Source organism: Sorex fumeus, unplaced genomic scaffold, assembly GCF_029834395.1.
Source record: "Sorex fumeus unplaced genomic scaffold, SorFum_2.1 ptg000213l, whole genome shotgun sequence".
Classification (NCBI taxonomy): domain Eukaryota; kingdom Metazoa; phylum Chordata; class Mammalia; order Eulipotyphla; family Soricidae; genus Sorex; species Sorex fumeus.
The window spans coordinates 1,116,607-1,403,040 of record NW_026606270.1 but is presented as its reverse complement, the minus strand read 5'-3'; the positions used below and the strand labels follow the sequence as shown (position 1 = coordinate 1,403,040).

General features: G+C 56.0%; 1 protein-coding gene across 1 annotated transcript; it reads right to left on the bottom strand.

The window, feature by feature from the left end:
- Positions 1 to 149,225: 149,225 nt before the first annotated feature.
- On the bottom strand, positions 149,226 to 280,061 carry PREX1 (phosphatidylinositol-3,4,5-trisphosphate dependent Rac exchange factor 1). Its single transcript, XM_056108462.1, has 40 exons — positions 279,846 to 280,061; positions 225,798 to 225,869; positions 223,644 to 223,766; positions 217,959 to 218,063; positions 210,745 to 210,846; positions 198,051 to 198,212; positions 193,171 to 193,304; positions 188,706 to 188,824; positions 188,326 to 188,475; positions 187,699 to 187,846; positions 183,660 to 183,760; positions 182,501 to 182,604; positions 182,345 to 182,394; positions 179,708 to 179,783; positions 175,220 to 175,292; positions 170,689 to 170,831; positions 169,962 to 170,054; positions 169,477 to 169,625; positions 168,328 to 168,413; positions 166,940 to 167,076; positions 166,349 to 166,457; positions 164,340 to 164,527; positions 163,980 to 164,141; positions 163,250 to 163,460; positions 162,631 to 162,892; positions 161,139 to 161,345; positions 160,115 to 160,203; positions 158,879 to 158,961; positions 158,699 to 158,789; positions 156,177 to 156,305; positions 155,977 to 156,018; positions 155,234 to 155,454; positions 153,132 to 153,231; positions 152,780 to 152,923; positions 152,576 to 152,693; positions 151,182 to 151,248; positions 150,312 to 150,484; positions 149,872 to 149,974; positions 149,713 to 149,780; positions 149,226 to 149,294 (listed from the first exon to the last, which is right to left on the bottom strand). The coding sequence occupies exons 1-40, from the start codon at positions 280,059 to 280,061 to the stop codon at positions 149,252 to 149,254; spliced, it is 4,953 nt and encodes a 1,650-aa protein (XP_055964437.1). The 3' UTR covers positions 149,226 to 149,251.
- Between the last annotated feature and the right edge of the window lie 6,373 nt (positions 280,062 to 286,434).

Below are 286,434 nucleotides of genomic sequence, written 5' to 3'. Positions count from 1 at the left end.
GTCCTCTCATTGTTCATCAATTTGCTCGAGCGGGCCCAGTAACTTCTTCGTTGTGAGACTTGTTGTTACTGTGTTTGGCATCTCGAAGACGTCACGGGGAGCTTGCCAGGCTTTGCTGTGTGGGCGAGATACTCTTGGTAGCTTGCCGGGCTCTTCGAGAGGGGTGGAGGAATCGAACTCAGCTTGGCCGGGCCGGCAGCTTGCAAGGCAAATGTCCTACAGCTGTGCTATCGCTCCGTCCAAGTAGTAACAAGCAATATAAAATAAATTATTGTGTGCCTGCTAGGGGGCAAGCTTGGGGGTTGGGAAAATGGGGACAGTGGTGGAGGAAAGGCCGTTCAGCTGGTGAGACTGATGTTGGAACAGCAAACGCCTATAACAAGTGTATTATGAACAACTGTATGAACCATGGTGCTAAAAAGAAAATCTTAGAAAATCAAAAACCAAAAAGTGAAAGCAAAAGGGACACCAAGAGGCCTTGGGGAGGTTCTTCTGGCGACTGACCCTCTTATGAACAAGCAGCCGCCTGAGAGAAGGTTTGAGGAGCAGACGTGCTGTGTGACGGGACGTGGGGGAAGGTTCCCCTGGGCTCCAGAAAGAGCCATTAACCCCTGGTAGGGGGAACTACTTGTACATATCTGGCCAGGACCCCCTCAAATTCCCCCTATCCCAGTTGCAGGAGTTCAAATCTCTAATGTGGACCCAAGCCCTTGTTACCTCCTCGCCAAAAGCACCTGCATGTCATGGTCACGATCATGGTCCTCCTGTTGTTCATCGATTTGCTTGAGCGGGCCCAGTAACATCTCCATTGTGAGACTTGTTGCTACTGTGTTTGGCATATTGAATACATCACGGGTAACTTGCCAGGCTTTGCCGTGTGGGCGAGATACTCTCGGTACCTTGCCGGGCTCTCTGAGAGGGGTGGAGGAATTGAACCCGGCTCAGCCAGGCTGGCTGCACGCAAGGCAAATGCCCTACCGCTCTGCTATCGCTCCAACCAAAAGCACCTGCACTTCTGGTTTGTGGCCGTCAGGATGGACTTCAGGTTCCTCACATTGGCTAAAAGCCCAGCATCTAGTAGACTATGGACCAAACATGATGGCTGCTTTTTACCTGTATTGCAAACCATAATACCCAAAAGGAGCGAGAGAGGAAGAGAGAATATGCCTGCCACAGAGGCAGAAGGTGGAAAGGGGCAGGGGTGGGGTGAGGGATACTGGGAACATTGGGATTGGGGAATGGGCACGGTGGAGGGGTGGGTACTCGAACATTGTTTGACTGAAACGCATAAATCTGTAAATGTATCTCACAATAATTCATTAAAATAAAAAAAATTTTTTTAAAAAGCCCAGCCTCTCCTGAACCTCAGCCACCAGGGGCTGACTCCAAAGACCCAGACATTGCTCTCCCTTCCTCTGCCTGCCTGGGGGTCCCCGAATTCTGCCAGGTCTCCTTTCTGATGTCACTTCCTCCGAGAAGTCTTCCCTGGTCATGTGACCTCATGCCTCTTGCTCCGCCCTTCCCTGTCTGTCCCCTTGAACTGTTTGTCATTTCTTAGGTCACTTCTCACCTGACTTGGTCTTCGTGGGTCTCCTGTTTGCATTTTTGGTCACATGGTTGGAACACTTAGACCTGAGGTGGGGTATAGTCAAGGCCAGACAAAGAGTCAGGAGTAATAAAGAACGGGGGCCCCACTTCCTGGGTGAATCAAGGCTGTTGTTTGAAGGGAAGTTTTGCCCCCCATCCCTGCACTAGACTCGAGGTCTCAGATGCCAGAACCCCTCGCTGCTGGATGGTAGCAGCTGTGCCAGGTCCCCATAGGCAGCGTCCTCCCTACTGCATATGAATAGTGAGAGGACAGGAGCTGCCTGCTCCAACAGGTCACACCTTCTGCTGGAAGGCAGGGAGGCACCAGACGGATCCATCTGGTGCACAACAAGCTACGCCCGACCAGGAGACTCTCCAGCCTGCTCCCGCTCTGTCCTCCAGCCGGAAGGAAGCATTTGCTGCCTGCTTCTGCCTTTGAGCCTCCAGGGCCACCTGGACCCAAGCAGGCCCGTGCAGAGCCTCTGCCCAGGGCACTGACCTGATTCTTCAACAGCCCAGAACCAGTGCACCCCATGGCCAACGTCTCCAACCCCCAACAAAGATGTTGACTCGCTGGTACCCAGCTCTCCTCTGGGGAGTGGTGACGGCTCAAAGTCCTTCCCAGGAAGGAGCAAGGAGGCTACTTTGGCTATTTAAGTGAAGTCAGACTGGCCAGCCCGAACTTGTTTTCTCCATCATGGCCTGGGGACGTGGGAGAGCGGCACACCCGTTTCTTTCCATGACCAGTTCTTCCTGCACGCTGGGCCAGATGCAGTCACACTTCCTGGAGACTCTGCTGGGCGTTGGACCCACTGGTACCTCATCAAGGGGGCGGAACGCAAGGGCACAGGCCACCCCACCTACTTGAGTGCCCCTCTCAGATCTTCTCTGTACCGTCTCAGTATTCCACTGTGCTGATCTGGAATATTCTTCTTTAAAGGGATCCATGCTTTCCCATCTTAGCCTCAAACCAAGCGCTATTCTCTAAGAATTCATGGATTCCTTGCACTAGGTTCTCAGCTTTCCCCTGAAAACTAGCGAGACTAAATAACATAATGGTGGAGGCCTCCACTGGGTGATACATGTTATGTCTACGCTTGGAAATCACCCAACCAACTTCCCATTCCATGGTTGCAAGCAGACTCTGTGGACTGGGACTTGATGTGTGGAGCTCGGGAGGGCCAAAGGGGCAGATTAAGGCTCCATCCCCAAGTCCAGAGACTTCTGTCCTGAGACAAATTCCCCGGCGCCCCCTTCAGGGAGAACCCTGCAGCTCTTCCTGTACTAAGAAGCTGCAGTGGGTGGTGGGTAGCTACAGAGATGGGGGTTTCTTCCTGGGTAGCACTGTAGCATTGTCTTCCCGTTGTTCGTTGATTTGCTCAAGTGGGTCCAGTAACGTCTCCATTGTGAGACTTGTTACTGTGTTTGGCATATCGAATACGCCACGGGTAGCTTGCCAGGCTTTGCCGTGCGAACGAGATACTCTTGGTAGCTTGCCGGGCTCTCCTAGAGGGGTGGAGGAATTGAACCCGGGTCGGCCAGGTTGGCCACGTGCAAGGCAAATGCCCTACCCACTGTGCTATCGCTCCAGCCCTGGGTAATAAGTTAGATTTTGTGTGTCAGAAATTGTTCGGGAAAGTCGGGGAAGGGAGGTTGGGATAGTGAGCAAAAAGGGACAATGGCGTCAGGAAGCCCACGATTCTTTAATCCATGGCCTCCTCATGGGCAAGTGTCCTGCACGGTCCTGAGGATCCCTCTGGCTCTCAGAAGTTGGGGATCCTTCTAAGACATTAGCCCCTCACCAGATTACTTCAGCAAATTCATTCCATGTGAGAAGTGGTGAGTCCCACGCGAGAAGCGTCTGTCGGTGGTCAGCCTCCAGCCTGCTGGTGAGTCTCTGTGGATGGTTTCACCTTTTGTCCCTCACCCCCTCCAGCTCAGAGCCGAGGCTGCCAAGCTGAGGCAGCAACGTGCTGAGAGTAATAACCGTGTTCTCTGCCCTTGCTTTTACCTCGACCCTTCTACTTATTTCAGAGAATGTCAGCTTCCAACATTATTGCCAGGCCATAAAGCTCATTTTAGAGCACAATTATTTAAACATAAAAATACAAAGTCTCGGTTTGACCCCTCTTAGCAGTACAGCAGGCACTGAGTTAGTGCAAACCCGTGGGCCTTGATGGGCTTGGTGGATGGGGGTTCCCAGGCTCTCCAAGGCACAGCTGACTGATGATTGCATGTTCCAGATTTGACCCAGCTCTGGACCCCAAAGTGTCATCTAGATTGAATGAGCCCAAAGCCCCGGTGCCATGAGTCCCCTAGAAAAGTCCCTGCACCTCAGCCTCCCCTCCCCCTATCCTGGCTCTTCCCTGATTCTCAGTGCAGGGACACTGCCCCACCCCCAGCTAAAGTCAGAATCTGCCCCAGCTTCCTCTCTCCCCTTCCAGCTGTCCCCAAACAGTCCCACATTAAGAGTCTCTGCACCCGCCCAGGAATTTGGGAGGAAGCCTGAGGTGACCTTAGCTCAGAAGTGTCCAACCCACAGACCCAAAAGAGCTGCCTGTCCACCCAAATGTGCTACTGAAACCAGATGAAAGAATGTGCTAAGCAGAGCTGAAGTGATAACACAGCGGGTAGGGCATTTGTCTTACACGTGGCCGACCCGGGTTCGATTCCCAGCATCCCATATGGTCCCCTGAGCACTGCCAGGAGTGATTCCTGAGTGCAGAGACAGGAGTAATCCCTGAGCATCGTCAGGTGCAACCCAAAATAAGTGCGTGCGCGTGTGCGCGCGCGCGCGCGCGCGCGCGCACACACACACACACACACACACAAGAATATACTAAGCTTGGAGAGGAAATAACTGTTGACCAGGTCTGTTTGGGGTTCAGAGACCCCTCCCCTGTCCTCAGTTCCCTCCTCCTGGAAGGAGTTTGGTAGCCTTCAAAGCCAAGGCAGAGCTGAAGAGGAAACAATGGTTCCTCGGCAGGGCGGGGTCTCTGGATCACTGAGCTGGGTGGGGTGGGGGACTGCGGCCTCACATAGGAGCAACCTGCAGACACCCCCTCTCCCCACCCACCCACAGGCACCCTCTGCTTCACACAAAGCCTCAGAGCCTGGATTCAGGTGCTGCCCTGCCCCAGAGGCAGGTGTCCTGTTGAGTGCCACACCCTCAGTATGCATGCACAGATGCACATTACTTCCTGAGGGAACCAAGGCTGCCTTTATGAAGGGAAGGTTTGTAGCCCATCCCCACTCAAGACTCGGGGCTCTCAGATGCCACCCCTTCCCAGCTCTTCTCCCACCGGTTCCTGCCATACCAAGCTCTGTCTCTCACACCGCACTCCGTGAGTTTCCGGGAGCAATCTCAAGGGCAAACCCATAATCCAAGCCACGAATTCTGTAGAACTACTTTATCCTAAGAGAGAAGCTCTGGTGTTCATCCACCAACTTGAGCCTTGGGTTGATACTCTGAGATGCTCTTTGCTGCTTCTCTGGACCTCAGTTCTCTAAACACACGCTGAGTCAGGCTCCTTCTCAACCGACTCCATCATGTCTGCGCTGATTTTTATGCCGACTTCCTCCCCTGCCTCCTAATTCCTTCTGCACTCACTGCAAACATGTCTCCTCCACGTGAAGACAGAGGGGTCCTGTGGGATCTAAGGCAGAATCCTCTGGAATCCTCAAAGCATTGTCTCTTTCCCTTACACAGAAGCTCCAAATCTCACCACAGCTCAGGGACCCCTGAATGGGCCACTGCTGCTCCCTGTCCAAGTCCTTTTTGCAAAGTTCTACCTCGAGACAAAACTCCCACTCCAGCATCCATTTTCTGCAAAGCCCAGGAGCCCCCCACACATTGTAGTCCAGGCCCAGGGCTCGGGCTGTTTCCTCGCTGCAAATAACTTTTTGAAGGCTTTTTGGAAAACTGCCTAGAAAGCATCTCCATGGATGATCATTAATACTTATTATTACAAGAGGATCACCTTGGCTTCATCCTAACCACCTAGGCTTGGCAGCTAAGAGGCTGATGCATATTTTTAATCATCAGTGCCACTGTATCATCTGCAAAACTTTGAGTGGCTTGCAAGGCCTCACTGCAATAATCTTCATATTTCCTTCCAACCACAGAGTTCAAACTCTGCTGTTCTTTGACAGTGCACAGAGGCAGAAGGCTCCCCTGCCCCAGCCACTCTTACCCCCTGGCCCCCAGAGGAAGGGTCTGTCTCGGGCTGGGTCTCATCATGCCTGCCTTTGGGATTTGTCTGCCTCAGGGCCTTTTCCCATGCAAAACCAGTCTTCTGAACCCTGTCAATAATTACAGGAATTATAGATGTCCTATAGACACCTATAGAGACACAATGATGGACAGAGTGATTGCAAAACCATCCTAGCCACATGTATTAGACTATGTGGTACTCAATGCATGAAAAACTTGAGACCACTGCCTTTTATTTTTATTTTTTAATTTAATTTTTATAAAGTTGTTCACGATGATTTATTACATTCAATATTCCAACACCAATCCCACTACAATTGTACCTTCCCTCCACCATTATTTACAATTTTCCCAACTATCACCCAAGCCCACCCCAATAGCAGACCCTAAATAATTTATTTTGTATTGCTTGTTATGAATAACTCACTAAAAATGATAAAAAAAAATTCCTTAAAAGAAAGTGTGTGAAGGTTGTTGTACAGAGCCATTAAGCCTTTGTATAAGAGATTACTAGCATGTTGTTACAGGTTGAGCTTTGTGTGCTAATATTTTCTTAGTCGAGATTGGTCGACTTCCAATTTACATCCCATGCAATGTGGTGTGCTACTCCTGGTATATAAGTGGTGTAGAGTATGACCTTCCCAAATTCAAAATTTTTGAATGGGCAATACAGCTGGAGTTAAATTTTTAACTGGTCGGTGAGTTTGGGTTCCATAAGCGTCTCCGCAGCTTGTTTATCTCCTCCAAGATTATTTGTTAATCTCTGGATCATGGCCGGTTAATGAGCTTATATGGTGCCAGAGGTAGTTCATGGGTGTAACTGCCAGGTTCCCAGAGAACAGGGGTAGGGGGAGGTCACTCATCCCTGACTTCATAAGAGTCTGGAGGTCTTGAGACCATTGCATTTTAAAAATGAGGAAGACAGGGCTGGAGAGATAGTACAGAGGGTAGGGCATTTGCCTTGCATGCGGCCTGACCTGGGTTCGATTCCCAGCATCCCATATGGTCTCCTGAGCACCACAAGGAGTAATTCCTGAGTGCATGAACCAGGAGTAACCCCAGAGCATCGCCGCGGGTGTGACCCAAAAAAAAAAGCAAAAAAAAAAAAAGTGAGGAAGACATAAGGACGACAGTAAGGATAAATTTACTATTTCACTAAAAATGTAAAACAGGGGGTCCTGAGAGAGAGACAGACAGAGAGACAGAGAGAGAGACACAGAGAGAGAGAGACACAGAGAGAGAGAATACAGTGGATCGGGTGCTTGGTTTTCATATAGTAGCCCCAGGTTTGGTCCCTGGCACCTCATATGTTTTCCCAAGTCTTCCAGCAGTGATCCCTAAGCACAAACCAGGAGTAAGCCCCTGAGAACCACCAGATGTGACCCCCAAGCAAAAACAAACCCCAAAGTGCTAAACATATCTGGAGTAATAGTACAGTGGGTAAGGCACTTGTCTTGCACATGCTAACCTGGGTTTGATTCTTGTCACCCCATGTACCCCCTGGCGCTTCTGAGCCCACCAGGAGAGATCCCTGAACACAGAGAGAGAAATAAGCCTTGGCTCTTCCATGTGTGGCCCCAAATCCCCTTGCCTACCTTTCCAAAGAGTAAAACACTGAGAGATGTAAGCTGTGATGAACTCTGATAAGTACCCCCTGAGGAAGACAGCATTGAACCAAAATGGAATTCTAAAAAACATCCCAACACCATGGGAAGACAAGAGAAGGTGAACAGAATGGGGAACAGAGGGAAGAAATAGAAAATCTCAGTAACAAAATGGCAGTCCACAGTCTTAACATACCCGCAATTACCTTACAGTGACAATGGTGTAAGCAAAGCATCTAAAAGGAAATGACTGGCAATGTGGATTTATGAACACAACCCAAATGAAATTTTGTGTGCAAGAAACTCATTATAAACATAGTAATATAGGCAGGCTGAAAGTGAAGTAATGGATAAAGTTGTGCGGTGTAAATATTAATTTAATGAAGCAAGAGTGACTACATTAATATCAGAGCGGGTAAACTTCAGAACAAGAAAAATGACTAGGGTCAACAGGAGGTGTATTTATAATAATAAAAGGATCAAGCAGCCAAGAATATATATAGTGGACATAAGTGTGTGTGCACCAAACAACAGAGCTTTGCATTAAAGAAACAAAAGCTCGACAGGGCTGAAAGGAGAATCAGAAACATCCACAGGTGTAATCAGAGACTTCAACACCCAACCTATCTGATTTGACACCCTGTCAGTAATATACATATGTAGCAGACAGAACCAGCAGACAGAAAATCAGTAAGGATATAGTGAAACTGAACAGCATCATAAATCAGCGGGATCTAATTGACATTTATAGACTCCTACACCCAACCACAACAGAATGCACATTCTTCCAAAGAACATTCGCAGTATAGACCATAGCCTGTTTAATGAAGCAAGACTTAACTAATTTAAAATAATTCAAACCACAAAGAGTATGTTCTTTAACCATAATGGAATCAAACGAGAAACCAGCAACAGAAAAACGAGAGGGAAATATTAAGCAACACACTTCTGCATAACCCATGAGTCAACGAGGGAGTCTCAAAGGAAAATTTAAAAATATGCAATGGAAAAATGACAAGGAATATTGGGCAACGCACTTCTGCATAATCCATGAGTCGACGAGGGAGTCTCAAAGGAAAGTTTAAAAATATATACAACTGAATGAAAGCAAAAATACAAAATATTAAAGTTTTTGAGATGCAGTTCAAGTCTTGCTGAGAGAGAAATTTAGAGTACTGGATGTTTACATCCAAAAAAGAAATCAATAGGGTTTTCTCCCATGATCTGCGTGGGACGGGCACGGAGGCCCAGCTCTGGGCAACAAAGCTGAACGGCTCCTCATTCCAACCAGGAGACGTTCCCAACTCCTCGCCCAGTGCCCGGGACACTTTCTGGAGCTGCGGCCGCATTAGCGGCCGCAAAATATTTTCCCACTACATATGCCATAGGAACCATAAGCTACCTTCTTAGATGGAAACTTCTCTAGTTTAGCTCAGCCACTAGAAACACAGTAACCAATAACTCATAAGCCACTCTTAACTCACACTGCATATCAAGCAGAATAGTAACAGTGAACGTGAAGGACTAAACCACACTTGTCACAATGGTAAAGCAACGCAAAAGCCCATCAAACTTTCTTATTGAAGAGACTAGCCCAGATGACACCAACAGTACTGTAGTGTTAGACAACCTCTCTGACAAGGAATTCAGAAGGGAGCTACTTAGGATGCTTAGGGAACTAAAAGAAACAGTGGAAAGCAACGCCAATAGAAGACAAGAGGATTTGAAGGCAGAAATGAGGAAAATGCAATCAGAAATGTCAGACCTGAAAAATCTCGTAGGTGAATTGAAAAACTCAGTGGAAGGCCTCAGCAGCAGAGTAAGAGCTGCTGAGAACAGAATCAGTGAGCTCGAGGATGAAGTTCAGAGACTCTCCAGAAAAGAACAGAAAATGGAAAAGAGACTTACAATTCGTGAACAGATGGCAAGAGAAGATCGTGATGAAGCCAAGAGGGGTAACATAAGAATTATTGGAGTCCCAGAGGTACAGGAAGAAAACCTTGATGAAGAAGAAACTGTCAAAGACATCATTGCTACAACGTTTCCAGAGCTGAAGAAAACTTGTGACCACATTCAGGAGGCCCGAAGGGTACCAGCTAGAAGAAATCCGAATAAAAATACCCCAAGACACATTCTGATCAAAATGACCAAAACCTTAGACAGAGACAAAATTCTGAAAGCAGCAAGATCGAAGAAAGAAATCTCTTACAAAGGAGCATCCTTAAAATTCACAGCTGATTTTTCTGATGAAACCCTCATGGCCCGAAAACAGTGGTGGGACATAGTGAAAAAACTCAATGAAATAAATGCCTCCCCAAAAATACTTTACCCAGCGAGACTCTCATTCATAATAGAAGGAACAACACACAGTTTCACAGACAAACAACAGCTCAGGAACTTCATAGACTCAAAACCATGGTTACAAGAACAACTAAATGGGCTACTTTAAGGCAAGAAAGGCCCATCAAATACACCAAATTTCAACAGAACAATGGGACAAAATCCCATAACAATAATCTCTCTCAATGTCAATGGGCTAAACGCACCAATTAAAAGACATAGAGTGGCAGGATGGATTAGAAAATTGAACTCAACATTCTGCTGCCTGCAAGAAACACATCTCAATAGTCAAAGCAAACACAGACTCAGAGTCAAAGGCTGGAAAACAATCCTACAGGCAAACAGCTCCCATAAAAAAGCTGGGGTAGCCATCCTAATATCAGACCACATAGATTTCAGAGTGAAGAAGGTCATAAGAGACAGTGAAGACCATTTCTTGTTGATCAAAGGATCTGTACAACAGGAAGAACTTACAATAATAAATGTATATGCACCTAATGAGAGACCAGCAAAGTACTTAAAACAACTACTCATAGATTTGGAAAAAGACATCAATAGCAACACAATACTAGTGGGAGACTTCAACACAGCTTTGCCACCTCTTGATAGATCAACCAGACTCAAGCTTAGCAAGGACATACTTCATCTGAGGGAAACAATGGAAGAAAGGGACTTAGTAGATATATACAGGACACTTCATCCACAAAAAGCTGAATACACATTCTTCTCAAGTGTACATGGAACATTCTCCAAGATAGACCACATGCTGAGCCACAAAACATGCCTCCATAAAATTAAGAAGATAGAGATTGTATCAACAATCTTCTCAGACCATAATGCGCTGAAATTAGAAGTAAATCACACACAAAAACAGAAAACTAAATCAAACACCTGGAAATTAAACAGTGTGCTATTGAACAACGAGTGGCTTAGACAGGAAATCAAAGAGGAAATCAAAAGATTCCTAGAAACGAATGAAAATGAGAACACGAGTTACCAAAACTTATGGGACACAGCAAAAGCTGTGTTAAGAGGAAAGTTTATAGCTCTACAAACATTCCTCAGGAAGGAGGAGCGAGCACACATAAGTAACCTAACCTCACAGCTTAAGAGCTTGGAGAAGGACCAAAAAAAGGAGCACAACCAGAACAGGAGGAAGGAAATAATAAAACTCAGAGCAGAGATTAACGAGATGGAAACCCAAAAAACAATTTGAAAGATCAATGAAACCAAGAGCTGGTTCTTCGAGAAAATTAACAAGATCGATAAGCCCCTAGCAAAACTCACAAAGAAAGGGAGAGAGAAAACCCTAATAAACCGAATCAGAAATGAAAAGGGGGTCATTACAACAGAAACTACAGAAATTCAAAGGATCCTCAGGGAGTACTTTGAGAAGCTTTATGCCACGAAACATCAAAACCTCGAGGAAATGGATAAATTCCTAGACTCCTACAGACTCCCAAGGCTGAACCAAGAAGACCTGGAATACCTGAACAGACCTATCACCATCAAGGAAATTGAAATGGTAATAAAAAGTCTCCCTAAGCGCAAAAGTCCTGGCCCGGATGGATTCACTAGTGAATTCTTCCAAATCTTTAAAGAGGACTTACTCCCAATCCTCTTTAAGCTTTTCCACGAAATTGAAATATCAAAAACACTTCCGAACAGTTTCTACGAAGCAAATATCACACTGATACCAAAAGCAGTGTCTTATGATGTGTCGCTGCTTTTGGTATCAGTGTATCACTAAATACCCATCTTCCGGAATTGTCGTACCATATTTGATAGGGTTCGAATATGGTAACACCTACAAGGGTGATAAGAGGTCGCCCCAAAAGCCTCTATCCCTCTCGGAAAGACTGGCAAGCTACCGAGAGTATTCTGCCCGCACGGAAGAGCCTGGCAAGCTATCCGCTGTGTATTTGATATGCCAAAACCAGTAACTACAACTGGTCTCATTCACCTGACCCTGAAGGCTTCACCGACATGGCAGCACTGAGAAGGATGAGAAAGGAGAGGCCGACAAAATCTCAAGGCCGACCTAGGCTGCCACAACGAAGGAAGACAAAAATGATCGTCTGTACTTTCAATGCACGTACACTAGCATCAGATGCATCCATCAAGGACCTGATGGTACAAGCGCAAATGATCAAGTACGACATCATTGGTCTGACCGAGACAAGAAGGCACGAATCTCACCATGCCGTTTTCGACACTGGAGAAGAAATGTTCCTCGGAACATGCGATAAAAGAGGTGTTGGAGGCGTCGGTGTCCTTGTCAACACAAATTTGGCCAAGAGCATTGATTCATTCGAATGCCTAACAACCCGAATCGGACGTTTACATTTGAATAGATGTGGCTCACTGCCTGCAGTTTCTATCTTCGTTGTCTGCGCACCAACATCTCATTATGATGAAAGAGAAATCGAGAAGTTCTACATGGAGCTAGAGAAGTTCTATAAAGAAGACCACATCTTCTACAAGATCATTGTGGGTGATTTTAATGCCAAGATAGGACTGAGAAGATCAGCTGAAGAACTTCACATCGGGACCCATGGCCTAGAATGGAACGAACAGGGTGAGAGACTGTCTGAGTTCATCATGTTGACCAAGATCATTCATGGTAACTCACAGTTCCAGAAGGCAGAATCTAAACGATGGACATGGGAGTCTCCCGGTGGACGATTCCACAACGAAATAGACCACATCATATTCAATCGACGGTTTTGCCTGACTGATGTCGCTGTTGTCCCAAAATTTCGAACGGGATCGGACCACCGTCTCCTTCGTGCAAAATTCTACTTCACAGAGTGGGGAGAAAGGGCTGCAAAGTTCAAAAAGAGAACTCCCAGAATGACCACCAACTGGGAACTCTTTGGTACTATTGCGGCAACATGGGAAGATGCCATTGTTGACAACATTGACGAGGAATACGATCGACTGGTTCAGCACCTCCATGAATGTGCGAGGAATGCCAAGAAAGAGATAGCCACAAAAAATCACCTATCTTCGAAAACTCTTGAGCTAATTCGCCAGCGTGGTTTGGCGCATGCCTCAGGCAACCGCAAGCTAACGTCCAAGCCCGCAAAGCAGTGCAGAGATGCGATCAAGGAAGACCTCAAATAGAGAAGAGCAGAAGTACTGGTAGATGCGGCAGAAGCCGGGAAAAGTATTCGTAACGCCCGCCTGTCCTTCGCCAACTATAAGACCAAGATGACTGCCCTCCGACGTCCTGATGGATCCATCACATCCTCCAGAATGGCAATGGAGAAGATTATCCATGACTTCTACTCAAATCTCTTCGATAGCCATGTCCACTTGCCGACATACCAAATTCCACAGGATGGATATGTCGTTCCCAACGTTCTCCCTTCCGAAATCCGACATGCCATTTCCTCGGTAAAGAAACAAACAGCACCCGGCCCAGACAAGGTCAGACCTGAACACCTGAAGAACCTGCTGTCAGTACTCATCAATACACTGGCTCGGCTCTTCACTCACTACCTGTCTGAATGCAAGGTTCCGTCCCAATGGAAAACCAGCAGGACCGTACTACTGTTCAAGAAGGGAGACATCCATGACATTGGCAACTATCACCCGATCTGCCTATTGTCTGTCATCTACAAGTTGTTCACTCGAGTCATCCTAAATAGGATTGGCAGAACACTAGATGAAGGACAACCATGCGAGCAAGCAGGGTTCCGCAAAGGATTCAGCACCGTCGACCATATCCACACAATAACCAAGCTCATTGAGGTTTCTCGGGAGTTCAAGATGCCGCTCTGTTTAACGTTCATTGATTTAAAGAAGGCCTTTGATTCTGTTGAGACGGAAGCGGTCATTGAAGCCCTAGCCAATCAGGGCATTCAAGCCCAATACATCAGGATCCTCCGTGAGCTGTATTGCGGATTCACTACCAGGATCTCACCATTCTACAAAGAAGTGATCGTTGATGTCAAGAGAGGGGTGCGGCAGGGTGATACCATTTCACCAAAACTCTTCAGTGCCACCCTCGAGAACATCATGCGACAACTGGAATGGGAAAACATGGGAGTGAAGATAGATGGTTGGCAACTACACCACCTCCGCTTTGCTATGACATTGTTTTAATAACACCAAACATCAGCCAAGTGGCACAAATGCTGGCCAACTTTGACCGTGAGTGTGGAAAGGTAGGACTACAGCTGAATCTTACGAAGACAATGTTTATGAGAAACAGCCTTGTTCCTGACGCCCCATTCGCTCTCAATGGAACGACCATCTCCGAATGCAACAGCTATGTGTACCTAGGTCGAGAGGTCAACATGACAAATGACCTGGCACCCGAGCTGCGCAGGAGGAAGAGAGCGGCTTGGAACGCCTTCAAGAACGTCGAAGAAATAGCTAAGAGGACGAATAACCTCCGGCTCTGGGCACATCTCTTTGATTCCACTGTTCTTCCTGCATTAACATATGCCTCAGAGACCTGGGCCCTACGCAAACAAGATGAGAACGCCATTCAGGTCTCCCAAAGAAGAATAGAAAGAGCTATGCTTGGAATATCACGTTTCACTCAAATGAGAGAAAGAATCCGGAGTTCTGACATCCGTCGACGATCAAGAATCAGGGACGCTGTCTCATTTGCCAAGGTGTCGAAAATCAGATGGGCTGGTCACGTAATGAGATTTAAAGACGACCACTGGACTAGAGCTGTTACCGACTGGATTCCACGGGATGTCAAAAGACCGCGTGGCCTCCCACCTTCCAGATGGTCAGACTTCTTCGTCAAGATCATGAACGATCGGTTTGAGGCCCTTCATGTTCCCGGAGCGAACAGATGCCATTGGGCTACACTAGCACGCGACAGGGACAAATGGAGACGTTACTGGCGCCCGCTCGAGCAAATCGACGACTAACGGGAAGTTAAGTGATTAAGTGATTAAGTGACCAAAAGCAGACAGAGACACCACAAAGAAAGAGAATTACAGACCGATATCCCTGATGAACACAGATGCAAAGATCCTCAACAAACTACTAGCAAATAGAATCCAACTACTCATCAAAAAGATCATACACCATGACCAAGTAGAATTCATCCCAGGGATGCAAGGATGGTTTAACATTCGGAAATCAATCAACATAATCCATCATATCAACAAAAGAAAAGATAAAAAGCATATGATTATATCAATAGATGCAGAGAAAGCATTTGACAAGATCCAGCACCCCTTTATGATGAAAACCCTAGCCAAAATGGGTATAGAGGGGACCTTCCTCAACATAATTAAAGCCATCTACCACAAGCCTACAGCAAGCATCATCCTCAATGGGGAAAAACTGAGAGCCTTCCCTCTAAGATCAGGGAAGAGACAAGGATGCCCACTATCTCCACTGCTGTTCAATATAGTACTGGAAGTACTTGCAATAGCGCTTAGGCAAGAAAAAGATATTAAGGGCAGTCAGGTAGGAAAGGAAGAAATCAAGCTCTCACTATTCGCGGATGACATGATACTATACTTAGAGAACCCAATAACCTCCACCAAAAAACTCCTAGAAACAATAGACTCGTATAGTAAAGTTTCAGGCTATAAAATCAATACCCAAAAGTCCATGGCTTTCCTATATGCAAACAGTGAGAGAGAAGAAAGCAACATGAAAAAAACAATTGTGCCCCAGAAAATCAAGTACCTAGGAATCAGCTTAACTAAGGAAGTAAAGGACCTGTACAAAGAAAACTACAAAACGCTACTTCAGGAAATAAAAGAGGACATGAGGAAATGGAAAGATATCCCCTGCTCATGGGTCGGTAGACTTAACATTGTCAAAATGGCAATACTACTGAAAGCATTGTATAAATTCAATGCAATCCCTATAAAGATACCCATGACATTCTTCAAAGAAATGGAGCAAACACTCCTGAAATTTATATGGAACAATAAGCCCCCACGAATAGCTAAAGCAATTCTTGGGAAAAAGAAAATGGGAGGAATCAACCTCCCGAACTTCAAACTGTACTACAAAGCAGTAATAATTAAAACAGCATGGTACTGGAACAAAGGCAGAACTGCAGACCAATGGAACAGGGTTGAATACACTGACATCTCCCCTCAATCATATGATCATCTAATCTTTGATAAAGGTGCAAGTAATGTGAAGTGGAGTAAGGAAAGCCTCTTTAACAAATTGTGCTGGCATCACTGGATGGCTACATGCCAAAAAATGGGCTCAGAACTCTGCCTAACACCATGTACAAAAGTAAGATCAAAATGGATTAAAGACCTCAACATCAGACCAGAAACCATAAAGTACATTGAAGACAAAGTTGGCAAAACCCTCCATGACATTGAAGCTAATGGTATCTTCAAAGATGCCACGCCACTGGCCGAGCAAGTGAAAACAGAGATAGATAAATGGGACTATCTTAAACTAAGAAGCTTCTGCACCTCCAAAGAAACAGTGACCAAAATACAAAGACAGCCTACAGAATGGGAAAGGATATTCGCCGAATACACATCTGACAAGGGGTTGATATCCAGGATATACAAAATACTGGTTAAACTCCACAAGAAGAAAACATCCAACCCCATCCAAAAATGGGGCAATGAAATGAACAGAAACTTTCTCAAAGAAGAAATCCGAATGGCAAAAAAGCACATGAGAAAATGCTCTACATCATTAATCATCAGGGAGATGCAGATCAAAATGACAACGAGATACCATCTCACACCTCAGAGACTGGCCCACATTCAAAAGAACAAAAGCAACCGATGCTGGCATGGATGTGGCGAGAAAGGGACACTCCTTCACTGTTGGTGGGAATGTCGACTGGTTCAGCCCTTCTGGAAAACAGTATGGACGATTCTCAAAAAATTAGAAATTGAGCTCCCATTTGACCCAGCAATACCACTCCTGGGAATATATCCCAGAGAGGCAAAAATGTATAGTCGAAGTGACATTTGCACTTGTTTGTTCATTGCAGCACTCTTTACAATAGCCAGAAACTGGAAGAAACCTGAATGCCCAAGAACAGATGACTGGTTAAAGAAACTTTGGTACATCTACACAATGGAGTACTATGTAGCTGTTAGAAAAGATGAAGTCATGAAATTTACATACAAGTGGTACAACATGGAAAGTATCATGCTAAGCGAAATGAGTCAGAAAGAGAGGGATAGACATAGAAAGACTGCATTCATCTGGGGGATATAAAGTAACAAAATATGAGATTAATACCCAAGAATAGCTGAGATCAGCACCAGGAGGATTACTCCATAGCTTAGTGGCCAGCCAGGCATTCTAGAGGAAAGGGCAGCTCAGATAGAGAAGGGAGCACCAAATAAAGGGTGTTTGGAGGATCCTCCCAGGAGGGAAGATGCATGTCGAAAGTAGACTATGGACTGAACATGTTTGCCACTCAATGCCTCTTTTGCAGACCACAACACCCAAAAGGAGAGAGAGAACACAGGGGATTGCCCTGCCACAGAGGCAGGGGGGGATGGGGGGATGGGGGTGTGGGGATATTATCCATGGTGGTGGAAAATGGGCACTGGTGGAGGGATGGGTATCTGATCATTGTATAATCGAAACCCAAGCACAAAAAATTGTAAATCTAAAAAAAAAAAAAGAGTTGGGCTGCCACTGGGACAGAAGATCCAGGGGGAAGAGGGCCCAGACCCCCTAGAAGATTAGCACCACCTCCCCCAGCACACACACACACACACACACACACACAGAGCCACTGACTTGCTCCCTCACCCAGAGCCCCAAATTGAGCACCCCAGCGACACTCCAGCTGCACACAGCTTTCCCCAAGGATAGCTTTATAGGCATCACTCCCACCGGTGCACCAGGGCACTGGTGGAGGGATGGGTATCTGATCATTGTATAATTGAAACCCAAGCACAAAAATTGTAAATCAACTGTACCTCATGGTGTTTCACTAAAAAAAAAAGAAATCAATAATCTATATTCCTGCCTCCTGAAACTAGATTTAAAAATAATAATAAAACACAACCAAAGGGAACTGCAGGAAGAAAATCATAAAGGTAAGATGAATTAAATCAATGAAAAAAATCAATGAAATTGAAAATAGAAAAACTAATCAAAACAAAAAAACCAGTTTTTTTAAAATAAGATCAGTAAAAAGAGATAAACTGCTAGCAAGATTGATGAAAATAAAGAGAAAAATCACCAGTTCCAGGAATAAAACAGAATAGTACTTCAGATTATACTACCATTAGAGATCCGGTGAAGGAATATTTATGGACAACTTTGTTCCCCATACCTTCTTATCTCAAAGAAATGAACAAATTTCTCAAAAGCCATAAACTACCTAACTAAACCAAGATAAACCAGATAACCTAAAGAGTGCTAAAACTATTTAAGATACTGTATTCATAATTAAAAAGCATTGGAAAGGAAATATCCGTTCCTAGATTATTTCATAGACAATTTTATCTAATAATTAGCTGGAGTGATAGCACAGCGGTAGGGTGTTTGCCTTGCATGCGGCTGGCCTGGCCCACCCGAGTTCAATTCCTCTGCCCCTCTCGAAGAGCCTGGCAAGCTACTGAGAGTATCTCGCCCACACGGCAAAGCCTGGCAAGCTATCCGTGACATATTCGATATGCCAAACACAGTAACAACAAGCCTCATGATGGAGACGTTACTGAGCCTGCTCGAGCAAATCAAGGACAGTGCATGCAGTGCAATTTAAAAAATAATGCCAAGTGGTAAAATTGAAAGGAAAGATTTCCCAAGTCACATTATGAGGCCAATATTACCCTGACACTAAAACCAAAGAAAAACAGTGCAAAAATGATTAACTACAGATTGATAACTCTCATTAGCTATTAGAATTTTCAATATATTAGTAAATTGAAACCAATACAATGTACAAAAAGATTTGGAACTTAATTCCAAATATGCAAATAATTTCAATATTAAAAACAATATAATACACTATCACACTGTCACACTGTCCTCCTATTGTTCATATATTTGCTCGAGTGGGCCCAGTAACATTATGAGACTTGTTACTGTGTTTGGCATATCGAATACATCACGGGTAGTTTGCCAGGCTTTGCCGTGCGGGCGAGATATTCTCAGTAGCTTGCTGGGCTCTCTGAGAGGGGCAGAGGAACTGAACTCAGGTCAGCCATGTTGGCTGTGTGTAAGGCAAAACGCCCTACCTGCTGTGCTATCACTCCAGCCCTTTATACACTATGTTAATAGGATAAAAATTAAATCAGGAGGTAAAAGATAGCTAAATAGACTGGAGCACATGTTTTCTAAGTAGGTGGCCCAGGTTCAGTCTCACTAAGCATTTCCCAGTGTGGCCCCCAAATCAAAAACAAAGTTAATCATTTTAATTGATGCAGATAAAGCATGCATGCAAGATAAAACTGCTCACCAAACTTGGAGCAGAGAGTAATGTCATCAACCTCATAACGACTATCCAAAAAAAATCTAACTTTAATATTATCCTTCAGGTGAAAGAACAAATGCTTTGCATAAGACCAGAAAGGCTATCCATTTTTGACACTTTAATTCCTTTACAGTACTGAACATTCTAGACAAAATGATAAGACAAGAAAAAGAAATAAAAGACATAAATAGGATGAGTCAATTTGTCTCTAGTTGCGAGAATGGAGTCATACGGAAAAATATGTCAGAGTCAAGCAAAACAACTGTTAGGACCCACGAATTTAGCAAGGTTACAGCATACAAGATTACCAGGCAAAACCTTCTCCATTACTATACGTGAACAATGAACACGTGATTACTGAAATTTGAAATGCACTGTCACTTGAAATTGTTCCCCAAAATCAAATAATTACAAAATTAAGTAAACCTATACAAGATCCCTATGTTGAAAGCTATTTTAAACATTGACGAAAGAAATTAAAAGGAGTCAAGTAATTGGGAAGATTTTGTGGCTGAGAAGACTCAACACAGTGAAACTCGCTTATCTTTTAATTGATCTGTATGTTGAATGAAATGTCTATTAAAATCCTAAGAAGTTTTTCACACATATACACAAGCAGTGACATTCTCTTTCTTCTCTCACGGGAAGATGGAGTAAGGACTCAGTCCCTCAGCCCAGTCAAAAAGCCCACCCTGTGAATTCCTAAAAGATTTTCTGTTGCCGTTAATTTATTTTTTTAATTGAATTACCATGAGATACACAGTTACAAAGTTATTCATGATTGGATTTCAGTTATACAATGTTCCAGTTCCTGGTCCTTCACCAGTGCACATTTTTCACCGCTGATGCCCCCAGTTTTCCTTCTGCACCCACCTATAGCTGGCACTCTCTCACTCTCTCTCTCCTTTTCCCTCTCTCCTCTTCTCTCTCCTTCTCTCTTTCCCTCTTCTCTTTCCTTCTTTCTTCTCTCTCCCCACCTTCTCTCGTCTCTTCTCCTCTCCCTTTTCTCTTTCTCCTTCTCTCTCTCCTTCTCTTTCTTCTCTCTCCTCTTCTCTTTCCTTTTTTTCTCTTTCCCTCTTTTCTCTCTCCCTTCCTCTCTCGTCTCTTCTCTTTCTTCTCTCCCCCTCCTCCCCTTCCTTTTTTCTTCCCTTCCCCTTTCTCTTCCCTCCTCTCCTCTCCCCTCCCTTCCTCTCCCCTTCTCTTCTCTCTCCTTTTGGCCGTTATGGTTTGCAATATAGACACTGAAAGGTTTTCCCGCATGTGCCTTTGCCTCCTTGCAGCACTCAGCTCCTGTCCAGAGTGCTCCTTTCCAACCATCACTGTCACAGTGGTCCCTTCTCCGTCCTAACTGCCCCCCCCGCCCCCACACCCTTGCGTCCAGCTTCCTAGTGGGTAAGTCCTCTTGGCCCCTGTTTCTTCTGGCCTTGGATATTAGCTCAAAGGCTTTCTCTTTTTTCTTTTCTTTTTTTTTTTTTGGTTAGAAATGCTTATTTTCAAGTATCGATGAACAACGAGGTGGACAGTGCTACAGTATTACTGTGAATAGCTGACATTTGGTTGTGAGCTCCCAAGTTGAAACAATGTTTATGTGGTCCAAGGTCTTCAGTTAATGCTCAGTAACAAAATCCAAGCAGAATTTTAAGTGACTGACTCTTGGACTGGCTTTCTTTTGTTTTATTTTTTGGTTTTGTGTCATACTGATGCTTCTGTAGTTAACAACTTGCTGTTTATGCAGCCAATAGCATTTTTAGATACACACGTAGCTGTCTTGTTTTCCCCTTATATTAATTTATTGAATCACTGTGGGAAAAGTTACAAAGCGTTCAAGATTAAGTATCGGTCATACAATGATCAAACACCTTTCCCTTCACCAGTACTTATTTTTCACCACCAAGAACCCCAATATACCCCCTCCCATCCCTCCCAATGCCTGCGAGGCAGATGATTTCTACTTAACTCTCTCTCTACTTTGATTACATTCATTATTTCGACAAAAGATGCACCATTATTGTTTAGAATTTCCCCCCAAGAATCAGAATTGCTGAAAAGGCATTGTGAAATAATTTGTTTTCTATCGCTGGTTATGAGAATCATATGATGTTGCGTGGTCACAATAGCGGCCGCACGATTTGAGATTTCTGATATTTTACTAGATAAGTCTGGAGGGATTTCTGCAAAGAGCCAGATAATTACGAGATTGGTTTCTGTGCGTCTGGTGTTATGGCTGTGCCAGAGAGCCACTCGTGGGGGGCAATTCGTGACCTTGGTAAGGCGTGAAGGACAAGCCGGTACCGCCCCCCTTCCCATGAGACTGCAGTTGTCCCATCACTGCCAGCTCATACCTGGATTTCCAATAAGTTCTGAGGCAGCTTTCCAATAAGTTCTGAGGCAGTGGCCACCTTGCTTGGGGGGGGGAGGGGAGAGGGCAGATCAAAGGCTTTTTTAACACATGACTCCACAGGGCACATACTGCCCCAATGACAAAAATCTCAGGGCAAGCTCTGTGGCTCTCAGGCTACAAGTTCCCCTGCCCACCCTGGCGCTTGTGCCCTGCCTGAACCTCGTCCCCAAATGCCCTTCCAGTGGCGATGGGAGCCAGAAGCTCTGCCATCTTGGTGGGAGCCTGCAGTCTCCACTGGGCATGCTCTGCATGGGGTGCCCTGTGCAGCCGACCTCATGCAGGCATGCGCAGAGCATGGAACCTGGGGCGGGCTCCTGGGGCCGCGTCACTGTCTCCTAGCAACGGGGAGCACATCACCAGATTGTTGGCGTGCTCTCCAGTTCCAGGCGAATTTAAAGCCTCCCTTGAGGGTCCTTTTGAGAGTCTCGTTAGTGGGTGGACTGTTGTCTGCCATGTGGTCGCCACTGTGTTTGTAAGACCCTGTCCAGGAACAAACCTGGGCCTCTCGCCCACGTGTGTTGTGTGCCAGCCCCGGCAGTTGGGGGCCACTGGCAAGGGCGAGGCTGGGGACGAAAGTGGGCCCCAGCCTCCTGCTGCGGGGTAGGGGGTAGTCAGAGAACGGGTCCTCTCGGGGACGGGCCTCTGCTGGATGAACAGCTGGGGGGGGGGGGGGCACAGGGTCCTTATGAGTTTCATCTATCAGTCACCAGACAGTGGATCAAGGGTGACAAATTCCAGGTTCTCCTCCCAGGATCAGTAGAAGGCTGGGGGATGGGGCTTGGGGGGTATCCACTGCACTTTGCTGGAGCCCACTGCCCACACAGTCTGCCTTGCCGAGCCGTCTCTTTCCTAATTTGTACTTGTTTTTGTGGATACCTAATGATGATTTGGCATTGCTGGCCTCTTCGAGTCCAGGGCAGGATATGTGGGAGGCAAAGAGTAACCCTGAAGTGTGTTAAAAATAGAACATGCAGTTTTTCTCAGAGCCTAATTTCTCTTTTTAATGCTCCTCATAGTGTCATCTTATACGGATCTTAGGTTACTTGATTAGCCCAAATGAGGTCACCTGCATGCTAAGACACTCCCCCCCCCAAGCCCTCTCCCATGGAAAGGACTTTGTCTGAAACCATCCCCATTCCTAAAGCCCTCACCCTCCGTCTTTCTGCCCATCTTAATCTTCCACTTCCTGTTTCTCCTGGACTCCCCTTCTAGAGGATGCTGCCAATTCATGCATCATTCAACAAAGCCCTGAGCCCTCTCAAAAGCAGGCATGGTTCTGAGACTCCTAACCAATGCAGCCTCCTGCCTTTATAATTGCATCGAAATCACTTCCAGAGAGTTGAGTTGGCTGCCCCTCCTGTTCCATAACCTTCCAGGGCAGGTTGCTTTGCAATGAACATGCTCACAGTAATCGTACTCCTGGGCATTTGTCCTGGAGAAATGAAGACTTTCGTCCCCATAGGACAGCGACTGTGAAGCTTCACAGCACTTCATTTGGAGCAGCTCTTTAGAGGAGACATCAACCTGCCTTCCAGGAGTGAATGGTCCAGCACGTGTCTGCGTGGACGCTAATGCAGAATCCCACAATGTGGATGGGCACATCCAACAAAAAGAGAAATTGGGGTGTGCACACTGGACATGTCAGGGCAACTTTACAGTGAAGACAAGGTCCCCTGTTGGTTGCTGAGATGTGCTTGAAGGAAAGAGAGGTGGAAAAGGCTGGGGGTAACGGGTGATTATCGGCTGCTCAGGGATCCTGCAGGCTCGAGAGGGCTGGCAGAGCGTGAACAAAGGGAGGACTTTCAGCTCTCCATTTGGGTGCTGTTTAATGGGATCCCAAAGTCACCATATGTAGTGGGGGACATTCTCCATCCTTTTGTTCCTCAGTATCTCCTCCATGGTTGGGGAACATTCTGAGTTCCCTGGCACTTAGAAACAAGTGTAAATAAGCCACCAATGGGGGCTGTCCCTGGTGCTTTTAGGCATGAGACCCTGGGATAGTGACTGATAATGCAGATGACTTTCAAAAATGTTCTACTAATGACCAACCTTTCAATTGGTAGGTTCTTGGCACCGTGGGGGTGCTCTGGGACCGAGGGATGAATGTGGAAATAAATACATACACAGAGATATGCTATCCTTCTCCAAGTGGTATGTTATGGTCTACTGAGGACAGATGGCGCTGGGCAGTCTGAGGTTTGGTCTGGTCTAGGGTCTGCTCGCCCCCTTTCGGGAGGCCCTGATGGGCACGGAGTTCATGGTAGGCTGTAGTGGGGAGGGAGAATGCAAAGAGAAGCAACCTCCTGCCTAAGTATGAAACTGGAAGGAAGATTCCCATTCAGGGGGACTCAACCCCTCCAGGGGAAGCCCCTCTGACCTGCTTCTCTGGGCCCCAGAACTTGCTGGACAACCAGCCCTTCAGTATCCTAACATTGGGCAGCACTGCGGTAGGGACAGATGGGGGGTGGGGGGCCTCTGGGGGCCACTGTCCTGACAAGCACAGATGTGCAAATACCCAGATTCAAATGAGCTGAATGTAATTACTCGGTGAATTAAATATTGACTTTTAACTCAAAAAGTAATTAAGACAAGCTACAGCAAAGGCTGTCCAGAGAGGGGAAGGGCAGGGAATGAATGAGAATTTAGAGCAGGGGGCCAGAGGGGCCCAGAGGGACCAAAGGAAGGTCCCATTGCATCTTTTCCTTCCCCCCTTTTTTATCTTCCCTGCTGGGACCTCTTCCATCATCCTACATGGGCACCCAGGTACCCTATTTCCTCCTCCTGGAGTTGCTTGGCACCATTTCAGATAGAAACCCAGCAGGTTCAACTCCCTTGCAAGGTAAGAGTTCTCTCTAGTTCCTCCGGCAACAAGAGTTTTTCAATCATCCTGTTGTGTGTTACTTTATCTTCACCAAGAGCCAAGAGGCAACCTGAACTGGTCTCCTTGGAGCACTCTCTGCTTGAGTCGGGATAAAGCTGAAGGGGCTGCATGGGACCATCAAAGGTGTCAGCAAATCAAAGCAGTGAGTGAAGGAGAAATGTTAAAAGTGGGGTAAGGGCTGGGGCCTGGGATGTGTTGGGTGATCTGGGATCAAGGGCTTAGAGCTGAAGTGGTGTGTGTGTTTGTGTGTGTGTGTGTATGTGTGTGTGTGAGAGAGAGGGGGGGGTGTTAATGGTGATTGTTGGGCTGAAAACTTGCTTTAGAAGGACAAACAAACTTCCCATTCCTTGCATAGGGTGGGAGAAGGGGGCAGGGGAGGGGAACAGGTCTCCAACTGCTCAGTTCCTGTGTAGGCAACTTGGCATGTGTTTTTAAATAGAAACTCCAACTTCATAAGACTCCTCTTCTGCAGTTAATTCCATCTGAGTCTGCTTTGTGTGAGAATTTTAATTGCATCTGGGGGGAAATACTGTTTATATGTCTTTAGAAATAATGACATATAGAAATAAATCACAAATATAAATAATGAAAAATAGTAATACAAAGCCCCAGTAAACCGAGAGGCAGAATTTCAGGCTCCCTCCCGGGCTGGGTCTCTGGGTCTGAGAGGGATTTGCTTCAGCATCGTGGGCCCCTCTGTGCCAACTAATTTATAAGAATCGTCCTGCACCTAATGTGAGGGCTTGGATGGCAGTGGCATCATGGTGAACTGGCTTCACTGCAGTCCCTGTGACTTTTTTGAGTGACCTCAATCCCTAGCAGTGGCCACTAAGGATCAGGACCAGCTAGAATGAAGAACAAGGTGGTGGCTTGTCTGCCTGCCTCAGCATCAGCTTTGGGCTAAGTGGGCAAGGAAATCACATAGACTGATGGGACAGACTCTGGCTACATTACTGGCTGCATCCTCGACTAGAAGTCTGAGTTCCCGGCAGCCCCCACCTTCCGGCTCTGTGTGCAGGTACAGCTGGTGGGTCTTTGACTGGTAAGAGTTTTCCAGAGGGGACAGGCAGGATCCGGTCTGCAATCAATACATCTCAGTTTTGTCTCTGTGAGACAGTGGAGCTCATTTTACAAGGCCCTTCCAGAAAATTCACTTAGTAATGAATTCATGTGACTGCTGATGTAATAGAGGCAGAATGGAGCAGATCAGGGCTGAGGCCATTCTTTGACTGGCTGGCCACTCTTTGCACACTACTCCTGGCCTCAGTTTCCTTGTCTTTAGAAAGGGGATGATTGGGGGCATGGCAGGGCATCTGCAGATTAACTGTAGCTCACAACTGGTCTGGTACGGGCCAGTTCTCATCTGTTCAGTTCATTTCAGAACAGAAAAATGGGGGCCTCCTGGGACAACACTGAAAGAGGACGCGTGTCAGACATTCCATGGGGTTCACTACATTCTACACTGGGCTTCACTGAACACAACACAGCCTTGTACAGCTGTGAGGAGATGCTGGCTCACACACTCCTTCCTTTGGACAAAAATCAATGTGCATGTGTGTGTGTTCCAATAAAACTTTATTTACAAAAGCTGGCGGTTGGTTGACTTTGGCCTGTTGGTGGTGCACTGACCTTTGGAGTCTATTATTTCAACTGTCGGTGCCAGGGATGATGTTTGTGGGTAAAGTGCAGGCTGTGCTGACATGAGCCCTGAGACGTTCAATGCAATGTTCTAGAGGAAAGCACAGAAGAGAGTTCTCTTTCGGCATAACTGAAGAGCAGCTGTGTTTCTCCTGAACTTTTAAAAACCACAACAGCGTTCAATCCTAACATTATCTATTTAGATGTGTGCCACTAAACACCCACCTGTGCATATACTGCCTAAGTCCCTTTGACAGTTATGACCAGGTGAAGTTCCAGGTCATAGCCAGAACCTTCTAGGAGTCAGATGCAGTGTCTGCTCTGTGGGGGAGACAGGGCTAAAATGAAGGCATCCTCTGCTGCGTTGTCTTCCCCCACTCCATCATCTCTGCACAAGTCCTTTCATCTCCAGAGAGGGCAAGAAGAGCTCAAAGATCACACGCCAGAACAGCGACCGGCAAAAAGTCTGCCCTGGAATCGATGTTCCATATAAATATAGTCTCAGATAAATCTATGACAGGAAGCCCCTGCGAAGTGCAGCTGACTCATCAGGAGCAACTTTCAGTCCCAGCGATGAGAGAAGGAAGGGAGCGAATTGGATCTGGGATGATGATGGGACTCTGGCTTCGATCCTGGAGGGACCAGAGACTCCTGGGGTTGCCCCCATGGGACGGCCCCTGTGTCTGTATTTCAGGCTATTGATGAAGTAGATAAAGCCATTCAGTCCCACGATCATTCAACGGACATGTTTTGAGCAATGGCTCATAGCCATGGTATGGAGCCATGTATCTACTTGAACCCATGCCCCAGTTCAGCAACAGTCATCAAGGTGCATGAGGATCCCCAGAGGTTAGGGGATCTTGGGGCTGTCCACCCCTCTTGGGTGTGGGCCCTTTTCCACACTCACCATTGACAGAATTTCCTTCCTTTGCACACTTTCCACGTGGTCCCCTCCCCTGCCAAACCATCAAAGGTATGTTGAGTTCTAGAAATTCAAGGCTGTGCCTTTCATCTTCCCTCTGTAAAGTCACAGGATATGACTGGTCCCTGGGAATAAATGGAAATACAGTCCCTGGTTCCTGGGGTTAGGGCAACTTCTATTGTGCCCGAGTTTTGGATCCCCAGTCATGGAGAGACAAAATTCACGCACAATAATGCAAAAGCAAAGGAACTTTATTACTAGCTCAAGCCATTGCTACCTTGAGCTCGGGTCCAAGTCTCATCCAACACAGTGGAGTCTTGACAAGGACCTCGACTCTAATCACAAGCAGTTTACACAGGGTTCAGAGTTAAGAGCATTCTATATACTGGGTTAATTTTAGCATTGGCCCTATTACAATGGTGGTCAGCAATTAGACAATGGTTAGTAATAGTTTCTAAGGAGGGTACAGTGACCTTTCATGAACGGCCAGACCCAACTGCCTAATTCCTTATCTTGGCAAATTACACAACTGGGAGTCTACCAGAAACTGCAAGTCCTCCCTTGGGGACACAGAAACTGAGGCCTAGCTGAGACTTAATGTTATCTGCAGCTTGTCATGGCATCAGTTTCACGGGGAGAGGGAGCCCATTACTCCACACAGCTTTATGTGAAATCACAGTCCAGAGAGACAGAGCAGCAGCAAAGGCCGTGAAACCTGAAAGAGCTTGACTTGTTCCAGGAGTGCCAGGGACCAACACGGCGGTGCAGGTGCGCATGGAGAGAGGGAGAAAAGATGTAGCTAAAGAGTCGGGAAAAGGAAGGTTCTAGGACAAATGGGGCCTTGAAGACAGTAGGCATGTAATTTTTGCTCCAAGTGCCAATGGAACTCATGGAACGTTTCAAGAAAGGGTGGAGATGCTCCGTTTGACTGGAGATGCTCTTTTTGTCTGAAGATGCCTTTGGCCTCTGCATGAACAAAGGCTCTGGTGTGGCAGAGACCAGCGAGGCAGCCAAGATGAGAGTGGACAGTGGTTTGAACGCGAATGGCGAGTGGAAATCATGAGAAGTGGGTGAATTCCTGACATCTTTAAATGAATGTTTGTGGTTTCACAGCCAGCAGGGACAGAAGGGGGCCCCGGGCTCACCTCCTGTCGATTTTTAGCCTGGCAATGCAGGCATGGGAGCACAGTGCTTGGGTACAGTCTCTAGTTCTGGGGGCCACCAGAGCCACACCAGCACTGGGGGTGTCGCAGGGAGATGTGTGGTGCCAGGAATGGGCCTGGGGTCTTCTCACATGTAAGGCACTTGCTCTACTGCTTCGAGACATTTCCCTGACTTTAGGGGATCTTGTTTGTCATCCTTGAGCAAAACTTCTGACCAAGTGGAAGATACCTGGATTCTCTTCCAGGAAGCAAAGAAGAAGTGACGGGGGGGGGGGGGTCTTTTCCCCTCCTCTCCTGAGCACCTCATACTCCTCCACCCCAAACCACCTAATATTACAAGCCCAGTGAATTCCGAGCGCTTGTCAGCTTCATCTTCCAGCCCTGTCCCTCAGCTCCCCTGCCCTCCTACACCGAGTTGTGAACAGACCTGGAAGGAACGAAACTCGATTTTTCAGTGACCAGAAGGTAGGGAAGCAAGAAGTTGCTCAGGAAACAGAGAAGCGTGTGGCGGAGACTGGGAACAGGAATAGCACTGGGCCTGTCTTCCACGCAGGGAGCACTGTCATGCTGGAGGCTAGCAGGCTGGGGGCGGGGGGCGTTCTTTACCTTGCTGCTATCCTGGACTGCTCCCACAGACCTTAGGAAGTTCACAAGCCTCTGTTTCCTCCGGCGGCATGCTCAGAGATCAAACTAGGCGGCCTTTGGCTTTGATTAGCTCTGCGTGGCCCAACAGCCCAGGACTTGCGCAGGAGAGATGAATGGAAGACAAGACTTGTAATTATTTTCAAAAGACACAGACCCTGGCTTCAGCCTGAGATGAGTTAGGAGCCCCTGGCAAAAGTGCAGGCTTCCTGGCTGTGCAGTCTTGCAACTCACCAGCACCGCGATCCCAGGGTCCCGTGTTCCACTGACACAAAAGTCTCTCTCTTTCAACATTTTCCTTGTGTGCTGGGCCCTGCCATGGTCTGCCTAGGAACCATTATCCACATTTTATTTTTATTTTTTTAATTTTTATTAGTGAGACACCATGAGGTACAGTTGTAAACTTACAGATTTTGTGCTTGGGTTTCGATTATACAATGATCAAATACCCATCCCTCCAACACTGCCCATTTCCCACCACCACGGATCCCAGTATCCCTCCCACCCCCCATCCTCCCCATCCCACCCTGCCTCTGTGGCAGGGCATTCCCCTCTGTTCTCTCTCTCCTTTTGGGTATTGTGGTTTGCAAAAGAGGCATTGAGTGGCAATCATGTTTGGTCTATTTTCTACTTGCAGCATGCTTCTCCATTTTAATTTCAGTGGTTCAAACCCTTCTCTTAAAACTATCAAAGGGGCTGGAGTGATAGTACAGCGGATCGGGCGTTTGCCTTGCATGCAGCCAACCCAGGTTCGATTCCCAGCATCCCATATGGTCCCCTGAGCACCGTCAGGAATGATTCCTGAGTACAAAGCCAGGAGGAGTAACCCCTGTGCAACTCCAGGTGTGACCCAAAAAGAAAAGGAAAAAAAACTATCAGAGGTGCCCTCTCTGTGACAGTTTTGAGAGAATGGGGAAGTGGAGAGGTGAGGATTTCCAAAAACTTTGCTGAAGGAAGCTACAGGACAAGCCATTTTTGGAGGTCTGTTTCCCAAGAAGGAGGTACTGTTTGACCCCCACACAGAAGATCTGGAGACAGACACCGGCTGTGTTCACACAGCACTCAAGGCTCAACAGCTCGGTTCAATCCCATCCTGAAACCAGCTGGCAGGGTCAAGAGATGAGAGGGGAAGAAACTGGGAGATGGGAGATGGATGTTCTCTCTCCATCCAAGCTCAGATATTAGAGCTGTTATGTGGTTTGCAGGGGATGAGCTTGCAGCTGGACAAAATGTCAGAGTATATATGGTTCTCCAGGCTAGAGCTATAGCACAGTGGTAGGGCGTTTGCCTTGCATGCAGCCAATATGGCCAACCCGAGTTCGATTCCTCTGCTCCTCTCGGAGAGCCCGGCAAGCTGCTGAGAGTATCTCACCCGCAAGGCAGAGCCTGGCAAGCTACCCGTGATGTATTCAATATGCCAAACACAGTAACAACAAAGTCTCCAATGGAGACGTTACTGGGCCCGCTCGAGCAAATCGATGAACAATGGGAGGACCATGACTGTGATATGGTTCTCCATCAGCATGACCCTTTCTGAGGGGCATCCACCGACCGAACACTTGGGATGTCTCCTGAAGAGGTGCCTTTTGGTCTTACCTGCAGGCTTTGTGCAGGGGAAGCTTATCACTCCTTGGAAGGTGGCAAGTTCAGTTCCAGGTTTGGGTCCCCCTGCGAAGTGAAAATGGAGAGTGTTAAGGTTACCAAATTCGTAAGAATTTCAAGTCTGTGACAGTGAAGTGTTAAACCAAGTTGCAGCACTTCCAAACACTTCGACAGGTCACTCGTTCATCTGACTGGAGGTTGAACTGACACCTAGAAATGTCTGCGATGGTTCAAGGTGGAAGAGAAGGAAAGGGTGCTCCCAGCTCTGCAGCCTAGAGGGCCCAGGCAGTGGGCCCTTACCCAGAGGTCCAGTCCACCTCAATGACAACTCCACAGTGAGAATGAACCCAAATCCTCCTGAAGGCCACTGTGGTGGGGAGTGGGGGGGGGGGGGCTGATGCATTCTAGCCAATGGACAGAAATTAGCCTTTCGGCAGAAGTAATGTGGGAATAGCGGTCGGGACTTCGGTCATACTGGAAATGAGGGTGGGAGGAATAGCTCTGTCCAAAGGACAGACTCAACAGCACTGAACACACGAGGCCTAAGCTGCAACCACCAAACTTTGTCATGTGTCTGTCAAGGTGGCAGGGTGGGAGGGGACAGGATATGGGGACACTGGTACAGGGATGTGGACATGGGTGCTAAGATTGGTGTTGAAATATTATATACCTAAAATTCAATAATCAATAACTTTTAAAACCACAGTCCTTTAAAGTAAATAAAAATTATTTCAAAATAAATACAAAGAGAGTGATAAAGAAATTAGCCTTTAAGGAGGCCATTCTGGGCACTGTGAGTGGGCACTGGCCCATTGCTGAGGCCTGTGGGAGATCCAGGGGCCATGGAACGGAGTGCATCTTTTCCTAAGCATCTGAGAAGAAGCTGGGACTCATGCCTCAGTTTCCCCACTTGTAACCGTGGAAACATCCCGGCTGCCATGTCACACCCTGCTGTGCATCTAATGGTGGGAGACACATGGCTGACGGATCACCATGCACCCTAGTGTCCTCTTCCCAGCTGGGGCCTATGAGACGGTTGCTATCTCATAGGTCTGCACCCCATGACCCATCTTTGCATGTGGCCGCCATCACCTCTGGCAATGAGTCCCTCTGGGACTGTTTCTGACTGGCCGACAGTGTTTTGCATGAGTCCTGGGAGGGGGGCGGGGGGCAGAGGTCTCTGGGCCTGTGAAGTCCACGTGAAAAATATCTTCTAGGGAATCCGACCCACTGTTTGGTTTTGGGTGGATCAGCCTGGCCACAGGCACAGGCTGTGTCTGATGGAGCCGTGAACTTGGCCTTCGGACACCAGAGCCACTGCTCTGTCTCCCTCCTCCCTGGGGCCCAGGGGTGGGGCTGTTCCTTCTGGAATGGCCTGAGGGGAGCAGAGAAGCAGAGGCTGGATTTGCCGTTGCCTTCCTATTAAGATAGTGGGAAAGCAGAAACTGAAGATGCCATTTCCTCCCCCAGAACGAGGACCAAGTGGGACCCACAGTGCCCACAGGCCTCCAGGGACTTCTGACTAGATGCCAGAACACTGTTATCAGGAGGATAACTGGAGCATCTTGGTGACGGTCCCCCTCCCCCCCCCCCCCCCCCCCCCGCCCAGGTGGCCATGTCCTGGATGTGGCCCTGTGCAGGCATTACCCTGATCAGGCATTTTTGTTTGTTTGTTTGTTTGTTTCTGGTTCACACCCAGCAGTGCTCAGGAATCATTCCTGGCGGGTTTCTGGGGATCATAGGCAGTGCCAGGGATGGAATGGGATTGGGTGTGATCAAGGCAAACCCATCCGATCCCTCGAGCATTTTATCCCCCATGATGCCAATCTTTGCTGTCAAACCCTTCCTCTGCATAGCTGCACTATGCAGCAGCTCTCCGAGTTCACTGCCGCCTCCACTTCCATCAATAAAACCTGGATTCTGGACCATGAGGGTCATTCTGAAGATGGCACAAGGAACAGGCCAAAGGCCGGGGGGGGGGGTCTCCCCAAGCACACAAGGTGACTGTGGGCAGCCGAAAAGAGGCAGATTTACCTCTGCCCAGCGCGTGGCAGCAGGTGCCTCACTGGAGACGGTGAGTCTAGCAGATTCTGAAAGTGGGTCCCGCTGCCCCCGCTCCTGCTGGCAGGTGGACCTGGCACACAGTTTAACTCCCATTGCAAAGCACATTGCAGTTACCGTGGTTGCTGGGGGACCCCTATCTCCTTACACATTACTGCAGATCAGTTACTGCCCTGGTTATAAAGAATTCTAGCTGGGTTGTCTGAACAGCGCCGCAGAGAGCCTGGCAGAGGAAGACGGGGAACACACTGCTCTTTCCGGGGCCAGGGGGAGCGCTGAGCTCAAACACGTGACCTGTCCTGACCTCCCCAGGTCCCCACCTCCCAAACATGAGCTCCAGGAAGGTGATGTGCTTTCATGCCCAGGGGGCTGGGGGGTAAGGGGGGTACTCCACAGCCTCTGGCCTTGGTGCTACTCCCTCACCAGCCTTTCTGCATGGCTTCTGACTCCCCAGCAAAGCCGCACTGGAGCAGAGGAGCAGGGCAGATGGCCGTGTGCAAGAATAGCATCATCACACTGGAAAAAATCAGAGCCCAGGGGTACCCGGAGAGTCTGGAAGGATTCACAAGCTCAGCCAGTTTGGAAGCGACTCAGTTCCCAGATCTTTGATTGACAGGTATGCACCTTGGCCTCCCCTTTCACAAATGTCCTTCAGGGAAGGGGAGAGAGAGGGGAGCAGAGGGGAGGGTAAGGGAGGGAGGGCAGGGCAGGGCAAGAAAGAAAGAAAAGGAAGGAAGAAGAGAAGGAAGGCAGGAAGGGAGGGAGGGAGGGAGGAAGGAAGGAAGGAAGGAAGGAAGGAAGGAAGGAAGGAAGGAAGGAAGGAAGGATCCTGGCAGGAAGTAAGTGTCATCCACAGTGGAGGATTTCAGGAGTGTTTCACAAAGACCCCTAAACACCACCCGTTAGAAGCAGATCATCAGTTCAGATCATCAATACGCTGCCTATGGGCAGCTTCTGCATCCACAGGCTCAGCCAATGGCTCTGTTGACCGGCTGACCCTGAGGCTGGGGTCACCACACACGCAGAAGGCTGACTTTAAGTTGTGGGCGATTTTCAGCGGTGAGCTGGGACTCTGTGATCGACGCCCCTCACCCAGTACTTGAAACTTGTGGGAGGGATGAGGGGACATTGACAAAGGATCCAGCAGGACCCCTGACCCGGGGGATCCTGGGCAGGCGTGGGGAGGAAGTTGAGAGACAGGAGGGCTGCAGAGCAGGGAGCTCCCTGGGGGCTGGGGGCTGGTGTGGATGCAGACAGCTGGGCCTACTCCCCCAATCACTTCTCTCCCACCCCCCGCTGCATCTCCGCACGCTTTAGCAAAGCTCAATCAAAAACCAGGGAGTCAGGCAGCTCATTTGGTGGCGGGCCCCCGACGGCCAAGTCCCATAGAACAGAAGCGTCTTAATTTCCATCTGTTTGTTCATGTGAGCGGTGTTTATCACGCGCAACCAAAACAAAAGTCATGAGAGAAAAAGGATGCAGCAGCACGGACGCCGAGGCTGATTTCTCTAAGCCTAAGCGATAGTCAGTCATGGATACGATAATGGGAAGAAAAGCCCCAACAGTCATAATATGTCAAGTGCTCGGGTCACGGAACACATTTGTCAGTTTTCATTTTTAATGCGCCCATGTTTCTGTTGCAGTTGTGATCAATGAAAGACTCCCGAGCAGACACACACGGCACGTGTCCAGCATGCCGGCCGGGAAACGGCAAGCTGAAGGAGGCAAGGGCAGAAGGCAAACAAGACTGACGGCTAGTGCCTGTAGATCGGTGACGGTGGACAGCAAATCGCCGTGGCCTTGTCTCCATGACAGACTCTTGGAAGGTGAGACCGCCCTTTCCTTCGGGAGCATGAATAGGACAGAAGAGAGACTTTCGTGAATGAACCACGGAGTGTTCAAATATCAGAGGGAGTATGTGATTGAGTGTTTGAGTATCAGAGGGGTAGGTGGATTTTTAATGTGGGCAAAAATGAAAGGATGGATCTCGGGAATTCATCCGGGACCCAAAGTTCCTGTGGGCCCTTCCTGTAGCCGAGAAACCAGGAGGTGGAAAGGAAGACTCTAGAAGTCGGGACTCTGCAGGACCCTGACAGCGGGGGCCAGGGAGCCAGGCACTGTCAGGATTGTTGATCATGGTCACAACTGTTTTTCCAGAAGGCAATGAAGATGGGGAGAGAGTAAAGGGGTAAGGTGCTACCCTTGCATGTGGTTGACCCTGTCACAACTGCTTTTCCAGAAGGCAATGAAGATGCGGAGAGAATAAAGGGGTAAGGTACTACCCTTGCATGTGGTTGACCCTGGTTCAACTGTAGGCACCACATAAGTCCCCAGAGCACCACCAGGAGTCACCCTTGAGCAGAGAGCTAGGAACAGCCCCTGAGTACTTACTGCCTGGTATGGCCTCCCAACACCCCAACCCCATCCCACCTGCCAATAAAAGACTTAACTCAGGGCTTGGAGAGAAGAGATTTGAACATGAGGAAACTTTCCCTGATCTCAGGGAGCAAAGGTAGCTTCACGATCCAGAAAGCCTTCATTTGCCATCAACAACAAGAACCCACTTGTAAAGCTGTGCTCATTTAGACCAGGTATTTTCCTGGTGTGGGACTAAGAAACACACAGTTTCTGTTTCTCTACAGATTTCATTCCACTCAAGCTCGTTGCAGAGTTTACAGATGAGGGAATTAGTCAAGTCCTTGCCCAGGTCCTCATCACCTCTGAAGGGTAAAACTAGAATTAAAACAAAGTCCTCAGACTTCAGCAGCTATCCCGGGCTCGATCTCCTTTGTCAACTGGTTAATTACTCAGACAATCATTCAATCTTTCATTAGGTGAATAATGATGGCGCACTGGCGGTGTGCTGGGCTCTGCTAATCCATTTGTTAATCATCTCCACTGCTGGCAAGCCTCATCTCTAAGGATTTTCTGGAACACTCTCTCTGGTTTAATTCTCTCTGGGTCTGGGAAAGAGTGGCAAGTTCCCTATAGAGCCTTGGAAGGGGTAAGCCAGGTCCTTTTAGCTCTCCGTGACCTCTGTCTCCCATCTCAGAACCAGCTTCATATCTCTCCTGACCTGGCCACATACTGACTCAGTCACTGAGACTCCTGCCATCTGCTCCACCCCACCACCCCACCCAGCCCCCAGAAGGTAGAATTTGCACTATCTTCCTAACCAGACATTTCACTGGAACAATGATTCCAATTTCTTCTCAATGCTTCATCTCTCTGCTCAAACCTTCTAGCTCATTATAAGCAAAATGCTCGATGCGTTAATAGAATTTACAGTCAGCAGTGAGTTTCCCAACCCTCCAAAAGACAGCACCTTAGGAAAGATAAAAACACATTTCTGTCTCATGGGAAATGTGACAGTGCAGGATGAACGCACAGCCCGTGGGGTGTGAGGCCCCTTCTCCGTGCTCAGCACCAGGGTTCATACTCACGGGACAAAACATTTGCTCAGATTGGGCCCCTGTATCTGCATTCCAGCAAGAGAGGGTGGGCAGAGAGATGATTTCAAGGGCCGGAGCACAGGTTTTGCATGTGGAAGCCTCATTTCCCGCACTATCTGATCCTCCAGAACCTAGCTTGGAGCAAGTCACACTGAAAGAATGCCCTAAGTACTGTCAGGTTTGGGGGGTCCCTGAACAGAAAAAAAAACTCAGGAGCAACAGACCTCCTTAAACTATTCCTCAGACCTGTATTCCATCAACTAGAAGGTAGTGATCTCTTGCAAGTACCCTAAAGAGTAGCTAACGTGAGGCTGGAGCAATAGCACAGAGGGCAGGGCATTTGCCTTGCACGCGGCAGACCCGGGTTTGATTCCCAGCATTCCATATGGTGCCCCAATCACCGCCAGGAGTAATTTCTGAGTGCATGAGCCAAGAGTAACCCTTGTGCATTGCCGGTTGTGACCCTCCCCCCACAAAAATGTAGCTAACGTGTGTACCCAGATAAAGACCTGGGGGTTATGGATATAGGTATAATGCCAAGTGGAGGTAGGAAATCAGTAAAAATGCCAGAGCAAGCAGCATTCTTTCCACTTCCCTGACTTTTCTCCTCCCTTTCCCATCTAATCTGCTTCCACTTCTCGTGGGGTTCAGGGCCCGGGGCCCAGAATCGCCCCCAGTCTGTGACCACCCCCCTCCTTCCCATCCCTCAGGAAAATCCTACCAGAAATTGGAATATCAATATGGAGGATCTCCAGGGACTTGTCGTCCAACTTGTAACATTTAGAATTCGTGAGAACATGTTCACAGATGGCTCTCCATTGATTTACAATCCAATTTTCATATTCTGAAGCAAAAATAAATGTTTTTTTGCTCTGATGATCTGTCAGCCGCTGCAGGGAAATGACGAGAAAAGCCTCCCGTCAGACAGTGGGGGGCTGTGCAGGGCGGACCAGCTGTTCAGAGAGGGAAAGGATGGATTTCCAAAGTGGATGGTGAAGATGTGAGCTAAGTATACCCCATGGCCGGAGCTCCAAAGACCAGGATAATTATTAAAGCGGGAAAGAAATTTAGGAGAGGGTATCGGGGAGCTCCCCGGCTCTTTGGAGTCCATGCAGTCAGGAATGATGTCTGAATGACCCTGCGGAACTCTCCAGGGCTGCCCCTCAATGATGGACCCTGCACCAAGTATGCACCCTGGCCAATAGAGTGCAGCACTCAAGCCCCACCTCTTTTCAGGACTTTTCCCGCCTCCCGGAAGTCTTTCCTGGACATCCATTGGCTGGGTCCAGATCACGTGGTGCCCATTTCCTGGGCAACCCGGGCTTCGTACTGGAGGCGGGACGCGGAAAGGCAAGTCCTACCAAGACAGTGAAGTGAGTTTGGAGATGTAGGGTGGCCAAAAGCATGCCCCAGGTGTCTGAATTTCCTCCCACGCCATGCTCTGACCTCAGTTTGATGCCCGGCTCTTCCAAGAACAGTTTTATTAGCAGATTAGGGGCAATATATCTGTATTAGAAGGAATTCTGGATTATTTCTCCAGGTCGCTTGACTGCATCTATTGGGTTCATGGGTTTCGATCACGTTAAATTGGCTGTAGGTAACTTAAGCCCCAATCGCCGAAAGGACCCTTATTAGGAACCTGGAGGGAACCCGCACGAAGCAGATGTGGGGAATCAGGTTTTCGAGATGGCAAGGAGACTGCTGCAGGACTTCTGATGTGGATACTCTCAATAATGAATCATCAGACGTTCATTTTGTAGCCTGCTTAAGCCCACTTCCTTCGAGGCACTTAAAACTCTCCGAAATCATCTTGTTTGTGTGGTGGCTGGGTGTTTTTTGTTTTGTTTTGTTTTGTTTTGTTTTCCTTTACTGTTTCCTCCAGTACATTGGATAGAGACCACAGCTACTGTATTCGCTGTCTCCACTAGATGATGAAGCGTCTGGGTGGATGCAGGAGCAGCTCCGGCCACTTTGGCGAGCACTCACACCAGGGATGGGTGAGCTCCAGAGTGTCTGATGCTCGTCTGACTCGAGTTGCAGGATCGGTGCAGATACCTAGAAGCAACTAGGAGAGATGTGGAAGCCGGTGAGATAAGCAAATGGCTGGTGTCCTCTGTTTTCAGACGACCCAACCACCCACCCCCAGGGAAACCTTCATCAGCCCTTCTCAAAGAATATGCCTCCTACTGGCCATCAGATATGTTCAAAATGCAGCAGGCTCTTGGGTGGCAGGAAGTTTCAGTCTTAAAGGGCACTGGGCTGCATCTGTCACGCCCCAGGGAACTGTCATTTTGCCTTGGTACAGAGGAGCTGTGACCTAGAGCAGAAATATCCTGAGACGTTGTAAATTTAAAGCATTCACAGGGAGCATAGGTGGAAGGATATGAATTAGATCAATTTAGCCCCCAGGGTCCAATTTAGAGACACTGATAAGCAGCCGGGTTTGTAATGATCTCAAATATTTGGTTTAAACGTGGCATAAATACCTGCATTAAACCTGACTGCTGTCACTATTAAAAATGTTATAAGGTGGTTTATTCCTATGGCTGGCTCAGAAAGCAACCGATATTTGACAAGCCCTACCAAGCTATTTGTAAGGCGGTGCAGCAAAATGAACAATATTAAATTAGATGCCCGTTCATTCCTTCAAGCTACCCATTTTCCTTGCTTTACACTGAAATCCTTTGCCCTGTTTATTCACATTGTTTCCTTCCAAGTAAAACTTATTACACAGATTCCTTAGGGCATTTTTTTCTCCTTTTCTTTTTCTTTTCCAAATTCCAGTTAAATAAACTATTGATTTTGTTTTCAAGGTAATTTAAGGGGGTAATATAGTTCTGAATTGATAAGTACAAGCAAATGCATTCAGAGTGAACACATTCTAGGGGTTCAATTAGGACTTCTTATTTTTTAAAAAATGAAATCGACCGAACAATGAGGGTTCTACCATGAGGATTTCTGTGTGTGCTTAGGGGGACCCAAGCTTAATGGTGATGTTAATAACTCGGGGACACAAAGGAAAACTGATATCAGTGGCTGAGGAGACTCTTCTAAAGGCAACGGTTCTTCAAAGATGAACAAATACCATGGTCCTTAGGGCAGACCTAAGTAAACTGCACTTTTTATGAAGCTGCCAGAACCGATTCTAGATGGGCCACCTAGGAAGGTGATGAGGCACCATTACAGTGGCCTGCTCACTTTCCATGGAGATTCTGAAGCTCAGTCTTCAAGGATTTCAGTCTTCACGTCCATTATTTTGATGCCTGGGAAAGACATTATGGGTTCATGCTAAAGAGCGGTGAGGGAACTGTGGGCACCGGTGGGACGGGTGTTGGAACATTATATGACTGAAACAAAGAAACAAAAAAGGTGAAGGAAAGAGCTGGACTTGAACAAGTCCAGTTTCAAAAATTTCAACTTCACTGTCAGGACTTGGACAGGTTCTTGCTGCCTGCTTGGATTGACGTGACACTTCTGCCGGTGCCCCACGTGTCTTCATCTCTCCCATGGGATTGCAAGAACATCTCTGTGAGTACTCCTAGCCAAGTGCCAGGGCTTGCTCTGATTGGCTCTGACTGGGTCACAGGCCATTGCTGAGCCAATCACTGTGGTCCCCTCATGCCTGTCTCTGATTGGTCAGAGCTGGGCTTTGCCCACCTCTTGCTCTGGCCTGGGAGGACCAAGGCGTTTCAAGAGCAAGTTCCATCTCTGCATCGCATCCTGGACAAGATGCACTCCAGAGCCAACCCAGAGTGCTGTGCTCCTCGCTCTTATGACTCGGAACCTCAGCCCAGCCTTACCTGCTCGGCTTTCCTTCGCCCCACTCTCGGGAGGGTGCCGCCCTTCTATCTCTAATTCCTGGTTCTTTGGGTTCCAGCTCACCATCAGGTTTCTGCGCTCCCTGGGCCATGTTGGTGGCCAGGACTGAGGGCACGTGGGCCCAAACCACCTAAGACCAGCTCGGTTCTCAAGCTCGGAGGACAAGCCCTGCTGCTTTCTGTACTGTAGCTACATGCCTGGAGCAATAAAACTATGTCTCCGTCAAAGGTTTAATGGAAACGGAAGGAAACTGGTGGTTCGCATATATATATATATATATATATATGTATATATATATATCACACCATACGCCTTTATATATTTATATATAAACGCACACTAAAATTATGAAATACAATAGGAGATTATTCTTTCTATTAGTGTTGGGAATTCATCTGCTTATAAATCAGAGCATGACCGCAATATAATTTCACTCTTAAGCACACACCGTTCTTCAGAGATGTAAATCAGCATCTCCGTTGGCGTTGGCATCGTTAGCACCGGCGGCAGCAGGGGGAGCATATATTGAGCACCACTGTAAGCATTTATCACCTCATTTACTTCTCAGCCTTCCTCAGAAATATGGACTCCTTCTGCTCTTGCTTTACCCATGAGGACATTGAGGCAAGGAGGAATTAAGGGACTTTTTCAAGGCCGCTTAGCTGGAGGGTGGTGGGTGGATACTCGATAGCCCCATCCTTCAAGCTGGCTAGTTAGGGGTGGCCATCTGCCCGGCTCTGACAGCCAGAATAAAGCAGGAAGCCTGTATCTCTGGGGACGAAACCGTTGGACCTGGTTCAGGAATCACTTTCTTGCCTTAGTGACACATTCTAAACGGTGAAGGAAGTACAATTATGTGAGTTAGGGTGGGGGGTGTTGAGCAGAAGAACCCACTGCCCTACCCTGTGATGGACAGGGATTTGAGAAGGTAATATATTAGCATTAAATTTTGTTTAATAACATAGTTTTATGCAAGTGGGCTTTGAGCATTTTCTACGTTACTGCAGAAAATCATCAGATGTCAAAGAGAATGGTAGCCACATCTAAATGTTCTCATTATTTTTAATAAAGGGAAGGTATTCATGTTTCACTTCTGCAACTTAAATGACACTTAATCAAAAGAAGCCTGAGGTGCTCTAATGGCAGTCGAGTCCGTTCTTACACTGTAACGCTAATAAATGAAGGCATTCTGGTGATCATTCTGTTCTCAGCAGTTACTGATTGGTAATTAAAACTTTCTTTTCTATTGAAAGAATTTCCTTAGATTATTGCTTGTTGCTCCGTTCCTTTGAGTCTTCTTGTCTATTTTAAGGTCGGATATTTCTCTATGTCTTTTTAAAGTCTTAAAGTATAATTTAATTTCTTGCATGTTAGCGTCAAAGCAAATTACCTTTTATTGTCAAAGGCATCTCCGGCACTTCTCTGTGCCAGGCATGTTGTAAGTGCTTGGTAGATATTAGCTCACTTAAACTGGCATCAGCCCTCTGCGTGGGTGTTATTATGAACTATCCCATTAATGGGGGTGAAGACATCAGGGCTTGGCCCCAGGCAATGTCCCATGTCCAGAGTCCCTCCCTGCTTTCCATGTCATTCTGTCTCTCTCCACAGGGGGTCAAGGGTGATCCTCGTGCCATGATGGTCCATGAATGGTTATTTGGAGAGTGACTAAAGAGTCTTCGCAATTGCTTGAGTGTCCCGGCAACCCACTGTGTGTTGGTGTATGTGTGTGGAGTATGCCCAAGATTCCAACAAAGAAACTATTTCTCTCCTCCATGGTGGCAGACCGGCCTCAAGGATCTGCACATGACCCCTAGCTGCTCTGGCTTTCCATTTCCACTCACTTCAGGAAGATGCCAGCCCTAGGCTGACCCACACCACACGCTACAGAAATTATTTTGGGGTTTTGTTTGGTTTGGTTTTGGGGCCAGACCTGATGATGCTCAGGGCTTACTCCTGGCACTACACTGAGGGGTCACTCCTGGTGAGGCTCAGGGAACCATATGGGGTGCTGGGGGTAGAAACCACATCAGCCATATGCAAGACAAGCCCCCTACCTGCTGTACTATCCTGCTGGTGCTACAGAAATTAATTTTAACTGGGAGACTTCAGGCAAAGCTCTCAGATTTCAAAGCTGTATTTGAAGACGGCAAGAGGGGGATGTGGCTGGAGGGACCCCCATGTCGCCTAGAGCTGGAGATTTGTATCTTCTCAAGGACCCCACAACCCGGGGAGGGGGAATCGAGTTTTTGACTGCTGAGGAAACTGAGGCTTGGGGAACAGCAGCATCCCTGATGGGTGGGAGACACGAGCGACCCTGATGATGAAACTCTGGGGCCACCTCTGTGCCACAGCCAAGCCTGTAGGACCTGGAACAGATGCCCGGGAGTGGGAACTACTTTCTTTCTTCGGGGACATCCTCACCTCACTGATGCCCCAGCTCTCAGGGAGAAAGAAAAGCTACTATTTCACGCCTCAGTACAGATGAGAACAAAGAGGGAGTGTTCTTTGTCTTCCTTCCCGGAGATAGACGAATGATGCTGTCTCCTTCGTCTCAGATGCCACCAATTTGGAGGTCTGCGATTTTAAGCAATGCCCCTTTCACCTGCCGTCTTGGGAGTAGCCGTGTTCTCTCTGTCACACCATGAATCACAGGGAGCTTCTCGAACTGCCACTTCCAGGACCCTGCACGTGTCAGGATGGGGTGTTCCCTCCAAATCATCTTTGTCTTAGTCTTCTCAAGCTGCCAGAGCAGAGTACTGCAAGCTGGGGTGGGTGAAGAGGGGATGCACCAGGAAATTAATTTTCTCACAGTTCCAGAAGCTGAAGTCCAAGATTAAGTGGTGCAGGGTCAGTTTCTGGTGAGGCCTCTCTTTCTGGCTTGCAGACAGCCACCTTCTTGCTGCCTCCTCATCTGGCCTTTCCACACTCTGTGGGTGTGGACAGGGAACTCTGGGCCCTCATAAGAACATCATTTCTTCTTAATAGCACAGCTTCTAACCTCCTTCAACCTCAGTTACCTCCTTAGACACCTGGATCCAAATACAGCCCAAATATTGGGAGTTAAGACTAACTGAAATCCTTCCTTCCTCCCTCCCTTCCTTCCTTCCTTCCTTCCTTCCTTCCTTCCTTCTTTCCTTCCTTCTTTCCTTCCTTCTTCCCTTCTTCCTTCCTTCCTTCCTTCCTTCTTCTCTCCTTCCTCTAACCTTTCTCCCTCCACTTCAGACATTTACTAAGGAAGTACTATGTGCTATGTCCCAGGGCTAAACGCAAAAGAACATCAATCAGGTCTGCCCAGCTCTATTCATGAGTTTATAAAGGAGATAGAATGGAAATAAGTAAACATAAAACATTATCCACTGGTGTTAAATGTTGTTGCAAGAAAAATAGTAATCATGACAAAGTTAAGAGTGGAGTCATTAAAAAAAATTAAAAATCTTTTTTAAAAAAGACAAGTGGGGAAAAAAGAGTGGAATTATTTCAGAAGGGCATTGGGAAGATTTCCTCTGAGAAGCCCCCAGGCACACGCCCATGCATCCAGGCACAGACAGATGCACACATGCATGCATACATGCATACCTGGAGTTATGCCAGAGAGGAGAGCCTTGTGGGTAGGAGGAGCTGCTGTGCAAAGGCCTTGTGGTAGGACCATGAATAGTAGGTGTGACAGGCACAGATGAATAGGGGAGACAGTAGTGAAAAGGTACTTTGTGGAAGGACCCCTCGTATTGGGAGTTCAAGCTGTTCTGGTGGCTCTTATTTCCTTTTCCTCCACATCTGGCTTTTCTTTGTGTCTTCTGCCTCTCCCTTGGGGGCCTCATTCCCATCTCCCTGCCATGTCCTTCCTCTGTCTTCAATCCACCCAGCCCCTGAGTCCTCATAGCAACACACAGAAGCAGGCAGCCAATGTAGACCCCACAATGTGTATGCATCCCTGATGGAATAGACGGGACCTGGGCAGGGACGCCAGCCAGTCCTTCATCTCGCACACAGGGGGAGGTCCTGAAGCCGCCCTCTGTCCAGGAAGCTGAGCACCCCTGCAGGAGAGAAGTGTGCAGGTAACAAGGCAACCGTGTGTCACCAGGCCCAGGACACCAGATCAAGAGACCTCCTAAGGCACTGTGTGGGCACTGTGTGAGGCTGGTATGTCAAATCTCTGGCACTTGTCTCCCATCATGACTGACTACATCCTAGGGGGCTCCTGAGCACCGCCAAGAATCTCCAGTGGGTTTCCTTAGCTCCTAAGCCCTACTTGGAAAACCTGGAAAAAAAAAACCCAAACAGGAAAAGGCCATCTCTGCTTTTCACTCACTCGAAAGGAGGAAGGGCTGGCTGGGTCCAGTGTTTGACAGGTAGTTTACTCACAGGCTGCAATGGGAACATCGGGACTGTGCCACCTGAGGACACAAGACAGTGTGTAAAGTATCTTAGAAGATGCACAAATTCATTTCTCCAGGGAAACCTGCAGGGCAGAAGGGAAAGGAGGCTTAGGGAATTCACCCGTTTAACAGACAGTGTATGGGGCATGTTCCAAGTCCTGAGGCACCACAGGACACAGAGCAGATGAAGACAGTTCTGGGGGAAAGGATGGCGCAGGAAGAGGAACCTGTAGGAATCACTCAGTGGGGACTGCTGGGGTTCCCTGGCAGTTAGTGTTGGAGATGCTATAGGGCCGCCTCTGCACCACCCCAGACCTGCCCTCTGGCCACCAGCTGACCAGGTGGCACATGTGCCCAGGCCTGCCCAGCTGGAATAAAGCAGAAACCCATCGGTGGCTCTGAGACCAGCACTTCCCTTTCCTGCCAGCGCACTCTCAGGCTGGCGAAGTGCTTCGAAAGCATTGGAGAAAAGCTTCTCTAACTCATGAGCTGCCTGCCCTCCTCCCAGAAACAGAGGCAGGAGCTTTCCTAGGCCCCCTTGATGCTCATGGGAACAGGCACGAGCTCTAGTCTGGTGGCGGAGCTGGCAGGAAGCCAGGTGGCAGGTGGCAGAAACATTTCTTGCCAAGTCCAGGAAGTCCTGCCCTGCCGGGGAAGAGGAGCATCACATGGTCAGCGGAGGCCCTGCGGGGTCCGTGTGTGGACACTGTCCTTGACCTTCCCTGAGAAGGGAAACAAACAAGCATGCACGTGAATACACAGAGGAGACCACTGAGGTTGGGGGTGACTGGCCCTGAGGGCTAGGCGAGGGGCTGCAGTGACACCCACAGAATACTTATCTCTAAGCTGCAGAGGAAACATCGGGGAACCCCAGTGTCGGATAAATAAGATGCAAATGAAGGCATTTCATCATGGGGGTGTTAGTCTTCCTCCACATACACATTTTCTTGGCAGGGTCCTAATGGGCACGGCAGAGGGTGGCTCACGTCCTCTTTCCAATTCTTTCTTGGCACCGCCACTTGCCAAGAATATGAAGCCAAGAATGCAGGTGTTTGGGGATTTCTTAAGGGCCAACGCTTATTGCGACTTAATTAAGAAACTCAGTTGAGAGCATCAGGCTATTAAACAGAGGCTGGCGGAGCCTCGGCTGATCCAGGGCTGCAGAGGGACGCGGCCTTTATTAGTCTTCTCTGCGTCTATGAAAGCAAAGTAGGTCTGTGTTCCACTTGGGGACTCATCCATTAGTCACTGCAAAGTCTCCAAGGACAAGCAGGTCCATTTCAAACCTAATTTGCAGTTGGCTTTTCATTTTAGTGGTTTGGGAATGGAATTCATCTGCCGAACCCCCGAGTGTTTGGTTCCCTCATGCAAATATTGAATCCCCACAGCGAAATTTCAATAGAACACTAACAATTTGTTTTCCCTGATATCAGCCTCATTTGTCAAAGCTACTGACCCAGGACGAGAAAGAAATGCCACTCCAGACCCTCTCTAATGGTCTGATGCAAATAGCTTTCAAGACTTAATTCTGGGGAACTGCTGTGAGTAGGGAGAAAGAAGATGAGAGGAGAGGGAACGAGGTTGGAGGTAATAGGAAGATGGAGGGAAGGAAGACGGGGCTGGGAGGGGAGAAGAGGAAAAGGGAGGCACAGAGGGTGGGGACGCAGTCAATAGAGGGGTCACACTGCCTTCCCTGGGCACCTCCCAGTCCAGCCCAGCAGAGGAGGCGAGTGTGACATGTCTTGAAAAGAGTCCGAGCCAGCTCAGACGACTCTTAACTGTCTGAGCAGGAAAAGCAAGGACAAATCAATTATGTGAGCAGGGAAAGGATTACTGGGACGCCTCCCCCACCCCCTATCCAAGTGGCACTTGGGCACCCCTGCTGTAGCCTCTGCTCAACTCCCTTTCCCATGCCCCATCCCCCTCCTCCCATTTTGCAAAAGACCCTCTCTCCAAATCTTCCCACGTGGGCACCTGGGCCTTGGCTCCTCCAGCCAAGATCCTAGTGCTTTCTATCCCGCGTCTCAAGAGAAGCTTTCCCCATCGAAACAGTCCTTCGTGTTTGAAAGCCGCCCATTTCGCTCCCATTGTCGCTCTCTTCCTTTGAGTACTGCTGTTAAATCCGATGACAATGGATCCCCAACACAGTTTGAACTCTCTGGGCCTAAAGATCACACTGAAAATCTCCATCCTGGCTAAGTAGGTTCTATAGGTGCTGCAGACACGCATAAGGAGCTGAGCATCCCTGGGGCTGAGACCTAGCCCCCGCCTACCCCTAGCGCTCTGCCCCCTCATTGGACAGGCTCAAGCACCCTGCCTCCTCATTGGACAGACTCAAGTGCCCTGCCCCCTCATTGGACAGGCTCAAGCGTCCTGCCCACTCATTGGACAAGCTCAAGCGCCCTGCCCTCTGATTGGACAGACTCACCTTCACAGGTCCTGTGAGCCTGGTTTCTGGGGCCTCTGGGAACGTCTGTGCTTACGAATTGGTCTGTGGCTTCCGCTTGGTGCCCCTTAAAATGCAGTTCGGTCCGTCTTCCCACAGAAGCAGTTTCAGAAATGGAAGTATAAAGTACCTAACGCCGGCTCATCCATTTCATTCATGTCAGTTGCATCTGTATTTGCATTTGCCCGATTGGTCACCCCCACTCCCCAGAAGAGCCCTTTCCTAGGTAAACCCATTAATCTTTCTGTTTTGGAGGGACAGGAATCGGTGCCCCAGTGATTTTCAGGGTCTGTTCCTGGCCCTGTACTAGGAATGACCCCGGTGGTACTCAGGGGGGCATCTGTATATGTGGTGCCCGGAAGTCAAACTTGGGCCAGGGGGATGCAAGGCTGTAATCCCTGTCTTATCTGTCCGACCCAACCCATTCATCTCTGAGACTTCATACCATGTCAAGGACTCTCTTGCAAGCTTAGCAAAATGATGCCGTTCACTGACGATTCCCCTGAAAGAAGATATTCTTGTACACAATATTTCCAAAGCTCTTTCCCTAGGTGAGTAAGTGTATGTGGTAACTTGCATGCCCATGAACTCATGTAAGGGCTGGAGAGATTTTCAACAGTCTGAAGCACAGGCTGGTAAGCAGAAGACCCAGGCTCATGCCTCACACCGCACGGTCCGGTGAGCGCCTCCAGGAACGGCTCCAGATCTCAGCGCCAGGAGAAGCCCCAACGACCACTGTGTGTGCCCCCAGATACAACAAGATCCCATCTGACCAAGGAAACCCTAGATCCTAGTCTCTGTATGGAAAAACTGAAAGCATCTGAACAAATGGTTCAGATGGTATGTCCACTTGTCGACATACCAAATTCCACAGGATGGATATGTCATTCCCAATGTTCTCCCTTCCGAAATCCGACACACCATTTTGTCAGTAAAGAAACGAACAGCACCCGGCCCAGACAAGGTCAGACCTCAACACCTGAAGAACCTGCCATCAGTACTCATCAATACGCTGGCTCAGCTCTTCACACGCTACCTGTCTGAATGCAAGGTTCCGTCCCAATGAAAAACCAGCAGGACTGTACTACTGTACAAGAAGGGAGACATCCATGACATTGGCAACTATTGCCCGATCTGCCTATTGTCTGTCATCTACAAGTTGTTCACTCGAGTCATCCTAAATAGGATTGGCAGAACACTAGATGAAGGACAACCATACGAGCAAGCCGGGTTCCGCAAAGGATTCAGCACCGTCGACCATATCCACATGATAACCAAGCTCATTGAGGTTTCTCGGGAGTTCAAGATGCCACTCTGTCTAACTTTCATTGATTTAAAGAAGGCCTTTGATTCTGTTGAAACGGAAGCAGTCATTGAAGGCCTAGCCAATCAGGGCATTCAAGCTCAATACATCAAGATCACTACCAGGATCTCACCATTCTACAAAGAAGTAATCATTGATGTCAAGAGAGGGGTTTGGCAGGGTGATACCATTTCACCGAAACTCTTCAGTGCCACCCTCGAGAACATCTACACTAGCACGCGACAAGGACAAATGGAGACGTTACTGGCACCCGCTCGAGCAAATCGATGATTAACTGGAAGTCAAGTGATCAAGTGATCTGAACAAAGTTAATGTGAACTTGGGAGAATTTCATACAGCACAGATATAGATGATGGAGCTAGAAAAATAAAAGGGGGAAAAAACACTTCTTGCAACCTTATTGCCTGCCTGTTGGTTTGTGCAACCAATCAGCCTGCTGGGATTTGGAACTGAGCCCACCTCCCCTGCCACAGAGTCACAGCAAATGTCAGATCCTAGTGTGACTCTCCAAGGATCCTATGTGCTCTCCCACACCGGAACCTCCCCCTGGGTTGCCCTTCAATAAGAACCCCAGCAATATTCTCTAAGTTCCAGCCCCCTTGGTTTGAACTGACTCAAACCAGCCCCAGCCCAGGAACCCCAAATCCCTCCATCTTTGTACCCTGAGAATGATATGTGTGACCCCCCCCATCTCACTACATACTACCTGTCTGCATCGGCCTTCACCACTCCACGTGGCTCCTTGGAAGAAGTTGCTCTTGCAGGACCCTTGACTAGTAAACTGTTTTGAACAAATAATCTGTTAGCTTGACACTTCCAAACAGTACTCAAAGGGCCCGGGTGCTGTGCCCAGTGATACTCAACCAACTGGTTTGATGCTTAGACAGGCCCTGCAGTGCTGTACTGCATGAGTCAAATGGTACTCCAGGACCTGGATGCCATACAGAACCAGCGATTGAACTCAGGCCTATGCATGCAAGGCAAGTTTCTCCAAGCTCTTTCCCTGGCCCAGTAAAGCTCTATGTTTAGTTCTCCCTTGTCACCTTTTATTGAACTCTGGCTACTTCGTTACCCAGGGTTCTGTAGCACTGTCCTCCCATTGTTCATCGATTTGCTTGAGTGGGCCCAGTAACATCTCCATCATTGTGAGACTGGTTGTTACTGTGTTTGGCATATCAAATACGTCACGAGTAGCTTGCAGGGCTCTGCCGTGCAGGCGAGATACTCTCGGTAACTTGCCAGGCTCTCCAAGAGGGGCAGAGGAATCAAACTCAGGCTGGGCTGGCCGGCCGTTTGCAAGGCAAACACCCTCCCGTTTTGCTATCGCTCCAGCCCAGGTTCTAGTTAACTATAAATTTAGGGTCCAGGGAGATAGTTGCCTTGCAAGTGATTGACTCCTGTTTAATCCCTGGAACCACATAAGGTCCCCCAAATACCACCTGAGTGATCTTTGAGAGAAGAGCCAGGAGGAAGCTTGAACACAGTCCAGGGTAGTTCCCAAACCAAAACAAGGAAACAAAACAAAAAGGTGAATTTAGTGAAATCCCCACAGACGGGAAGCTGGATTTCTGAATAGATTTTATTGGTCCTTCATGAATTTGAATCCAGTTATTGTTTATCCCCCACATCCTAGATGGGAAACAAACCTAGCTCTTGCACGTTCCAAATGTTGAGTGATGGGTCAGCCCTCCTCGCCATCCAGGCGGCCTTTGCTTTGCCTTCGCTGTAGGATGGTCAGCTGTGATCCCGGCAAAGCCACACGGTGGTGTGACCAGGTTGTCGCCAGTTCTGTTAGCGAGCTAATGAAAGACTTCTTCCTGCTGCTGGAAAAATCTGCATGCCCCAACTCGGGTGGACTTTGGTATACCCACGTGGCTGGTTTTGACCAGGACCTGGGAGCAGAAGTGACATGTGCCACTCAAACCAGTGTCCGTTCAACCACCTTCCCCTCTTTCTGCCATGGTAATTTTATAAAAATGATCCATGAGATGGGCTGGAGCGATAGCACAGCGGGTAAGGCGTTTACCTTGCACGCAGCCAACATGGGCGACCCGAGTTCGATTCCTCCGCCCCTCTCAGAGAGCCTGGCAAGCTACTGAGAGTATCTCGCCTGCACGGTAAAGCCTGGCAAGCTCCCTGTGACGTATTCGATATGCCAAACACAGTAACAAGAAGTCTCACGATGGAGATGTTACTGGACCCGCTCGAGCAAATCGATGAATAACTGGAGGACCGTGACCGTGACCGTGATCCATGAGATGAAGGCAGGGTTCCTACATGAGTGTAAGGTCCAGAGCGCTCTGACAGAGTTGGAAGTACAGCTCTTCTGAGAAATAACTGCTTCTTATTTTAACCGAGATTTGGGGATCTTTTGTTATGACAGACTCCCGGCTAGCATAAAGAGTTATTTGCAGCTAATTAAATCTCTGAATTCATGGTTCTCCTGTATGCTTCTCACGTTAGTGGCCCCCTCCCCCTCCCGCGGAACATCCTCTGCCTGGTCTGATTGTTGTATCTGCTTTTAATAAAACATTCCACGAGCCGCCCACGATTCTCTCCATGGGGTCTGACCCCGGCCAGGACCTGGCATTGCTGCCTGTCAATGTCCTTTGAGCACTGGGTCAGGGCTCCTGACGCTCATCCTGGAGGCCCTGACCCCGCTCACATTTCTCAGACATTCCATTTTCTGCTTTGACCCAAGGTCAGAGAAACTGGTCAATAAGCAATCCTGGTGTGCACCGAAAATTGATTTGAATAAGAATGTAAACAGGAAGGTCTCAACAAGAGGAATGCTTTGTGCAGCTGACAGAAAGCAGAGAAAGAGATGCAAGGAGCGGAGGAAGAGTGATGAGCGAGACGGTGGACTCAGACATCAGCCTGCATGTGGCTATTCTCCCGGTGAAGTCGGTCCCTGTGTTCCTTCAACAGCAGCAATACAGAAATTCCCAGATCAACAACCGTTCGTTGCTGAACAACGAAGCAGAAAGGTATTTCTCTCTCTCCCCACATGTAATGGTTTTCCCGTTTTGTTCGAGGCCCTGGCAGATCAGGGATCCAGCATTCCTGAGCTCTGAGTGGTACCCGAGCCCCAATCCAGCTTCTAAATCCTGGATGAAGTCAGCTTTTCCTGGAAAATGCAGGCGCGTCTGCTTCGCGGCGTTCCGATGCTGCTGGCTTTCATTTTTCCCCTCCATGTCTCGACTGCGGCCTAATTGAAACCACACCACCAGCTGACTGCTTTGTTGGGAAGGTGTAGAAGGACACCTTCAGGAGGAACGAATGCTTGACAGGACCAGCTGAGTCCAGCGATCTTGGATTGCCTCAGGACCATAACAGAGGCGCTCACCACTGCCCCTTCCTGCCACCTTTGTGCTTACCTATGGTTTGGGCCCCTCAAGCGGTGTTTATGGAGCCCAGGGTCCCTTCTTGGTGATGCTTGGTCAACTGAGGCAAAGGTTTCCATGCCAGAGTCTGGAAATGTGGCACTGCTCCGCCCAGGATGCAAGCGAACCTCCAGGGTTACACCTGGTAGTTAAGGGTGGCAATGAGTAGGGGAACTGTGATGCCAGGGATGCTCTCAAGTCCTTTATCAGGTCAGGCATGCACCCCCTGACCTCTGAGCTCACTCGCTCTCTCCAGTCCCTGAACACCCTTTAAAAATGCACACATCCTCAAGGTCAGGGAGATGATACAGGCATGTGGTCGATGGGCTTTTGTCTGCAATTCCACACTGGGTCCCTTGAGCACTGCCAGGACTAGTTGGGTCCCTGAGCACAGAACCAGGAGTAAGACTTGATCATCTCTGGGTGAATCCCCACCCCAGTGAAAACCCAATCAGTTAGAAAGATTGGGTCAATTGGGACATTTGCTTTCATGCAACAGGAAACTGGAGTTGAGTAGATCTAAACGAAAGAAAGTTAAAATTGTGCTAGAAGGACAAAGGAGTAGTTTAGTTTCAGGCACAGCTGAATGCAGAGGCTCAAAGGAAGTGATCGGGTCCCAGCTAGTTACCTCCTGGCCTCTGGGCTCTGTCTCCTCCAGACATCTGGTCTGTGTGCCCCTCTTCTTCCTTCAGGAGAAATTCAACTCAGGAGGAAAAGTTTCCAGGTGCTCCCAGACTTCCACCCAGTCTTGTTGCATATCACTGGTCCCAAGCGTATCACATGCTCATTACTGGACCAATCAAGTTTGGAGAGAGGAAAGCACCTTATGCACCTGTCAGGTATTGCTGGAGAGGGGGAGGTTTCCCAGAGGGTGGAGTGTGGTTACAGAGAGTGGGTGACATGCTTTCTAGGCAGTTCCCCCAAAAACAGCCCTTTCCAGAAGTCAGAGTCATAAAAGAGATTTACAATGGGAATAATGGGAAGTGGGATGTCCCCAAAGTATCCCTCTCCTGTCTCAGGGTGGGACCTGGGAAACTCTTCACATAGATGATGTCTTCGATTTCACCCCTGGGTTCTTGGAGAGAGAGACATCCTCTTCTTGGAGAGAGGAGGCAGGTGGCCCGTGGAAAGGAAGATGAAGCCCTTAAAGGTAGAGCACAGACCCAGCTGGAGAGCAGGAGCACTGAATTACCCAAAGATCACAGAGAGAGGGGTGCTCGCAGAATCGGGGAAAACAGAGAGGACAGCGCAGCCCCTGTGAGGAAGCACCCCTCTCTCCCCCTGCCCAGCACTGACCGCCTTCTCGGGCAGAGCCAACCAGCACCCGATACTTGAAAGATCTGTGGACTGCAGGGGATGGGTCTGGGGACACCCTGGAGCAGAGTGAGAGGCGAGTGAGCTCTGGGGTTCAGTTCTCCCTGGGTGCCACTGGGAAGACCGGAACGCACCTTCAGGTTCTCGGGGAGGGGTGCCTGATTTTCCTAGCTGGGATCTGTTGACCCCCTGACCTGGACAGACGAGGTGAATGTCTTGTGGATCCCCAGATTCCCTGAGGCAACACTGTTGGGGTAGGAAATAGTTCCCCAAAGCAACGTCAACTGCTGACTCCAGGTGCTCAGGGTGGTTGTTGGTGGGGGAGGGGGTGGAATCTAGTGCTGGAAGCAAAATCAGAGAGAAATTCTAGATGGATCAGCCACTGACTGGGGGCCTCCTTCTTCCTAACCTCCCCTCTCTTTGCTTCTCTTCTTGGTTTGCAGGGTAGAGCTGAACCACCTCTTCCTCCCACCTGTACATACCTGAGTGCTAGTTTGGACACGTGCCCAAGGATGCAAGTTCCAGAAGATTCCTGGAAGTGTCCTCTATGGTGGAGGAGGGTGGGAATGGGGGACACAGGAATCCTGAGTGTTCATCATCAAAGTAGGAATACAGTACTGATGTTAAAAATAAACAAGAAAATGTATATATAATATACATACATATATTATATATAGTAGAAGAAGAATATCTATGGCCAGGGTAAATGGGTTAGGAGGACTGGTCAATGATTGAAACTAACCACAAGTATGTGTGGGGCTGAGGGTAGGTAAGATAGAGAAGAGACCACAATGACAATAATAGCTGGAAATGCTGGACAAGATCCAAGTGTTAAAAGTAGGTAAGGGATATTTTATATAATCTTTTGGTATCGATATTGCAAACTACAATATCCAAAAGGGGAGAGAAAGAGAGAGAGAGAGAGAGAGAGAGAGAGAAAGAGAGAGAAGCACCTGCCAAAGAGGCAGGCAAGGGGTGGGGGTGGGGTGATGGAGGGGAACCTGGAGACACTGGTCCTGGGAAATGTACACTGGTGGAGGGATGCGTGTTGGAATACTATATGACTGAAATTCAATCATGAGTGGATTTGTAATGCTATAAAGTAATAATAATAATAATAATAATAAATTGGAAAAGTGTGAGTTCGTGTACATGTCATCAAAGTAGAAAAGGTAAACATTAGCACCATAAATACCAAATTCAGCGGGCAGTTCTTAGTGGGATGGAGAAAAATGTGACAGTGAAGGCCCCTAGGAGACGCTTCGATGCTTCTTGTAAAGTTTGGAATCTTTGGGGCATGCTTCACTGCAAAATGCCTTTCTGGGTGCCTAAAAGACAGCTTTCAACAGGGATCAACTGCAAAGACATTATGTGAAATATATGCGATGTTGCATAAAATTAAACAAGTTCTAGATGGGTAGACTTGCCGTTAATGTGAAGAGTCAAATACCCCAAGTGGCCGCTCAAATATCTGAGTGGGTAAGCACCAAATTCACTCCGAGTAGGAGTGAGAGTGTGAGAAAGAGAGAGGGCCAACACTGCTTCCTGCAGATGGACCAGGAGGGGCAGATAGAGGTTCAAATGCGCTTCCCTTTCCTGTGGTGAGACCCACAGTCTACTGCATAAACCGGCAGTGATGTGGGAAAAGCTCCTTTAAAAAGGCAAACCACCAGGCCAGGGAGATAGGACAGGGGTCATGCCCTGTGCCTGGCACAGCCATCACCAAGTCACCCCTTCCTACAGGCTCCCTCCCACCCCTCAGCCCAGCTGGGTGTGGCCCTGGCTATGGTGGTCGTGGGCACTGTAAGGGTCCTGAGCAGCATCTCACCCTCCCTGGACCGTGAGGACACACACCAGGCAAGTCACAGGACCAGGGCTCCTCTGAACATGGCTTCGGTGTTCAGTGCCCCCAAATCAAACCACCTCTGCCCAACTCAGGGCATCACCTGCTCTGCCCCATTGGTCTCTGCCCACCAGTGGTCACATCCCCCTGGAAGGCGCAGGACTCACTGTTCAAAACCTACTGTCAGAGCTGGGAACACTGGAAAAACTGCTTTCAATCCTGCGGTTTTCACCAGGAAATTCTGCCTTGCTCTGTTTTCTGCTCTCACGGGGGGCCTCCAGCTTCCTCCTGCTGGCCTCTGGGCACGAGCTGCTGTCTGCTGATCTTTTCAAACTAACCCCTGTATTAGCAGGCTCGAGTGGCACACATTGATGGTGGGCAGCGTGGAGACAGGGATCTGGGCGTGGTGTTCAGATGTCAGCCGGGCTTTGGTCTTGTCAGAAGTCTCATTGGGGTGGGAGAACCTGCTTCTGGACCGACTAAGGCAGTCATTGGTAGAATTTAGTTCCTCCTCAGTCTGCTGACCCAGGGGTCTTGGGTCTTCGCTCGCTGTTGCCTGGAGATCACTCTGGGGCTCCGCAGGGGGGATGTATCAGCCCCTGACTTCTACCCTGAATCAGGAGGTGAGCGGTAAGAGTGAGTGTGGGCATGGGGGGGGGGGGGTCTAGTTTCAATAGTCACAACCTGCTCTCATGGCGGCTGTGACTGTATGTGTCGGGAGCCAGAAACTCGGTTCAGCCCACACTCCAGGAGGGGCCTGGGGTCTGCAGGGACTCCCCACTGGTTCTTACTTGATTTGATGCAGCGGGGAGCAGCGGAGCCTGTTCGAGAAGCTGCCTGCACCCTATATTGGCCGGCATCGTAGCGAGTCTGGAGACTAAATGGAGAGCAATTGACAGACTAAAGTTTCTTCTCTCACCCAATTTTCGGAGGCATCTCACTTCTAGAAATAGCCCCCGTTCACACTATACTTGTGAACAGAGATCCTTTTATTTTGCTGGCCTTTAAACTCATAAAAATAATAATAAAGTGACATTTTAGGCAAAGTGTTATCTGAACTGTGTGTGTGTGTCTCTCTCCTCATCAGCCTCAAGTACTTTTTTTTTTTTTGCAAGACAGAGAAGGGGGGAATTTGATAGGTTTCACTTTTCTTTTCTTCCCATTCTTTGAGAAAAATCAAGCTTGGCTAGCGGTGAGCGCCCCCTAATCCCCAGTAGGAACCTGACATTTTCAATTGGCTTTGGCACCTTCTCTAATCTTCACGCAGCCCAGGGTGCGGTGGGGCGGGGTGCGCCCAGCAGCGGCTACAACAATCCCCCCCCCCCAGCCCTAACAAAGGGGTGCCCGAGGGTGGCGGTGGAGATTGAAATGTCCCAAGCACAGCTCTTTGCGGGGGTGATGAAAGGTTGATCCGGGCACAGGACCAAGTGGGACTTGTCAGGTTCCAGCTGGCACCGTCCCTGGCGCCTCGCCCTGCTGGTGGCACTCCATGAAGATGGGCTCCATGGGGGTGCGGAGGGGCGGCCGGGCACCGGGCTCGGCGGAGTCAGGCTCCCTGGCACAGCTCCTGACTGGGATGGCTGTGGGGTTCTGGCAAAGATCAGGGCTCCATGGAGATGAGGAAACAGACAAAATGACTCATCTGGCGGGGAGCCCAGAAAATGTATGCTAATGCCTTCCTGCAGACCAAAATAAGATTATAAGAGATTGAGTGCAAAAAAAAAAAATGAGAGACAGGCCCAAATGATGCTTCTCTTTAATCTAGGCTCTCATAAACCCCATAATTTGCCGTTGTCCGAAGTGTCAGAGAGATAACCATCACATTAGTGAGTCGTTTGAAAGTCAATTCTCCCCGTCCCCCACAAAGGCAGACCTTACTGGAGTTCACCCAAGTCTAGGGCCCCGCCACTCCCAGCCCCTCCGTTCGCCTCCTGAAACAGATGATCTTGCTTAGCCCATGAAATCTGAGCAAAAGTGCCGTGTCTGGTTTGGGGGGTTAAATAAATCATGTCAGAGCTGCTGTAGGAGTCCCTGTAGTCCCTCCCTCCGCATAGCCCCTCCCCCAGTCGATACCCTGCAGTGACCATGGGAGCAGAAGGAGACGGAGCAGCATCATGAGATGGTAGAGTAGGTCAGCTTCTGTCCCTCTGGGACAGCAACGGGTGAAGTCCCTTAGCGACCCTCTTGCACACTTAGAATGAGTTTGGCTGTGTCAAGCCGAGGAGATTCTGGTGCTATTTGTTACAGCAACATAGCCTTGTCCATCCTGACTAACAAGTCCACCATCCCAAACCCCGGTTCATTGTTGGTTTGTCATCCGAGGATAATGGCTTCCTCTGGACCTCCCCTCGGATCCAGACTGCTCTTCCAGCTCCTCCAAACAAAAGCAGCATGTGGCGGGGACAACAGTCTGAGTTCAGCAAGCAGAAAGCGGCAGATAATGAAAGGGGAAGAGCCTTTCAAAGCTTTGACATGTGGGAGAGCCACTTTACTAGTCTGTCAATGGAGGACTAAACTTGAAAATGGCCAAGGGCACACCTTTCAAGGCCGATATATCAAATAAAACGACAGGGGAAGGACCCTGAGGGACAGAGGTGCCGGATGCCAGTGGGGAATTATTTGAGCTAAATAATTACTGTCAGGTACGTTGTGATGTATCTATTTTATTTTGATCTTTTAGGAGCTGGAAGGAAGGTACAAGAAAATAGGTTCTCCACAAGCAAGGGAAGAGCTGAACATTAACCACTGCCTCAGAAATCAAAGATTGCTTTTGTTCCCGTGGTAAGTAAGCTGTGAAGAGACGCGAGAAATTTTAAGTATGCAAAGCAATCACCAGTTGCAAAATTATACGAATAAAGCACTAAGACCTTAAACACAAACTCAGCTCAGCAGGCAGGCATTGATCTTATACCTCCAACATTCATTCACAGGACTTTTGTTCAAAGGTATATCCTTTCTATTTCCGGGGGCTCATCCCAGCCCACGCTCAGCTGCAATGAGTCTAGCCTGAGCTCCACAAATGAGTTGTCAGGAGCTCAAGGCAGAAACCTATTTCATCCTTGATGAGTGCTCAGAGAGGAGCGTAGGTGCCAGCCGAGCTTTGTGACCCGGGGTCCCAGAATCTGTGTGGGTGTTAAGAAGTCCGTCTGTGTTCCTCTCTTTTGTGGCTCTGCGGGTTCTCGGGGACAGCACTGCTGTGGGCCCGGGGTCAGACTCAGTTCCACGTTTCCAGGCTGAGCCCATGGAGACCAAACTCATGTGAAAAGCTGACTGCCTCTTGCTCACACTACAAGGACAGCAACGTTAACATCTCACATGGTAGATTTTGTTGTTTTGATGTTCTATTTGGGGCTACAGTTAGCAGTACCCAGGGCTTACTTCTGGCTCTGTGCTCAGGGGTCACTCCTGTCAGTGCTTACGGGACGCTCTGCTAAACCTGGGATCAAACCAGGGTCAGTCACATGCAAGAGTCTTGACCCCTGTACTATCTCTCTGAGCCTCTGAGCCACACAAGTATAGCTTAAGCCCTTCTTTTTTTTTTTTCTTTTTTGGGTCACACCCGGCATTGCACAGGGGTTACTCCTGGCTCATGCACTCAGGGATTACTCCTGGCGGCACTCGGGAGACTATATGGGATGCCGGGGAATGAACCCAGGTCGGCCACGTGCAAGGCAAATGCCCTACCTGCTGTGCTATCATTCCAGCCCCTTAAGTCCTTCTTAAGACCCGTCCTCAGAGGTTCCATGGCCAAAGCTGGTCATGTGGCCAAGACCATTGCTGGGATAGGGTGTTACTCTGTTCACTCTCCAGAAAAAGCAGTGAAGGTCACGTGGCCCAAGGAAGGGACTGGAAATGGAAACCCAACATAGAGCTTCCGACACAGTTCTGAATCCATGGCTGATGTGACCAATGGCCTTCTCTGTTGTTTAGGGGTTGCTTTTTTTTTCAACCAGGGGTGCTTCCCATAACTCTCAGTGGGCAAGTTCCTGACCACACTTGTTGACTTATTTATTTGTCTTTCAGGAGAAACTCGGTGCCTCAGAGTATGGCAGCAAGTTGGTGAGAGATAAATGACAGGACAGCAGAGGTGAAGCTGAAACTCGATGCCTTCTCACTTCCGGAGTGGAGCTTGGCTCCAGCCCTGAGCATGAACATCAGAAAGCTCAGCCTGGGGCCAAGGCTACCCTGAAAGACGAGCATCTTCATCAAAGGCTGATGAAATGAGCTTCTATTCCTTTTCAGCATCCACGGTCATTGCCGCACACACAGTCCATGCGTTGACACTGCTAGGAACGTATGGACACAAATCAGACAACAGAGTCACACCTGCAGATGGGAAGGGCTTGGTGACTCAAGTGGACTCTCTCTTTACATCCCACAAACATTTCAAATTTAAACAAATGCAACCCAACAGGCAGCCAAGCTCTGTCTGGGCCAGACACTCAGCAACACAGGGGTGAAGAGAGAACCTGCTAGGATTAGCCTGCTGGGGGTTGGTCTCTTCCTCTAGACTCAGGCATGTGTCTTAGCCTCTCTGAGCCTTGGCTTCTCGTCTGTAAAATGGGCCCATTGCCCCAAGTCAAGCAACTCGATGAAGACCAGACTCTGGAGCCAGAGTTTGGAGATTGGAGCGAAAGTTCTACTTTCCAGCTGTGGCACCTGGGCGGGTCCTCACTTTCCCATTCCTCAGTTTCCTTATTGTCAAATAGGAATGATAGCAACCTCCTTATTGTGAACGTCAAGTCGGTGTATAATAGAAGTGCTTAGAAGAGTCCCTGTGACATGCTTACCTGTGGATGAGTGTTGCTATTAGTATTACCCATAATTGTAATCACAGCAGGAATGGGGGCAGTAATAGTACTAATAGTAGTTGCACTACAGTGTCGATTCTCAAATCATGGAGATGATAGTGATGTCACCAATAGCAACACACTGTCTCACACAAAACTAGATGAGGCCAGATACGTCCAATGGCCTAACTGATTACAATTACGCAGCAAATCACTGTAACAGGACCTTTACACAGGGTGCCTGATTTTAAAGCTGGAATCTTCTCCATCTCTTTCATAACAGAAAAAATAAGACCCCTCGTCCACCTACTTATTTATTCATTCACAAGTATTCATTTCCGTGCTCCCCCACACAAAGCACAGAACAAGACTAGAGCAGTGATTTACCTGTTTATGCATCTCTTTCCCTTTTCTCCTCCATCTATCCACCCACCCTCCCATTTCACCCGTTCTTCTACCCATCCATCCATTCATCCATTCATCCATCCATCCACCCATCCACCCATCCACCCATCCATCCACTCATCCATCCATCCATAACGCCTAATAGTTCTCTGTCCCTCCAAGAGTCTCCAGCATTAGTATGTGATACAAGATTGGCAAGATCCCTGAGTTCTTGGTGCATTGCACAACCCTCCAACTTTCAGCTGCCTGCCTTTAGGTTTATTTGGCACAAGGAAAAAAAATAAACCCTCAAGTTATTGATCTTGAGATGGGGAGGGGAGGGTCTCTCTCTAACCAGTATCCAAAGCAAACCTCAAGAAACTTTATCCTCTCTTTTCTGCCACCTTTCAATGTGATCTCATAATAGTTCTCTTCCCAGGTGGGCGCGTGTCTGAGCAAAACTGACAGATTTTTCGGCCACCTTTTCATTCGCATGGAAAGTATCCAGTGAAAATGGATGATTTTAATTTTGCTGTGCTAACACATCCTTTCCTGAAGTCAATAACTAGAGAACACATCCCAGGAGTCATTTTGTGATCATCCAATCTGTGACTGGGTCCCCAATGGATGCCTGTTGCCGGCCAGGCTGGTCCTGGGAGGTTTCACTGTTAGTTTCTGAGACCGATTTAAGTCAGCCGCCAGAAAACTGAGGTGTCTGCATTTTTTAAAGGAACGTCAGGGAATCAAGAGCAGAAAGGAACTTGAAGAATAACAGAGTTGAGATTTATTTGTGTAATAGGACATTTATAGAAGCTGGCTGGTGTCAAGTCCCTTGTGGGCACTATTTTGAGAGTCAAGGTTTTTGGAGTATTAGTTCGTACTGCTTGGCTCTTCGATGGACATAACTGAAGGTCAGTCATCAGCATGAGTCCCAGAACTCGGTGGCAAGCAGGATCGCTTGCCCTTTCTCTGAGAATCATGGCAGGGATGTGGCTGCAGGTGTGTGGGGGGGTGGGGGAGTGGGTCCTTATCCCCATCACGTATTGGTGTTCTGATGACTTGGAGATTAGAATCGATCCAGGCTGACCCAATACCTGTCCAAGATAACAGAACCTGAGGGACTTGTGGAAACAGAAGGAAACTGTGTCAATAGTTACTCTAATGATTAGTTTGCAGGCATCATTCAGAGCTTGCCAGGACAAACTGAACCAACAGGATGGAGAGATAGTACAATGGGGAAGGCGCTTGCACTGCACGCATGCAGCAAACCTGGTTTCATTGCCTGGCACCACATATGGCCCCCGAAAATCCCTCCAAGACTGATCTCTGAGCACAGAGTCAGGAATAAGCCCCAAGCGCAGCTGAATATGGCCCTCCACTGCCTCAGTAAACTCACCCAACTTACATGTTGTGAGAAAGTTCTGCTTAAGTGAACTGGAGAGAGGGTCTGAGCCTGATTGATAAATTGGCAAAATCATGCTCTGTGCAGAGTAGGCCACGCTGGAGAGTAAGCGGCTCTATTAATATGAAGGGGAATAAGAGCCCTCCCCATAAATGCCTCCATCCAGACACACACACACATACACACACACACACACACACACACACAAACACATACACACACACATATTTCTGAGTGTCTCAGTGCTGGGCAGGAGCATTGCCAACTAAGGATCTCCAGGAACCACTGAACTCTCTAGAACCACCTTCAACTACCCACAATGAGGAGAGAACCCCGGAGGCCCTTTGATCTGCCATCTCAAGGACAGGAGACATGTGGTGCAGTCTGACTCACGCTGTAGGATCAAGCATAACTGACTAACTCTCACCCTTCCTCCATAATTCATGGGATAGCTCCAGCTCACACGGTGCTCCCTGAGGCAGTCAGGAGTGGGGTGGCCTGTGACACCCAGATGGCCACCACTGGCCACAATGTGGTTGGAGGAAGTGCCTTTGAGCTCAATGTGATTTTGCTGGTGGATGTGACTGAGGGACACTCCTCCCCCTTCCTCAGAGACCCCGTGTCATATTTCCCTGGGACATCACCAAGGATAATATTCCTCCTCCTATGTCTCACAGTGCGTGGCCGCGCCGCCTTTCCCTGGGATGATATTGGATTTCATGCTGAGAATATCAACAAGAGGCAAGCACGGGCCTAACCACTCATTTCTGCAGAACACATGTTTCTGCTCAATTCCTGCACCTTTATTGCTCCAGCTGACATGTGATTCTTTCTGCTGCCTAACAGACCTGCCTCAACTCATCAGTCTTACATCTACCTCCAGTGGAAGTCTCAGTGGCAGACCAGGAAGTCTCAGTGGCAGGCCAGGAAGTCTCAGAAGCAGACCAGGAAGTCCCAGAGGCAGATCAGGAAGTCCAGAAGCAGACCAGGAAATCTAGAGGCAGACCAGGAAGTCTTGAAGGCAGACCAGGAAGTCTCTGAGGCTAACCAGAAAGTCTCTGAGGCAGACAGGAAGTCTCAGGCAGGCCAACTCCTGGTCGTTCTGGACCCCTTCCACAGGTGATGCTGGTATATTGGCTGACTTCCTGGGCTGTACTGTGTCTCCAGAACCCATTGCTGAGAAGCTTCGGGAGCTGGGAAAGGAGGTCTTGATATTCTTTTCCCTGTTGTCTTAGATGAAAGAAATCTCAGAAATCTCATGGGAAAGCGACCTTCTGGAATCAGCCCATTTTATCCAAGAAAATACAAAGTAGAAGAATGCAAGTTTATCTTTTCTTCCACAAACACATCATGAATTTCGTTTCTGGAGAAACTCGGTCCAGACGCTCACAGTCCACGACCCAAGTCGATCAGACTGACAACACAGGTCCCCGACAGAGACTTGTGCTCTTTCGGATGGCTTTCTATGGCATCCTGGCCAAATAGTGAGAAGGGTCCTTTTAAGGATAAGTGGACTGTGTGTGCCTCTGCTCAGGATATTCCCAGCACCAGGCAGATCCTGCCTTCCTACCACATCCTCCTCGTCTGTCCTCCTGCCTCCTCCCTCTCTCAGTCAGTGAGACAGGGGCACCCTGGTCCCCAGGTCGGCGCCTGTCACTGGGCCTTTGCACAGCACTTCACATGCCTGAGCCTCCACTCACACAGGAGTCTGTCTCCCTCCCTCCCAGCCTGAATCTCTCTGTGCCCTCTGAGAAGCTCCTGTTGCACCCTGCCTCATTTTTCCTTTAGTACCGTCCTCCTGAATTGAGCCCCTTCAGTTCCCAAGAGGGGAAAGTGCATAGAGGTGACACAGAAATAACTACGAATTCAGTTTCTGACGTTGATACTGGAGCAGCATGGTGACAAGCATCTGGGGGAAGTTTGGGCTATAGAGGGGAATCAAGGGCCAGTTGACCCACTCTCTAGTTATGTGGTGCTGGCCACCACTCTAAAAGCGGAACAAGATGAATGAGGAGGTAGGTTCTGTGCTAGCAGCTTATCTCTGGACACAAGCAGACTCTTCCATGGTCCATTAGGAATGTGCTTCCCAAATGCTCCACCTTCTGACTATGTGTCCTGCCCAGGTGGGGGCAGAGGGGTTCAGGGATGGGAGAAGGGATGAAGAAGCTGGACTGTCCACTGACCAGTGGCCTCTCCAGGTCCTAGTCAGAGGGAGAAGAGAGCGTGCCAGTCAGGAAGGTGACTGAGACCCTGACGGCACAGACAGTGGGGTGAGACACTGGGCTGGATCGGGGGCTGTGAGTCAGAGAGGAAAGAGTTTCTCCCCGAGTTTTGCGCTGCCACCATGGACGTCCGACCTCCGCAGTGTAGAGAGTAACCTGGGTTCTCAGCAGCAGGTTCCCTGACACCCCCCCAGAACACCCCACTCTCTGTGGCAGCTCGGGTGCTTTCCAAGTGACATGTTTAACTAAAATATGCCCCCACAAAGCTGCTTCCCGCGTGAGAGTGAAATGATCTTTGTGCTGGAGGAAACGTCACAGGGGCATCGGAAATGTTGCATTGAACACTCTGGCCACTCCCCGAAGGAGTCTACTCTCGGGTCCCCTCTGGCAAGCACCGATCTTTCTCCTAGACGTGGACATCGTGGGTGGACCAGATACTGTCACACATAGGGGTGACTTGTGGTGACACTCTTAGAGCTGGCCTGAGACGCCCCTTTGCCAGAATGGGAGGGTCTAGTCTCCCGCCCAGCCCGCCTGCCGTTGCTCACCCACAGGTGGAGTTCCAGGTGCTGGACCTGGCAGGATAGTCCCTGCATCCTGGCACTGGGCACTGTATTCCTGTGTTTACCCCACAAGGGGGCTGGGGGACACAAGCCCAAAGTCAGGAAGCTCCCACCTCCCAGCCCCTGTCCAGTCTGTCTGCGAGTACCCTTGATCCGTCCCCTGGAGCCCCACTGAGTGCAAGCCTGGGTACCTGGCTGGATTCTGAAAGGCTGTTTTGATTGCTCAGGTCTGAGTCCAGCTCTCAGTTAGGTTGCAAAGGTTAACTGAGCTCCATCAGCTGATCAATTAATCACTAGCTTCCACAGGCATGTTTTCTTCCCCTTTCAGGACAGGGGACTTGTTATAGACAGACTGCCAAGTCGTTTGAAAGCTGTGAACATTCAAACTGCTTCTGAGCAGAGTCTCCCCTAGAACATAGCAATTTCCAACCTTTGTGCAGTTCAGACTCTGTCCAAGCTGCTAATGGGCACGCATGGGGTGGGGTTGGGGGGGGGGGGGGCGGTTGTCGGGCAGCCTGGGAAGCTTTCATTTAGGAAAACATGGACAGAGGTGAAGAATCACCATGAAACTTCCCAGTGACAGCTACACTTCACGGCTCCGGGAGTGGGGAAACGCACCCTGGGAAATGCCCACGTGGGTCTCTGGACACAGAACCTGGCCGGGAATCAAGGCCAAAGTCAAGGTGAGGCTCCCCAATTGTCGCTAAAAATCCATCATTTCCAAAGGGCGCGATTATAGGTCAGGTTGGCGGTTGGGAAGCCCGTGCAGCCCAAAGAAAAAGGCAACTAGGAAAAAAAGAAAAAAGAACTGACCAGCCCTCTCCTTCCTCCACGGCTTGGGGGGATCCACTGCCAGGAAGGGTCTCGATGCATCAGGCGGCATCTGGAGCAGAAGCCCCCCTAGGGCCCAGCAAACGCTGGCACCCCCATTCCGGGTCATCAGTCTCCCCACATTGCATGCATGGGGCTCAGGATGCGCGCCAGGTGCTGGGCAGGTGACCAAGATGGGGCATGTGACCTAGCCTGGCCAATCAGCTGGCAAAGCCCCCTGACCCGGAAGAGACTCGGAAAGAACGGGCTCAGGCGCGGTGGTTTGGAGCTGACCACTTCCGGTCTCTGGACCCCGCGCCAGGGGAGAAGCCTCCTGGGCAGCAGCTGCTGGACGGCCCCCCTGACCGCACCCGGACCAATCCTTACCCAGGCTCCTGGGAGGACACTGCAGCCTCTGGGGGGTGACTGGGAAGGGGGGTTCCGGGCTGGAGCAGCCGGGCCAGGTGCCCCCCACCCGACCCTCGGGACTGGTCCAACAGCACATGTGGGAATGGGATTTGTGTGTTAGAATTTATAGATTGTAAATTGGTTTATGAAATATTCATGTGTGATACTAAAACAGTGGTCCTATTTTTACAATAAAAGAGAGGAAAGCAACTCATGGACTTACATGATGAGTTATTGAAGCATATTCAGGCCTATGGGGGGGGGGAGATGGGGAGACTTTCAGCTACTCTAAGGTAAGATTTGGTTATTGGTCTTCAATCTTACAATGGAGCTATGGGAAGCCTGTGAGTCACTTTGTACTGAACCCTGGAATGACTGGGTCGGGAAGGAAAGCAAAGGCTGCACTGTGTCCTAGAGCCATCGCATCCATACCTGAAGCCTTACCTCTGAGTTTGTTTGATGACATGAGCCAAGAGTTTCTTTTCTGCTATTTTTCTTAACATGATTGGACAGTTTGAAACGTGTAATTTCTGCATAACAGGATTGTATCAACAGGACAAGGAGAAGATATTCAGTCGTTTATATACGAGAAAAGATTAATTCCATATATTATAAGGCAGTAAGAAAAATATAAATAATTCAACAGGAAAATTGATAAAGGATATGAAGGGACAGTTTAGAGAAATGCAAATAACCAATAAACACATGAAATGATGAGAATCTGAGCTTTAATTACTCTGGAGATGGAAGTGACAATTAAGTGTCCTTTTCATGTCTTGGATCAGATTGGCGAGGTCAGTTTGCAGAGCTGTGGGCTGAATAGAGACACTAACTGGTCTCACTAAATAGAAACAGGCATTTGGGCGGTAACTGGGCGGTGCCAACTGCTCATCCCTTTTGTGTAAATTTGGGTCCAGTAGAAGAATGGAAGGCATTCTCAGCTGAAAATGGCAGGAAATTATTTCAGAAGTGCTGGAAGTCTAGAGGTCACATAGGAACTACTGGGTGAGCCAGAAGCCCCCCACCCCCATCCCTGCAGCTCTGAGGAAGCTGAGCAAAGGAGAGCGACCCAACCCAGGCACCAGGACTTGGGTCACCTAGAGGAAGATCTGATGATACAGCTGAAGTCACCGAAGAAATCTTGTTTCTACTCTGTTCGGGACAAGGAGGAGAATGGTGGCTTCCAGAAAGAAAGGGCAGGCAATTGCCTTTCCTCTCTTCTTCCCACTGAGAGCAGTTCAGCGCCCCCACAAGCTATACCTGGAGCACCATAGAAGACTCAGCAAAGGGCTGAGGAGAGGGCAGGTCTGCAGGGAGCGTGAGGCACTGCACTGGCATTTTCTTATCCAGGCAGGTCCTGGAGAAGCAGAAAGGCCAACGGGAATAGACAAAGAGAAAAACAGCAAGAAACGCTTACCTTTTCCAGTTAAAAACCAGCTTGAGAGCATCCCAGCAAGACGGAAGCCTTAGAAAATAACAGCCCACAAAGACACCTGGACAATAAGAGTTAACAGAAACCACAGAAGTCAGCTAAGCCAATAGTTTAAAAGACAAATAGTAATAGTTGTATAACTCAGAACAAAAGCACAAGCCAAAGATGAAACCACCCAGACAGCAGGGCAACGGTCCATAGAGCGAAAGAGCAGAAGGGCCATTCAGAGACAAGATGAGATGTATGTCCTAATTAGGATGAGATGTGCTGACCAGCATCATTTCTGCATCCCTTTCGTGCCCAGATAAGGGTGGGGAGGTTTGGGTGGAATGTGTGCAAAATTGTATAAATTGAGGACAAGCCGAACAGTGAGGACTCTCTGAGTCCCTTTTGCTTGGGAGTCCTCAGCGCTAAGCTCTAGTAAACTTTTTCTTCTCACGGTCCCTTGTTCTTTATATGCCTGGTGGCCTAAAACGACCTGTCTATCTTCACCCAGATTAACCAAAAGCCCCAAACTCTTTTTTTTTCTTTTTGGGTCACACACAGTGATGCACAGGGGTTACTCCTAGTTCATGCACTCAGGAATTACTCCTGGCGGTGCTCAGGGAACCACATGGGATACTGGGAATTAAACCCGGATTTGTCGCATGCAAGGTAATCGCCCTACCCACTGTGTTATCAAGACCCCAGACTCTTACTGGGGTGGGCGTAGAGAAGAAAGAGTACCCAGCCACCCACCTCCCAGCTCCCCACCAATGATGTCAGTGGAAGATGAGTAAGGAGCTCTGAGGGGCTACCAGGAACCCTCGGTAGAAACTGAGTGAGGTGTCCAGCCCACTCAGTAGAACAAGATCCTTCCTGCCCCCCCCTTCAGGGTGCCCACCAGAGCTGGGAATAACAAGGCACTCTCGCCCCTTCCCTCACACGTGTGGGATGGGCAAAGCCTGCTGGCTTCCGTCACCAAGCACATCAGGATTCTACTGAAATCACTCAGACTTGAACGGGGAAAGGCAGGTCAGCATCATCACACAGACCCCAGGTCACTCTGATGGTGATAGTAAAGCAGCTGCTTAAAAACTGCATCAAGGAGGACACGCAAATGGCCTAGTGGACTGCAGACCATCTGGACAACGACGTGGAACGTTTCAGCAAAGACAAAACTGTAGAATGGAGAAGGCCCAGTGGCCGAAGCTGAATGCAGATAGTCACTGGGTGGGAAGATTCAGTGACCTGGGAGATAAAACCAGAGAAATCGCCTGCTCTGAGCCACAGAGAAGTTGACTCGAAGCCCAGTGGGGCAGTAATAGAGTTGGGGGCCAAGAAAGGTGTGTGTGTGGGGGGGGGGTGATTCTCTGTGCCCTGCTGTCCGTGGCTCCCTCCAGCCCTCGCCCTTGGTCTAGAATGACTCATAGGCTTTGGGGGAGTAAATTTCCCAGAAGCTTTGGCGCCCCTGCTCAGTTCAGTTCCCCAGGGCTCTTGGGCCTCCCCAGCAGCTGCTGTCCAGGTGATGGTCACTGCAAGGAGATCTGCCATTGGGCTGTTAGCCCAAGGACAGCTGTCTCTCCCCCAGGACATCCCTCCCACTCTCCTCCCTGTGTCCAGTCCTAAGTGTGCCCAGAGCTCCACTGAGAGATGTTGGGCCCTGGACTTTAAGAAGCCTGTGGGAGAGCTGACCAGAGAGTGAGACTTTAGACTAGAGCGAAGCAGTCATTCCTTAGAGAGGGTGCAGGTCGGGGGACATGCAGGGTCCCAGGCAGCTCTGCCCAGCGCGAGCTGGGGGCGTTTTTTGACCTCCCTCAGGACCCTTTGGGTGGGGGAGAGATCAGGCACTGCTCTTTGTACAGACCTGTGGGGACCTGGGGGCTCCGTGGAAAATTATCCCACAGGAGTGACCTCAGGAGCGGATCGGGGAGGTGCAGAGAGCACAGGGCATTTCTGGCACATTCCACTGGGTGTTTCCTTGGGACATAGGCTGGGAGACACCAGCCTCCAGTGTCCCTGGGACATCTGCCCACACCACAGGTGATTGTTGACCCCCAAGGACTACAGCTGGATTCAGATCTAGACTCTGCTTTTGTTGGGAGGAGCGGGGGCATACCTGGTGTGGCCAGAGCTACTCCTGGCTCTGCACTCAGGGATCACTCTTGGCAGGGCGCCTGGGTACTCTGGAGCAATCCCGGGTCCACAGTGTGCCAGGCAAGTACCATACCTTCTGCACTATCTCTCCAGCCCCTGGGATCCTGTTGGCTGAACGGACTGCACCTCCAGACCCAGACACTAAGTACCTCTCCCCAACTTTGGAATATCCTGTCTGCATCCTTTGGCCTGTTGCCCCAGCCTTCCTCCTTGCCCAGGCTCTTCTCACTGGTCCAGCAGGCGGTGGTCCCCAGGGATAGCGCCCCCTGGCGGCTCTGCTTCACCAGGCATTTCAGCAAGCCCGTGGAAGCCGCGGGCCTTTCTTAGACACCTATATCGCTAATCAAAACCGCCATCCCTTCATTTGTGTACTATGCAAATAATAGTCCCCTGCTAGACTCACAAGCCAATCATCCATGAACCATCATTCCCACGTCTGCTTTGTTACTGTCACTGGTTCGTGCTTCTTTATTTTTTTTCTCTCTCTTTTTTTTTTTTAATGAATCACCGTGAGGTACAGTTCCAGACTTACAAACTTTTGTGCTTACATTTCAGTCATACAATGATCGAGTACCTGTCCCTCCACCAGTGCCCATTCTTCACCAGCAATGATCCCAGTATCCCTCCTACCACCCCCATTGTTTATTTTTGTTTGTTTGTTTGTTTGGGGTTTTGTTGGGGGGTCTGGGGACCCTCCTTGGGCTATTGCATGGGCTATTGCATGCTCCTGGGCTATTGCACAGGGTAGCATGTGGCACTGAGTTCGAATCCTGGCCTTCTGCGTGCAGAGTACGTGCTCGCCTGGGTGAGCGCTCTTCTCCCTGGCCTGCTTTTCGGCTGACTTGGTTTTCTTTCCCACATGCCTGGAAACATTTTAGTGAATACTGGCTAAGTATTTTGTTTGACATACTGTTGTGTCTGTGGATAATGCTAAATTTGCCCCCAGATAATTCCCACTTTCCTTTCTCTTTCCTTTTTTTCCCCCTGGACACTCTACAGTGGAGACAGACCCCCCCCCCCCATGACCGTGACAATGTTCCTTTTGTGGAAAATGTGGTCACTCTTGCTTCGTTCCTGAACCCTAGGACACCTTTGTAGCCCACTGGGCTCTAGCCCATCTGTTGGATCTTCACGCTCGGCTGCGAGCCTCATGGCAGTTCCCGCCGGCTGCTTCCCAGGCCTGGCTGTGTCATTTTGTTACCATTAGATGCTCCACAGACAAGGAAGCCACTTGGGGAGGCCCCAGGTTCTCTGAGCCCTCAGACCTGGGTACCCCAACTTCAGTCTCCTTGTCCCTGGACTCAGGAGCTCACAGAAAACACAGCTCCTGTGATCCTGTTGTTGTGATGGGAATTTATGATGTGTATCTTTCACTTAATGATGGATTTATATTTTGCTTGTGTGCAGAAATTTAAATATACCCACCCTGTCTGCACTGGGGGTGAACGTCCCTATTCCAAGCCAAGAAAATGCTGACTTTAGGAAACTCCCTGTAGACAGATTGATAAGCTGCCATCCTGTGTGTTGTGCCCTACGCTGCTTGAGCATGAAGCAGAGTAATGATGAGTTTGCGGTCATGCCCTGTGAGAACAGGCTCTCGGACCCCTGAGCTTGGTCTCAGGTTCAGGTGATCAGCCGCCATGAGCTGTCTTGGTGTGCATGATTAAGTGAACTCCGGTCATGACACTGTCCCCTCGTCACGGACAAACTGGGAAATGCCACCAAGGAAAATGTGGAAGCCAGAGGCCCGCTTCAATGCTGGCTCTCGTGTCCTGGCCACCAGTACTACTGATTGGGTTTTCCCCCTGAAGTTTGCTAGTTTTCTACTGAACACTTTGAAACATAGGGTCCTCATTTTAACCAAAAATAAGCCAAAAAAAATCATGCTTGATGTCTCACTGTCACTGTCACTGTCCTCCCATTATTCATCCGTTTGCTTGAGCAGGCCCAGTAACGTCTCCATTGTGAGACTTATTGTTACTGTGTTTAGCATATCATGAGTAGCTTGCCAGGCTTTGCCATGCAGGCTAGATACTCTGGGTAGCTTGCCATGCTCTCAAAGAGGGGCAGAGGAATCGAACTGAGAGCACAAAATAATACTGTTGATTACAAAGATAGACAGCCCACCCATTTCCAGATTATTCTCAGTATCAAAATTCCATCCTTTCCAGAAAACAACCAACATTCGGAGCTACTTTTCTCCAACATCCTGGGTCTGGGAGTCGGACCCCTGGGGTTCAAATTGGGTGATAAAGATCACTAGGGTCACCCAGCAGCTTGTCCTGCTATGTGGAAAGGATATCAGGTCAGAGAAAACACCAGAATTATCGGGCCTGGGAATGATAGGGCTGGAGCAATAGCACAAGTAAGACTTTTGCCTTGCACACAGCCGACCCGAGTTCGATTCTTCAACCCCTCTCGGAGAGCCCAGCAAGCTACAGAGAGAATCTTTGCCACCCACATGGCAAAGCCTGGCAAGCTACCCATGACGTATTCGATATGCCAAACACAGTAACAACAAGTCTCACAATGGAGGCGTCACTGGGCCCGCTCGAGCAAATCGATGAACAACGGGAGGACAGTGACAGTGACAGTGGGAATGATAGAAATATCCTAATGGCCAGGCAATAAAAAGACCCTCCAGCCCTGATAAAGAGTCCAAACTCCAGAGACAGACTAACAGCTTCAATCCTACTCTGGCTCTTATCAAGTGAATGGGGGTGACTCGCTTAAAATGCCCCTCTCATCAGGCAGAGCGATGGTGGGGTCACCCAGCCCACGGCATTTGGGGGGACCAAGTGCTCCTGCACCCTGCAGACCCAGATCCCATTCCTGGACAGAGGGTCCTGCAAGCCAACCCTGCTTGGGGCGGACTACCTGCAGGCACGGTCTGGAACCCTCAGGTACAGTGCAGGTCCCTTCTCCAGCCTGGGGCTCACTGGGGCACAAGTGGTGGTCACTGGCAGGGGCACCAACTCAGCCCTCACATGGACGGGGAGGGGTGGCAGGAATTCCCCGGACGCATCGACCCCTGGGACTCCGGGGGTCTGCGGGCAGCGGATCTGGTGCCCTCCACCCCGGCCGCCTCTTGCCGTGTCTGCCCTGCACCCCTCAGCATCCTCAGCTACCCCTGAGCCCCCGCTGAGCGGAGCCCGACAGCCCCGCACTCGTCTGAATTTTAAATAACGCTGCGATCTGCAGCCCCACCGCGGGCGCGAGTTTCTGATGAAAATGTCACCGGTGCCCGTTGCGGGGACTGGGAAGGGCCTGCTGGGATGCTGACCTTTGTCCCCAGAGGGGGCTCCACAGCGTCAGGGGCCTCACCTGCTGTGACACCCAGTGGGTGTCCTGGTGACGGGGTGGGGGGGCGGGGGCAGAGGTGATGAGGCTGGGAGCACTGGGCTTGGCCTCCAGGCCTTTCTGGAAGGTTCTGGGCTCCTGCCTGTCCCCTGACACCACAGCAGGACCCACCCCACTGCTCAGGCCCAGGGTTTCAGGTGGGGGTGGAGAGGGGGAGTTGGAGGGAGTAGGGAGAGGATTTATTTCGTTTTTCAGACAGACTTTTGCTCATGGCCTCAATCCAGATGAGTAAGAAATGGTAGGACCCCCGCGTAAACTTGGAAAGAAATCGTGTTCTATGCATGATCACGTCTGGGGGCATACCCAGCTGTGCCCAGGACTTACTTATTCCTGGCTCTGAGCCCAGGGACCCCTCCTGGTGGGTTGAGGGTATGTGGTGCCAGGGATCAAACCCAGTTTGGCCACAGGCCAGGCAAGCTCCCTACCTGCTGTCCTATCGATCCAGCCCAGAAACCAAGCGTTTGGGTTTTCATTTGTTCATTTAAAGAACAGTGTAGAATATGAGAAGGAATAATATGTTTGATTCTGTGACTCTTCCCAGCTACGATGTTTAGTTGTTGCTATTTTTTTTTAATACGAGATTCCACCCTTGGATGATTATTATTTTTTTTTAATGTAAGATGCCATCTCTGGAGACCACATGGTGCCTGGGATCGAAACAGGTCTGCCACCCACAAAGCATGCACCTTCACCCCCCATGCTAGCTTCCCGGCTCACCCTACTACAGCATTTAAGAACATGTGTGAGTCTGGTCGTCCACCTCAAACCACTGTATTCCAGCAACTCGGCATGGTAGGGGTGGGTGCCGGGGGACCGAAAGCCCAGATTTAGACAATTAAAAAGGAATCAAAAGCTAGACTCGAGTTAATTTTTATCACAAAAATGGGTAAGAAGAAAACATTTGGACTACAAAAAAGAAGCAGAGACAAAACAATACTCAATTTGAAAGCTCCAGAAAGATGAAGATAAGATTTTTTATTTTAATTTTCTGTATCTTTTTCAGACACATATGAATAATTATGCACATCACTTTTCTTTGTTTTTGTCTTAAAGAAAAAGAGAAACGTTCGAGGCGAAAAGGATCGCAGGCAGGGGTCAGTCTGTGACGTCTCCATAGTCACCAGAAGCTTTCCTGGAGCATCAGGGGTTCACCCAGCGCCCTAGGACCCAGCCCCTGTCCTGCAGCATGAGAACATGAAGAGATGTGGTTCCCCCAAAGAAAAGGCAACACTTGTCCTGGCTGTGCAGGGTCCTGCATTGAACTCTCCAGTCAGTCAGTCAGTCAGTCAGTTTCTTCCTGCACATCTCACAGTTGTTCTAAACTGATCTCTGCCAGATGATCCTGATCACTGCAAAAAGAATTCAAGTAAAAATTCTTTCAAGAGAAAAAGTAGACCGAGAGGCCAGGGCATCTGTTCACTTCATTCAGAAGTCCAAAGGAAATAGCTTCAGGCATGGCTGGATCCAGGAACTGAGACGGTGTTGTCAGGTCTCAGATGGTGGTACCCTGGAACCTGCGGGTGGCTGAGGCTCACAGAAGTGGCTGAGAAAGACTCCAGGGGTAAACTTCTGAATCCAGGCCCTGCTCTTTTAGAAGCATTGTGTTGTAGGGGCTAGAAAGAAAGAGAGGGCTGGAGTCATAATACAGCGGGTAGGGTCCTTGCTCTGCACATGGCCAACCCAGGTTCAATTCTGAGCATCCCATGTGGTTCCCCAAACATTAAAAGGTAAAAGGTAAAGGCCCTCCCGTTGATCGTCGATTTGCTCGAGCGGGCCCAGTACCGTCTCCATTGGAGACTTTGTTGTTACTGTGTCTGGCATATCGAATACTCTCGGTAGCTTGCCGGGCTCTTCGAGAGGGGCGGAGGAATCGAACTCGGGTCGGCCATGTTGGCCGCGTGTAAGGCGAACGCCCTACCCGCTGTGCTATCGCTCCAGGGCTGGAGTGATAGCACAGCGGTAGGGCGTTCGCCTTACAAGTGGCCACATGGCCGACCCGAGTTCGATTCCTCCGTCCCTCTCGGAGAGCCCGGCAAGCTACCGAGAGTATTCGATATGCCAGACACAGTAACAACAAAGTCTCCAATGTTACTGGGCCCGCTTGAGCAAATCCCCAAACATTGCCAGGAGTAATTCCTGAGTGAAAAACTAGGAGTAACACCTGTTCATTGCTGGGTGTGACCCCAAAAAAGGAAAGAGAATACACCAGCTACTCCATGGCCTTTTTGAGCAGAATGACCCCACCCTGATTCAAGAAAGGGGGCACTGGGGTCTCAGACACAGTTCAGCAGGTAGAACACTTTCCTTGCACCAGGCTGACCGGGATTGAATCCCCGACTGCCCATATGGTCTCCTGAGCCAGGAGTGACCCCTGAGCTCAGCCAGAGTAAGCCCCGAGCACTGCCGGGTGTGACCCCCAGACAGAAACAAAGGGGACACGGCCCCACCTTTCCTGAAGGCCAGTCTCTGTGCTCAGACCAGGGCAGGTGCCACCACCCTCCGACATCCTAAGCTTGATTTTTCCCTTTTCCCGAGGGACTCTTTCCCACCCCCCTCACTCCCCTCAACAACCCAGTTCTGCTTCCGGGGGAACCAGCAAAGATGCCTTCTGTTGCTTCGACCCCCAGCGGTGCTGGACCAGTCTTCACTGGGGAGGGGAGGGAGGTTAGACAATGAGCCTGCTGGCTGTTCTCATAAGGGTGACTGGGGGAAGCGACACTCACCCCACAAGCATGTGCTCCTCTCTCTCAGAGACGCGCTGGCGATCCCTTCTTAGATGACTCACGCCAGCGCCTTCCTGTATTTCCAGAATCTGGCATTATTTGAAAGAGCTTTTTCTTTCTCTCTTATTTTATTTTATTTTGGGGAGAGGGGGGTGAGCAGGGTCACAGCTGGTGGTGCTCAGTAACTACTCTCAGATCATGCTTGGTGGGGGGGGATACGCCTGCAAAGCTCATGTAGTACCCGGGATCGAACCCGGTTTCCCTCGCAGGCAAAGCGGGCACTCCCTGTACCTCCCAGCTCCTTTCAATTCTCTCTCCATTTTCTTTCTTTCTTTCTTTCTTTCTTTCTTTCTTTCTTTCTTTCTTTCTTTTGTATGTAGGAGTACTGCTATTTATTCAGTCACTAGCGTAGCTGATTGAATTGGGCATGAACTCCACCTTACTTTTTTTCATTTTTTATAATTTTATTTATTGAATCACCATGAGAGCAGTTACAAAGCTTTCGGGTCTGTCTCGGTCATACAATGAAACACCCGTACCTTCACCAGTGCCCATTCTCCACCCCCAACAACCCCAGTATACCCCCATCCCACACCCTCTCCCTACCTGTGGGGCAGATGATTTCCACATTACTCTCTCTCTACTTTGATCACATTCAATATTTTGACACCAGACCCACCATTATTATTTGAGATTTTACCCCAACACTCTGATCTGCTGAAAAGGCAACAGTAGACAATTTGTTTTCTATTGCTGGTTATGAATAATATATGATGTCGCATGGCTGCAGTAGTGGCCACGCGATTTTGAAATTTCAAAATTTTAACACTTAAATCTGGAGGGATTTCTGCCAAAACCTGCTGGGTTCCGAGATTTGCTCCTGAGTCTCTGGGATCATGGCCATTAAGCAGCTTGATCAGGAGCCAGAAAGGCTAGTCGTGGGCGATGACTTGGGGTCTCGTTGGGGTGGGGAGGACAGGACCGGCTCTACCTCCATCCCGTGAGGCCCAACATGTCTTGTCACTGCGGGCCCAAACCTGACTGTCCAATGGCCTCTGGAGGATGATGACCTCCGAGCTGCCAGGGGGAAGCAGGTGGAGGGGCAACACCCTTTCCCTGCTGGGGTGGCCCAGCGACAGTAACCTACTGTGTGATCCGGACACATTTCTGCCAAAAGCCGCTGGGTTTCAAGATTTGTTTCTGAGTCTCTGGGATCATGGCCATTAAGCAGCTTGATCAGGAGCCAGAGAGGCCGTTTGTGGGCGATGACTTGGGGTCTTGTTAGGACGGGGAGGACAGAACCAGCTCCACCCCCAATCCATGAGGCCCAACAAGTTTAGTCACTGAGGACCCAAGCCTGACTGTCCAATGGCTTCTGGAGGATGACGGCCACTGAGCCACCAAGGGGGAGCAGGCAGAGGGACAACACCCTTTTACCCCTGGGGTGGCCCGGCGACAGTAACCTACTGTGAGGTCCGGACGCATTTCTGCCAAAAGCTGCTGGGTTTCGAGATTTGTTTCTGAGTCTCTGGGATCATGGTCATTAAGCAGCTTGATTAGGAGCCAAAGGGGCTATTTGTGGGCGATGACTTGGGATCTTGTTGGGGTGGGGAGGACAGGACAGGCTCCAACCCCATCCCGTGAGGCCCCAAATGTCTCATCACTGCGGGCCCAAACCTGACTGTCCAGTGGCCTCTGGAGGATGGCGGCCACCAGGACGCCAGGGGTAACAGGCCAAGGCACAAAACCTATTCCCACCTGGGTTGGCCCAGCACCGGTGACCTACTGCAGGGACCGGACACATTTCTGCCAAAAGCTGGGTTTCGAGATTTGTTTCTGAGTCTCTGGGATCATGACCATTAAGCAGTTCAATCGGGAACCAGAGAGACCATGCCTCCAATTATATAGCTGAGCCAGAGGTGGTTTGTGGGTGTGTTTCCCACATACCTAACTTTTGGCTGTTTACTTTGTTGGTAAACTTTGCCCCAAGTTTTTGGGGTCTGGCCAAAGGCACAGCAGCAATTTTGGGGTATCTGGAAGTCTGAAGGTGTCATCAGGCTGCTGTTGTACTCGCCTCACAGGTACAGACTGACCTGCTGGTGGCACCACACCCCCTTATTTTTTTTTATTTTTATTTTCTTAATTTTTATTAGTGAGACACCATGAGGTACAGTTGTAGACTTACAAATTTTTGTGCTTGGGTTTCAATTATACAATGATCAAATACCCATCCCTCCACCAGAGCCCATTTCCCACCACCATGGATCCCAGTATCCCTCCCACCCACCCACCCCCACCCACGCCTCTGTGGCATGGCATTCCCTTTTGTTCTCTCTCTCCTTTTGGGTGTTGTGGTTTGCAAAAGAGGCAATGGGTGGCAATCATGTTTGGTCCATAGTCTACTTTCAGCATGCTTCTCCCATCCTGGAGGATCCTCCCAACACCCTTTACTTGGTGCTCCCTTCTCTATCTGGGCTCCCTTTTCCCCCAGCATGTGTGGCTGGCCTCCAAGCCATGGAGCAAAATTCCTGGTACTAATCTCGGCCATTCTTGGGTGTTAGTCTCCTATTTTGTTACTTTATGTTCCCCAGATGATGCATCAGCACGTTTGAAGGGGAGGTAAAAACTTACTCCCTCTTCCTCCCTCGCCTTCCTAATCCCTTCCTTCGTTAATCTCCGTGGCAGGGTCTGGTGTGTCTCAAATTGCACCACTTCTGAGTGACCCCATAAAGAAAAAAAAGAAAAGAAATTCCCTGAGGGGTCAAAATGCTTTCTCTGCTGTTGATTCACTTGACCCCCATCTGCCTCAAGAATAAGAAGTTCAGAACAGAAGGTCACATGGCTTGGAGGGGCTGTTTTGTTTCAAGTAATCACAATCCACCGGGTGGGGGAGGCTGGTCTCCGGCTCTGAATTTCCTCCCTAAAAGGAGCAGCCCGCACCCTTTCACCACTGAAGACCAGTTAACGCACCTAAAATCCTCATGACTTTGGGTCCATTTCAAAGTTACCTGCTAACTGACTTGCTTTAATGTTCTTAAGGAACACGATTATAAAAATGGTCTCTGCTCATGGTGTCTCACTAATAAAAATTTTAAAAAAAATTAAAAAATGGTCTCAGTTGTAAGTTAATTGACAGGCAGGTATGGCCCAGGACACAAAGACCAAAGACATCCCCCATCCCCAAAGCTGGCCAGGTGAAGGGGCAAGGTACTGAGAGGGTCCCCCACCCTATTTGAACTCTTTTCCAGTCCCCAATGGCTCTGTGATCTATTACTTCTGGCTCTGTAAACAGAGGCCGGAAGTATAGCAATAACACCTTATTAAGTGTTCGAAACACTTTTTGGGGGGAGGGGGGTCATACCTGGTGAAACTCAGGGGTTACTCCTGGCCCTGCACTTAGGAATTACTCCTGGTGGTGCTCAGGGGACTAAATGAGATGCCGGGATTGAACCCAGGTCTGCCACATGCAAGGCAGACACCCTACCCGCTGTACTATTGCTCTGACCCCGTGTTTGAAACACTTCAAAGTGAGTACCGGGCACCAGCCCGTGGACTGTCCATTAGGCCCAGACTGGCACCATTGTCATCTGTCTCCTTTCAGCTTAGACAGGAGACTGGTGGAACGTGGACACTCCATGTCCTGAATCCAGGACACAGAAAATTCTGGAGTTTAGAGCAATAGCAGCCCACTAGCCTCAGGGTGGGGCAGGGGAAGGGTCTGTTGGGTGGACAGTTTAGCAAAGGAAAATGCCTGGTGTCCAATCAGGAGGCCTCTGGTCATTTTTATATTCATATGTGTCAAATCCTGCCTGGTCCTAAATTAATCTACAGCCTTAGATTCTGTTAGTGAGGCCAGGGCTGGGAAGTCTCGGGTGGGTCCCTGGAGAGGGGGGAGCACTGTCCAGGGCCAACATGTGGGCAGCCAGAGAAGTCCAGAGACAAAGCAGAGAGGCCGTAGGACTTCTGTGGTCACCATGGAGACCCTATGATCAGACGGCTCCTTCTAGAAAGATAAAACAGCCTGTGTCCCTCTGAGGGGACAATTGGCCACCTCAGTCCATGTTACTGCCCAAAGCTCCTCAAAGCTCTACCTTATCCATACTCACTTGCTTGGGGACTTGCTTCAATTTCTCTTGAACTGGACACGCATAAATTAATGTTTCATAGAAAGCCCAATATCACAACTGTAAAAGGAAAGCTCCTACCCCCCGGTTATAAGCTAAAGGAATTGTAAGGAAAAACAAACAGCATATAGAGGAAAAAAAAAAAGAAAAGGAAAGGAAACTATCCAAACAATATCTCAAGTCTCCTATCACCGAAAATAAATAATGCCTATTAGCAAGCAGCATTGAAATAAGGATATCAAGTAAACAAACTTGGCTATAGGATACAAACCAGCCATTCTACAGTCTGAGTCCTTAGGAATTGATGATTACTCTAGTGCTATTATTACTCTGAAGTACTCATTTAAAATCTTTTTTTTTTTTTTGCTTTTGGGTCACACCTGGCAATGCTCAGGGGTTCCTCCTGGCTCATGCACTCAGGAATTACTCCTGGCAGTGCTGGGTGGGGGGGGACCATATAGGATGCTGGGAATGAAACCAGAATCAACCATGTGCAAGGCAAACACCCTTCCCACTGTGCTATCACTCCAGCCCCCCTCATTTAAACTCTTAAATTGAGAAATTTAGCCTGAACTTGGCTAAACCCTGAACCACCAAAATGGCAGCTCCTTTCCAGGCCGCTATTTCTTCTTGGCCAAGGTCTCAGCACAGCTTTCCACGACGGTCTCAGGGCAGGGGACCAACTGCCTGAGTGCAGAGAGAACCGTGAGGGATGTCCGCCCTGAGGCGGATCAGCTATGAAGCCAGTCTCAGAACACTGTCCCCTAGAGAGAGCAGGCAACTCCCGGGGTGCGGCCAGACTCCGTCTCTCTCAGCCTCGACACAGAGCCACGAGCTTCTCTCTCCTGCAGTGCCTCTCCATGTAGCGTGTCCAGTTCACTCCAGGGGCCCGACATGAAGCCCAGTGAGGCCAGCCCAGCTGGTGGACAGCCCCGGCCGCAGGTGGACCAGCCACGTCCCGTCCAGTCCTGGTCCATGCTTCGGGTCTTGCAGCGTGATTGTGAAGCTATTCTCGCAAGCGCTGCATTGGGAGCTGGTACGAGGCACCTCTGTTTTATCGAGAACAGACCCATCTCCCATCCCACTTAGGAAAACGGGTCAGTGCATCTGCTGCCCAAGCCTGTGTGTTGCCCATGCTGACATGTCGTGGCCAAGCACATGCCTCACCCTCATCTCCCCTTTCGGGACGTGGGCTTTCATCCCCTCATGCTTTGATGCTGGGGTGTGTCCTGGGCCCCTCTCCACATTTGGAGAAGCCACGTTCTCTCCCGAGTGTGTTTCTCTCTCTTCCTCTCCCTTCCCCACTTCCTCAGAGAGCCTCCAAATAAAATCTGTTTTTATGTCAAAAGAAAAAGGAAAGAAATAAAAAAGAAAATGGGCCAGAGTGATAGGACAGCAGGGAGGGCGTTTGCCTTGAAAACAGCAACCTGGGGGCTGGAGAGATAGCACAACGGGTAGGGCATTTGCCTTGCACGCAGCCGACCCAGGTTCGATTCCCAGCATCCCATATGATCCCCTGAGCACCACCAGGAGTGATTTCTGAGTGCAGAGCCAGGAGTAACCCCTGTGCATCGCCGGGTGTGACCCAAAAAGAAAAGAAAACAAAACAAAACAAAAAAAACGGCCAACCTGGGTTCAATCCCTGGCATCCCATATGGTCCCCTGGACACCCCCAGGAGTAATTCCTGAGTGCAAAGCCAGGAGTAATCTCTGAGCATTGCCAGGTGTGGCCCAAAAACGTCACAAAAAAGAAAACAGAAAATGGGCCTTCTTTGGCCTTTTCTTCGGAGATGGTTCCAGAGAAGTCCTTGGCGGGGTTGGCCATTCCACCAATGGGAGAAGTCACTGGTCTTCTGAGTTTTTCTCTGGCTTCTGCCTTGAAGCACAGCGGCCGATTCACAGCCCTCCCCGCTGAGTGAAGTCAGGTCCAGGGACCTGCCTCTTGGCAGGAGGAGAAAGAGAAGGAAGGTGACATGTCCAGGCTCACCCCATCCATCTCGCAGCTCTGTGTTCCCCCATAAATAACGTTTCCACCATGGCGGCCCGAGACAAGTCAGAGAGGGGTGTGGAGCTGAACGGATCGATCGGGCGCCGTTCCCAGACCTGCTGCTTTTGGGGGGAGAATCTAATTATAGTGCAATAATTTCACATCAGTGAGATGCTAAATGGACATGCGGTTAGGAAGGAGGAACCCAAAATACCATCAGGGCGCAGGGTCCTCTGACCAAAGGTTCCTCAAGGGGTGGAAGCTACATAACAGTTTCCCATACACACACACACACACACACACACACACACACACACACACACCCGCTCTGCACTGGCAGTCCAGACTGGTCTCCAGACCCCAGAGTTCCACTTTCTCATTCTAGAACTTTAGGGTCTTGTTTGCTTGTTTTTCATTTATTGTGATAGCACAGCGGTAGGGTGTTTGCCTTGCACACGGCCGAGACCTGGCTAACCCGGGTTCGATTCTTCTGCCCCTCTTGGAGAACCTGGCAAGTTACGGATAGTATCTCGCCCGAACGGCAAAGCCTGGCAAGCTCCCCGTGACATATTCGATATGCCAAACACAGTAACAACAAGTCTCTCAGTGGAGATGTTACTGGGCCCACTCAAGCAAATCGATGAACAAGGAGAGGACAGTGCTACAGAGCAGTGCATTCTTGCAGAATGTGCTCACGGCTTCTCCCATGCTGAGTGGTCTCTTTTGCACCTTGCAGTTAATTTCAAGCCGGAGATGGATAGCTTCTTTCATGCTGAGTCACGGGGAAAGCTCTGGCCTGCTTGCCCAGCACTCTGCAGGCAGAAACCCGAGGTCAGGAGCCCGCAAAAAAGTGTCCTCAGCAGGCCCCTCGGAGACGGCCCAGCTCCGCTGCCATGCAGGGCTCTGGGCATCAGGCCAGCGACTTCTGTGGGCACCAGAAGTCCAGAGCATCCGTGGGTCCCCAGGGGCCAGTGCCACAGGCATTTGTAGTGAGGCAGTCTTGGCTGAGGACTCAGCCTGTCTGGCCACTGCTTCCACTGTGGGGCCTTCTGGGGCGATGCTGACAGCCTCACAGCCACACAGACCCACAGACAGGGTGCACCAGCCAGGACCCCAGGGTTCGGGGGCTGCATGGAGCCTGCAGGGCTCACACCGATGCTGCTGACCTCCAGCCAAGATCACAGGGTGAGGTCAGAACCCGCAGCCCCCCATGACTCTTCCCATGTTGGTCCAGGTCTTCCTGGCCCAGGTGGGGCCTCCGGGTGGTGCCTGAGCTCAGGACCGGGAACATGACCCCTTTCTGCTCTGGAATCTCTGTGGCATCCTCTGCCCTCACCTCCAATGCTGGGTCCGTCCCCCGGGAGTGGGTGCTGTCCCTGCTCTCTCCTGCCTCTGTCCAGGGGAAGGGCCCAGAGGGATGTGGCTCACGGTCATAGGGAGAAGGTTCTAGAAGAAAAGCGACGAGGGCACCACCCAGCACCTTTGCACAGGAACTGCCAGGCAGAGCAGTCAACATGCCTGGCACCAGTGACTGGCCTGAGGGACCCGCGTGTCCTGCTGGGCACAACAGTCCAGTCCTGTCCGGACCAGCACCTCCCTGACCCGAGACAGCTCAGCAGCGGTGCCTCGGCCAGACCTCCAGGGCTGCTTTTTGGGGCTTATGGACCTCACAAGACCCCTGCGGGGTCTGCACAGTTGCCCAGGGAGCTGAGGGGGGGCGGGGTCTCACCTCCTGGGAAAGCCCCCTCTAGAAGGGGCTGCTGCACGGGAGGTGCCCATCAGGCTTTCCGGCCACTCCCCACACTCCGTTCCCTCTCCACCTCTCTGGTCTCCACAGCCCTGGCCCCTTTCACAGGGGAGCCGGAAGATGCAGCAGCAGGAAAGCACTTAGGAGGGCGGGAAGGGCCTTTGGGCGCCTCCCGGGGCTCAATTACTCAGCCCTGGGGCGGCTCCTGGCGCCACCAAGACAGAGGGGAGACAGGGGTCCCCGCCGGGCCCCCTGGGAAGCAGGGGGAGTGTGTGACTCGGAACAGACGGTCCCACCTGCAGGGCCAGGGCCAGGGCCAGGCTGAGCTCCCTCTGCCCTCTCAGACGTTCCTTCATTCCCTGGTGGAAATGGCCGGCCGCACAGTGTGTGGAATGTTCTGGAAAACTGAGGCTCCAGCCCTGCTCCAGTGATGCCCCCAGCCGCGGTCTTGGGGCTCCTGCATGGAGACGAGCATGAGTGGCTGCAGCTCTTGCCTTAGTTTCCCTCCAACGGTCCCAGCTCCTCCATGGTGGGCAAAGGCGTTTCCACTCACGCTCTGGCTTCTGCGTCGGGGGATGTCAGGCACAGGCGGGGGGGGGGGGGGGGGTGTCCCAGCCAGGGAGTCTCCCTCTGTGATGCAGACGGATGATCTGGGGGGGGGGGGGGGACGCCTGTGGGGTGGAGACTAGAGGGTCCAGCAGGGCCCCACAGGCCGAGGGGGCTGGGGGGGGGGGGTGGGACCTCCTGGCACCTCTCACAGAGGAGCAGCACTCCGCCCTGCCCTGCTCTGCCCCTGCCCATATGGACAACCCCCGCCCCCCGAGGCCCCCAGACCCCGTCTGGATAGAGGAGGCGGCAGGGGACCTAGCTACCATGAGAGGACCCCCCCCCCAAGCAAGGTTCTGTCTCCCCCAAACACCATCTGCCCTCTGCGGCCGCCCCCACACTGAACAGGACCAAGGCTCAGGGAACCACCTCTGACCTCATTAGCGGTGACCCAGGGGCAGGTGGGAGATCAGGGGGCACCAGAACCCTACTCTGCTTCTCTGGTAGGGGAACACAGCCTGATCTTGGTCCTCCAGTGCCAGCGCACTGCCCGGCAGTCGAGTTCTCCCTGCAGACCCCAGAGAGGGCCTCAGAGTCCCCCATCCGGGGCCGAGGGCTGCCCGTGATGATCCATCTCAGAGCTGAGGTGACATGAGGGGAGATTAGCCCAGTGTCCCCAAGCGCTCCCGGGGACCCCCACCCCGCCTGCATGTGATGGCCCCCGTGAACATGACTGTTCCCCGGGGTCTCTGCTCCAGCCCCACGGGAACAGCCGGTGTGAACCCCCATTCCCGGGGCACCGAGGGGCTTATCTGGCAGGGGTGGTGGGTGGGGAGTTGCTGAGGGGGGCGGCCAGGGACGGCAGAGGGTCTGTCCCTGCCCCATGTGTAGATGCTCGGGGGTGGTGCAAGGGGACAGTGGGGACCGACGGATGAGGAGCGCGGGGCCGTGACCCCTGGAAACCCCTGGATTCCACTAGGCCAAAGGAGTCTGGGGGCTGCGAGTGTGGCGGAGGCTCCGTCCGTGGCCGCTGGCCACATGAGCAGACAGCCATGGCCTCTCTGAGCCTCAGTCGCGGTCCTCGGGGCTGTGACAGCAGTGACCCCCTGTCCAGGTGCCACTTGAGACCCAGCGGGTTTCGCTGACACCTGCTGAGGCCGGAAGTGGGTGGGGGCAGGGCTCAGGGGCTCAGTGGGACACAGCCCCCTGACTGGTTTGCAGGCTTCCTGCTCTGTTCCCACATGACCCTCACGGTCAGTGACAGGTGGCCTGTGTGGGGGTGTCTGAGGAAGCGATTGGCGACTTACCCCCTCCTGCTGCCTCTCAGCAGCCCCAGAAGGCAATGGGGCACAGGCGGAGACCGGACCTCTGGGCCAGATGGTCCCGCCCTGGGGATGTTCCCGCCAGGACATCACGAGTGTCCGACTGGCACTGGGCAGAGAGTCACAGGAGGAGGCCAGGGAAGCTGCTGCCTACCCCTCACTGTGCAGGGTACCCCACCCGCCTCTCCTGCCAGGGCCCAGGAGCCAGGCTGGAGAATATCCCTGGCCCGTCTGGGCATCACCCACGACAAAGCACAACTGGTCTGAGAACCAAATGCAAAACCACCTCCCACACGCTCTCTGGCTGCTTCTGGGGTAAGTTTCTCTCCCACTTCAAAGTTCCTGTTACTCTCCATGTCTGTCCATTTACAGGCAGGTTTCATGACTTCATTTTTCCTAACAGCTGCGGAGAGTATCATGCTGAGTGAAATGAGTCAGGAGAGGGACAGATATAAAGTAACTGCATTCATCTGTGAGATATTAAAAAAAAATAAGAGAAGACTAATATCCACGGTTAGGGAAAACAGGGGTTGGGAGGACTGGCCAATGGTTGGAATCTACCACAAGTGTGTGTGGGGCAGGAGGTAGTTAGGAGAGAGAAGGGACGGGTATGACAATAATGGTTGGAAATGGTCAAGAACTGTTAAGAGTAGGTAAAGGGACAGATGTGATACCTTTCAGTATCTGTATTGCAAACCACATGCTCAAAAGGAGAGGGGTGGGAGGGATACTGGGAACATTGGTGGTGGAGAATGGGCACTGGTGGAGGGATGGGTACTAGATCATTGTATAACTGAAATCCAAGCACAAAAATTTGTAAGTCTACAACTGAACCTCATGGTGTTTCACTCATAAAAATTAAAAAAAAAAGAAAAGTAAAGTAAAAACTAACAAAAATTTAATAATTCAAAAAAAAGGAGAGGGGTGGGGGAAGGGTGCCTACCATAGAGGCAGGGATGGGGGGGTGGGGGTTGAGTGAGTGAGTGAGTGATGGGAGGGAGAATGGGGACACTGGTGCTGGGAAATATACCCTGGCGCAGGGATGGGTGTTGGAACACCCACCGTATGACTGAAACCTGACCTTGAACAACTTTGTAAGGATCTATCATGGTGATTCAAAAAAAAATCTATTTAAAAACTTTTCTGTGGGGGCTGGAGCGATTGTCCAGTGGGGAGGGCGTCCGCCTTGCACACAGCTGACCCAGGTTCAGTCCCCAGCATCCCATATGGTTCCCTGAGCATCGCCAGAGCTAATTCCCGAGTTCAGAGCCAGGAGTAACCCCTGAGCATTGCCAGGTGGACCCAAAAAATAGAAATAAAAAATAAAAACTTTTCTGTTACTGGAGAAATGCTGAAAATAAGGGAGTGGAGGATCTTGGGGAGAAAATGTGCTTTTCTCTCTTCAAGAGAAGTGATGGAAAGTGACTTGTGAGAAGTGGAAAACTGATGAAGAAAGCCAGCTCAGACTCCACGGAAACGCCCGTCAGCCCCAGACAGGTCAGTCCTAGAGGCCCCCAGCCAGACGGAGTCGGGGCAGGGCTGGGGAAGGACCCTGGGAAAGCCGGGCCCCAAATTCCAGGTGGGAGTCTCCAACCACAATGAGCTCAGGGTGTAGCTCTCCGCTCCAGGAAGGAAACCTCAGAAAGAGCAAGGGGCAGCGGCAGGAGGGGCCCCAGTGACCAGTGACCCCAAGAGGAAAGCGCTCGGGGCCCAAGCAGAGTTGAGAGCCAGGAGAGGATCCCCACGTTTCCAGCACCCCCGGGCAGGTTTCACAAGGATACAAGAGAAAATGGAAGAAACCACTACTTGCTTCATGCAAAGTTTTTTGGTTTTTGTTTATTTGTTTGTTTGTTTTTGAGCGACACCAGGTGAAGCTCAGGAGTCACTCCTGACTCTGCACTCAGGGATCATTCCTGGTGGTGCGCGAGTGGGATGCTGGGGATCGAACCCAGGTTGACCCCTTGCAAGGCAAAAGCCCTCCCCTCGCACCATGTTTGACATCCCAGATAGCACCGGACACTGACCCCAGCTCTGCAGCCTGTCCTTAGCTGGACAGGCCCTTCACATGGGGGTATCCCTACCCACCTGTTCCCTTCCCGCGTGCTCACGTGACCCCCTGCCCCCTTGGGTTCCTGAGACCTGAGGTATCAGAGCAAGGGGTCAGGCTGCACCCATGCCCTGGAAGCAGGCAGGGTGGGGGTGGGGGGATCCTTTCTCCCTGGGGTAAGACTCATGGGAACGCCTGGGGAGCAGTATCATTCCTCCAAGTCTCTTCTGGTCCTGCCCAGGGACTCTGTCTGCTGCCACCTACTCTTTCCCATCTGTTTGGTTTCTCCACTGTCCATGTCAGATGGGAGAGGTGGAGTGTGTCAGATGGAAGAGGCAGAGCATATCAGATGCGGGAATCAGGGCATGTCAGTTGGGGGGGGCTAAGTTCGGGGATCCCTATAACCTCCTGAGCCTTCACGCAGCTGAGACCCCTGCAACATCATCAGACATCTCCCCAAGATGGTCTGGACAGCACCCAGGAACAGAGGCGTCCATCACAGACAGTCTGGGGAGGAGGGGCCCCCACAGGCCTGGACCCTGGCAATCTCATGCATCAGGGATTTTTTTTTGGGGGGGGGTCATATCCAGTGATGCTCAGGGACACTCCTGTCTCTGCTCTCAGGAATCACTCCTGGCGATGCTCTGGGGATGCCCGGGATCGAACCCAGGTCGGCTGCATGCAAGGCAAACGCCCTACCCGCTGTGCTATTGCTCCAGCCCCCAACCTTATGCATCATGGGTCCCTCCCATGTGTCCACACCACACACAGCTCCACATCACAAACCCCCAGAGCCCCAGAGATGGAGGCACCCAGAATCCCCCTGCAGACTCTGATATCTCGGCTTGAGGTTCAGCCCCCACTGTCCCCCTGGGAGAGTCTGGGGAGGGGGCTCCCCTGCAGCCCACAGTTGGGGACACCAGCTGACATCTCCAGTGATGCCCATCCCTCTTCTCTTCCCCACCCTCACCCCCACACCGCCAGCGACCTCTGAAACCCGTTGACCTCTGGGTCCCATCAACTGCTCAGCGCCCTGGGAATGGTGGCGGTTCCCTGCTGGGGACAAACCTTCATTGATGAGCTGGAGGAGCCGCCTGGACTGTCCCAGCAGAGTCTGCGGGTGGGGGGCCGGACTCCCGCTGCGAGTGAATGAGCTTCTGTCTTGGCCCCGCTCCTGGCGCCTGATTTGCATGGCTGAGCTCTTTGGCTTTCCTCTCCCGTAAACCTGGTGGCTGATTATGGATCTGCCTCCCTTGGACTTACTTGCCTGCCTGTTTGGCAGAAGTATCTGGGCCTACAGCTGGTGGTGACCAGGGACGTCCTGGCCTGGAGGGGGCGGGGGGCAAGGGGGCCCTGCTTGGGAGCTATGCAGACAGGGGGGAACAGGACCAGAATGATGCCAACCTCATAGGCTCCGGGACAGGCTCCTGGCCAAGAAGACCCGAATAGAGAAGCAGGAAAGAAGAGTTTCCCCCTTCTGGAGTGGGAGCGATAGCAGAGCAGGTAGGGCATTTGCCCTGCACATGGACCGCCCGGGTTCAATTCCCAGCATCCCATAGGGTCCCCCAGCACTGCCAGGAGTCACTCCTGAGTTCAGAACCAGAAGGAAACCCTGTGCATCATCGAAAAAGATCTAAAAAGAGAGAGAGACAGACAGACAGAGAGAGAGAGAGAGAGAGAGATCCCCCCTCCTGTGAACGAAAATGAAAAGCCCAACACCGTGCACCAAAAACTTCAAAAACTTCGGTGTCCTTTGGGCAGTGGAGTTGCCGAGGGTACTCAGGAGTGATTCTTCAGTGGGGCCAGAGCCATAGGACAGCAGGGAGGGCTCTCACCTTGCATAAGGCCGACCCGGCTTCAATCACCAGCGCCCCATATGGTCCCCCGAACATCATCAGGAGTGGTCCTGGGTGTGGTTCACTCCGGGGCCCCTGTGGTGTCAGGATCAAACCCAGGCCCGAGTGCAGAGCAAGCGCTCCAGCCCTCCATGCCATCCGCCCCCACCCTTTCTCTTCCATTCAATCTTATGCTCTGTGATGTAAAGAGAAAGTAAGAAAAGTCATTTGTGCACGACGATTGGCAGTGAAGTAAGGTCCCGTGTGAATATTTCAAAATGCATCCATGCCCAGAAAGCCTCAGTGCCACTCAGGAGGCAGGGGGCAGCGCTGGTGTCCCCCACACTCCCCCACCCCCTGGGACACCAGACACGCTCGTGCCAGGAATGAGAGTGGCAGTGATGAGGAAGATCACCACCAACACACTTCCTGAGCAAAAGGAATTCAGGCTTCTTTGGTCATGCCCCTGGCCCCGTCCCCATGTAGAGCACCTGCAGGACCCGCCAGCGTCTGCCTGCTCATGGGGCCCAGCCGCAACTTCCTCTTCTCTGTCTCTTCTGCGTGGACACCAAGAAAGATAACAGCTGCACTGGATCTTTGTTCTCCTAAATCGATTAAAGCACAGGAAATCAGCAGGTCTAGGACTCGGCATTGGAGGGCAAGTTGTCACTGTGTCAACAGTGCAGGTGGTCAGAGGAGTGTCAGGGAAGAACAGAGTCCCTTAGGAGACTGCCAAGGTGCAGAGTCAGTGAAGCTGGGCAGTGTCCAGCAGGAGAGAGGCCGCACCCTGCCCACACCCCCAGCCCAGAGGAAAGTAGGGACTTGGCCCATTGCAGGGAAAAGAGACTGTGTCCTCTTCTGGGACCTGGAAGTCTGGGTCGTCCCCTGCTGCCCCCACTAACCCCCGGGCCCTCACTCTGCCCCCACACTGGTCTGGAACTGCCTGGGCCCCTGCCCATGTCAAGCTGGCCCTCCCCTCCACAGCCGGCCTCTTCCTCCACACTCTGCTCAGCGCCCACAGGAGCCTCTGTAGCTAGAGGCAGTTCCTGCTCCCCAAACACGGCCCCACTGATTCCCTGTCACTCACCCTCTACCCACCTCCATCCTCTTCAGTCCCAGTGCAGAAACTTAATCTCAGGTGACCCTGTTCCCACAGAACAAGCCCCTGCAGATGCTCCCCCAGAAGAGGGCAGGAGGCAAGGCGAGGGTCCCCCTTTCACTGCCCCCCAGACTCAGAACGAGATGAGAATAATGGAACTGTCCCACCATCATCTCCTGGGTCCCCAGAGAGGCAGCCAGTCCGTCTCGCAATGCAAGAAAAGACCTGGTTCCTCTTAAAGATAAATTCCAGGAGAAATAGGAGAGATTGCCAGGAACCAGCACCAGCCGGGACGCCAGAGCCTGGCCCCGGGCAGCTGCCAAGCACCTTAGCCGGTCATGCAGGTAACCTGCACGCCTGCTTTTAAAGCCGTTGTGGGAAAGAAACCTGGTAAAAATCTCATCAGTGCTGTTCACACTGACTAGATGTTTAAATTAGACATGTGGTATGTTGGGTGAAATAAAATAGATTATGAAAATAAACCTCAACTACTTTTTGGAAAGATTTGGCATGGAGGAAGTTGAAAATTATGTGTGTGGCTCACCTTGAACATCGGTTAAGTGGCGCTTTATAGACAGAAACAGACTCAAAAGACACATCACAAGGAGAGATGAACGTCTGGGGAGCCTGATGCGAAGGTGCCCACGGGAGACAGAACGAGACCACAGGGGAAATCCGGAAGCTGCCGAAGTGTTTGACAACTTTCAAAGCACTATTGTTCGTTCCCTTTCAGGGCGATAACACTGCGATAATCACACTACAAAAGAGTCTTATATCTTAAAGATACGTGTGACTGGAGCAAGGTCCTGGTGGGGATTCACCCCAACCACAGCAGAGGAAGAGATAGGGTGGGGGGAGGGGAGCTTGGAGGGGGGGTGTTAGGGAGGGACCACGTGGCCCAAGGGGCTGGGGCTGGATGAGAGGAAGAACTGATGGGGAGTCTGGGAACCTTCTAGAATGCAAAACGAAACGTGGTGAGAGGGTGGGGAAAGTCTAGGATGGAAAACATAAATAAAACCACAGGAACCTCACACAGACAGACAAGGGTACGTCTTCAAAGAGGGAAGGAGGGGGCAGGGCAGAGCTGGTGGGGTGGGCAGTGTCCAGGCCAGACTTGTCCTTACTGTAAGCTTACAGGACCTGTGATCTTGGGCAAGTCACCCCGTCGTATCTTGAAGCTGCACCCCCTCCTCTGTGATAGGAGAGGGTGGGGGTCGGGGTGCACGGAGAGGTTGTTTCTATGGGGATGGTCAGCCAATGGCCAGGCCTTGCAGTTCTTGAGGCCAGAGTCTGACCTTAATCCACAGTCCCGTCTTCCTTCCTGAGATTATGGGGAAGAAAATCTGTCTCTGAGCCTTTTTCCAGCTCCTAGACACTGACAGCTTCTAGTGGGGCAAAGTTCCTTCCCCCCCTCTTCAAAGCCAGAAGCCTAGAACCTTCTCTTTGCTCTGAACTCCCGTCCCAAGAGACTGAATTTAATTACACCCCAACTGTTCTTTCCCCCAGGATAGTGTTGTACCATCTTCACAGCCTGTGGCTTATTAGGATGCGGACATCTAAGATACGTGACTCTTATTCAGCTGGTCACGGGATCAGATAAGTCCAGCACTTGCCCGGTGCATGTGGCACGTGGCAACTCTAGGTTAGAGTCTGTCGGGGCTCAGCTCCGCCTGCTTGCCTCGGTCCCTCCTACTCCGCCTGTTCAGTGACACACAATTTTATTCCCTTGCTTGCGCCAGGCTGGGTGGAGTAGACTGTAACCCATGCCACGCGTCAATCTGAATCTGTTTCCCATAAATCGCAAGAAATGTCAAGTACACCCAGAAGGCACCAGAGGAAGCAAGGAAGCTTCCAGGTCTGGGTCCCGATGAGCCGCTGTTTTCTGGTCAATGGGTGGAATGGACAGGGGCCAACACGACCGTGCGGGCGGTCCAAGCAGGGCCTTCACCTATTTCTTCCTTTTATCTTAAATGTCTCTCTCCTCGAAGCAGCAAAAAATACAAACAGGTGATTAAGCTCTGGCTGTATGTGAAGCCATAATGGGAGAAAATGGACAGGAGGTGGGAGGAAACGGGGAGGGATGGGGAAATAGAAAAGTAGGTGGGAGAGAGTGGGCAGGGAACTGGGAGGAAGTGGGCAGGGTGGGAGGAAGTGGGCAGGGTGAGTAAGGAAGTGGTTCGTGCGAGAGGAAGTGGTCAGTGTGGGAAGAAGTGGTCAGTGTGGGAAGAAGTGGTCCGTGCAGGAGGAAGTGGGCAGTGTGGGAGGAAGTGGGCAGGGTGAGAGGAAGTGGTCAGTGCAGGGAAGAAGTGGTCAGTGTGGGAGGAAGTGGTCAGTGTGGAAAGAAGTGGTCAGTGTGGGAGGAAGTGGTCGGTGTGGGAGGAAGTGGGCAGGGTGAGAGGAAGTGGGCAGGGTGGGAGGAAGTGGTCAGTGCAGGGAGGAAGTGGTCGGTGTGGGAGGAAGTGGTCAGGGTAGAAGGGAGTAAGCAAGGGTGGGAGGGAGTGGGCAGGGTGGAGACCACCTCCTCTTGCTCCCTCCTCCCGCTTTGGCCTCTGCCCTCCGGATTCTGAGCACACGGCCCCTCCGATCTCCCTCCTGGCCCCCACAGAGACCAGCCCTGCTGCTGGGTCAGACCTTCCTCCACTTGTCACCGTCTGTCCCCGCAGCTGCGGACACTGGACTTCCTGCTCACACCCATCACCCTCTTCCGAATCAGGGCTCCTCTCTGCCCACTCCCCCACCCACGTGGTCAGGAGGGGCGTCCCCTCACCCCTGGGTCCAACCAAACCTGTCCCTGCCTCAAGTTCTATTGACCACAGTGTGTCCATGTTCACTGCCTGACTCCGACTCCTTGGGGATTCTTAGGGATTTTAGAAAAGACTAGAATCAGGGACCAGGCTGATCCTGAGATTGCTCACGCAGACCCGAGAGAGATCCCGAAGTACCCAGAATTTCTGAGAGCCTTAGAGCTAATAGCATTCTGGTTTCTGAATCCAGCCACGCCGGAAGCCATCCCTGATTCCCACCCGTAGATTTGAGTCTGTCATTAAGTTCATCACTGGCGGAAGCATCTCTGAGCTGGGATTTTCATCACTTAGAGTAAAAAGAGTCAAATTGGTGGTCTGCGTTTAGGGCTCCCAGAGTCGGGCCTGAGACAAGAATTTGCATGTTATGAGTCCACGGGGGAGGGGAGACCAGGACCCCCCGGTTGGGAGACTGAGGCAGGAGAGGAAAGGAAGGATGTCAACATAGAAAGCAGAGGGCAAGGGTCTGGTTTGGGTAACGGGGTTCGCTCCTCCCAAGGCATGACTTGTCCGCTGACCCCATGAAGCTGACCCGTGAAGGTGTTGGCATTGAATTTTATTCCACTCCAGCTTCTCCGGATTTCCCAGTCTAGGGCCCAGCGCAAACCAGACAGATGTTTTAGTTCAGTTTGTTTTGTTTTGTTCTGTTTTGCCACACCCAGCAATGCTCAGGGCTTCCCCTTGACTCTGTGCTCAAGGATCACTCCCGGTGGGGCTCAGGGGGCCATATGGGGTACCAGGATCAAACCCAGGTCAGCCGCCCAAGGCAAGTGCCCTCCCTGCAGTACTATTACGCTGTCCTCCTTAAGCAAGAAGCGTCTCTGCCACGCACACAGCCCCAGCCTTGCTCGAGGAGGGGGAAGAAAGGGCCGGGTTCCAGATCAAGTTGGAATGTTCCAGACCTTTGTCATCACTGGTCTTTGCATGAGTAAGAGCAGCAGCTGGCGAATGGCAGGACTTGGCAGGAGGCACCGGCACCGATCCACAACGCACCAACACGCTCCGTTGAAGCGCCGGGGAAATTTGACATCAGCCTCTGATTTCCCACCCCAAGGGGTGGAGCGGGAGCGGCCTCAGCCCCGGCTCTCCTCTGCCCACCGTGTCCCCCGCTTTGACCACTTTCTGCCCCCACCTTTCTGGACGTTCAACTGTCCGCTCTGAGGTGACCCCTGGGCTCGCCTTTGCTTACTCATTGCTTCATTTCTGAGCCCTGACAAACAGCAGAGATTTGGTTTTGCCTTTAGATGTTTTGCCAAGCTTTCTCTAGCTTAGTTGCAATTTTTTTTTTCCCCCAAAGCAAAGCGAGTCCTTGGCACCCCCTGCATCCCATTAGTCTCTCTCCTGCAGCTTTTGAAATGGTGTTGGTTCTTGGGATGATTCTGTGATGAGCACAGAGTGTATTTGAAATGCGCTGTTAAAATATGCTTTTCATCTCCCTCCAGATCATGAAATGAGTTTTCTGCTCGGGGTTGTACAGACCCGGGAAGTGCTCTGTTAGTGGCTGGGGGGCTTGAGGCTGATTAACTGAACCGGTGGAGCTGATGGGCCAGCAGGCACCTTCCAAAGAAAGGGCTGGGTCAGAACATTGGCAGTTAAACTGATAAAGCCCAAACAGGTTTGCCTGGGGGGTTGGTTGTTCCTGTCCCCAGTTGGCTCAATGCTGATTTCTTTCTCATTTTTATTGGAGGGAGGGGGTTTGGGGGGTCGCACCCAGCATGCTCAGCGGCTATCGATGCTGAGGTGGAACCCCAGGTCTTCCACATGCAAAGCATACGCTCAGCCCATTGGTCTGGTCCCAGGACCTCCATCCTGACGTCTTCCCACCAGTGACGACCAGCAGGGACCAGGTTCTTTTCCTGAGCATTGCTGGCAGGAATTCCGGGCCAGATGTAAAGCACAGTGATGAAGTACAGGCCCGAGCCCCTCCAGGTGGCCCCGGGTTCCCCAAGTCCTGCAGGGCTGAGCCTCGCCTGGCATAACCTTGGACCACCTCCACCAGGCAGTGGGGCTGTGGGGGACTTTCTCAAAACTGAAATGGATGGGAGGGTCCCAAGGATGGCTCGTGACTCGGATACCTGCCTTGCAAGCATGAGGCCATGAGTCGGAGCCCTGGCTCTGCTCACATGCGCCAAGCCTGCCCTCTGGCACTTCCAGGGCGTGATTGCCAGCACAAAGCCAGGTCTGTGTGGGCAACTGATGTGGGAGACCCCTGGCCCGTCGCACTCGGGTATACAGTCACACCCACTCAGCAGCTTCAGGGGAACTTTGCTTTCCTAAGGAGAAGGCCTTATGCCAGGGAACTAATGCAGGGGAGGAGACACCGTCTCCCCTTCTCCCCAGTCCCACCACCTGCTGCACCTCACCCCCAGAAGGTGAGGGGCAGAGCTGGGGCCCTCCCGCTTGGTCTCCTCCAGCTGATCCTCTTTCGCTGTGGCTGGCCCAGGATCAAGTGGGTTCTTTCATCTCTCACGCACATCCCATCCATGAGCCATATGGAAGCAACCCATCTTTGGGATTAATACACTGTGTTAAGTACCTTGAAGCATCAACAACTGTGATCCAATTACCACTGCCTATATTTTTCATACTGTTTTGCCTCCAACCTCAGGCATGCGTGTGTGTGTGTGTGCGCGCACATACACACACACACACACACACACGCACACACACCAGATGCCAATCTTGTGCCTCGCTGCCTCCCATAGCAGTGGGGACACTGACAAGCAGCCGCTGACCACACGATTAACGGGCAAACGGGTGAGCCCTGAAGTCTTTGAACTGACAGGCAGGTATCAAGCCGGGTTGCCATGGAGACCAGGTGGCCAGAAGCCAGGGCTCCCCCTCAGGACAGGGCTGCTGGGATTAGTGGGTTCCACCTGAGCCAGAGGCCTGGCCTGGCATCCTAATGCCACTGGGCCCACTGTCTGAGTGTGCGAGCAAGTTTGCACGAATCTGAGTGAGTTTGCATGAGTGTGAGTGTGTGAGTGTGAGTGAATGCAACTGTGTGTGTGATGGTGAGCGTGGGCGTGTGTGCATGTGTGTGATGGAGTTGTGTGAATGTGATGCTGTTCCTGAGCCCAAGGACTCTGAATTGGGGTGGGGGGTCCCTGGTTCCAGGAGGGGGGCAGCTCCTCTAGGAGGGGGCAGGAGTTGGGGAATGAAGCTTGTCCTGGGAAGAGCCGGGACTTCTCCACAGGCTCCTGCAGTTCCAGCACCTGGGATCACACACAGGAAGTCTGCCCGGGGTCCTTCCTGAAGGAATCGTAGAGGCTGGCCGGGCTCTCCTGACAAGGAGAGGCAGGGGTGAGGATTCCTGCAGAGAGACACCTCCACCCACCCCACACCAACATCACGCTGGGGCATCCAGGTGAGTGTTGGTCTTGAGAACTCAATTTCAGGTCTAGCACGGAGGTGAGCACATCTGTCTTGCAGGCAGGACCCCTCTTTCCCTCCCCAGGATGCTCCTGAGGCACCACAGTAATGACCCTCAGGTGTGAGTGTCCTTCTTAGCATTTGGTTTTGTTCTCCTTTGTACCCTCATGGTCACAAAGTAGCTGCCACATCTCCTACGTCAAACACTCTTGAACCATAGTCGAAAGCAAGAAAAATATAAGAGACGCTTGTTCTTCACTTGCCTGTACAGGACCCCAGCGTCACTGTGACTGGCCTCGACCCCTGGTGTCCAGCCCCACAGCCCATGAGGAAGGACAGCTCATCACACCAGCGGACACCAAACCACAAATGAGTGCAGACAAGGGACCTGGAAAGAAGCAACCCACGGAAACCACGTGCCACGCTGGGGCAGGCCACGGAGAGTCTGCTCCTTGCATGGCCAGTCTGAAGCTGCCCTGTGGGGAGCCGCATCCTGGCTCCTTGCGGGAACTTCAGGCCCCATTCCCAGGACATGCCTCAAGCCGCAGAAGCAGGCCTGTACCACCACCATGTCTGTCCCCTCACCACGGCGACCGAGGACCAGAAGGGCATGTGGCTTATAGATGAGAATCTGAGGGGAGCCCCCCTTCCCCTGCTCCTGGGGGTGGGCCTGGGTCTGTTCAGGGAAGGTCAGGGATGCTCAGAGCCATGTCCACTGACTGCAATGCCACCTGAGGGTCATTCATAAGGGGACAAGGGGATAAATGGAGGGGGGGAGACCACAAGGCATGTGGGGTGACCGTCAGCCTCTGATCACGTCTAGGGAAACCGCATCATCCGGACACCTACCCCTCCTCTGGGCCCTGACCATGTCCCCTCTGACCTGTTGGTCCCCTCTGTATATCCCTGACGCGTCCTTGTTGGCCTCTTTGCCACTGTCTGTCCCCTGTATGGTCGGAAGGAGGCGATGGGGTCGCTCCCACCTGTTTCCCCTCTTGGCTGCCAAGAGGCTAATTTGACAACACGGATCTTTACTGCCCATCGTCCCAGAGACTCAATTTCATCCATGACTGAGCCGAGTCAGATGGCAGAGGGAGGAGTGGCGTGTTTTCCTGACACCCCTAAACTGGCTTCTGATTCCACAGAGACACAGACCCAGGACCAAGGATCGTGCGGACAAGCGAGTGACACATCTGCGACTCACCCGCAGGGCTGTCATCCTGTTTCCTTGATGGAGCAGGTGACATGGTTGCAGAGGACACCCCTGATCCAGAAGCTGACCAGCCAGGGCCTGTGACCCTGAGACTGTCCTACCTGCCTGGCCCTGTGGGCAGATAGACACGGGGACAGAAGGACATGGGGATAGAAGGACACGGGGAACAGGGACAGAGGGACACGGGTCCTGTGGGCAGGTATCAGGGACATGGTCTAGAGCCATGGGCGGAGTCGGAAGAATGGGTGGCCACGCTGACATTTCAGGGCATCTGAGAAGCTGAAGGAGACACAGCGTCAGCAGTGAGTCCCAGATGTGATGGCAGAGGTGACAGTCAGGACCCCGAGACTCTGGCCAGGCTGTGGACAGGCTCTGTGCTTGTGGAGCTCCCAGCTGATCTGTGCCTGCCTGAGTGTGGAGGTGTCCCTCCTTTCCAGAAGCTTCATTCTCACAGGATGACCTGGGATCCCTCAGGAAGGAGGGGGATGACTGGGGAGCACTGAGCACTGGGAGTTCACCATCCTCTCCAGGGACCGAGAACTAGCCACTCCCCATGCTCTGAGCGGAAGCCCCAAGGTCCTGACCGTGGAGCCCGAGGGAACAGACGCTGCTTCCTGATGGACAAGACGTGACGAAGATCTTCTCAAGCCAGGAGCCAGGCTGCGGGTGTGAGGGGCAAGAGGCCAGGGCAGGCCCGGACCGAGCAGAGACCTCCTGGGACCCTTGGGCGCCCAAGTTTCTCCCGGCTCTTCCTGCCCCAGGCCGGCCTCCTCCTTTACAGCCATTCTCGCGTCTGCCAGAGCGTCATGGTCCTTTGTGGGGTTCAAAGGACGGCTCCCAGCATGTGTCCGGATGCCAAGCTCACTTCTGCGTCCGCTGCCCCCACATTGCCTGGCCCACTGTCACTGGGCTCTGCATGCTGGCTCTGAGGGTTGGGCTGTCTGTGAGCAGGTGTCGACCACGGGCCAACTGACGCTGGAAAACCAGTGGAGGCTGCCGGGAAGACTCCATCCCCTGAAAGACTGTCCGCCAGCCCTGACTGGGGATCTGTCAAATGGGCGCACCTCTCTGCTCGCCTCTCACTAGAGGGGCTCCTGGACCCCAGCCCCCATCTGCTGGGCTCCCTGACCCCCACAGTCTCAAGCTCCACAGCCCTGATGGAGGAGCCGCTGGAGCTGTCCGGGGTGCTGAAATGGTCCTGGGGCTCATTCCTACCCCCCCACTTCCTCTCCTCACCCACTCCCCTCCTCCAGATACTCCTCTCAACACTCTCTCCAGTCCCCACTCCTTTCCCTCCCCCACTCCTTCCCCTTACCCACTCTCTCAGTCTTCCCTCCCCTCCCCCTCACTCCCCTCTCATCTCTCATTCCCTCCCTCACCACTCCCCCCCACTCCCTCCCCTCCCCACTCTCTCTCCTCATCCCACTCTCTCCCCAGGACTGCTTTGCCCACCAGTGGACCCACCTCTCACTTCCCTGCATCCCTGTGGTCAGTCACCCCAGGACTAATGATGGGGGAGGGAGCCCAGGAGCCCCTCAGAGAGGAGAGTCTGGGACACAGGGACCCCACCTTGTGGGCTTTCAGCTGTGAACCCCCCACCCCACCTGTCCCTGTGCCTGGTGCCTCCCTCCCACCCGCTGACCCCTGGAGCTGCAGACCCCAGAGACAGAGGACAGGTAGGTGCCCCTGTGCCACCAAGGGATTACTCTCCTCCTTGTCCCGTGACCCCATGACATGTCACAGACCTGACCCAACAAATCCTGAAGAAGCAACGGGAACATCAGTGTGGGAATAGACTTTGGACTCTGGAGCCCACAGTGAGAACCATTCCAGTTGCTTCCGGTCCTCACCAAATCCTCTGACCCTACCCAAAGACTCGCATCTTGCCTGGGTGCTGACTCGGTTCCTGCCGCTCTGACCTAGGTGGGGAGGGAAGACCAAGTCTCCCCGATGCATGATGCCATCAGTGGGGGCTCTAATGGGATTGTTACTGGGGCATGAGTGACTCACAGCTGCAGGGGCACAGGCAGGCCACTGGTGGGATCGTTTGGTTCTCTGTCCCCTGTCCATGAAACACCAGCATTTTGCCACATAGCCACAGCACAGGAGACTGGGAGACGTTCACACTGACAGGGCCCCCTTGGGCTCACCCTGGAGCTCTGAACTCCTGGTGCCCTGGGCCAGAGGTGCCAGAACCACCAGGCCACACCCACCATAACATCCACTCCTACAGAAGAATCCCCGATACCGTCTCAACATGCTCAGGACAGCTGTCAAACCTAACACACCATCAAATCAAAGGCTTGTCTTAGTTCAGGATCTAGCTTTGCCTTTGCTTGCCATGATTTATTTCTTTTGGAAAGTGACCCCACTCATCAGTGCTTAGACCCTACTCCTGGCTCTGCGTTCCTGGAAGGGCTCTGGGGACCAGAGGGAATGCAGGAAATTTAACCCTGATCAGCCCCCTGCAAGGCAAGTGCCCTCCCCACTGTACTATTGCTCCAGGCCCTCATTTCTTCTCTTGCATATTAAGCAGGTGCTCCTCTTTGTCTCCTACGGTCTTTGTGACAACTCCAGGCTGCCGCTTGATACTAGAAAACCAGGAAGTGCCCAAAGATGACAGTGGCAAGTCCGTAGGAAGTGGTGCCATCACAAGAGGATTCCACCATATACTTGCACAAATATTTGAGCATTAAAGATGCATACAAGTTAATATGAGATTGCACTGCTAAGAATCTGCACTTCCCTAGTGATGCTACAGAAAGAGGTTGGGCCAGAGACAACTCTTTATGGAACTGATATCTGGGATGCTAGGACGTGGAGAGCAGTAAATGCCTGAGCTGTGGGCATCGGCAGGCATCATAAGAAGCAGAGGAAACTCCTTGGGGTCACAGGGTATCCATGTGACCTCTAAGTCTCACCTGTGTACTGCTCAGCCATGACAGAGGGAAGGAAGTAGGTCCTTGGCAACAGAGTAGATCCAACTCTTGCCTTCACTGACCCCTGAGGACAGATTTGATTGGCCGGGGAAATGGTTCAAAAGACTCAAGTGTCTCCAAGATCCACGGGAGCCCGGACTCTGCTCCATCCTGGCAAAGCATCGCCAACATTGATTCCCAGGCATCATACAGGGAATAGCCCCTGTTGACCAATGGGTATGACCCCAAAAAAAATCCTTCTACAAGAAAATTTAGAAGAATGCAATTCCAACCCAGAGAGACTGGAGAGGTTTTCCAGAAACAAAGGGGGAAACCCTGAAAGTATTTTCAAAATGAGATACTTATGTTGAAAATTTGAAATTTTGAATTTTTGTGTGTATGAAGATTGCACCAAGACATGAGCTTGCATCTGTATAGGTATTGTAGGTCAAACCTAGATAATGTGCTTCTATAATATACAAAGAATGCGGGGCTGGAGTGATAGCACAGTGGGTAGGGCATTTGCCTTGCATGCGGCCATCCCAGATTCAATCCTTGGCATTCTATATGGTCCTCTGAGCACCACCAGGAGTAATTCCTGAATGCAGAGCCAGGAGTAACCCCTGTGCATCACCAGATGTGACTCAAAAAGCAAAAAAAAAGAGAGAGAAAGAAAGAAAGAACGCTACCACACTGACGAGAAAGAGCACTGAGTATAACAGAGCTTTCACAGAAGATGCTCTCAGCTCTTGGGCTGCTGGGATTCATCTATTAGAAATGGAAATGCTGATGTCGAAACCCACGCAGCAGGCTGGCACGGCCGCATTGTACTTAGTGGCCCAGGCCAGAAGCAAAATTAACTTATCAGTGATATGGCTGAGTGCTCTCCAAGTGCAAGGATTGATCTCACTGTAGTCGATATGTCTACACAAACATGATGTCTGAAAAAATAATGCACATCCTCTAATTGTGCCAGAGACAACCCAAGGGAGCACAACTGCAGGGGGAAAGAGTACCCATGAACTTTGAGCTGAACGTTCCATCTGCTGGTCCAGAGAGATGACACAGGGATTCGGATGCCTGTTCTACACCAGGGTGTCTCTCTAGAACCACGTGACCTGGTCCCCCAGCACTGCGCTGTGCAGCTCCAGAGTCCCCAATGCATCACTGGTTGTGGCCAGGGTGCTCCCAAACACAGTGGGGCCTGAGTTGTACCATATCCTTGGCCTGGCATTGAACACCAGCTGGGCTGGCCAAAAATCACCAGGAGGCTCCCCAGGCCTCCAGGGCATCACATGAAAAGCTCCCACTAAATGCAACATCTTCCTGTTGCTATAAAGGGCAGTAAAACAGAAAAATCTGTATTTTTGCTCCACACAATACTGCACGTTGGGGAGAATTGTCTGAGTTAAAGCTCCCCAGGTGACTTGAAAATGTGCCCGTGAGATACTGAGCAGAATATAGGAGAATGTTATATCGGCTTATGGAGGGTATTGATCTTTTTGAAGAAATTGATAATCTATTACATTTATCTATTAATGTGTTCTGTTTCATCAGCTTCAGTTCCTTCCCTTTCAGTGATTCTACTGGGTCAGGCTCTGTGTCTATTTCTAGTGTCTTCATGCAATATCTTAAATCATGGGGGTCTTTGGGGTCTTGTTTAACACTATATTCAAAACTATAAATTTTCCTCTTCGCACAGCTTTAGCTGATACCTCAAATTTTGGATGCTGTATTTTCATTATCATCCCTCAAAAATTCCTTTAATCTAGTGTTTAAAAACTGACAAATCTAGAATGAAATATAAAGCACATAATCCTTTCATTGGGGCACACCTGTGGTCACTATTATGCGGAAAAAATGAAAGAGTGACCAAGGTTTGGAGCACCTTATCAGAGCATTCATTTTATTATTTTGTTTTGTTTTACTTTTTGGGTCACATTGGCAAAGCACAGGGGTTACTCCTGACTTATGCACTCAGGAATTACTCGTGGCAGTGCTTGGGGGACCATATGGGATGCTAGGAATTGAACCCAGGTCGGAAGCATCCAAGGCAAACTCCCTAACCACTGTGCTATCACTCCATCCCTGAGCATTTATTTTAAAGCCTCTTTTTCTTCCAAACTTGCTAACAGGGTCAAAGACCCAAAAACCATCATCCATCAGGAGCAAAATGCAGCCTTTTGGCATCCCAGGAAGATACTGAGGTCATGAAGGCATGTGGATCCCATGTTTAATCTGTTCCTGCTTTTAGCAACTTCCGGGCCCTGTTCTCCATACCTGCTTCTTCCTTGGTTTACCTGGCATCTGTGGTTCAGCTGGCACCTGGCAGCCCCAGGTGAGGGCTCCCATTCTTGTACCTGCCAGGATGCACTGCCTGGTGGGGGCGAGGCAGCAGAAGGGCCCTGCCAGGATGGCCACTGGAAGGAAAGGGGGACCCCCCCCTCACTCACTTGTTCTCCTCTCAGAACCTTTGACATGCAGGAAGGGGCAAGGCCTATGAGTCACGTGGATGACTACCTCAGAACAGCGGGACCAACGGAAGAGGCAGGCTGCCCCCACCACACACACAGCCCCCAGGCCGGCTCCGCTGTTGACCTTGGAGAGGCGTGAACTCCTGGGAAGAAAAGGCACCCCCACTAACCCAGAGCCCTCACAACCGTGTCCACACAAAACAAACACGAATAGATGATGAATCCGTCAGGGTTGGAGGCTGCAAATATAAACTGTGGCACAAATAAAAGGAGCTGATTTTGTGGGTGGAACAATGGAGGGCTAGAGGGATGAGCGGAACCATTCACCAAAGTTAGAAGAAAAGATGTTTCTAAAATGTGCAGGTCCCTGGTGGAGGGATGGGTACTCGATCATTGTATAACTGGAACCCAAGCACAAAAATTTGTAAGTCTACAACTGTACCTCATGGTGTTTCACTAATAAAAATTTTAAATAAATAAATAAATAAAATGTGCAGGTCTGTGCAGTGACCAGTGACAGACCCACTGACACATCCAGGCAGGAGAGGTGCCCAGAGGCACCCCAAGTCACTGTTCATCTTCAGCTTTAAAATTTACATTTATGGGCTGGAGCGATAGCACCACAGATAGGGCATTTGCCTTGCACATGGCCAACCTGGGTTTGATCCCCGGCATCCCATATGGCACCCTGAGCACTGCCAGGAGTGATTCCTAAAAGCAGAGCCAGGAGGAACCCTTGAGCACTGCTGGATGTGACCCAAAAAGCAAAATAATAAATACATAAATAAAATTTGCATTTGTATTGATTTCAATAAGAGTGGAATTGAGGAGCTGGAGTGATGCACAGAAGGAGGGCAGCTTGCCTTGCTCCTGGCTGACCTGGGTTTGATTCCTGGCATCCTGTTTGGTTCCCTGAGCACGTCCATGTGTAATTCCTGAGCCAGGAGTAACCCCTGAGCATCGCTGGGTGTGGCTCAAAACAAAACCAAAAACAATGGAATCAATACTTTTATTATTTATATTCATAAAAATTAAATTTTTATGTAACAAATTCTTATTTCGTTCCAAAAATTCATAATTTTTCATTACAAAAAATGAAAGCAGGGAGAGAGCTCAACAGGCAGGAGAGTGTGCTTTGCGCATCCAGGTTTTTTCCTGGCTCCCCCTGGGCCCCCAAGCATCACCTCCTGCAAAAAAGGGAAAAAAAGAAAAATGAGTAGACTCCACAAAGTGTTCAAGTAACTAATCAAGCACTACTCACCTTAAATACCTGACAATTTAATTTGTCGACTATTCTTCAATAAGGCTTAAAAAGACAGATTCACACAAATGCCAACTTTTTAGTGCCCTCTGAAAATAGCCACCATTGTCCGTTCCCAGAGCCACTGAAGACTGTTTCCAGGCTGCCCTTGTGGGCTGGGCTGTGAGGCTGGACGTAACAGTGTCCACTCTGCATCCTCCCTGTCCTAAGACTGAGAGCCCCGGTCCCCTGTTCCATGCTTATTTTCTCTGACCGTTGAACTCCTTCCCACCCCCGACACGAACAAGTTTCTGCCACTCCCTTAGTTAAAACAACCGAACAAAAGAGACCAAGAGAGCCATCTGTCTCGGGAACGAGATCGTTGATTTCTTTGTAGAAGTGAATTCCCTCTGCGGCAGCCCTGCGGGACAGACTACAGCTGTGCCAGGAAAACCCACTGACCCCCTTCCCTCCCTTGCGACCCTCTTTCTGCATTTGAGTTCTACCCGGGTTGGCACAAGCTCTGAGTACAGCTTTTGTTATCCTCAGCAGCCCTAACCCAAGCGAGGTCCCCTGAACCGTATTTCAGGCGAAGCTGACCAGAGTGACCTCAGCCCGGCGGAGGCCAAGTCCCTCTGAGGAGGTGTTTGCTCCCATTCTTTGGGTTTTCCTTTCTTGGACCAGGAGCCGATCCAGGCCATGTTTGCTTCCCCAGCGAGGGAACACAAACAGCTGCACGCTAAAGAGGCTCCTGCTACCTTAATTGCAGTGGGGAGACTCGGTGCTATTGAAACACTTGAGTGATAGACAAAACCCTCCATTCGGGAGGAAAATTACTTGCACACAAACAAGGACGCATTTCATCCTGAATTCAATTCTATTGGTGTAGGGGCCACACCGGGTGGTGCTCAGGGCTGGCTCTGCGCTCAGGGATCACTCCTGGCGGAGGTTCAAGGGGCCACATGGGGTGCTGGGGATCAAACCCGGGTCAGCCACATGCAAGGAAAGTGTCCTGCCCATAGTGCTATCTCTCCAGTCCCATCCTGAATTAGATTCTTCAAGGCTGCCTTGGCAGAGAACTCTGGGCTGTTTGTTTTCCTTACCGAGCTTGGTCTCCTCCTCCTGCCCAGAGAGATTTCCTGGCAGGGGGCCTGCTTGGGGCACCAGGAGGGTTTCTGCGGGGTTGTCCCAGTGGGGTCCTCTGGCCTCTATGCAGGCTGCAGGAGCCAAGGCCACGCCCCTCCTGGGGCAAGGCCACGCCCCTCCCAGAGCAATGACACGCCCAGCGCACAGGCCACGCCCCTCCCACGCACAGGCTCCGCCTCCAGACCCCAGGGTAGTGGGTAACTGGGGACTAAACTATCTGTAAGGAGGGGCTCCTCCTCCTGCTGCTCGTCCTGGGGTGAGCAGTGATTAAACGTGATGAATAACAGCGGGCGCCCAGCAGCGTGGGGAAAGCGCTCACTTTAGCCCGAAACTCCCAGATTTATTGCCCAGTGCCACAAATAATGAAATCATCCATCTTCCAGGGACTACAGAAAGGAATCACGGCGCAAGTTTGCAAAGGGCAGCGAGGGAAAGGACCGGCCCTGTAGGAGTGATTGGTGCCCTGGGGTCCCCCTGCTCCCTGGGCCCTAGGTTCTCTGCCTGGTGAGGCCCCCACTCCTGGGAAATGGATGTTGGGTCCCGCTTTCCTCACTGCTACTGACACGTTTCCTTCACTGGGAACACCTCGAGGGACTCTCCCTGGACTCTGGCGTGGAAGTGCATTTCAAATGTGCCTGAAACTAGGACATTCTTCCAGGACTTTCTATCATACTAATGACCCCACGGGTCAGCACCGGCCTCAGTCATTATTCCAGCTGGACAGAGGACAGAAGCTCAGAGAGCCGGCAGCCTGTGCCATCCACACTTACCTGGGCTCGAGCATATTACTTTCCATACAGGTACCTGGGAGCTTGACTCGCCCATCTCGGGATCAAGGAGGGGTTCTGAGGTCACCGCCAGGCGGCCAAGGGAACAAGAGTGACCTGGCCTTTGCCCTGCAGCTCCCAGGCCCCACCCCATGACTCCCCTTTAATTGTCCAGAATTAGAGCTCAGCATCAAGTTCTTTTGTCTGGGGGCCACGCCCAGTGCAACTCTGGGCTTGTTCCCATTTCTGTGCTCAGGGCTCACGCCTGGCGGGCTCTGGGGACCATATGGGATGGTGGGAATCAAACCCAGAGCAGCTGCGTGGAGACAAGTGCCCTCCCCGCTACCCGCTGCACCATCACTCTGGCTCCAGCATGAGGTTCTCTTTCACAGCAAGAGTTTGGGGCAACTAAAAGGCTGTTTGGCAATCAGTGATTTTCCTTACCCTCCTAATGGGAAAGCTGCTCTCTGAAAGGTCCCCATAAAGATGATGAGGGTCCAGATTCACAACCGCACTGATTCTCTTGCCTGAGATGAATGAGATGGGGAGGGGGGCAGAGAGGGCTTGGGGCAGAGTGAGAGAAAGAGAATCATGCTATTAGAATGAGTCTGTGCAAATGATGTAAGTTTTTTTTAATTTTAGTTTCTCTCTTTCTGGAAACCTGAAGTCTGGAAAACTCCATTGCAGTAGCAGCAGCCGAAGGTTGAGACCCGGGGGTCTCGGATGTGCCCCCTCCATCTGCCCCTTGCTGACCAGTGACGGTGGGCCCCCAGAAGCAGCTATAAAGGACCATGCCTGTCTGCTTTCAGCGCCTGCAGGTCCAGTTCCAGAGCTCTCCAGGGGCCAGCCCTGAGCTCACTTCACTACCCTTTGCCTCTTGAGTCCAGCATCCCACCGACAACCTGCTCCAATGCCCAGCCCCTTTATGTCAGAGTGAGGGATGACTTCAAGTCGGAGCAAGGGCAGGGGGTGTGGCTACTACTGCCTGCTTACAGGTTCTTCCGTGCCTGCAGTTTTCGTCAAGACAGCACCTGAGACAGAAGACGAGAAAGACGGAGCTGGGGCCGGAGCCATAGCACAGCAGGTAGGGTGTTTGCCTTACATGCGGTCCACCCAGGTTCAATTCCCAGCGTCCCATAGGGTCCCCGAGCACCACCAGGGGTAATTCCTGAGTGCATGAGCCAGGAGGAACCCCTGAGCATTGCTGGGTGTGACGCAATAAAGGAAAAAAGGAAGGAAGGAAGGAAGGAAGGAAGGAAGGAAGGAAGGAAGAAAAAAAAGAAAGAAAGAAAGAAAGAAAGAAAGAAAGAAAGAAAGAAAGAAAGAAAGCTGCCTCTAGCATTGTCTGTGGAGGAGGATGGTGTGCTTAGATCCGGGCAGGAATTCCCTCTCACTGAAGGGACAGGTTGGAGGGGAAAGGCAGTGAGTGAGGACCCACAGAGCCAACTTCTCGGGAACCCCAGGATCTCCCCTTCACACTCCTTCCCTCACAGACACCAGGACAGATGTTGAGGGGAGGTGCCCTGGGCCAGGCCCTGTCTGAGTGGGCCGGAACTCCAGTCTTTGAACTAGGCACTGATTATAAGCCCGGTGCGCTGTGTGGTGGCTACAAACAGGTGGTCTGCGTCCCACAGTGCAGCGGGGCTGGGTGTGACGCTGCCTTTAGCTCGGGTGCAAGGGCAAGGGTCAATCCCCCAGATTCCAGAACACAGGACTTTGGATGCCGAGCTCGGAGTGTCACCATGGGCAGCGGCCAATCAGAAGAGGATTCTGCTCGTCTCACCTGGAGGCGGAGAAACAGGCGCACATACGTGTGCACAGACACGCGTGCACACACACACACACGCATGCATGCACACATCTGCACACACGCCTGTCACTCAACCCCACTCCTCCAGCCCTTGGGAAATCAGACCGAGTCTGTTCACAGCAGGGATGGTGGCATAGAGGCTGGAGTGAGGGGGACGGTGTGAGGAGGATGGAGGAGAGAAAAGGGGAAAGAACGCAGGAAGAAGAGCGTCCATGAGAGGCCCCCAGCTGACACCCGACACCCCGACTCCCCAGTCTGAGGTCACCCCCCCCCCCCCCCGCCATGTGCCGTGTCAGCCATGGCCAGACAACACCCACACGCACACCCTTCATGCCGTCTCTTCCGGGAGGGACGGGACCCTGTTGGCAGCTCAGCATCCGTCAGATGCTTTGAGCACCTCTGGGTTCAGATGCTTCCGGGATGGGGAGGGGGCACTTTCTCGCAACACTCTGCCATCCCTGTGTGTCCATAACCCCGTGTGTGTCACCCACCGCCCCTCCAGAGCTCCCGAGGAAGAACCAGGCCTGGCTCCCCACGCTCATCCTTACCCAGGCCTCACACTTGGTAGGTGCTTCATAGACTTTTTTTTTTTCACTTCATCCATTTTGATTGATTTCTCTGTGGTGTACAGAGCCCTCATTTACATATCAAACTGCATATTCGATTTTATTGCTCAAATGAACGAAAGCCTTCAAAGCCAGGAATATCTGCTTTTGTTGTTATTTTAAACCAGGCTGATGAGGGTTATTTTTGTGGTTTTATGTTTCCGTTTTTGGGTCACACCTGGTGGTGCTCAGGGTTGATTCCTGGCTCCGTGCTCAGAGATCACTCGTGGTGGGGCTCAGGGAACCATACGGAAAGCCGGGGATCGGAACCGGGTCAGTCACCTGCAAGGCAAGTGCCCTCCCTGCTGTGCTGTCGTTCCAGCCCCAGCTTCTTTTTGTTTTCTGTTTTTACACAAACACGCTACCGTTATATAAACTGCTCTTGCAGACGGAACAGCCATGTCTCGACGCCACAGCCCTGGGGTGGAGGAGTTTCTCCACGTCCCTCCAAGATCTCCCCTCTTTCTCCCCAGGAGAGAGTTTGGCATATCTGGGGGTTCCTTCCTGCCAATCTCCCTCTCACAGACACAGCCTGTCCCGGGCTGGGCACTCGGGGCCAGCCGGGAGACCCCAGGAGTCCATCCCCTGGGAACCGCGAGAGCTGTGAGTCTCACCAGGAGCTGTTCTGAGCCAAACAGGACCCCAGGAAGGGACATGAAGCCCGTGCCCGGCTCTGCATGCAAACAGACGGCGGCCTTGGAGCCCAGGCAGGGAACCAGAAACACCACTGCAGGGTTTTGGGATTTCTGGCTTCTTCTCTCCTCCCCACTCACTAAGCCTGAGCCCCACAGCCCCCCATCAACCCCGTCCTCCCGATGATTTAGCTGGTCCCCTTCACACACACCCTCTCCCTCCTGAGCTATTGCTCCCCAAAGACCAGTTTCTGCCCAGTCACATCTGCAGCCAGAGGGGACCCATGTGAACCCCTTTGCTCCCAAACCTCCGATCTCAGTGCTCACCACAACAGGATCTAAGCTCGGTCTCACCTCTGGCCAACAATGACACAGTCTAAGGCAGACCTGGGCTTTCCCGGTATGGCACTGAAAGTCCCGTGTCCTCAAGGACCCCTGTCCAGGCAGGCAAGGAGAGCTGGTGACCCCACTGACAAGGCAGGCCCTACAGAGTTTTGGCTGTCTCCCCCTCACTCACTCCACTCTGATCTTCCAGAATCTTCCTGGTCTACTCCCACCACAGGGCCTTTGCATATGCTGGGAACATGTCTGTAGGGAACATCCGTCCCACAGATGGGTACATGAGATGCTTTTCATTCCCCCAGGTCCAAATAGCCTCCCCGAGAGGACTTCTGCGCCCCAATCTAATGTGGCCTCAACTTTTCTCTCCATTCTTGCCTGACTTGTACAGCACCCATTGCTCTGTGTCTGTACAGATGTATACACATGTATGTGCACACACCATGTGTGGCGATGTGACTATGAGGGGCCTCATGTCCGCTGTCCCTCCCCACCCCTTCCAGGATTCCAGCTCCGTGGGAACAAGGCCTGGCCCTGTCTCATTCACAGCCACCCGGGCGGGGGTGGGTGGGGCGAGATACACAGATGTCTCTGGAGAAAGTTCTGGAAGGAACAAATGAGTGAAGGCACGAGTGAGTGAATGAGGCACTGCTCTGAGCGTGCTGCCCCTGAGAACTCGGGGTCACACAGAAGCTGGCCCAGCCCAGGGCACTGGAGCCAGGGAGCGGGCCCCGACCCATTCCTCGGGGCCCGTAGAGAGCCCGGCTCCCCTGCCTCTGTGGTTCTCTGCTGGACCCTCCTGACTGTGACTGGCCCTGGGGTCACGGCCTGGAACCCCGAGACTTTCCAAGAACGAGACTCGAATTGCAAGTCGCTGGCCCTGAGACCACACCCCGACAGTCACACCCGTGGGCCCCTGTCCCTGAGGCCAAGCTGGACAGTTGGGGACACCCGAGCCTCAGGCTAGCCCCTCCCAGACCCTGCATACCTGGGGATCTTTCTGGGAGCCCAGGCCCCCTCCCTACTCCCACACCCCCGAGAGTCAGGGACAGAGGGCTGAGCTCAAATGAGGAAACTGAGGCACAGCCAAAAGAGGTGACTCACCTCTCTTCAAAGGGCTCATTACCACGGCTCGTAGCCAGCAGGTTCCAGCACGGGCCCGAGCCTGCGGCCACTTCCGACCAAGCGTCAGTCATGGACGCAGTGGGGCCGTTTCCCCCCCTCTCCCCCCCCCCCCCCCCGCCTAAAGGGCAGCACGGAAACGCCACCGGGCTCCCTGTCACCGTGGCAACACCCGGGCGTCACCCAGCAGCCCCCAGCCTCATGCTCGTCCCTCCAAGGCCCATGCAGGTCCCCAACCTCCCCGCAAGGAGGACAAGGCCTGGGGACAGGAGAGGGGTCGCCTGAGAGTGGGTCTGTCTACACCCAGAGCAGGGCGGGCCACACAGGCCTGACCGAGGGTCCGGGAGCAGGAGCTGGACCCGAGCGAGGCCCGCCCACCTCCCCCCAGCTCAGCCCCCGCCTGTGACCCCCAGGACCCCTCTGGGCTCAGAGAAACTCTTCACTCTGCCAGCTCCTGCCTCGGAGCTCCTGTGCACTCACACTGGCTGTACATGCTCCGACACGTGTATGCGCTCACAGGTGTGCACACGCTCACGTGCACACATACATGTTCACAGGTGTTCATGTGCTCCCATATGCATATGGACACATATATGTTCACACATGTGCACACATTCACATAGCACAGGCATGCATACCTGTTCACAAGTGTACACGTACATGTTCATACTTACATATACCTGTTCACAAGTATACACGTGCTCACTTATATGCACACACATGTTCACAAGTGTACACACACATACATATGTTCACAAGTGTATACACTCACATATTTATGTTCACGGGTATGCACAGCCAGCTCTCACATGTACACACACTTATATGTTCACACATGTACACACTCTCAGTCATATGTACTCCCCCAACACATATACACATGTTCACAGTATATAGCCTAACATAGCCTAACAGTATATAGCTTGTGTGTTCACATACATGTATGTACATGCATGTTCATAAGCATACACACTCACCGTTGCACACATAGTCACACTCAGGCATGCATTCTCACGTGTATTTATGCATGTTTAAGGTATACACACTCAGGTACACTTGTTTGTCTACACAGCTCACGGGTCTACACACTCACTTCTGTGCACACACACACATACACTGACACGTGGGTACACTCTAACAGTCACACAGTCTCAATTTCTCACACATGTTCAATTGTGTTCACATTTTCTCACAATCACACTGAGCACACTCACATCTGCACATACTCAATTGCTTGTACACATATTCTCCAGCACAGCACACTTACATATGCATATACGTACACTCACATATACAGTCTTGCACATACATTCTCACACTGACACACATGCACAAATGTGCATATTCACATATGCACACACTCACAACTGTTCATGCCTGCACACACATGCACACACTCACACCCATATATGCGTACTCACAGGCTCACAGGATGCACACTCAAGTATGTACACACCCAACCACCCCGGCACGCCCCCATCTCAATGGCCTGGCCTGGGCTCATGCTCTCTGCACTCTGCACTCCCCCTCCAGGGAGCCCTCCTGTCCAGCCCAGCAACCCTGAGCTCCACAGCCCCTGAACTCCTCTTCGGAAACAACCATTCGGAGGACAAGGTGTAAGAGCCTGAGACTGGCTGAATCCTCAGGAAGTCCCTCTCTGCAAGATTGCACCTCCAGGTCACTGGAGTGACTGGGCCTGTGTCCCTGCCTCCCAGCGGGCCCCTGCCGGCCCTAGGAGCGTGGAGACACCACCTTTGGGGGTGGCCTGGGCTTAGAGTCTCTGCGAGTCTGAGCTGCCTCCCTGGGTGCATGTTTCTGCTGGCAGAGGAAGGGACCGGAGAGTGGGGGCAGTGGAAGGTACTGCCACAGGCTCCCAGCCTCTGCTTGGGCCCACGACAGCACGTTCCTGGTTCAGATTCAGGAACACAGTGCTTGGGAGCTAGGCACCGGCTCACGTGTTCCCTGGCATCCACTGATTCATTGCCCCCGCGGTACCCAGGTGCCCCCTCACTGGGGAGACAGGAACCGCCGTGTGAGTTTTGGTGAGGTCACTGCAGCCATAGGCTCCCAGGGAAAGGTGTACAAAGAGGCGTCAACTGAAACACACAGGACTCACCGGACCCCACCCCGAAAGAGCATCCCCTGGGCCATGCGCTCAGCTCCAGCACTGAGTTTTGCAGCTAGGCTGTCCGGGTGCGTGACTCACATCTAAAAAACTCCATTACATGACGGTGCTAAGGCCAAGGACCTGACCGCCCCTTCCCACGCTGAGATGGACTCGGTTCATCCGTGTCCACTTCCCCAAAACCAGCACGTGGTGGATGGCTAAGCAACGAGAAAAATGGTCACTGTGTTCTGTGTCTGATGTTTCCCTGGAGGTGCCCCCCACCCACCGACTTCCACCCAGCAGAAGCCTGATTAAATCTCTGGGGTCTCTGAGGTTAGGAGCCCCAGCCCCCCACCGCAGGCGACAGCAATTACACCTGTTTATAATTTTCCCATCACCCGAACTAACCCTTTCTTCCTAAACAGGCACTTCAAGGCACTGGGCGTTGGTATAAATTACACTATACAATTATTTGTAATTAAGGAGAAGCTGTGGGCCGCGCTTGCCTGTAGCCCTGAGCTCAATCTTGTCGGAGCCGGCGCTCTGGCCTGGGAGGCAGCGCAGAATACAATTAACTTGCTTCTGACTTAATGGGGGTTTATGTTGCTGCTTTTCATAATCATAATATCTCAAGACACGGGAACAGTTTTTCCTCTAATGTAATTGCATTTCTACCAACAAGCCAGCTTGGGTTTCACAGAAAACTCGGGCAGAATTATCCCACAAGAATCTGTTTGGAGGGTAATGTTGGAATTTTGTTCTTAAAATCCCTGTACCATGCGCCCCACCCCCCACCCCCAATCTTATTCCATGCTCAGGAGCAGAGATAAAAAAAAAGGCCCTCCCGTTGATCGTCGATTTGCTCGAGCGGGCCCAGTAACGTCTCCATTGGAGACTTTGTTGTTACTGTGTCTGGCATATCAAATACTCTCGGTAGCTTGCCGGGCTCTCCGAGAGGGGCAGAGGAATCGAACTCGGGTCGGCCATGTTGGCCGCTTGTAAGGCGAACGCCCTACCCGCTGTGCTATCGCTCCAGGAGCAGAGATGCTGGATCATAATCCTGGGTGCTGGAGGTTGGAGGGGCGGGGCCAAGTAGGAGCTGAAGACTTTTTTTTTTCCCATAATCAATCCATGTAGCACAGTAGCACTGTCCTCCCCATTGTTCATCGATTTGCTCCAGGGGGCCCAGTAAGGTCTCCATTGTGAGACTTGTCACTGTGTCTGGCATATTGAATACGTCACGGGGAGCTTGCCAGGCTTTGCCGTGCGGGCGAGATACTCTCGGTAGCTTGCTGGGCTCTCCGAGAGGGGCGGAGGAATCGAACCCGGGTCAGCCCAGTCGGCAGCGTGTAAGGCAAATGCCCTACCCGCTGTGCTATCGCTCCAGTCCAATCAATCCATACTTTATTTATTTATATACTGAATCACCATGAGATTCATAGTTACAAAGCTGTTCACGGTGAGGTTTCAGTCATACAATGTGCCAACATCTATCCCTCCACTGGTGCACATTTCCCACCACCAGTGTCTGTAGTTTCCCTCCCATCACCCGCCACCCCCAGCCTGCCTCTGTCTCTATGGCATGCAATACAAACCTTGCAAAGTGGAGAGCTGAAGACTTTTTACACCCCCAGAATCTCATTTCTGCCTAAATCAGCTAGGAAAGCCATCTCACGCTCCAGTACCTGCCAAACACAAGCTTGGCTTTGGTCATTTTGTCAGCTTTGCAAATTGATCAGTGGAGACCCGCCCCCCCCCCCCAAAAAAAAGCTCAAGTTCACCATCTATATCAGAAGGCTGCTGCTCGGGGTAGAGGTACCAGCCCTCAGCTTAGAAATCTCAGACAAAGCAGCCCGGCTGGGCCGCAGCTTTCCCTGGGAAGATGCATGCAGTCGTGTCGCCCAAGTTAGGCTGGAGGCACACAGTGACCACCCACATCCCCTCCGGCGAAGACCAAGAAGGGGAGACCAATACCAGGCAGGCCCCCAGGCTTCACCCAGCAAGCGGGGACGCCAGAAAGGGCAGTTGCTCCTGCTGCAGCTTCCACCATCAGGGTGAGGAGGGGCAGGAAGAAGGGCCAAACTCTTCCCTAAGAAACCCCAAGAGTCAGAGAACCCTGCCCCCAGCCCATGCGGGCCTTCCCAAGTGGGGGCCAAGAGCCCCGAGACTCCTCCAGTTCCCCAGACAGACAAGAGCTTGCCAGTGGAGTCAGAGCCCCGGAATCATAAGGAGGTCTCAGTTCCCACAGCGTGCCCCCTGCTGCCCCCCACTGTCCCCTCACTCGAGGGATTGTGGAAAGAGACACTTGGCTGTGCTCCAGCCCTGGGGCTGACTGGTCCTGTCCCCGAACCCACCGGCAAGCTCACGTCCATCACAGACAAGTGCTCAGAGGGGCGAGACGGTGCACACAGGCACTCACAGGTGTGTATGCTCAGACACATACACTCACTGGCGTGTATACTCACAGGCATGTACACTCACATATGCTCACAAGCATGTGTGTTCAGACACGTACACTCACAGGCATATACAATCATAGGCGTGTACACGCAGACATATACACTCACAAGAGTGTACACTCACAGGTGTGTACACTCAGACAAATACACTCAAGGGCGTGTACGCTCACAAGCGTGTACACTTCCAGGCACGTGCACTCATACACTCACGGGAGTGCACAGCCATATACACTCACGGGCGTGCGCACTCACATACACTCACAGGCCCCTGTGTGAGGCCTTCAGGCCCAGGCTTGCGGGAGTCCAAAAGCGGCCAGGCTGAGCCTCCCCGACACCCTGACAGCCTCCACTCAGTCCTGTTTGGAGACTCAGGGCCACAGACTGTGTCTTAGGAAGTAATTCTTGGTGCGATTTCGTGGCAGCACACTGGGCCACGGCTGCTGTTGATCTGAAATTCAAATGAAGCGGGAGGCGTAGTCTCCTCGGGCGCCTCCCTCCCCTCGCCTCTCCACGGCAAGCTCTCCCAGACATGCAGTGAGAGCCAAAGTAAAAGAAGGCCATTCAAAGTCAAACCCTCCTCTGGGGCGCCTGCCCCTCCAGAGACTCTGAGGCCCCCTGGAGAAACCAGAGGGCAAGGGAGTGGGGTCAGCACAGAGCCCCAGCCCCATGTCCTCACACCAGCCCCTGGACCGTGCTGGGCAGGTGGCCCCTGAGTCTGGGTGTTCCCAGGCTCATCTGTGTCTGCATGCCAGCCCGAGGCCCCCACCTGTCTCCAGCTTTTCCTTGATGGTCCCCGGGAAGGCTGAAAGGCTGGGACTGTCCCTGAAGGGCTCCGGGGTCTCTCCCAAGCTTCGTTCATCTTGGAATTAGCAGCAATGGGAATTGTTCAGTAAGGCTCCACCGTTTCTTATGGCCATTACTGAGTCATCCAAGGCTTTAATTAAATTAAAGCCGTTCATTAAATATGGAAAGGGGCCGGGGAGGACAGAAGGCCTGGCCCGAGGGCCCGTCCTCGTTTTGTTCTAAAGGAGCCAGAGACCAGAAGTGTCCAGGGCGAGGGCAGTGGCTTGGCTGAGGACACTCTGGACCCCGTGCGTGAAGCGTCTGCCTTCCTCGGTTCGAGTTCAGGAACACGGTCCCACCCAGGGCTGGAGAGCTCTGGGCTCGGGTTAAGTTCCTGTTTTGTTTTGCTTGCTTTTGTCCTTCTTTATCTTTGTTTCTTACTTGGAATTCTTGGACATCTTCTGAAATGATAATGCCGTGGTCAGTTTTCAGATGTACTGTTCGATGCGCTAGAAGCCTGGCTTGGTGGGGTGGGCTTGGAGCTGCTGGGTCAGTACCAAGGCTCTGTATACTGGATGCTCAAGTCACAGCCCCAGAATCGCATGGTCCCTGAGCTCCCCCGGGAGTGACCCCAGAGCACCCCAGCAGTGAGTAACAGCCCCAAGGTCCCCTCCAGCATGGCCAGGTGTGACCCCTGAACAAAACAAAAGCCTGACTTGGAGGATGACTACCTGTGTATGCATGTGGCCGTGCACGTGGCCATGCGTGTGTGTATGCCCGTGTTTGCGTGTGTGTGCACGGGTGTGTGTGCGCGTGTATACGTGTGTATGTGGGTGTGCACGTGCATGTGTCGTGTTGTATATGTGTGCTTTATGTGCATGTTGTGTGTACATGTGTGTATGCATGTTGTATGTGTGTGTGTCCACATGAGCTGTCCGGATGTGTGTCACTCCCCAGGGTGACCAGTCATTAACCCAGGATAGTCATTCTAGACTTCAACAGACTCTCCTGAGCAGAGTCCACCCAATGCACATTTTTTAATTTTTTTTTATTTTATAAGGTAGTTCACAATATTTGATTACGTTTAATATTCAAACACCAATTCCACCACAACTGCACCTTCCCCCCACCAAATTTGGGATGTTTCCATCCCAAGCCCCAAGCCCTGTCCCAAGCAAAACAGAAATAATATATTTTGTATTGTCTGTTAAGAAAAAGTGCTAAAAATTCTCCAAAAAAGTATCCGTAGAGGAAACAGTGTGAAGATTTTTTTATTTTGGCAGGGGCCATTAAGACATTCTTTAAGATATCACTAACATGTTATTAAAGGTTGAGTTATGTGAGCTTTTGTGTGTATATATATATATATGAAAATATGTATATATGCATATATAGATACACACACAATTCCCTCTATGATTTGTTGCCTACTATTTGCACCACATCAAATATGGCATGGTACATATTTTGGCTGTTCGACTGGAATCACGCATCTCAGCACCAAAGGCCTGAGGTCCCAGGACATGTCCCGGCCTCTGTTTTGGGTTGGGGGTAGCGGAGTAGGGGGCGCTGGCTGGCATTTCCTTGTTCCTGGACCTCATCTCCTCAGGGACCTGCATCTTGATTTCTCCCTCGTCCTGCCTGAACGGACCCCACTGGGCTCTAGCCCAGGCTGGCCCCAGACTCTGCTCACTTTGGATCTGGCTGCAGCTCGGTCTCCTCCCCTTGTCACAGCCTGGCAGGCCTGTTTCGGTCTCGGTGCGTTTGTGACAAATGAGGCTGCAGAGGCAGAAGGCCCTTGAGAAGGCCGGTCGCTGAGCCCACGCTGGGCCTGGCTCTCCCAGGGATGAGCCTCAGCAGGGACAGCAGTGGGAGGGGTTTTTGATCAAGGCAGGGGACGCGAATTTGGAGTCAGAGAGTTCAGTTCCCATCCTTCTTCCCACGTAATATGTCCTCAGACCTCCCAGAGCCTGCAAGGGAAGAGAGGCAAGGACCATCGCATCTCCCCGGCACACGTCTGATGGCAGGAAGCAGGGCGTCCACTCTCGGGTAAAGCAGACCGAGTCACGCTCAAGAATGAACCGAGCAATCATTTCCAAGAGGAATAAATGCTCAGTGGGGAAGAGGGAGGGATGTTTGGGCGGTGAGGGCTCCCAGGGTGGGCCGGGCCTACCCGGATGGCCTCTTCTACAGAAATGGACTCCTGATCCTTAGACATTTCCTCCTTTGTCTCCACTGGTCTGAGTATTTTGTTACAAGGAACAGCTCCAGACAGATTGAGTAAACCTAAAAGATGTCAAGGAAGTTTGAAGTTCAAAAGGATCTTCCCCAGGTATGGCTGAACCTAGGAGCCCAGGCTGTATCCTGAGCCCCCTGCACTTAGACGTCAGCTATCCATAGCTTCAGCCTCAGACCAGCCTCTGCGGGGTGGCACCACTATGGCAAGACGCCCCCTAGAAGTAACATGACTCATTCATTCTTGCTCTGGCAGGAAGAGACTGAGACTGAGGCTCTCTGGGCCTGGCTTGGTTTGATGACAAACCCTAAATGCATCAGGGCATTAGAACCAAGATCTGGCTTGAGGACAGACTCTGGATTAATCACTGCCAGAGAGCAGTGGGTTCTTCCCCGAGAGACGCCTCTAGAACATTCTAGAAACTCGCTTTCTGAGTCTCCTTATGTCCAGTGTGAAACATCTTTGTTCATACCCACACCCCCTTGTTTCCAAGCAACATTTCTTTCTTTACCACCCCCACCCTAAGTGCCCTTAATAAAAATACAATTGTAGAGACACGAAGATCATCCGTGTGGTAGCACGCCGGCCTGGAGTCTAATCTTGGTACCAAGTGACCTGCCAAGACCCCGAGTGTGGCTCTGGGTGCCCTAAACAGTCCCCAATGGTGCTGGCCATTGAGGACTGACCAAGAGTAGCCCCGTGCATGGCTCGATTTGATCCCTGTAAAAAAAACACAATTGCAGTTTTTAAAATCCAAAGAGGGCAAAGCAAATGGAGGCCCTTACTCACCACCCCCTTCTTACACTTGGCACCCCAACGTGGCATCATTTTCAGTGTGATGTGTACCCGCTAAGAATACACATATCCACGCATGTGTGCATATAAGTATATGCATGCGTGTACATATGTGCACAAATATACACATGTGCCCACGCGTGTGGGTACATGGATGGATCAGCATGCATATAGGCACAATCACGATCACGATCATCCTGTTGTTCATCGATTTCCTCGAGCAGCCACCAGTAACGTCTCCTTCTTCCCAGCCCTGAGATTTTAAAAGAGTCATTTCAATGCTCTTTCAGGATTAGGAGAATGAGACCCATCATTGTTACTGGTATTTGGCATATTGAGTACAACACGGGAAGTTTGCCAGACTCTGCCGTGCGGGCAGGATACTTTTGGTAGCCTGCCGGGTTCTCCAAAGGAAAAATAAGATAATGAGATGTCGTGAGGCTGCAAATGCGGCCACGCACTTCCAGGAGCTGGGTTTTATAGTCTCTGCGTCTTGGCCGTTGATGGGACCAACGTGGCGCTGGAGGCAGCTGATGGGTGTGACGCCTACCTACTGGAAGATGGAGGGTCTAGCTGGAGAAGGCCGAGTCCCAATCTGAGTAGGCTTGGAGACCTTAGCCCCAAGACCCTCATGTCTGGGTTCCTCTGCCAGTTCTTTCATGCATGAGGCCCGTCCGGACGTGTGGAGAGTTGTCCCATCATGGCCGTGGCTGGCTCCGGAGGTCCTCAGCTGCTGGGGCTCTGCTTGGGGTGGGGGAGGGGGAGAGAAACTCAACCCTCCCCCCGCCAACGGGCCCCAGTGAGGACATATAGGCATATAGGCACATACAGAGGAAAAGAGAAGGAGGTCACAGAGAGTAACGGGAGAAGCTGTTTGATGGGGGTTGTGACTGGTGGGGCCAGGAGGGTCTCTCTGAGGGGATGACCTCACAGAGAATGAGCCCCCCAATATGGGAATAAGAACTGTCCAGTTCAGGGGAGCAATAGCACAGTAGGGTGTTTGCCTTGCACGCGGCTGACCTGGGTTTGATTCCCAGCATCCCATAGGGTCCCCTGAGCACCTCCAGGAGTGATTCCTGAGTGCAGAGCCAGGAGGAACCCCTGTGTATAGCCGGGTGTGACCCAAAAAGCAAAAAAAAAAAAAAAAAAAGGAACTGTCCATTTCAGGGAACATCCCTGTCCCCTGCCCCCAAGGCAGACCCAGTTCCGGTCAGTATAAAGAAAAATGAGGGGGCCTGGGGCTGCTGCAGAGGGAGCGGGTGGGTTGTGGCCGAGCTGAGGAGGGGAGGGGAGGGGACAGCTCCTGGGGTCCTGCTGTGCCCTGGTGAAGACTCGGCTCTGAGTCCCAGGCAGATGCACGACTCCATGGCCCTTCACTGGGAAGCGCTGCAAGGCCACCCCCACCCCCGGCATAGCGAGGGCCGAGGGGCCGTGAAGATGCACCGGCTGGCACCTCCCCACTGCCACTGTGGAGGAAAGCACATCACCCACAGCAGCGGGCAGTGCCAACTCCCGCCAGTACCCGGGGGTCACGTTCATTCTTCTCCCAACCCCACTTTCGCGCCCTTCCTTCCCCAGAAGTTCTGTCCTGACTCTCTGTCTTGAGAGCATCAGCACATGCATGATGGGCCAGACCCGGGCTCCCATGTCAGCATGTGTCGGGAGCCCAGGAACTGAGGATGCTGGAGCCCCTGCCCGAGCAGGGTCGGACCCATGGACAGACCCCGCCCAGGCTCCTAGCGCCAAGCCTCTTCGAGCAGCAGGGCACGGAGTTGACTGGTTCTTCCCAAACAGCGTCACCTAGAGTGACCTGGGCAAGAAGGGTCTTCCTGCCAGAGCCGCGGGCGTGGTTGGGTTCAGGTCTGACTCTATTTTCATGCACGTCAGAAGGGAAAGTGGGACGTGGAGACACACGTGAGCGCTTCTGTATCCCAGTGGTACCCAGACGGCTGAGACCTCACGGAGAAGATGGAGTTGAGTGACAAGCCCTGTGGGATGGGGGACTCATGCGTACGCGTGGGCCCCTGTTCCCTGACTGACACCACTCAGGCACTTCAGCTGTGGGCCAGGAAAGACTGCCGGGAGTCACAGCAATGAGGGGTGTGCAAATGGGAACTCCCAGGGAGACACTAAGTTTCCAGCGCTGGAGTCTAAGTGCCACGGGACTGGGGACAGCCCTACCGTGCCCAGACTCACCAGGAGGCGGGGGTGGGGGGATGACCTCAGCCCTGGCCGGCGTGGGCGAGAAGGTTTGGTCACGGAAAGAAACAGTGCCTGCTTTTCTCCACACGTCCCTGGCTGAGGTGGAAGCAAACAAGTTTGGGTTGGCGGCCGGGCCTGGCTGACACGGTTGAAAGCTGACGCCTTGTGCCCTCCCGGACGGTCTCCCAGGTCTCGCCTGCCCGCCTGAGCCACGCTCATATGTTTTTGTGTAAAAGATGCTGATTTATGGAGCCTCTTCATTATGGTGGTTTTAATGAAGCAGGTTACTGGGCCCAAGGGGAGGCTTAACGTGTAGCAGTACTTATGCGTAGAGGCTGCTGTCGCGTAAAAGGATTGTTAAAACCGTACTTTAGACGCGGGTTGGCATAAATCTCTGACTCGCTTACTGGGATGGGGATGAGGGGCTTGAGATGCTTTGCAAAGCAGTCCGTGGACAAAAGCCACCCACAGTGAACTCCCCTGCCGTCAGGCAAGTTAAGACCCGGTCTGACAATCTGGAAAAAGCAACAGAGGGTCTGCAGGTTGCTGGCTGCTAGCAGGCACGAAGGGGAGTCAGTCTCTCTGCACTGAGGGTCACGGGTCCCGCAGTCCTGGGGGCAGCGGCTTCTGCTCCATCCTTGCTTCTGAGGCGGTCTGGGAGCCCCTGATGGGAAGTTCTTCCAGGGAACTGCTTCATCGCTGCAGGGAGGGTTGATGGGTTGATGGTGCCAGGCGTGACTGGATTTACATGCGATGCAAAGAGGCATCGAGCAATGACTGTGTCCGGCACCTGCCTTCATGGAAGTGCTAAGTCCTGCCTTGACTGGAGTGAGAACATGAACAGCAGGGTTCCCAGTGCCTGGAGGGTGGAGACGAGGGGGGATGTGGTTGCTGTCTCTGGTGGTTGTTCTGACGCTATCTCCTCCAGGCCAGCGTTTCACGGAGTTCTATAAGTTCAACTTACCCCATGGCAGGGCAAGTTGGTTCTAAGCACCTCCCTCCAGGAATCCCCCTATAACTGCCACGACCCCAAGAGTAGAGTAATATTACTAAACCCACTTTATAGGCAGGGAAATTGAGTCAGCCAGAGGTTCAGTAACAACATGGTGAGCACACATCACCGTCAGAATCTGAACCATACTTCACTGAACTTCTCAGCCTCTGTTATCATCATCCTGGCACCTTAAAATTCAATACTCAGGGCACTGGCAGGGCGCTGCCCAACCCGGTTGAGAGGAGCCCCCAGCATGTTGCTAAGCAACCAACTTGTTGTCAATGAAAGGTCCAGGGGCAGCAGGTGATCAGGTGATTAAGATCTAACCAATCAGAGCACGCCATTCATTCTCCAGCCTGCCTTGATTGGCCAAGAGGGTACCCAAGTTGCCTCAGACCAAGTTGGAATCCAGAATTTTCAGAGATGCTAGGACAGAGGCGCTTTCTACCTGCTGAGGCTGCTGGTATTAGGAGAGTATTGGCTGGGAGTTGTGGGGCTGGGTAGAGGTTCCAGGTCTGGGTTGCTGTAAAGTCACACAGTTGGTAAACTAACTCCAGGGGATGTTCTTTGTGCAGGATTAAGGGGAGTTTTGTTATAACCCAGAAAGGCTCTTAGTGCTTAGGTTGGTTGAAGTTGGAACTTCACTTGGAACCAAACATGTCATTAGCGATGCTAAAGTCAGGCCAGGGCCCCCAAGTGACAAGCAAGATTACACATCGGAGAAAATGAAAGGGACCAACAGCTTCAACTCCTCCTTCCTTTACCCAATGCATCTCAACTGGGTCACATCCAGAGAGGCGCCAACTCCCTGCAAGATGGCCCAAAGCACATTGCAGGAACTCAGTTTCCCCATCTGTGCGAAGACTCACCTCGTTCTTCACCTGGTAGCTAAGAATATTCCTGGTAGCATTCATACCAAGAAAATTCATTTTCACAGGAATCCTCCAGCTCTCTGGGTTTGGGAAAAGCCGCATCCCCTCGGGTGCTGGCAGGGTACAAGTTACCTTAGTAAAGGCCCCAGGAAGCCCCAGGGCTAATCACACATGTGCTTAACCCAAACTTTCCAGAACGTGTGAGCTTGGTTCTGAGTCATTCCTGAGTGCTAAAGCATAAGTAGAACGAGAAGAAGAAAAAGATGCAGAAGAAGGAACAGGTGATTGCTTTATTTATTTATTTATTTAGCTGTTGGGGTCGCACCAGGCGATGCTCAGGGGTTACTCCTGGCTCTACACTCAGGAATTACTCCTGGCAATGCTCAGGAGAACATACGGGATTCTGGGGATCGAACCCAGGTCAGCCACCATGTGTAAGGTAAACAGCCTCCCTGCTGTACTATCACATCCCCAACATGTGATTGCTTTGATGCATGAAAATGCATGAGTATGGGGTGTTCTGGGTCACTTTGGAAAGGCTCGTTTTGAATCTCAGAGGCTGAATCAGCGGGACGGCGTGTGAGAGGCAGACTAGACGAAGAGAAGAACTGATCCACAGGGCAAGTGGCCAGGGGCGACTCAGAGCCAGCACTTAGCAGGGTGCTCCGTCTTCAAGCACCCAGGGACAGAGGGACTCTGCTCCACGTAGGAGGCGGCAAGCTCACTCAACAGATTCTCCTTTGAACAGCAGGTCCAGAGCACACACTCCACTGTCCCACCGAGTTTATTCTGCTTTCTGGGCGCCTCCTCATGACAGACCTATCGCACGCGATGAGCCCCAGATCAGATCTTGAGCCTCGCTCTGGATGAAATCGTCTTCTGGATCAGGCCTCCCTGGGCTTGACAACAGACATTAAGCCTGCAGTTCCCGAAGCCTCTGTGCTAAGCCTAGAGGAGACAAAGATGAGGGGCACCAGGAAGGGATGGTGCCAACCAAGGGTGTGATTCCCAGCGAGAAATGCCTGCCTACCCAGGCCTGACTTCAACCAATGGGCAGAAGCTGATGGGGTTCCAGGACCCCAGTGATGTTTGGGGCCTCCAGGGTTTAAACCATGCCTCAGAAGAGGGGACCCTGACATGTGCAGTGGCCAGAAGAAAACGGCCATTGCCAACTGCAATGGACCAAGTCCTTGACCAAATTAATCTTAGAAGGACCCGACAGAGACTTTTGATTTTGACCAAGTCCAATTTATCTTTTGTTGGTGGTTGTTGTGAGACTGTGTTGATCTAGATTGGGGAATATTTGCTTTCCCCCAGATCCCAGAGACTTTCTCTCCTGCTTCTTCAGGATGTTTTAGTCTGAGCTTTTGTGGTTGTCTTTGGTCCATTTCAAGTTCATTTCTATATGGTATCAAGTAGGGGTTAATGCTCATTTTTTTTTCTCCTTCCGTACAATGCTTCACTTCTGAATTTTTTGCTTACACACCTTCTCCCTGTGTGTCATTCCTCCCCACTCCCACACCCAAACACACACACACACACACACACACACACACACACTTGCACAGATTGAATTACTTGGGTATGTCTGCTGAACATGTGTTAGTGGGTATATTTGTACCATCTCTGTTGTAACAAACTCGGTATCCTCCATAAGCCAGCACCTTTTCCATCTTGATTACTGTAGCTTCAGAATAAGCTTCAAATAAGGCATCTAAGTCCTCCAAACTTGTGTGTGTGTGTGTGTGTGTGTGTGTGTGTGTGTTGGCTTCTAAGCAGTGCTCAAGGGACCCAGGGACCACTTTCCATGATAATCTGCCAGAGGGGCTGGTGGATCAGTGTGTGGGACCTCTAGTGCCTGGGTCTGCCAGGGCTACCCCGGCGATGCTTGGGGTCTCCAGGGTTTAAACCATGTTTATTCCCATGGGGCCAGGAATGAAACCCAGGTTGGATGCATGCCAAATATGATCCCTAACTCTCGAACGATCTTCTTGGCCCCCAACTCTGTGATTTGAAAAGCTTTGACTCTACTAGGCTCTGCATTTGGGGGGGATGAATCTCATCATCACTTTCTTACTATTTTTAAATGCCTCCTGAAATTTTGATCAGGATTGCGTGGTATTTATAGATGAGTTTGGGGAGAATTGCCGCCTTCATTGGGTTTTCTAATCTGGGGACTTGGTAAATCCTTCCATTTATTTTAGCTTTTCGTTTCTGTCAGCAATATTTTGTAGCTTTTTAGAATCCGGGTCCTGTATGTGGTTAATTAGATCCCCGAGTATCTGAAAGGCCTGTGATGCTATTGCATTTTTTTTAAATTTCATTTCCCAATCATTCATTGCTGGTAGATAGAATTTAAATTGATGTTGGCTATTGATCTTCTATCCCGCAATAAATAATCCCCCTTATTACTAGTCCCTGTCAGCTATTTTGTTGATCATTTAGGACAAATGTGTCTTTGATCCAATCTCGGGCCTCTCCCTAGAGTAGCTACCATAATCTATTGAGGGAAGCTGCCCAAATGCCGTTCCATATATCTCCCCACAAACATGGGTGTCCAGGAGAAAGATGCCCTCCCCGGACTTTGTGCATGTGAGAGGAGTCTAGCCCGTCCCGTCCTTCCATGCACTCTCACTCAGCACCACGTCTTGAATATGCTGCCTTTTTTTTTTCTTTTTGGGTTGGACTGGAGCAATAGCACAGTGGGTAGGGCGTTTGCCTTGCACTCGGCCAACCTGGCTGACCCGAGTTCGATTCCTCCGCCCCTCTTGGAGAGCCTGACAAGCTCCCAAGAGTATCTCACCCGCACGGCAAAGCCTGGCAAGCTATCCGTGATGTATTCGATATGCCAAACACAGTAACAACAAAGTCTCCAATGGAGACATTACTGGGCCCGCTTGAGTAAATCGATGAACAATGGGAGGACGGTGCTACAGTGCTACAGTCCTTGCTTTTGGGGTTACACCTGGAGATGCTCAGGAGTTCCTTCTGGCTCTGCATTCAGGAGTTACTCCTGGTGGTGCTCGGGGGACCATATAGGATGCCAGGGATTGAACCTAGGGTGACCACGTGCAAAGCAAACGCCCTGCTCGCTGTGCTATCACTCCAGCCCGTCTTGAATATGCTTCCAGGAGAGCAGAGAAAGAGCCTTTAACCCTGCTCACCCTCTGCAGCCTTCTCAAGCTTGGAAGAACCCGTGTTTATTTGTCTCTCCTGCAGAGGGTATGGGCTGGCTCCAGACGCTGGCTCTGGGGAGCCCCCACACCCCACCACCAGGCCAGCCAGCATGTGGCTTTGTGGCCCAAACTCTCACCCAGACTGTCCCACGCTGTGGGAAGGCGCCCCTGTGTCTGCAGGGAGCCGAGCACTGGGGGTGCTCCTGGAGAGACTCCCACCTGAGTGGGGGTGGGGTGGGGCAGGAGAAGCCGGGGGTGCTGGGAGAGGGGAGGTGGTGCCTGTGGACACGGGGGGGCGCATGCTCAGGGAGTGCCTCTGCGATGCATCTGCTACCCACGGAATCCCAACTAGTCATCTGCCCTGGTGCATCTAAGTGGAGGAACCAGGTAGATGGTGGGTGGAGGGGGGACATGACCCGACTCAGATTGGGGGAGCAGATATGACATGCAGAGAGTCAGGGCAGCCAAATCCCACCCACCCCCGACCCTCTCTAGCAGGGCCCACCTGCTTTGAGCCTAGAGTTTGTGTCTGATGCGGGCCTGGGACCAGGTGGGTCTGATCAAGTGAATCCTGAGGAATCAGCAGGGGGTCCCGAGAAGAGCAGGTGACTCCTCGGGGTGCTGTGCAGGGGGAGGCAGCTCCCTCTGTGGGAAGAGGGGAGAGAGAAGCCGAAAGGCGAGGGACCTGACTCGAGACCCTGGATCCAGCCCTACCTGAAGCCGCCTCCACCCTCAGCCCTTTTTGCTTCTAAGAGTCAAACGCCCCCTGTTGGCTTAAACCCACGGGTGTGGGGTTCGCTGTCTCTGACAACTGCTGACCCCTGTCTGACCAGGCAGTGAGTGGAGTTATGGCCCTTCAGACGGTGGGATATTCAAGGAGATGCTGCCGTGAAGAGCAGTTTGTGTGTTTAAAGGAATATGGTGCCCAGAAGAACTATGGGAGGTGTTGGCAGGGTCTGAAGTCGCCTCTGTCGCCCCCACCCAGTCCCCCCAGCATGAGACACCCCCACCCCCATTCCAGCAGCCTCAACCCCACCCCCGGGGGACACTCTGCTCTTCACAGCTCCACTCTTTCAGTTGAGTAATTTCCCCCTTTCTCACTTTGTCATCGAGAAAGATGGCAAATTGAAGCACTTAATTTTCCTCCTGCAACCCAATTAATACGGAAGCGCACGGCGCCGACGGGCCACAGCAAAAGGCAAGTCATTTGTATCAATTAGCAAAAATAAACATGAGCTTTGTGCAAACTCACAATGAAGAATGACCGTAGGAATGCCAAGCCGCCAAGCTGGGCAGCACAGCCCCGAGGGTGAACCCCACCCCCCACCCCTGCTGGCATCTCCGGGAGGAAGTGGGCGCTTGGGTGTGTGAGAATTCCCTCCTGCCCAGGCACCCCAATTATGTCCAGTCCCTACGAGGCTCTCACAGCCCACCCTAACCCCCTCCTCACCCCCACAACCCACCCTAACCCCCCTCACCCCTCCACAGCCCACCCCCCACAGCCCACCCTAACCCCCTCCTCACCCCCACAGCCCACCATAACCCCTACCTCACCCCTCCACAGCCCACCCCCCACAGCCCACCCTAACCCCCTCCTCACCCCCACAGCCCACCATAACCCCTACCTCACTCCCCACAACCCACCCTAACCCCTCCTAAACCCCCACAGCCTACCGTAACCTCCTCCTCACCCCCACAGCCCACCTAATACCCCACCCTCCATTTCAGCTCTCTGAGCAGGAATTCCAAGTTGATCTACAAGTGAGTCCTGTGTCATCCTGTGTGCCACCATCGCTGCCCCCTGGGCTGGGCACCCTCTGCACCTCCTGCTTCTGCTGCTCCTCCACCCCCACCCCCAACCCCCACCCCCAGCATTCCACACATGCCACAGTCAGAATGAGCTTGGACGGTGCCCCCATTCCCCTCTGCTCTGAGCAGTGGCTCAGACTCCTCCCACCTAAGATCAAACACCCCCCCCCCCCCAGTCTTCAGGACCCTGCAGGGAGGGACCCCCCCCGCCTGCTGATCCTCACTCCCACCTCCCCCTCCCCAGCCCTCCCTCCATATCACATCCTGTTCACGCCCCAAGCTCAGTCCTGCCACAGGCCCATGGCCGCGCAGCCTCTAGCATCCTTCCTGGGGCCCTGGGTCTCATCCTTCCTGTCTCTGCGGGAATGTGGATCGTCCCCCACAGGCTGCTGTTCCTCCTCTCCCTCCACTACCAGCTGGTGAGCATTGCGGCTTACCAGCAGCACCTGGGAACGTGGGAAGAGACCAAACACACACAGGGCAGAGAAAGCAAGACAGAGGGCGAAGAGGACTGGCCAGATAACTGGGTGGGGAGTGTGGAGGGGCCTGTCCTTAGAAAATGGGTCAGGTGTGACCTAAGCAGGGCGGCAAGAGGGCCATGGAGAAGAGTCTCCCGAAGGGCACACGGTGCAAAGGCCCTGGGGCAGGAATGGGCTGCTTGGTGAGGCACAGAGGCCTAAATGTCTAGCTGAGGCTGACTGAGTAAATGGAAGAGGAAGGGAGATGGGAAGAGGTGTGGATGGGGACAGACGGGCCCCCTTGGGGCCCCGGAGGCCTGAGCTGTGAAGTGGGACATGAGGAAGTTTCCCACGCTGAAACAGGATCCCTCAGTGATTTCAGTTACCAGTTACGTGGTTCCGGCGGAAACTAGAGTAGGAGTTCTGAGGGCCACAAACCTGGTCTGGATTCTAAACAACTCTTGGGAGCCCAAGTGGGGATGGGTGGGGGGGAGACACTCTAAAGGGCTCTCCTGAAACCTGGTCCAGGACTTGTCATGGGGTGGGTCCCCCTTTCTCTTCATTCCCTCCGTGTTCCTTCCTTCCTTCACCCTCTCCAGGCCCCAGATCCAGGGAACCTGGCTCAGTCACTTTCTGACTGGATGACTTTGGGCAAGGATCTTAACTTCTCCAGATCTCGGTTTTGTCACCTGCATCGAGTGGCTTCAGTCACTGCCAAGTACAATAGGGCTGACGCTCATGGTGCGTCCCTGAGTCAGAGAAACCCTCTGGGAACAGATGCCCCTGCCTCCTCCCTGCCTTCCGCTCACTCTCCTTCCACCTCCCTCCTTCCCTTTCTTCCCTCTCTCCTTCCTGCCCTCCTACCTTCCTTCTCACCTTCCCTCCCTCCCTCCTTCCCTTTCTTCCCTCTCTTCTGTGAGAAATGAGGCCCTGAACCAGATGAACGCTGGCCAACTTGTTTTTCCCAGATTAAGAATATGAGGAACAGGTCTAGATAGCCTTTTTCAGACCCTCTTTACAGGAAACCGCACTGCAGAACAACTTGCTTTTCTGCCTCTGAGCAAGGAACTCGGATACAGGTGCCCCGAGTTGCAAGACGCGAGAAGGGTGGTGGTTGGACCAGATAACCAGATGTCTCTCACAAGACCCATGTCACGAAACCCATGACTGCCCTAATAACCAGGATGTTCCTAAGCACTGACACAAATGCAGACCTTTAAACTATAGGCTAAGGAGTGCTTAGGAAAGTATGTGTTGTTACAAATCTATTGGCTATGAAATGCACGGGCTCTGCTGTAACGGCTGGCGGAGGCCTATATCAGATCGTCTTTGGAGAAGCGCGGGGTCTTGCCCAACCTGCTGGACCTGCATGTCTGCGTAGGCCTCTCGACCCTGGCTAGCCAGTCTTACAATAAACCCTGCTTGCTGTTTGCAGTCTCTGGAGTCCCTTTGTCATCAAAGGGAGATTTCGATCCATGCCCTAACATCTCCCTCGTGCCCTCCTCCTACCTTCCTTCCCACCTTTCCTCCCTCCCTCCTTCCCTTTCTTCCCTCTCTCCCTCCTGCCATCATCCTACCTGCCTTCCCACCTCCTCTCCCTCCTCCCTTCCATTCCTTCTCTCCCTCCTTTCCCTCCCTTTCTGCTTCCCTCCCTCCTCCTTCTGCAGTCACCTCATTAGGCTAGAGGCATCCTGAAGGATGGGACTCTTATCTTCTTGTTCACTGCTTTATCCCCAGGCCCCTGGACCCCACTTGGCACAAAGGATACGCTCCGTAAATATTTACCAGACGATGAATCCCCTGAGTCTTGAACAGATGGCAAGCTCCTTGCCAGGATCAGGGTTGACTGGAAAGGAGATTGGAGTTAATGCCAAATTGCAGAAACACAGAGCAAAGATGGGGCACGGATGTGTCCCCAGAGAGCTGGCTCACCAGGCAGAAAGGGACAGTTGTCACTAAACCTTGTTCTGAATTCTAAGAGGGCCACCAAAAACGAGCGCTGAGGAAATGTTCCCTACCTCGGGCTCAGGTGCGTGTTGTAGGTCAAATTTATGAAGCAGAGAGAGTTGTATTTCAGAGAGCCGCAAGACCATGGTTTATTACACCCAGGCGGTGAGGGAATCAACATGCTTTATTAAGTCTCAGTGCATATGTTCATTGTCCTAACTGTCGATGGAGTTGCAGGGTGGAACCTGCCAAGGGCTCGGCACAGCTTGGAGCACCAGGGCTGATCTCTGGGTGCCAAGTAACACTGACGGCTTCTGACACAGAGAGCACCAACTACCCTGCAGGGCCCCGCCCGCCGATACTTGAATATGCCGCATGCCTGTCAGCCAATCATATGACGTATTGCCCGGCCACATCACCCAATCATGTGACGGTGCTACTGCTAAAATCCTCGTCAGCCAATCACATGAAGGTGCTACGGCTTCATCAGCCAGTCATGTGACTGTGTTGCCCTCATCAGCCAATCATGTGCATGTGTTTCCTGCCAAAGTCCTTGTCAGCCAATCACATGAAGGTGCTACAGCATCATCAACCAATCATGTGACTGTGCTTCTCTCATCAGCCAATCATGTGACTGTGTTTCCTGCCAAAGTCCTTGTCAGCCAATCACGTGAATGTGCTGCCCAGCCTCATCAGCCAATCACGTGAATGCACTACCTCTAAGGTCCTCATCAGCCAATCACATAAATGCGCTTCCAATAAGGTCCTCGCCAGCCAATCACCTAAGTCCTTTTCAGCCAACCATCTGGATGTGCTGCCCTCCAGGTCTTCATCAGCCAATCATGAGAATGTATTGCTACATTCCAGGTTCTCATCAGCCAATCACTGCATTGCACTGAAGCTTCCAGACCACTGGAACATCCTGCCATCACTTCCACACGAGGGTGATGAAGACTAGTGGGCTGGTGGCTTTCCGGGTCGCACAGAAGTTGGGGGTGGAGTGGGAAGTAGAACCCCTCTGCCTGACCCAAATCCCCCTCATGATCTGGGCTGTCCCCGCTGGGTCACTGAAATCTCCCAGTCCTGGCAATCCTGTGTATTAGCCACCAGGAGTGTCAGGCCCTCTCCAAAGCCTCTCTTTTGAGTCACCAGCTACTTGGGGGAAAGCGTGGCAGGGTGGTGAAGTTTTCCAAGAATCCACAGGATGAGAATACACAGGAGGGTCCCCGCAGCCATATTTCATTGCAATGTGAGCCTACGGTTTTACATTAATCACAGGTTCACAGAAGCTGCCACTAGAAGAGCTGAAGTCCCACGTCATCTCGCCCTTTTATCCCAGGTGACACTTTCTGCTGCTGTGACTCCATCCCAGAACCAGGGAAGAGGCCTTATATCACAGGCCTGAGCCCAGGTCATGACAACCCACCACACGTGCGCACGGACTAGCTTGCAGTCCGGGGTGGTTTTATTCCCTCTCTAGGAGTCTGAAACTCCCACCAAGCTCCAGACGGGCCTTCACCCCGAGAAGCTCCCTCCTGCCCCGCAAATTTCACACCCTCTCCACTCCCCAGCCCTCCGCTCCTTCTCCATGTGACCGTTTTTTCCATTTCCAGAGCGTTGCGGAATGGAATCACTCCATATGTTGCCTCCTAAAGCGATCTTTCTTCAGTCGACTTGGCGTGCTGGAGATCCACGGGGGCTGTGCGGATTAATAATTCACTCTGGTTTATGGCAGGGTTGTATTTCCAGAGCTGAGCGTGCTGGAGTTTATTTAACCATCCGCCTGCGGGAGGACAGCTGATTTGTTTGTATTTCATTGGATTCTAAAGCTCTCTCTGAGATGAAGGAGGGTGAGCCAGATTGCTGGGCTCTGGGGGGCTAAGATGGGGAGCTGAGGGTTGATCCAGGCGACTCTTAGCAAAAGGGCACTGGACTACAGGGAATGCAGGGAGCTGTGAGTTGGGAAGCGTCTTGTTCTTCCGTTACCAGTCAGGGAAGCGGCAGTGAATGGCCGTGAACTTCACTGTATCACTGTCACTGTCATCCCGTTGTTCATCAATTTACTCGAGTGGACGCCAGTACGTCTCCATTCGTCCCAGCCCTGAGATTTTAAGCCTCTCCTTACTCATCTTTCTCAACGCTGCCATATTGGAGGCTCTTTCAGGGTCAGGGGAATAAGACCCGTTATTGTTACTCTTTGGGGCATATTGAATACGCCAGGGAGAGCTTGCCTTGCTAGCTTCCCGCCCGCACGGCTGAGCCTGGCAAGCCGGCCAGGCAAGGCCGTGAACTTAGCCTTGGGAACTGAAGAGGTCAGGAGAGCAGGACTAAAGGCAGGGCTGGGTCCACTGCATCTGCTCCTGCTTCTGGCTCTTCCTTCTCCACCTCCTGTTGCCTCCTCCTCCTTTTCCTCTTGACTGTCCTTCCCTCTGGGTGACCAGATGCCCCCCCAGATCCACCCCCAGGTCATGCCTCCAGCCTCCAGGAAGGCGGTGCCTCTTGCCCTCAGGTCCCAGAGCTGAGGGCATGTCCCCCCGCAGGTGAGCGGGGTTCTCAGGAAACCAGAGTAGAACTGACTTGAGAGAGAAGGGTGGACAGATGCCACAGGGAGCCAGAGCACTCAGGAGCAATGGAACCTGGACCTGGACAGGCACTTTGCCCAGCCAAAGGTCCCAGAAGGATCACTCTGCCAGTCTGATGGTGGTGGACTCAGGTCAAAGGCCAGCAGCGGCCGAGACAGTGTAGACAAGAGCCAGCTGGGCCAAGGGCTTGGGCGAACCAGGACTGGAGTCGCCAGACCTTTGGACACCAGCCTTATATTCGCCATTTCTTGGTTTTTTTTTTTGTTTGTTTTTTGGGTAACACCAGGCGATGCACAGGGGTTACTCCTGGGTCTGTGATAGCATAAGGTAAGGTAAGGTAAGGTAAGGTAAAGGCCCTCCCGTTGATTGTCGATTTGCTCAAGCGGGCCCAGTAACGTCTCCATTGGAGACTTTGTTGTTACTGTTTCTGGCATATCGAATACTCTCGGTAGCTTGCCGGGCTCTCCAAGAGGGGCGGAGGAATCGAACTCGGGTCGGCCATGTTGGCCGCTTGTAAGGCGAACGCCCTACCCGCTGTGCTATCGCTCCAGCCCAGTATTATAATAATATTTATATATTAATAATTAATAATAAGTAATTGTTATTTTAATGTTTATATATTAATTAATAATTAATAATAAGTAATTGTTATTTAATTATTATTTAAACTTTATTCCTTTCTTAGAGATTTTTTTGTTTTCCTTTGCTTTTTGGGTCACACCTGGCCCAGGGGTTACTCATGCACTCAGGAATTACTACTGGCGATGCTTAGGGGACCATATGGGATGCTAGAAATCGAACCCAGGTTGGCCGTGTGCAAGGAAAACGCCCCACCCGCTCTACTATCACTCCAGCCCCTATTTGCTGTTTCTTCATCAGAAATTTTTTGTTTCTATTGTGGGGAGGAAAAACTGAAGATCCCTATCTGCGCTGAAGGACAGCGCAGCAGGTTAGGGATTTGCCTTGAATGTGGCTGACCCAAGTTTGATCCCTGATACCCCATACGATCCCTGAGACCTACCAGGAACGATCCCTGAGCACAGAGCCAGGCTTAGAGCACTGCTGGGGGGGTGGCCCCCAAATCAAAACCAAAGCAAAGCGGAGCACAACTCATCCTGGAATATAGTCAAACAACACATAAGAACATATTGTATTATTCCATCTTTAATTTTTAAAAATAATTTGCATTGCTTGAGGCTGCAGAGCTTGGCCAGGTTGGACAAGACCTTGCTTAGAAGTGAGGACACAAGGGGCTGGAGTGATAGTACAGCGGGTAGGCATTTGCCTTGCACATGACTGACCCTGGTTTGATTCCCAGCATCCCATAGGGTCCCCTGAGCACCGCCAGGAGTAATTCCTGAGTGCAGAGCCAGAAGGAACCCCTGAGCACTGCTGGGTGTGACCCCCCCCCAAAAAAAAAAGAAGTGAGAACACAGAAAGCCAATTAGGAATAGCCTAGATTTTGATCCTGGCTATTAGGAAAATGGAGTGGTTATCTTTTTGAGGGGGTTTGAGGGTGCACAGGTCTCCTAAAGCATGCCAGGAGTCTTGAGGCCTGTCCTGGTGGTTCTAGTCCTTAGGCCTGTGATTCCATTAGGTGCCCGGGGATGCAGACCAGATCAGACCACACGCTGCTGGGTATTACCTGAGCCTCTGATTGTGCTCCCAGGCAACAGGGCCTCCACCACTGTACCTGGCCATGCTCTGCGACTGCACTGGGGTCAGCTCTATGCAATGCATGCACCTTAATCCCTGCACTACCTCAGGCACTTAAGCAGTCCTCTTATGAAAGGTGGGTGAAGATTTCATTTTCCCAGTTGGCTCCATTGGCAGCGCCATTGCTGTTTTCAGGTTGAATTTTGAACCTGTATGTATCTTTATCTCTCCAAGCCTCGGGTCTCTCATCTGTAAAAAGGGCACAAGATTTGGCCCAGAGGGTTGTCATGGCAATGGGCCATCACCTGTATTGTGTAAGTCATTCAGCATCTATCAGGCATCTATTAAAGAGGACCCAAGCCTCAGAGGTCTCAGGAGCACTGAGAGTAGAGTCTGGGAAACATGTTGAGATCAGAAATGCAGTGGCTCTTGAAGCTGTGAGCCTGAGGGAGAGACTGAAGCGAGTAGATGGAGGGCGAAAGCAGGAGGTACCATCTGGGACACGTGGTGTGAGAGTCCAGGAGGAGGGAAGCCCTCGGCAAAGATGGAGGAGAAGAAGGAAATAGACGATGAGCAAGGAGTGGGCATTAGGAAACCGGAGGCGCTGCCAAGTTGGATCCGACGGAACAGCCCAAGATAAGTGGCAGGGACTGTGTTTGGGAGGAAGTTTGTAATGGATAACTGTGGTCTGTTGTGTGGTTGCTGAGCCCCTTTCACTGCATTAATTATTCATTCATTCAGCCAACAACTACTCAGGGGCCCCGTTCCATTGTGAATTGTCAGTCTCAAGGTGACCCACCCGAGCAATGTCGGCTGTTGGGTAGTTCAGGAATTTTCCTGGCACCTACCGGCTCCATTTCTCCGTCCTCTCGGATGGTCCTCTCAACTCCCTTTTTTCATCCAGTGCATCCAAATTTGGCTCAGTTTTACCAGATTCTGAGCTCATCCCTAGACCTGGTCCGTGTGTTTGGGATGTGGCTGCCACATCCCATCTCTTGGCCAACATGTGACCCAGTGAGACCAAGGAGGGCAGCCAGGCCACTGGTCAGTGATGGATCTCGTGCAGTCCAGGAGGGTCAGTCTGAGATGCCCACACAGAGGGGAGAATTTCCTTCCATGACATTTCTAGAGCTGGGGTGGGAGAGACACCCACGGCTATGTGTTCATGGGGACCTTCTCTCTGTTAGTCAGGGAAGAAAGGAGGAAACTGGCCCAAACTTACCAGGGGTGAGAGATAAAGACCTTTGCTAGCAAGATCGGAGCTCCTGGGCCAGCCAATAGCCCTGGGCTTCCCCGTTACTGGGCCGTTAGCTTCCCACGGTGGCTTAAAGCCATTGGAATTGGGCTGACAGCCTTTGCAATAAAAAACTACACATATACATGTTTATATATATTTTTATATAAGTGTGTTGTATATAAATTATAGCTTATATAATTATATATTCAATTAACTATCAATGTCACTGTCACTGTCCTCCCGTTGTTCGTTGATTTGCTCAAGCGGGCCCAGTAACATTGTGAGACTTGTTGTTACTGTGTTTAGCATATCGAATACGTCACGGGGAGCGTGCCAGGCTTTGCCGTGTGGGCAGGAGCTCTCAGGAGCTTGCCAGGCTCTCTCAGAGGGGCAGAGGAATCCAAATTGGGTTGGCCGGGTCGGCCACATGCAAGGCAAACGCCCTACCCACTGTGTTATTGCTCCAGCCTTAAATTGATTTATATCAAACTCTAAATTAATGTACAGATTCACTATCACTATCACCCTGTTGTTCTTCAATTCACTCGAGCGGGCCCAGTAACGTCTCCATTCGTCCCTGTCAAGTGCAAGTGGAGCCCGATGACATACTGGGGCCTCCTTCAGGGTCAGGGGAATGAGGACCATTCATTGTTACTGTATTTGACATATCGAGTACGCCACGGGCAGCTTAGGCTCTGCCGTGTGGGTGAGATACTCTCGGTAGCTTGCCTGAGACGGATGAAGGCTTTTGGGACAGCCTCTAATCACCTCTACAGATTACAATTTATAATTTATATAAATATATTTATATGTTATATAATTTTTATATTGTAGTATGTATATTTTTAGTACGTATACTTCTAGTATGTACTGGCTAGAGAGATAGTACAGTGGGTAGGGCATTTTCCTGGCATGTGGCCAACCTGAGTTTGATCCCCTGTCACCCCATAAGGTCCACCAAGCACTGCCAGGAGTGATCCCTGAGCGCAGAGCCAGGAGTAAGTGAGCCCTGAGCACCACTGAGTTTAACCAAAATAAAGTAAAATCTTTATTCTAGTGAAGAGAGACTCCTCTCTGTGTATCTCCAGGGACAGATGTTCTAACCAACCTTAAGGACAAGCACACGGTGGGCCCACTGTGTTGTGAGGTTCAAGCGTGAGCCGCCAGCAGGAGCAGGAGGGGGTCCCCGGGCTGGGTTTTCAAGGTTATCCGAAGCAGCTCCGCAACTCGGCTCGCTCAGCCCGTTCGTTTCACCACGACAGTCCCAGGCCACCCAGATGATTCCAGAAGAGGCACCTAAATTCTACGCAGACAGCCCGAGCTCGTGTTAATGAAATGTTTAATGCCTATTATAGCTCATGTGTTAGTTTTACATCAGATTTATGGGCCTGGAGAGGTTCATTTATAATGGATGATGTGTACATTTTTATTGTTGAGAGGCCCACATGCGATCGGCACGAATGCTGATTTACAGCCGTCGTTATAAGACCCGAGTCTCCTTTCCTTACTCCGATACCGGCGGAGGGCCGAGAGGGTCACTCCGCTTTCTCGTCCCTGACAGGCCTGAGCCTGAGTTCTGGATTCGAACTCCCCTCCTGAGAACACTGAGTCTCCAGGGACCTGAGCAGGCTCTAGGGGCCCTGGAGGAGGGGGTGGGACCCAAGGTCGGAGTCTGGGGCCGGGGACACACTTAGGTGAACGGAGCAGGAGGCAGGAGTCCTGACCTGAGTCAGGAACAGCAGAGGATCCTGGGCCGTGCCAGGTAGTGGGCCTGGAGGGGAGATGGGGGGTCTCAGACGCTGGGGACAGGGGAGAGGACTTGGGGGCGCAGAGCTTGCGACAGGAGACGCAGTGACGCAGTGTCAGTCATCACTGGAGAAGGGGAGTGACTCCTGTTCCTGTTTGGGGGCCACCCCCGGCGATGCTCAGGACTTACTCCGGGTTCTGCACTCAGGAATTATTCTTGGCACTGATGGGCGCTTATTATTCCCAGCAGTTACTTGGGGGCGGGGGAGGTGTACGAGGTGCTGGGATTGAACCCAGGTTGGTTGCATGCAAGGCAGATGCCTTCCCTGCTGTGCTATCTATCTCTGGCCTCCATAAATTGCTTTTCAAGTGCCCTGGTTAACATCTCCCTCTCCGGGGGCTGGAGCCATAGCACAGCAGGGAGGGCATTTGCCTTGCATGCGGCCGACCGGGTTCAATCCCCAGCATCCCATATGGTCCCTCAAGCACCGCCAGGAGTAACTCCTGAGTGCATGAGCCACGAGTATCCCCTGTGTATCGCCGGGTGTGACCCAAAAAGCAAAAAATAGATAAATAAAATAAAATAAAATAAAATCTCTCTGGTGAGTGAAACCCAGTCAGGGATTCCGTGGCTTCTGGCTGCGCCTGGTTCTCTGTCCACCTCACACACAGCCCCAACAACGAGTTACCCCATCTCCCCTCCCCGGTACTGCCCTCTGCAGCCTAGTGCCCGGCACAGCCAGCTCCATGGGGTGACCACACACAGCGTCTGGTGGCAAGTTCCAGAGCGGGCGCTGCAGGGAGCACAAAGCTGGGAGCAAGACCCTCCCCCTTCCTATACCCCCCCCAACGCCCCCCCACAGCCCAGGGACCAGCAGCTGCTGGATATGCCTCGGCCCAGCCGTGAGTCTGCCGGACCCCAGACACTCACTCGGGGTCTCAAATGTCAGTTGTGTCTGGCCAAGAAGGGGGAGTGGGGGGGGGGGGGAGAGGCAGCGTGAGAAAGGGAAGGCCCGAACCCGGAATATTCGGGGTCCCGCTCGGCAGCTGTCAGGTCGGAATCCGGGGTCAAATCCAGCACACGGGGTCGCGGGAGCGGGGAGACGGTCACCGTCTCCAACAGCTGGAAAAGCAAATAACTCCCTCAAACAGGGGTCCTGTTCATCAGCCAGCCCCTCGGTGCCCTCCTTGGCCTGCAGACATGAGCTGACGCTCCCCTCTCCGGGGTCCCAGCCCCCCAGTGCTGCACTTGTCCCAGGTCACTCAGTTCCCTCCAGGAGGAGGCCAGCAGAGAGTGGGGCCTGGCGGGGGGTTGGGGGGTGCACGCTCTGATCTACCCCCCAATCTGTGCTTGTGCATTCACATGATTTTGGGTCACCTCTGGGGGAGGTGGCCACATCCCCAGCTGCCCTCTGGCCTGGCTGGGCCACCGGCAGGGCCATCTCTCTGCACAGCCTGGGCCTGTCCTTCAGGAGGACGCAGCCCCCAGCTTGCCAGTCCACTCCCTCTCCTGCCCCGGTTCCCTCCGGAGTCCCTGTCCGGCCAAGCGCACCCTCCCCCAACGCCCGCCTGCAGGGGAGGCCTGGAGAGGCCTCTGAGAGGGGCTGTGGCCACAGCAGTGCTGGATGGGTAGAATGGGAGTGTCCTAGGCTGTATCCACTGCCTAGGGACACTGTGGCCCCTGGCCCAGAGGTGCTGCCCTGAAGAAGCCTCGGGACACCGCCAAAGCCTGTCCTGGCTCCCCAGGCCTCGTGGCCACAGACCATTCTCCATCAGGACCAGCCGGCTATGTGCTGTCCACTCAACCAGGCCTCTGGGCCGGCCTGGCCCTGTGCCGGGTCTGAAGGGCAGCACCTGTAGGAGGCTCTGCCCCGACCCGGCCAGGCCCCCTCTGCGCCCCCTTCCCAATGCCCCCAGCCAGGTCCCCTCTGCCCCTAATGCCCCCTATAACTTCAGCCAGACCCCCCTCTGCCCCCCCATACCCCTAGGCAGGGCCCCCTCCATCCCCCCATGCCCCCAGCCAGACACCCCTCTGCCCCCATACCCCAGGCAGGCCCCCTATGCCCCCAGGCAGGCCCCCCCTATAACCCCAGCCAGGCCCCTCTTAATTCCCCCATGCCTCCAGCCAGGCCCCCCTCTGCCCTTGCTATCGCTTCTCTGGGAACCCCCTTCCTCAGATCACATCCCTGTTACGCCAACCTGCCCCTGGTTGGGGGAGACAGATCTCCAAGGGCCCCCTTGTCCCCAGCCCCCCGCCAGCCCGGTCTCCTGTATCCAAGCCCCCCCCCCCCCCCCACCAGCCCTTGGCTCTTTCCTCTCTTTGTGCACAGATGCGACTTCTCTGCTCCCCGCAAGGACTTAGCTCCGAGGCCTGCACGTTGGGGTGCTTTCTTAACTGCTCCAGCCCCAGTTCTTAGCACTGTGCCTGTACCATGATGGTCATGACGCCCTGTTGAGAGGGTAAACCCAAGGTCAGGCAGAATAAATGGGGGTCTGAGGTCGGTGTAAGCAGAGAGGACTTCCTGGAAGAGGAGACTGGAGCTGGAACTGATGGGATGAGAAGAATAAAGGGGGTGCGGGGAAATTCCAAGTGGTGTTCCAGATGGCCGTCCCCAGAGCCTGGAGCTGGGCTACCCCAGGTAGGGTCTTGCTTTTTGTTCCTTCTCAGATCCTTAGATCTGATGCTGTCTGACAAGGGTTCTTTGAAATTTTATTCAATGTTTTATTCATCTTTAAATTCTTTAAAGCTGCAAATCAAACAGTCACTGGGTGTTTTGCTACCCACGTTCCAGGCTTCTGTGTTGCAAATAACCGTGCTCTTTTGCATACCAAACAGACCTCTCTCTGTCCGGGAACCGGGATTTCTCCTGGCGTTCATTGCCCTAATTGCATCCACAGTGAGGCCGAGCAAACATCTTCCCTTCCCGATTTGCATTATGCAAAACCTTAATCTCCTCGAGTATCTGCAAGCACTGTGAATGATTCACGAGCTGACACCGGGATCTGCCAGTCCGTGTGCATTAGATTTATTGGGGGGAAATAAAGGAGCCTTGATACTATAAACTATTGGGAAATAATCGTCCCCGAGCATGGATGTCGGTAAATTGGTTTCTTGGGGGAGTAGAGGCAACAGCTGATCACACATATTGCCAGATTTATGTCCTTTGTTCAAGGATCACGATGAAAAGGACAGTGGGTTTCTATCGGGGGCAGACGCCTATGCTGTCTGGGGTGGGGGTGCCCCTCGGTGAACTGCGGGCAGAACGGCCTATGAGAAGCCCCTGGAAGGCGAGAAAGGCAGGCAGGACACCCTACACGGAGGCCAGAGACAATGTCAGAGGCCTGGCCCCACTGCCCGGTTAGTTCAATCTCTGCTGTGCGACATCGGGCTGGTAACTTGACCTCTCAGATTTACCATTTCCTCTTACCATTGCTCCCAGGGATAACGAAGCAGTGATGGGGGATGAAATGCCGATCTGGGTGAAACCTTGGAAGAGCATTTCCTGTGTGCTGAGTGCGGTGTGTGCTACAGACTTCAGCAGTGGACACTGCCACGTGCCTCAGGGTGGGAAGGAAGAAGTCTGTTGATGTGAAGGTTCAGGCAGCCCCGGTGACTGGGAAGTGAAGGCAGAGGGGGCTGAGGGGGTCGAGGAGGCAATGGAGCCGATGTCGGTGGTCCCCATGGGGAGGAGAAAGATGGTCACTGTCTCCCGATCCGTCTCTGCCACCCACAACCCAGGGTTCCTGGGTTCTTGTCTCACCGCACAGAAAAGAATTTCAGGAGTAGATAAGCAGTGAGGTAAAACAGATTTTATTTGGAGGTTTTGAAGGGAAGAAGGGCGAGAAAGTGGGAGAGAGTGGAGAGTAATGTGCTCAAGAGAGAACCCGGGCTTCTCCGAGTGTGGAGAGAGCCCCTACACACACCCCAGCATTAGAAATGAAGGTATGAAAGTCCACATCTCAAGAGGGGAGATGCGGGCGACACATGTGCTCGGTCACCACATGGGCTCAGCCACGTGGGCGCAACGAGCACCTGGGCAGCATGTGTGCTGTTCCTTTGTTCAAGGTGGCTTTTATAGGGTTTTTCCAACCTGCCCCAATGCTGGGCTTCTACCCAGGTCAAAGTCTATTGCTAAGGAGGTTGCCAAGCTGGGTAGGGTTGGGAGTGGTGAGGGTCTTCTTTGAAATTCCTTTCCTGGCCTTTTGTTTCTGCTGGAGCTTCTCTGGGTCTGTTGCTGGCCATAGGTGAGGGTCTTATCTGGCCTTAGCTCCTGTTTTCAGCAAAGTTGGCTTTTGCAACTTGAGGGCTATCAGGTATTATTACTTCCCAGGAATTTACTACTATTGCCTAGGAAGAGGGTCTTCCCTACCTGCCAGCCTGCCTACCCCAGAGCCAGGGGGGCCATCACTGGCTGGTGAGGGCAGGGTCAAAGGGACAGAGGTACAAAGCCCACAGAGCTGGCCCACCAGCCACCAGCCAGGGTGTGTCTGAGGCCTCAGAGCCGACTCCTAGGGGCATTCCTGGCACAGCACAGAGTGGGAGGAGATTCTCTGAAAGGGTTGCAGAGTAAATATTTTAGGCTTGTAAGTCATGCGATCTCTGTTGCAACAACTCCACTCCGCCCTTGGAGTGTGACAGCAGCAGAGAATACATAGACAAATGAACACGGCTGTTTCGATAAAACTTTATTGATATAGACAAATGAATGCAGCTGTTTCAATAAAACTTTATTGATAGAGACAAAGGAACACAGCTGTGTTTCAATAAAACTTTATTGGTAAAGTCGACAGCCTGTCCCATCCCCTCTCTTTGCAAAATGTCTCTGCGTTTCAGTTCTTCTACGGCTGGTTATGAGTTTATTTAAATCATTCGAATTGTTATAATAATCACTGGCGTGATTTGTTTCCTCTCCATAGAGAAACTGAAACCATCTCTAAGAGGACAATCTATGGATGCGGAGTAATCAGGGATATCAGGCCCGGCAAAAGATTTCCTGTCCCAGCCCCCATTCCAATATCTCCAATTTCTAGTGCTGTCCCTTAGGACAGTTTGGTTTAAAACACTTAGGACATGGTGATTTAAAAAAAATTATTTTGATGACTCAGTAAAAACATTTTAGTAGTAAGGGCCAAGCATTTGCTTCTATTTTATTTTAGGTTTCTGATGAAGCAATTGCCAAATGTTTCCTTCTAGTCAAACCCCAATCATACCCCCCATGACCCTTCTACCTCCTCATGACCCACATCTCTGGCTAAAGAGGAAACATCTAGAAGGAAAGTTCCTGCTGCTTTCCTGGCTGGGAGTGTGATCCCGTGTAACCATACTCCCTATGTGTTGGCTGGGAAGCTGAACGATGGGCGTGGGGAGACCTCCCCTTCCAGAACCTTCCGTCTCTTCTGGTAATGTCATACCTTAGCACCCTCCGTCTTCTCTGGGTTGCACTCAGAGAGACTGATCAGTCACCCGAGTGCTGGCTGGAAACGGAGGCAGCAGTTCTGTGACCACCCTCTGGCAGGTATGGTGGCACTCCCCCACCAACTCTCAGGACTGAATCCACGCCGTGCCCGGGCCTCAGTGGCCTTTTGGGCACCCTCAGGCCTCTCTGTGGTACTCTAGGAGCACCTTCCTAGAGCCCACTGAGATTTAGCGGCTGCCAAGAGACCGGGCATGGATGGCGTGTTGAACACCACAGTGGCCAAGCCTGTGGCCGCACCCACTCCCAGCCCACCCAGGGGCCTCCCCAGAGTCGGAATAGGCCCCGTGACCTCTCCCCTGCCTGGAAATGAAAGTCATAAATACTCAACCTATAATATCACATGCACTTAAAAAGCCATTACAATGCTCTAAGTGGATCATAAAAAAAGAAATAAAAGGAAAATAATTTGTAATGAGATAAATCACACTTCGGCAGGCAAACGAGAAGATACACAGGGGATGAGATGGGCAGCTGGAGAGTGAGCCTGCAGCCCCCCTCACCACCGTGGCAGAAGCAGAGAAGCATCCCCCACGAACACGATCCAGTGTCTGGTGCATAATCACTTGCTCAGCAAGGCCAGCCGTTCCCTCTGCTGACAACTAGCCTAGGAATGAGCTCCAAGGATCTTTTCATGGGGGTGGGGGGTGAAGGTTATACCCTGCTGTGCTCAGGAGTTACTTCTGGCACTGAGCTCAAGGATCACTCCTGGTGGGGCTCTGGAGGGACCATATGGGAAGCCGGGGATCGAACCCAGGTCAGGTCAGCCGCATGCAAGGCAAGTGCCCTACCCGCTGTGCTCTCTCCAGCCCCTCCACGTGTCCTTTTGGCCAAAGTTGTATAAGAGAAAATGCTCTGGGGTGTCTAGAAGGTTTCCTTGAGCCTTGGAGGCTGCAGAGAGAAACAGGCTGTTCTGCCTCTGGGCATCACACTTGGAAGATGCCCCATGGCTTTTGGGAGCTCCTCCAACAAGCAGGCGAGGCCCAAGAGCTGAGGAAAGGGGCAGCTCAGCAGGGATCTGGACAGAAGCAACCCCTGAGAGCCACAGTCTCGGGCCAAGCGCAAGGTTTAGGGGAGCAAACCTTGTCTTTATTCCTTAGAGACTTACAGCGTATCTTTCTTTCTTCTTTCCTTCTTTCTTTCTTTCTTTCTTTTTCTTTCTTTCTTTCTAATGTAGGACTACTGTTATTTATTCAGCCATTGATTAAGCTGACTAAATTAGCCATGAACTCCACATTACTTTTTTAAAATTCAGAATGCTAATTTAATTTTTTTAATTATTTTGTCAATCACGGTGGGCTACAGTTACAAAGCTTTCCTGTTTGTGTTTCAGTCATACAATGATCGATCACCCAACCCTCCACCAGTGCACATCTTCCACCACCAAGGTCTCCAGTATCCCCCATCCCACCCCTCCCCCTGCCCCTATGGCAGAAAATCTCCCCCACACTCTCTTTTGTATTGTTTATTACGAATAGCATAAGATGCCACACGGCTGGCTGTGAGAGCAGCCTTGTGCTCCTGGAGTTCTAAGATTTTAGATAATTAGGGTCAGAGAAATCTCTGCAGAGAGCTGCTCAAGCTGCTTGGTCTGGACATTCGGAGATTCTTTTGTGTGTCTCTGGATCATGGCCGTTAAGGAGCTTAAGTAGCAGCCAGAGACAGTTTGTGGCTGTGACCTCCAGGGTCCCATGGGGTCGGGAAGATGAGAAGGACTGGCCCATTCCCTATCCCTTGAGGCCTGGAGTTTGTCGGCACTGAACCTGCATACCTGCTCTTCTCTTTGAGTTCTGAAAATTGGCGGCTGCCAGGGTTCTTAGGGGGCAGGTGGAATGTTTGTTTCTTAAAGGCAAATGATCTCCCATCTGTGCCAGGCGGGGCCACATCTACGCATGACCCGAATCCCTTCGCTTTTGAGCCAAACCTGTTCTTTACAAAGCACAGAGCTCCAGTGGCATAGCCTGGCCCCCCAGAGAATTGTGGAACCTGCCCTGCCATCTCTCAGGAAAGGAGATGTAAGAACACTCAATGCTCATTTCTCAGTTCCTGAAGCCTGCAACTCTTCCAGCTGGGCCCCTGCAGAGTTGGGGTCTGGGCACTGTTTGCGGGCTCCGAATTGGTATCATTTTGCAAGGTCCCCTCCTGAGGGGCTCCTTGGTGGCCTTTTAAACAAGGGCAGTGACCCTGTCCCCGGGTCTCCTGCAACATTCAGTGCAAATAGGGGCCTTGAGAGCAAGTGGGCGTGGGGAGATAGGGAGTGACAGTGCTGGGGGTCAGACCCTGCCCAGGCTTCACGTCCACTAAGAACAGTTCTCGGTCCTGATCCGATGTCTCTTCCCAGCCTCCAGCTCCAAACAACCACCTGGTCCTTGTCACTGTCACTTCAGCACTTTTAACACCATGCAACTTCCTTGAAGGCAAAAGCCGACGGGAGACATTCCTCAGGCAGAAACACGGTTCATCTGGAGAGAACCGTACCCAGGCCTCAGCGTAAGCTCCTCATTAGTTCTCAGATTTGAAAGAAATGGGTCGGGGCTGGAGCGATAGCACAGCGGGGAGGGCATTTGCCTTGCACACAGATGACCTGGGTTCGATTCCCAGCATCCCATAGGGTCCCCCGAGCCCCGCCAGGAGTAATTCCTGAGTGCAGAGCCAGGAGGAATGCCTGTGAACTGCTGAGTGTGACTCAAAAAGAAAAAAAAAAGAAGAAAGAAATGGGTCAGGCTAGAGAGATAAGTGGCAGGATGAGCCCAGGCTCTGAATGCAGGAGACCCAGGTTCGAACCCCAGCACAGCTCCGGGAGCGTTTCCTGAAGCAACACTGTACATGGAGCTGGAAGGAGCCTATGGCAGGTATAGCCCCCAAATGAAAAACAAAAAAAGAAGGAAATGGGGCATTTTAAATGGAGTCGCCTCATGGAGCCAAGGGAGCTCACACTCATTCATTCATTCATTCTTACTCAGTCTCAGTGATGACTAAGTTGGTGAGTTAAGGCTAAGGGGCCTGGCTCGGTGGCAGAGCACCTGCCTTGCAAGCCTGAGATTGGGGGACCAAGTTCAAGTCCCAGCACTGCCCCCACATGCCCACAGAGCTCAGGGGACACTGAGATCTGGCATCACCACCAGGAGTGCTATGACTCAAGGGACCAATCACCGCCCCAGGGCCAGAAACCCTCCGGAAGTAGAAAAACGGAACGTGCCTCTAAGACAGGAATGGGCATCTCTGGAGAGCAGATGGAAGTCGGAATGTCAGTGCCCTAGTGAGCAGGAGGAAGACTCAAGGTCTCTCGGGATGGGGGGAGGGGTATTAAATATTTCATCAGGCCTCCCAAGGAGAGTCTGTGGGAGCTGTGAAGCCTTGGGAAAATCACACACACACACACACACACACACACACACAAACATGCACTCACAGACACGCACACACACACAGACCCCCTTCATCTGGACTCAAGGAAGCAGGTGGAGTTGGGGGGAAAAGAGGCTGTCCAGGAGAGGGGCCGGGGGCGAGCAGGGGGTGCTGTCCAGGTGCATCCTGAACCCTTCCTTCAGGGACAAAAGATTTTCCCAGAATTCCCCCCTGCTCCTCCCCCACAGCAAACTCCTTGCACCTCATTGGTCAGAAGTGTGCCAGCACCCACCAATCACAGGCAGAGGGCCCTGTGATTGGTTTACACCATCCGGCAAAGACACGCCCCCCCTCAGTAATTTGATCCCAAGTAAAGAATCTGTCCTAAGTCAGGGGCGCCCTCAAGGATGCCCGGGTCCTTCTAAGCACTGGCTCCATGCCCTGCAGAGGTCACTCACCATGAAGCCAGCGGCCCCCACGACCCACCCTCTGGCTGACCCTGGGGCCACCCAGACAGGGGCAGGAGGGTGGATTGCGAGAGGCCCTGGGTGTGTGGGTCACTCGCTGGCTTTACTGGGCCCTGCACGGGGATAGCACCCAGGGCTATGTCAGGGGCTGTGAACAACGTCCTTTATCACTCTCCTGACCTCCAGGGACAAGGGTCACTTCTTCCAGAGAATTCTTTCCCACGCAGCTGCGAGCTGGCTGCACTACTTACTCTCAGCTCACCAGAAACCCACGTCCAAGCTCACGAGAGACGGCTGTGGCCAGCGGCCAGGAATGTCCTATGTCCTCCCCGCAACCCACACCCCACACCGGGCAACGGGGAAAGGCTAGCATGTCCCAGAAACGGGCTCCCCGCAGCCTCGCTCTGGGACTGCCCGGCATTGCTGACTGGCCAAGGCCAGACACCCTTCTTGGGAAATGTGTCTGGACACGCTTCGTCCTCCAGGATCCTGGAAACTAAGGCACAGAGAAGGACAGGGCCCCGGACAGGGTCACACAGGACCCAGAGCACCCGCTACAGCCCTCCTTGCTGCTCCTGCCCAGCTTAAGGTTTGTGCGGCCCCGGGAGTGGCTGTTGTCCGACCTCCAAAGTCTCCCAGCATCAAAGCTCCCAAGTCCGTTGGCTGCAGAGCGGCCAGTGCGGCCAACGGTGCCACCTGGTGGCCACCCTGCCCCCCAGGTCGCGGTTCCCCCAGAGGGTGGGGCGCCCTTTAGGAACTGTGGGTTCCTGTCCCCTGGCAAACCCCTGACCCCAGTGCACGAGGGTCTTCCACATCCAGGTGCAAGGGGAGAAGGCAGGGAAAGGGAGAGGGGCAGGAAGCATGAAACAGGGTGACGCTCTCACACAGATGCCGTGGGACAAAGAACGTAGAAAAACTAAGAAAAAGGAGGGGAAAGACAACTATAACAGAGAGAGAGAGACAGACAGAGACAGAGAGAGACAAAGAGAGACAGAGACACAGAGACAGACAGAAAGAGACAGAGACAGAGAGAGACAAAGACAGAGAGACAGAGACACAGAGAGACAGACAGATTGGCAGAGATGGTGGGGGAGAGCAGAAAAATGGAGGGGAAATAGAAAAAGCATCCACACCCAGTGCAGCCCCGTGGGAAGGGCATGGGCCGGGCACAGCCCCATCCAGCATGCCCCAAACGGGCATCCTGGTTGCAGGTAGCCGCGGTCCCTGGCGCCACCTGCTGGACATACAGAGGATCTCGCGTATCCGCCTTCACAGATGAAGGGGGACTCAGAATCTAAAGCAAAGGCCGTTCTCCTGGTAGCTCGGTGCTACCACAGCCTCCCCCCGTCACTGTCACTGTCACTCCCGTTGTTCATCGATTTGCTCAAGCGGGCCCAATAACATCTCCATTGTGACGCTTGTTACTGTGTTACTGTGTTTGGCATATCAAATACGTCACGGGGAGCTTGCCAGGCTCTGCCGTGCAGGCGAGATTCTCTCGGTAGCTTGCCGGGTTCTCCGAGAGGGGCGGAGGAATCGAACCTGGGTTGACCAGGTCGGCCGTGTGCAAGACAAACACCCTACCCGCTGTGCTATCGCTCCAGCCCATCACAGCCCCCCTGGAATGCCAGCATTCCCCAGCACTCGGGTGGGGAATGAGGGACTGTCCCCAACTCAGGAGAAAGCCCCAGTGGTGAGGTCGCTGGCTCAGATAAGTCATCTGATCCTCCCCCCAGACTCCCTCCCACCCCCCGCTCTCCGTCCCCCACCACGGGTGGTGCTGGGCCTCAAAGGAACCCATCGCAGGCCAGAAGGTTTGTCGTATAAACTGATTTTTAATAATAAAAAAATCTATCATGAAGTCAATGAGAACCTGTACATCTGAAAATAAACCAGTGCGTGCGCCCAGCTCCCGCCCCGGCAAAGGCCGGTTCTCTGTACCCGCGTCACCCGCACCCCCAGGTGGGCACCCACCAACGCAGCCGGGGTGCCAAGCAAGGGGGAAAAGGAGGGTGGCACTCTCACCCCCGCCCCGGGCAGGAAGACCCCCACCACTCACGGCCCCAGCTGGGTCCTTTCCCTGCCAGTGTTCAGCGAAAGCGGAGGGACTGGCTGCAGAGGGAGTCCCCTATGGGACCCTCCACCAAGGTGGCATGGGACACTTCCTGTCTCTCAGGTTGGCTGACCAGTTCCCCAGTGGTGGCACGGAAGTGAATGACAGGCGTGACCCTGGGCTCTCCCTGGCTCCTCCCTGCAGGATGGTCAGCTGGTGGTGGGAGGGGAGGGAGATGGACCCCCAAGCCCTGGCCTGTGACCTCTGACCCCACAGCCTGTCACTCAAAGAGCCAAGACTTCAACATCTCCGACTGCGGGGCTGTGGGTGTCACTCACAGAGGAGGGGGTGTCACTCAATACCAGGCTTGCCCTCCCCTCACAAAACACAAAATACTGACATTTTTAAAATTTCAATAATTTAGGGTTTTTTTTCTTTTTTTTAGTATGTTTGTGAAAGCTTGTCAATACTACCTTATGTTGGTCCTGTTAGACAATATAATTCTTCAAAATTTTAAATGTCAAATATATAATCACACACTCCCCCCCAAAAAAAAAATCTTTGTCAAAGCTGCCGCCGCTGCCACCACCACCCTGGATGCAGGAGTTCCGGGTGACGCCTGGGGAGGCTGCGTCCCGTCAGTAATGTCCACGCCGGGCTCATGCCGGCGACCGCGCCAGGCCAGGGTGTGAGGCCGAGCTGGGGACAGGCGGCCGAGGCCCACAGCTTTCCAGTCCAGCGAGCCGGTTAGTACAGGGTTAGGGGGAGTCTGGAATGTGGAATCAGGAGGAAATCGGGGTTTCCAAAGTGCAGTGGAGCCGTCCTGGGGCGCTGGGTCTGCCGCGGGCTTCGGACGGGAGCCGGGTGCCCGCTGTGTCCATCGGCTCTGTGGCTCCCCAGAGCGGCTCTGAGGTGCCGACCAGGCCCTTCCGCCCGCTCCTGGCTTGTCCTCACGGTGGGCAGCAGACGGGGCTTGCCAGGCCCTGAGCGGGCAGGAGCAGAGGCTGGGCTGGCTCGGAGTAGACGGGGTGCCCACACCCCAGCAGGCCAGCTGGGGTCAGAGGTCTCCATCCACGGGCGGCTGGCAGAGGCGGTAGAGCCTGGCGGGAGGAGGACAGTGAGCCGAACGCAGGCTCTGGGCTTCTCTCACTGGCTGTGTCATCGTGGGCACGTGGGGCGGCCACCGGGGTCACGCCGTCCACTGCCTCCCAGCCCGGCCGGGTAACACGGCGGGCCTGAGGTATGGAGGGGATGAGGCCAGGCAGAGTGGCACCGAGATCCTGCTCCCGGCCAGGCCCAGAGCTGTGTGGCTTCCACAAGGCTCTTTGACCTCTCTGTGCAGCTGGGTTGTCACTGGCGGGACAGGCACGGACCAGGGCAATGCCAGCTAACGGCGGTGCTCCCTCCCGACTCTGACCAGGCCCGACCCCAGGGGCTCGGGGGCGACGGGAACTGGCAGGGGCTCGCAGACACAGTGCTCTCAGGGCGAGGCGGGGGCTGTCCGAGGTGGGAACTCACCGGGGTGCCCCCTGGGGCATCTGGTCCTTGACTCGCAGGTTTTTTGCCAGAATCTCCACCCGGGGGCCCTGGAGGATGGAGGCGTGAGCCTGGCAGCCGAGACACGCGCCCCATGTGCCAGGCCGTCCCCACCGTCCCCCGGTCCCCGCCCGTGCCCACCTGTTTGCGCATGATGTCCGTGGCCTGCATGATACAGCGGGGCAGCAGCCCGTGGCTCCGCGCCAGCACGGCTGCCTGCTCCAGGGAGACGCTGAGGGTGCTCCTGCAGGCACAGGCGTGAGGGCGCGGCCTGGCATGGTGCCCGCGTGCCCTCTCTGGCCTCCCAGCCAACCCCTCCCAGGCTGACCCTGCAGAGCCTGACACCTAACCCCCAACCCCAAACACTGACCCCTGACCCAGAGACCCCAAGTCCTTGACCCCTAACCCCACAGGAGTCTTCCTCAGCCCCTGGCCCCCCAGTCACTGTCCACTACTCTCCGCTGCCTGCTGTGTCCAAGCTTTGTTCTGGGGGGGGGGGGGGGCAGGGGCAGTTCTGGGCCCAGGGGCGCCTAGTCAGCCGCGCCCCTCCCCTGGCTCTGTCGGGCCTCATGGCCACTCACCTCTGCATGCCCGTAGCACACATGACGATCTGGCAGGCGCCCAGGCGGTAGCAGAGCTCCGAGGAGACGGGCACCAGGCCGGCGCCCACGCTGGCCCCCGCGCCCGGCTTGGGGTGGATGAAGACCCGCAGGAGGCGGCAGAGCTCGTCCAGGGCGTTGATGGGGCGGATCAGCTGTGGGCAGACAACGTGTGGCCCCGGGGTTGCTGCGGCCTCCGCACTCCCCACCGCCCCATACGACCTCTCGGCTCTGCCCTGCCTGAGGGACCCCACTCAAAGCACCCCCCACCCCGCTGAGCACCCTCAGCTCCCCCACGCCACCCCTGCCTGCCCCAACCTAGGGGCTTCCCCGACCTCTGCCCGTGGGACAGCCTGCAACTTGGGGCCGGCACCGACTGCCTCACTGCCTGACGTCCCCAAGGGCCTGAGGTCCCCAAGGGCCTGGCCTGGGGGGCAGGGCATCCATCAGAGCCTGGGACCCACACCCAGGAGCCCCCTTCCCTGATCTGCGCCCCCTCCAACCCTCACCTCCCATTCCCCTGCACCAGGACAGTCTCTGTGTAAAACCTTCTGCCTGTCCACAGTAGCCACAATAGACCCAAGTACTCTGTGGCTGGGCTGGCCGGGGCCTCGCTACTGTGGGGGTAGGAGTAGCAGTTCTGCCCTGATGGGTGCAGGGAGCTTGGGCACCCACAGAATTAAGTCCCCGAGAGAATCCCAGGGCCGTGGGAAGAGGCTGGGATCCTGACGGCTGGGACGGAGCACCCAGAAGACTTCCTAGAGGAGGTGACACTGTGCTCGGCCAGGATTCTGCATGCGCCCTGTCCACTGTGTCCTGACCCCCCCAGATCCCCGTGTGCTGGGGACAAACCTGGTCGATCTTCACGGCCGTGGCACTGGCGTCCGTGGGCAGGTTTGACTTTTCCAGGTAGAACGCCCTGAGGGAAGAAAGCTCTGGGGTGAGGGGGGTCTGCCACCCCCCTGACCTCCTGGCCCTGCCCTGCCCCACGGGTTGCGGGTGGCCGCCTGCATACCCGTGGCCCCTCCAGCACCCCCACCCCACTGGCCCAGCCTCCTCCCGATGCCCTCGTGGCTGTGCCTTTGTCCAGCTGCCCCCCAGGCCCCCTCATCACTGCCCCTCTGTCCACCTGCCTCTCCCCAGCAGCTCAGCCAGCACCCAGGCGGCCGGGCCCTTGTCAGGGTGAACGCAGCTGTGTGGGCACCAGACACTGTCTTGTTGGGGTGCACCCAGCACTGATAGGAGGGGGTGCAGGGACACGTGGCCTGGCCGGCTGCAGGGCACAGTCCCCGTGAGGGGGGAGAATGGAAGGGTCCGGTCAGGGCCACTCCGCCAGCACACAATCAGGAAGCAGCTGGGACCCACTCCAGCCTCATTCTCCGGTTTCCGGCAGCAGAGCCGGCCGGGCCGGGGTGCGGCCTCGGAACCCCAGCAGCCGCATTTCCTTCCCAGGGACACTGGGCCCGCTGCCATGCGGTGCTGCTCGGGGCCCAGGGTCACCCCGCCAATGCTTGAGTGCTGGACTTGCAGTCAGGGCCTCTGCGGGTGCAGCACTGCTCACCCTGCGGACTGGCCCGGCTGGGCTCCTCTCTGGGGGACCCCGTGGGGCTCTGTCCTGACTTCTACCTACCTACTCCCAGGTGGTGCAGCCAGTGTGAAGCCCAGGGATGCAGCCCCGGGCAGTGGCAGGGGAGCTACTGCTCTCTGGGCCTCAGTTTCCTCACCTTTAGGTGGGTCTAGGTGTGGGGGGATCAAGGCTGCTGGGTGACACCTCACTTCAACACCCTGCCCCGCTGAGCCCCGCCTGAGCCCCGCCCCCTGAGCCCAGCCCCTGCCAAACGTGCCCCACTCCTGCTAAGCCCCGCCCCAAAGAGCCCTGCCCCTCTAGCCCCGCCTACCCGCTGAGCCCAACCCCCACCAAGCCCCGCCCCAGAGCTCCTCCCCCGCCTAGCCCCACCCCCAAGCCCCTGCTAAGCCCCGCCCACCCGCCGAGCCCCACCTCCGCCAAGTCCCTCCGCAGAGCTCCTCCCCCGCCAAGCCCCGCCCCATGCCTCTGTTAAGCCCCGCCCACCCACTGAGCCCCACCCCCACCAAGCCCCACCCCAGAGCTCCTCCCCCACTGAGCCCCGCCCCCACTGAGCCCCGCCCTCACAGAGCCCCGCCCTCACAGAGCCCCGCCCCCAGAGCATCACCCACCCCCCAAAGACCCACCCGGCTAAGCCCCGGCCCCTTAGCCCTGGGCACACCTGAGCTTGCGGTAATACTGCTGGACCTTCTCCAGGGATTGGGCGTTGATCTCCTGCTGCAAGTCTGCAGCCGACCCCGGGCTGCCTGGAGGCGGCGGCCCCTCCACGTTCTCCAGAGCTGGGAGGAGGCAGAGGCGGGGGTGGCTGGGATCGGGTGCGCCAGGCCACCCCCGAGGAACCTCCCCTGTGCCCGCCCGGGCTCACCTTGGGTGAAGAGCACCGTGTGCATCCGCAGGCTGGCCCCGGCCTCCAGGCGCGAGGGCAGCTTGGAGAAGTGGTAGCTGTCCAGGTGGAGGACGACCCGCAGCGCCTGCCGGCTGCCCTCGACGTGGTAGAAGACGTTGGTGTCTGTGGGTGGACACAGCTCAGCCTCTGTCCCGGCCCACGGGCGGCATCTGGGGACGTCTGTCTGGGTCTCATCGGACGCCTGCCCTCCTCTCCAGAGGGTGACCCCCGGCCCCACCCCGGTGTCTCCTTCAGAGCTCCCCCACACCGCCGAGACCTCTGCCGGCCAAAGTGCCATGGCCCAGGACCTGCGCTTGGTGGCACCACTTACTGGCCACGAAGTTCTCGTCCAGCTGCTTAAAGGAGAAGGTGACATTGTCCAGCTCGGACAGGGTCACCCAGATGTCCTCCAGCATGGTCCGCTCCTCGCTCTGCGGGAAGAAGACGGGGCTGTCTCACCTCCAGGTGCCGTGGCTGAACCACGTCCCGGGCGGGGCTGTCTGGGCTGGGTGGGAAACCGCGTTTGCCCGAGGCTTGTCCTGATTCTCCCAGGCCCAGGCCCACCTGTGCGCTAATGTTCTGGGGAACCTAATTCCTGGACCACCCACCTGGCTAACGACTAACGGCTGTAGCTCAAACCCAACCCGCCTGGATCCAACTCCTGTTCTTCGACCAGCCCAGCAGGCGCCTGTGAGCAACACCGACCAGCAGAGGGCGCAACGGCCCAGTTGCCAGCCGGGCCGGGATGCCCAAGCTAGAGGAAGCAGCTTGGCGAAAACTCCAACTGCCGACTGTCGGGGTGTCGGGTCAGTGCACCTGACCCCAAATGCTGAGGCACTGACTGCCTTCCGGCAGGCGGAGAAAGACCAGATTCTGAGGGGCAGGACTGCCAGGGTGAGAGATTGGGAGGCGGGGCTGGGCAGGCGTTTCTGGGCTGCCCCCAGGTGTGTTAGGGCCTGAGTTCAGGGCAGACAGGCTCCTGCCGAGGGAAGGTGCGAGAGGAGGCTCGGCTGAATCCTTACAGAGCTGCCTCGTGGCGCCGGCACCCTCTGGGCCCTCAAGCGTCTCTCTCAGCCAGGAACTGGGGGGATCTTCCCAGGTTCAGCAAGCCTGTGCGTCACCCCCCCCCCCCCCCCGCCCACTCTCCTGCAGTTCAATCAGCTGACCCGCCCCAGGCCTTTGCACCTACTTTTTCGCTCCCTCCTTGGTTCCTGGGGCCACCTTAGCTTCACCCGGCCGCCTTCCTGGCGTCCACCCAGACCCACCCGTGCCCTGCCCTTGTCCTGAGCCTCGGCAGGTGCTGTGGGTGGCGCCCCACCCCGCCCGATGAACGTCAGAGACACTGGACATGTCTCCAGGTGTCCCCAAGGCCCGGGACCAGCCCAGTGAGAACCACTGCTCCAGGCCACTTTTTTTTTTTGCTTTTTGGGTCACACCCGGCGATTCTCAGGGGTTCCTCCTGGCTCTGTGCACTCAGGAATTGCTCCTGGTGATGCTCGGGGGACCCTATGGGATGCCGGGAATTGAACCCTGGCTGGCTTCGTGCAAGGCAAACGCCCTCCCCGCTGTGCTATCACTCCAGCCCTCTCCAGGCCATTTCTTATGCTTGCTTAAGCCCTTCTGCCTCCCCAGCACACCCGGAATCAGCCACACACTCACACACACGCACGCAGGCACACACACATGTACACACACATTGCCACCTGTATTCTCAGAGTCTCTCACAAACATAGGACCCCACACTCTCACACTTACCTGCACTCAGTGTCACTCACACATTTATCTGCACTCACACTCAACTCTGCACACCCACTTACACTCTCACACATCCACACTGTCACATACACACACATACACATACACTCTCACAGACTCACACCCACATACTGCATCTCACTCTATACTCACACACATCCACACACTCACATACACGCTCACACTCCTACACACACACTGACACACATACATGCACTCTCACACACATCCACTCTCATATACTCAGTCTCACACACACTATCTCACATCCATATTCACACACATGCACACACATCCACGCACACACCCACACTCACAATCACACTCACGTGTACACAATCTACATTCTCACATACGCTCACACACACTCACATAACACTCTCACACATACAGTCACATACTCACTCATACATTACACTCACATCCACACACATCCTCACACACACCCCCACACTCACAATCACACTCACACACATACACAACCCACTTTCTCACATAATTCACAAATACACACACTCACACAACACTCTCGCACATACACACTGTCACATACACAGACACTCATACTCACACACATTACACTCACACACACACACACACACACACACACGCCAGACCCCGGGACAGTTTCCGGCCGACTCAGTGACTGACGAGGGGCCCCTCCCCGCCCGCCCTCACCACGGCGGCTGGCGACAGCAGGGACTGGCAGTGCAGCAGGACGCCGGTGGCCGCCACCTGCTCCAGCCACTTGCGGCTGGCGTCGCGGCTGCTCTCCCCGTACTCGCCGTTGTTGTTGTAGCGGTAGCTGAGCGCGGCCAGCAGCTGCTCGGACACGGCGCACACGGCGGCCACCAGCGCCTGGCAGAAGATGCTGTCCCTCCGCAGCTGCAGCTCCGTGTCTGCCGGACAGAGGCTGCTGGGGCGGCTCTGGGGGCAGCCCGGCGCCCCCCCAGGCCAACCCCACCGACCGCCACGAGCATCGGCCCCGAGCACTGAATCTGGGGCTCGCTTGGCCAGGTACCCCCGGAGTGGCGCCTGGGCCCCTGGGACTAGCCTGGGTGCTCCCCGGCTTCCCACAACAAACTCCTCATGGGACTCTGCTAACGATTTTGGCCCTGACCCCTGCCCTGATCTGGCCTCTGGGTCACCCGGGGCCCTGCTGGGACACGTCTAGAGCCAGGCTCTCGCCTGCCACCTCTCAGGGGCCAGCTCTGGTTCCGATCCGGCTTTGGGAGGTGCTCAGGGCAGAGAGCACTCCCGGGGCCTGCTGCCCCACCACCTCCCGCCCTTCCTCTCCCCCACCCCATCTGTGGGCAGAGAGTCCCGGGAGGTGGGGCAAGGGGGGAGGTGGGGATGGGGGGGAGGGGCTGAGGGTTCTGTGGGCAGCCCAGGCGGGGCGGGGGGGGGGGGGGCAGTCTCACCTGTACACTTGAGCAGGGCCAGGAGTAGCTGGTTCTTCCCGTCTGGAAGGAGAGGAGAAGAGGGGCGTGGCGGGCTAAGGGGTCAGCAGGTCTCAGCCGGGAACAGGGCACCGGCTGTCCTCAGGGGCCCCTCGGGGCGCGGGCAGGGAGCCGCATCCCACAGCGCGGACGCGGCCCCCACGTTCCCCCTCTGGCCTCACCCTCCACGTATCTCTGGATGTTGTCCACCAGGGTCCCGATGGAGTTGGGCAGGTTCCAGGGGTCCTCCTGGATGCTGATCTGAATCAAGCTACGGCCGCGCAGGGTGCACTCCTCCTTCTGCTTGAACTCTGGGGCAGGACAGAGACGTGAGGACCAGTGGCAGCTCTGGAGAGCAGAGCACTGGCCCCCTTCCTCGAGACCACTGAGTCCTGGGCGCAGGAAGAGGCAGGGACCACCCCAGGCAGCACTGATCGATCTCTGAGCCTCCACCCTCAGGGTGCAGCCACCCAGCACAGGCATCCAGTCGAGCAGACACTGGCTTCTCCTGAGCCTGGACAGTCTCTGAAGGAGCCTCAGATTGTCTCCTCAAGCCCTGACCAGCGGAGCTGGCACTGAGTTACGAGCTAGTCTAGGTGGACAGATGGGTGGGAAAGTGGCTGGGTAAGTGGAAGGGGACTGGCTGTCTGGACAGATGGGGGCTCAATGGGTGGGTGGGTGAGTGGATGGGTGGATGGGTGGATGAATGGGTAGATGGATGGATGGTGGGTGGATGGATGGATGGATGAGTGGATGGGTAGATGGATGGATGGGTCGGTAGATGGATGGGTGAGTGGGTAGATGGGTGGATGGGTGGGTGGGTGGATGGATGGATGGATGGATGGATGGATGGATGGATGGATGGATGGGCAGATGGATGGATGGGCAGATGGATGGATGAGTGGATGGATGGATGGATGGATGGATGGATGGATGGATGGATGGATAGATGGGTGGGTGGGTGGGTGGATGGATGGATGGATGGATGGATGGATGGATGGATGGATGGGTGAATGGATAAGTGGATGGGTAGGTAGATGGGTGGGTGGGCGGGTGGGTGGATGGATGGATGGGTGGATGGATGGGTGGGTGGGTAGATGGATGAGTGGATGGGTGGGTGGATGGGTGAGTGGGTGGGTGGGTGGATGGATGGATGGGTGGACGGGTGGATGGATGGGTGGGTGGGTGGATGGATGAGTGGATGGGTAGGTAGATGGGTGGGTGGATGGGTGGGTGGGTGGATGGATGAGTGGATGGGTGGGTGGATGGGTGAGTGGGTGGATGGGTGAGTGGGTGGGTGGGTGGATGGATGGATGGGTGGATGGGTGGATGGATGGGTGGATGGATGGATGGATGGGTGGATGGATGGGTGGGTGGGTGGATGGATGAGTGGATGGGTGGGTGGATGGGTGAGTGGGTGGGTGGATGGATGGATGGATGGATGGATGGATGGGTGGATGGATGGGTGGATGGATGGGTGGGTGGGTGGATGGATGAGTGGATGGGTAGGTAGATGGGTGGGTGGATAGGTGGGTGGATGGGTGGGTGGGTGGGTGGGTAGATGGATGGGTGGATGGATGGGTGGATGGATGGGTGGGTGGGTGGATGGATGAGTGGATGGGTGGATAGATGGGTGGGTGGGTGGATGGGTGAGTGGGTGGGTGGATGGATGGATGGATGGATGGATGGATGGATGGGTGGATGGATGGGTGGATGGATGGGTGGGTGGGTGGATGGATGAGTGGATGGGTAGGTGGGTGGGTGGGTGGGTGGGTGGATGGATGGATGGATGGGTGGATGGATGGATGGGTGGGTGGATGGATGAGTGGATGGGTAGGTGGGTGGGTGGGTGGGTGGGTGGATGGATGGATGGATGGGTGGATGGATGGATGGGTGGGTGGATGGATGAGTGGATGGGTAGGTAGATGGGTGGGTGGATGGGTGGATGGGTGGGTGGGTGGGTGGGTGGATGGATGGATGGATGGATGGATGGATGGGTGGATGGATGGGTGGATGGATGGGTGGGTGGGTGGATGGATGAGTGGATGGGTAGGTAGATGGGTGGGTGGATGGGTGGATGGATGGGTGGGTAGATGAATGGGGGATGGGGTGGATGGATGGGGTGGATGAATGATTGGATAGGTGGGAGGATGGTTGGGTGGACAGGTAAATGAAAGGATGGGTAAACAGGTGAGTGAGTGCGTGAATGGGTGTGCAGCTAGGTGGCTGGCTGAGTGGGTAAGTGGGTGGATGATGGGGTGAGTGAATAAGAGAAAAAAATAGGCAGAAAGACACAAGAAATGTCCATTTTTCTTCCCCATCATTTCAAGAAGAAAATCTAAAACGTTTTTTCACCATGTGCCAGGGATCAAACCCCAGGCAGGCACCACATATGACACCCTACCCCATCACTCCCAACATGAGTGTGGAGCCAGGACTCAGCCCTGAGCACGCTGTGGCCCAAACGCTCCCCGCAAATAAATAAAAGCGAAAAGCTCCCTTCCCAGCTCGAGCGAGGTCTGGACCAAGGCCGGCACTTGGCGTCTGGCCTGCGGGCGGACAGCAGTGGGCAGGGAGGGCTTCTGGGAGACTGGCAGGAGTGTCCCCCACCCAGTGTGTCCCCCACCCCGGCACATCCCACCTACCCTTGCCTGCGTCAGGGCCCCCGCCCCTCCCGTGTCCCCGCTGCCCACCCCTGGCTCACCCTGCAGACTGTGCTCCATGGGGAAGTGCCTGGTCTCCTCGAAGGCCCTGCTCATGACCGGGCCCTTGAGCAGCGCATGGATGGCATCCACCTGGGCACAGGGCGGGGGTCAGTCAGGCTGGCCCTGGGGGCCCCGGGCACAGGCCCTGTCCCAGACCCGGCTCCCCTTCCCCAGCCCACCTGGTTAAACAGATGCTCCAGGCAGCCGTGCAGCTTGTCCTGCTTGTCCGACGGGATCCGCATGTCACATGGCAGCTCGTCCCCTGGGGGGAGGGGGGCAGACACTGTCACCCACCCAGTTTCCCCTCCGCCCTTCCCACACATTCCTGCCGGACGAGCCCCACAGCCCCCGGGGAGCTGGGCCGACAGACTCGCCCTGGCTGTGCATCCCCAGGAAAGTGGCCCAACCTCTCTAAGCGGCCTCCGGACCCTCCCGCTCCCGTCCCTGCTGACACAGCAGCACCGGGCCAAGCCTCCTCAGGACACAATGCCCCCAAGGCCGCCACTTACCCTGGTCTGTTCAGTCAGGGCAGAGCCCCGTGTCCAGTGGGAAGGGCAGTGAGACAGCAGGGGGCTATGGGGGACTGGCAGGGGAGGGGCCTGTCGCGGTCACCGTGCCGTGGGGGTTGTGACCCTCGTCACGCAGGTGGGGATGTCAGGTGTCTGAGGGAGCGTCCATGTCTGTCTGTCCATCCACCCACCCGTCAGGCATCTGTGTATCCAGCTATCCTGTCTGTCTGTCTGTCACAGCCCTCCACCTTCCTGCCTGCCAGGCGGTGAGCCTGGGCATGGGGGAGGGTCCTCTGTTCACCTCCCACAGAACTCTCTGGAACAGTTCAGTGCCCCTAGATGTGGTGCCTGAGCACATGTCACATGTCACTGAGCCGGGAACCACTGGGCCACCCTGCCCAGGGCCACTGCAGCACCCAGTGCCCCTAATTACTGCCCCCTGGGGCTGTGGTTTGGGGCCATGCTGGCAGTGCTCAGGGCTGACTCCGGGCTTTGTGCTCAGGGCTGACGTCTGGGAACTCCACAGGGCCTCCAGGGTGGGTCCCCTGCAAGGCACCGGCACCATCACACTAGCCTGTACTTAAGAGTCGTTTTCTCTCCGTGGGGGGACAGGCAGGTGTCCGCAGTGCTCAGGGCCACCCGGGCCACCAGGCAGTGCCGGGGAGTGAACATGGTTATTCGGATATCTGGCCTCACAAAGCCCGTGGCCCCTCACGTCCTGCGACCTTTCTCTGTCACAGAGGACACGGGCCTGGACTGGCCGCGGATGGGTCACACCTGACGAGGGCCCGTGGGAGGAAGGGATCAGCCACACCCGACCCAAGGGAGGAGAGATGGATGGACGGACGGAAGGACGGACGGATGGAGAGCCCACCCCGAGACACCCAGTGGGGGCCCAGGACTCACCAGAGCCCATCTCGTCGCTGCCCAGGTACGAGCTGTTGCTCCTCACGCTGGTGTAGGACAGCACCGAGTCCCGGTTACTGTTGCACTCGCTGTGGGGAGGTGGGGAGGGGACGATGGCCCGGGTCACACTCCCCCCGAGCCACACTCATGCACCCCCACACACCTCCCCCAGGCCACACCTCTCCCCAGGCCACACCCCTGCAGGTCACACACTCCCCTGGGGTCACACTCCCCCCCCATCACACCTCTCCCCAGGTCACCCTCCCCCTGGGTCATACTCCCCCTGAGTCACAATGCCCTGGGTCACACCTCCCCCACGGGTTACACACTCCCGCCCAGTGCCAGGATTACACACTCCTGCCCAGTCCCCAGAATCCCATTTCTGCCGTATAGACAGAGTGCCGGGCAGCCTAGCCTGCGGGATCTAGGGCTGCTGGGGGGACACCCCCCCCAAAGGCCCAGCTCAGAAGCAGAAGTAGGAGGGGAGGGGTGGCTCTGACACCCGGCCTGCTGTCCCGGCACCTGCACCCCACCTGGCCACTTTCTCCACTGCTCCCCGGACTGGTCGGGACCCCCACATCCGGGCTGGACCTAGCCCAGGCGCTCGGGTGGTGTGGACAGTCCCCAGCCACGACCCTGGGTGTGGCCGTCCTGCCTCTCGTCATGGGGATAAGGGGAGGCAGAGGTCCAGGCACTCGGGGACGCGGAAAGGTCAGTCCCCACGCCTGCCCCAGCATGCCTAGCACACCAGGAGCCGCTGAGCTGACGTGAACTGGGCAGGGGCTGAGGCACCACATTCCCCACGGGGGTTGGGCACACAGGCAGCCCCGGCGACAGGGCAAGCCAGCTTCACCTCTGACCCCGCGAGGGAGGACTCGCCATGAACCCCACGGGCCTCGGGAGGAAAACACGCGGCTTTCTCCGGCTGCCAGGGGTCACGCGTCACGCAGGACGAGACCCATCTCTCCCGTGGCCGCCCAGTGTCCCAGGAAGTGCCCCAGGTGGGACGGTGACCCCGGCCCACCTGTAGGAGTCACGGTAGCTCATGGTGTCGTGGCCCGAGTCCTCCTGGTCCTCCTCGGACACCTTGAAGCACACCTTCTTGCTACCGCCCTGCTCACTCCGGTCCGTCTCACTCTCCTCGCCGGCCAGCGGAGGGGACGAGGCCTCCTCCGCCGAGGGCGGGTCGCAGGACCCCACTGACGTGGGCTCCGTGATGGTGGACAGCAGCCTGCGGGGGCACAGACAGGAAGGTCAGTGGGGACCCCTGGCCGACCTCAGGCCTGGGCCCGGGGACCTGGGGTCCCTTCTCTGAAACGTGCACTGCACGATCCCGCCTGTAGGGGGCGCGAGAGAGGATCTGCTACTGGGGCATGGGGTAAGGGGTGGTTGAGAGTGGGTTCTTATAAAACATCACATACGACATCACTGCAGCCACAGTGACCACTCAGCCCAAACACAGACAATAGGGAAAACTGGGTGCCAATAAAACCTTAACACACACGCACACACACAAAAAAAATTTTTTAAAAATACCTTAACACACAACACACACAAGATACACACATGCTCATACAGAAACACACAGGCTCACACACAGACACACATGCTCATACGCACACTCACATACACAGACAGGCTCACACAAACATATACAGATGCACACACAGACACAGATACACACCACAGCACACATTCAATACATGCACACAGTCACACACACTCAACACACGTAGACACACACAAACACGCACACAGAGACATAGACACAGACATAGTTACAGACACACACACACACACACACACGCAGGCAAGGGACTGGATCTGGGCCCTGACCACACCTTGTCCACCCCAGGCTCTAGGGACGGAGAACGGTCCCAGCAGGGGTCCCGCTGATCCTGGGGCTGAGAGAGAGCAGCAGGAGGGCGCTTGCCTTGCACACAGCACCCCATATGGTCCCTAGGTCCCTCCAGGAGTGATCCCTGAGCACCGCTGGGTGTGACCCCAGACCACAAAAAAAGGAGCGCAAATCACAGGATGTCTGGGTTTCCCAGCACAGGTGAATGCCGCGTTTCCGTGTTTGTACTCACACATTCAGACACACACTCACACACACAAAGAGAGACAGGCACACACATATACACAGACACACACACAGAGAGTCACACACAGACATATACACAGACACATACAAACACACACAGACAAACACAGACACAGACACATATACAAGACACACACAAACACAGACACAGACATATACACAGGCACACAGACATACACACAGACGTAGACAAATACGCAGACACACACAGGCACATGCAGACATATATACAGACATACACAGAGACACAGACACACACAGACATGCACAAAGACACACATACACACACACACAAATACAGACACAGACAGACATATACACAGACACACACAGACATACACACTCACCCACAGACACCCACAGAGACACAGACGCGCACGCACACACTCGCACACCCCCTGGCCAGGCTCACCTGTTGATCTGGCTCACGTACTGCTTCATCTCCTTCAGGGCCACGTCCAGCCTGGTGAAGAGCTGCTGGTAGGCGTCCTGGATCTCGCGGTCCTCCTGCGTGAGGAGCGAGTGCAGCCCCCGCTCCCGCGGCCCGGGGCCTCCGCCGCTGCCGGGGCAGCCCTGGCACGGCACGTCCCCCTCCGCAGCAGCCAGGCACTTCCACGAAGGGGCGGCCATGGTGGTGATGCAGTGCTGGGTGTAGGACATGGGGTTCAGGTGGCCTGCGGGGGAGGGAGAGAGCACTGGGAAGCAGCTCCCAGACGGGCCCCTGGATAGCCGTGTCCGGGACGCCAGGAAGTGAGGACCGTTCCCCGTGAAGCAGTCTCTCAATGTGCCCTAACGCCAGACAACTAGAAGATCCAGTTTGGTGCATGTTAAACTTCTATGGATTCTGTTCACACCCTGAGAGCAGGCGTGATGGCCGGCACGCCAGCAGCCTTTCTGCACCATGAGGCAATACGCCAGGGAGGAGCCATGTCTAGAGAGGGGGACACAGAGAGCAGGGGCCCTGCCCGCTGACCTCCCGCCTCTGTGGTGTGTGACCCAAACACAGCTGGCACGGACACACATGCAGCTACCTTGCTCTGGGTCGAGACCGATGAGGGAGGGTTTGCGTCCAAAGCGGATGCTGAAGGACCTGCCGATGGAGGGGGTGGTCTTGGGGTAGGAGACTTCCATGAGGTTGATGTGGCAGTTGGTGGGGCAGAAGTCCAGGCCGCAGAGCGGGTGGGGCTCCGGGGGGGCCTGCTTGAAGGGAGGGCTGACCCGGCTCTTCAGCTGAGCTGCAAACTGAGAAAGGGGGTGGGGGGGACAAGGGGGTCACGGTGCAGGTTCTGGACCCTGGATGTGCGCCCAGGAGGTCCCTGCGAGGCCTCTGGTAGACTCTGCGCTTCCAGGAAAGTGAAACGGGGGGTCTGCGGGCCCTGGACCCACCATGTTCACTCTGCATTCCAGCCGCGTGCCCTCTGGGAACTGCCCCCATCTCTGGAGGCGCTAGGGCAGGGCTGGCCAAGGTACCCAAACCAGCAGGAACTGCTCCGGTTCCTTTACCGCTGTGGTCACTCAGCCGAGAGCCACTGGGGGTCACTCTGGCAGCCCACGAGAAGGGCCCGCCGGGGAGTGAGACCCCCCCAGGGCGGAATCAGGGAGAACGGCCACACTCCTCCCACAAGCACTGTGCAACCGAGCGCCTGGATACAGCCCTGCCTGAAGCTCGCCTTCTGGACTGTCAGCACCACAGACCAAAGTCCCTTCTCCCACCCCCTTTTATGCGGATCAGGGCTGGGTTCGGCCCGTGGGGCGCGGTACCTCCTGGTAGCGGGCGATCCTCTGGCCGATGCTCTCCAGCTTGGCGTCGCAGATGCTGCGGAACTCGAAGTGCGACATCGTTTTCATGCTGTTGCTCAGGGCCATGAGGCGCCCGCAGTTCTGCACGAAGACGCTGTCCTCGGCGGCGAAGGCTTCGAGCACCTGCAGGGATGGAACAGCCGCTGGGCACAAACTCTCCCACCGGGGCTCCCGGTGCTTCCGCGAGGCATGTCTATGGCTCAGGGCGCAGACGCGGGGGCTCATGGCTCCCCCTCCTGACTGGGATCCATCCAGGAGTCCAGGTTGAGTCCCTGCCACCCCATCCCCCGCCCCCCGGCCACTGCCCACCCGGGGCGAGACCTTGGCGGTGAGGCCGAAGCAGCCGCGCGGCTCCACGACCTTCTCCAGCACGTGGCTCTTGACTCCTGCCGTGCTCACGTACTCGTACACCACGCCGTGCTCCAGGTGCCCGTTGTCCACCGTCAGGCTGACTGTGGGGCTGTCCTCCTGCAGGCTCAGCTGGGGGCCCAGGGACAGCAGCGGGGAGGCTGCAAGCCAAAGGGAAGAGAGACGACCGTGAGAGCGGGGACCCAGGACCACGGTTCCTGGGTCGCAGGAAGAGCCGGCACTGTGACCCATGAGAGGTGAGCCGAGCCTGAGGACTCGGTCCCCCACACAGGAGAGGTGACATTCTCACGAAGGAAACGTCATTGCAGGGGGGAGCAGTGCTGAGAATGGCCAGGTGACATGCGGACAGGAGCCCACGGCAGACAGAGGCCCTGGATCAAGGGGTTACTCCTGGCACATGCACTCAGGAATTACTCCTGGCGGTGCTCGGGGGACCATAGAGGATGGTAGGAATCGAACCCGGGTCGGCCGCATGCAAGGCAAACGCCCTCCTTGCTGTGTTATCACTCCAGCCCCATGAGAGCACATTTTCATGTGGCCCCGTTTCAGTCTTGATAAACACAGGCCCAGAGGACCCGCCAGGAACTGTGAAGGAAGTGACGTCCTCCTTGTTCTGCTCCAAGGAGACCCGCATTCAGTGCTCAGTATCTCTGTGCTCCGTTCTCCGGCTTGCCCTGTGCTCCTGTGTTCACGTCTGCACCCGGGCCCCAGCACACGCGAACAGCCTTGACCGGATGGACAGTCGCCACCACCCACCTCTCTTGGGTGTCGGGCTGCCCGCATCATCAGGGTCACCCCCAGGATTAGGGAAGGAGCGGACACTCTGCCTGTCGCCCTCGGACTGCACAACCCCACCGAGACCACCCCGGGCCTGGCTGTGCGGGTCTCAGCAGTGGGGGGCTGGTGCCCGACAGCCTCATCACACGGTTTGAGAAAAGCCCAGCGCTGCCCGAGAGAGGCCGTGCAGGCCACGCTTCTCACAACCTCTGCCTGCCGCTGCCCCACTGAGCACAGGGGCGGGAGGGGCACTTCTCTGAGCCACAAGTGCTCACAGAGCACCTGGGAGCAGCTGACGTCAGCGCCAAGCTGCAGACGCTGAAATCCCAACTGGCACTTGGAGGAGGAGAGGCCCAAGGGCACTCAGTGGCCGCTCTGAGGTGGGTCACTGAGCAGGGCCGAGTGAGGAGGGGAGCAGGAAGGGAGGCTGGTGGGGTACGGGGGAGTCTACTGGCTAGGGGAACAGCAGGGGCAAAGGCCCTGGGGCAGGGAGACATTGAGAGCAAGAGGCTGTTGCAGAGGGGAGTGGGCCAGGCGGGGCCTCGTTGAGGGTGGTGTGTGGTGTGGTGACCCCGGAAGGTGGGAGGCTGCAGATGCAGAGGCAGGGTGAAGGGGTGGAGATGGGGGGGAGGGGCTGGGGGCCTGCAGGGGAGGGGGCTTGGGAGCACAGGCTCAAGGCTCTGCAGGAGAAGAGCTGGGCACAGGCTCAAGAGCTCTGCAGGAGAAGAGCAGAGGGTCGGGGTCGGGGGCACTGGTGGCCAGGCCGGCCACAGTGAGCACGGAGTCCACTGAGGCCAGGCAAGCCCGAAGACGGGCCTGCAGTGGCCGGGCTGGGCGCTGGTGGGGACAGGGACCAGGGACTCCCGGCGGCGCCCCCAGGCGGGAATGTGGGTCACTGCGGGGTGGAATCGTGGTGGGGGCTAGGAAGGCCAGGCCAGGTGGAGCAGGGGGCGGAGCGGGGGGCGGAGAGGGGGCGGGGCGGGGTGGATAGGGGCGTGGCTGGGGCGGGGCGGGGCGGGGCGGGGCAGAAGCTGGTAGGGGCCGGGGCCAGCAGGGGCTGGGACCCGCCTGGGAGACGCAGGAGGCCCCGCCCTGGGAGACACAGGAGGCCCCGGCCTGGCCTTGCATCCGGGACAGGGTGGGTGGGGGTGGGCAGGCCCACGGACCCTCCGGCCGCCCCTTACCTGCATCGGGCGGGTCCTGCTCCTGGGGCTCCTCGCCCTGTGGCTCCTCATGGCTGGCTCGGGCCTCCTGTAGGTCCTCGTGGGTGTGGTAGACCCACTGGTACAGGCCCTGTGAGGAGAGGGCAGGTCAGGCCTCACACACACGTCCAGCACCCCCCGCCGGGGCCCGGTGCCTGTGTGGGTGACACCACTGCAGGGGAGGCCGCCGAGATTTCGCTCCGGGATCATCCTGGGTGCTTCAGGTCATACATGGCTCTGAGCTCTACACTCTCATGTGGAAATAGGGGCGTCAAACCCCCACTCTCCGCCCCGTGGGTGTGTGTGTGGGGGGGGGGGGACAGAGCCTGCCTTGTCTGCATCTCCAGGGTCCGGAAACGCGCTCAGCAACACCTTTCCTGAAGGGCCCGCAGAGGCAAAGGGGAAGCCCAGTGTAGTGTCCACTGCGGCCCATCAGTGACCCCCCACGTGCGGAATAAAGAGGGTCCCACACACCCACCACGGAGGAAACGGAGGCTGGTGGGCAGCCTGGGGTGGGCAGGGGGCCAGGCCTGACCCCATCCCCAGCAGGGTCCCCGGCAGTGAGGGGCTCACCAGGGCGTCTTCCCGGTGGCTCCGGAACGCCTGGAAGTGCTCCAGGACCTCGGAGGCGCTGCCGCTCGCCACGCTGCTGCCGCTGACCTTTAGGACACACTGGCCGGCACAGAGCCCCGCGGCGGCCGCCTCTGAGCCTGCGGGAATGGGTGGGGGGGTGAGGGCAAACACCCGCAACAGCCCCGTCAGAGCCACATGCTTCCCAGTCCTGGAAACCCCATCACTGGGGGCCGGCGGCGCCCCTCCAAGGGACACAGCACACAGCACGACTCGGGCCCTGTAGCCCTGGGCTTGTCCTCCCGGCTCCGTCCCGGTCCCCAAAGCACAGGATGGAGCAGGAAGGCAGACACGCGTGTTCACAGGGCATGCGGGGGGGACTCAGGCCGGCTCTGCACAGGCCAGTGTGACCTCGGGCAGTTCCGTCCCCCTCTGGGCCTCGGCGGCTGCTCTGCACTGTGGGGACAGCAGTGTCCTCTCGCCAGGGCTCTGAGCTCGGGCCCTCATGGCACACCCAGTCATGACGCCGCTGGACACCTGGGTGGCCTCGGCCCAACAGCTCGCCTGCACGTGCCCACCGGGCACTATGGGGCCTTTACTAGTCAGAGAGAGACCCCGCGGCCCCCGCCTGCCCGGCACGACACCCTCAGTGTCTGCTGACTGGCTCTGGGCTCTCCAGCTGTGAGTCACAGCTCCGAGGAAGGTCCCTGACACCCTCTCACTCATCAGCAGCCCTGCGGGCACGTCTATCCCCCGGCGACAGCTTCTGAACACGCAGCCCACCAGGAGTGCGGCCCCGAACATCATCAGATAAGAACAAACAACAAGGACCAGTCTGGGGCCGAAGCGTAAGAAGGCGGGACTGCAAGCCGGCCTCGCTCCTGACAGATTCGGCTTAAGCATGATCCCCGGGCTGGCCGGGCCGCAGAAACGGCTCACAGCCCCCATTCTGAGGCCAGAGTGATAGCACAGCGGATAGGGTGTTTGCCTTGCACGCGGCCGACCCAGGTTCGATTCCCAGCATCCCATATGGTCCCCCAAGCATCGCCAGGAGTAATTCTTGAGTGCAGAGCCAGGAGGAACCCCTGAGCATGGCTGGGTGTGACCCCCCCAAGACAAACAAACAAAAAACAAACCACAGTCCTAATTCCTGCCCGAGCCGGACCTAGAGTGGCCGGGGCCACAGGCCACGGGCAGCTGCCCTGGCAGCAAGGACACGCAGCCACATCCCCACATCCTCGCCCACCACTCCCTGTCGCCTTCCTCCGGACCCCCAGGGGAGTGTGTGTTGTAATGGCGAGGGAGGGCTTGACCGGCCCGACAGTGACCACAGACCGGCCCGCACCCCCCCAGCCCCCACCCCCCCTTGCCTCCTCGGGGGTTCCGCTCACCTCGGCCCACGGCGTAGACATAGGGGGGCGCAGCACCACGGATCTGGAAGCACAGGGAGTCGGGGCGGTCCGGGACCTTGATGACCCTGCACCGGGCAAAAGTGGACGGTCGGGAGACGCCTTCTGGGTGCTGGGGCGGGGGCAGCCTGGCCATGCCGGGAGATGGCACCCGGGGCTGGGCCTCGGGGGCTCCCAACTGCGGCCCCTTCCTGCCCTCGGTGCCGAGTCAAAGCAGGTTTTCCTGCCCTCATGGCTCGGGGGGCACGAGGGACCCCCTGGCCTGCTGCTCGCCAGGGTGTGTCCTGCAGAGGCCGGTCTGGACACGGGGTCCTGCAGCCGGCTGAAGGTGGCCCTGCCCAGCATCACAGTCACAGGCGTCCATCGGGGGCTTCCCTCTGGCCCGCCTGGGGGTCCTGCTGGTCCTTCCCCTTGTCTCACCCCCGCCCCCCCCCGCCCCGTCCCATGGCACACCCACCCCTCCCCCGTGCAGCAGGGACGTGCCACTAAGAAGGAAGGGGCAGAGGGGCTGGAGTGATAGTACAGTGGGTAGGGCATTTGCCTTGCATGGGGCCGATCCAGATTCGATTCCCAGCACCCCACAGGGTCCCCTGAGCACCACCAGGATTAATTCCGGAGTGCATGAGCCAGGAGTAACTCCTGAGCATCGCCGGGTGTAACCCAAAAACGCGAAAAAAAAAAAAAAAAGGAAGGAGCGGAAACCAAGTGCGACAGGATGAGGTTCACCTGCGCCTCCCTCGGGGACCAGCCCCTGCTCCTCACGGGGTAGGCCAGCCTCTGCCCAGACCTCCCTGCAGCCAGAGGGAACCTTCCAGAACCCGTGCAGGCCACGCCTGCCCTGGGTCAGGGTCGTCCCGGGCTTCCCCCTCTGCCCCTCAGGGCCTGGCGGGCTGCCCTGGCTCTCGCCTTCCGCTCCTGGTGGTCGCCCATACCCCACGGCCCACCCACCCCGACACTGGCCCCTGGCCCCTGCTGGCCCTCCTTGTCCGCTGCCCGGGCCCACGGCCCGTCTCTACCCCCTGTCTGCTGCTCTTGCCCACTTGCTCGTCTGGCAACTACCGAGACTGTGCCTGAGGCTGGGGTCCCATATCCCCACCTCTAGACACCCCCTCCCACCTTCCCGGCACTCACTCCTTGGCCTTGACGGCCACCAGGACCCGCAGCGGGCGACGGGCACAGAAGGACTGGTTGAGGACGGTCTCCACCTCGGAGAAGGGCCGCATGGACACCAAGTCCTCGTTGATGGAGCAGATCCTCCGGCCCACCTGCAGGCCGGCCATCTGGGGGCCACGGGAGGGACACGGGGTTACGGGTGGGCTGGGCAGACAGCAGGACCCCGAGGACAGGAGATAGCCCCCCGGCCACCCCGTGAAAGCCCCTTTCCTTTCCAAGGGGAGGGCTCAGGGAATCCCCCCAAAACCCCCATGGACTGGCCACTGCAGGCCCACAACCAGCGGCTCCTCTGGCACCGCCCCGTGCCGCCAGGAGAGGGCGCCAGAGATCCACAGAAGCAACCCGCTACCCATCCTGGACTCAGTTTCCCCGTGTGGGCGATTGCCCCGGGTGGCCCACCCAAGGCCCGGGGACCCGGGGTCCCGGCTGTGGTTCCCGCTCACCTCGGCCAGCGAGCCCCTCTGCACCGACTTCACCACCACGGCCTTGTTCTTCTCCTCGATCTCGAAGCCGTAGTCCTCCTCCTGGGGCGGGATCTGCAGGCGGGGGGCAGGAGACGCGGGTGGGGGGTGGCCGGGGGGCAGACAAGCCCCCACGGACTCTGTGGAGCCAGCCGGCACCTCCGGGCCTGACTCCCCCAAGTCAAAATGCACTTAAGAGGGGAAGAGGCTGGGCCGGGGATGCAGAAGGGTCTCTGTATGGCCAAGTCCACTTGGGTCCCCGCCGCTGCCACCATGCTGCCCCACCCCCACCCGAGCACAGAGCCAGGAGCAGGTCCCGAGCAGGGCCAGGTGCGGCCCAAACTCCCACCTCCCGGGAGGAGGGGCGGGGAAGCAAGTGGCAGGTCATGTGTCCCATCAAGGGCCTGAGTGTGGGCCCAGCACTGCTGGGTGTCTCCCCCGGGGCCCTGGTGCACCCCAAAAGCTGGATCAGGGTGGAGCCTGCTGCCCTCGGGGAAACTCTCCCCTCCCCGAGGGACATTTCCAGACTCGGGGAGGGGGAGGCATTTCCGGGGACCCTCAGCTCTGCCCCAGGCCGGGCTGGGCCCCGGGGTTGGCCAAGAACAGAGGAGAGAGGAGTGGCCCCAGCAGAGGACCCAGGTGACCACCCCCTTCCCCGGCATGACCGGGAGCACCGGGAGCCCGGGAGCCGCGTCCACTCGCCGCCTACCAGCAAGCGCCGGGCCAGGACGTTCTCCAGCAGCCGGAAGTCACTGCGCAGCTGCTTGTTCTTGCCGCCGGTGCCCTCCATCTCCTCGTCGGCGTGGAAGCGGAAGTACTGCGACTCGTCCTTGAACTCGCTCTTCTCCAGCACTGCCAAGGCCCGGCCTGGGGTCAGCCCACAGCAGGACCGCCCAGCCCGGCCCACCACCACCACCACCACCATCCCCGCCCCAACCCGGGCTGGGCTGGCACTGTGCAGGGTTTCACGACACAAGACCCGTGGCCAGCACGAAGGCAGCGGGGGGCGGCCCAAAGAGCGGAGCCCCGGGCTTCTGAGAAGCCCAAATGGTTTCAGAGGGACTGGGCAGGAGCAGATGCGGGGATGGGATTGAGCTGGGGGATGGAGCATGTGTCCACGGTGCTCAGGCTGCGAGGGACGGACCGGTTCTAGGGGCACTGGGTTCTGACTGCACCCCCGGGCCCGGGAACCTGATCGAAGAGAACAGTGAAAGCTTGCCCAGGGGGAAACGTCAGGCTGTCTCTGTCGTCCAGAGTTTAAAAAGACGTCTGTCATTTTATACTATTCCTAACAAGCACTGTCCACTGTAGCACTGTCCTTCCGTTGTTCATCGATTTGCTCGAGCGGGCCCAGTAACGTCTCCATTGTGAGACTTCTTGTTACTGTGTTTGGCATATCGAACACGCCACAGGGAGCTTGCCAGGCTCTGCTGTGCGGGCAGGATACTCTCGGTAGCTTGCCGGGCTGTCCGAGAGGGACGGAGGAATCGAACCTGGGTCGGCTACGTATAAGGCAAACGTCCTACCTGCTCCAGCCCCTAACAAACAAGACAAAATAAAGATCTAGCCTCTGCCTGTAGGGCAGGTTTGAGTGGTGGTGGGAAAGTATAATGGTGTGGAAATATTGAATGTAATCAATTACTGTGAACAACTTTATGAAAATAAAAAAAGATGTCTGTTTACGAGGTGCCCCCAGGTACAGCAACACAGAGACCTGCGCTGGGCAGCCTGGCCACAGGCGGGGGGCAGACGCAGAAGTAACTCTAGCGCCGGGGCGAGTGGGGAAACCGACACCGAGACTAAGAGCCTTCAGGAGATCAGAAGAGCAAGCGAACGCAGGTACTCGGGCAGGGTTATGAGCTGGCCGGGCACAGGGGACCCCAAATGGAAAACGAACAAGAAAAGGCCCTCAGGGACTGGAGCCATAGGACAGCAGGGAGAGTGTTTGCTTCCTACATGGCTGACCCGGGTTCGAGCCCCAGCCTCCCACATGGTCCCCAGAGCACTGTCAGGAGTGATTCCTGAGTGCAGAGTCAGGAGTAACCCTTGTGCATCACCGGGTATGACCCAAAAAGCAAGCCAGCAAGAAAGCGAGAGAGAGAGAGAGAGAGAGAGAGAGAGAGAGAGAGAGAGAGACAGACAGACAGACAGACAGACAGACAGAGACAGAGAGACAGAGAGAGAAAGGAAAGGCTCTCAGCCCACAAGGCATTAGAAACAGCTCAGGGCTGGGACCACAGAGACCTACCCAAACTCCACACAAAAAGGCGTGTTTTTTTTTGGGAGGGGAGGGGTTGGGGTTTGGTTTTGGTTTTTAGTTTTTTGGCTATACCTGGCAGTGCTCAGGGATCACTCCTGATAGAACTCAGGGAACCATACGGGGTGGCAGGGGTAACCTGGGTCAGCCGTGTGCAAGGTGAGTGGCATCTTAGCCCACTGGACTATCTCCCCGGCCCCCCACAAATAAAGTTTTATTGGAACAAAGCCACACGCGCTTGTGTACATTTTTGTCTGGGCTGCTGTATCGCCCACCGGAGAGGAACTGTGGCAGAGACTGCAGGGCCCGCAAGACCTAAACTATGTTACTGAGAATTTCCTGAGCTCCGTTCCAAGGCGAGTCAGGGAAATGCAGGAGACTAATCAGGAATCACTGGTGCGTGATGTCACCCCTGCGGATGACAATGGGGAGCCAGGCCCGTGGAGCACAGGCTTATCCAGGGACACACCGGGCACCGTGGACCCTCTCAGCTCACGAGGACACAGGGCTCACATTCGCCAGGGACAGAGGGAGCAGAAGGGCCCGAAGGGTGAGCATAGCACAGAGAGCCGGCCCTTGCCTGCACGAAGGCACCTGGGTTCCACCCCCCCCGAGCCCCCTTGGAGTGATGCCCGAACCCAGAGCCAGGAATGAGTCCTGAGCCTCACCCGGTGTGGTCCCCAAACGAAACAAAACAAAACCCAAGCAAACCAAAAAAGAAACCTGGAGCCGAGGGAGAGGGCGGGGAGGGACACTCAGGCTGGGGTCAGTGCCCCCGCCGCCAGCCACGCAGAAGACGGCTTCCTCTCTGCACCCCTCCTCCCCCGACACAGAGCCCACTCCCACCCTGCCCTCACTTCTGTGCTGAGCAGACACCCAAATTGCCACTTTGCCCAGGGCGGGCCACCAGGCTCCGGGCTGCGAGGGGGTGGCCCGGCTCTGCCTGTCCTGTAAACATGCACCAAAGGTGCACTCGGAGGTGGGGGTGGCCCGGGGTGCTTCTTCCAACACAGAAACATGGGGGTCGACAGCTGGAGCCTCGAGACTGGCCTAGGGTGTCTGTGGGGGTGGGGTGGGCTTCCTGAGAGGGACCAGACACGGTTGTGCACCCCAACTTGGTTATTTCCTAACGCCTCCGTCCCCTTACGGGTGGGGGAGGTGCGGGGAGTGGATGGTGCGCCTCGGTTTCCCCATCTGTGATAAAGTGAGGGCTGGGCACCCGCCTTGAGCTCAGGCCTAGAAGTCTGGGGCGCCCCTGCCACCCCGCCCATGCCTCGCCTGCACTTCAGTGCGGCCGAGAACTGCAGCCCTTTCCGATTTTAGCCGCTTCTGAGTGCGTGGCAGGGAGCAGGGGCCGCGCCTGGCAATTTCCCTCCCCAGGGGCCCGAGGGTGCCGGCAACCCCCCTCCTCAGCCCGTGTCCCCGCCAGCCGCCTTCCCGGAATAGCAGCAGGGTGGACCCCTAATTACTTTCACCCACAAATGAGAGGCTCTGGCCCAGCCGTCCCTCTGCGGGCAGCAGAGTGGGGGCCAGGGACTCTGATGACATGGACAGAGGGAGGGGGACACCCAGGCGGCCGGCCCATGTGGGGATGGATGAGTCCTGAGCAGAGTTAGGCTCCGAGGCATGGAGGACGGCTGAGGCGCTGAGGCATGGGGGGGAGGGGTGGGAGCCGCTTCCTGGGAGTCAGCTGGGTCAGGCCGGGGACCAGGACAGTCGGGGGTGAAGGGACACCGGGACAGGGGCCACGGGGATGGGGGACACAGGGGCATGGGGGCAAGATATCACAGGGATGGGGAAACAGGAACATAGGGACGGGATCAAGGGGACACAGAACACGGGGACAGGAGGACGCGGGGTGTGGACACAAGAACAAGTGGACAGGAGCAGGGACATGAGGAGGGAGGCAGAGGGGAGGGGCTGGGGAGTGAGAAGTCCCAACAGGACAAGCAGGAGGCCGGTGAGAGGCAGGCCGAGGGCCCAGGTCCCTGAGACTTGCTTCTGGAGCAAAGGCCTGAGGCTGTTCTAGAAACGGGAGGAATCCGGTTCCCGCTCCCACGATGGTGGTGCCTGGCCACTGACCATGATTCTGAACTGTGGGGCTTCCACCCCTGCAACTGGGGTGAGGTCTCATCCCTGTTAATTGGGGCTAAGTCAACCCCTATAAATAGGATGAGTCCTCCCACGTGAATGGGCGGAGTCCTCCCCATGTGAATGGGGTGAGTCCTCTCCATGAGAGGGTTTAGTCCTCCCATGAATGGGTGAGTCCCTCGGTGAATGGGTGGAGACCTCCCCATAAGTGGGTTGAGTCCCCCTGTGAATGGGGTGAGTCTTCCCATGAATGGGTAAGTCCTCCCGTGAATGGGTGAGTCCCCCAGTGAATGGGTGAGACCTCCCCATAAGTGGGTTGAGTCCTCCCATGAATGGGATGAGTCCTCCCGTGATAAGGGTGCGTTCTCCCATGAGTGGGTGAGTCCTCCCTTGAATGAGTCCTCCCGTGAGTGGGGTGAGTCCTCCCATGAATGGGTGTGTCCTCCCGTGAGTGGGTGAGTCCTCCCGAGAATGGGTGAGTCCTCCCGTGAGTGGGTGAGTCCTCCCGAATGGGTGAGTCCTCCCGTGAGTGGGTGCATCCTGTCCCTGACACATCTGTCTCCGTCCAAATGCACGGGGGCCCCTTTCTCCTGCCAATGCCCAGTCTGGGGTGAGGCTTCCCTACTGCTCCCCGTGGGAAGAGCACTGACTCCCAGGACTGGGCCGGGGCCCACCCGCTCCCCTCCTGCCAGGCCCAGCCCGGGGAAGCCCAGAACCAGCATCGCGTTCCCTGTGTCCCCACCGCTGCGAGCTGGGCCCTCCCTTCCTTTCAGCACCAGCTGGGGAGAGGCACGAGGACTCCCGGCCCCCCGAGCCCACGCAGGGCTGCAGCCTTCAGCCTGCCCGCCCCACTCACGCTCTCTGGCCTCAGTTTCCCCTCCCATGCCATTACCATGGTGCATGAAGCCATTGTTGCACAGCCCCACGCCGAGCGCCACGGCCTCCTCCCGCGTCTGACAGTCGCCCTGGAAGGGAAGAGGGGAGGCCGTCAGCAAGGGGCGGGGCGGGGACCCCCCCAGGCCCCCAGGGCCACCACCGGCGCAGAGCCCTGTGTCTGGTTTCACTCCTGTGGTGTCCCCAAACACGTCGGTGTGCTATTGGTCAGCCCCGGGGACCCAGCACCACCGTCTGCTGGGCGCGGTGCCCTAATAGCCAAGAAGGGGCACGGTTAGGGGGAGGCTCGGAGCCAGCAGAGCCCAGTCCCACTCTGCTCTGGGATGAGACCCACACAGGCACAGACCTAGAGCTTCTCTCCAGACAACAGACCCCCTTCCCTCTTGGCCGGGGCGGCCAAGGAGAGAAGCCAAACTCACTGGGGGGAGCTCTGGCAAGCCCACTTATCACTAGCCCTTCCGTTCTCTTCCTCCAACTTAGGGACTCAGATGCGACAGCTGGTGCTCCCGCAATCACCCTGGAGCCAAGAGGACCCCAGAGCACAGTAACACAAAGGACATTAACAGGCCAGAAGCAGGTACGGGGGTCCCCAAAGTCATTCTGGGGCTGCCCACGTAGCTGGAGAATCCTGACCTCTCATTGGAAAGGAAAACAAGCTTCTCACTTGCTTCAGCCCCTGTGCTTGGATCTCTGATGTCAGAAACCAGCTTCTTACTGACCAGTCTTTGGCCTTTGACCACGGGGGGTGCCCATGAGGGCACTCTGGGAAATCCCTCCCTCCGACGGGAAAGGGAACAAGGACATGCCACGTGGAGGAGCAGGGGGTGGCCAGCACTGAGGGGGCCGGAGTGAAAGGCGGAAGGTTCTGGATTGTGGCCGAGGCCACTCAGACAGATGTCAGGGGGCCCTAGCTCAGGGCAGGACTTCCCCGCGGGGCACGCGAGGCCCAGACCGGCCCCCACCCAGCAGCTGGGCGCCAGAGCGGAGGACGGAGGGTGTGGGGCGAGCAAGGTACTGATTCTGCACAAGCACCGCCAGTGCCGAGCGGTCGGGCTTCTCTCTCCGAGGCCCCAGGGAGGGCTGCCCGGCCCTGGGTGGACCTTGGCCTTGCGGCCGTCAGCAGGCCGCTTTCTCTCCTCTCCCCAGATGAACCAGAACCTGTTTATTTCTGGGAACCCGGCCCATGCGGGCACTGGCGGCCAGCGCAGCACACAGGGGCGAGGGGCCAGCAGGGTTGAGGCTCAGAGCAGCGCGGGCTGTAAGGGGGAGCGAGGCGGCAAGCGGTGGCCCGGCATGTCTGCCCCCGGGCGTGAGGCGGCCAGTGCCGTGGGCAGAGCTTGCCGTGCGGATACGGCTGGCGGCTCAGATCAACAGCCACGGAGCCAAGCCCTGTGGGCTCTGCAGCTGGGCTGGTGTTTCGGCTCCACACCCGCCAGCATTGGCCATGACTTCTCTGCTTTCGTTTCCTTTGACAGACTTTCCTCCCAGACTTGCCCTCCGTGTTCCAAAGCCTCTAGCACTCCACGAGCAGTGCTCCGAGTCCAGAACCCACAACACAACACAGGCTCCTGCCAATGCCAAGGGGTATTTTCATGGTGGATGTTGTCATGGGCCCTTGTCACCAGGTTACTATTGTCAGACTTCCCCACACACACATATGTGCGTGTTCACGCACACACACACACACACACACACACACACACACACACACACGCAAGCGTGAGTAGGACTAGCCGCAAGGCAAGAGGCAAGTTATATAAGCAGACTCTCCGGTTCCTCAGGAATAAAATGGGGATAATAAGTGTTTTTTTTTTTTCCAGGTTGTTCTGAGGATTGCTCTCGTCCGGAGTGCAGTCTCTGCCCCCGCGCCTCGGTGTTCCTTCCCGGAGTCCCTTGGAGGGGAGCGGGTTGAGCTTTCCTCCCCGCCCCGGCCAGGGCTACGGCAGCCGGAGACCTCCAGGACCAGCCACCACCATGCTGAGACCACTCTCCGCACACCTGAAGGTACTGGCAGAGGGACAAAGCCACGCGGGTTCCGGGGCCGAGACCTCCAAGCCTACTCGAATTGGAGTCGAGCATCTTCCACCCAGATCCTCCAAATTCCAGTAGGCGGGGGTCACACCCACCACCTGGCCCCCTGGCGCCGTGTAATCCCATCAGCGGCCAAGACTCAGAGACTATAAAATCCAGATCCCGGAACCGCGCGGCCGCATTCGCGGCCGCGCGACATCTTATTATCTCATTCCTACTTTGGACAAACTTGCAGGCTGTCGAATGTAGCCTGCCCACAGGGCAGAGTCTGGCAAACTCCCCGTGGCCTACCAAATATGCCAAATACCAGTAACAATGATGGGTCTCATTCTCCTAAAGAGCCCTGAATATAATCTCAGGGCTAGGATGAAAGAGACGTTACTGGGGCCTGCTCGAGGCAATCGACGATTAACAGGATGATGAAATGAAATGAAATGTTCTGAGGATTGAGGAACCGCACCAAGATCAGAGCTGATAAGCGGGCAGCCTTGTCCATCCAGGAGCTAATCCCTACTTAATCCTCAGAGTGAAAAGAGCCAGGAGTGCTCCAGAGAGCCCCTCCCCAGCCTCAAGGAGTGAGTTCCAAGGAATTCAAAGCTGCAGTGGGCGGGGCTCTTGCCTTGCATGACTGGGGTTTTGATTTCGACGCGGTTACCCCACCCCTGGTCCCCAGAGTACTGCCAGAAGTGTCCCCTGAACACAGAACCGGGAAGTGGCTCAAAAACAAGAACCAAATGTTCTGCACCTGTCTCTGCTGCCTACCTTTGGTCAGAGAGCGACACGGATGTGATGTCTGGAGCTGTGGCAGCCTCTTGGTGAATATGAGGCAACTGCCACCAAGATGGCAGAACCGAAAGATGGGAAGGGCCTGGATGGAAGGGGAACTGCCAAGCGCCAGGCCTGTGAATTCCAGGCGCCTAGTGAAGTGAGGAACTGTCTTTGCTGTCTGAGGCTGCCCACTGCAGGAGGACCGTGTCTTCACTGAATAGTCTGGTTCTGCTATAAACAGCCACAGCACAGCTAGCCAGTAGGTAGGTGCCAGCCAACACTGGCACCGACAAGCCAGGAGTGAACAAGCATTCACGGGACTCAACACTCCTGAACTGCACCAAGCGTCTTTGCTTCTCGCCTTCCTGCTGAGGTCTGGGGGAAGATCCAGTTGTCAAGGACAGAGTCTGGGCAGCCACCTCGCCCCACGCAGACCCTCTCAGACACCCCAGCTGCCCATATTCCGGGCCTGGTGCCTTCTGTCCTCCAGGCAATCCGGGAAGCTCCTTCTGCATCAGTTCCAACAGTCCCTAGACCTGGCTTAGGGCCGGGTCTAGCCTTGCTGAGGGCCCCTGCAGCCTTCCTCCACCATCCCAGCTCCGCGGGAAGACTGCTGGGCAGGCGGGTCTCCAGTACCACTGACAGTGACACAGGCCACGCCCAGAGGCGGGCCCAGCCAGGCCCAGAACCAATCAGCAAAACGCACCCCCCACTGACAGACAAAGGCCACACCCAGGGGCGGGCCCAGCCAAGCCCAGCACCAATCAGTAAAACGCAACTCCCATGACACAGGCCACGCCCAGGGGTGGGCACAACCAGGCCCAGCACCAATCAGCAAAGCAGTCACCACTGACAGTTCCAGGCCACGCCCGGGGGAGGGAACAGCCAGGCCCAGCACCAATCAGCAAAGCACAAGGCTGGTAGCTCCTGGCGAAGCCTGACCTGGAAGTCCGCTGGCACCCCAGGAAAGTTCTGTTCCCGGAAGGTGCCAGGCTGGCATTTTGGAGCCCCCTGAAGCCAGGTGCGTGGGGAGACCACTTAAGTCGTTCACCCCCAATGACTGGCTTCCTGGTTGTCTTGTCTCTGAACCTCAAAATTTCTCTCCACCTTCTAAACCCTGTGATTGCCAAGTCCTAGGAGTGCTAGGGTTCTTGGGTTCTTGCCCCAAACTCTGGTAGGCTCGGTCAACACTGCCAGCACTGAGGAGAGAACCCGAGACCACACCCAGCCCCCGGTTAACCAGAGTGGCTGTTTTTGCTCCACTTTAGTGGAGACTGAGGCCCAGGGCGGCTGGGCATTCGCGGGAGGGAACAAGGGAATCCAACAAGGGAATCCGAGTGCTGAGATCTGAAACCAGGTCGGCCTGGCCCAACATCCAGCATGTGCTCTGGGAGTCCCAGACTTGAAGACCTAAGCACGGGATCATTTCGAGAGCTCCCAGCCCAAAGGGGTCCCCTGTCACAGCCCCAACACTGGGGCCGGAGCACAGTTGGGAGGATGCTCGCCTTGTACATGGCAGACCCCAGGTTCGATCCCTGGCATCCCATATGGTTCCCCCAGCCCCACCAGGGGCGATCCCTGAGTGCAGGCAGGCGTAAGCCCTGAGCATCACCGGGTGTGACCCCCATACAAAACAAAACCCAATGAGCACAAGTATCTTTTACAAATGCAAGCCCAGGTGTCTCACCTGCGCCAGCAGCCAGTCCACCAGCTTGCTCCCCGGCAGCACTGACTTGTAAGTCTTCAGGTGATAATCACGGTCTCTGCAGGGAGGAGAAGCTCAGTGTGAACACGGCAGGCACAGAAAACAAGGGCATTCAGGACCATGGGGCATGGGGGTGGGTGAGGACAGGCAAGGCACCCAGCTACCAGATTCTACTTCATCACAGGGCTGTCTTCCCTGGAACCCACTTTCACCATGACAGATGGCAGAGTTGGGGCTGGAAGGCTCTAGAAACTGCCCTCTCATCAGCTCAAGTGGGGGGCTATTAAGCAGGTGGAGGCTTTGCCCTACACACACACACACACACACACACACACACACACACACACACGGTGGTTCTGATGTGGTCAGGGCAGGCAGGGGTCTGTTGGAATCTCACAGGCAGAGACCAGGGATGGAGGGACAATGCTAACCCCCTCTCCCTGCCCTCCCCCCCAGTGGCCCAGCACAGCCCCACAACAACAAAAAAAAAGTCACATGTTTGGCACCCAGAGTGCCAGACCACAGCCAGGAAACCCCCCACGCCTGCCCTTTGTGTCTCGCTGTGGTGAGCACTGTGCCCCAGAAACTCCCTCCCGAGCAGGGTGGGGGCCTGTGGCCTTCCTGCACTGTGAGGCAGAATCAGTCCCGCCACCTCACTTCCTGCAGACACGGCACCTTCGCAGCACTGAAGCCCACAGACGTGCAGAGGCTGAGCGGGTCAGGGGGGTGGAACTTTCTGGAACTTTATCAAACTAGGGCTCTGGCAGGTTACGTGCGCAGAAATCTCCACCCACCTCTGCCACTTCCTTCCAGGGGGAGGTGCAGGGCTGTCCCCTGGACTGTGAGCCCCCTCCTGCCTTCTGGGAGTCCCAAGGGAGCAGGGGAGGAGGGAACCAGAGGCACCCAGGCCTGACCTCCAGGGAGGCCAGCAAATGTCTCCCTCTCTTGAGAGGAGACGGGAATTCTCGGCAGCCGAGTAGACAGAGGTCACCTCCCTGTTCCAGAATGTGGCCCTGAGCCTGCTTTTCTAGAACATTCACCATGGCCCTGGGGACACGGTGATGCTATGAGCTCGGCTTGCCGCTCAGCTCAGCTCCACACACACACACACACACACACACACACACACACACACACACACACCCCTTGACACACTCTGCGGGGCTTTTCAAACGTCTCTTCTTGTCCACACACGGGTTGTCCAGCTGGAACCACTCAGCCGGCCCGACAGCTCCGGGTCACTCCCGGGAGCGGCTGAACCAGCACCTACACGCAGATTCATGGCAGCGGTCTCAAGAGTACGAGGACCCCCTCTGAACAGGGTAATTAAGAACCAAGGGACCAGGGGATTCTTTTAAAAAAATGTCTTAATTAAATCATTCATCTGCTCAGCACAAGGAATTAAAATGAAATTGCACTGTCGGGTCTCACAGGCTTAGGGCCAGTGGGACTCCACGGCTTCTGGGCCGGCTAGACACACAGCAGCCTCTTGGAGCCGGAGAAAAGTTCTTCCAGAAGGTTCTGCTGGTTGAGGTCTGGGGAGCCAGCAGTGCGCAGACTCCTCACACTGAGGGAGCTTATGATGGGGGGGGGGCAGGACAGAGACCCACCAGAGCACCTCAAGGTGCCTCTGCCTGGGCAGCCCCAAGAGGAAGCAAGGAAAGCTGGCCCCCCCGGGTGCTGGACTGCGACATGTCCTAGGCGGGGTACAGGCCGGGCCCCTGGGATTGGAGGCACATGATGAAAGCCAAGGAGCTAGGACACAGGTGAGTCTGGCCAGCACCCAGGCCGGGAACTTCAAAGGCAGAGCCCCGAGGGGCAGCTACCAGTGCTCCGCCAACCACAGTGGGGAAGCCGAGACCTTGGGGGTCAGGTGACTACACAGGTCACAGCGGGAACAGGTGACTATACAGGTCACACAGTGGGAACAGGTGACTACCTAGGTCACATGGCAGAGAACACGTGACTATACAGATCACACACAGAGGGACCAGATGACTATACAGGTCAAACGGCAGGAATAGGTGACTACCTAGGTCACGTGGCAGGGAAAAGGTGACTACCCCAGGTCACACGGCAGAGAACAGGTGACTGTACAGATCACACACAGAGGGACCAGGTGACTATACAGCTATACACAGCAGGGAAGGGGTGAGTATACAGGTCACACGGCAGGAATAGGTGATTAGCCCAGCTCACACACAACAGAAACAGGTGACTATACAGGTGACACAGAGGGAACAGGTGACTATATATGTCACTTGGCAGGAATGGGTGACTACCCCAGGTCACACACAACAGGGAACAGGTGACTATACAGGTCACAGCGGGAACAGGTGACTACCCAGGTCACATGGCAGGGAACAGGTGACTATACAGATCACACACAGAGGGACCAGGTGACTATACAGGTACACACAGCAGGAAACGAGTGGCTATACATGTCACATGGCAGGAATAGGTGACTACCCCAGCTCACACACAACAGGTGACTATACAGGTCACAGAGGAACAGGTGACCGAGCCATAAGGGGCTGTCTGGCTAGCACAGGGGAGGCTCGGGGAGGATGGACGCGTGGCCCGGGCACTCAGGGAGGATGGGAGAGGGGAGGCACTCACTTGATCATGGGCGTGTAGAGACTGTGCAGGCGGCAGTAGAGTCTCACGCCCTGGAAACAAACAAGGGTCGGGGGTCTCCACGCAGGCCCACCCTGCCACGGACCACACACAGAGGCGGCGGGGCCTGGGGAATGGGAGGGCCGGGCGGGCGGCTACCTTGGACACGATGTCCTCCAGCTCGCTGCGGGCCTTGTAGGTGCCGTCGTCGTAACGAAACCGGTACATCACCTGCTCGTTCTTGAACTGGTGCTTGTCAGAGACTGAGGAACACAGCGGAAGTGAGGCTGTGGGCATCCCCGGGCGCCGTCCACCACCCATGGCCAGTGCTGAATCAGCCTCGCCAAACCCTCACGGAAACCGACGCATCTGCAGGGCCCCGGCAGCGGTGCCCAGCCCCAAACCCCAAAGCTGACGCCAGTATGCTGGGTTCTGCGTGGGCCGTAAGGGGCTGGCACCCCGCTGCCCCTTGCTCCTCTCCTTTCCTGCTGGCCACTCTGCGCACGGCAGTCCACGGGCCGACCTCTGCTGGACTCCCTGCCTGCCTTTCTAACCCTCCCAGGCCCCTACCAGCCCCGACAATCCAAACCCTCATCCCTTCCGGACCCTCCGACCTCACCTTCCAGGCAGCCCCCATCCCGAGGCAGCCACACTGGCCTGTGAACCAGGCCCTGGATCGCCCCACCCACCCCAGCCCCAGGGCATTTGCACAGGCTGCTCCCTCAGCCTGGACCCTCACATTCCCAGCCCCTACTCTCAGGGTCACCTCTCAACGAGACCCGCCCAGCCCCTGCTCCAAGCTGAGCCACACTCCTGCTTTCCCTCCCTTGTACGAGGCACCATCTGTACTTGCACATACACACACACGGACTCACAGGTGCACAGCCACACACACAAGCTCACATGCACACTCACACATGTGCAAGTGCACCCACATATGCACTGCCACACACATGCACATACATTCACATACATGCACTCACATACATGCACACACACGTATATCATGCACACACCATTATGGCCACAGTGTAGACAGGCACTGCTGTGTACCCTGCCTACCCCCCACACATACACACACGAGCACAGAGCCTGCAGTAACAGTGCCCTGTCCACACTCCCTGAGGGATGATACCAGACACGAGATTCCACCTGCTTCGCAGGATCATGCAGGAAATCCTAGCATTTCCCAGCTGCAGCCAGGTGAGTGCTGGGCTGCCAGACAGAACTTCTGCACGTCCCTGTCCCGGGGGCAGCTGCCTGCCAGTCCAGGCAGGCCAGAGCCCGCAGGAGCTGCCCCCGGCCCAGCCCCACTCACCGTGGTGGATAATTCCGTTCTCCAACAAAGCTTGGCCCAAGTTGACTCCTTCTTCCGTCTTGCTGATTTCTCCAATTTCCAGGAGCCAGGAAACAAACTCACTGCCAGAGACAGAAGGTGACATTGAGAGAATCTCTTTGTTCTGGGACCACTGGGACCAGGAACGAAGCCAGCCATACCTCACCTACTCCTGGAAACTAGAAGCTTCTAGAGGGAAGTAAGCCCTAGAACCCCACAGACCTGGAGGTGGAGCTCAGGGTTCTCCCCACAACCGATGGCAGAGATGGGTGTGACTGACTCAGGCTTCCTCAAGCTCACTGGATGAATGCGCTGATGAAGGGGTGGATGGATGGATGATGGATGGATGGATGATGGACGATGAATGGATGATGGATAGAGGGATGGTGGATGATGGATGGATGGACGGATGATGGATGAACGGATGGATGATAGATGGATGATGGATGGATGGATGGATGGATGGATGGATGAGTGGATGGATGACTGGATGGATTATGGATGGATGGATGATGGATGGGAGGATGATAGATGATGGATGGATGGAGGACGGGTGATGAATGATGGATGGACGAATGATGGATGGATGGATGATGGATAACAGATGATGGATGGATGATGAATGGATGGATGATGAGTGGATGATGGATAGATGGATGGTGGATGATGGATGGATGATGAATGGATGGATGATGGATGAATGATGGATGAATGGGTTGGTGTATGGATGGATATATGGACAGCTGAAGAGATGGACATATGGATGGATGAGTGAATGGACAGAGAGTGAATCAAAGGTCAGATGGATGAGCAGGGGGAAGAAAGGAAAAAGGGAGGATGACAGCACACACGTGCATGCATGGACTGACGGACAGGCCAATAAATGGACAGAAGGACAGATGAGTGACAACTTGACAGATAAACCACTAGGTGACTGGAAGGGGGTGAGCAGGGGAGTGTTAGTGGACAGGCCACTGGTGAGTGGACAGTTGGTCGAGGAGCAGGGACTGGGAGGGTGAGTGGGTGGAGGAAGAGAAGAAATAAGGGCCCAGAATGACCAGAGAGATCTTGGTGCTCCAGCCACATCACCCCTACCTAAAGCCCACCGAGGTTTCCCCTTCACTCTCAGGGCAGACATGCCTGTCCACATACAGGCCGGGTGTGGGCCACCCCTCCTGCTGGTCTCTGCCTCAGGAACTTTGCAGGTGCTGTTCCCGGGGCTTGGATAGACCTTCCCCTACCCCTCATGCCTCAGTCTTGTCAGGCTTCCTATCTCAGCTCAAATGCCACCTCCTCAGAGAAGCCCACCCTGACTCCCTCCTGGAAGCAGACCCATGCTGTCCAGTCCCTTGCTGAACTTGCACAGCTGTGCCCAGCTCAGGGCTCCAGCTGCCCTGCCCCTGTCCATCTGCATGCAGCCCCCGGGGCCAGCAGACACTTGACGGATTCATGGTCCCAGTACCCTGAAGCCGGCCCAAAGCACAAGAGGGTCCCCCCCACCCCCCGCCCCCTGTCATTTACTGAACAAACGAAGGAAGGTTCTGGGGTCAGCAGGAAGGCCTGGGGAGAAAGCAGTGCTCACGGGCCAAGGCTCGGGGCCCGCCCCTGGCAGTCCCGGCTGGTGCCCCGAGTCCGGGCTTGCGGGGGCGCCGGACCCCGCCCAGCCAGCAGGAAGAGGGAGCAGAGGCGGGGCCGGGCCCGTTTCCGCCCCCAATCTGGGTTCAATGAAAGCAGGTGGCAGCTGGCCAGCACCCGCGCGGCCACTTAGCACGAGCAGCTGTCCTGCCTCCAACTGCAGCCCAGGGGGACTGCGCTATTTTTAGCTCCCGGCAGAGCGAAGCCCTGCCCGGTGTGCGGTCGCGGGGGGCACAGAGGCATCCCGGGCGCCGAGACAGCAGAGCACTGAGGCTGGAGCCCGGGAGGGGGGGTCGCTGTCCACTCCCACTTCCAGCGCTCCATTCCCGCAGCCCGGAGACAGACGGGAAGGAGGGAGGGAAACAGATGTGGGGCGTCCACTCCCAGCCTCTGGGGACCCAGCAGCTGCCCACCCACCAGCGGCCCCCACCCCGGGGGCTGCACTGGCCAGTGGCCAGATGGGGGCGGAAGTGTCCCCTCAGCAGCTGCAGGGGCGGGAGAGAGCCCGGAACACGGTGTCGCGTCCTCAGCTGAGTCTCGCCCCTTCCACGGGCCCCCCGGGGGTCCACTCGCCTGCTGGACGAGTCGGGGTGCTCCCCTCTGGGGGCCTCCCATCTGGCCAGTGGCTGCTCGGGGGCCTGCTAGATTTGGGGCTCCACTTTCTGCTCATCTGGATCTTAAGTCAGGACCGGGGTGAGAAGCAGAGAAAAGCTCTCCCTAATGGGGGTCCTGGAAGCTGGGGGGCTGCAGTGAGTGGAAGGGGCTTCAGGGCCACGCGGGAGGCGCGACTGACCCCACCTCAGCCCCTGCCTGTGCCCTGGCACTAAAGTCTCTGTGGCTTCAAGGACCACGGCAGGGCCGGGGACACACTCGCAGGCACTGAGGGACCCCGAAGTGTGGATCTGGCCATTGAACCGTCCAGCGTGACCCAGTATCCCTGGGAGTGACCCCAGGAAACCCCCCAAAGGGGACCAAATAACACCCGTCATCTCTCACGGAGGTTTTGCCTGAATCGCCTTCTCCATCCGGATCCAAGGGTCCCAGGCAGACCACCCTACACCCCCTACTCTCCTAGGGGCCCAGCTCCTCATCCCCCTTCCTGGGCCCTGCACCCCATCGGCAAATGCGACACCCAAAGGCATCCAGGCCGAGGCCACAAGAACCCCGAGTTTAGGTGGTTGGCCCCAACCCCAGTGTTGGTGTCCAGGTGGGAACACGTGGGGAGGGTCACTGGGTCACGGCTAAGTCCAGTCCCCACCCCCCTCGCACACCACACTCGGTCCCCAGCTGGAGCCCAGGCCGGGGGGCTCAGTGGCTCCAGGGCTGGGACCACCCTGTCAGCACACAGGAAACCAGCCGGACCTTTCCGGGGGGCTGTTTCCTCTGCCGTTCCCCTCACACCCCCCAGAGCAGGGGCAGAGCTTGAACCCCATCCCACCCCTCTTTCATCCTTGGATCGAAAACCAGGCCGTGGGGTGGGGGCAGGGTGCCGAGGCTTCCCCATTAGGCAGTGTTTGCCCCCGAGGAAGAGCTTGGGTGCCCCCATCCCTGCAGCCCAGACCCGGAGGGCCCTGGTGGCTGACAGGCCCGGAGCTGGGGGGGAGTTTCTCCCGGACCTCCCAGGCTGCAGGGTCAGTGGGGTCAGCACAGGTTAGCACCCATGAGGGAAGGGTCCTGCAGTGAGATCCCCAGAATGAACAGCCCTGCCCCCATGCTCCACCCCAGGGCCACGAGCAAGCCTTCCTTGGGAGCTAGCAAGCACCCCCCCACACCGGCCAGCTGTTAGGGACCCACGGTGGGATGATGCCAGGGATTCCGCTCAAGGTAGGAAGGGAGGAAGGAAGGAAGGAAGGAAGGGGGGAGGGACGGAGGGAGGGACGGAGGGAGGGAGGGAGGGAGGGAGGAAGGGAGGGAGGAAAGGAGGGAGGGAGGGAGGGAGGGAAGGAAGGAAGGAAGGAAGGAAGGAAGGAAGGAAGGAAGGAAAGAGAGAGGAAGGAAGGAAGGAAGGAAGGAAGGAAGGAAGGAGGGAGGGAGGGAAAGAGGAAGGAAAGAAGGAAGGAAGGAAGGAAGGAAGGAAGGAGGGAAAGAGGAAGGAAGGAAGGAAGGAAGGAAGGAAGGAAGGAAGGAAGAAAAGGACACAAAAGGGAAGGAGGGTGAGGGGAAGAGACGGAGCAGGGAACAGGGGGATGGGTTGGACTCCTAGAGCCACTGACTGCGTGACAGGTCAGCTCTGACTGTTCTGAGCGAGGCAGCGACTGTCAGAACCACAGAAAGACGGACCCCGTGGCGCGCCTGGCCCCACACCCCGGAGATCGGGTGCTCGAGTGACGCCCAGGAGGGTGCCTGCCCACCCCCAGCCCGGCCCGCGGGGGAGGTGGCCACTCACTTGCCCAGGAAGCATCGGGACACGGTGCTCAGCTTCCGCCGCCGGTCCTTGATGAGGTTCACCTTCTTGCTCGTCATCATGTGGTAGAGCTTCTCGCCCTTCTCGGCCACCATGACGTAGGCGTCCCGCTCCATGCCCAGCTTGAGGCCTGCGGGAGGGCCTGGTCAGCCCTGGGGTGGCCACAGCCAGCGGGCAGCGGGGGTGGGGGTGGGGTTCCTGCCCAGGATGGCAGAAAGCATCGTACTCCCCCAAGAGGCCGACCCGCCCTCTGTCACCTGGGGGTCTCTGCCCGGCCACTCCCTGGCCAGTAGGGTAACTCAGCCTGTAGGACACAGGCAAGCCCCATGAACCCCAGCAGGACGCGTCCCCAGAAAGGGGACAGACCCTCGAGGGGACAGAGGCACGTAGGGGCCAGGTGGGTCACCAACCCTCAAGGGCCATGGGGCAAGAGGCCCAGGATGATCTACGTGGGGATGGTCTCAGCGTCTCCGCCTGCCCGGGGGGGCTCAACCGGGTGGCCGCAGGGGGCAACAGCCCAGAGGCCCCACCCCTTTTGAGAGCTGCTTCCAGCAGCTCGGGCCTTTCCAGAGGGGCCCCTCACCCGGGCGCCCCGCGGGCCCCACTCACTCTCGCGCTGCTCCCGCTCGCGGATGATGGCGTCCAACCACTTCTGCTTCTCCTCGGCCGTCCTGGCCATGCACACGACCCACTTGTTCTTGGCTGTGTTGTGGATCTTCCAGCCGTTGGTGACCGTGTAGCCGTTGCTATGGTAATCCGCTGACATGGGGTGGGGGGAGCACAGGGAGGTGGGCGTGGATGGGGCGGCCAGCGCCAGGATGCTGCCCCAAACGCTTTGGGCTGGGCTGGGTGAGTGGGGGGTCACGAGGCGCATCCCCTGCCCCCACTCTCTCCTGCCTGCCCTCTGGCAGCGGCAGGGGGGACCCCCTCAGGCCCAGTCACAGGCTGGGCATGGGCCTGGAGCGGGTGCTCGGCGGGGCCGGGCTCACCTGTCCCGTCCTCCACGTTCTCCACCTCCATGACCTCGGTGTTGATGCGGCCCCTGAAGATGTACAGGGAGCCATTGATGGATTTGGTCCTCTTGCTGGACTTCTTGCCCCCGGTGACTCTGGAAGACAGTGGGAAGTGGATATTTTTTATTATACGACAGCACAGATACTTTTATTATGTGATAGTCCCCCGGCCCCCGCCAGACCCCAGGGGACCAATATCTCCCAGGGGCAGTGGGGGCAGCAGTTGCAGCAGGGAACGAGGACGAGGCCAGGGCACAGGGACCAGGTTAGAGTCATGGGAACGAGGACAGGGGCATGAGCTCTGAGCAGGTGGCGGGAGGCTTGAGCCAGTGGCTCGTCCTCCCAGTTTTCTCGTCTGGAAAACAGGCAAATGGCTCTGTCGTCGCCACAGAATGGCTTTTTGGTTACCAAGAGACATCAACAAGAAGCAGAAGAACCCCCATTCTTTTATCTTTCTTTTTTTTGGTCTTTTTGGGTCACATCCGGCAATGCTCAGGGCTGACTCCTGGTTCTCCATTCAGGAATTACTCCTGGCAGTCTGGGGGACCCTATGGGATGCCGGGGATCGAACTCAGGTCGGCCACATTCAAGGCAAATGCCCTACCCACTGTACTATTGCTCCAGCCCCAAATCCCCATTCTTCTTTGTTAGAAAATGGGTAGGGACACAGAGTGTCTACTAAGGGGTGTGGAGGAGGCCAACAATCCATCCATCCATCCATCCATCCATCCACCCATCCATCCATCTGTCCATCTGCCCACCCACCCACCCATTCACTCACCCACCCATTCATCTACCTATCCACCCACCACCTACCCATCCACCCATCCGTATGCCCCTCCACCCACCTGCCCATCCGCCCCTCCACCTTCCATCCACTCAGGAGAATCCCATCTCTTGCCCGTTCAGTCACTCAACAATCATCCAACCGGCATTTCTGACATGCAGGACACCAGGTTGGGACGAGGGGACTCCTGGTGCATGCGTTCACCGAGCACAGCACCCATCAATCCTGAGTGCTGATCAGGTGCTGGGGCAGCCCGAGTGAACGCGGTCCCGGAAGTTGGCTGAGAGCGTCTCCTCCAACACTGGAGCTGGGCCCCGACACAGACGGACACAGTGATGCAGACAGAACTGACGGAACCCGGAGGGCTGGACGCTGCCTGTGTGCTCGGCAGAGGTCTCACACTCTCGAGTCTCCGGGGTCCATCCCCACACCCGCGCTGACCATATGCTGCCCCCGCCACTGATCATACACTGGCCGGCATGTGAACGGGGAGGGGCTGAGTCCCTGAACAGGGTTTGTATGTCGGGGCAGAGTAGGTGAGGGTGTGCTGCCTTGTGTTGGGTGAGCATTAAGGAAGAGGCTGATGGGGCTGGAGCCATAGCACAGCGGGTAGAGTATTTGCCTTGCACGCGGACCACCCGGGTTCGATTCCCAGCATCCCATAGGGTCCCCTGAGCACCGCCAGGGGTGATTCCTGAGTGCAGAGCCAGGAGTAATCCCTGTGCATCGCCAGGTGTGACCCAAAAAGCAAAAATAAATAAATAAATAAAAATTTAAAAAAAGGAAGAGGCTGAGTTACATAGAGAATGATTAATGAAGGTGACACACATATTCTCAGTCGCACTGTAGCACTGTCCTCTCATTGTTCATAGATTTGCTCGAGCGGGCACCAGTAACATCTCACAACAAATTGTGAGAGTTGTTGCTACTGTTTTTGGCATATCAAATACGTCATGGGTAGCTCGCCAGGCTTTGCCATGCTGGCAAGAGCGAGATACTCTCGGTAGCTTGCCGGGCTCTCTGAGAGGGGCGGAGGAATCAAACCCAGGTTGGCCGCCTGCAAGGCAAACGCCCTACCCACTGTGCTGTCGTATAATAATAAAAACATAAAAACCAATCAGGGCCAGAGAGATAGCACAGCAGGGAGGACACTTGCCTTGCACATACTTGACCCATGCTTGAACCCCAGCACCCCAGATGGTCCCCCGAGGACCGCCAGGAGTGAGCCCTGAGTGCAGAGCCAGGAGTCAGCCCTAAACATCACTAGGTGAGGCTAAAACCAAAAAACAGATGTCAAGACTTGTCTTTAGAAGCGATAATAATAAAACTCAGAGGTGGGCTGGGGGTTGGGGCTGTGACTGGCGGGTGCCAGGGTGCCAGGGAGGAGCTTGGGAGGTGACGGCTTTGCAGCAAAGGCCCAGAGAGGAGGAGGGAGAAAGGGGGGCAGAGAGGCACAGCCCAGGCAGGTGGGGGGCGAGTGGGCAGCGGAAGCACCCGGGTGCAGGTGCCGGACCCTCAGCGCCATGGCCAAGACAGGGTCCCCTGTGTGTAGGAGGCGGAGTCAGGGGAGTCTGAGGTGCTCCACAGCCTCCTCCTTGGGGTGCCGGAGAGAGCAGAGAGAATGGGTGTGGCAGAGGCTGAGAGAGGGAAGTGTGTGTGTGTGTGTGTGTGTGTGTGTCTGAGTCAGAGACCCAGGCTGACCCAGGTCTGGACGGGCGGTGCTCCACGGGACCCCGGCCCAGAACAGCCCGTCTGCAGATGGCACCTGGCAGGTCGCGGGCACTTCCTGCGCCACCAGGGCCAGGCTCCAGCCCCCGTTGCCCAACCCCTGTGGGACTGCACCCTTCAGGCGTCCCTCCCGAGGCTCCAAGCTCCACATGCGGGGGCAGGAATGCCGGCCGCCCTCCCGCCTCTCCCGAGACAGATGCGCGCTGTCCCTCCAGCCGTGGCTTCCCTCCAGAATGGGGATGTGTGGGGGGTGCTGAGAGGTGGGAGTGGGGTGTCACGGGACCGGGCCTCCCTGGCTGACTCATCATCCAGCCGGTCCCGTCCAGATCAGCTGCTGGGCTGAGCCACAAGCAGAGTCACGGGGCTGGTCCGGGCGCCTGTCCTGCACGAAGCCAATTCCAGTTCAACCCCCGGTACCAACCCGACGACCTTCAACCCCCAAAGCCTCCACCCACAGGGCCGTCCACTTCGTTACCACATCTCCAAATCTCCACGGCCCGACCAGCCTCCCCAATCACTTCTCTATCCACCACACACACACACACACACACACACACACACACACACACACACACACACACACGTCTTCTAAACGGGCCTCCTGTGAGACCCTAATCTCCACCATCTCCCTCACCGCCCAATCACAGAGACAGACCCTCGGGGCGCCACCCAGTCTTTCCCTCCAACTATTCCTCCAACCCATTCACTCAACTGACTCTCCACTGGCCACAGCACCTGCCGTCAGCTCACACACACATTCATGACCCATCCCTGCAACTACCTGCCCGGCCCACCGTTCTGCCCAGGTCTGCCTACCCGCCTGACACTCGGGCACTGTCCCGTCACTCCTGGACTCCACAGAGCACACGAAGGACAAAGCTCCAAGGAAGAGGGGGGCAGAGGAAGAAGTCCTAGCACAGCGGGTAGGGCTCTCGCCTTGCTCGCGGCTGACCCAGGTTCAATCCCTGGCATCCCAGATGAATTTAAATAATTCAAAATTCACTATGTATCTCCAAATGTTGGTGCTTTCATGCATGCTTAGAGAATTCCTTTTTTCAACATCGAACCTTGCAAGCCTGGAGGGTTTGTGATACTGTGGCATGCACGGCAGTGCCTCCTTAGCCCGGAACCCGGAGTGAGCCCTGAGTGCAGAGGCAGGAGTGAGGCCTGAAAATAGAGCCAGGAGTGAGCCCTGAAAACAGTCATCAGTGAGCCCTGCGTGCAGAGCCAGGAGTGAGCCCTGAGCACAGCTCCCAAACCAAAACATCCAGAAGGCCCTGTCCTGAGAATTACTGGGTGTGGGAGTGACGGAGGTCTCCATGCTTCCTCTGTCATCGAGACCTGCACCATCCAAGACAGCCGTCACTAGCCACAGGTGGCTTATCAGGCCCTTGAACGCAGCGAGTAGGCTGGAGAGAGAGAGCACTGTCGGCCGAGCCTGTGCATCGTGCAAGAGGGCCCCATTCCCGGCACCTCGCAGCCCCCGAAGCAGAGAGCCAGGAGGAGCCCATGCGCACGGCAAGGCTGTAGTCCCAAACTGTGGCCAAGACATGCCACTGTATACGTCACACTGTGTACGTGCCACGGGCCCTCAAGGTTGTGAGAGATCATACTGCAAAGGGAACGCTTTCACCGACCGGACATTCAAGTGTCAATATTTGGGGCCTATGTCGGCATAAGTAAGTCATGTAAATTCATCCCACCCGTTCACTTTTTGTTCGACGTGGCTGCCAGAAATCGGGAATAACCGAAGCGGCTGGCATTCTTTTCCTGTTGGCACAAACACCCATCTTAAAGAAACCCCCTGGGTCACAGAAGGGAGAGGATGAGAGAGGGCTGGCGGGGGGGGGGGGGGGGGGACAGAGCCCTCAGCTCAGGGGGAGAGTGGCTGAGAGGGGGTCGGGGTTGCCACCTCCCGCCACTCACCTGGATTTCCGCTTGCAGTAGACGAGGAGGTTGTCGAAGAGGAAGAAGACCCTCTCTTGGATGTTGCCCGCGGAGATCTTTAACAGAGTTCCCTGAAGCAGCAGTTGGGTGCAGATGTCCGTGAGGTTGGAGCCCTGGGAGAGATGGGGGTCGCCATGAAGGAGACGGGGAGGGGTCCCCTTCCGTCTCGGACACAGAACCTGCCTTCGCCTCCCTCCCACCTCAAACCCCAAGACGGGCACCGTGGGAGGCAGGTCTAGCAGCAGGCAGGAAGCCACAGCTGGGGGGCCCGGGGTGCAGGGCCTGCAGCTACCCTTACCAGCCAGGACCCTGGGCCTCAGTCACTCCCACTGTGCTCGGGCTCTTCTCTGAGGATGCGGTTCCTTCTCCCTGCTGCTCTTCACCCTCTCCCACCATCCACCCGAACACACATGTTCATTCTCTCTCCTGATGGGAAGGCCACGCCCCTGCCCCCCCCCCCCCCGCCCTCCTACACACACGGCTAGCGCTCAGCACAGGCCAGGGGAGGAGGGACCCACCGCGCGAGCATCATCGGGGCTGAGGCTGGCAGCCCTCACTGTGGCTGGGGGTCAGGCTCCGGGGTTAGCCCAGGGATGGACTCCCAGGCCGTGCCCTAAGGGGACCCACAAACTCCATCAGTCCCAGAGAATCTCTTCCACCAGTCCCATGGGGGCTCCCCACTGGCCCTCGAATGCCCCAGAATTCTTGAACGGGGTCGGGAAGGGGCCAGGCCGGGACCCTCTCAGGTGGAGCAGCAGCTAAGGGACAGAGGCACAGGCCTGTCCGAGTCACGGGGCCACCAGGCCAGCTCCGGCCCCCACGCACTGGCCCTACCTCCGCACAACACTCGCACCCAGACAGGGAAACTGAGGCACGGAGCCACCTAAAGGCTCATCACTGTTGAGTGTCCTAGTTGAGATTTGCACCCAGACGGGTGGGTGCCACTCCGTGGGCCCACTGACCACTCCTGCCGTGCACTGCCCCTCATGTAAGCAAGAGGCTTTTCTTCCTTCGGAGCCTAGAACGGTGCCTCTGAGGAGAGCACCAGGTCCGGGGGAGGGGGGGTGTGGCAGGGGGAGGCATGCGAATTCCTGTTTTTGGCCTTTTTTTAATTATTATTATTATTAAATGAGGGGGCCACTTCCGGCCAGGCTTGGCCTCTGTGAGCCCCCCAGTGCTCAGCCACCTGTGCAGCCCTCCTGGTCTCCTCCTGCCTTTCCCGAAAGCTGAGCTCCTCTCTCCTTCCCAACACCCCAGGGTGACGGTGCCACAGACCAGGGCTGCTGGCAGTGGTCGGCTCTTTCGGTGGGGGGGGGGGGAGGGCACCCGTGGCTTCCTGTGGGTTACTACAGGCCTCACAGGAAGGTTGGGGGCGGGGGGTGGGTCCCACACAGAGTGCCCCTATGGGAGGGAGACGAGGGGAGCCAAAGCTGCAGGAAGCTTCTGGAAGTTTCCATCTGTGCAGACATTCTCTGGGAGGGGCTTTGCTGCCAGCTCCAGGAAGTGCCGGGCTGCGTCCCTGCAGACTCCCCCTCCCCCACCCCCTGAATCCTTGTGTGATGCCCACGTGGGGGCTGCCTCCATCCAGACTTTCCAGGGGAGGAAACGGAGGCACGGGAGCCCCCGAGGGTGGCGCCAGGACGGGCGACGGGACAGAGCCCCTTCCTGGAGCTGGGGAAGGATTAGGGATTAACTTATCTGGGTTTCACGGAACAGGCAGCCTACAAGTGGCTTACACGGATCAGGAGATCAAACCACGATGCAGGGGGCCGGGGAGCCACCCGGCCCTCCCAGTGCCAGACCGAGGCGGCGGTATCCAGGGGAGATGGCAGGCAGCCCTCGAAGGGGGCAACAAAACATGGGGAAATGATCAAAAAGAGCATCAGCCCGAAGACGGGCGACCTGGACTCACTCTGGACAACGCCCCCAAGGATGAGGGGTCCAGAGGCCAACGCCCTGCTGGCTGGCAGCCGGGGCCAGGAATGTCACTGTTCCATGCAGTTATTTTAGCTAGAACACATTCATTTCAAAAATCACCTTGAGAACCAAACAGTACTTAAAAGTCTTCCTCCTCCCTGGGCCGGGGAGATAGCTCAGCGATACAGCATTTTGCATGGCACATGTGAGGCCTGGGAAAACTATTTCTCGGTTTTCCAAAGAAAATGCACATGGGATGAGGGGGTTGGCCTGCGGAGACAGCACGGGGTTAAGGCACTTGCTTGTGTGCAGTTGATTCCGATCAATCCCGGAACCTCATTTGGTTCCTGAGTGAGCACCCCCGGAGTTAAGCCCTGAGCACTGCCGGATAGGGCCCCAAAACAAACTGTCACTGTCACTATCACTGTCCTCCCGTTGTTCGTCGATTTGCTCGAGCGGGCCCAGTAACGTCTCCATCGTGAGACTTGTTGTTACTGTGTTTGGCATATTGAATACATCACGGGTAGCTTGCCAAAGTATCTCGCCAAAACAAACAAAAAAAAAATTTTTTTTTTTTAAATTTCTTCATTCCACTACCTTATCCTGATACGAGGAGGCAAACTCAAGGATGGTGCTGCTGAAAGTGACCAGGAGGGGGACCAGGCCAAGGAAACAGGAAAGACTTTCCTGTGAGTTATATGGCTGGGTGTCAAAATGCAGTTGTCATGCCTCAGTTTCCCTGTGTGTGAACGGGGACAGTCAGGACCCCTCCCTGCCAGTGCTGTGACCAGGTGACAGGTCTTTGCCAGCAGATCTTACTGAACCTCTTTATCCTCCCCTTGATAACTGAGACCCAGTTAACAAGAGTAAGAACCACGTCCAGAGCCAGGCTATCTCGGGCAGGGGCTGACAGACTCCCTGCCTCTCGCCGAGGCCAGCGCAGAACGCGGCATCTGGAAATCACTTCTGGCCAATGGCCAACTGGCTTGCTCAACACCCAGTCCACACGTCCCCACGTGAGTAACATCCTCCATGCTGGCGGTCAGAAGAAGCCATGTCCCAGAACTGCCCACTGCTTCCCCTTCTCACACGGGAATGCTAAGTGACCGCCAGCCCTGCCGGGAAGCCCCAAGCCCAGACAGACAGACAGACAGACAGACAAAAGCTCGAACACATCGGATGAGTGTGTGACCCTCTTCTAGAACACAGGATGTCAAGGAAAATCTCTCCGGCTTCTGGAACGTTCTTCCTGCCCTGAGAGCAGTCACCTCCCCCGGCCTCCACCCCCATCTCCTCTGGTTCAGAGCAAACTGGTGCTCTCACGTCAGAGAGCTCAGAGAGAGAGTCCTCGGACAGAGCTCCCCTAAGGGACAGCCCCGAGGTCAGGAAGTCACGGGAGTGGGGGCAGGGGGAGGGGCAGAAACAGCTCCATCGATGGGCTTAGAGCAGAGAGAACTGAGGGGTTTCCTGCGTCCCCGGAGAGGCTGAGGAGTGTGGAATCTGGGCTGGAGCTCACAGCTGGCCCAAGACACCGCAGAGCTGGCCACCCAAGGGAGCCACAGCCTCTGCCTGCTTAGGACATGGGGCACTCAGCTTGGCTGACCAGGGACAGCAGGCACAGCTGGCCGTCTCAGAGTCAGCCACACAACTGCGGTGGGCTCGTGAGGAGCAAACCGACCACAAACGTGGGGCCACGCCCTGCCTCAGATACGCAGGAAGGAAGCTGGAAGCACTGCAGGAATGCCACCCGGCCACGCAAACCTGGTCCCACACAGGTGCCTCCCTGGTCTCCAGCAGCTGGGCGTGACCTTCACTGCCCAAACCTGACCTTGCGAAAAGAAAAAGGGTCGGGAGATAGTACAGGAGTTAAAGCATTCAGCCAACCCCCACAACGTCCTCCCTCAGCACACATACTCCACCCTGGGCAATCCTCCCTGAGCACAGACAGTTCTCTCTGAGAGGACAGTCCTCCCTGAGCAGATGGTTCTCCCTGAGCAGATGGTCCTCCTTGAGCAGTCTTCCCCGAGCAGAGTTTTCCCTGAGCAGATAGTCCTCTTTAAGCAGAGTCCTCCCTGAGCACAGACACTCTTCCCTGAGCACAGTCCTCCCTGAGCAGAGTCCTCCCTGAGCACAGACACTCCTCCCTGAACATAGTCCTCCCTGAACACAGACACTCTTCCCTGAGCACAGTCCTCCCTGAGCACAGACACTCCTCCCTGCAGCCAGATCCCAGCCCCGCTGCACGGAGTCCCATCCAAGACTCCCCAGTGAAGGAAGAGAAAGCGGGAATCCCACAGAGCCAGGGCCGGCAAGGACACAGGGGCTCAGGCCGGGGACCCCGAGAACAACCCGTGTGCGAGTTCCCTGGGTTCAATCCCCTCTGGGCTACTCGGAGGAGCTGTTAATTATCTTAATGATTTCTCCAGGCCCATTTCGTCCCCAGCGCGGCAGGAAAGCTCAAATGATCAAAGGACGACAAGGGAATTTCAGCAGACAACACGCCAACCAGCTCCCTCCGTGGCACTGAGGACCGCGGCAGTGTCCACCCCCAGGCAGCGCCGGCCAGGCTTCGGTGAGGAAACAGGAGCGCGGGCATCTGCCCACAGCCTCTCGCCTAAGCACTGCCCTGATATAGCCCCAGCCTTGGCACCAAAGCCCAGAGGCTGAGAAGCCGCACTCGAGGGAGAACGCCAGGAGCGGGCGCAGTGGGGTGGGGGGTGGGGCGTGGGACCTTCCCAAAGGAGAATGCCAGGAGCAGGCACGGTGGTGGGAGGGGTTGGGGGGGGGGGGTGCACAGGACCTTCCCGGCTCCAGAAGCAGCTGCCCCAGGAAATGGAAGTTTCCAGAAGGAGCCTGAAGTCCCGAGTTCTGTCAGTGAAACAGGAAGCTAAGGGAAGGTGATCGTGTTTCCGGGCACGGACCCCGAGGGGCCCCAGACCCACCTCCCAGCCCTCGATGTGCGACTGCAGCTGCTCGAGCGCCTCCAGCTTCTCCATCTGCCGCTTGGTCTCGTTGATGTTGGAGCAGACGGTCTTCATGGCCTGCAGGGCGCTCTGGACGGCGGGGTGGTCGGGGTGCTTGCCTGGGGTCCTCTTGGCCAGCTCCTGGGGCAGAGGTGGAGAACGGGAGGGAGAGGCGTGAGCACAGCGGGCACCCAGCCCTGCGCCAGGGAAGCATCATTCATTCCCTCCCTCATTCATTCCTTCATTCCCCCGAGCCGGTCTTCTTGGCAGTGCTCCAAGGTCTTCTGGGAAGGAAGCGCTGGTGGAAGCAGGAGAGAGAGCGAGAGCGCATCCAGACCAGGCTACCCCAGGCCATGGGGACAGGGGTTCAATTCCAGCACGGGGTGGTCCCAGGGCAGACATGGACCCAAAACATGGAGCCAGGATCTGGTCTGAGCGCTGACAGGTAGGAGTCACACCCCCAAGTCCCCAAAAAGAGAAAGACGGAGGGGCTGGAGCGATAGCGCAGTGGGGAGGGCGTTTGCCTTGCACACGGCCGACCCGGGTTCGATTCCCAGCATCCCGTATGGTCCCCCGAGCACCGCCAGGAGTGATTCCTGAGTGCAGAGCCAGGAGTCAACCCTGCGCAACGCCGGGTGTGACCCAAAAAGAAAAGAGAGGGAGAGAGAGAGAGAGACAGACAGACAGACAGACAGACAGATGAGAGGGGCTTTGGAACCAGCTCAGTGGGTTGGAGCTCGGGCTTTGCATGCAGGGGGCTCGAGCTTGACCCTCAGCACTCCACGGTCCCCTGAGCACTGCCAGGAGCATTTCTTGAGCACAGATGGGATCACCAGGAGCACCCCCAAGTGTGGCTCCCAAACCAAATGGATCAGAGAGGCAGGGCGTGGAACCCAGGGACCTCGCGCCCGGGGCCAGGAAGGGCCGGGAGCAGGGGATGGAGGTGGGAGGCTGGCAAGGCCTGGTGGTCTCTGGGGAACTTCCGGCCGCCCCAACCGGCCCACAGGACTTGTGACCCGGGCCAAGCTCTCTCCAGCCCCTCTCCCTGCAGCCCTGCACGTTACAGATAAGATGGCACATCTGCGGGGGTCGACTGGGGTTCTGCCCGCAGGGGTGGCCGGTCCCTGAGCTGTCACCTGCCACGCCTTGGTGCCAGTCTGGGAGGCTTGGGCCTCAGGGGGCAGCAGGGCGTACCCAGGGGGCCCTTCCTGCAGGTGGGAGGGAGGCAGGGACATAACAGACGTGCAATCCCGAGGCCAGCAGGGAGGAAGCGGCGTGCATGTATCCTCCCGGCACAGATCTTCCTTGCTGGGCTGGTTTCGGCAGTGGGCGGGCGCCCGTGCTGACCCCCATGGCCAGCAGGTGCCTCTGCCCCACTCACAGATGGAGCGTCCCTGGGCATCCCTGAGCTAGGGGCCACACAGTCCAGGCCCCAACATTCAGCCTCTCGGACCCTAACCCTCCGCTCCCCCACCCAGAATCAAGTGTCTTATTCATTTCTACAACTGGGACCTTCTGGGTCCAGCATCCCTGTGGGGGATGGGGGGGCTCTGGTGGGCACCAACACTCAGCTGTGAGTGGGCGTGGGAAAACCATCCCCTTTCGGTCCTGAGAAGGGAGACGTGGCACTGAACAAGACCTTCTGGCCTGGCCCGAGGCTGGGTCCAAACTGAGAGGCAACTATGGGCTTTAGAGTCTGGGCTGGCAAGGAAGTGGTGGCTCCAAACAGCCTCTACCTACCCCAGGACCTTTGCTCCTGCTGCCTCCATGTTTGGAGGCCACACCTGGCAGTTCTGAGGGACTACTCCCATCTCTGTGCTCAAGGGCCACTCCCAGAAGTACTCGGGCGACCAGGTGATGCTGTGGATCCAACTCAGGCCTCCCACACGCGGAGCACTGCTCCCTCCTCTGAGCCCTCCCCAGCCCCCAGTATAAGTGGCCGCAGAATACTGGCAAAAGGACAGGCGGGCTGCTCAGTAGAAAAGAATTTCAAAGCCACAAAGGAGCCCTCCCCATGGATGGCCAGTTTATTCTAACCGAGGGTGCCAACAGGGTTCGGGGAGGGAGAAGCATCTTACAAGGAAGGGAACTGGCATGGTCGGGGCCCACCCACGGGAGGACAGAGCCGCCTCCCAAACATACACAGGAAGCCACCGTGGATCCAACAGAGACGCGAGAGATGAAACGAAGAATCACTGGAATAAACTCTATGTCGGGACCTACGGCTGGGCCCACACGGCCCGCGAGGACCCCAAATGCTGCTCAACTGGGAAGTACCACAGAACACAGCTGCAGCAAAATTTCCACGCCAGGCTTCAAAAGCAATGTATGGAGTGTGCCAAGAAAATCCACAGGAAGTGTGAATGCCCCGGCGGGTCAGGTGAAGCAGCCAGCAGGGTAAAGAACTCTTAGAGCTTAACTGTAAGAAGGCCGAAAGACAGAAACTGAGGGGCTGGAGCAAGAGCGGGGAGGGCGTTTGCCTTGCACAGGGCCGACCCAGGTTCGATTCCCAGCATCCCATAGGGTCCCCTGAGCACCACCAGGAGTAACTCCTGAGTGCAGAGCCAGGAGGAACCCCTGTGCATCGCTGGGTATGACCCAAAAAGAAAAAAAAAGCGATTGCTAGATAATCCCAGACAAGCCAAAAACGAGGGTCTCTTCCAATTTTGAGTTGATGGAGCAAAGGGGTGGCAGATGAGAGGAGGAAGGCAAGGAAGCTCCCGCCTGCCTCAGGGCCAAACACGGTGGCCAGCCGGAAGAGAATCGGGCTCCAGTGAGGAGAGGGGCTGCTGCAAGGCCTCGGACCTCAGCCCGGCATTCCTGACTACCAGAACGTGCCGGGTGCAGCCTGGAGAAGGCCTTTCCCGGGCCCCTGGAGCAGAGGCTGATCTGAGAAGCCAGCCTGCGTGGGGCTGTCTGCTGGTGCAGCCACCCACTCGAACCCGTGTCAGGCCTCAGATGGCACCTCGGAGCCAGGGGATGGGAAGCCTCGAGGCCCCAAAGTGCTTAGAGCCCCTCACACCCGGCGCCCCTCCCCCCACTCGCCAGGGTGCAGGACTCGGAGAACCTAAAAGGGTGTTTGCCTTGCACGCAGCCGAGCCAGGTTCGATTCCTCCGTCCCTCTCGGAGAGCCCGGCAAGCTACCGAGAGTATCCCGCCCGCATGGCAGAGCCTGGCAAGCTCCCCGTGGCGTATGTGATATGCCAAACACAGTAACAACAAGTCTCACAATAAAGACATTACTGGTGCCCGCTCGAGCAAATTGCTGAACAACTGGAGGACACTGTTACAGTGCTATAATCTCTGTATTAAAGGTACCCGGTAAAACTAGCCTTTCCAGGACCCTCCTAATGAAACCAGCCTTCATCGGGCCAGAGCGATAGTCCAGCGGGCAGGGAGCTTGCCTGGCACGCGCTCCGCCAAAGTTCAATCCCTGGCATCCTATAGGATCCTCCGAGCCCCACCAGGAGAGATCCCTGAGCACAGAGCCAGGAGTCAGCCCTGAGCACAGCTGGGTGTGGCCTCCAGACCAGGACACCACCACCTGAACCCACCTTTGTGATTATTCCCTGCCAGCCCAGCCCTGATCGCCTGGAAAGCTCCGGACCACTGAATCCTTAGGCCATCCCCATGAGACGAACCACGTACTGTTTCCACTGATAACAAATAGGGAAACTGAGTCTCAGGGGCACCTCCTCCTCTTGCCCAGGGCCACAGAGCCAGCAAGTGGGACCTGGGGGAGGCACTGCCCCATGACCAGGCCCCTCCAGAAACGGGAATGCCAGGAAAGGAGCACCCCCAAAGACGGTTCTCAAAAGACAAGAGGCTCAAGCCAGGGGCAGCCCCGGAATCCCTCAGAAAGCCCAGTGTGCCCGGGGCACCCTCCAAGGGGCAGCTAAAGCCGTGCAGGGCCCTGACAAGGTGGGGGGATGGTCCCCCCACATCCGTCCCTGAGCCACGTGGGGCTGGGCAGGGGTTCCCAGAAGAGAGGATGTGGGGGCAGAGGGACCTGGTCTCCCAGCATCCTCTGGTCACATGCCCCAAAGTGGGGCATCCTGGGCAGCGGGTGTGGTTGCTGCCCACGGCCAGGCCAGGAGGGGCCAGTCTGGGCCGCTGGCCTCACGCTCCAGGCCCAACCCAGCCACCAAGAAGCAGGGCTGTGGACAGCACCGACTTCCTGGTTCACCAAGGGCCCAGAAGGGAGCAGGAAAAGGAAAAGGGGGGAGCAGGGGAGAATGCATGGGGGCAAGAGCCAAACCCCACACCCGTCCTGCTGGGGTCTGAGCATCCCTCCCACCTCCATTACAAAGCGAGTCCCCGGGCAGCCCCAGGCCAGGATGCAGGCAGGACTCAAGTCAATCACGACCAAGGAGGGACTTGGGGTCTCCCAGGGCAGCGGCAGCACCAGAGGCAGAGCAGGACCCCACAAGCATCTCGACGGCTCCAGGAGCACATAGAGGAAGGCTGGGAGAGGGACCCGCAAGGAGACAGCGAAGGACAGCGGGACTCATCGGGGAACAAGCAACACGCTCTGGTCCACAGCAGGATGCGGAGAAAGGAGACAGCCGAGACGGAAACCCAAGGGGCCCCGGAGGGGCTGAATCCACCACCAATGGGCTCTGTCCTAGAGGGACCCCCTGGTCCCATGGCGAAAGCCCGCAAAGGTGCAAATAAGACCACAAGGAAAGCCAAGTGAGGACCCGGCAGAGCGCGGTACGAGCTCATCCGCGCAGGTGCAGAGCTGCCGCCTCCCTCCCCCGCCCCCATCCCGCTCACAGCTGTGAGTTTCCGAGAACCAGCTGCAAAAACATCTGGGCAGAGCGGGTACAGCTCTGAGCAGAAGCTGTGATCACGTGACCTGGTCGCTCTGAGCCTCGGGCCCGGGGCTGGGACATGAGGAGGGGGTCAGGGCCAGGGTCAAGGTGGCTGAGCCCACGGGTCTCGAGCAACGGTCAGGTCTCAGTAAGGCAGTAGGGATGGACACCCGGGGCTGGCCTCTCCCACAGATGGGGCACGTGCTCTCTGGTTGGCCGTGGTTCGCCTCTGTCGTGCCCTGCACCGGAACCCAAAAAGCTTCTCCCTGGAATGCTTATCAGGGGCCTGGCAGTTCTCAGCAGTCCCAATGGGGCTCTGGGCTTCAGGACTCCCCACCCAACGCCCCAAGGAGATGCAGTGCCCTGGACAAGCCAACAGCCTGCAGCCACGTCCCACTCCTGGAGAAGGTGCGACTGTGAGAGGGTGAAGGCAGCCGGCAGAGGCCCTGGCAATGGCACAGAAGGAGCAGCCGAGCCAGGAACTGCAAGCAAGTGATGGGCAAAGGAACTGCAAGTGATGGGCAAAGGAACTGCAAGTGACGGGCAAAGGAACTGCAAGTGACAGGCAAAGGAACCTGCCAGAGGGAGTGCAGGAATGAGTCCAGACACAGTGACACTGAGGGTCTCAGCGTGTCCTCTGAGAAGGCAGAGTCGGGGGCTGAGATGGTAAAGCCAGACAGAGCTGCCACTACAGACAACACACGGCCTGGAAGCTAAGGGTGGGGACGCAGAGGATGAAGCACCAGGGCGGAGACAGCACAGCGGGGAGGGCGCTGCCATGTACACGGCCGACCAGGGTTGATCCCCGACATCCCATACGGTCCCCTGAGTGCCACCAGGAGCGATCCCTGAGTGCAGCCAGCTGATCCAGAAGGAAGCGAGGTGCAAGGCGGAGTCAGGCTGCCAAGAAACGACGCTGACACCACAGCACTCACTGCCTTTGTGCCCTGAGATCCGCCAGCCAGGGAGGTGCCCCTGCACCAGCTCCCCCCAAATCTGTGCAGCAAACCTGGGGGCTACGGCCCACCCCGCTTTTACATGGAGAAATGGAGGCACAGAGAGGCTCGGCCCAGTGCACGTGGTCACACAGCCAAGAAAGGTGGGGCAGGAGCCATACCTCAGGAGTGCAGGCAAGACTCCAGGCAGATATCCAGGAAGGCTTCCTGGCAGAGGGGGTACCTTTGTTACTGTTTTTTTTTTTTAGGGAGTCATACCTAATCCCCGCAGTATGTGGAGGACCAGACGGGGTGTCAGGGATCAAACCCAGGTCAGCCACACGCAAGACAAACGCCCTCCCTGCTATGCTATCGCTCCGGCCCCGAGGGGTGGGCACCTTCGCAGGAAGAGGGGCGAGGAGGCGGCAGGCCCTGAGGGAGGGGTGCAGAGACCCCCGAGCATCCGGGCGGTGGCGGTGGCTCACCACACAGGAAGGAGGGGGGTGCCAGCATGGCTGTGGGTGGGAGGCTGGGCACCAGGGGTGGGGCGGGAGGCGGGGGGACAGGCAGGGCCAGGGGGGCACGGTGGCGAGGTCACCCTCCCTGAGCCTCCCAGAGCCCCGGGATTCGCGTCGAGGCCAAGTGCAGGGTGAGGGGGCAAGCGTCGGTCCCGCACACAGAACCCGGCCACTCCCGCAGGCCACACTCAGAAAGGGCCCAGCTCAGCTCCATGGCCCGTCGGCAACCGCCCACCCGCCTCCGGTCCCCACGAGAAATAGGTCAGTCAAGGCCCACTCGGCCCACCCCCGCGCCCACCTCACTCACAAGCAGGCCCCCCGGGGTCCCAGCCCCTTCCTGCCTGGCTCAGATACAACTGACTTGGGGCCTCTCCCTGGCCCCCTTCTGCACCCCTCAGGCCTGAGCCCCGAGGGCACTGCTGGCCACCTCTCCTGCCCCCACTCCCGACCCAAGCCAGAGGCACGAGCACTGCTGTGCCCACATCCACCCAGCTCTACCCACGTCCCCCCAGTCCTAAGTAGATGCTCAATAAACACCAGGCAGCGAAGGGGCCAGGGGGCGCCGGCATGGGCCCACACAGTCGCGGACACTCCCGTGGGCTCCTGGAGGACAGACATGGCTCCCGGGCCCCATAGCTGACCCCGCCTGACACAGTGTCCCCAGGAGGCCCGACAGAAGCATGCAGCTGGGCAAAGTCCGGCGGGCAGTGGCCGACGGGTGCCCGGGCAGTACTTGGGGGCCGCAAAGCTCACTGGGGGGCTCAGTCCCACGGAGACCCACCCACAGAACTCCCAAACCTCCAAAGAGCCTGTGTGGGCCACGGGCCACACTCTGGGCGACAGTGGCCACTGCTCAGCCGCTGCCCATCTCAGGAGGGAGACACCAGCACCTTCAGCCCCGGGTGACACACACTCAATGGCCACAGCACGAAGGCCAGCACCTCAACAAATCGTGGGGGTCCCAGGTGGTCCCCAGATGCAGGAGGTGCAGGAGATTGTGGGGACTCAGGGCCTGAGGCTGCAATGATCCAGGAGCGTCCTGACACCTGCCGTGGGTGCCCTGACTCACCTGCTGTGGGTGCCCTAACACCTGCTGTGGGTTCCTGACTCACCTGTCGTGGGTGCCTGACTCACCTGTTGCAGGTGCCTAACTCACCTGTCGTGGGTCACTGACTCACATGTTGTGGGTGCCCTAACACCTGCCATGGGTTCCCGACTCACCCGTCACAAGTGCCTGACTCACCTGTCGCGGGTGCCTGACTCACCTGTCGCAGGTGCCTGACTCACCTGTCGCGGGTGCCTGACTCACCTATTGGGGTTGCCTGACTCACCTGCTGGGGGTGTCTGAATCACCTGCTAGGGGTGCCCTGACACCTGCCGTGGGTGCCCTGACACCTGCCGGGAGAGCCCTGTCTCACCACTGAGCCAACTGTCTCCCTGACTGTGAGACCTGACCCGGGGCCCCGGCCCCTTGACAAGCTCTGCATCGAGGCGAGAGGGGAAGGCAGAGGTCCTCACCCTGCGGCCCAGTGTTCTGAATCAGAAACAGTTGGCACCACTCCGTGGCATTTCCACATGTCCTGACTAAGTGGGGGCCCAGCTGGGCCCTGAGGAAATGAACAAAACCGTCCCAGCCCCTGTGTGCTGGCAATTGGGGGACAACCTAGGGAGGGAGACAGAGTCAGTCAGGGACCGGGACAGGAAGTGCACCGCAAGAGGACTGGCATGACATCTTCCCAGCTAGCGAGGAGACGCCGGGGCAGCAGGAGCAAACCTCAGGACATCTGGACAACGCTGTGCCAGGCAGAGGGAGGAGCAAGTGCCAAGGTCCTGAGGCAGGAACCTCCCCACTCTGGGTGAAGAGACAGAAGCAGGTATGGTGGGAGCAGGCAGGGCCACGTAGGAAGTCGGGACTGAAGCCTCTGGCAGCCAACAATACTGAAGAGTCAAATTTATTCCTGAGGGAGGTTTTGGAGCAGAGCAGAGACTGAGCCCACTCAGGTGTCGCCTAAGAGGACAAGAAGGCCGGTGGGGGCCGGAGCAATTGCACAGCGGGTAGGGCGTTTGCCTTGCGCATGGCTGACCCGGGTTTGATCCCTGGCATCCCATAGAATCCCCCGAGCACCGCCAGGAGTGACTCCTGAGTGCAGAGCCAGGAGTAACCCCTGAGAATCGCCGAATGTGACTAAAAAAAGAAAAAAAAAGGCCAGTGGCCGCAGGAGCCAAGGAAGCACTGTGGCTCTGCAGGGCTGGACCCGGGGGGCACTCACAGGAGCACCTCGGGGCATCTGAACAGACTGGATCTGGGGGCTGGGAGCCAGAGTTCTAGTGAAGCCGCCTATGGAGGGGACGGGCAAGGGCGCCGAGAGACGCGTCCGTGCAGACTGCCCTGGTCACGCAGCCTGACCAACACGGTCAGAGAGTGGACGCCACCTAGCCTCTGTCAACGGCGCCTGGATGGAGACACGGGGTTTGACAGAGACAAGGGGGTTGGCCGCAGCACGAAATGCGCTCCCGGGATGGGGTGTGAGCGTCCCCACCTGTGGGCGTCTGTGTCTCAGTTTCTCCATAGGGGCTACCCCGGGGGCTGGGGTCTCTGGGACGAGCCAGCAGAGCAAGGACAGGAAGCTGCTGAGCCCCGAGTTTCTTGGGGGTGGGGTGGGGGTTTGGAATGATGACAATGTGACCGTGTGACACAGGCGGCACGACCCCTTGGCAGACTTGGCTTGCATGGGGCAAAGACTCAGCAGGAACAGGGCAGAGAATGTGCCGAGCCCACGACGTCACGCTGTCTGAGGCCTGGAAGGGGAAGGACCACCAGAGCAGACGAGGAGGGGGGCCTGGGAGGGAGGGGAAGCCACACTGGGGGGTCACCAGGGGCAGATGTGGCCCCCTGGCACACCCCACCTTCAGGGACACCCGGAGCAAGACCCAAAACTCTGATCCCACCTGGGGCGGGGAGAGGAGGTCTCATTCGCTGCCCCCGAGCACCCCGGCAGAGCTGGGTATGCTGGCCAACGAGCAGGAGGACACCTGCCACGAGCCCTCCCCCCCCCCCCCCCCCCCGGCCAACCTCACCCTGGAAAGGTCGACGGAAAAAAACTCCCCACGCCTGCAAATGCCAAGCGCCGGGCCGGGCCGGCCTGGCCTGTGGCTGAAATAGAAGGTCGGGGCGACGGCAGCCCCACCCGCGATCCACCTTGGCGCCACTTAACTTCAGTGACGGCCTCAGTAACGGCCGAGATCCAGAGACAGAGAAATGAATCTCGCGAGAGAGCCACCGGTGGTTGTCACCCTCCCCCAAACCTCAGAATCCCGGGAGCACGCAGCCGCACAGGGACTTACACTTCACTCCACGTGACAGGCTCGGGGGTAGGAGGGGGTCCCTAAAGGCGATGGGAAGGTGTTAGGGTGGTAGGACTGGTGGTGGGATATGAATATGGTACAAACTGTGAACTGCTTTGGGGAGTGAGGGGAGCGGGGGAGAAGGCCCGGGCTGTTCTCAGGCAGTGTTCGAGCTCAGCATGGGAGGGGCGGGGGCCCCCCAAAGGGCTTCAAGCGCCTCCTCCCTCTTCTGCCCAGTCTCCTCCCAGCCCACTGCCCTCTCGGTCTGAAAATTGGCTCAAACGAGGGGTTCAGATGGTTATGAGGACATCTGACGGGGGGAGATGGAGGCGCAGAGGTCAGGACTGGCAAGGCCAGGGCAGGGGTGCAGCTGCCTACGTGCCTGGGGCCTTTTCAAACCCACTGGAAAATGTGAGGGAAGGAGGAACTCGGGCGGGGTGGACACGCACTGCCCCGAGCCCCAGCTGTTTTCTGATGCAAACGTTCCAGCTGTGAGTGCCAAAGGCCAAGAGGCTCCGTGCCAGTGGGGCCGGGGGCCGGGTGGGGGCACAGCACAGTCCCAGGGGCATCTCTGTCCTGCTGGCTGGGCGCCAGCGCTCGGAGCACCCCCAGTCCATAAACACAGCTGGGCGCCGGGGAAACGGGTGTGTAAACAGCGCAGGAGCACACAACAAGCCCACAGGCGGGCGGGCGGACCAAGCCCTCGGTTCCGGGGTCAGCTGCGGCCAGGTCTGTCTCTCCAGGAAACTCCGACTCCAGAATCCAAGAATCCGGCCGGCAGAGCGGAGCGACGCCAATACTCAGCCTGCCGCTCCAAGTGTCCGCCGGGACCTCAGAGCAAAGAGTGGACATGAGGGACGCTCCATTGGGTTCCGGGACACTGGCGGGTGCTCTGAATGGGTCCGGGACTGAAGGGGTTAAAACCCCGGGACGGAGCCAAACAGCCAGAGTTGGGAGCCACGAGCCTCCAGCATCCCCAAATGCTCCACCCATCCCCAGAGCCCCAGCACGAAGCCACCCCAGCTCCTCTAGGGCAGTGTCCCGCTGAGAGGGAAGGTGTCCAGCCTGGCACTTGTTGGAGCCCATGGGACAGTTTCCCCCTCGGGAGCTCAGAGCAGGCCCCTTCCCTCCTCGGGACCGACCCCTCTGGCCTCACCTCTGCGAGGGGACCAAGACCAGTGCTGACCCTACGGAGTCACTCTGAGAACCAAGTACATCAACAGCGATTTCTCCGAATCCCCCCATTAAGCCTGGGAAGACACGAGAGAACCCAGGACCCGGCCACCTGCCCCGAGGGCTGAGTTGGACCCGGTCCCCGTGGCAGCCACAGCAGCCAACGCCTGGCTTCGAGTCAGCAGACCTCCTCAGGCTCAGAAAAACCTTTCTGCCTGGCCAGACAGTAAATAGTTTAGGCTCCGGCCGGCCACATCCGGTCTCTGTTGCATATTCCTGTTTGTTTGGCGGTTGTTTTTATCCCAACCTAGTCAAAATGTAAACAGCATTCTTAGCTCATGAGTTGTACACACACACACACACAAAAAAAAAACCAGACCGTGGGATGCCTGGACGGGCTCACCTGCCACAGTTTTGAACCAAACGCTACTGAAGACTTCCGACTGTTGAATCCACCCTCTGAAGCGGGGCAAGGCTCCGTCTTGCCCAAGATCCACCCCCCCCCCCCCCCCCCGATAAAGGACCCTGCAGTCTACTGACTTACAAGCTCCCCAGACTGCCTGCGGGCGCCCAGCGGCGTGTCCAGAGGGCAGCGACAGAGACCCTTCCCGTTCCTTGGAGGGGCCCGGGAGGGACCCACAGCAGCCCGGGGAAGAGCTGGCTGTCCCCCAACTGCCATGGCAAAGGCTGTGATTGCAGCAGAGTTGATGGCCCCGGACCTGGGCCAGCTCAGCGGCCCCAACGTCACCCCTCAAGCATTCCCGAGCACACGCTTCTCTCCTCCGCCTCCCACTCCCATTCACGGCTCAGGGACATGGTCCCAGTGAACAAGTGCGTGAATAAGGCGCCACCAGCCAAGGCAAACCTTGAGCAGGGATGCTGGGGTCATCTGGACGAGGCCAAGGCGGGCCCAGCCAAGAGTCACGGATTCCAAGGGTGAGGGCAGTGCCTGGGGCAGAGCTGACCATCCTCCCAGCTGAGAAGGTGCCTAGAATCCTAGAACCCTAGGTGTGCACACACATGCATGCTCGCTCTCTCTCTCTCTCTCTCTCTCTCTCTCTCTCCTCCTCTGGCCCTTCACTGGAACTCTACACACACCTACACACACACAGACACACACAGACACACACACACACACACACACACACACACACACACACACACTCTCCTTCTGGCCCTTCGCTGGGACTCTGGCTTGTGAGATCCGGTGATTGGCTGGAGACTGGAGCACATGACCCAAGGACAGGTCCCTCTGCTCAGTGATTGGCTGAGAAGTGGAGCGGCTCTCTGTGCTCCCAGACAATCAGAGCCCAGCACTGCCTTACGGCGATGGAGGTAGAACCAGGTGGGCTCATGCCGGAGGGGAAGAAGGGAACAAGCAAAGGCCCTTTATCATGTCATGGCTCGAGGTCAGGTTCGCACGACAGATGGCGGCCCGGGTGGTTCTCAGGACCCCTGTCAGTGCCACCTAGGTCAGTGCCTGACCCTAGGGGTGTGAGGCCAGAGCACCTATGGCCATTTTTATCAGCCTGAAAATCAGGCTGACCAGTGCGAGGGAAAGCCCAGCTGAGCTGCCCCAACTCAGGTTCCGTTTGTCCTGCTGGGGACATCCGAGCTGGGGTCCCAGCCCCTCCCAATACCACTTGAGGGGCTGGAGCGATAGCACAGGGGGGAGAGTGTTTGCCTGGCACATGGCCGACCCGGGTTCGATTCCCAGCATTCCACAGGGTCCCCGGAGCACCGCCAGGAGTCATTCCTGAGTGCAGAGCCAGGAGGAACCCCTGAGCATCGCTGGGTGTGACCCAAAAAGAAATAAAAAAAAATACCACTGGAGTCGTCCCTCCCGATACCGTCGAGGGGCCCCTCCGATGCTGGGGGCAGCACTCACCTTCAGGAGCAGCGGGTACTTGCAGATCCTCTGGATGGGGGACAGCAGGTAGCCCTCCAGCGGGATGTCCGTGGTCTTCCGGCCGCCCAGCAGCATGCAGCTCTACAGAGGGACAGAGAGCCGCGTGAGCACTTGCCACGGGCCACCAGGGTGGGGTGTGGCCACCCTCCCAGACCCCAAGGTCACACCTCGAAACGCAGCTACCGGTGTGGTGGAGGCAGCTCAGTCGAACCCCGGCCCTGCCCGAGGAGAGGGACAGCCCAGGAGCCGCATCCAGGGCCAGCTCCCCGCGCGGGGCTTCTGGGGCCAACAGCCACGCTCTATCTTTCCAGGGGGGCCACAGGCTGTGGTCAGTGCTGAGGTCAGGGCTGAGCAGCGGGACAGAGACCGGCATCTTGCAAAGCATCAGAGCTTCGCCACCTGGTCCCGGGGGAAGAAATCAAAGCTCCATCCCCACCAGCACACAGTGCTCCGAGCACTGCCAGGGGTGACTCTTGAGCACAGAGCCAAGAGCCGTCCCAGAGCACCACTGGGTGTGGCCCCCAAACCACAAAGACAAACGGACAAAGTCAGGACGGGGCCTGAACGCCCGCTCGCTGGAGGAGGGAACGGTGAGCGGCGGCTCCCACGGGGCCAGGGCAGAACCGCAAGCAAACCCGGAGGCTAGGCCCAGCCGCACCTGCCCGTGGAGACTGCTCCGGGCAGAGCACCCCCGTGTTGGCCTAGAGAGACATTGCCCAGCTCCAGGCCACCGCTCGCTGCCCTCTGACCCGGAAGGTGGGGCTCTGTGAGGTCCCGAGGGGTGACCCGAGTTTGGCTCCAAGTGCAAAACCAAAGTCCACCCAACAATGGTTGGAATCCAGCACAGTTTCCCCTGGGGCCACCGGCCACTTCTGTGTCCAGTGGCCTCACCCAGAGCATGACTTTCTGCCTTTCGGGCCCCTGTCCTGGGCTCCTAAAATACTTCTGGCCCCCCAGTAACAAGGAGGCACTCGGCACCTTCCCCGGCCAGCACGAACCAACAGCTTTCAGAGATTGGGCCAGAGTACAGCGGGGAGGGCGTTTGCCTTGCACGAGGCCGACCCGGGTTCAATCCCCGGCATCCCATATGGTCCCCCAAGCACTGCCAGGAGTAACCCCTGAGCATTGCTGGGTGTGACCCAGAAAGAAAAAACAAATTTTGTTTAAGAGCTTCCGGAGGCCCCAACCCTGAACACCTGTGATCCCAGCTCACGGCTCAGGAGCCTGAGATCTCCCCCCTCCCCACCATGAATGAGGTGAGGCCCAGGAAGACTGACAATGGGCTGTGACCCTGAGCTGCCCCCATCCAAGCCCACCATCCTCCAGGGCCAGCCAGAAACATCACCTCCAGGAAGCCCTCCCGTTGCAATCAATGTCTACTCTAGGTCACCATCCCAGACAGTACCTGCCACTGCGATACTGTCCTCTCCTGGGCAGGGGTTTCCCTGGGGAGCCAAGAAAAGCCACGGTCTGGACTGGACGGCGAGAGGAGCTGAACCCTGAGGACCTTCCGCCATGCCACCCGATGGAACCCAGCACGAGTGCAGGGCGGGACGGGCACAGCAGGGCAGGCTCTGAGCACTGGCAGGGCAGCGGTCATGTGACACCCCAGCCTTCTCAGCACCCAGCACAAAGCCCGCAGGGTGGGAGGCAGCAGGGTGCGGGGAGGGGGCTCCGACCTCTTCTCCCCTGCACCCCGTGTGTTCGCAACGGGCCGGGCACGGTTCCCGGCACTGGGGGCCACAGAGAGACGGTCCTGGATTCCCGGGCCACCATGCAAGACCTGGGTCTTCTGCCTCGCCTGCGTGCCCGACCCCGGGATAACCCCAGCACCCTGACCGCAGACATCCCCGGGGCGCCCTGAGGCCCACAGCACATGTCCAGAGTGAGCCTGATGGCCTGAGTCCCTCGGGAGTGGCCCTGCTGGGCCACCTCAGCCCCAGCCCCCAGCACTGACCCATCAGCCGATGAGACCGAATTCCCAGGGTCTCTGGACCCCGAGCACTGTTTGGGAGCTGGACTTGTCTGACCCTCGGTCTCAGCCTTTTCTGCCTCTGGAAGCTGTGGCTTGTGGCCGTGGTCGTCTGGACCCCAAAGGCCCCTCGTGCCTGTGTATGTCACCAACGGTCAGCCCCGCCTGACCCTCGGACCCCCTGCCCCCTGCCCTCGCTGTCACACCGGTGGCCTCCGTAGCTTCAGGGATGACCCACGTGCCACACCCACCGGATGCCCCCACTCGGATCTTTCGGGACCTGATTATAAGATGAGGCTGTTCTCTCAGTGACGCCGCGACCACCAGAACTTTCAGAGGACAGAGCCAAGACACACCGACTGCAGCCCCGAGGCCACGGCAGCCGCTGCCCAAAAACCCGATTCTCACCTGGCTGGGGCGGGGGTAGGGGGAAGGGGGGGGGGCTTCGGGAAGGCAGACCTGCGCATGTCCCTCTCGCACTGAATCAGGACGCCCTGGGGATGAGCGGGCACCAGTGCCCAGGCAAAGTCCCTTGGCATGGGAGTGACGTCACCCATTCCCATGGGGCAGGGACCACAGGTGGCGGGGCCTGGGGGAACCCGAGAGAGGGGCCTGTGGGGGCCAGGGCCCAGGGCCGTCTGGAGAGACGGTGTCTCGGCCCTCCTCTCCCTTTCCCTCCCCTCCTCCTCCCTCCCCTCGGTGGCTCCTTGCGGCCATGAACCATATCCCTGCGTGGGGGTGCGCTGCCTGCAGGTCACTGGACGCCCCTTGAAGCTCATTTTAAACCCCCAGGTCCCCGGCTGGAGGGAAAGCACAGCTGGTTAAGCCTCGCAGGTGGCTGGCCCCAGGTCCAATCCCCAGCATCGTTCATGGTCCTCTGAGTACCACCAGGAGTACCACCTGAGCACAGAATGAGGAGTAATAAGATAATAAAAATAAAACTCTTGGGCCCCTACCCATGTCTAGGTGTCCCTCACTAGCCAGACTCTACTTCTGGACATGTCCGACCACCTTCCCTCTCCGTCCCCTTCCAGAAACTCGGCTTTCCTGCTCATCTGCAAACACATGACCTCAGGACCTTTGCACGTGCAATGCCTTCTGACCTGAAAAGCTTTTGCTCCTTCCCCAAGACCCCCTACCTCTCTCCCTCTCTCCAGGCTCTGCTCCAAGGTCACTAAGATGCGGCTCTCTTAAAGACCAGTCTGCGCTAGCGGGCACCACCTCCCTTCCTCCAAACACCCCTCAGGTCTCATTTCCTCCAACAGTCTATAGGTCAGGGAACTGTGTGCCTCCAGAGGCCACTCGCTGAGAGCAGGGATGTGGCTGTGTCCCCAATCCTACAAGTAGGCGCTCGGCAAGCAGCTGTTGAGGGAATCCACCAATAAACGGTCCCCCCTTGACAGACAAGAAAACCAGCGCAGGACACTGTGTCCACCTCCCGGAGCCCGCCTGGTCCAGGACATCCCATAATAGGCCCAAGATGGCTCTGCTGCAGGTGGCCAACTGCACGGAGATGCCAGCGAGGAGGGAGGCAGATGGCCGGGCGACTGGCACCCTACACACGCGCCCCCCCCCCCCCCGCCCCAGCCCAGCTGCCGCGAGGACAACAGCCGCCAGGTCCACCAGGCAGCCGGGAGGAGGGCGACGGAGGTCCCGCTCTGTCCAGCCACAGCCCTGCAGATGCCTTCCTGACACCCGAGGACACCCGCAGACTTGGGGACCCCCGGCCAGGGAGCCCGGGCAGCAGAGCTGATCCCAGGGGCGTGTTGAGTGGCACTGTGCTCCATTCTCAGTGCTCAGGTTCACGTCTCTGCAAAGTCTCAGAGCCGCGCAGGCTTCAGGCATGGCCAGGTCAGGGTGTGACGTCCGACACCAGCCTAATTAATTCGTCCACACAGCCTTCCGCCGTTAATCACTGAGTGCAGGAACCTCTCCTTGGGTCATGTGCTCCAGTCTCCAGCCAATCACTGGATTTCACAAACCAGAGTCTCAGTGAAGGGCCAGAAGGAGTGTGTGTGAGTGTGTGTGTGTGTGTGTGTGTTTATGTGTGTGCGTGTGTGTGTGTGCGCACGCGCGTGGAGTCCCAGTGAAGGGTCAGAAGGAGAGAGAGTGTGTGCGTGTGTGAGTGTGTGTGTGTGTGTGTGTGTGTGTGTGCAGAGTCCCAGTGAAGGAGTGTGTGTGTGTGAGTCTGTGTGTGTGCAGTGTCTCAGTGAAGGGCCAGGAGATTATGTATGTGTGTGAGTGTGTGTGTGTGTGTATGTGTGTGTGTGTGTGTGTGCAGAGTTCCAGTGAAGGGCCAGAAGGAGACTGTGTGTGTAAATGTGTTTGTGTGTGAGTGTGTAAGTTTGTGAGTGTGTGAGTGTGTGTGTGAGTGCGTGTAAGTGTTGTGTGTGTGACTGTGTCTGTGTGAGTGCGTGTCTGTGTATGTCCTTAGACCCACAGACCCTGCTCTCTGCCTGAACCACTGCACACCCAGCAGCGAGGGCCTGAAGTGCAAAGAGGTGGCCGTGGGCTGCACAGACCCTGAGCAGGCACCTGGGAGGCCCTGGAGGCCGAGTGAAATCTCTCAGCCCATCTGCCCTCGCTCAGATGCCCCCTGGAACCAGGCCACTGGCATGAGCTCACACACAATCCGAACCCAAATTCTGGAAAGGTTTTGGTCGGGGCCCATGCATTAAGGAGAAATGCAGTGAAGGATTTTAGTCTCCGTGCATGGGAGATCCTTCGTGCCGTGTCTGCAACGACACTCTGCGTGTGTGGCTTGAATTCTAAACAGCTGTTGGAAGCAGACGGGGTTTGGCTTTTTTTTTTTTTTTGGTAGGGAGCAGGTGGCGCAGGTCTTGCCTGAAAGAAAGGGGCCCTGAGAGGTGAGGACGACCAGGGTCAGGCCCGTGAGGAACGCGATTGCTTTTCAGACACAGGTTGTCCCGCAGTTTGGCACGATCGTGTGAAGTTTTGTGTTTTGGAGCGGGGGCCCGGAAATCGATCAGCATTCATCTCTTTAACGACATTTGGAGTCATTAAACTGTCATTAAAATGTGGGCAGCCACATTCGTGGTCTCGCGACATCTCATTCCCTATGCCACCAATATACCAGTGGCATGCCGCATTTGATGGGGTGTGAAGGGGAAGACAACCAACCTCGATCACAAAAATATATTAGCACACGAGGCCCAACCTGTAACAACAGGTTAGCAATCTCTTATACGAGGGCTTAAAGGCCCCAGGGTGAGATACAACAATCTTCACACACGTTCCTCTGAGGAACCTTTTTTGGATGGTTTTTAGCGGATTATCCACAGCAAACAATCCAAAATAAATGATTTGAGAGCTGCCTTTGGGGCAGGCTTGGTTGGTGGCGGGAAAATGTAGTGGTGGTGGGATTAGTGTTGGAATATTGAAGGTGATAAGTTGTGAAAAACTCTATAAAAATAAAAACTTTTTTTAAATAACGCTCCCGTGGGCGACTACTGAGGGCTGTGAGGAAGGATCCCGGGGGCTGACGGGGACATTCCCAGCCTCTCTTGCAGCAAGGCCTGGTCCCACGACTCAGATCTGGCCAACAGGACGTGGGCCAGAGTGAAGGGCAGGGTTTTCTTCTGCTGGCCCCTTTAAGGGCAAAGGGCAGGTTTTCCTCCTCACCCCACCTGGAACGTGGACACTGGGGCAGGGGGTCTGGGCCCACCGGAGGAGGCCAGGCCGCCAGCCGCCCACTGACCACATCCTGCATATAAACACGAGTCCTGTTTAAACCTCCCAGGTCCCCCACATCCACCTTAATACCCAGCCCAGGGCAGTTGGTACCCAACGGGGTCCCCAGAGGGACCCAGTTAGACAACATGATACTACAGCCCTGGAGGAGACGCTGCCGGGTGGCCACCATCTGCCCACAGCAGCCTGACCCACTGCCCGACCCAGACACAGACCAACCATCCATGGGGGACCCTCACTGTGGTCTGGGTGTGGCTGACTGCCCCCCGCCCCCATCAGAGCACCCCCATGCCCTGTCTATAGCTGCAGCTGTGGGATCAGGGCTGAGTCAAACTGAGTCCCTAAGCATCCAACACAGGACATGCATGCTCTCTTTTCCGGACTGCTGCACGTGAGGAGGCTGTGTGTGTGTGTGTGTGTGTGTGTGTGTGTGTGTGCATGTGAGCGCACTCTCGATCCTGGAGAGCTGCATGCGACGGTTGTGTGTGTGTGTGTGTGCGCACGCGCGCGTGTGTGTGACTGTGAGCAAGGAGCTGCAGGGGGCCCTGGGACCAGCCCGTGAGAGTCAGCCTGGGGCGAGGACCCATTTCCGAGGATACCACTCATTGGAACACCCTGATCCAGCTGTGCTGGAAGCCCATTCGGCTCTGCAACTTCTCGGAGACGTGAACCATGCACTGTTCCTTTGGCTTGCTCCAGTTCTGACTGCATGTTCTTTCCACTAGAATTAAGTAGTCCTGATAGCGATTATTAGGGCTGGAGCGATAGCACAGCAGATGGGCGCTTGCCTTGCACGCAGCCAGCATGGCTGACCCGAGTTCAATTCCTCCACCCCTCTCGGAGAGCCCGGCAAGCTACCAAGAGTATCTCGCCTGCTCGGCAGAGCTACCCGTGATGTATTCGATATGCCAAACACAGTAACAACAAGTCTCACAATTTATTGTGAGATGTCACTGGTGCCCGCTCGAGCAAATCGATGAACAACGGGAGGACAGTGCTACAGTGACAGTGACAGTGATAGTGATTATTACAACCACTGCTCCACGCTTCATTGCATCATTACTTTAGACCAGTGACGGGGACCTCCGGAAAGCCGGGGTTGGAGGCTTTCAGTTGCCTCCAATACAATGAGGGGGGGTGGTCTTTTGTTTAAAGAAGGTATATTTGGGGAGAAGGGGACACTGCATAGTTTTTCTTTTGCAGAGGGGCAGGGGAAGTGAGTCTGGGAACCTCTGCTTCGGGACAAGAGCAGGTCAGCTTGTCCCAGCGCCCGGCAGCCCCTGCCCGTGTGAGGCTGGAGCCCGTGGCCTTGGTCCTTCACCCGTTACTCACGGCGGCCAGGCCGGGTCCTGGGGAGAGGGTCTGGAGACCCTCAAAGGCCAACGGTCCCTCCCTGGGCCAGCACAAGAACATCTGGCGACCCTGCGTCTGATGAGTGACCCCATGGCGGGGCCAGCCGTGCGGCTCTGTTGTGTCCTGGGAGGCCGGCGTGGGGCAGGGGAGCACTCACCAGGAGGAATGCTCGCACGGCAGGGACCTTGTTCAGCTCCACCAGCAGCCTCAGCGCCTTCTCGTGGTTGCTGCAGTACTCCTCATAGACGCAGAACTTGTCCTTCTGCAGACAGAGACGGAGACGGTGAGTGTCGGGCCGGACCCGCGGTGCCCACCCGCCTACCCACGGGGAGAGCTCTGAGCCGCAGCTGCTCAGGTGCCCACCTGCCCCAACTCTGCCCTGTCCCGCACCCGGCACTGAGGAGCCCCCCAGGAGGCGGCTGCACCCCGGGCTTGGGCGTCTGATACGGTGTTTCCCAGAGGCCCTGGGGACGAGTCCAGAACCCTCTATGCCTCAGTTTCCCCCTGCCGAGAGCAGCTGTGAGGGGGAGGGGACTGACACATGGAGCTGCAACAAGTCCTCAGGTGTCTCTGGGTTCCAAACACAGGGCCCACTGAGATGCAGCCCTGTGGGGCGCCCACATGGAACCCTGGACCACAGACGAGCCTGAGAGCCAGAGAGGCCCCACCTTTCTCTGAACGCCCGACCCCCATCCCCTGACCCGCGGCCATCAGCTCCTGCAGGTCCCAGTCAATGTCTCGGAATCACTCCTGGACGCCAGTGCCCAGGCCTGGTCCCCTGTGGATGCCCATCGCCACTCAAGGCCACAAGGGACATACGTGGCTGACCGCCACCCCTCCCCGGCCCTCGTCCAATGTTCTGAGGGCAGAGGGCCCATAACCCCATGGCCGCGCAGACCCCCCACACGTCAGTGCCGCGGGCCAGCCAGCAAGAGCACTCTTTCTGTTCTGTCCTGGCACACATCGTCCCCCGGAGCAAGAACCTCCATTCCGGGAGACCCCGGGCCTCTGCACCCCTGGTCACAGGTGAGCACGGAGCCCCGTCGGAGAGCCCCTGTGAGCCCCACAGAGGCTGACAGAGGCCCCGGCTGCTGGGATTCCTGGAGACGCAGCTGCCGGAACCCTCTGACCCTGCGCAGACAGCGCCTCCATGAGCCAGGGATGCACACACACATGTACACATGCACACACTCACACACACACACAGACACACAGACACACACACTCACACACAAACACATTCAGACATATACGCTCACACAGATACACACTCACATATTCACACACAGACACTCATAAACATATACACACACTCAGATACACACATTCACACTCACACAAACACATTCACACTCACACAGACACACACACAGATACACACTCACATACATATACAAACAGACACATACAATCACAAACATACACACACACTCACACACTCACACACACACACTTACACACACACACACCCTTCCAAAAACAAAGTCAATGCAAGGGAAAGCAAATCTGAGAAAGGGAGAATAAATTTCCAAAACTGGGCTGGGGAGATAGTTCAGCAGATAGAATATCTGCCCTCATTATGCTGACCAGGGTTCGACTCCTGATATCCCCCTAAGCACTGCCAGGAGTGATTCCTGAGCAGAGGGTCTGGAATAAGCCCTTGAGCGCTGCCAAGTGTGGCCCAAGAGCCAAAAAGAATTTTTTAATTGCGTATGGGGGCCTGGATCCAGCCATTCCTGAAGCCAACTTACCCACAGAACATTTTCATTGGTATGCGGCAATATAGTCAGTGTGTGTGTGTGTGTGTGTGTGTGTGTGCGCACATGTGCACGTGTGTATGTGTATGTGAGTTCGTGCCACTGTCTCTTGCAGTGAAGACAACCCTAACACACATCTTCAGGAGGGAAGACAATGAAGAGATGGACCCAGGCTGGGTCACCTGACGACTGTCCTCATCCATCTAAAAGCAAAGGCAAGTGTGTCTGGGCTGAGCCATCGGAAGCCCAGAAAGGAGAGTCCGGGAGCCGGCAGGGAGCAGAGGCAGACAGCGGTGACAGCGGCGACTGACTCACTGCTGCCCCCAGGACTGGCGGGAAGGGGGGCTGAGTGGCACGGGGGCTGAGTGACGCGGAGGCTGCAGGTCTGTCATCCCCCTCCCCAGGGCCCTGTGCTGACGCACTCGGCACTCGCAATGTCATCCTCTCCTTCAGCCCCTGCGAAGGGCAGGGGACCCAGGCGGAAGCGCCGCGCAGTTAAATTTAGCAGGTGCCAAGATTCCGTCCCCAACTCCGGGGCCTGAGCAGCGGCTCATGCAGACAGTCCACCCCAGCTGGACATGGGCCCTGGGCCTCGCGAACAACAGAACTCTACAGTTGACAGCGGGGGTCCGAGGCTGGATTTCCTCCGAGGAGCCCACTCCGGGCTTGTGGCCTGGGCTCAGGCTTCCACGGAGGTGGGGGCAGCTGCCAGCTGGGCACAAGGCAAGAGATGGCCAGAGATGGAGGCCACCGCCACAGCCGGTGCCCTGTGACCCCAGAAAGGAGCAGCAGGTGTGCTGAGGAGAGCCAGGATGGACAGAGGAAGAGCTGTGGCACCCGCACACCCCTGGCCGGCTGTGGACGGCCCGGGAAGAGTGGACAGGCCTCCACAGACACTGCATAGCAGCCATGTCCTGTGACACCATGGGGCGAAAGACACACACACACCCACACACGCACATGCACACACAGAGACACACACACCAAGTCCCTTGTACATGGGTCCCCAGCTCACACAGAGAACATACCCCAGGTCTCCCTGTGCATGAGTCTCCTGAACACACACACACACACACACACACACACACACACACACACACACACCAGGTCTCCTGTACATGGGTTTCCAGCTCTCTCTCTCTGCCTGTCTCTCTCTGTCTCTCTCTCACACACATACACACACACACACACACACACACACACACACACACACCAGGTCCCTGTGCATGGATCTCCTGTATACACACACACACACATGCATACACAGGGATACACACATCAAGCCCCTTGTACACAGGTCCCAGCTCACACAGAGAACATACCCCAGGTCTCCCTGTGCATGAGTCTCCTGAACACACACACACACACACACACACACACACACACACGGTCCCCTGTACATGGGTTTCCAGCTCTCTCTCTCTCTCTGCCTGTCTCTCTGACTGTCTGTTTGTCTGTCTCTCTCTCTCTCTCTCTCTCACACACACACACCCCTGGTCCCTGTGCATGGATCTCCTGTACACACACACACACATACACACACACGCGCACACACATGGACACACACACCAGGTTCCCTGTACACGGGCCCCCGGCTCACACAGAGACACACACACACACACACACACACCCCAAGTCTCCCTGTGCATGAGTCTCCTGTACACACACACACACACACACACACACACACACACCAGAGCTACTCTAAAAGTCTTCCGTGCAATTTCCCATGCGCATGGCAGCAGGGGGTGGCGATCTTAAATTAAAAAGATGATTTTCAATTTAAACCCCTGAATCACACGCTGAGCGAGCCGCTTCCTCCCCCAGGGTTCCAGTGGGTCTGCGGAGGAACAGGCAGCCCGGCCTGACAGGACGCGGGTCTGGTCATCAGAGGGGGGTGAGCTGCGGACACACAGCTGACCAGGGCTTCCCGAGCTCACATGTCAGGGCCGCACCGTGGCGCTTCTGCCCACCTCGCACAGCCAGTGCCACGCGGCTCCCTCTGGACGGGGGCCTGGGTGGTGGCCGCTGCCTGAGGGGACCAGCATTGGGAAGGGACAGACAGCGCACGGCCAGGTGCCCGGAAAACTCACACATGATGGCCCAGGGCAGGATTCTGCGTCAGTGGCCAGTCTGGCCCTCACAGCCAGGGGTGACCCGGGGTCCGGGTGGCCCTGCCCAGGAGAGCTGAGTCTGGGGGCAAGAGAGGGGCGGGAGACTGGACAGGGAGGAGCAGCTCAGGAGGAGATGATACCGCGGGGAGGGCACTCGTCCCGCACACAGCCAAGTGGGCACCGTCCCCAGCACCCCAAAAGGCCCCATGAGCACCACAGGGAGTGACCCCTGAGCACCCGCAGGTGTGGCCCCCAAACAGAACCAGGAAGAGCAGCAGAAACCTCCACAGGCCGCTGTGCACATGGACCCCAGGGTTAGGCGGAGGGAACAGGCGGCCACTCCCTTTGGAGCTGCCCAGCCTGGAAAGGGCAAGTCCCAGAGTCTGACAGAAACAGCTCAGGCAGAAGCAAAGGTCAGAGTGGGAATATTCTAGAAGAGGGACATGGTGGGGCAGGTGAGGCAGGCCTGAGTCTCAGTACCCCCAGGGGTCAGGAGGCAGGGTCACAGACTGTGGACAGATGACAGAGGGACCGCACCTCCCAGGTGGGGCTCTTAACGGTTCCCCCAGCCACTAAGAGGTGCCCAGTGGCTCCCCGGAGTGAAAGCTGGGACAGTGAGTGACTCCTGGGCTCAGGGTCAGAGCTGGGAGGAGCAGTTTGGAGACCGAGCCAGGCTGTTGCTCGGAAGCCCCTGGGTCTGGGACCCTCACAGCTGCCCCAATGTGGGGAACCACCGGCTCCTACTCTCGACCCTGACCTTCCCAATGTGGGGGACCACTGGCTCCCACCCTCACCTCTGACCTTCCCAATGTGGGGAACCACTGCCTCCCACTCTCCACCCTGACCTTCCCAATGTGGGGGACTACTGGCTCCCACCCTCAACCCTGACCTTCCCAATGTGGGCCCTTTCCAGGAACGTGGGTGACCAAGAATGAGTGGAAGGACAGTAATGGCCAGGACGCCTGGGAAACGGGCGCTGCTGTTGGAGCTTCCTGGGCTGAGAGCACCGGGGTCCATGAACAATGCACACGCATGGACATGCATAGGCACGTGTGCACACATTCACATAAACACCTGAACACGCATATATGGGTGCACACACCAATACATATGTGGGCACTGCACACACAATACCCGAGCACATACATGTAAAATGCATGCGCACATGCACACCCACGATACCCACACGCACCTGAACACGTACATACACAAATACAAATGCACACACCACACATACATATGAACACACTCATGCCCATACCTACAACAAATCAAAACTGACCCCAGACCGGAGCAATAGCACAGCGGGGAGGGTGCAAGCCTTGCACGTGGCCAACCCAGGTTCAGTCCCCTGAGAACTGCCAGGGGTGAGTCCTGAGTGCAGAGCCAGGGGAGATCTCTGAGCATCGCTGGGTGTGACCCAGAAAGAAGAAAACAAAGCTGAGCCCGGACAGAGCCAGACACCCCCAGGTGACACTCCCTGGAGGAGACTGTGGTCAGAGACACTTCACTGCCTGCTTGATCCATCCTGGGTCTCTCATCCCCCGGGAGGAAACTGAGGCTCAGAGAGGCTCTGGAGCACCAAGCCTCATCACCCTGGGCTGGCGTACAGGTCCCCGGTTTCCCTGGGCCCAGCGCCTCCTCCCTCCTTCCTCGACTGCACCCCACAGCGCCAGGGAAATGCTACTGGGGTCAGCGTCCAGGGACACGCAAGGGGCTGAGCCCTGACCCACCCCAACCTGGACAGGCACCCCCAGACCAGGCCCTCGGCAAGTGTCCGAGGAAGGGTCCGAAAGAAACAGGCTGCATAGCTGAAGAGCCGAGAGAGTGCCCCGAGGTCACCCGCCCAGCCACTCCTCACTGCCCCACATTCGGCCCCCTCCACCTGGGCAGCATTGGGTCTGAGGGTCTGAGGGTCCGAGGGCCAGAGGGAGAAGTGCGCATGCCCGGGCACCAGGCCACGGTACTCACAAACTTCAGGAAGACGTTCCCCAGCTCGTGCTGGGACTGAGGCTCGGGCTGCAGACAGTGCTCCAGGGCGGCCAGGAAGTTCTTGTGCACCTCCAGGATGTCTTCGATGTTCGAGAACAGCGTCTGTGAGAGAGAGGTGGGGCACAGGAGGAGAGCGTGAGTGCGGGCGGTGGGGGCCGCAGAGATGGCCCAGGGGTTAGTGCCCACGGCCGAGCTGGCTTCAAGCCCCAGAACCGCTCATGGTCCCCGGAGCACAGAGCCAGGAGGAAGCCCTGAGCATCGCCACGTGTGGCCCCCAAACAGACACAGTGCAGACCCCTAAGAGTGGGACAGGCATGAGGACAATCGGGAGTGACCGTAAGGGTGACACTCGTCACTCACCTGTTTCCTGCCTTCACCCCTATTAACTTGCTGTGGCTCCACATCCCCCCCATGACATGGAAACGGGGTTCAGACATGGCCCCACCCAGTCAGTGTCAGGAGGAGCCCCTCAGACCCACCCCTTCCTCCCCACCTTTGCATGGCCACTGGCCGCCCCTGCAACACACACACGCGCGCGCACGCGCACACACACACACACACACACACACACACACGCACGCACGCACCAGGGCCATCCTGCAGCATCCGGGACACGTGTGGTTGGGGCGCCCTGTAGGGAACGAGCTCGGCCCCTGGGTAGCCCCCAAGAACGTGTGTCGCCCAGAGATGTGGCCCTGCTAGAATGGGTGTCATCCAACCAGCTGTTAAACAACAGCTTTCGAGTCAGAAAAAAATATAAAAAATATCAAATATAAAAGGGTGTCTCTGGCCTGAGGAGTCAGTCCTGTCCCGGCGCCCGCAGTCTCCCAGCAGGGCAGGAGATGGGGGTGGACGGCACCCGTGTCTGAGCAGCAGCAGGAACCGCGGAGACTGGGAGCAGGTGAAATGCTTCACCGTCACCGAGAAGCCACCGTGGCATCCCCGTGGACACAGAGGGTGCCCAGGAAGGAACTTCAATCCACGGGGCTCAACTGGGGAGGTGGCCAGGGCACACCTGCTAACCCAGGGTGATTCCGGAAGGGACCACTGTGTCCTGACACCTGGCATCTCAGTGACAGAGACCAGGGGGTGTCAGGTACCACAGGGGCTTCTCGAGGGAGGAGCAAGCCCTCTGCTGCTCTGGGCTTCAGCCCTCCTTGCTCTCGGCTGTTTAAAATGTAAAACACAGGGGCTGGAGCGACAGCACAGCAGAGGGGGCATTTGCCTTGAAAACGGCTGACCCAGGTTCGATTCCCGGCATCCCATATGGTTCCCCGAGCACTGCAAGGAGTAATTCCTGAGTGCAGAGTCAGGAGTAACCCCTGTGCATCGCCGGTGTGACCCAAAAAGAAAAAAAAAAAAGTAAAAAACAATGACTGGGGCTGGAGAGATAGCACAGTGGGTAGGGCGTTTGCCTTGCATGCGGCCGATCCAGGTTCGATTCCCAGCATCCCATAGAGTACCCTGAGCACTGCCAGGAGTAACTCCTGAGTGCAGAGCCAGGAGTAACCCCTGTGCATCGCCAGTGTGACCCAAAAAGAAAAAAAAATACCCAGTGACTGACAAGAAGGCGGTGAGGACCCCTCCCCTGGCCATCGCCCTCACCCCCACGCGGCCACCAGTGAGGGGGGACGCTCATGACTCCCTCCCGGGGTTCAGCGGGTGTGGACTCAGCCGAGTCAGGCGGCGCCACTGGGCACTGGGAGAATTCCGGGGTCACAGCGGGGGACAGCCCAGGGCCTGCCACCCCCCCTCCAAGGTGGCATGGGAAAGGGAGAGAGCAGACAAAGGCAGACAAACAGCTAAATCCTGTTGTTCCAGGCTGAGGGAAGCTTGGAAGACAACAAAGAGACCGGAAGGCCATCCTGGGAGGGCAGAGGCGGCCCTGGGGAGTGTACGTGGGGACAGCCAAGGTGAGGTGACCCTGGGACAGACCCCAGAGTGCAGGCAGAGACCCGCCCGCATGCAGGGGTGAGGCCCAAGGGCAAGAGCAGGCTGAGAGCAGAGGCTGCAGCACCCCCTAGAAATCTGTACTGTTAGGGCATGGGGCTTCCTCGCTGCCCCTGCCCTGTCCCTGGCTGACCCCCCGCTCCAACCCTCGGTGCCCCTCATGCCCCCAATGGCGGCACTCACCTTGACATTCTCCTCCGTGAGCCCCTTCTCCACCGAGTCGGCCCCATTCTGGCGGATACGGTGCAGGAACGCCTGGAAAGGAACGGGGAGAGGTGAGTGGTCCCTGCCCAGGGGGCACAGTCAGCACCCACATGGCCAGGAGGACCCCAGGGGCCAGGGTCAGCGTGAGACTAAGGAGGACCCAGTACACACCCCAACCCGGGCCCCGAACCCCACCCAGCGCCCCAGAGCCTGCCCTCGACGCAGGGGGCATCTCTGGCCCCCACCTTCCTGCCTCTGAAACTGTAACTTCAAAACAAGAACATGTTGGCTCAGCTCCAGAGTCTCGAACCTGGGGCCGGGGAGTCAAAGCACACGCCCGGGTCACAGCCCCAACCCCAGCACGGATAAAGAGGATGAAGGTGAAATCGTGCGTGAGAAGTCAGAGATACGAGGGTTTTTCCCCTGCTCCAGCCTGAGCTGCTGGACCGCTCCCCACCGTGGGAACCGCCACCACCAATGCTCCTGCCAGAAACAGTTCCTTGTTTCCAAACTCCTTCCGGAGAAGCTTCCAGGCCCAACAAGCACGAGCCCCGGGGATGTGGCTCAGGGTCAGCACGTACGCTGCGCCCTGCACGAGACCTGAATTCTACCCCAGCAGTGTGGAAACATCACTGGAAAGAAACCAAGGAAGGTGGCCAGGAAGATGGCTCAGGGGGCGAGTGAGTGTCTGCACGTGTAGGGCCCTGGGCTCAATCCCCAGCGCTGCCCACAAAGGAACGGAAAAAGAAATAACAAGGAGGCACAAAGATAGATGGAGAGATAGGTATAGACGGGTGGTTGGGTGGGTGGGTGGGTGAATGGATAGAAGGGTGGATGGGTGGATGGATGGATGGATGGATGGATGGATGGATGGATGGATGGATGGATGGAACGACAGGTGAGTGGGTAGATGGATGGAATGATAGGTGGGTGGATGGATAAATGGAGGGGTGGGTGGATGGGTGGGTGGATGGATGGATGGGGGGATGGGTAGATGGATGGGTGGGGGGATGGGTGGATGGATGGATGAAATGATAGGTGGGTGGGTGGGGGGATGGGTGGATGGATGGGTGGGGGGATGGATGAATGGGTGGGTGGATGGGTGGGTGGGGGAGATGGGTGGATGGATGGATGAAATGATGGGTGGGTGGGTGGGTGGGTGGGTGGGTAGATGGATGGGTGGGGGAATGGGGGTATGGATGGTTGGATGGGTGGATGGGTAAACTGATGGATGGGTGGGTAAGTAGGAAGACAGAGAGGCACTGATGGATAACAGATAACAGACATACAAACTCCCAATCCTAGCTCCCCCTGCCCCACCACACACACACACACACACACACACACACAACACTGCCCAGAGACTGGGCCATGCCTGCTGAGCCCACTACTGCCAAGTTCCTGAACCTCACCCTGTCTGCAGTCACACTGTCTCCTCGGTGACCCTGGCCCGAGCCCCCCACCCCCCCGTCTCCGTGTCCTTGCCCAGGGTCCTCTGTCTACGTAAGTGTGAGGGCACAAACCTATCAAAAAAGTGCACAAATCCTGCTCGGCCAGCGTGGAAACCTACCTGGTTTCCTACTACAGTTGTTCTTGTGTGTTTAGTTTCAAACCCTGGGCTCGAGAGAGTGCAGGAGGGTCCCTGGTATTGCAGCCACTGACCCAGGTTCTATTCCTGGTATCACATACAGTCCCGTTGGCACTGCCAGGGGTCACTCCTGGTACAAAGCTACAAGTAGGCCCTGCGCACCTCCCATGTGGTCCAAACCACCTCCCAATTAAAAGAAAATTAATAGATATTTTAAAAATATTCCAAGTCCTTGTTTTTTTTGTCAATCACATCGATGGAATCTTCACTATCTATTTCTTAAGCATTAATCTTAAAAATCGATCAGACTTATAAAGTATTTATGAACTGCGACTTAAGCCATTGTTAAGGAAATAGCCAATACTAGAAACTTGGAAGTGATCTTGCTTCGTTGTTGAAAGTATTCTTCAAATCTTGGCACCCACCACCTGGTAATCCATTTAAAAATTATTTTGAAGGTAGTTCGCCTGGAGCAAAAGAGGTATTCCTTCTTCCTCCTCTGTTCCCAGGAAGGCATCCGAAGGCACCTGGTACCTTACCCCAGTTATCCTCCCTGAATTCACACGCCAGCAGCCTGTCCCTCCCTTCCACACCCTCTCTGTTCCCTCCACCAGCCCAGTCCTGCCTCAGGACCTTTGCACATGCTGTTCCTCCCAGCAGGCTTCCCTCCCTCCCAGCTCTGCACAGGGCAGTCCCTTCTCATTCACTAAGCCTGACCCTACATGCCACCGCCCTCCTCCAAGGGGCTGGCCTGCAGTCTTGCGTGATACTGTCCTTTCTCCAGAAGGCGACCTGGACGTGGTGGGAAGAAGCACCGTGTGCAGATGCTGCCTCTCCTAGTGCCAAGACTGAGCTCAGAGATCCATGGAGGTGGGGGTGGAGCAATGTGTGAGGCCCCAAGCGGTCAGGAGCAGCCCTGGACTCCCCAGGCTCAGCGGGGCTGGGCCTGGGGCCTGAGAGAAGCTGCAGGGCCCTGAGGCGGTGGTGGAGGCAGAGACACAGCCTCGGGGTCAGGGACCCCCAGGCGGGAGGCCACAAAGGCAGCCGGGCCGCCTGCGGGAAGCCGGAGCCAGCTTGGTGGCCTAGATGGGCCTATCCGTCCCACTTTCTTCCCAAGAGCCACCACTATTGTGCGGGGACAATGGGCGGCTGGGCCACCCACGAGGAGCTGCAGACAGGCCTGGGAGGCCCCGCGGGCGGGGTTCTGGGCCCAGCCCTCCGCTGCCCGGCCACGAAGCAGGCCAGGGGACCCCGTCTGAGCCTTGGCGATCAGGGCCATGGGGCGGGCGGGTCGCCTTCGGTGTCTACATGGCGGCCACTATGGTAGCTCAGGAGGAGGAGGAGGAGGAGGAGGAGGGGGAGGGGAGGCGGAGGAGGAAGTGGAGGAGGGGGAAGAGGAGGAGGAAGTGGATGGACGACATCAAGGATGCCGGAAAGGATAGAAGGATCCTTACCCTCCCGCACCTGGGCCCCTGCCCTGCCACAGCAGGGGTCCAATGGCTGCCCAGCCCGACGCACATGCCCAGCGGCCCCTGTGTCCACTCTTGGTCCTTCCCCCAGGGGCTCAGGCCGGGGCCATGTCCAGGAGCCAGCAGGAAATCTCTCAGTCCACAGGCCCTGGCAATTATGGAAACTGAGGCACTCAGTGTTCAGGGCCATTCTGACAGCCCCGAGGGATTGAGCTCTGGGACCCTCTTTCCCGGCTCTGCCCTTCCCGGCCGCATCCCCCACAACGGTCCTGACTCAAAGACTTGCCCTTGGAGGATGTGTGGCATCGCTTCCGGGGACCCTGACCGGAGACGGGAGCTGGTGTCCCATGGCCAGCTGGTGCCAGGGACACCTGAAGGGCCCCCTGCAGGGCAGAGACTCTGGTCCAGCCCGATTGGTTCCAAGAGTGGCCCGCAGCCAGCTCCCCGCGAGACGTCCTGCCATCCCCTGCCAGACCCTGCCAGACCCTGCAACCATGCACCCTGGATGTGCGCACCTGCCCCTGCCATCTGCCCGGCCCAGGGCCTCTGTGCCCAGCGGCCAGCGAAGGAGGCGGGGGACAGGGCCGGCTTAACTGGCCCTCCCGGCAACCTCCTCCTGGCCCATGACAGGAGACCCAGCATGGCCGGGAAGTGACAGTCTTGGTGAGGGTGCTCCCCACACTGGGGGCGGCCCCTGAGCACTGCCAGGTGTGCCCCAACCCTCTTCCACTCCCCAAAAGAAAACAAACTGGAGGTGGTGGGCAGAGCAATAGTGCAGTGGGTGGTCCAGGGCGTGCTGGCCTTGCACACGGCCGGCCCAGGTTCGACCCCCAGCATCACATAGGGTCCCCGGAGCACCGCCAGGAGTGATTCATGAGTGCAGAGCCAGGGGTAACCCCAGAGCACCTCTGGGTGTGGTCCCCTCCCCCCCAAAAGAAACTAAAAATCAGGTGACCCCCATAAGCAGCTCTCCGGCTCCAGAATAGCTATCATCCCAGAGGCACACAAACCAATCTGGGAACCCAGCGGCTGTTGGCAGAAATGTGTCTGGACTCTGCATTAAGCTACGGCGCCATGCCCTCCCCCAACCCTGTGGGAAAGGGTGTTTGTCCCTTCTGCCTTTTTCCCCTCTGGCAGCATGGTGGCCGCAGCCTCAGAGACTACTGGACAGCCAGGTATGAGCCGGCGTGTGACAGGGCACCCACCGCCTCATGGGATGGGGGTGGAACTGGCCCGTCCTTCCCGCCCCGCCAAGACCACGAGTTGCCCCCCACGAGCAGCTCTCCGGCTCTGGAATAGCAATCATCCCAGAGGCACACAAACCAATCTGGGACCCCAGCAGGTTTTGGCAGAAATCCCTCTAGATTTAATTAGCAAAATATCAGAAATCCAAAATCATATGCTCTTCATAATCTGCAACAGAAAATGAATCATCTAACGATGCCTTTTCAGCAGGTCTGATTGTTGGGGGAAAATTCCAAATAATAATGGTGCATCTTTTGTCGAAATAATGAATGTAATCAAAGTAGAGGGAGAGTTTAGTGGAAATCATCTGCCTCATCGGCAGGGGGAGGGGAGAGGTGGAGGATATACTGGGGTTCTTGGTGGTGGAAATTGTGCACCGGTGAAGGGATGGATGTTGGATCACTGTACAACCGAGACATAAACCTGAAAGCTTTGTAATTGTTCTCACGGTGATTCGATAAATAAATAATTAAAAAAGAAAAAAAAGCAGATGAGAACCAGCTCCTGGGCTGGCCCCAGCCAGGCCCCTCTGCAGGGCTCCGACACTAGGGGGGCGGGGGGGGGGGGGGAGCGGTGACATTCGTGACATTTCTATTGGGTTCAGCTGGGAAGATGAGTGGTAGTCGTAGCCTCCCAGGACGGTGGGTGCTGGGGACATGGGACGGAGCCCGGCGCAGGCTGCCTTCCAGCCAGGGGAGTCTGACCTGCCATGCCCTAGTGAACGAATCCCACTCAGCCCCTGGGCTCCTGCTCATGCCCGACCCCCACTCACAGACGCCCCCGACCCCATGGGGCGGCAACGGCCGTCTGAGCCCCATCCGCATGCTCAGACACGGCACTGCTGGCAGGCACCGGGGAGGGTGAACAGCCCCCAAGGCCCCCCACAGCCTGCTAAGAGCCCAGCCCCTGCCTGGTACACACAGCGAGCGCTCGGGGAAGACAGCAAAGTGGGCAGCTGGGGACCTGGGCCCGGGCAAGCTCTGGAGTAACTGGGAGAGAGAGGAAGAGGAAGGAGAGGAGGAAAAGGGAAAGGAAGGAAGGGAGGAGGGAGTGGGGGAGAGGCGGTAAGGAAAGAGGAGGGGGAGGAGGAATGAGAGGAGGAGGGAGAGAACGAAGGGGAGGAGATAGGAGGAGGGAGGGAAGAAGAGAAGGGAAGGGAGGAGAGAGGGGAGGATGGGAGGAGGGAGGGAAGGGGAGAGGGAGGAGGGAGGAGGAGGGAGAGAACCAAGGGGAGGAGAGAGGAGGAAGGAGGGAAGAAGGGAAGGGAGGGGAAGAGAGAGGGAAGAGGGAGGGGAGGAGGGAGGAGGAAGGAGGGGAGGGGGGAGGAGGGAAGGGAGGAGGAGGGAGGAGGGCCGGGAACACCCTCAAGTGCCTCAATTATACACCATCACTGCTCTCCTCTCATGCACCAGGTGCTCCCCGGCTCTCCTCTCCCACCTCAGCCCCCTGGAAGGCGGGTCCGGAGCCCCCCCCAGGGTGGGGGAAGGTGGCGGGTCTGTGTAGACCCTCACAGTCAGCACTCAGCAGAGCCGAGAGAGCCAGGCGGTCTGTGAGGCGATGATCCCCAGCCACCCCCAACGCCATCAGCATCAGCGGGTAAGCCCAGGCGGTACCCCAGAAGCACGAGCCCGGGCGCAGCTGCCCGTGGGGTGCCCCGGGGAGCCACCATCTGGCCCTGGAACCCGAAGGCCCAGCGGGGAGAAGAAGTGGCTCCCTGGAGAGGGGGCGGTGCAGGAGGTGACCCGCAGACCTGCAACCGGATAGCTCGGGAGGGCCCCGGGCATCCCCCGGTGGCCAGTGTGACCTCACCAGACATATGGTGAAACCTGAACCAGCCGGGAACAGGCGAGAAGTCAGGGCCGAGGGGGCACCGCAGCCGGGACCCCACGGGGCAGGAAGCAGAGTCAGCGCGAAGCCCAGTGCTAATGATACACGATTATTGCTTCACTGTTCTCGATCAACGACGTCGAAGAGCTGACAGCAAACACCTGAGGACAGACATGAGCCAGGAGGGGCATGCCACCGTTTGGAAGCCGTGGTTTGGCCACGCGCTGGGGGAGAAGGCAGCTGGGATGGAGAAGGGACCACTGAGCCAGTGATGGTTGGAGGGATCGCCCGGGATGGGAGATGCGTGCTGAAAGAAGACCAAGGACCAATCACGATGGCCTCTCAGCATCTGTATTGCAAACCATAATGCCCAAAAGCAGAGAAAGAAGGATGGTACCTGCCACAGAGGCAGGGGGTGGGATGGGGGGGGCGGGGGGGACACGGGAAACCACGGTGGTGGAGAAGGTGCGCTGGTGGGGGATGGGTGCTCGAGCACTGTGTGACTGAAACGTCATCGTGCAAGTCTGTAACTGTATCTCACGGTGATCCAATAAAACTTATTTTAAAAAATAATAAAAACATGGGGGCTGGAGCGATAGCACAGTGGGGAGGGCATCTGCGTCACACGCAGCCAACCCAGGTTCGATTCCCAGCATCCCATAGGGTCCCCTGAGCACCGCCAGGGGTAATTGCTGAGTGCAGAGTCAGGAGTAACCCCTGTGCATCACCGGGTGTGGCCCAAAAAGCAAATTAATTAATTAATTAAAAATAAAGTTGACTTAAAAAAAAAGAGAACCAACAGCATCCCCCAGGGTGGCCCCACCCTGCCCCAAAGGCACCCGAGTTTCAGGGGCACCAAATGTCCAAGAAGCCCCAAATCTTCACCCCAAACTATTCAAGTTCTGGGATTTCTCACTTCAGGAAGAATAAATCTCACTCGTGGCATCAGAATTCAGCCTCAGCATCGGACTCAAAGTTCCCTCACGAGGTCAGGGAACCAGATTGTCTCCATGAGAACAAGCACGCTGAGATGCAGAAAACGCAGGCCCTGACCCAGGAAAGACTCTGCTCACAGGTTGGCTGGGCGAGACAGGTTGCGGGAGGGACATCAAGTGACTCTCGTCTGGGGTCACAGTCATGGTCCCACTATAAGTTTAGGGAAACGAATAATGAGTGTGGAGCCAGAGTGACGTGAGCGGGGAGGGTGTGACACACAGCTGACCCGGGTTCGATGCCTGGCATGCCATAGGGTCCCCTGAGCCCAGCCAGGAGGGAGCCATGAGTGCAGGGCCAGGAGTCAGCCCTGAGCACTGCTTGGTGAGCCCTTCTACCCGTCCAGATTACTAGTTGCTCCCTGACCTTCTCTCATTTTGCTTTAAAAACTGATTTTCAGGGGCTGGAGCTATAGCACAGCGGGGAGGGCGTTTGCCTTGCACGCAGCCAACCCAGGTTTGATTCCCAGCATCCCATAGGGTCCCCTGAGCACCGTCAGGGATAATTGCTGAGTGCACCAGGCGTAACCCCTGAGCATCGCCGGGTGTGACCAAAAAATTTTTTTAAAAAATTGAAAAAAATAGCTGATTTTCAGATTGTAGGACAGAGACTGCCCGGAACCAGGCTGTACTTTGCAGCTTCCCTGGCTACTGGGGTCTTTGGGCTAAGCTGGAGCTGACATGTCTATCCTGGAAGTAGCCTGGGGAATGAGAAAAGGCACAGGCTGAGAGTCTAGTTGCAATTCCTCCCTCCAACGGATGAGACAGCAGACGTGATGGCTGGAAGCTCTGCAGCCACCTTGCGCGGCGAGGCGGAACGTCCGGAAGAGGAGCTCAGGCCCACGACGCCAGGGCTGCTCACCTGCTCACCGCGGGCCGCCTGCCACTCAGGGGATTAGAAGCCCCGTCTCTCTTAAGACACTGCTCATCTGGGTTGTAAAATTTGCCATGGAAACGAATTCTGAGCGGAATTCAATTTTCATCTCTGCTCTTTTCCAAATTTCTACAATGAACGTGCTAGTTGTCAGCCCCGAGTCACTTTGTGACGCCAAAGCCCATCTGCTGTCTCCCGGGTGACGGAGTGAGAGCAGGCACGGCGCCAACAGGAGCCACGAGGGCGGGACTCAGAGTGGCCCACCTCAAGGCCCCCTTGGGAGCCCCAAGAGCTAGTGTGGAGAGGCCGCTGCGGGGTCCCCGGGGCATGGGGGCCAGGAACGGGCACCCTGGCTGGTGGGCTCGGGCAGGGGTCAGAGGCAAAGGACAACCCAGCAGGCAAAGAGCCGGGGTCTGGGCCCCCCAGAGCTGGGGAGGGGCCACAGCTCCGTGCTCCGGGGCCAAGGGGGGACCCTGTCCAGGAAGCCGGCTCGGGCTGGGTACCCTGGGGCCAGACCCCTGCCCTGTACCCTAATCCGTCCCGACAGTTCAGACACTCAAAGGCAGGGCAGAGGAGCCGCGAGGGGGCGGGGTCCGGCCAGTCAGATGGAAGCAGGGGGTGGGTGGCCCACGATCTGCAGGTCCCCCTCTGCTCCCCGCCCCCCGTGAGACCCAAGATGTGGCAGCACCCTGAGCTCCTCCCCGGGCCCCAACCCTTTCTCCAGCTTCTCAGCTCCTCTGACAGCTGACCGCCGTGGCCTGGCCCCAGGGAGCTGAGCAGATTGGGAGCTGCGAGGCGCAGGGACCGGCCGCACCCCTGAGGCCTCCTGAACCAGGGCTCTGCAGGCAAAGCCCCCTGGGGGGGCGGCTGCAGACCCAGCCACGCCCTCCCTGCGGAGGGGGGACGGGGCACACACGTGGGCCTGTGGAACGCGGGCACTATGATAACCCTGGTCCCCCAGCCCCGTTCACGGGACGCTGGAGCCTGGGACGTGGGCCTCACATCACTGCCTTAGGGCAACCATTGGTTTCCTCCACCCAAGAACATTCCAGAAACCAGCCCAGGACACGGGGGCAGTGCCACGGTAGACACTTGGCCCAGCACAGTACACCCACGTGGGCTCTGCGCGGTCATGCCATGCAGCCCAGGCAGCCCAGTCAGGGAGCAAGCGTGTGTGTGTGTGTGTGCGCGCGCTTGTGTGTGCGTGCTTGTATGGGTGTGCATGCAAGCATGTGTGTGGGAGTATGAATGCGTGCATGGGTGTGTATGTGCATGCGTGTGTGAGTGTGTGCGTACCAGCGTTGGGTGCATGGGTGTGTGTACAAGTGCGTGTACGCATGTCAGCATACATGGGCGTGTGCAAGCAAACAGCCAAGGGTGCAGCCCCACCCCACCCCACCCCCAACACGGCGACTGCCCTTCCTGCTCCTGTGCTTCTATTTCCCGGAAGAGGTCACGGTCAGGCCAGAGGATGCCCTGGTCCACTGCCAACTGCACTACAAAGGCTTCCTGGAGAGGTGGCACAGCAGGAAGCCGGGCACCTGCAGGGGAAGGGGTGTGGCGGGACCACTGAGCCAGCCTGTGTGCGGGGCCTGTGCTACTTGGTACTAGGCCCAACGAGATTTTTGCTTTGGCTGAGGTGTGGGGCCCACACCTGGAAGTGCTCAGGGGTCACTCCTGGGGGTGCTCAGGGGGACCATGTGGGGAACCAGGGATCGAACCCAGCTCGACTGCGTGCAGGACAGGTGTTCGACCCACAGAGCCATCACTCTGGCCCCTGGGCTGAGCTACGGAGAGCCGCAGGATGGGCCCCTCCAGGGCTTTTGGGGGGTCATTTAGCCCTGGTGGGACCCCTGCTGCCTGGGCCTGCACAAGCTCTCGGAGGCGTCGGGGGTGAAGGAAGGAGTCGGGCACCTGGGCTGCAGCCTGGGGGCCCGCCTGGGTGCGAAGCCTCCTGGGCTGGGCACGCAGGGAGGCAGGGAGCGGGGAGGGGACGGCGCAGGGGGGGAGGTGGTCGCAGGGCTGTGGGAAGATGCCCTGGCCGAAACCGACCTTCGGGTCCAGGGAGTGTCTCGGGGCCGCAGCCCCAACCCAGAGGCCGAGCTAAGACCCTCCAGTTGCCCCTGACCTCCTGGCGGCCTTCTCGAGAGGACGGCGTGACGCAACTTCACAGGAGGCGGGCGCACCTGTCCATCTGTCCATCCATCTGCCTGTCTGTCTGTCCAAGGCGAGAGCTTCCAACCCCGCATGCACGCCCTGGGCTCCCCGCACTCCCCTCAGAGTTTATCCCACTTCAGGAGCCCTCCTGCCTTTCCTCCCTCTGGGAGGGGCTCCGGGCTGACGGTCCTTCTGCAAACACCAGTTCCTGGCTCTGGCCTGAGCCCTGGTGGGGGGTCCCTTTCCTGGGTCCCGGAGACCTAGCGGAACAGAGGCCGGGGACAGTGCCGGGTCTGTGCTGGGGGTCCCTGCAGCAGGCCAGCAGGGCGGTCCTCACCTCCCAGGCCCTTGGTGGGGACCAGGGTGGGCACAGAGAGAGCAGATAGCTGCTCACCCCACTTCTCATGAGTCACCTGCAACGGGAGGGAAGGAAGACGGAGAGAAAGGAGGGAAGGAAGCGGAGAGGAGGGGAGGGACAGAGAGGAGGCAGGGAAGGGGGTCTGCAGGGGGAGGGGCAAGCTGGGGCCCAGCCCACAGCCGTGCTTGCGGGAGTCTCTCCCAGTAGCTGCATCTGATCCCGCGGGGACTGAGGTAAGAAAGTAGCTCTGCTCGAACTGCAGACCAATGGAACAGGGTTGAATACACTGACATCTCCCCTCAATCATATGATCATCTAATCTTTGATAAAGGTGCAAGTAATGTGAAGTGGAGTAAGGAAAGCCTCTTTAACAAATTGTGCTGGCATCACTGGATGGCTACATGCAAAAAAATGGGCTCAGAACTCTGCCTAACACCATGTACAAAAGTAAGATCAAAATGGATTAAAGGCCTCAACATCAAACCAGAAACCATAAGGTACATTGAAGACAAAGTTGGCAAAACCCTCCATGACATTGAAGCTAATGGTATCTTCAAAGATGTCACGCCACTGACTGAGCAAGTGAAAACAGAGATAGATAAATGGGACTATCTTAAACTAAGAAGCTTCTGCACCTCCAAAGAAACAGTGACCAAAATACAAAGACAGTCTACAGAATGGGAAAGGATATTCGCCGAATACACATCTGACAAGGGGTTGATATCCAGGATATACAAAATACTGGTTAAACTCCACAAGAAGAAAACATCCAACCCCATCCAAAAATGGGGCAATGAAATGAACAGAAACTTTCTCAAAGAAGAAATCCGAATGGCAAAAAAGCACATGAGAAAATGCTCTACATCATTAATCATCAGGGAGATGCAGATCAAAACCACAATGAGATACCATCTCACACCTCAGAGACTCAAAAAATTAGAAATTGAGCTCCCATTTGACCCAGCAATACCACTCCTGGGAATATATCCCAGAGAGGCAAAAATGTATAGTCGAAGTGACATCTGCACTTGTTTGTTCATTGCAGCACTCTTTACAATAGCCAGAAACTGGAAGAAACCTGAATGCCCAAGAACAGATGACTGGTTAAAGAAACTTTGGTACATCTACACAATGGAGTACTATGTAGCTCTTAGAAAAGATGAAGTCATGAAATTTACATACAAGTGGTACAATATGGAAAGTATCATGCTAAGCGAAATGAGTCAGAAAGAGAGGGATAGACATAGAAAGATTGCATTCATCTGGGGGATATAAAGTAACAAAGTATGAGATTAATACCCAAGAATAGCTGAGATCAGCACCAGGAGGATTACTCCATAGCTTAGTGGCCAGTCGGGCATTCTAGAGGAAAGGGCAGCTCAGATAGAGAAGGGAGCACCAAATAAAGGGTGTTTGGCGGATCCTCCCAGGAGGGGAGATGCATGTCGAAAGTAGACTATGGACTGAACATGTTTGCCACTCAATGCCTCTTTTGCTGAACACAACACCCAAAAGGAGAGAGAGAACAAAAGGGATTGCCCTGCCACAGAGGCAGGGTGGGATGGGGGGATGGGGGGTGGGAGGGATACTGGGATCCGTGGTGGTGGGAAATGGGCACTGGTGGAGGGATGGGTATTTGATCATTGTATAATCGAAACCCAAGCACAAAAATTTGTAAATCTACTACTGTACCTCATGGTGTTTCACTAATAAAAAAAAAAAATTAGCTCTGCTCTTGGAGTCTGTGGAAGGACCCACCAGCCCAGGGAAAAGTGTCTGTGCAAAGGTCCTGGGGCACATCAATCCCTTTAAGTCTCTCCTCGCTGAACTCTCTGTCTTGGTCACGGCATTTGTGGCCATTGCAGGGGCCAAAGATCCACCCGCCACCCTTGCCTTGTCCCCAGGGCCCATCCAAGGACAGCACCTGTGCCAGTGGACCTGGTCACTGTTAAACCCCAGGCCTGGGCCCTCTGGAAAAGACTCCCCCAGCCCCACACACACCACCTAACTTCTGGACTCAGAAAAAAAAAACCCACAAAGGTGCTTAGTGCTGAGTAAGCCCCAGACCCCAAACCTGCAAAGGAGGAAGCTCAAACAAAAACAAAGTTGCGATAACCAGTGAGAACCAACGGGGCTGGTGCAAGGGTGGGGGGCGGGGGGACCAGAAAGGAAGCCCATGCCCCAGCCTGGGCCCCACCCAGGACTCCCATCCACCTTGGTGTTCTAAGCCCCTGGTATAGGTGCCCCCAGACACACTTCCTCTGGCCAGCAGGAGGAGGGAGGGGAGTGGACCCGGGTCCGGGGATGGGGCTGGGGTTTGTGTTCAGGGTCCGGGGATGGGGGTTCTTGTTCAAGCCCCAGTTTGAGGCTCCTTTAAGAAACTGCACACAGGGGCTAGAGCGATAACACATCGGGTTGGGCGTTTGCCTCGCACTTGGCCGACCCGGGTTCGATTCCCAACATCCCATAGGGTCCCCCGAGCACCGCCAGGAGTACTGAGTGCAGAGCCAGGAGTAATCTCTGAGCATCGCAGGGTGTGACCAAACACCACCACCCCCCCAAAAAAAACAACAAAAGCAGCAGCTATGCCCAAGCCTCTGGGACTGGCAGCTGCCCCCTGCACCCACCCCGGCCTCCTCCCCAGCACTGTGGGCATCTGAGCGTGAGACAACCAGGTCCAGTCTCACCATCCTGAAGAACCAAGACCCGGCCGGCCCCTTTTCCCCAAACCCTGGCCCGGGGCAGACATCACTAATGGAGCCCAGAATTCTCCCCCACCCCCACCCGGGGACCCCGAGTCTTCTCTGCAGCCCAGAATCCCCCCACACTGCACACATGTGGGGGCCTGAGAGCCTCTGTGGTCAGCCCCACCTTGTCCCCATTCCCCTCCCCCACCTTGGGCTCCTGCTGTGCTGTTGTGGGGTTTAGCAACACCCCCAGCCCGGCCCACTCTGCCGACCCCGCCCTCGGTTGTGAAACCAGCAGTGTCTTACACATTGCTCAACACGGGGGACCTCACACACACCCCCCTCCCCGCTCGGCCACGCACGCAGGACCAGCGAGGCAAGATGCTTCGAGCTGACACTGGGGACAGATCCCGGCTGGCCGCCGGCTGGCCGCGTCCCCGGGCCGTGACTCTGGGGCTGTTTATCGAGAGATGTGGGAACTCCTCACCGGGCTGATGCAACCGTCCTCAGCCTCCGTGGGGGGCGGGGAGGGGGGGAGCATTGCACAACTGTGTGAATATATAGAAAAACAATGAATTGTTCTTTTTTTCTTCTATTCTCCCTTTTTTGGAAGGGGAGGGTCACCAGCTGGCAGTGCTGGTTCTGGAACCCGGCGGACCCTGTGCCAAGCCTGCCCTGAAACCCTGCCAGGCCCTGAAATGTTTCGGAGGATGGGATGGGGGGGAAGTACAGGGCACTCAAGTTCTGTGTGTGAGAAGCTGATGCAGCTGGGGACGGGCTGGCCACTGCCCACAGGCCTCAAGGTGTCAGAGCCTGGGGTCCATCCCAGCGGCCCCAAAAGATAAAGAATGAAGAGAACTGAACAAGCTGGGTCACTGTACACAGGGCGGCGGCCCTGCCACTGAGTGGTCAGCCGTGTCCAGGAGGTCTCCGGCCTCCGTGTGGGCACAGCCAGGCTGAGGGGCTGAAGCTCTGGCCCCCATGGCGGGGACAGCCCAGGGTAGGGGGAGGCGTCTGGGGACGGCTGGGAATGGCTGGGAACGGCCCTGCCTCGGGTGGTATTTCCTGCAGGAATGTCCCAGACAAAAACCCAGTCCCGAGGGCCCGGGATGCAGGCAGGCGGGTCTGGGGGTCCCGTGCCCCTCAGGCAGGACAATGGGTGGAATGTCTCTGTGCTGGGGCAACACTCACAGCCGCAGACAATGACTCCATGGGATTGTTTTTCCTCCCCTGCCCAACCTTTAGTTTTTTTCCATCTCACCGCCAAACAATCGCTGGGGGGGGAGGGGCAGCGGCCCCCCTCCCCCCCTGGGCTGGAGTGTCAGCAAACAATGCACAAAAGTGAGGGAATGTGAAAACAGTGGCGGGCAGGCGGGCGTTTCCCTGGGGCCTGGCGTTCCCAGCGCCTGGGCGGGCGGTCAGCGTGCCAGCGAGGCCGGCCCCTGCCCAGACACCGTTTGGGGTCTCCATCGGGAGAGCCCGTCGCGTTCCCACGCCTCGCAGCACACAGCGACCGCAGAAACGGAGCCGGAGGGCCCGGTGGACACAGCGCTGGCCCCAGTGCACAAGCTGAAGGGCCAGAGCTGGGATCAAGGTCCAGACGGTGACCTCCCACTGCGTCCACTCTCACCTGGCCTAGCAATGTCACTTCCGGTCCCCCAGGCGCAGCCGAGCCTAGTCCTCCAGGATAGGGGCCTGCAGGTGCCTGGGTTCAGAGGGGGCCCGACACCCCGACACTATGGCTGGCTGGGCGTTGCCCCAAATCTATCCCCCCACACACACACATACACACACATACCTGCGACTGGGGGCTGGACACTACGGTCGGCTGGGCGTTGCCCCAAAGCCGTACACACACACACACACACCTGCAACTGGGGGCTGGACACTACGGCTGGCTGGGACTTGCCCCAAAGCCATACATGCACACACACACACACGTACACACACTCCTTCAACTGCCTACTTGGTCACAGGGCCTTTGCAGGTGTGATTAAGTTACAGGTCTTGAGAAGGGGAAATGGCCCATGGGGGAGATGGATGGATGGATGGGCACGTGACCGCGGGGTGGGGTGGGGGGCGGCATAGGTCAGCAGAGAAACTCCTGCTTTGGAGAAACTCCCCCCGCCCCCGGCCAGTGCCCACACACGGGACCCAGGAGGTGCATGTGGCCCCCAGACCTCCCCCAGGCCGGAACTGCCTCTGGATTTCCAGGCTGCCGTCTGCTCCTTCCCCTGCTGTCCAGCCCACCCTGCGCTGGCCCCGCACTCACTCGCTCCCAGGAACCAAGCAGGGAGACCTCCCCTCCTCCGGCTCAGCGTCGCCCCAAGAGAAACACAGCCCGGCTTCAGGAGTCCTGGTGCGGGCCCTGGGGAACTGCACGCGCAAGCTCAAAAACTCAGGGAGAAGACACTGCCAGCCTGAGCCTCAGTTTCCCCTTCTGCACAAGGGGCATCCACAGCTCAAGGCCGGTGCCCTGGGGATGCGGCCTTCCCATGACAGGGGGTGGCAAAGGTCAGATGGAGAATTCACAAGGACCCCCAGCGCCGGGGGATGGGGGGACAAGGGACGGGGTGTCCTGACTGTGACTGTAGCCGCCTGGGTCCCTGCTTCCGGCGCACCCGCCACGGACCAGCTCCTTCCGGGGGACAAGATCAGGCCCAGGCATATATGTGAAAGTTCACCAGGCTCAACCTTTAACAACATGCCAGTGATCTCTTCTAGAAGGGCTTAATGGCTCCTGCCAAAATAGAAGTCTTTACACTCGTTCCTCTATGGATGTTTTTTTTGTAGCATTTTCAGCAATTTTTCATGACAAACAATACAAAATATATTATTTCGGTTCTGCTTTGGGACAGGGATTGGGGTTCGGAATGGAAGTATCCGAAATATGGTGGCGGGAAGGTATCATGGTGGTGGGATTGGGGTTTGAATATTAAATGTAATCAAATGTAATCACAATCACTATCACCCCGTTGTTCATAGATTTGCTCGAGCGGGCACCAGTAACATCTTCATTCGTCCCTGTCGCGTGCTAGTGTAGCCTGATGGAATATTGGGGGCTCTTTCAGGGTCAGGGGACTGAGGACCATCATTGTTACTGTCTTTGGCATATTGAGTATGCCACGGGGAGCTTGCCAGGCTCTGCCATGCGGGCAGGATACTCTCGGTAGCTTGCAAGTGTCTCCGAGAGGAACGGAGCCTTTGGGGGCAGCCTCTAATCACCTTTACAGGTGTTCCCAGTCAGGCATATATGCGGGCAGGAGACTCTCGGTAGCCTGAGAGCGAGTTCTCTGAGAGCAAGAACTAGATAGTAAGAGGTCGCATTTGTGGCCGTGCACTTCCGGGAGCTTGGTTTTATAGTCTCTGGATCTTGGCCGTCAATGGGGTTACATAGCAGTTGGTGGGTGTAACTGTCTAGCTACTGGAAGATAGGGCATTTTATAAGAACTACTTTATAAAATAGCACTGTCGCACCATCCTCCCATTGTTCATGGATTGCTCGAGCGGGCCCAGTAACATCTCCCTTGTGAGATTTGTTGTTACTGTGTTTGGCATATCGAATACGTCACGGGGAGCTTGCCAGGCTTTGCCGTGCGGGCGAGATACTCTCGGTAGCTTGCCGGGCTCTCCGAGAGGGGTGGAGGAATCAAACACGGGTCGGCCCGACTGGCCGCTTGCAAGGCGAACGCCCTACCCGCTGTGCTATCACTCCAGCCCTATATAAAATTTAAAAATTAAAAAAAAAAAAAGATTGGGCCCAGGAACCCAGAGGGAAGGAGAGGAGGGTGGGGACTCCAGGACAGGGCCGCCCGCTCAGACCCCACCCCAAAGCCTGAGACGGGCGACCCCAAGTGCCTGAACCTCGGCGTCCTGAGCTGCAAACGGGAACCTCACGTGCGCCTCCGGGGTGGGGGCCGCGGAACCCCCCACCCCACAGTCCAACCCTCACGCCCTGCCGCACCAGCCCCCCAGGAAGGACAGGCCTGTGCCCACCTCCAGGGTCCTACCACACCCTGGCCTCGGGCCCACTGTCCCCTGCTGGGCCGAGAGTGCGGTTCCCCACGTCACCGCTCCTGGTTCCTTCCGGCCCCCTGGAGGCTGAGGGGGGTGCAGGGTGGGGAGGGAGGAGCCCATGTGGGGGTCCACGGGGGCCTGCGACTCAGGGTCCTCTGAGGCTGAGGGACACGTGCGTGCGGGGAGGGCAAACAGTGCTCCCACACACCAGGCCGCCAGCTGGACAGGGCACAGGCGGGTCCCAGGCCCCAGATGCCACCTCCCCCCATCCCCCCCATAGCAGCACGGGGCAAGGAACCACGCATGAGGCCGGACCGGGTTTGTTCCCCAGGCCCACAGGCCAGATCCTGCCCTCTTAGGGACGAGCTCAATCAAAAGTCACCTCCTCCCGGAGGCCCACCCTGACCACCGATGCACAGCACCCTCGCTTGAGGCTTTTTCCCTGTCTCTGCCATGTCCCCTCAGGGTGGGCTCGCTGGGGACTCAGGTCCTGGGTACAAGCTGGAGCCAAGGGGCTCGGGGGTACCCCGGCAGGGCGAGGCTGCTCAGCACAGGGCTGACGCCCACACCGGTGGAAAATTCAATTCCCTGCGTCCAGTCCAAAAACTGCCGCCAGCGAAGGGCCCCCAGGAAGGTCTGATGTCCAGCGTGCGCCACGACTGCTCCTGGGGTGTCTGTCCAAAGGCACTAGTGCCCAGAAGGGGCGCCAGGGGATCCTGATCTGACCTAAGATGCCGGTTTGGATCTGGGGCAACCCCCAACCCTGCTGCAGCTCTTCCACTGGTGCCCAGACCCGGGGTTCTAGGAGACGGAGGCGGTTTCTCGGGGGGTGGGGGTGTCCCTGGCAGGGGGCCCACAGACCCGAGAGGGGACGGGGGCAGAACGGGCATTTCCTGCTGATGAAGGTGGTCTGGCTCCCCCGGGGCACCGAGAACTAAAGGCAGCACGAGCGGCGGCTTCGGGGTGCAGAGAGGGGCCCCGCGTGGCGGGGGTGGGGGCGGCCCTCGGGGGGGGGGGGGGGGAGGGCCTCGGCCTGCCCTGGCCACCAGCCACCAGCAGCCCCGACTGCTGCGCTCAGCCCCAAACATGCCGCTTCCCTTTTTCTCTGCAGAACTTCCCGCCACGCCGCCAGGCTGAAAAGGAAGTCAACGGGGGGAGGGCGCGTCTAGGGGGGCGAGGAAGTGGCGGGTCAGCGAGGAGAGGACAGTCATGTGGCCACACGCCAGGGTCCACGGAGCCGTTGCTGGAGAAAGCCAGCCGGCGGCAGGCAGCCAGGCCATCCCCGGCGCCACGTGCCACGACACATCTGCAAAATGGGCAGGCAGGGACCCCCCGTGGTGGGCTGGGGGGTTAGGGGCATCTCACTGCCCACACGGGCCTGCAGGCGCCCACTGGCCATCTCTAACCTGGCCACTGGTTCTGACAGACGCCGCTGCCCCTTCCTGGCGGCCGGCGGCCACGGAATGCCCCCCCCCTACACACACACACACACACACACACACACACACACACTCACACACCAACATGCCCAGAGAGGCGCCGGCACAAGAGAAGGGACGGGGGCAGATTGTCCGTCCTGCCCGCTCAGTGTCCCTCAGTGTCTCAGGGGACACTGGACAGGGTCAGGAGGCCCAGGGCTGTATTCGGGGAGCCCGGGGGAGGAGGTGCCCGCAGGAGGTCAGGGAGCGGCAAAGTGCTCAAATCCAGGTGTGCTAGTTTGTGTTTTAGTTTGGGGCCAGACCTGCTGGTGCTCTGGGGTGACTCCCAGCTTGGTGCTCAGGACCACAGACAGGGCCAGGGATCAGCCCCGGGAGCGGGGGTGGGTGTCCTGCTGGCAAGGAGAGCACCCGGCCTGGGGCTCTTCTCTCACACCCTGATGGATGAAGGTGTTGGGGGAGGAGGGGATTTGGGGGCGGCGGTCAGGGGCGACGTGGGTGGGAACGTGGGGTGAGGGGGGGGGCAGGCCTGGGCTCTCCCTTCTGAGTCCTGGGCAGGAGGAGGGTCACGTACCCCATCCCCCCCCCCACTGGAGAGCCAGGCTAGGCAGGGTGCAGGAGACAGAAGGCTCCACTTGGGCCATTTTAAGTCTCTGTCCTCACCCACACCAGTGTGGCCAGGGAGAGGGACGGCCAGCAAGCCCCCTGCACAGGGAGGAGCCAGAAAGCAGGGCTGGACAAGGCGACCCCAGGGGGGTCATCACGGCGGGCTGCCTGGAGGAGGAAGGCTGGGCATCAGGGGAGATATGAGGATCTGGTGAAAGGGGCTCCGAGTGAGCCCCCAAAGGCAGGCAGGGGTGCTGAAGGTCTGGTGGGGCTGAGCACAGAGGTGAGGGGAGCGAGTCCCGGCCCCACCCAGCAGCTATTCGGGGACCCTGAAGCTGCTCACCTCAGCCTCCCGGCCTCATACTCCCCGTCAGTCACTGGGGGCGACAGAGCCACCTGAGGGTGTGGAGCTCGGAGGGTCGCCCCTCCCTGGGGGGCCTGAGCCCCAGAAGCAACAGTCAGCTGGACCCACAGGCCCAAGACCTCACCCCACCGCCACCATCCTGAGGTCAAGGAAGGTGACCTGGAAGTGATGCGCCTCTTGTCCCAGGCTGGACAAGGCGGCCACCACCTGCCCACTCACACAGCCAGCCACTGTCGGCACCTCACCAGCCGGGCCCACACACACCGGGGCTGCCGAGTCCAGGGTGGCCTCCCTGAGCGGACGCAGGAAGGGGACAGGTCTGGGGAGACGGGGAAGGGGGGACCCAGCGGCAGAGGAGGGGGACAGCAGGGGCCGGGGGGACCGTGTGGAGAAGAAAGTGCAGGCTACAGAGGCGGAGAATGTTCTAGACTGTGTGGGCCAGGAGGAGGGTGGGCAGGGCAGGGGGAGCCCGGCTGCATCTCCCCCAGGGGCCTCTGAGGCCGTCACCCACCGTCCTGTCCCCCCACCCCGAGTCTCATCTGTCCCCATCTGGGGACAAGGTGGAAGCCGGGGTCCGAGGGCGACTCTGCCTCTTCCCGCCCCAGGACGGACCCGCAGAGTGGGCCTGGCCCAGAGGGAGCCCGAGGGGCGCCTGGCAACCAGCGCCTGCCTAGCAACGGTGGGCTGGGATGGCAGCCGGTCCCATGGCAACCGGCAGCTGGGCCAGAGGCCGGACCCCGGGAAGGGGGTTCCCAGGCTCCTGTAAAGCAGCGTGACTCACGGCCCCGAGAGTCCCCAGGTCCGGCTCCACGCCGACCCCCACCCCACCAGCGGGGCCCGCGCAGGGGACACGGGCTGCTCAGCGTGGGTACCATGGACAGCTGGCGTCTCCGGGAGCCCGGCCCTGTGGCGTCTGAGCTGGGGTCCCCTGTGCCCCCTGTGCTCCCCAAGGAGGGGGTGTCATGGCAAGTTTTCTCCTTTCCCGGAGGAGAGCAGATGGCGTCCCGCGCTGAGGTGCAGAAGCAGAGCCAAGCACCGTCCCCCGGGCCAGGGAGAGCCGCGGAGCCCGAGGAGGCCCTGAAGAGGCCCTGAGGAGACGGAGAGCGCCAGGGTCCTGGCGGGAGCGAGACAACGTTCACCGGCCTGAGGGTCCCCCAGCCCGCGGCTCCTCTGCTGAGAAACGGGCATCCCGGGAGCAGACCTGCGTGGACACGGGCCTGGAAGCGACTCACCCTGAGAACAGCGCCCCCAGCAGGGCTCTGACGAACTGCCAGGACCCAAGTTAGCTCTGACAGGACGGCTAAGGCCCCAAACCATCTTCTCTCCCCACGACCGCCACCACCATCCGCACCGCCAACGCCATCACCATCACCCTCGCCATAATCCCCACCATTATCACCCTCACCATTCCCACCACTATCCTCACCATCACCGTCACCTCCGCCACCACAGCAATCAACACCACCACCATCCCCAACACCTCCACCACCATCATCACCATCATCATTATCACCATGACCATCATCACCATTACCCCACCATCACCGGCACCATCATCCATTATCACCACCATCATCATCGTCCCCATCATCTCACCATCACATCTCACCACCATCATCATCACCATCATTATCCCCACCACCATCATGATTATTATCTTCACCATTACCATCATGACTATACCCTCACCACCATCACCATCATCCTCACCATCACCATCACCATCATCACTATCACCCTTGCCATAATCCCCATCATCACCATCACCATCGCCATCATCCTCAACATCACCATGACCACCATCACCATCACCATCACCTTCACCATCATCACCACCACCACCACCACCATCACCCTCATCCTCACCATCACCACCACCACCCACAGGTGCTGCCAATCCCCATGCCGACGCTGGTAGATTCCTTTGGCGTCTCTGTGGGATCTGAAGTGTGGCTAAATGCTGATGACGGTGATGTTGGAGATGGTGGTGACGGTGAGAGGGGCCGGGGAGATAGCAGGGGGTTAAGGTGTTTGCTGTGCACACAACCCTACCCAAGCCAGTTCCCTCCTGGGCACTCCCTGTGGCCCCCTGGGCACTGTGTCCCAGAGCACAGAGGCAGGAGCAGCCCCAAACCAAAGCAGGGGCCAGCGCTGAGCCTATCACAGACACACCTGCCTTCCGCATCCACGCCTGTGACCACGGCCCCGGACTGCTCCTCATCATGCCCTGGCATCACAGAAACAGGCCCATGTGTGTGGGCCGCCCCAAACATGCCTGAGCACACGAGGCAGGAGCATGGCAGCACCGCGCTCCCAGGGAACAGAGACGAGGTCAGGGGACCCCCTGCTTGGCTCCAGGAAAAGGAGACGAGTGATCTCGTGTCCTGTCTGCAGCTCTGGGCACCTGCTTTCGGTGTGTCTGGGCACCCGCTCTCGGCCTGGGCACCTGCTCTCAGTGTGTCTGGGGCACGTCTCGGGGACTCTACAGCGTCGCTGTGTGAGGAGTTGGGCAAAGGACGCTCAGGGACTGAGGGTTGCATTTCTAACATTCCTGCAAGTCTAAACTCTCACTAAACTCTGCAGGCCTTTCCCTGGGGGTGGAGTCCAGCTGTCAGCGCACGGCTATGCCCGACCCCCGTTCCATCCCGGGCACCAGACCACCCCCCCGCCAGCACTGCGGGTTCTGAGCAGCACAGGACCACCAGCCGGGGGGCTGTAGGTGTCCAGGAGCGGCCGGGACATGGCTCAGGGGAGCACTGCCCAGCGAGAGGGAGCCCCGAGGTCTGACCCCGGCACTGCCACGACACATGCAGACCCTCAGTGCTCACCACACCAAAAACCAGGCCCTGAGCAAAGGGCCACAGACCTGGGGGCTCGGTGCTAGTGACCCCACTCACACGCTGAGCCCCAAATGCCACGCGGGAGTAAATTGGGGTGCTTAGGTTTCAGTGCTGTCTTAAACGAGGGTCCCGTGATGGGGTTCAAGTGCTCCTTATGACAGGGAAGAGACAGGCAGGGCCCCCAGCCCACCCTGTGAGGACACGCGACAGGTGCTGGACACCAGCCTCCCCCTGGGGCTGGACACCCTCCTCCCCACGGAACTAGCAGCCGCTGTACAGACCCCACCCAAGGGAGCGCTACTCCAGCAGCCTGGGCCAGGAACCCCACTTGCTGCTCACAGCTGAAACCCCCGTGCTCCCGCGGGGGTCAAGAAGGAACTCTGGGTGCCGGAGAGATAGAATGGCAGGGAAGGTGTTTGCCCTGCACGCGGCCGATGCTTGGTCGATCCCCAGCACCACAGAGGGTCCCCTGAGCACAGAGGCAGGAGTGAGCTCTGAGCACAAAAGCAGGAGTTATCCCTGAGTACAGAGCCAGGAGAGAGCCCTGAGCACAGAGCCAGGAGTGAACCCCGAGCACAGAGCCAGGAGTCAGCCCTGAGCACAGAGCCAGGAGTCAGCCCTGAGCACAGAGCCAGGAGTCAGCCCTGAGCACAGACCCAGGAGGGAGCCCTGAGCACAGAGCCGGGAGTGAGCCCAGAGCACAGAGCCAGGAGTCAGCCCTGAGCACAGAGCCAGGAGTCAGCCCTGAGCAAAGACCCAGGAGGGAGCCCTGAGCACAGAACCGGGAGTCAGCCCTAAGCACAGAGCTAGGAGTCAGCCCTAAGCACAGAGCCGGGAGTGAGCCCTGAGCACAGAGGCAGGAGTGAGCCCCGAACACAGAGCCGGGAGGGAGCCCCAAGCACAGAGCCGGGAGTGAGCCTCGAGTACCACCAGGTGTGGTCCAAAACCCAAAATAACAAGAACGATTGTTCGGGCCAGCTGAGGAGGAGGGCACACTGAGTGAGTGCCCAGTCGAGCTCCAGCTCCCAGAGAGCGGCCGACGGGCTCCGAGTCAGCCCTGGAGACCCTCAGGAGGGCAGACAGGCAGGTGCTCCCCCTCCATGGCCAGGCCAGGCCTCGCATGCCTGCCCAGGCCCAGGAAGTCTCTGCCGACTTCCACACTTCCTGCGGTGCCAAAAGCCCAGTCCTGGCTGGAGGCCCCAACTCCCGAGAGCTTCTCACCCCATGTGATCTTCAAAGTGGGGGCGGGGGCTGCTGGCACCCCATGGCAGATGCCACACACAGTCCCACCACCAGCACAGGGAAATGGCGGGGCTGAGCTGTGTGCCCACACACACTCACACACATGCTCAGACACATGTTACACACACACACTATACACACATATCCTCCCACATGCACAGAAACACACTACACACTCACACAGACTAGCACATGCACAGACACAAATACACACACTTACACATGTATACATGTGCACAGATACACATTACGTACTCACACACACACACAGACACATGTACACACAAACACACACTCACATTCACACATGCACACAAATACACACTCACATATACTCACACATGCACACAAATACACACTCACACATACATATGCACACACAGGCACAGACACACATTACACACTCACACAGGCACAAATACATGGACAGACACTGTCACTGTCATCCCATTGTTCATTGATTTCCTCGAGCAGGCACCAGTAATGTCTCCATTCGTCCTAGCCCTGAGATTTTAGCAAGTGCCACATTGGAGGCTCTTTCTGGATCAGGGGAAAGAGGCCCATCATTGTTGCTGGGTTTTGGCACATCGAATCCGCCACAGGGAGCTTGCCAGGCTCTGCCGTGCAGGCGGGAGATTCTCGGTAGCCTGCCGGGCTCTCTAGAGCGAGAACTAGACAATAAGAGGTCGCATGGCCACATTCGCTTTGTGTTATAGTCTCTGGGTCTTGGCCATTGATGGGATTACACGGCACCAGGGGCAGTTGGTGGGTGTGACGCCTAGCTACTGGAAGATGGGCGATCTGAGTGGCGCAGGCCCAGTCCCGATCCGAGCAGGCTTGGAAATCTCAGCCCCGGGTTCCACACCCCTGGGTTCCTCTGCCGGTTCCTTCATGCGTGAGGCTCGTCCGAGCGTGCGGAGAGTCTCGGTCTTAAGCATAGCTGTGGCCGGAATTCAGAGGTCTTCAGCTGCCGGGGCTCACGCACACATACTCACATATATTCACACAGACATGCACATACACGCACACACATATACAGGCACACAAATACACACGTACATTCATACGCACATCCACACATACCCATGCACACACAAATATACTCACATACACATGTATACACGGACACATACGTGCATATTCACACGCATGCATGCACGCACATAAACACACACATCACACATAGACTTCTATACACACTCCCCTACTCTCCCCCACACACACTCATACACACTCACACACACACACAGTCACACTCATACACACAGACACACGCTCACGCGCAGGCACCCACTCACCCACTCCCCGGCCTCTCAGGCAGACACTGAACCCATGGGGGCCCTCAGGTGCCCCTCCGGAGAAGCCTGTCTGCCCACAGGAGCCCAGGGCCAGGCAGGAGGGGAGGTGCCGCTGTCCCAGCTCTGCACGGCGCCCCGTGGCACGGCCGTGCCCGGTGACTCCACAGGAACGGCCTGGGGGGACTCGAGTCATACCACAGGAAAGAAGCTTTAGCCGGTGCTTAAGGGCCCGGGAGACGGGGCAGGCTCAGGGCACACGGGGCCCAGCCAAGGGCCAGGAGCCTGTGGCACGGCCAGCGTCAGCCCCTGCCCCGAAATAGCATCGGGCCCCTGAAGAGCGGGAGCGGGAGGCGTCTCTGAACCCTGCGACACTGGCCTGCACCAAGGCCAGTACCACAGAGGGACAAGCTGCTCCCTGCTGTCCACAGCGCTGTGTGCAGGACCCCACCGAGTCCCTTTGTCCCCTGACAAGGAGTCTCAGGCCAGCGGGCAGCGGGGCCAAGGGGAGGACTCCTCATTTCCTCTTCCTCCCACTGCTGAAGTCGGGCCAAGAGAAGAAATCAAAGCCCTTCTTACCAAACAATGGAAACCCCATGCTTGAAGGAAAGCTCCGAGCAGAGCTGAGGGCTGGGGGAAGACGCCAGGCTGGTTGCAGAGTATTTTTAAAAGGGGAAAGAAAAAAAAAAACCCAACTTTCAGAAATACCCAAGGATACATTTTTTAAGTCTAATTCTGAGGCATGATCAAAACACTCTCCCCCACACACACACACCACCCCACATCCCAAACGACACGTGGCCGCCAGATGCCAGAGTCTAGAAATGGGGCTGCGGTTGGTTTTATTTTCTTTGTTTTCAAGAAACCTAAAAATTGGGGAAGTCACCAAGACCCAGGGGCAGAGAAACTGCTGAGAGGGGCTCAGTGTCACTCGGGGGCTGCCGGGCTTTAAGGAGCCCCCAGATCGGGGAGCCCAGGGGAGCGTGTGCAAACCCCAAGGGTCCAGCTGCTCTCCGGGGTGTGCTGGGGGCCCACGAGAAGCATCGGGGCTGGACACAGTGTCCTATTCTGAAACATGGACACTGGTCCCCACCCCCGGCACCGTGGCAGTGTCCTGTAGCCGATGACGTGAGCCGGTGAGAGACTCATCCCAGGCTAAGGCTGGAGAGCAGCGACCGGCTCCTTCAGGGCCTCAGAGGCAGAGCCCTGACTCACACCCTCACTGCAAATTCTCTCTTTCAGAGAAGCCTCACGATGGCAGGCAGCTTCTGCTTCCCTTTTCTGTGGGAAAGCCCCCCCCCCCCCGGGGCTGCACCCCCTTCCCTGAGACATGCAGAGCACAGGAAGAAGTCAGGAGACGAGCCCCAGACCCAAGGGCTGCACCCTGGGCCCCTGGATCAAACTGTGCCTGAAGCTGCCCTCTGGCCTCTCCCAAGTCTTTCTGTCTCTGTGTACTTAAATCAGTTTGGTCTGGGTTTGGGTTGGGTCAGAGTTAGACTCACCTTTTTTTTTTTTTTAAATTCTCTTCCCTCCCCAGCATGCCCTGGAGGCCAGGGGAGGGGGCAGGGCTAGGACACACTGGGCACTTCTCTGTCCACTGCCTGGACCCAGAAGCAGCAACTGTTGCTGGCCCCCGGCGAGGGAACTAGGGGAAAAGAGGGACCTTCCCAGGTCACAGTCCCCGCAGTCCCACAAAAGGAGCGACATGCCCACGGCCACTCGCCAGGAACCTGCCACACAGTTGGGTTATGTCAGAACCACCACTGAGGGCTTCTGTCTGGACGGGGGACACTTATCCAGGTGGGCACCTGTCTGGTGGAAGGGCACCTGTCCGGGTAGGCACTTGCCGGGGTGGGCACCTGTCGGGGTAGGCACCTGTCCAGGTGGGCAGCTGTCGGGGGGGGGGGGATTCCTGGATGTCCAGCGGCTGGCAGACACCCGGGCGGCACTGAGGCAGTCTGACCGGCGGCAGTGACCGCGGCCACCACATCAGCTCAGGGCTCACACATCACTGCCTTGGGAGACAGGCTGCTCCCCGAAGGGGGAGGGTCGGATGAAGTGAAGTCCCAGCTGCAAGGGACGATGACAGAAACCGCGAAACAGATGACACAGCAACGGGAGGTTTGTAGGAAATGCGAAGTGATGAGTGGAGGGGGGGGGGGGGTGGGACTGAAGGACAGACGGATGGACAGTGAAGAGAAGAATGGGAAGGGAGAGGAGCAATGTAAGGAGGGATGAGATGGGATGGACGCATGGAGAGATGGACAGATGGATGGGTGGGTGGGTGGGTGAGTGGATGGGTGGATGGATGGGTAGACGGATGGATGGATGGACGGATGGATGTACAGACGGACGGACGGACGGATGGACGGGTGGGTAGATGGATGGATGGATGGATGGATGGATGGATGGATGGATGGATGGATGGATGGATGGACGGACGGGCGGGCGGACAGACGGACGGGCAGGCAGATGGATGGATGGATGGACGGACGGACGGACGGACAGATGGATGGATGGACAGGAGGATGGATGGATGGACGGACGGATGGGCAGGCGGATGGATAGATGGATGGATGGATGGATGGATGGATGGATGGATGGACGGACGGACGGACGGATGAATGGACAGGCGGATGGATGGATGGACAGGCGAATGGGTGGATGGACGGACGAATGGACGGATGGATGGATGGACAGACAGACAGACAGACGGACAGACGGACGGACGGATGGATGGATGGAAGGAAGGTTGAATATATGGATGAATGGATGGGCAGATGCAGAGATGGATGAAAGGATGGAGAGATGGAGGAAGCGGACGGAGGGAGGGAGGGGACAGATGTATATGTGGATGGTCAACAGGATAGAGATAAGGAGGGAAAAAGTGAAGTGAGGGGGAGGAAGGGAGAAAATGGACCTAGCACACAGTAGGTGCTCAGTAAACATGCTGAACCAAGGCAAAGGAAGAGTCCAGTGCCATGATGAAAGCCGGAATCTGGACCCTCCCCGCTGACACTCATCCTAGCTCAGCCCTTATTCCCTGTAGAACTCTGGGAGACCTCTCTGTGCCTCAGTCTCCCCGTAGGCAAAAAGGACAGGGAAAGGCACTTCCCCCCACCAAGGCTGCTGGAAGTAAGTGGAGTCAGCCACCCCTAAGGGCTTGAGAAGAAGCAGAAAATTGGGAAAGTGGAGTGGTGGGGGGCGGGGGGCATCCTGCAGAAAACACGAAGCTCCTCTCCAGAAAGCAGAAGTTGGCTGAGCGACTCTGCAAGCTCCAGCGACCTGGCACAGGAGAATCTGCCTCAATGAGAGCCTGCAGTGGGCCAGGTGACGGCCCAGGGGGCAGGAGACGCTCCCGCTGGTGAGGTCTGGACCTGTCCCACCACTCGGATCCTAAACGCCACCAGACTCCAACTCCTCCACCAGATCCTGGCTGTACCCCCAACGGGGGGATGTTCCCCACCCCCTTCCTGTGACCTCCTGACCTCCACGGCAATCACGGCTCCTCCTGCCCCTGCAGCCTCTCCCCTCCCCTGAGCCCACCCTCGGGGCTGGGGGTTCAATGCCCACGAAAGCCAGCCAGTGCTTCCCCCAGGGAGCTGTGCGGGGCTATACCCTCGACTGTCACAGGGAGGCCCAAGGGCAGTAGGGCACCCGTCAAGCTGACCACACACACACACACACACACACACACACACACACACACACACACACACACGCCAACATCACGCCAGCGTCATGCCAGCATCAAGCCGGGATGCATCTGTGTGTCAGTGCGCATGTGTGTCCATGCATCTGGGCGTCTGGGCATCTGGATGTCCCTGCACTTCCTGCTAGAACCCAGGTCGCTGCCTCTGCCTTCTCCCAAGTGCCACGTTCGCCATCTCCCGCGACCAGGGCCAGATGACCCCAAGCACACGGTCAGTGAGGGGCAAAGCGCGGGCCGGACTCCCACCCGCAGCCCTGCACCCTCCCGGCCTCCGACCCTGTCTACACCCCGCGGATGCACACCGCCCAGCCCCCTCCCCATGTTAACACCCAGAGTCCTGCGCTGGCCTCCTTGACAAATGTGCCGAGGGGATGATTAAACCGAAAGGTCGCTTGAGGTCCCAGCGGGGGCTGGCGCTCTGTCCCCAGCTCTGACGTGCCAGGCGGTGCCTACCTTCTAGCGGCAGGAAGGTTCTCACAGCAAGACACTCGGTGGCCACCTGGGACAAGGGCATCATAGCTTCTGAGAAAGGGGCGAGGGGGGACGGTCCCCCAAGTGCCGGACGCCACCAGCATCCTCGACTGACCAGGGCAAAGGGCAAATTTAAATACAGACTGACCACAGATGTGAGTCCCCCCCACCCCCGCCCAGGAAGGGGGTGCCCAGGGCCAGAACACACGCGGCCCAGGCCGTGCCCGGGGCCCTCCCCCGCCGCCTGTGCAAACTGGCACCCCCCAAGCCTGGGCTGCAGACGCGTTTTGTTTGGCCAACATGGTGTTTGTGAAAAATGCGGCTGGGTTGCCAACTTCCCAAAACCAAGGGATTTGCCATCACAAACTCCACCTTTTGGGGGAAGTGGAGGCGTCCGACGCCCCTGCCGGGTGATGGGACTCACAGAGCCAGGCTCTGCTCCCTGGGGAGGCTTTGGGCCTCAGTTTACTCACCTGGAAGACCCAACGCCTCCCCTGCCCCCAGGCCCCAGGCCTGGCTCCAGCAACCGGTGCTAAAGAGCCTGGTCACCTCCCCCACTAGGCTAAAGGCCAAAGGCCAAAGGTGAGCTGCTGATTTCCACAGAGAAATGCCAGTGGCCCCACGTGAGGCCCCGGCACCACCCAGGAGCCAGATGGATGGGTTCATCCCAACCGCTGCAACCCCGCTCAGGCATCTGCAGGGGTGAGGGTGGGGGGACCCGCCAATGACCATGTGGTCCCTCACCACTGCAGCACCAGCCGGACAAAAGAATGTTCACTTGCCCCTGTGCGCTCACTCGCTCCCTCTCTCTCTCCCTGTCTCTATCCCTCTCTCTCCATCTCTGTCTCTGTCTCTGTCTCTGTCTCCGTCTCTGTCTCTCTGTCTCTCTCTCCATCTCTGTCTCTGTCTGTCTCTGTCTCTGTCTCTCTGTCTCTGTCTCTCTCTCCCTGCTACCCATCCTCCCCCCTGCAGCCCAGTGCAGGGACGTGCTTGGACTTTCTCACGCCCGCTGTGGGAGTGTCCAGCAAATCAGGGCCTCCCTCTGGGCCGGGTTCCAGGCCCCAGCGGAGTGTCCACCAGACCGTGCGTGGGCACCGCGGGAAAGGAACACTGGGGACTGTGGGTCTGACCATCTAACAGCCTCTCCAGGAACGGGGACAGGAGTGGGGTCCCAGGCCCCACGTGAGGGGCTCGCAGCCCACCTCCTCCCACGCACCCATGAGGGACGGCACCCTCAGGCCGAGGACCCCAACTCACCAGCCGTGGGAGATGGCGTCGCTGGCTAACACTCCCTCCCCGGGACACGAGGCGCTCGACCCACAGAGGGGCCCCCAGTCCCCACAGCATTGGCCCCTGCAGGGGGAAGGTCTCCCGTGGCCGCAGCCAGCCTGTGCAGGGGCCACCAGATCCTGCTGGGGGCGTGGGAGCCAGACTCCTCGCACGGTGGGGGTCCCCAGGCTGCAGGAAAGGAGGAATGAGGGGTCCAGAGGCCAGGACGGAGGGGGCTCACGGGGGTCCGGAATTCCCTCTAGCCCTGCCCCCATCAATGAAGTGGGGGGGGGGCAGTCTCCCCAGCCAGGCAGGAGCCGGGCAGGAAGGCCCAGCCGAGGAAGGAGGCCGCACGGACGGGGGCTGGGCCCCAGAGCCGAGTGCCCGGCCAGGTTGCCATGGCCACGGGACAAAGAGGGGCTAAGGAAAGGCCCGGACGGTTCCCCAGGAGGGGCCCGGCTGCCAGCAGCCCCCAGAAGTCTCCCTCGCCCAAGGACCTGCAGCTCCGAGACACTTCTAGTGACTCCCAGCGGGGACAGCTGCAGGTCGGAGCTGACCCAGTTACCCGGGGCGGGACAGGGCAGGGCAAAACCACAGCCCGGGCAGCACTGGCAGAGAGGCGACAAACCCAGGGGACAAACCCACCTGGGCCACAAGCTCTGCACCCCTGAAGCGGGGGGGGGGGGGGCATGCCTCGGTTCATCCGTATTCCCCGGTGAGACGCAAACGCCAGGATTCTGGAGGACTGACGACAGACACACACACACACACACACACACACACACACACACACACACACACAGTGACCGAGGACGGGCCGAGGGAGGGGGCAGGGCAGGCACTTCCCCACACGTAGTCGAGGCTGGTTTGCTCCCAGCCTACGGCCCCCCTGAGCACCTCCAGGAATGAGCCCTGAGCCCAGAGCCTTGCACTGGTGTGGCCCCCAAAAGTCCAAAACAAACAACCCCCTGGGAAGCCCAAGGATTTCCCAAGGCCTTCCCGGGGCCACACGGGGAACCCCAGCTGCCCCCACGGCTTCTCCCTGGTCTACAGTCCCTTGGCGCCAAGTGCTCTCAGGAAACCCAGCACGCCGGGTCTGTCAGAAAAGCCAAGTCCACAGTGCCAGGGCGGCCGCTTCAGCGCTGGGCTGAGGAAGGAGCTTCTCACTCGGCCGCTCAGGCTCGGCCCTGACAGCCCGGTGCCCACAGGGGTAGGTGTGGGCATGGCCAGGGGCAGGTCGGCAGAGAACACAAGGGGCCACACTCCATTCCCGGGGCTGCTGCCCCCCACCCCAGGCCCCCACACGCTCACACACACGACAGGGGAGCTGCCCGGGACTTCTCCATGCAAAACTGAGCGGGATGGAGTGCAACTCTCAGAACAGACAATGCTGGGACTCTCCCTAGAGTGCTCAATGCCCCAGTACCCGGGCATCTACAGCTCTTCACCCATACCCCAATGGGGGGCTTTGAGGAGGGTAGGGTTGGGAGTTTGTTTGGGGGGAGGGGTTGGGCCACAAGCATGGGGCTGACTCCTGGCTCTGTGCTCAGGGATCATTCCCAGCTCTGTGCTTAGGGCTCACTCCCGGCTCTGTGCTCAGGGCTGACTCCTGGCTCTGTGCTCGGGGCTGACTCCTGGGTCTGTGCTCAGGGCTGACTCCTGGCTCTGTGCCCTGGGCTGACTCCTGGCTCTGTGCTCAGGGCTGACTCCCGGGTCTGTGCTCAGGGCTGACTCCTGGCTCTGTGCTCAGGGCTGACTCCCAGCTCTGTGCTCAGGGCTCACTCCCGGCTCTGTGCTGAGGAATCACTCCTGGCTCTGTGCTCAGGGCTCGCTCCTGAAGGTGCCGGTGATGAAACCAAGGGCAGTTACATGCGTGGCAAGTGCCATAAGCCCTGACCATCTTCCCAGACTGGTTTTGGTTTTTTATTTTTTGTCCACAGGAACACTTCTGTATCATATATGTGTGTATTCAAAGGATACATGTAAAATCTATGTGTGGAGGTGGGGCAGCCTCAGGTGCGAGGCGTTCCATGCGGTTCTCCATGCCTGGTTTTCCTCCGAGTAGCTGTCAGGAACACACGTGGTCTGACCCTCTACTCCAACATCACATAAACCTCAGGGACAGATGAAATGATTCTGCAGTCTCTGAAAACTCCCCTTGAATGACAGGCCGTAACCACGGTTACCCCTGGGGCACAGTGGCCAGGAGGAGATGGCCTTCGGCGTGCTGGAGCCTCTACGCCCAGACCTGGACAGTGGCCACCCAGATCAATCACAGGGAAAAGCTCACCGAGGGGCCGGAGTGACAGGACACCACGGTGGGAAGATGCCTGCCTGACACGTGGATACCCGAGTTTGATCCCAGCAATGTGGTCCCCTAAGCCCTGCCAGGAGTGAGGCCAGAGCACAGAGTCAGGAGTAAACCCTACGCACAGCTGAGTCTAGCCCAATAAATAAAAGGAAAATTAAAAAAAAAAAAGTTTAAAAAAAGCTCATAGACGGGCTGGAGCGATAGCAACGGCAGGAGGTAGTGAGTTTGCCTCGCACACAGCCAACCCGGGTTCGATTCCCAGCATCCCATATGGTCCCCCGTGCATCACCAGGAATAATCCCTGTGCGCAGAGCCAGGAGTGACCCCTGGGCATTGCCAGGTGTGACCCAAAAAGCAAAAGAACAGAAACAAACTCACAGACACCCGTAATATCGAGCACTCTGCCTGCGAGCTATGTCGTATCAAATAAATAAGTAAATAAATAAATAAAAACACACAGCTTCCGCAGGAGTAAGAGGTGGGATTTCTAAAGCGCCCCCAAATCCGACGCCCCCCCACCACGTTCCCAGAAGCAGCTCTTTGCGGGGGCCGGGAGGGAGCCCAGCCGGGGTCGAGGCCGGCCCGGCCCTTCTCCCCGCGCGGGGACTGAATGGGAATCAAGCTGGTCTTTGTGGCCGGGGCCAGCAGAGCGGGACAAAGGGCCAAATGACAGCCCCTGGCCCAGCCCCCCCACCCCGGACACTGCCGCCCATTCATGCCGGGCCGGCCACTTCCCGGGCCCCGCCGCGCTCCCCGCCGGCGCGGGAACAATGCCCCCCTTCAGGCCCCCTGGCCCCCACTTCCGCGTTGGATTGCAAGTTCATGGGTATTAAGTGGCCGGCACAGCTGACGGGGCCCACAGCGCGGCCTCTGTTCCCGGCCCCCTGGTGCCCGCGCCTTCTCAGTGACCGCCCGAGAGAAAGGAGCCCCCCCACCCCGCCCCCGCCTGTCGCCTCCTCAAACAAGCCTTTTCTCACCCAGAAAGCGACTCCGCGCAACCAAAGCTGCTCTTGGCGCCGGCACGGGGCGGCGAGGCGGGGAGGCCCCCGCGTGCCAGCTGGCATGCTCGCGCTGCCCCTCGCTGCCGCCCCGCGTGGCGCCTGAGGAAACTGAGGCCGGGAGGGAGCGTGTGCGGGGCCCACGCTCCGGTCTGAGCCTGGGACCCCGATCTCTCTCCAGCTTCGAAAACCCGGGGGGTGGCGGGAGTCAGCGCCGAGCTCATCCGTGACCTGGAAGGGGTTAAGGAGGTCACGGATGTCCATCTCCTGCCCTCGCTGAGAACTAGCGTTGGTCCTTACTCTAGGGGGTGTCTCCTCCATGAAGGTCTCCCGAGTTGGGACACTGCCTCTTCCAGGAAGTCTTCCAGGCTATCCCAGTCAAGGTCTGGCCTCCCTCCACGGAGAAGTCTCACCTCCCACGGCCAAACAAGCTTGAGCCAATTTTATCATCAGCAGGTTCTGCAGTGCCCCCGTATTATTTTCTCTTTCTTGAGCTCACCCTTAACACACAGGGTGGTTCTGGAGACCAAGGGAGTGAGTAGGGCCCGAGCTAATGTTTCCCGACTGGCAGATACCCAGTGGTATCTCCCTGGGTGACTCTTGCTGCAAGCAAGACCCCCATACCCAGGGTCTGGGGTGGGCCCGAGGTCCCTGGGCCGGGCCCGGAATTGGAACATAAAGGGTTTCGCATGTAGTAGCTGCTCAGTGAAATCTCTCTTCTCTGCTTATCCCCATCTGCACTGTCTGAGGGCCAAAGCCGGGTGTCCGGGCCCCGACTGGGATGAAGCTGAATCTTCTCAGATCTGGACTTCGGAGCTCGTACCCGCCAACCTCAGAAAACTGAGTCTTAACGTCAAATCCTAAAACCTCTGAATTTGGGGCGGGAGGTAGTGCAGCAGGGAAGGCGGGTAACACGTTTGCCTTGCACGCGGCCGACCCGGGTTCAGACACCAGCATCCTATTTGGTTCCCTGAGCACTGTCCGGAGTGATCCCTGAGCACAGAGCCAGGAGTAACCCCTGAGCATCACTGGGTGTGACCCCCAAACAAAACAAAACAAAAAGCTTCATCTTTAGGGGAGGGCGTTTGTCTTGCATGCAGCCGACCCGGGTACGATTCCCAAGCCCGCCAGGAGTGATTCCTGAGTGCAGAGCCAGGAGGAACCCCTGAGCACTGCGGGGTGTGGCCCAAGAACCAAACCAATTGACTTACAAGCCCTCAGTCTGAGCTAGACAGGAAGTGCAGCCCAGACATGGCCAGAAGGTACCAGGGCCGTGAGAGGCCTCTGGGCACACGTGGACCAGGACTCGTGAGCCTCCTTCCCCACCGATTCCATGTCCGGGGGAGCACTGTCCAAGGAGCTCTGAGAGCCCAGAGTGTTCCCGAAGCCCAAGTCCTGCCTGGAGTAAGTGGACTCGGGACTCGCCCCAAGGGGCCGGTCGGGCCAACTGCACTTCACAGGCAAAGTCTGGGGGGCCCGGCCGTGCGCCCCATTCAGGGAGGAGAGAAGGGGTGAGTGTCCAGTGTGTTTGGGGGTTCCCACGAGGACCACAGAGGGGCAGCTGCTTCCGCGAATGTCCAGTCCCTGCCAGACCGTGAAGTGGCGGGTGGGGGCGTCACTCAGGGCAGGGGCACAGGGTCCACTGGGCCTCGGGGCCTTCCTGTCCACGTAGGCCTCTAGACAACTTGCCGACGAGGATTTCACTCCACAGTGGAAGACTCACAGAAGCCCCCTTGCCCCCAGCGCTCTGTGGCAGGCACCAGCGTCACTCGCGGCTTTCAAGTGGGGAAACTGAGGCCAGCGGCCTGGGTCAAGGTCACAAACCTAGGCCGAGGTCAGCTGAAACCTAAACCTACTCCCAGGCACAGATCAGGAGGGCCAGGAGGAGGCGCCCTGGGGAGGGGCTAGGGTGGGGGTGCGGGTGCCCACCCCTGCAGTGCTCGGAGGATCTGGGGGTCCCTCCGTGAGAGCCTGACACGTCGCTGCCCGGGTCCAGCAGGACCCCCACTGGCAGCAGGGACCCGCCCTGCTGTGCCTACCTGGGCCCCTGGAGCCCCGGGGCTGTCTGTCTGGGGACCGAGATGCCTGGTGGGCTGCAGGGCAGGGTCTGCTGAGTGTCCGCAGCCTGGGGCTTCCGTTTTACCTTCGAGCAGGATTTTCCCGGAGATGCGGGATGAGGGAAGCCTCCCAGGACCCCCGGACCTTCTGCGTACAGTGCCATGCTCAGCCCTTGCACCATCTGTTGGGCCCGGGTTCAGAACCAAAGCGCGGCCAGTCCCCAGGGATCAGGACCCGAGAATGAGGGACGCTCACATCCCCAAGAGTGTCCCGGGGACAGGCTGTGTACCAGGCCTGAGGCATGACTGACCCCTCCCCGGCAGCCGTGTCAAGTGGGGGATTTCACGGGCCTATTTCTTGGGGGGCGGGGGAGAGAACCTGGGGGGCAGGGTAGCAGCAGGCGAGCTGGCTGCACCACACCTGCACGGACGGGGAGACCTGTTAGCCAGCGACAAAGCAGGGGACCCCGGCGAGCAGCCTGGGAGACCATGCACCCAGGAGCACAAGCGGGGGGGAGGGGTTGGCAGGGGAAAGCCAAGAGGACCCCAGGCACAGAGAGCAGGACCCCAAAGCATGAGGCGCGTCCAACACAGAGCAAGCTTCCCCGGCCTGGGGATGCCCAGGGACCAGGCAAGAGTGTGGTCCAGGGGCCAGAGCGATAGCACACTGGGGAGGGCGTTTGCCTGGCACGCAGCCGACCTGGGTTTGACTCCCAGCATCCCATAGGGTCCCCCAAGCACCGCCAGGAGTAATTCCTGAGTGCATGAGCCAGGAGGAACTCCTGAGCATCACCGGGTGTGACCCAAGAGGAAAAAAAAAAAATAAAAAGAGTGTGGTCCAGGCCCAAGATGAACACATGTGAGAGGCACTTCCTGAGCACAGTGGGCTCATCCCAACAGCACACAGTGCCCGAGCATGGCAGGAGAGAGAGATCAGAGCATGAATTCATGAGTAGCCCCCGCCCCCAGACTCACGACTTCACGACTAGCCCCAGGGCACAGACCCAGAGTAGCCCCGGGGCACAGACTCACTGCACACGGTGTCTCTGGTCCCCAGGCTGGCCCGGAAAGCAGGTTCTCAGGTCTCAGGCCCCACCTGCTAGCCGCTCCCAGGGGACACCAACACAGATGGGGCCTGGCAGGGGGACCTCGGGCTGCCTCTGCGGCCACTTCCCCGACACGGGGCCAGCCAGAGCCCCACACCCCCTTACCCGGGTCCCTGAGCACCCACCCTCTCTCCTCACCCTGAGGCAGCAGATGGGGGCGGGGAGGGGCCGTGGTAGACGCCCCCAGCCCCACCATCTGCAGCCTCTTTGTGAGCCCGGGAAGGAGGCGCAGAGCCAGGGGGAGTCGGGATTTATAAATCCTGGGGCAGGGGAGCTGCACACCCCGGCTGTGTCTCCCAGCACCTACCGTGGCCCCCCACATCCGCGGGGCCTTCCCCAGCTGCTCCCCAAGAGGTGGTCCACGCAAAGCCAATCCCTGACCCGCTCTGGGCCCACAGAGCCGTGGCGGAGACTCGGGCCCCCCGTCCACGTGACGTGACGAGGGACATCACCCCGATGGGCAGAGCCCTGAGCCCCTGCACGGCCACTCTTGGCTCATGGCGGGAAGTGACCTCAGAGTTGGGTCACGGTGCCTGGATCCAGCTGTGTCTGAAGCCCTTGCTCCTGAGTAAGCACAGAAAGTCCTTTTTTTTGGGGGGGGGGAATGATCTGTGGGGAGCACTGGGTTTGGGGCCATACCAGGCTGCTCTCGGGAACTACTCTCTGCACAGTGCTCAGGGATCACACAGCATCAGGGATGGAGCCCAGTACTCACGAGCAAAGCTCACTCCCTCTCAGCTCTGCCTGGTCCCAGAGTCTTTTCCTTCCTTTCCTCTTTGGGCTCGAGGCTCGTCAGTCACACCCAAGTACAGCTAAGGGTCCTGGCCACACCCACACCAGCAAGTTTCCTGCTGTCCGAGGGACCTGGGAATCCCCAGCAACAAGCAAGGGCAGAGAGAGAGACAGCACAGCAGGTAGGGCGTTTGCCTTGCACGCAGCCGACCCGGGTTCGATTCCCAGCATCCCATAGGGTCCCCTGAGCACCGCCAGGAGTGACTCCTGAGTGCAGAGCCAGGAGGAACCCCTGTGCATCGCCGGGTGTGACCCAAAAAGCAAAAATAAATAAATAAATAAAATTTAAAAAAAATAAGCAGGGGCAGGTGCTGGGCCGGCATGTGTGCATGTGGCCGGTAAGCTACCCTGAGACACTGGGCACGGGGCAGAGAACCAAGGAGTCGGGTGGGTGACTGTCTAACGAAGCATGGACACCTGTCTCCTGGGAACAGCACGTGCAAAGGCCCTGAGACAGGAAGGAACAGCAGGTGCAAAGGCCCTGAGACAGGAGCAGGGCAAGGCCAGAGAGGAGGCTGCGGGGAGCAGGAAGAGCAGCAGGAGTCCCGGGGGGTGTGAACAGACTCACAGGATCAGACCAAGTGGAAAGGCCACGGCAGGGGTCCCAGCTGGACACCACTGGGTAGGGCCACAGAGGGAGAGAAGCAGCCAGGTCTGGATCTCTGTGGGTGGTGGGGGCCCCAGGAGTTCCGACGGGCTAGATGGGGGGCAGTGGAAGGGGCGAGGGACCATCGAACATCAGCAGAACCGAGAAGGTGCCACGGAGGCGTCTGAGCATCCAACACTAACATCCATGGGGCCCAGAAACCCCAGGGAGGGGGGCAGGGCAGCAGGGGTGTCAAAGGGCCTCGGGGGCAGAACATGTCCATGTCCCTGCCAGGAGACTCCGCAGAGTCAGCCCAAACAGAGTGGCTGGGGGGCTGGAGTGAGAGCACAGCGGGGAGGGCATTTGCCTTGCACATGGCAGACCCGGGTTCGATTCCCATAGGGTCCCCTAAGCACCACCAGGGGTAATTCCTGAGTGCAGAGCCTGCTGGACCCCGGGCTCCACCCCCCTGCAGGGCACAGTCCCCTCGACCCTGCCTTCAAGGGATGACCCCCGCCATCACCCCCACCCCGGGAGGGAAGCCGGGTTCCAAGAAGAGGCCAGATCTCGGCGTGGACACGAGCAGAGAGCGCCCCGCTGGCGGGCAGGGCGGGCCACGGACACAGGGGGGCTGAGGGGAACGACCAGGGGGCCCCCGCCAGACCCCACCACAGACACCACGAAGCCGGCAGAGCAGAGACGCGCCCCCGCCCGCCTCCCCGCACCGTCTGTGGCTGCAGCAGGCAGAGCGTGACAAGGCGCTGGCACGAGGGAGGGGCCGCGAACACGCCTTGGCACCGTGGAGAGTGACAGTCGCTGTGCTGGCAGGAGTGACGCCGCGGCACCCACCACCCCGGCACCAGCCCCGCCCCCGCCCCGCTTGGGGTCCTCAACCCTCACCACGACCCCCCCCACACCCGGCCCCCAGGGAGGCCCAAGGCTCCCTCCCTCCCACCATGAAGACTGGCGGCTCTGTCCAGGTGATGACCCGTGTCCCCTAGTGCGGCTGGTTTCAGGGTCTGGCTCAGCCCACGGCCCACTGGGGATTAAGGACGGGACCCCATGACACAGCTGACAGAGCCCCCCTACAACACTCACACTCACAAACACCCACCCAAGGGCTTCTGGTTGTCATTTTTTTCTTACAAAGTCCCACCGGACAGGGGTCCCCTCCCGGCCCACTGAGCCCCCAGGCTAAGGCCATAGCACGGCGGCCTCCAGGGACACCGAGGCGTGAAGGCGCCTTTGAAAGAGCCGACCCCTCGGGTCGGACGCCAACAGGCAGGGATGCCAACGGACCTGCCCGGTGGCCAGGAATTTCCCTCGTTCCCACTCTCGACACTGATTCCATCTCTCAGGGGGCCTCTTGTCTGCTTTTTCCCGTTTGGTTTTGAGCCATCCCCAGTGGTGCTCCTGGCTAGGACTCAGGGTTTCTCCTGGTGTAGCCGAGCAGGGGGTCGTGCCGTGCCCGGGATCAAATCGAGTGCTCCTATGTGCTCCATGATCTCCAGCCCTTACCTCCCCAGCCCTTTACATGTTTGTTTGTTTTTTCGTTTTGTTTTGTTTTTTTCACTTGTTCCTGTTTCCCAAAGAGGGGCCAGAAAGGCAGTACAGTGGGGAAGACACTTAACTGGCATGTAGCTGAACCAGGTTTGATCCCTGGCACCCCATACGGTCCCCCCCAAGCCCCACCAGGAGTGATCCCTAAGCACAGAGCCAGGAGTAAGCCCTGAACAGCACTGGGTGTGGCTGAAAAAAAAACAAACAAAAAAAGTTTCCCAAGGAACCGACCCAAAGGGTATTGTCGTGTCCTCTTCTTAAAGACACAGCCAGACTGCTCCTCCCTAGAGAGCCATCATTTGTGTTGCCCAGAATCGGAAGGGACTGCCCGTTTCCCAGCAGCTGTGCCAGCACCACGTTTTTTTTTTTGTGTCTGTGTTTGTTTTGTGCTGGGGGCTACACCTGGCAGTGCTCAGGGGTTACTCCTGGCTCTGAGCTCAGAAATCTCAGCGCCTGAGGGACCATGTGGGATGCCAGGGATCTTTTTCCAGGAAAACACCCTCCCTGCTGTATTATCTCTGTGGTCCCACCAGCACCCATTTTCTCAGGGGACTCCACTTAAGTTCTTGTTCCATAACCCTCCCCGGCGCCCACCACCCTGGTTCCAAGTGAGGAGGTCAGAGGGTTCGAGGTGGGGGTAGGAGCAGGCTGCCCACCTGGAGGACCCTAAGATGCCTCTCCCCGAGCCCCTCCCTGGCCCCCGGAGCTGGGCCGGAGCCTGCACCATCCTCACCTCTGGGATGGATTTCACACCGGGCTTCACAGAGCTGCCTTTGTCACCGGGAAAGAGGGGAGCGTCTGTTGCCAGAACATTCTGAGTCTGTTCATTGAAGTCTTGCCGGGAGCTTGGTGGTGGGGGGGAGAGCAGGATACTCCCTGGCCTGGGGCTGAGCTCAGAGGCAGAACTGGGGCAGCCCCCCTCCCCTCCCCGGGCTGCCGGCTGGCTCATTCCACAAATATTTGCTGAGTGCTCACGCAGCCTGGCCCGGGGAGTGACCTACCTGCACTTCTCTCTGCTCCCAATGCTCGGGGCCCACGGAAGCAGCAGCCTCAGGGGATGGGGCCTTCACACGGCCGATCCGGGTTCGATCCCCGGCACCACATATGGTGCCCCAAAACCGGGCAGGAGGGATGTCTAAATGCCACCGGAGTGGCCCAGAAACAAACATCGTTTATGTTATTTTACGCTGGGGCCACATCTGGGGGTACTCAGGGTTACTCATCACTTGGTGCTCAGGGATCCCTCCTCGTAGGCTTGGGGGACCGTCCAGGGTACTGGGGATCGAACCCATGTTGGCTGTGTGGAGGCAAACGCCATCCCTGTGGGACGGTTTTTTGGGCCCCAGAAACCAGATATTTAAAAGAGAAAAAGGTGGGGTTGGGTGGGGCATCCAGTTTATTTACAAACATGAAGACAAGGACCCCTGACACTCGTCACGGGAGCTCGTGGGCAGCTGTGGGCCGCCCTCCCTGACCACCTGCAGACCCTGGGCCCTGGCCACACTATGCGCCTTGGCCCTAGCGGCCACCAGTCCCCAAGAGTAAATGGGGGACAGTCCAGCCTCCCCTCTGCTCAGATGTCCCGGGGCCTCTCACCTCGCCTCCACCCAAGCCCTGAGCCCCCAGCGACAGTGCCCACAGAGCCATCCTGACCTCAGGACTCAGCTCCGGGGCACTCACCACTGCCCCTCCCTCCTGCCTCAGGGCCTCTGCACTCTGATCCCACTGCCCGGACCGGACCGCTGTGTCCCCGATACACACGCTGTCTCCTAAGGCGGCCACTGAGTCTCCCACAAGAGCTGCTGTGTGACCCCGGGCAGGTGACCACACCGTCCTGAACCCTGAGTCAGCACATCGCGGCCACCAGGCTCCCAGGAGGCTACAGGGCAGGGGGCTGTCCACTGAGCAGCCCACTCCCACACTCGGACTCGGGGTGTCACCAGACCCACCAGGGAGGGGAGGTGAAATACGGGCCAAGCTGCGGAACTGGCCCCAGATGGGGAGCGAAGCCAAGGCTCGAACCCGGGAACCACGGCCACCTTCTCCGCTCCCTTCACCTCAGGGCGCCGAAAGGACCTGTCCAAGCATCTCAGACTTAGGCACCAACACCCCGGGGAGAGGGCCGCAGGCTCCGTCACCATCACCCGGAAGGAAGCCGGGTCCATCCACAGAAGCTGCTTTTGTGCTTTTGCTTTTTTTTTTTTTTTTTGCTGGGGTTTTATTCTTTCGGTTTTGGGGTTACAATTACCGTGTTTGGGGGACAGTCGCGGGGAGCTGGGTCCCCAGGGCTGCTACCCACAGAGCCCTGCCTCCTGCCCCTCCCCGACACACAACTGTGCTTATTAAATGCATCCTTCCTGCTGGGAAACCTGCTCGCTCCTGCTTGCCTTAAAGCAGGTCGTCCACGTGGGCTTCGGACGGGCAGGAATAAGGGTCAGGGGGCGCCCGTGTCCTCCCGATGCTGCTCAAACAGCGAAGACGGCAGCTACGCAAGCACCAAGGCAGTGGGGGTGGGGTGGGGGGCTCTGGGCAGGGGGGAGGGTCGAAGGCTGCAGGAGGCCAAAGGTTTCATGGGGACTTGCTGGAGAGGCTTTCTGATTAGTTAGGGATTTTCTGCATGAAATTCTATTTTTTTTTTTAATTTTTGGGTCATACCCGGCGATGCACAGGTGTTATTCCTGGCTCTGCACTCAGGAGTTATTCCTGGCGGTGCTCAGGAGACCATATGGGATGCTGGGAATCGAACCCGGGTGGGCCACGTGCAAGGCAAACGCCCTACCCGCTGTGCTATCTCTCCAGCCCCGAAATTCTATTTTTTTAATGTTGGACCCTAATGAATGTTTTGAATACTGTTCAGACATGACAAAGTCTCAGTTACCCATGGGCTTGATCTGGCCTGAAGACCCCGATGAGAAATAAATCCACGGTGCCAACGGGGCAGCAGATTATCTGCAAACACTCACACACTCACACTCACATACTCATGCATACATGCACACACACATTCACACACACACATACACACTTACACACACATACACACATTCACACACTCACACCACCATACACATGCATACACACATGCACACACATTCACACACACAAACACACTCACACATACACACACTCACACATACACACATACATATACTCACATAGAAAAACACACATACATTCACACAGACACATACTTACACACATACACACTCACACACATATCCACACACATACACATACCCACACATACACACTCTCTCTCTCTCTCTCTCTCTCTCTCACACACACACACACACACACACACTCACACTCAGGCCAGGAGCCCCGGCCCTCACCTACCGGGGTGCCTCTCTCCTCCCCTGGACCCTAAACTCCTGCTCTGTCCCACAGGGCACGAGCCAAGCTGTCGCAGGGCCACCCCCAGAGCCCAGGGATGCAGGCGTGGGGACAAGTGACAGACCAGGTGCTGGCTGCCATGGACCACATAGACGACGTTTGGTTCAGGGCCACACCGGCGATGCTCAGAGCACACTCATGGCTCTGCACTCAGAAATTACTCCTAGGGGGTCCCGAGGACCTGAGGGGGTGCTGGAGACCAAGCAGCCTCCCCGCTATGCAGTTGCTTCAGCCCCCACAGTTATTTTTAAGCCGATATTTTTTTTCCCGAAGGACATAATCACTATGATTGTCCCCACCATGCGGAATAAACTAGAGTGTCAGAGACCATCAGACCCCCTAGCCCCGGGACCCCCAAAGTCTGCAGGAAAGCGCCGAGCAGTTCTACAAACTGGGACAGCACAGGAGGCAGGAAGCCTGTGGGCGCAGAACAGGAACTGAACGGGGGTCTGCAAGGCTGCCTCGTGCCAATCGAGATGCAGACTGGAGCACACGGGGCTCCACTCCCAGACGCCACCTTCCCGGGGAGACATGGGGACAGACAATGAGGAAACGGAACTGGGGACACTGGTGGTGAGTAACATGGGACCGGTGCTGAAACACTGTGATGGAAACCCAACCAACTTTGTAACTGTGTCTCACTGTGATTCAATTAAAAACTGTAGCACTGTCCTCAGGTTGTTCATCAACTTGCTTGAGGGCCCAGTAACTCCTCCATTGCCAGACTTGTTACTGTTTTTGGCATATGGAACAGGGCGGAGGGAGCTTGCCAGGCTCTCTGAGAGGGCTGGAGGAACTGAACCTGGGCCGATCGGGTCAGCCGCATGCAAGGCATGCAAGGCCAACGCCCTACCCGCTGTGCTATTCCTTCGCAATTAAAAACAAAAAAAAAACTTATTTTTAATTAGGAAAGGGGCTGTCAGCTGGGGGGAAGCAGGCGGGACAGGGAGGGCGCATGGAGGATGGGGAGTCAGAATCTGAACAGGGGCGGAGGGGAGGGGGGGGCCCCGGCACAGGGCGTGAGGGGTGAGCCGGGAGGGGGGTGGGCTGGAGACAGAACAAGGCCAAGGAGGCAGAGGGAGTTGAGGGCGGGACCAGAGCAAGGAGGTGGCAGCCCCCAGACCCTGGATGCAGTCACGGAACTGTGGGCCCCTCTGTTTCCAGGTTTACAGATGCCCCCAAGGCCGGGGTCACCAGAAAGCAGTCCTCCCCAGAGCACCAAAACGGGAGCAGCCCCCAGGTCCTGCTGGCTGTGGCTCCGAAATGGTGCCCCCAACCCCGCACCCACCCTCCCCCCCCAAAAAAAACACTGGAAGAAGAAGAGAGGAGCAGGGCAGGGCTGTGGGCAGGCCGGGCTGCGTGAAGGCAAAATGGGGTGTCAACAGGTGGCTGCACTGGCCCCCACCCTCACTTTCCCTCTGCTCTGCGGCTACGGGAGGGCGGGGCCCGAGGTGTCAAAATTGGTTTCCTGAACAGAAAACAAGGGTTGGGGGGCCTACTCCCCTCCCCCCCCCCGGAAGTGGGGAACATCTCACACCAGCAGCCGGCCCCGCCCCATCTCGCCCACGGGCCCAGAACCCTCTCCAGAGGTGACTAGTCCAGACCCGCAGGGAGGCTGAGGCCAGAGAGAAATGCTCTGACTGGCTAAGTCACGCTGCAGTCGGGGTCGGGGGTCAGGGGTCAGGGAGGGTGGAGGATCTGGGGTCAGCGACTCTGCTGTGCTGAGGTGAACACAATCCAGTCCCATCAGGCCCTCCCGTTGATCGTCGATTTGCTCGAGCGGGCCCAGTAACGTCTCCATTGGAGACTTTGTTGTTTCTGTGTCTGGCATATCAAATACTCTCGGTAGCTTGCCGGGCTCTCCGAGAGGGGCGGAGGAATCGAACTCGGGTCGGCCATGTTGGCCGCTTGTAAGGCGAACGCCCTACCCGCTGTGCTATCGTTCCAGCCCAGTCCCATCAGAGCCTCCACAAATAATCAAATGCCCGTTTCTCACCATGTCCCACCAGCACCTGTCACTCATTCCAACCTCACCCCCCCCACACTCCCCCACTCACTCTGACCTCACTCCCCACCATGCTTCCCTACTCACCCTGACCTCACCCCCCAGCCACCCTTGTCTCTGCTCCTCTCTCCATCAAGCCAAGCCTGGCCTGCCCCTGGGCCTTTGCACATGCGATCTGCTCTGCCCGGACCACGAGTCTCCCAGCTCGTGACTCAGCTGGCTCCTTCATGGCCACAGGCCTCCGTCCAGACAGCCCTGTGTGGAAGAGGCGTCCTGGGCCGCCCCGAGAGTAGCAGAGGCCACCATCCCCCTCCCCAGCCGAGCACCACATTATTATTTTCTTCTTCTTAGAGTTTCCTTTCCCCAACTCTAGGGACTTGAGCGAGTTACTCAACCTGTTTCTCCACCAGCAAAATAAGCACTGGAGGGGCCTGAAGAGATAATACAGGGGTGAAGGTGCTGGCCGTGCACAGAGGCTGACCACCCAGTTTGATCCCTGAAGCCCCATAGTGTCCCTGAACACCACCAGGAGTGATCCCTGAGCACCAAGTCAGGAGTAAGCCTTGAGCACCACCGGGTGTGACCCAAAGCCCCCAGCCTAAATAACCACTGGAGAACCCCACCCTGCAGCAAGGGCCTCCAGGATCCCTGAGCACACAAGGGCCCCTCCAGGCTGTTCTCACGCCTGACACTTTCCCCACAGCCTGAGGGCAGCAGGGTCCTGGCCCCACTGGTTCTGGCCACAGGCCCGAGGCCTCATGTCCATGACAGAATGATTCTGTGACTTGGAAGAGTGGAGAGGTGACTGTCCACTTGCTACTCGGACCCGGGCCTCACAAAGCCTTCCCACCGGCCCCGTCCCGGCCAACAGCGGAAGGAAACACAGGGCCAGGGGCCAGGGCCACATGCCTCCATCCACCTCAGGTGGCCCTGGGCCCGCAGACTGAAATAGCCTCCCTCCCCCGGGTCCCCTGGCCTGGAATCAGGGGTCATCTGTCAGCCCCACCCCTGGGGAAGGCTCCAGGCGAGTAAACACAGATTGAGTGTCCTGGAGCACAAGACAAAAGAGGGGCAGACGGACGCCCTTCTGGTCCTCAAGGAGCCGGGAAAATAAAAATAAACTTAAAGGGCTGGCAGGCTGGAGGCTTTCCCGCCTTCCCGGGCTTTCTCTCTGAGGACAGGCGGCAGGGGGCAGGGGGCAGGGTCTGCAGCTGGGGCCAGCCCTGGCCGTATCCCCTGGACAACCGAGGCTCGCAACAGTTCAGCCTCACCCCTGGGCCACAGCAGAGGATCCGGGCACGCACGGGGCAAAGGGAGCACGCCGGAGCACACTGCCTCTGCGAATATATACACACACACACACGTGCACAGAGACACATGCAAACGCACATGTACACACGCACACGCAGACACACATGCACACACGCACCCACACGCAGACACATGCAAGCACACACATGCACACGCATGCACGTGCACATATAAACACACCCATGGCACACACGCATGCACACACATGTGCACGTGTGCACACATACACAGGCACACATAAACACACATACACAAGCATGCACACAAATGTAAATACACACGCACATGGATACGCACACGCACTCATATGCACACACACAAAGCATGCACACACATACATAAACACACATACACATACACGAGCACACACAAAAACACACTCACACAGGCACAGGCACACACGCACACGTGCACGCACCAACATAAACATGCTCATGTACGCACGCGCGCGCGCACTCAGGCACACATGCACACGTATGCAAGGACCTCTGCGGGACAAAGAATGCACCCGCGCCCTGTGTCTCCCAGCCTGCACAGGGGTCCCAGGCTCTCCCCTGCAAACAAGGGGTCTCGGGCTGCCCCTCGCTCACTTGCAAGCTGTCTCTGAAGCCCCCGAAACAAGATCAGCTCTGGCCCGGACAATCCCTGAGCCTGGAGATGCAAGCCCCCCCGCACCACCAGGTGTGGGACCCCAGGAAAAAAAGAAGCCCCCCAAAGTCACCCAGACAGATGAGGCTGGGGGCACAGATGGGTCTGCGGGTCCCCCACCTCCGGCCAGGGCTCGAGCCCAAGGCACTGACCCTGGAAGAAAGAAGCCGTGGGGGCAGAGAGTACCCTGGGGAGGGGGGAGGCGAGGGGGGGAGGAGAGAAGGAAGGAGGGAGGGGGGCGGAGGGAGGGGCTCTGCACAGGAACAGCTCTCAGCCTGGCATCAGCCTGAGCGAGGCCTGTGAGACAAGAGGATGTGGGTTTCTTCGTGTCAGAGACAGGCCCCAGCCCAGGGGCTCCGCAGCTCACTGGCTTGATCAAAAGGATCCTATTCTAGGGGGTGGGTGCCCCGAGGTCTCCGAGAGCCACAGGGGTCCGGCCATGCCAGGTCCAGACGCCAGAGTGACAAGGACCGGGCCGGTGGCATGGGCACTCCCGACAGTGCTCGCATTCTCCACACAGATGGGGCCAGAGCAGAAGGCAGGGCGTGGAGGTGAGAACGTGGAACTCTGGTCATTAGGGGGGCTTGTGCTGAGGTGGACACAGAAGTCAGACACAGCACCACAGACCAGAAACTCAGGGGCCGCAAACTCACTTTACAAACGAGCCTGCGGGGGAGTCAGAGTGATAGCACGGTAGAGAGGGAGTTTGCCTTGCACGCAGCCAACATGGGTTCGATCCCCGGCATCCCATATGGTCCCCCCCATTCCCCGAGCACCGCCAGGCGTGATTCCTGAGTGCAGAGCCAGGAGTAACCCCTGAGCATCGCCAGGATGACCCAAAAAAAAAAAAGATAAAAAAGGGGAAAAAAGCCTGTGAGCTGGAGCTTCTGCACAACAGCTAGGAAACAGCTCTGCACACGGCCCCCCCGGGCTCCCTCCCGGCACACACACAGACCCCCAAGTGCCACCACGAGTGATCCCCAACGCAGAGTCAGGCCTAAGCACTGAGACTGCCAGGGGCGACCAAATCCCCCTGACCCGCCCCCCAAAAATGCCAAACCCAGCAGCACACACCTGTCCACCGGATGGTAAGTTCACAAGGCCGAGGCAGTTCACGGTAAGTTCACAGTAGCCTCAGGGCAGTTTCCCGTGACCCTGCACAGTGGCCAGGTCGGGGACAGGAGCGCCCCAGGCCCCGCACGCTGAGTATTCCTTCCCCGCTCGATGCCTCAGGTTCTGTCTTACACCACATCCCGACAAGCTCCATCAACTCTTATTTTCTTTCCAAATGTTTTCTTTCCCGTTTCATTTTTCTTTTTCCTGGTTGTGACGCCACACCTGGGCACACCCAGCGATGCTCAGGAGTTACTCCTGGATCTGCACTCAGGAATCACTCCTGGCAGTCGTCCAGGAGCCATATGGAACGCCAGGGATCGAACCCAGGTCAGCCTTGTGCAAAGCAAACACCCTCCCCGCTATCGTTCCAGCCCCCAACCACCCAAAGGTTCTCAGAGGTGCAGCCCAGCACAGAGACCCGGGCAGGGTCACTCTGGGTCTCTGCCCTTGACTCGTGCACCCTTAGGCACCTGACAAGAGTAATTTTTGCTGTGAAGAGATGCAGCACCAGGCGGGGGCTACTCAGGGTCGTGGCCAACACACCCACTTGCCTTGCGCATGGGGGGTCATAGGTTTGACTCCTGGCACCACCTGGTCCCCAAGCACGGCCAGGAGTAACCTCCAGGCAAGAGCCAAGAGTGAGGCAGCCTCTGAGCAGACTCAGAGTGGCCCCAAATGAAAGAGCAAAAAGGTGGGGGGAGGAGCAATTGCACAGCGGGGAGGGCATTTGTCTGGTACCCGGCCGACCCAAGTTCGATCCCCGGCACTCCATAGGGTCCCCTGAGCACCGCCAGGAGTAATTCCTGATGCAGAGCCAGGAGTCATGCCTGAGCACTGCCAGGTGTGACCCAAAAGAGGGGAAAAAAAAAAAAAGAAAAGAAAAAGGGTGGACTCTATAGCCAGACCCCAGACCTGAATTCCAGGGGCTCAGGCCATGTGAACTGGGGTTCCCTGTGCCTCTGGGTCCCTGGTGGGAAGAAGGAAAGACAGTGTGACCCCTGGAGCCCTCGGGGTGACGGATGCTCTACAGGAGGCCGCCGGACCCCTGTGGTGGGTGAGCATGTTACCATCCACTGCCGTTGCATTCACCAAATAATCCTGCTGCAAATACAACTGCCGTTTTCAAAAAACACTTAGCCACATAAATAAGCTAACTTCTGTATAAAAAGGGTCCCGGGACTGTACCTCACAGTCACTCACTAAAATATATACAAAAAATAAAAAATCTGACATTCAAGAGAAAAAGGGGGGGGGGGTGTCCCAGGGGCCAGAGTAGATAGTACAGCAGGTAGGGTGCTTGACTTACACCTGGCCGAACCCAGTTCAATTCCCAGCACCCCATAGGGTCCCCTGAGCCCCGCCAGGAATGATTCCTGAAAGCAGAGCCAGGAGGAACCCCTGTGCACTGCCAGGCGTGGTCCAAAATAAGCAACAAAAATAATCATTTTTAGTTTAAAAAATAAATGAATAGGGGCTGGAGTGATAGCACAGTGGGGAGAGCTTTTGCCTTGCACACGGCCGACCCGGGTTCGATTCCCAGCATCCCATAGGATCCCATGAGAACTGCCAGGAGTGATTCCTGAGTGCAGAGCCAGGAGGAACCCCTGAGCATCGCCGGGTGGGACCCAAAAAGCAAAAATAAATAAATGAATAAATGAATAAAAAGGGCAGCAGGACTTCACAGCAGCTTCCCCCGTTCGCGGCACGTCCTTCCGTCCCTTTTTGCAAGTCCCTGTGACCTTATTCGAGCCGTGTCTGCTGCCCGCCGTGGCCACTGTTTCCTGCACAGCTTCCTGGCAGCTCAATCTCAAGGACCCCCTGCCAGTGGCCGGGTGGGGGCTTTCTGTTTTGAAGGCCGCCCCCAGCATTTCTCACGGGCCAGAAACGAGGACCCCCCCCCAGCATCTGTGCAGCAAAACGGGGGCCACAAGGGGACGCAGATCTCTGCTCAGGGTAGCGCTGTTCTCCTGCCACCCCAAAAAGCAGAACTGCCAAAAATAAACATACTCTGGGGCCTTCCTGCTGCACCCCGTGATGCTCAGCGGCCCCCACAGCTTGGTCAGGATGGCCTCTGGGTGCCCGGGAGTGACCAGTCTCTGCCCTCCCCTCAGCTGCCCTGTACAGCTGACCAGGCTGGCCTCTGGGTGCCCAGGAGTGACCAGTCTCTGTTCTCTACCAATGAGTCTTCTGGGGGTTGCTACTGTCCCCCACTGGGCACCCCAGGGCCTCTCCTCCCTCTCGCACCATCACAGGGTCCACGGGGGACCCCAAAGCCAGCCAGCCAGGAAGAAGCGTGTCCAGTCTCTCTGGGGCCCGTAACAGCCTCCGCTGGCCCCCAGCTGTCACTGCCCAAGTCCCCTCGCTGAGGACCCAGCTCTTGGCCAGCCTGAGCCTCGTCCAAGCTCCCCTGGGTGTCCCAAGGGTGGAGGGGGATGGTGGTCTCAGGTAGCCCCCCTGGAACCCAAGAGCACCTCCAGGACACCAGCAGACCCGGGCAGAGCAGCCTTCCGCTGGCCCGTCCTGCAAGACCGAGAAGTGGGGTCACAGAGGGAAGTGGCTGCAGGAAGCGAGCTGGGGTCCGCGGCCAGGGCTGAGCTCCAACAGGCGGCCCTGAGTCTCCAGACACCAAGGGGAGGTTGCAGAGGGCCCAAGCCAGTGGGCAGGCCCACCCCCTCGCTCCCTCCAACGGGGATCTCGGCCACAGCGACAGCACAGCAGGTAGGGCTCCTGCCTTGCACACGGACCGACCCAGGTTCAATCCCCGGCACCCCAGAAGGCCCCCGGAGCACCGCCAGGAGTAATCCCTGAGCACAGAGCCAGGAGTCAGCCCTGAGCATCACTGGGTGTGACCCCCCTCCAAACAACACAAATACAACAGGGACCACAACAGCCCTCGTGCCCGGGGTTCCAGGGGGAATCCAGACCATTCCCAAGGCACTGTGGCCATTGGCTCTGCTCTGGGGCTCGGGGCGCAGCCCACACCAGGACTCCAACGGCTGAGGTCAAAGGTCGGCACGTGCTTGCGAGCACCTGCTATCAGGGCATCTCCAGGAGTGGCCGCCCGGCTTTTCAGGGATGAACAGGGTCCCCAAGACAGGAGAAGGGGTGCTGGCATTCGAGAGTGGGGGTTGTCCTGGAGGGTCCACCGAGCTGCAGGTCCCAAACAAAACCAAAGTCTTGGCGGCTGGACCTCAGAGGGTCTAAAGAAGTTCACATGCTTGGCCCTGACCACCCTAAAGTGCGCTCAGGGCCAGGGAGACGGCCCCACGGGCTGGAGCACATGCTTTGCACGCAGGAGACCCCGGGTTCGATCCCAGTATCACATGGTCCCCCAGCATGGAACTGACCCATGAGCACTACCAAGGAAGCAATATCGAGCCCCACCGCCCCTCTCTGACAGCACCGTGAGGTGTGGCCCAAAAACATCAATCAAAGGGCTGACTCAGAGCTTGCTTCTGACAGACAGCCCTCCTTGGCCACCTGGGCTCTTCGGATGACGGAGTTCTAGAGCCCTAATTCCTGTCTTATTCAACCACCAGATAAGATAATGTTAGTTATCATACTAATCATAACTAATTCAAATGATCACGGTCACACTCGCCATCGTTACCCAGTTATATAACGCATCTGTCCCCTTTACTCCCTTTCAACTTTCCCCTACAGAGCAAAACTCCAGAGCCGTGTCCCATTTTACAGACAAGACAGTAAGGGCTGAAAGACTGAGTCACTTCCCTAAAGTCACAAGGCCCAGAGGTCGCCCCCTCCCGCCTCACAGCTCGGGGAAGCTTCAGCTCAGAGCCCTAGTCTCTGAGAGCTCTGGGCTTCATGGCCCTGGGCCATTTGGGGGTCACTTCTGCTGGGGGGGGGACCGACAAGAGAAGCCCTTCCTGCCTGGGGGGACTCCACGGTCTGCCCCTCTCTGTCCCTGGCCAGGACAGCCATAAGAAGCCTGCCCCCACCACACACACACACACACATACATACACACACACACACACACGTTCTACAGGAGGCAGAAGCAGTGGCTGTTGCATCCTAAGTGTCAGCAACCCCAGAGCACTGCTCACCAGAGGAACCTGCCCCTTCCACATCAGAGGGCGGATTCCAGCCCCTGCGGGATCCCGGCGGCTGGCCGTGGGCTCTGGGCTCAGCTGGGCATGAACACTTTCCAACCGCAGCTTGCGCGAGCTCTCTCTCTCTCTCTCTCTCTCTCTCTCTCCCCCCCCTTCTGCCCCCCCCCCCCTGCTCTGAAGCAACCCGCGGCCGGCCGGCCAAGGAGCAGGAGCAGGAAGGTCCACTCTCCTTCCATTAATCCAGGAGCGGGTTTGTCTTTCCTTTTGCACACCGAGAACCGAACCTGCCCCAAGTACCCAAGTACCAGGGTCTGCGCCAGCATCTTCAACTCAGAAACCGGCAGCTTCAGACTGAGCAAATTCTGGTGTGTGTGTGTGTGTGTGTGTGTGTGTGTGTGTGTGTAAATTCTGAGCATGTGTGTATAAATTCTGGGTGTGAGCATGTGAGAGCGTATGTATAAAATTCTGGGTGTGAGTGTGTGTGAGTGTGAGCGCGCGCGTGTGTGTAAATTCTGGGGGTGTGTGTGCGCACTTTATACAGGCTGAGATGAGAAGTTAGCCCTTTCTAGAAGGGTCCTCTAGCAGAAAGGTTTTCAATACCCCCCCTACCCTCCCCAGCGCGGGCACACACACACACATACACACACACACACACACACACACGGCTCTCTCCTCCTGACTCCGGAGCCTTGACCTCACACAACCATAGCAGCACCCCCAAGCCCCAGGGGTCCCAGTCGAAGGCCCCCTGGGGTCCCCAGAGATGCCCCCAGACTGACGCCCGCGGAACCCCGCTGCGCTGCGGGGTCCCTCGGCGCCCCCGGCCCGGCAGCCCCTCCCCAGGCCGGATTAGAGGACTTCCTCGTGCCCCGGAGGGAGTCAATGAGGTCCCGGCGGGAGGGCCGAGATTAAAGCCCTCCCGGGGGCCGCCGGCCCCTAACCCCCGGCGGGGCTGCGCCCCCTCCCCGCCCCCGGCCGGCCCCTTCCGCGCTCGCGGGCAGAGGGGGCAGCGCGAGCCCCCTCCCCGCCCGGGAAGGAGGAAGCGGCGGCGGCGGCGGCGTCCCGGGGCCGCTCCCCGCGCCCCGGCGGGGTGGCCCGGGCAGGTCGCGGCGCCTCCAGGAGGGCCTCGGGGCTCGGGGCTACGGCACGGGGGCGACCCCCGCTGCGGCGGGGACCCCCGATGAAGGTCGCTGGGACCCTTCTCCAGCCCGTCCCGGGCGCGGGCACCGGCTCCGGAGTTCCGTGCCCGGAGCCTGGCCCGGGGCTGTGCCGCGGGGGGCCGGGGCGCGCGGGACCCGGAGACCCCCACCCCCACCCCGGACCCCCCGCCCGGGGCGCGGGGTCCGCTCGGGCTCGCTCGGCGCCGGCGGGTGGGGGGACGAGGGAGGATTTTCCCGGGTTTCTCGGATCGCGGATCGCTCCGGGGTCCGGCCCCGAGGCGTGCGCGGGGGGCGCCGCGGGCAGCGCCCCGGGAGGGACGCGCCGCGACCGCGCGGGTGCAACTAATTTGCCAAGTATCCGGGCCGGCGGGCCTGGGGGAGACGGACCCCCGAGGGAGAAGGTCGGGGGGTCCCGCCCCCCGCCCCCCGCCCCCGCCGCGGCCACAGGTCGCCGGCGCTCACCGACTGCAGGAAGCGCAAGGTGCCCACGTAGTCGCGCTCGGTGCCCAGGATCTCGTTGAGGACGCACAGGCGGAGGCGCAGCTGCCGCTCCGACTCCCGGGCGGCCGCGCACGGGCCGGCGCCGCCGGGCGCCGCGCTGCCGGGGGCCCGCGCGTCGGGGTGGGCGCCGGCCCCGGCCCCGTCGCCGCCGGCCTCGCTGCCCGCGGGCTCCTCCATCCCGCCCCGCGTGGCGCCGCGGCTCAGGCGAGCGGGCGCCGCATCCCGGACGGGGCGCGCGGGCGGGCGGGCGGGCGGCGGGAGGGCCGGGGGGCCGGGCCGGGGCGGGGGCGGGCGCGGGGCCGGCCGAGGGGCGGGCGCGGGCGGCCGGGGCTCCCGGACGGCGCCCAGGGAGCGTCTGCCAAGTGCCACGCCGCGCCCGGGACGCACGGCCGCCGCGCCGCGCGCTCGCCGCGCCCCCGCCGAGACCCCCGCCCGCCGCCCCCGGGAGCCCCCGCCCGCCCGCGCGCCTCGGCCGCCGCCGCGCACGGGCACCCGCGCGGCCCGGGACGCGCGCCGGGAAGGGCAGCGGCCGCCGGACACCCGGCCCGGCGCGGCCGCGACCTTGGGGGGACCTGCGCCTCCCGCTCCTCGCCCCCTCGGCTTTCCCCCCCCCTCTCCTTCCTCCTCTCTCTCTCCCTCTTTTCTTCCTCCCTCTCTCCAGGCCCCCCTCTCCTTCCTCCTCTCTCCTTCCTCCCCTACCCCTCTCCTTTCTCCACTCTCTCGCTCTTTTCTCTCCCTCTCCGTTCTCTCTCCTCTCTCTTCTCTTTCCTTTCTCTGTTTCTCGTCTTTCTCTCGCCTATCTCTTCTCTCTCCCTCTCCTTTCTCCTTTCCCCTCCCTCTCTCCTCTCTGTCTCTTTCTCTCTTCTTTCTCTCTCCTCTCTCATTCTCTCTGCTCTCTCTTTCTTTCCTCTCTCTCTTTCTCCTCTTCTCCCTCTCTCATCTCTCCCTTCCTATCTCTCTCATCTCATCTCTGCCCCTGGTTTTCTTTTCTTCCTCCTCCCCCTTTCTGGACTTCTGCACCCCCCCCAGGTGCTCAGCGCCTCCCCCTCTAGAACCCCCTCTGGCTCTCGCCTGCTCTCTCTACCTGCACGGGCGCACCCCCACCTCTCCCTCCTCCAGGCTGCCCTGTATGACCTTGATCGCTGGAGGCCTCTTTGCACACAAGCTTTGCACCTGCCACACGGGGTCTGGAGCTGAGAGACCGGAGGGCCCTTGAACACGAGTGTCCTGCTGGGCTCAGACCCCAGCCCCCTCACCCACCAGGCCTGTGTGGGTCCCCAGGAAGATTTCAGGAGTGTGGGCACCTGTTGGTTCTCTGTCCTTGGAGCTGCCCGTGGGCTGCAGCATGTCCCTTTGCCCGCCCGCCCCCCGCCCCACCCCGTCCCGTCTTCTGTGGGGCCACATTTTCCCAAACCTTCCACCACCCACGGTCCCCTGAATCCGCCCTGCCCAGCAGCTCAGGCCAGGGAGGCCGCAGGAGCAAGGGCCACTCACCCTGCTTGCTTCTGGCCTGGAACTTCGCAGATTAGTTGTACCTTCTGTTCTCAACACCCAGAGCTGTTCTCACAAAGACCCCACCAGTGGGCGGCGGCTGCTCCTGCCTCTCAGAGCTCCCCGGGATGGGGAGTCGGGTCTGTCTAAAAGCAACTGCTTCGGAGGGCCAGAGAGATAGCACAGTGGGTAGGGCACTGGCCTTGCACCTGGCCAACCGGGGTTCAATCCCCAGCATCCCATGTGGTCCTCCGAGCACCGCCAGGAGTGCAGAGTCGGGAGTCAGCCCTGAGCACCGACGGGTGTGGCCCCCCCAAAAAAACAAAAAAATAATTAAAAGCTGATGTGCTCAGTACCGAGAGTCAGTGTCCAGGGGGGGCTCTGCTGTGTGAGCTCAGGTCACGGGCCACAGGGACGCAGCTGGCCTGGAGCCCACCTCCAAATCTGACTGGGGGGGGCGACCCTTGAGGTCACTTCTTGGCTCCACGACAGCGGGAGTCTCGGTAAGGAAAGGGGCCGTGTCGTAGTGAGTCTCAGCCTCCTGCTGGTAATGGGCCAGAACATTCTTCATCAGGCTTCCTATATGTCAGGAATGACACCCACACCCCCAAGGTGCTTGTGGTGCTCCCTCTTTCCATGGTCCTGGTCCTCAGAAACCCCCAGGGACAGGAAAGACGCCAGCTAAGCCAGTGATAGAACGTGCCTGACAGCCTGACCTGGGTCACTGGTACATAGTAGGTGTTCAACTAATAGTAGTTTCTTTCAACCCACAGACAAGGAGGAAGAATAGCTTCAGGTACAGAAATCCTCTCTCTCTCTCTCTCTCTCTCTCTCTCTCTCTCTCTCTCTCTCTCTCTCTGCATGCTCATATATACCATGCTTTGCCCCCAAATTGGTTTTGCTGTTTGTAGCCCATCTCATCAATATCTGGGGTCCCCAAGTCGACCTCCATCTCTGTTGCAGTGAGGGGGTGCAGCTTCCCGTGAGCAACAGGAGCGATCTGGACGCCCCCCAGGGGCTCAGTCACCGCATCCCATACAACTGTGCTGGTGATTCCACACTAGCGTTGGGTGATGCTCAGGAGACAGGAAGTGTCCAGAGGTCCTTCCTCCACTCCCAGGCTGGGTGCTGAATCCATGCCACTCTGGTTAGTTGCCCAGAGGGTAGAAATGGTCCCCCGGTGGGACCCCACAGAGGCTACCGTTTGCTTCCTGAGGTCAAGAAGGCCTGATCCTAGACTTCGGTCCAGGACTTGGGTGATGCCACCCACCACCAAGGTCCCTTCAGCCCTGCTGTTCTCCGCCAAGTGACTCTTGGTCCAAGAGGAAGGACCTCACGGTCGCAAAATGGCTGCTGCTGCCCCAGCAACATCGCCTGCCAATACAACTCCCAAAGCAGGAGAGAAAATAGCAAAAAGCTGCCTCTTCTCAACCTCAAGTGCTTTTGTTTAATCTGGCTTGTGTTTTGGTGTCCTTTAAGGGAGGCCACACCTAAAATGGCTCTGAGCTCAGGGATCAGTCCTATCAGGGCTTGGGGGGGGGGGGGGGTCATGATCCGTGTCGGGGACCCATCTAGAGCCTGCAGTCTGCATGGCAAGCGGCCTGCCTGCTGTGTTATCTCTCCAGCCCTCGGGGGGGGGGGGGGGGGTCAGTTTTGCTTTTCATTTTGGTCTCTGAAGACAGCATTAACCTGGACTTGTGGCACTCGGAGTCCCGGCTCCAACATTGAGCCTGCCCCCCACCCCTCTGGGCCTCTCCCCCAAAAGCCCCACCCCAAGGCTCTCAGCCCACCCGCCCCCCCTCCCCCTCCCATTGTCCGGTGCTAAGACCACCACTACAGCCCAGACACAGCCGTTGTCATCTGGGATGCACCGGGGTTCTCTCAACCAGAGGGACAGACAAGGCTGCCAGCATCACCTCCTGCCTGGCGTGGGGTCACCATGCAGGCCCCAAAAAGAGGTGACCCAGTTCCAGCAGGGACTGCCATAAGGAATGAGGGGGAAAATGGGCTTCACTTAGCCAGTACTTCCTCGGGTCTTACTGGCACAGGTTAGGCAGGCTGGGCGGGAATCACCATTAACGCTCCCACACTGCCAGGTAACTTCCAGCCAGAGCTGGGGGGGGACAGTCGCCAAACTCACAACCAGCAAATAAAGGGCAGCCTGTATGCTTGTCCACACTCGGTTGGCACCTCCGGGTCTCTGCCTCCAGCCAAGGCTTCTCCCTGGTCCCCTGCCCCAGACTGGGAGAGCAGAACTGAGGGGCTCAGTGGGGACCCCGACAGGTGTGGACGAGCTGCTGTAATGAACCAACTGACCGAAGCGATCACGCTGGTCTCTTCCTGACCCTCAGAGAGCCTGGATCCCCCCGACCCTGGCCCAGATCCTGCTAGTGGACAGCACTCAGGTTCCCCAAAAATCTCCAGGCAGGGGAAAGTAAGAGAAAGCTGGGCAACATTCACCAAGGAGGGGAAGACAGGGGCGGGCAGGGGGTCAACTTTCAGTTTAGGAAGGGGAAAAATGATAACGCTAGAGAAATGTCCTTTATCTTCAAGAGAACAAGCTAGAAGCAGCTTATTAATCACATGGGCACCTTCTGTGGAAGGGGCAGGGAGCCAGAAGTACCAGGAACTAAGCACCACCCCGAAGGACAGTGTCAGGCTCTGCCCCCCCACCATGTCCTGGGCCAAGGGTGGGAAACACCACTTGGTTGGGGTCTGCGTGAGTCCCCGGCAGCAAGACAGAAGTGAGCACTGAGGGGAATGCAGGACAGAGAGTCCCTTATTCCCGATCCAGAACCCCCCACACGCTGACCGCCCAGCACCGGCCCAGCCCAGCTCCCCCTGGGCCCCTGGTTCTGGTTAAAGAAAAATGAAGGAAAAATAAGAGTGCGGTTTTTTTTTTTTCCATCCCAAGTTGACAGAGCCAGGTAAGAAGTGAATTAATGGCAGTCATTTCCCAAACACGTGGAGATTCTCAGCGCGTCAGGCCAGGGACTCCCCCCACCAACCCCCGCCCCATTCCCAGCACCAGAACCAGTTTCTGGGAAGTGGACCTAGGCCTCTCCAGCCTGCCACTGGACACACAGCTGGAGCCCCAAGTCCCCTCCAAGTTCATTTCTTCAGACCAAAATCCCGTTCTCTAATGAAGAGTCTTTGTCCAGCAGCCGCCCTGACTCCCGGAGTCACAATATCTCCAAAGGGCGACCCACTGTTTGGGGCTGAGCTCACCCTGGTTCAGGGTCCAAATCTAACAGAGAAAAAAAAATTTAAAGAAAGAAAAAAAAAAACAAGGTAAGCAAAGAGATCGTGCAGCAGGGAGGGTGTTTGCCTTGCACCTGGCTGAGCCAGGTTTGACCCCCAGTATCCATCCCCTATGAGCACCACCAGGAGTGATTCCTGAGTGCAGAGACAGGAGTAACCCCTGAGCATCCACCACCGGGTGTGACCCAACTCCCCGCCACCCACCCAAAAAAAAAAAAAAAAAACTAACAGAGCAAATAGCACAACGGGTAGGGCGTCTGCCTTGCATGTGGCCAACCCGGGTTCGATTCCTCCGCCCCTCTCGGAGATCCCGGCAAGCTATCAGGAGTATCTTGCCCACACGGCAAAGCCTGGCAAGCTCCCCGTGACGTATTCGATATGCCAAAAGCAGTAACAACAAGTCTCACAATTTGTTGTGAGACGTTACTGGTGCCCGCTCGAGCGAATGGATGAACAATGGGAGCACAGTGACAGCAACAATAGAGCAAAGCAGAGTCCTGGGGCTTGACCAGGCCCTGGTCCAGCCAGCAAGCTGGAAACCACGGCCTGAAGCAAACAGGGAAAGGCCCCTCCCCCAGCTCATGTGCCTTTTCTTTTCTTTTTTCTTGTTCTTTTTTTTTTTTTTTCCTACTTTTGGGTATGGTAGTTGACCTGGGCTCCTGACTCAACCTCTTGCTAATTATGTGGCTTGTACAAGTGGATTTCAGTTTTTTTTTTTCTGGGCTTCAGTGTATCTGGTGGTGGAAAGAGGCCTGAGAATTCCTCCTTCCGGCCTGGAGAGGTGGTATAAAGCTGGCCACTGCGGCCACGGCTCCGGCTCGATCCCATCACTGCTTATGTTCCTGAGCACTGCGGGAGTGGAGTCTGAGCACTGTTGGTTGGGGCACCCAGAGAGTGTCGACTTCACAGGGTTGTTGAGTAAGTTAAAGTATATAATACGGGGCCAGAGAGATCGCACAGTGGGCAAGGTGCTGGCGCCTTAAACAAAGCTGACCAGGCTCGATCCCTAACACTGCATAAGGTTCACTGAGCCCCGCCAGGAGTCAGCCCTGAGCACAGAGGCAGGAGTAAACTCCAAACACTGCTGGGTGTGGCCCCAAACTCAAAACAAAATTCATAATGTATAAAAATATAAATTTAGGGAGCTGGAGCGGGTCGGGTGTTTACCTTGCACGCGGCTGACCCAGGTTTGATTCCCAGCATATGAGAACATGGTCCCCCGAGCACCACCAGGAGTAATTCCTGAGTGCAAAGTCAGAGTAACCCCTGTGCACCACTGGATATGACCCAAAAAAGCAAATATATATATATATATATATTCATAAAATACATCATAGCTCCAAAGTGCTTAAAGTGTTGCCTGCCACTCAGTTGAGTGGTAGCTATGATCAATGAACAAGGCTGTGATGTCTCGAGGTGTTGCAGCCCCCCTGACATCATGAGGAAGACCTTTGCTACCCAGGTAAAGATGGAAAACTGACTTGTGGAAAGAACCTGAATCTTTGCTGTTTCTCGAATTAACCAAGTTAAGACTCGTTCTGTCTCTGGATTTCTTGTCTTGTAACATAATTAAGTTTCCATATTTTTTTTAAACCAGTGAGTGGAATTTCTTTTACTTGGAGCCAAAATCATCCTAAGTGATAGGTCTCTCTTTTCCTAAATTTCCCCGCCTTTAGGTGAACCGATTTCTTTACCCTGTGTGCATGGAGTAATCCAGGTTTGTGGCAATAATATTTATAGTGGAGCAGGAGAAAGAGTACAGTGGATAAAGCACTTGCCTTGCACGTGGCCAACCTAG

Coding starts and splice junctions, on each gene's coding strand:
- PREX1 (XM_056108462.1), bottom strand. CDS start 280,061: ATGGAGGAGCCCGCGGGCAGCGAGGCCGGCGGCGACGGGGCCGGGGCC. Junction 225,870..279,845: donor CCTTGCGCTTCCTGCAGTCG/GTGAGCGCCGGC, acceptor GTTCCTTTCCAG/GCGTTCCTGCACCGTATCCG. Junction 156,306..158,698: donor CATGGAGCACAGTCTGCAGG/GTGAGCCAGGGG, acceptor GTCCTGCCCCAG/AGTTCAAGCAGAAGGAGGAG.